General features: G+C 40.1%; 1 protein-coding gene across 2 annotated transcripts; it reads left to right on the top strand.

Moving 5' to 3' along the window:
- The first annotated feature begins 63,093 nt into the window (after positions 1 to 63,093).
- LOC126471407 (homeobox protein aristaless-like) lies at positions 63,094 to 185,165 on the top strand. Of its 2 annotated transcripts, none has more exons than XM_050099535.1 (6): positions 63,094 to 64,012; positions 127,765 to 127,906; positions 158,445 to 158,568; positions 172,122 to 172,251; positions 172,549 to 172,644; positions 183,685 to 185,165. In XM_050099535.1, the coding sequence occupies exons 1-6, from the start codon at positions 63,787 to 63,789 to the stop codon at positions 183,906 to 183,908; spliced, it is 942 nt and encodes a 313-aa protein (XP_049955492.1). In that variant the 5' UTR covers positions 63,094 to 63,786; the 3' UTR covers positions 183,909 to 185,165. The 2 variants fall into 2 exon arrangements, with proteins under 2 accessions (XP_049955492.1, XP_049955494.1); XM_050099537.1 differs by lacking the exon at positions 63,094 to 64,012 and adding an exon at positions 109,065 to 109,146.
- Positions 185,166 to 208,713: the final 23,548 nt, after the last annotated feature.

Here is a 208,713-nt window from a genome sequence, read left to right on the forward strand (position 1 = left end):
GTATATTGTTAGATTAAATTGATTGTTATGGAAGTGGTAGGGTATATGTGTAACGAATAAAATATCCCAGAACCAGAACGTGTATGTGTAGGTATATTTATCTGAGGCAGTTAAATAAAGTGTCCGAAGTCACCCCTTGGATTGGGGTGATTTCGGACACGTGTGTTTTTTAAATATCTGTCCGAAGTTACAGTATATAGAGGGTGAATTTGGACAGTTACTGCCTTTTTTAAAAGTTCTACATGCTATTTATTTGATTTTGTTGACATTTTACACATTTTAAGGTAGCCCTTTGTTACGAATAAGTGATATGGAATGATATAATGACTTTTATATGTTACAGATAGGTTCTGCACGAGCACGTTTAATATTTTCGCCTTAGCAAACAGAAAGATCTTCTGAGTGTCGTGTGAGGAATAAATGCACCCATTCTTCTACTGGCAAATTAGTACGAAATTTTTTCTCTTTTCGGCCAGATTTATCACGGTAGCCTTTAACTAAATCCCCCCCCCCCCCCCCCCTGCCCCCCCTCCTCGCCCCGAATGTGCTTTCTGCACTTTATTTTGTAGGGTTGATTTAGGTATACCATACAAATCTCACGCTTTTCTGTACGATAATTTACAACTCTGAATATCACGAACAGCTTTATCTAAATGTTCTGGGTCATAATTACACCATACTGTAGCACCTCTCCTGCTCTTATAAGTTCTTGGCATTGTCCAAAATCACTCCACACAGTACACAGTTTTACAAAAACCGTCGTTATTTTATAACATTGCACAAGAAACTTGACAAATTTGTACAGAAATTGTCTCAATGCTGTTAGCTACTGAGCGCATCGACAATTACGGTTACAATAACTTCCTGCTTGGCGCAACAATAGAAAGTTTCCACTTTACGATAATGCATGGATTTTTAACACTGAGACTGTTCATCAGTTATTCACCTAGGGAAACAACTGATGCAAAATAAAAGTTGTGGAAAGTGATAAATGCAATCTTGCATTTAAAATAACTGGCGCACAGACGTTAAAATAAGTAACTCTTTGTTTCCATGCAGTGGCAAAGAGCAAATAAGCCATACTGTCCGAATTCGCCCCGGTGTCCAAAGTCACCCCGTTTGACGGTACTAGACAAGGCTACATCAGGAGGTATGAAACAGCTTCTGTAGTTACATTGATAATTGTTTCTTCTTTTAATTGGTTTGTATATCACTCTCCAAGTTTCATACCTCGTGATGTAGCCTTGTCTAGTACTAATTTTATTTTATTAGTTTTGTTTATTAATAGAAACTGTTATGGAGGCATACTGTTCCTATTTTGTGTTAAAGGGTTTCCTGTCTACTCCATTGTTATTTATTTACAGTCCAATTTTTTACTTTTTCATTGCATTACCACCACACTGTTAAAGATGTTACTTGCTGTATGTTTCTGCTTCAGTCTAGATGTGTTACTTCTCTTCCAATGTTGTTTGCAAACATTGTAACCTCTTTGGCGACAGTACTCAGTAAATGTCTGAAGATGACCTTGTAAGCCGAAAACCGGTTAACACAAGAAAAGTAATATTGTAGAACAAAAGAAAACTGGTGCTTTTAATTTATTATAATGTTGTTCTACCGAGACCTGACGGAAGATTCTGTTAAGGAGAACAGCTATTCTTCCAGTTCCCGATGGCACATTCAGGTAGAAAGATTGTATTTCATTTGAGAGTAGGTAAGAATAATAAGGGAAAGTGAATTTGATGTTTGCAAATATTAACTGCCATTCCATATTGGTTGGCACAATCATTTTACCTACTGATACAATGTGTTTTGGAAAATTTCTTGAGATTGTATTTTAACATGCAACTTCACAGCCAGTTAGGCATATTTATATTGCTGAATTGCTCTCACAAAAGTTCGTTTTTCAAAGAAGTCCATTCCATTCCATTTTGACAATAGGCTGTGGTTCCTCCCATGCAGTTTGTGCTGTTAATAATCATTTATTTATGTAACCTGGCAAGATTAGGGCCATCGAGCCCTCTCTCGCATCTACACATGCTATCCTACATATTTACATTGCATACAGGGGTTGGCCAAAAATGTGGAAACAACAAAAACACAGCACGTTACTATGCCTAATATAGTGTAGGAAACCTGTTGTCATTCAAAACAGCGTCCAGTCGTCACGGGATGGATAAATACTGGTCCCGTATGGTTTTCAAGGTAATCTTACACCATTCTTCCTGCAAAATAGTGGCAAGTTCCAGTAACAATGATTGAGGTAGATAGTGATCTCCAAAGTAGACCACAAAGGCTCAGTAATATTGAGATCTGGTGACTGTGGTGGTCAGTCAAATCATCCTCGTGATCACAAAACTAGTCCTAGATGATCTGATCTGTTGTCTCGGAACACAGCATCACCATTGGGGAACAAACATTTTGTCATGGGATAGACCCGATCAGCTAAAATGGTCACAGAATCCTCTATAATAATGTGATCTTGCAGAGTAACCCATGGAATACTGTGATATGGCTATCCGAATCACCACTGAAACCCTATCATCCTTCCCTCTTGGGATGTAAACTTGACCAGAAGTTGGAAACTGTGTGCAACAAGATTCATCTAACCAAATGTTTAGCTTTCATTGCTCCATAATCCAGATTTTATGGCTTCTTCACTACATTCTCCTGTTACAGGCATTTGAATCACTGATAACGGGTTTTGGAATTCCAGCTTACCCTGCAATTCCCAGCTTATGAAGCTCCCTTCATGTTGTTTTGGTGCCGGCAGGATTTACGAACATGACATTTAATTCTGCACTGATTTTTGCAGCTGTCGTCCCCCTATTTTTCGTCAAAATCCTTTCAATGACCGTATGTCACAATCCCTCAATACATACTTTTGTCCGTGTTGTGACTTAGTGGGCGATATTTTTCCAGTTTCTTCCCCATATGCAGTGTAAAACTTCGATATGGTGCCTCTTGAAACACCAAACACTTCAGCTGCCGTGTTTACGAAAGTACCCACCGTGTAAGCACCGACAATTTCCCCCACGTTCATTTTGCTCAGACGTTATGCACTCGCAACTACACAGAACACTGTTCTGACTACACTGACACTTGTAACATATTAATGACATTGCAGAGACACTGTTCATTGACAAATACAACAGCACAGCCTTGGCTAGCATCTGCATTTATGTTCGAGAATGTGTTTCTCACAGTGTTTCCGTGTTTGTGCCCAACCCCTGTATATTACAATAAGCATGTTATACTATATTTAGAAATTACAAATTACAATATTGCAGGTAAGGAAAAACTTGCACATTTTGCGTATTTGTGCACGATAAGTACAACAATAATTAGAAGTTATGGAAAGTTAGGTTTTAATTATGAGTGGTAAAAGCGATTGTCACGAGAGAATGGATGGACAAGGGAGGGAAAAAGGAACTTTATAACATAAAATTAATTAATATAAGGGAAGAGAATGTGGCATGACTCAAAGAGAAAGGAAAGGCATGACTGGTAGATGATAGGGGCATGGTGTTATACACTGCTAACAAATGGTGTAAAGGCCCTGGCAGACCATCAGTAACTTGACATAAACACCTAGTTTCCAGAGCGATTTTTCTTGACTTGTTTTCACTGCTTAGAGGATTTCTTTTGTTTCTCCTTCTACTGTAATATCCCTGGAATTTTTTTGAGCTGCTAATACATCTGTGGCTGAACATGATGTGCTGTATACTTTTGAGCTACAGGGTTGTGTGTTGGTGGGAAGAAGAGTGAGTTTGGTGAAACCAGCTACTTGGCAGTTGCATCTTCTGAGGCAACATGAAATCATAGTTACTCTCCTTTGGAGACGGCACAATCAGATGACACATGGCTTCCTGCTCTGGTGCCCCAAATGTTTGGTGCTTGTGGTATGCGGCTTACAGTGCACTACCTTTTAAATGAATATATTTTATATTCAAATATCAACAAAGAGTTAGAGGGGCTGGCCAGTACTTACCTCAGCTCAGTACAGCCGATAGATACACAAAAAATAGAACCGACAATTTACGTTCCTAGCTTTTGGAACAAATGTTCCTTCATCAGGGAGGAGAGAGAGGAAAGAAAGGGAAGAAGGGAAAGTGGAATCAGTTACTCACAACCTAGGTTATGAAGCAACAGGGAAAGGAAAACAGGGAGGGTAGCAAGGATGGAGGCATGGTTGTCAGAGGGAAGTCAAAGATATTCTACTGTAAGTACTGTGCCAGCTTCAAACCAAAGAGGATGCATACAGAAGTAAAGAGGTATATAGTATAAAGATAAACACAACTATGTAGGATGAAAAGATGCGTGAATGGCTAAAGAGGAAACGGAAAGAGGAGAAGACTGAAGAGTAAATGGGAGTGAGGTTCCTTATCACACTTACCAACTTCATCCTCATCCATACTTACTTCACTTTTGAAGGCCAGACCTACAAACAAATCAGGGGAATGGCCACGGGAACCAGGATGGTTCCGTCCTATGCCAACCTCTTCATGGGCCGCATGGAGGAGGCTTTCCTGAAGACCCAACAGCTGCTTCCCCTGGCCTGGTATAGGTTTATAGATGACATCTTTATGGTCTGGACTCATGGTGAAGAAACACTCCTTAATTTCCTCCATAACCTCAACTCCTTTTTGAATCTGAATTTCACCTGGTCCTTCTCCAAAACCCAAGCCACCTTCCTGGATGTTGACCTTCATCGTGTTGAAACTCACATCCACACCTCTGTCCATATCAAACCCACAAACAAACAACAGTACCTTCACTTCGATAGCTGCCATCCATTCCACATCAAACGCTCCCTTCCCTACAACCTAGGTATGCGTGGCAAACGTATCTGCTCCAGTAACGAATCCCTCAACAATTACACCAATAACCTGACCAGTGCTTTCCTCTCCCTCAACTATCCTGCAGACCTTGTCCACAAACAGATCTCCCGAGCAATACATTCCTCCGCGTCCAACAACAATGTTCCTACCCCCAGACCACACAGAAGCATCCCCCTTGTCACCCAATATTATCCTGGCCTCGAATACATCAACAAATTACCCCGCCAGGGATATGACTTTCTCAAGTCAACCCCTGAAGTGAGATCATCCCTTGACAAAATTCTCCCCACACCACCCAGAGTTGCCTTTCGTCGCCCCCCTAACCTCCGTAACATCCTTGTTAAACCCTACAATATTCCCAGACTACCTTCTCTTCCCAGCTGTTCCTACCCCTGTAACCGACCCCACTGCAAAACCTGCCCCATGCATCACCCCACAACCACCTACTCCAGCCCCGCTACTGGTAAAACATACACAATTCAAGGCAGGGCCACATGTGAAACTACACATGTCATTTATCAACTGACATGCCTGCACTGCACAGCCTTTTACATCAGTATGACAACAACTAAACTGGCCGAGCGCATGAACGGACACAGACGAACTGTCCGCCTAGGAGATGCCCAATACCCAGTAGCGGAGCATGCCCTCCAGCATAATTCTAGGGACCTAGGAACCTGCTACACTGTATGTCCCATTTGACTTCTCCCACCCAACACCAGTCCCTCTGAACGGCGGAGATGGGAACTTGCACTCCAAGACATCCTTTCATCCCGCCATCCCCCTGGACTGAACCTACGTTAAACCACCTCACTCCCGTTTACTCTTCAGTCTTCTCCTCTTTCCCTTTCCTCTTTAGCCATTCACGCATCTTTTCATCCTACGTAGTTGTGTTTATCTTTATACTATATACCTCTTTACTTCTGTATGCATCCTCTTTGGTTTGAAGCTGGCACAGTACTTACAGTAGAATATCTTTGGCTTCCCTCTGACAACCATGCCTCCATCCTTGCTACCCTCCCTGTTTTCCTTTCCCTGTTGCTTCATAACCTGGGTTGTGAGTAACTGAATCTACTTTCCCTTCTTCCCTTTCTTTCCCTTCTCTCCTCCCTGATGAAGGAACATTTGTTCCGAAAGCTAGGAACGTAAATTTTGGTTCTGTTTTTTGTGTATCTATCGGCTGTGCTGAGCTGAGGTAAGTACTGGCCAGCCCCTCTATCTCTTTGTTAATATTTTATATTCAGACAGGTATAATGAGATTAGGCTCCCAGTATCCTCTATTTTAGCAGAAAATGAGATAAATGTGGTATGTTTTAAGATTTGATAAGGTATCTGACTTGCTCCCTAAATTATTAGGGAGAATGTTTTAATGCTAGGATGGTTGGTTCATCCTGGTTCTTGGTAAGTGATCAGGCAGCCACACTTTCTTGAGTTTTTTAAAAACTTTGAGCCTGAAGTTCATATAGCTGAACATAGACTGACTGTACAGAATAGGCAATCAAATAATCAATAATCTAATGGGTATAATAGATGACTCTGAAATAGGGTTCTATTCTTATAGTTGGAGTTTTGAGCGCTTAAAATTTTTGTAGTTGCTCTTAAAGCCTGCCAAGATTTTTCTAGAAAGAAAATTATACAACTGAAACATCTCATTAATCAATATTTTCCTAGTAACATTATGCATTTTAGTATCAGGAAAAAATGGCTAAAATGCAGTAAGACTGCAGTTTGGAAAAGATTGAAATTTAGAATTTCAAAATTCTGGAATTCATATAACAATAATAATTTTGAGTAAAGCTATGCCGGCACATTCCATGTTTCAAAGGAGACAAAATATTCTTTACAAACAAGGAAATAATGGCTTTCAAATAAAGTATATCAGTCCTAAAAACAAATCATTAACAGCAGGTAAAAATTTTATGAGAATGTCATTTTGTAGATTCAAAACTTTTGATTGTTTCTTTAAATGGACTGTTTCTAAACAAACTATTTATAATGTAATTACATCATCAACAATAAGTATTAATTATATAAGACTTATAACTGATTTTTTTTATAACAACTGTGGCTTATATAAAGGTTTTCAGAAGTAACTGCAGTTAGTAGCCTTTTGTGATGGTTCAGTTTTTATTATATCATGATTGGTTTCAAGTTGCCTAGCAACTCATCAAGACATGATACTCACTTTTTAATTAAAAGTTGCTTAATGATATGAAAGTGTTCATGGTGTTCAAAAATTGAACCATCACAAAAGGCAATTGGTTGCAGTTATTCGTGAAAATCTTTATTCGTCACTATTGCAGTGTTCCATATCCATAATGGATAAAGGTATTATGGCTGTACCTACTTTACCTAAGTTAAATTTGTTCACTTCAGTACTAAACTGAAGAGGTTGCAGGCAACAAGGGTTTGTTGGTTTGCAGATACTGTTTGTTGCAGTAGTTTATTATTGTTGATGGACCATTTTCTGAACTGCTTCATAATTATCATAACTAACGCGATCCAGATGGTTACATAACAATCCTTTGACTGAGCGAGGTGACGCAGTGGTTAGCACACTGGACTCGCATTCGGGAGGACGACGGTTCAATCCCGTCTCCGGCCATCCTGATTTAGGTTTTCCGCGATTTCCCTAAATCGCTTCAGGCAAATGCCGGGATGGTTCTTTTGAAAGGGCACAGCCGATTTCCTTCCCCATCCTTCCCTCACCCGAGCTTGCGCTCCGTCTCTAATGACCTCGTTGTCGATGGGATGTTACACACTAATACCCTCCTCCTACATAACATTCCCTGCCTCCTATTCCAGTTGGTTATAATTAAACTTTCCCTATTTAACATATTATAAGATGGAAGCTAATCACAGCACAAGGACAAGCTTGGTAGCATTAGTGTCAAGGACATGGGGAAGAGAAATAATGGAGACTCAGTTCAATTGAACCACTTCTAATGTGCTGCTACGGTAAATCATACCATTATATTTCAGTAACATTACTGCTACAAAATGGGCACAATATGGCACCCATCAGTGTCCAGAAGAGTCTGAAAGCACAGGATTGCATTCTGCACAGGAGAACAAAGAATGTCCCGTAAATATGCTGCGTACCTCTCTTGATATGCTATGCTTCAGATCAGCACATGTGTGATTGTTCCCCTGGTAAACCCTGTCCTTCAGGTAGCACCACAACCAGAAAACACAGGGAGTGAGGTCAGGTGATCGTGCCGGCCAAGCATTTGTAAATGATCAGCTCATAATTCGATCGTTTCCAAATGTGTTTTGGAGAAGCTGGTGAACTTCCTGAGCGATGTGCGGTGGGCCCCCGTCTTACGTGAAAACTGTTGAGTTCAATGCGTCTCTCTACTGTAGGTTGGGTATGACATGCTGGCTAAGCATAACACAGTACCGCTGGCGAGTCACAATACACGTATTTGGTCCTTGAGTGCCAATCTGTTCTAGAAAGAATGGACCAGTGATTAACTTAGCCATGAAACCACAGCAAGGTGTATCACATTCACCACACAGAGGAACTTCGTGCACAGTGACTGGAGGTGAAAATCCCCGCACTGGGCAATTTTGTGTGTTCACCTCACCCGTTGGAGAAAAATGAACTTCGTCTGTCCGTAGGATGGTCAAGGGTCAGCCCTTGTCACCTTCAATCCTTGTGAGAAAGTGGAAAACAAAATCAACACGTCGTTGTGGATCCTGTGGTGCAAGCTGCTGTACGATATGGATCTTGTACAGATACCATTTGGGAATGGTTCAAAGCAACTTCTGTACAATGGACCATGGTATGATCAACTGTTGTGACACAACACACACACTGCCTGAGGATCGGGAATTGCGCGCAGTGTTGTCTGCAGGAATTGGTGCAGCATTGTCTTCCATTGCAACAGCGAGTTCATCAGCCATCTTTGGTGCAACCGGTTGTCGGGCTCTTCCCTGAGCGACACCGTGTTCTCCAGTTGATTCGAACTTCATCACGCTCTGCACAGCAGGTGGAGAAAGAGGACCCTTTCATAATCCTTTCAGCCAGCGATATTCTCGAAGTGCAGCTGCAGCATTACTGTTGATTTGATAATAGAGCTTCACCAATAATGCCCTGCTCCTTTTGTCCAAGCTCACGTTGAAACATCAACAAGTGCACTGCGACTAGTCAGGTGTGAGAGACTATGAATCATGATGACCGATCATGGCACCTGGTGGTCATAGTTGGAACTGGACAGTGGTGCTGCGACGCATGGATGTCACGTACCCTATACACTGGACATTAATGCTACCAACTTTGGTACTCATACGGTAATTAGTTTCCATGTTATAACATGTCAGATAGGAAAAGTTTAATTATAACCACCCGGTACATGAACTGTACAGCAGTCAGATGGGGAATCACACTGTAGTGTTCATGTTGCTTGCTAAGTAAATGCCGGAATGATCATAATGTTTTATGGCTAAAGGAGCATTAATTTTCAGTTCTTGGTTACAACTTTCGTAAAAGCCCTCATAAACAGTGAAACTTGTTTGTCACATTTGCTCTTATCAAGCCACTGATTTGTCAGACAAGACTGTACATGTACCAACAAAGTTTGTCAATTTAACCTCACTTCTGAAGCACACACTGTATTTTAACAGCTGTGCGGGGTAGCTGTGCTGTCTGAGGCGTCTTGTTATTGTCCGTGCGGGCTCCCCCCCCCCTCCCCATTATAGGTTCAAGACCTCCCTCGGGCATGGGTGTGTGTCTTGTCCATAGCATAAGTTACTTTAAGTTAGATTAAGTAGTGTGTAAGCTTAGGGACCGATGACGTAAGCAATTTGGTCCTGGAAGATCTTACCACAAATTTCCAATTTTTTTTGTATTTTAACACTAGTTGGAGTGGTTACAAATGCAGATAAAACATTTCTAACATTGACTCTGATGCTGTGTTTAAAGAAGGAGGAGGAGAAGAAGAAGATGCAGGTTAAGAGGATAGTTGAAAATGAGATACATATACACATGAAAATCTATTAAAGGAGATGTTACACCTGGAACATGATGATTACATCAACTTTCTCTGAATGGACAGTAAAACTTTTAATAATTTCTTTAGAGTTACTTTGTCCTCATGTTGAAAAAGGATCCCAAGTTTTCTACTTGCTCCTTTAATGAGAGTTTATACAGCATACGCCATCTGTTGAAGAACCAGAGAGCTTCAATTTTTTAAATTTATTACACTCCCACTTGGATGATGTGCTTAGAATATGACATGGCTCCCTTCTCTCTTCCTATGAAATATATGGCTGGGAAAGATGTAACACCTCTACTATTTACGTAATTTTCAGTGCTATTGTGTTTTTCTCCTTCATCGTAGTTTCTGTAGTTGTGGGAGATAAATTGTAGTAAAACTCGTTTTGACTAAACACATTCAGTGAAACATCAACACAAACAACTGCCATCTTGTCAAATTTTCCACCAATCAAAATTTCTCTCATACGCGTGAAGCATGTTCTATGTTGACAAATACATCAAGCAGCACTGTACATCGTCAGATATTTGGCAAACATAAAAAAGTTTGACATATTATTTGATCGTTTACAGGAGCCTTAAAACTAATACCTCTTGTTGTTTCTGGTATCATTAACGATCTACAATCTTACATTGTTCTGTCGTACAGAAGACAACTCAGAATGGGTAAAAATAATGGTCCATAAATTTCTTTGTTTCTGGAGGTAAAGTATCACATATTATTGTTGTTACTTTCCTGACTCCCAATATTTAATTTTTAAACCAAAGGTATAAGTGAGACGTGGTACTTAGGGAAAGGCAGGATTCAGTGTGGACGGGGCTGTACTCAGTTAGTGTTGGTTGCTCAGTTTTTTGTTTAAATCACATACACTTATTTGAAGACAGTTGCAAATAAGGTTGACAATAAGGAACAATTATCAAATTTGACTGTTAAGACACAATGTCTAATAAACAATTTCTTAAGCAAGTTGCATTCACAGCTGAAGGCCGTATTAATAAGAAATTCAAATTATTTGTCAACTGAAGGCCCCAATAGTAATAACTCAAAAACAATTTGATGGCTGAAGGCCTAGATAGCAGATTCTTAAGAATGAGTTAAACTTCTCCAAGAGATACTAAAATATTATAAAAAAAGGAACAATCATCAAATTTTCACTATCAAAAGACAATATCTAATTAAAAATTCTTAAAACAAATTTCATTCAGGGCTGAAGGCCTTATTGACAATTATCACAATCTGACCAAATCAAAAGAGAAGCGGGTCTCAGACAGTGCTCCAAGGATCGATCTGGGAAAGTCGCTCAACTTCATAAACGATGAGACAGGCGGTCAAGAATTGTATTCACTTAACCGGATGGCAACTCAAACTAGTGACGGTTTAAATGCAGGCCAACACTCTTGCAACATCTACCTAATGTCTGATAACCAACACAACAATGGAATAACCCAGGCAAGGCAGAACTGGTGGATGGCACTGCATCTTCAGAATCCAGTGCTTAGAACATCCAGAAGCAGGAGGACCCACTACGAGCAAAGTAGTCCAAAAGAAACAAATATCCGAATCACAAACAAGGAGGCTGTTCAACTACACGCCTTACCGGACAGCAGCGGCAAGGTGAGGAAAGGTACACTGCCGCGAAAATATGCTAACCTCCAGGGCAGGTAACTGGGACGTTAACAGCCACTAGGCAGAAAAATACCGCTGGTTGAACTTCATCAATAAAAACAAGGAATTCAATGATTAATAAAAAAAGGTGGAGGACGGCTAATTAATTTCAACAACTCCTACCACTCCACTAATTGCTCTTCGTCTCAGTGACCCTGCCAGCAGCAACACACGAACAAACGGCGTGATCTCAAAATAGTGGAGGTTTCACTACTGGGTTAATGTTCACTCAACTCAAACATCCTGGGTCTGGTGGAGAACGAGGTTGTCGCCTTCGCAACTACAGCCCCTCGATCCGGCAGTGTCTGTGTGCTGTCTGCGGTCCCGGCTAGTCACGCAGCCGGACCTCACTGCTGCTCTGTCTCTACCAAACTATCCGACACTCTCCAATCCAGAAAACACCTGATGGCCTTCCAAAGATAGTACTATGGTACTAGGTATCGATAACTGCTGCTGCTGCTGCTGCCACTGGTGGACGGACAACGCTTGCAAATGTAGTGGCACCAGTAACATGAGAAGAAAACAAGACGCCACTATCCCTATTACACGATGCCAACCTACCATCGCGAGCTGCAACACAGCTCAATAAGTCAAATATCACTTTATGTATTCAAATATAACCTTAATTATCACTGACAGAGTTGGCGTGGGAAACTGATGTTGGCATCAAATGAGTGAAGAATGAGATGAAATTCTAGGAAAGGAGTAATATAATTGTTCGAAAATTCATCATCATTTATTAGCAGCATTGCGTAAGTTCCCACTCCATGAATGTATAAACTGTTCACTTTATTGATATTATGGCCTTGCCAGAGGATTGTTTCTGTAGTTTTTCAAGTAAGCTGAATGTCCTTACTATGGAGTACCAGTCCATTGTTAGGCAAGGCCAGTGATGGGGCTGCCACCTCAGTGTCATGGACCCTCATTTCTGTAGTGGGTGGCTTCCTTAGACTTTGAAGTCCTTGCTTCTTAGCAAGGCAATAGTTCTTACTGTATTATCGTCAAGAGAGATGGGTTGCCACTTTCACCATTTTCCCCATACAAAACAGTTTTTTTCCACTGTGAATTCTATTGAAGCCTTCAATAAGCCTGAAATAGCCACACAATCCAGGAACAGACACTGCTTCTCTTGTTACAGACTATACTTAGTTTGGTTGCCTGTTACCAACCAACAATACCAAACCAAGCTAGACTTTCGTAGTACAGTTGTCTTATTTATTGGATACTATACTTCATCCACAACATCGAGGTATTATAGTCCCTGGGGGTTAAGTAAGTTGTTCCACAATCACTGATACTCCTTAATGTGTAGTGACATTACATTTACCTAGAAATTACATACTCATTTAAACTGAGCCAACATTGTTGAGTTGGATCTCTTTGACTTTTAATTTCAGGAGACTGTATGGGCACTACTGTACTTCCATTGTGTGTACATTACTTGTTCAGACTCTCCCAGCTATGTTCCTTGAATGTCATTGTCAGGATCATCATTTTCAAAATATATACCAGAACTATTACTATTACAGATCTTGTCCAAAACCTTGCATTAATAATTGCATTTAAAAAACTAAAGTTTTCTGATTTCAACAATACAGACCACATTGGACAAGTGCATCATATTATTTTAAAAAAATACCTACCCTAAGAACAGAAAAATATTGTTGCAATTATGAACTGAGGTAAACTACTCCCAGCTGGTCACTGGTGCGTAAACTGTAGCCATAGAGGTCCAACATATTTTAATTAACTGAAATCAACCTTCACTTTTTCCTCAATGGTGTCCTCCCTGCATGTCCAGGGATTAGAATTGGCCTGAGGTATTCCTGCCTGTCGTAAGAGATGGCTAAAAGGAGTCTCACATGTTTCGGCCTTTTGATGGTCCCCTGTAGGGTTTGACCTCAATTTTTCAAAATTTTTCCGAAGAGCGAGCCAAATGGGGAAGGTCGCCTTACATGTTGCATCATGTCCATCATGTGCTGAGACCTATCGCATCCTTCATCGAAGTGGATCTGCACTTCTGCTCATTCTCCAACTGTTGGGCGAGGTTACCCTCCTGGGTGCGTATTTTTCCATCAATTGTGCAGTATCATTTTCTATGCTGATGATGATAATGGACTGGGTTGCTTGGTTGCACCTGATACGCAGCACAGTAGCCAGTCCGTTGTGGTGGGGCCGCCATGTGCCCTGTTGGCTATAGCCCCCTGACCACACACAGATCGCTCTGCCGATGCCTCCGCCGTTAACTCCCCATGTATGCCATGTGGTAGATGCCCATCCCCCTGGGGCATCGGGACTCCTGACAATGGCCATCCTGCCAGGAGGCCTTTGCTGTTGCAGGGTGGTGCCCATTGGTGCCCCCTGGTCGTGTCATCAGGGTGGATGACATGCGATGAAGGGTAGTACATCATCTCTTGCTGGTGGTCAAACACTAGCAGTCTCTAAGTGTTCATGGGCTCAATTCAATGCACAGAAGTACAATCCCAAATCATTCCCCTCCCTGGCCACACCATGGGAGGAACGTCAGGCTAAGGATGGCAGTGGATCTTATTCACCCCGATACCTTGTATGTTCGAGAGCTGATCGGGAATCTTTCACGATGGTGAAGCCTCAGTTTTTTGTTGAGCATTTAGAGGGCAAGTTTGGAGAGGTGGAGGGCTTGTCCAAAATGAGATCTGGGTCAGTCTTGATCATAGATTAGGTAAGTCTCAGGATAAAATTAAAACCATATGGTCAGTCGTAAAGGAAGTGGCTGGTCTGCAGAGAAAGGTCGAGGATATAGAATCAGTGCGTAGTGGGAATGTCCGTGTTACTGATAAGTCGCATATATGTACAGTATTTAATAATCACTTTCTGAATATAGCAGGTGAACTAAATAGAAACCTAGTCCCAACAGGGAATCATATAGCGCTCTTAGAAAAAAGTGTTCCGAGACTGTTACCTGAAATGCTCCTCCATGATACTGACAAGAGGGAGATTGAGTTAATAATTAAATCACTAAAGACCAAGAACTCTCATGGATATGATGGGGTATCTAGCAGAATACTGAAGTATTGTTCTATGTATGTTAGCCCAGTACTTAGCCATATCTGTAACTTTTCCTTTAGCAGTGGTCGGTTTCCTGACCGATTAAAGTACTCGGTAGTGAAGCCACTTTATAAAAAGGGAGACAGGGATAATGTTGACAATTATAGACCTATTTCTATGCCATCGGTGTTTGCTAAAGTTATCGAGTGGGTTGTATATACAAGGTTACTGCAGCATTTAAATTCACATAATTTGCTGTCAAATGTACAGTTTGGTTTTAGAAAGGGTTTAACAACTGAAACTGCTATATTCTCTTTTCTCTGTGAGGTTTTGGACGGATTAAATAAAAGGTTGCGAATGCTAGGTGTTTTCTTAGATTTAACGAAGGCTTTTGACTGTGTTGACCACAAAATATTACTGCAGAAGCTGGACCATTATGGAGTAAGGGGAGTAGCTTACAATTGGTTCGCCTCTTACTTTAAGAACAGAAAGCAGAAGGTAATTCTCCACAATATTGAGAGTGGTAGTGATGTTTAGTCCCAATGGGGCACTGTTAAGTGGGGCGTTCCCCAAGGGTCGGTGCTGGGGGCCACTGCTGTTTCTTATTTATAGAAATGATATGCCTTCTAGTATTACAGGTGATTCAAAAATATTTCTGTTTGCTGATGACACCAGCTTGGTAGTGAAGGATCTTGTGTGTAATATTGAAACAGTATCAAATAATGTAGTTCATGAAATAAGTTCGTGGCTTAGGGAAAATAATTTGATGCTAAATCACAGTAAGACTCAGTTTTTACAGTTTCTAACTCACAATTCAACAAGAACCGATATTCTGATCAGACAGAATGGGCATATTATAAGCGAGATGGAACAGTTCAAGTTCCTAGGTGTTCGGATAGATAGTAAGCTGTTGTGGAAAGCCCATGTCCAGGATCTTGTTCAGAAACTACATGCTGCTTTATTTACCATTAGAACAATATCTGAAATAAGTGACACTTCAACACGAATAGTAGTCTACTTCGCATATTTTCATACACTTATGTCGTATGGTATTATTTTTTGGGGTAATTGTTCTGATTCAAAAAGGGTATTTTTGGCTCAAAAACGGGCTGTTCGAGCTTTATGTGGTGTAAGTTCGAGAACCTCTTGTCAACCCCTATTCAATAGTCTGGGAATTCTGACATTGCCCTCACAGTATATATTTTCTTTAATGTTGTTTGTTGTTAGCAATATTAGCCTATTCCCAAGAGTTAGCAGCTTTCACTCAGTTAATACTAGGCAGAAATCCAATCTGCATGTGGAATGCACTTCCTTGACTCTTGTGCAGAAAGGAGTGCAGTATTCTGCTGCATCCATTTTCAATGAACTACCACAAGAACTCAAAAATCTTAGCAGTAGCCCAAACTCTTTTAAGTTCAAACTGAAGAGTTTCCTCATGGCTCACTCCTATTCTGTCGAGGAGCTCCTGGAAGAGCTAAAAAATTAAGCAAATTCCAGTGTTACATTGTTGATTTTCTTTATTTAAACTTATGACTTGTCACCTGAATATGTTTTTTTATATTTCATTTTATCTGTTTCTAATATCGTGTTACAATTTCATGTATTGACTTGTTCCATGACCATGGAGACTTCTCCTTAATTTGGTCCCACGGAACAATAAAGAAATAAATAAATAAAAAACAGCATCCTCTGCCCAGTCATGGGCATTACTTGCTTGTGATAAGCTGGGGGATGTTTCTGTAACCATCACGTCCCATAAGAGCTTAAATATTGTGCAGGGTATCATATTTCACAGGGACCTTCTTTTGCAGTCCAACGATGAGCTGCATGCCAATTTAGAATGGCAAGGTGTACATTTCATTCAGCATCTCCACCGGGGTCCGAGGGATAATCAGGTTGCCACCAGTGCCTTCATCTTGGTCTTCTAGAGTGATACATTACCCAAGAAGGTCAAGGTGATGGTCTACTTCTGTGATGTAAAGCCCTATATCCCTCCCCCTATGCTTTGCTTTAAATACTGAAAGTTTGGCCATATGTCTTTCCGCTGTACTTCCAGCGTCGCATGTCAAGATTGAGGATGTCCATCACATCCCAATACTCCATGTGCCCCGCCTCCCATCTGTGTCAACTGCGTAGAGCACCATTCGCCTTGCTTGCCAGACTGCAGGATTTTCCAGAAAGAAAGGAAAAGCACGGAGTACAAGACACTGGACCAACTGACCTACACAGAGACTAAGAGGAAATTTGAATGCCTACATCCTGTACGCATGACATCGTCTTACGCCGCTGCTACAACAGTTCTAGCCCTATCAGCTCTGCCAACCCCACTCACCTCTCAGAGCCAGAAAGCTACACCTGCCCCCTTGATGGGGAGGGGGGAGGCACTTCCCTCCCTGTTGCTCCTGCATCATCTACTTCAGGAGCAACACCCCCCCCCCCCCCCAACCATCGGGGACGTCCGTCCCCACTTCCAAGCCAGAGAAGCATACAACTTCTTCGGCTGCTCTCGCTAGGAAGAGGTCTTTTGGTCTTTCCCTTCCCATGTTTCTGCTAGTGGGAAAGATGACACCCGCCAGTGGCTGAAGAGCCCAAAAGTAGCTGGTCACAGGGCTTCACGCTCATCCTCAGGCCCCGAGACTGAATCAGTGAAGTCCTCGCAGCCAGGGAAACCCAAGGAACAGCGAGAGAAATCGAAAAAGAAGGTCCCGAAGACCAAGTGTATTGTGGTAGCACACACACCACCGCTACCTCCAAGCTCTGTGTCTGCGGATGAGGTGGAGATTCTGGCGTCCACTGAGGACCTAGATCTCGCCAGACCCTCAGAAAAAAACGGATATAGACTGCTCAGGCCATAAATTGGTGGCAGCAGGTGACTCTGAGGTGTAAAATGCCTCATTGAATGTTCCATGTCTTCCCAGTCTCACGATGTCATCCTCCAGTGGAATTATGGTGGTTTTTTCCACCGCCTGGCTGAGCTCCGGCAACTGTTAAGCTTTACACCTGCTATCTGTGTTGCCCTCCAGGAAACCTGGTTCCCGGCAATGCGGACCCCTGCCCTCCGCAACTATAAGGGATATTACAGGAATCTTAGTGACTATAAGGGATATTAGAGGAATCGTAGCGACTATAAGGGATATTACAGGAATCGTAGCGACTATAATCGAGTGTCAGGTGTAGTTTGCATTTGTGTCCTAAACCAATTCTGTAGTGAAGATGTGCCCCTTCAACCCATTGTGAAGCTGTGGCTGTCAGAATAAGGACGACATAGGAAATAACTGTCTGCAACATATATCTTCCTCCGTATGGTGCTATACCCCTCAACATATTGGCTGCACTGATTGATCAACTCCCTAAACCTTTCCTACTTTTGGGAGATTTTAACGCCCATAACCCCTTGTGGTGTGGCACTGTGCTTAGTGGCTGAGGCAGAGATGTCGAAACTTTACTGTCTCAGTCTGACCTCTGCTTCTTAAATACTGAGGCCGCCACACATTTCAGCGTGGCTCATGGTAGTTACTCAGCCATTTATTTATCAATTTGCAGCCCAGGACTTCTCCCGTCTATCCACTGGAGAGCACATGACTACCTGTGTGGTCGTGACCACTTCCCCATCTTCCTGTCACTACCCTGGCGTGAGGCCCACGGTCGCTTGGCCAGATGGGCTTTTAAATAAGGCAGACTGGGAAACTTTCACCTCTGTGGTCACCATCGACTCTTCCCCACACGGTAACATGGATGTGATGGTTGAGCAGGTGACTACAACAGTCATTAATGCGGCAGAAAACATGATCCTGCACTCTTTCGGGTGCCCCTGGTGAAACACGATCCCTTGGTGGTTGCCAGAAGTTGCTGAGGCAAAGAAGGAGCATCGGTGAACACTACAGCGTCATAAGCGGCATGCTTCCCTGGATCACCTCGTAGTCTTTAAGCACCTCCGTGTCCGTGTTCACCAGCTTATCAAATGACGGAAGCAGGGTTGTTGGAAGTGATACATCTCGACTATTGGATGCCATACGTCACTTTCCCAAGTATGGACGAAGATCAGACATCATTTTGGGTACCAGACCCCAACAGGTGTCGCTGGCATTAACATCAATGGCATGTCGTCTACCAACGCATACGTGATTGCTGAGCACTATGCTCGAGCCTCTGCGTCGGAGAACTACCTGCCCCCCTCCCCCCCAGCCTTTTGCACTCTTAAATGGAGGATGAAAAGGAAAGACCTCTCGTTCGCTACACGCCACAGTGAACCCTATAACACCCCATTTACAGAGTGGGAGCTCCTCAGTGCCCTTGCACATTGCCCTGACACAGCTCCTGGGCCAGATCAGATCCATGGTCAGATGATTAAACATCTATCATCTGACTACAAGCGACATGTCTTTGTCATCTTCAGCCGAATCTGGTGCAATGATGTCTTTCCATCCCAATGGCAGGAGAACACCATCATTCTGGTGCTTAAACTCGGTAAAAACCCGCCTGATGTGGATAGCTATCGGCCCATCAGCCTCACCAATGTTCTTTGTTAGCTCCTGGAATGTATGGTGTGTTGGTGGTTGTGTTGGGTCCTGGAGTCATGTGGTCTACTGACTCCATGTCAGGGCGGCTTCCACCTGGGTCACTCTACCGCTAATAATCTTGTGCCCTAGAGTCTGCCATTCGAACAGTCTTTTCCAGACGCCAACACCTGGTTTCTGTCTTTTTTTATGTACAAAAAGTGTGTGACACGAACGGGCGACATCATATCCTTGCCACATTGTACAAGTGACCTTGCCACTTTGTATGAGTGGCCTTGCCACATTGTATGAGTGGTGTCTGCTAGGCCCACTCCTGATTTTTATCCAGAATTTCCTGTCACTTCGTACTTTTTGTGTACAAGTTGGTGCCTCCCATAGTTGCCCCCCATATCCAGGAGAATGGGGTCCTGCAGGACTCTGTAATGAGTGTCTCTATATGCAGACGACTTCTGCATTTCATACTGCTCCACCAGTACTTGTATTGCTGAGCAGCACCTACAGGGAGCCATCCACAATGCGCAGGGCTAAAGCCCATGGTTTCCAGTTTTCAACTTCAGAGTCATGTGATATGCACTTCTGTCAGTGTCGTACCATTCATCCAGAACCAGAACTTTACCGTAATGAAAATTCACCCACTGTAGTGGAGACATATCAATTCTTAGGACTGGTTTTCGATGCCCGATTGACTCGGCTTCCTCACCTTCGTCAGCTTAAGTGGAAGTGCTGGCAGCACCTCAGTACCCTCCACTGCCTGAGCAACATCAACTGGGGTGGAGATCGCTCTATGCTGCTGCAGCTCTACAGGGCCCTTTTCCAATCCCGCCTTGACTATGGGAGTTTGGTTTATGGTTCGGCGGCACCCTCAGCATTGTGTTTACTCGACCCAGTGCACCACTGTGGTGTTCGCCTAGCGATGGGAGGTTTTAGGACGATTCCGGTGACCAGCATCCTTGTGGACGCAGGTTAGGCATGCACAAATGCTGGCCAGTTATGTAGCACATGTTCGTAGTTCTCCTGCGCATTCAAATTACCGTCTGCTTTTCCCACCCACGGCAATTCATCTCCTACATTGGCTGCCCAGGTCAGGGCTTTCAATTGCAGTTCATGTCCGATCCTTTCTTTCTGAACTGGAGTTTGCCTTTACCACCTATACTTGAGGTCCATTCACGTACACCTCCGTGATGTACACCTAGGCCACAGCTTCGCCTGGACCTTTCACATGGCCCTAAGGACTCAGTTAACTCCACAGCTCTCCACTGTCACTTCCTCTCGATTCTTGACAAGTACCGAGGCCACAAAGTGGTTTACACCGATGGCTCGATGGCTGATGCTCGTGTCAGCTTCACGTATGTTGTCCGTGGAGGACATATTGCACAGCATTCCTTGCCCGATGGCTGCATTGTTTTCACTGCCGAGCTGGTGACTATATCTTATGGTCTTGAGCACATCATGCCCTTGGGAGGTGTTTCTTCTGTGTACTGATTCCTTGAGCAGCCTACAAGCTCTCGACCAGTGCTACCCTTGTCATCCTTTGATAGCAACCATCCAGGAGTCCGTCTATGCCCTGGAACGGTCCAGTCGTTCAGTGGTGTTTGTCTGGACTCCAGGTCACGTCAGAAACCCAGGGAATGAACTTGTCAACAGGCTGGCCAAACAGGCTGCAGGGAAACCGCTTATGGAGATCGGCTTCTCTGCAACTGACCTGCGTTCAGTACTACGCCACAAGGTTTTGCGGCTTTGGGAGACAAAATGGCACAACCTCAGCATGCACGAACAAACTGCATTCCATTAAGGAGACTACGATTGTGTGGCAGACCTCCATGCAGGTATCTTGCAGGGACACTCTGGTTCTTTGCCGGCTCCGCATTTGCCATGCTTGGTCGACACACGGCTACCTCCTGCGCCGTGATGACCCACCTCAGTGTTGGTGCGGCACCCAGCTGTTCTTTGGCTGCCCTGTGATGGACTCTTCAGTTACCGGAGTCATTGCCATTAATTTTAGCTGACATCGCCTCATTGGCTAATTTAGTTTAACATTTTATACGTGACGGTGGGTTTTATCATTCTGTATAAGTTTTAGTGCATGTCGTTTCTCCCTTTGTGTTCTCCACTCTAATGCATTTAGGGTTGATGTTTTATTGTGTCGCAGAGTGTCTGGCTTTTCTTTATTATTCTCGTGGTCAGCCAACCACGGTCATCTGCTCTCTTGTTTTTATGCCTTCTACCTGTTTCTTGCACACACACACACACACACACACACACACACACACACACACACACACACACACACAATTACCAGTTTCGGCTATACGATACCCATCTTCAAAATGTACAACAGAAGTAAAAGAAAAAACATTACTATCTACTACAAAAGAGATTAAAAATAAAGGACAGAAAATATAATATAAACATGATATACCTCTCATTCTGCTGCACTGAAACAAGTCATAACCACGTAATAACAATAGGAGTCAAAACTGCCATGCATGCTTTAACCTGATAGGTAATGGCTGTAAGGCTGTCTTAGAGGTCACTGATGCATGCGTAATGTACAGATTATTATGGAAAGTAATTAAAAGAAGGTTAATTTAGAAGTGTAATTCTTGACATTATTAATTGGATACATTGTGAGGGCTTCAGGATTAGTATTATAAAGGAAGAAGATAGAATAAACTTCAAGACTGTGTATGTTGGCCTGTCCCCCATGTTCCAGGATATATTGTGACTAAACCAATAAGTAACAAAACTTAAGATGGAAATAAAATGAATGTGAAGTAACAAGAAATGTGTAAATTACAACGTTTCGTAGCTGGCCAGGCACTACAGTCTGGAACCACACGACCGCTACGGTCACAGGTTCGAATCCTGCCTCGGGCATGGATGTGTGTGATGTCCTTAGGTTAATTAAGTTTAAGTAGTTCTAAGTTCTAGGGGACTGATGACCTCAGAAGTTAAGTCCCATAGTGCTCAGAGCCATTTGAACAATGTTTCAATGACTTAAATGAGAGACAGCATAATTTCTAGTGGCAATTCATGTTAGTTCATTTTGGCTAAAGTTCTTGTGTTATTCAAATTTGTGAACATTCCTGCACTTAGTGGCACGCTGCCCCAAGTGCCATGCACCCACAATGATCTGTAGATCACTGAAGCACAGTTGACCTCTGTTGACCTTCAATGGCACATGATGACACTTCACACTAGGAAATTAAATGTCAAGAAATAAGTTCTTAAAAGATTGTGAACTAAAAGTTTTCTTTGAAATCACTTTGCTCACTAAGAATACGGTCAGGATACTGTCTCTTACAGCAAAAAATATCATGGTCCTCCAAAATGCTGAGACGTCTACTTTTGGGAGTGGTGTGCAAAATATTCAAACTATGTACTATGTCTGTTAGTTCATGTTTTTGATTTTTTTAAGTGATCACAAAATGCTGTTTCACATTTTGTGTGTGTGTGTGTGTGTGTGTGTGTGCTTTGGAGGTGGGGGCACTCATGCGTGCACACGCATTTATGTGTGTGTGCTTTAAACTGTGTTTTAAAGAAGTACATCCAGTCTGCCCAATATAAAAGCAGTTGCAATTGTTGTGTGTAATTTTGTAAAAGCCTGAATTTGAAAATTTACTGTGCTTCTGCCCAATATGATGGTGAAGGCATATTTGAGAAATTGTGTTAGTTTTGAAACCTAATTTTACATTGGATTTGCAAAAGTGGTGTTCAGTTTCTTGGGACACTTTGTCACAATATTCGATTGTGACAAGTTTTGTTTTCTTGCTGTCATTCACTTTTTGATCTTGTAATAAATGTTCATTACATCTTTAGTTTTATATCCATTAGCATTGTTCAAGACACTGAGTTCTTTATCTATTTCTTCTTGTGACAAAGTGATTCATATCATACAATGGATCATCAAATTGAAGAAGGCTTTTTTGTATCATTGACAATGACATGATTTTGGATGGATATGCTGTTGTGGATTGGCAATAGGGCCAACCCACTAATGTAAGAGGAAGCCGAAAGGCACGCGTTTTAGCTCATGCAGGCTGGCGTGAGGTCTGGAACAGGACAAGGAAGTTAGACTAGAAAAAAAGGATGTAGCTGGTGGAATACTTAACTTTAATCCATTAATGTTGAACGTAGCTCTTGTCTGTACATTCTTTACAATATCAATAGCAACTGATAATGGCGCCTTGCTAGGTCGTAGCAAATGACGTAGCTGAAGGCTATGCTAACTATCGTCTCGGGAAATGAGAGCGTATTTTGTCAGTGAACCATCGCTAGCAAAGTCGGTTGTACAACTGGGGCGAGTGCTAGGAAGTCTCTCTAGACCTGCCGTGTGGCGGCACTCAGTCTGCAATCTCTGATAGTGGCGACACGTGGGTCCGACGTATACTAATGGATCGCGGCCGATTTAAAGGCTACCACCTAGCAAGTGTGGTGTCTGGCGGTGACACCACATATGCTATCTGTGGTGGTGGGTTTTCTTAAATGTCAAATGTGTGCTTATCGCCTTTGTCGTTTCTTTTTCAATTTCCACTGAGTGCATAGAACTTACCATTGGGGCAAGATTATTAGTTTCATTTTTCTATCCTTCATACAGAAAAATTATATCACCGACGTATATTTTAAAATAGGTAGTCTTTTGTGTAAAAATAGGGAATTTGAGGAAAAACTCATTTTCTGATTAATAAATTAAAAAAAATTCTGCTATGGTGCCAGCCGAGTTGTTACCCATGAGTAAGCCTTTTTTTGTTGGTGTATTTTCTTTTACTTATATTGTAGAGTCTGTAGATGTCTATTGTCTAGCCAAAACCTCTGATTCTGTTCAAAAAACTCTGTGATTAAGACAATTAAATAAAAAGATATGTACATCATATAATCGCTCTTCAAATTGTCATTATGTCAAATTCTATGGTAATGTCACACACCATATGGTGGCTTGTGGAGTATGTATGTAGATGTAGAAGGACATGTACATCAACAGAACTAACTTTTCCTTCATGTAGTGGTTCTTTATTGCTTGCAAGCGACCTACTATAAATTACTCCAGACAGCCAGTAGCTACACTAAATACAGCAAGTGGCCAATGTGGTCATTGTACTGAGTGAATCAACGTTGATCTTCACAGAAAACACAGCACAATCTCCAGAAAAGAAAAGAGAGAGAGAGAGAAAAACTGATTTGAAATGCTGTATCATACCAGGTGTACTAGTATGAAATGAGCATTTAGATACAAATGTGACGATAGGGAACATTTGTTGTGAACGAGCCTTAATTTTTTTTTTTTTTTGTTTGGTTGGTATGACATCTGTCAAAGATATTTAGTATACATCAAGTCATGGAACAAACATCATCATATGTTTTCATCGTGTTAACAATGTCGAATTTTGTACCAGAAAGTGATGATTTGCGGAAAGCATTAATTTTTTGGTTTCATTTGAAAAAAAAGTGCTGCAGACTCGCATCGAATGCTTGTGGAGGTGTATGGTGATCGTGCTCTATCAGAAGCAATATGCAAAAGATGGTTTCAATGGTTCAGAAATAATTATTTTGGTTTAAGAAATGAAGAACGTGGAAGACCACCAAAAAGTTCGAAGACACCGAATTGCAAGCAATATTGGATGAAGATGATACTTTGAGTTAGAAGCAAATGGCAGAAATGCTAAATGTTGCACAACAAACAATTTCTGACCGTTTTAAAGCTATGGGAAAGATCCAAAAGTGTGGAAAATGGGTGCCACATGAATTGAATGAAAGACAGATGGAAGACCGAAAAACCATTTGTCAAATTTTGCTACAGAGACATGAAAGAAAATCAGTTTTGCATCAAATTGTTACTGGCAATGAAAAATGGATTTATTTTAAGAATCCTGATCAGGGAAAATCATGGGTTAATCCGGGACAACCATCAACATCAACTGCAAAACCAGATCGAATCGGCAAGAAGACAATGCTCTGTGTTTTGTGGGCTCAGAAAGGTGTGGTTTACCATGAGCGTCTAAAACCCGGTGAAACTGTGAATACTAATCGCTACAGACAACAAATGATCAATTTGAACTATGCATTGATCGAAAAAAGACCAGAATGGGCCAGAAGACATGCCAAAGTATTTTTTTTACACGACAATGCACTTGCACACAAAGCAAAACTGTTTCAGGATACAATCAAAACACTTGGCTGGGAGCTGCTACCCCACCCGCCGTATTTACCAGACTTGGCCCCTTCCGATTGCCATTTGTTTTCATCAATGGGACACGCAATGGCTGAGGAACACTTCGATTCCTACGAAGAAGTCGAAAATTGGGTGTCTGATTGGTTTTCTCCATTGGCATGGTGTCCACAAATTGCCAGGTAGGTGGTCAAAATGTATAGAAAGCAATGGTCAGTACTTTGAATAAAATGTTTTTACTTTTCAATTCAAAATTAGTGTTTCATTTTCACAAAAAAAAAAAGAAAAAAAACGCTCATTTCATATCGGTACAATCAAGCAAACTATCTGTAGACACAGTTTAATGTGGGCCCCCTACCAGCCAGAGTAGATCTCAAAATTAATCTGCCTAAGTTAATGCTCAGGGAGATACATTGCACATTGAACAGCACCTGCCTGCATTTGCCCCTCAGGGGCTCAGGATTTGTTTGCTGAGTATGGGCTTGGCGATCCCGGGGTTCCTGAGCTGGGGACTGGTAAGCGTCGCCAGTCCTCTGTCACCATAAGCTCTGGGCATGCTTCAGTGACCACCGTGCAGCGCGACGGTGGAACATTGTGTGTCACAGGGAACGGGCATCTTGGCTCGACCGCCCGGATCGCTAGGGTGGAATAACCTCTCTAAAAAAAAACCTCAGTCTCAAGGTGTGCTGCATGCTGATGAGATGTACAGCTATCGAGGTGGAACAGTCATTAGCGGACAACCTCTGGGGAACCTGCCGCACCTCAGTTGGCTTAACTAGGCACACGGGGCTCTGTCTAGGTGGACTTCTAGTTCCCTAGCAGCTTGTGGGACCGAGATGGATCCTTTGAAATCTTCTTTTCCTCCTCCCAGCAGAAAGAGTGGGCTGGTGGTAGGTATCTATACCCAAACAAACAAGAGGGCTTGTGTAAGCAGTCCTCTGGACTAGTGATTCACACAGACACTCTCAGGTATCAGTAACAGAACACATACTTGTGGCCAGAATGTGTTTCTTATAATTAGACGGAAAGAGGGAAGCTTTGAGAAAATTTCACCTTTTTACATTCAAAAAGTGTTAGAGGGAATTGCTGGAACTTTAAAAACTGTCAAACACAGAATGGGACCCTTTCAGTCGAAACTTCTAATTTCCAACAAGTCGAGAACATCCAGAAAGCTCAGTGCCTCGAGGAGTATGCAATCGAAAGTGAACTGCAAAACACGTTAAACTATAGCAAAGGTGTTGTGAGTTGCAAGGATCTGGTTGACATTCCCCGAGAAGAACTGAAAGCCAAGTGGTCCCAAGAAGGAATTGTCAATGTCGAGAACATTATGAAATGGGTGGATGGTGACCTCCTGAAGTTGGACTCATTTATACTGACTTTCAGCACCAAAAAACCTTCCCGAGCACATTAAGGCCGGTTTCCTCCATCTCAGTGTGCGGCCTTATTTCCCTAACCCGATGCACTGTTTGTCCTGCCAGTGCTTTGGACACACCACCTCGGGTTGTAAGGGGGCTGTCGTGTGTGGCAAATGTAAGGCCGCCCGTGATGGTGTCTGTTGTGTATCTTCTCCATAGTGTGTCAACTGCTCTGATGATCACCCTGTCTGGAGTAGGGACTACCGTGTCTTCCTTGAAAAGTGGAAAATACAGGAAATGAAAATGCTGTTCTTTAATAGGCTTAACCCTTCAATACAAATATGTTATTTCAATGTCCAATTACTCGGTTGTGTCTATTTGACGTAAAATTAAAACACAAAGAAAAAAACAATACATCATTTCTTGAGATAATTATTTAAAATATACTTTTCTATTCCCTTCTGAAAGGATGTTGATAATTTCTATGATATTTTGATTGCCTGTTGTTTCCAACTAACTGATTTTTGAACATGAAGTTTCAGTAAGCTTTTAAGACAGAGGCATAGTATTTTACACTTAAATTGTATAAAATGTCCATTCTTGTCATCTTTACAGACTGTCCAGATCACTTTACTGTGCTGTTTACGCACATATTTGGAACAGATCTCTCATTCTGTGGAATACTTGCTGTCATTCTAGTTGGGCACATGTGACACCTTCATCTCATGCTAGGCAATGGAAGCAAGCTGGTCGTGTTTTTCACAGCCTTGTGTGCTGGTACCAGTTCCTCTCTCTGGTAGATAAAGTTTTATTTTTGTTGTGGTTTTTGATGTATGTAAGGACCATTCAGTCTCTGGAAAATATAGTCAGTAATTAAGTCCTTAGCGACATTCTTCAAAAATTCACATCTTGTAACTTTTGTAGCAACACCACCAATTACTTCAATGAACTAAGTGAGCAAAAACATTGTAGACTATAAAAAGCATCTTTTCCACAGTTGGCATAGTGACTGTTGTTATCTACAACTGTTTATCTATAGTTAATTCTTTTATCCTCTGTGAGCATAATAAAGTTATTAATGAATAACTGAGCAATATTTATTGTGGATGAGAGATAAAGCTTGAGCACCCAGAGCTCAATTTGTAAAGGATATATTAATTCAGAGCAGGCATGTTTACCAAATGAAAAAACACTGCCAGTAGCCATCATCTCATTCTTCTGTCAACATGCTAATTACTACATAATTGATCACACGAGTCTATTCCACCATTTGAATGGTTGTAAAATATTTTCTGGCTTTTTCTGAGAGAGTGCATCTTCATCGGTCTTTCCATTATTGTACATCATGGAGATGGGCACAACTAATCATGATTTGCCTGGAACATATGACACCATTGTTATAGCTTGTGTGAAACTGAACAGGCTTGAAGCTAGAGTTCTTTGTTAATTGGGCAAAAATGGTGGTGGTGGTGATGGGGGGGGGGGGGGGGGGGGGCATCTGCTTTATTCTATTGCAATGTTCCTACAAATGTCCACCTTTTCTTCCAATAGAGTTCTTGCAAGAGACATGCTGGTGTACCACTTGTCAGTAGTTATATTTATGCCAGTACCTATAGAGGTTCAAATGGCTCTGAGCACAATGGGACTTAACATCTGAGGTCATAGTCCCCTAGACTTAGAACTACTTAAACCTAACTAACCTAAGGACACCACACATATCCATTCCCGAGAAAGGATTCGAACCTGCGACCGTAGCAGTTGTGTGGTGTCAGACTGAAGTGCCTAGAACCGCTTGGCCACTGCAGCCAGCATCTATAGAGGAGTAACAAAACATTGCACTATTTCTGAATGCTAGTTTGGTTTGTTGAAAGGACAATCTGGCGGTGTACTTACATATATTTCATAGTTCATAAGGTAAAATTTTCTGAAGTCTACCAAAACAAAAACCTTTATGCCATATTTCTTTGGGTTTTTGGCAGATATTGTCATATGGAATGTCATCCTCGAAATGGAATAAGTTGCTCATCGATTGTCACTTATTCTCCAGGAGTATACAACTTCAGATATTTTTCTTGCAATGGCATGATAAGGTCATGCTCATCAGCTAACTTGTCAGTCTTTTTCCTCTCATCCCTAGTGTGTTTAACATTGAAGCAAAATACAGTGTAGTAAAAACAGGTATCTTCTATATGGCATACTAAATGCAAATATGCCAGACCCACCTATATCCCACATGTCTTTGAAATGGAGATGGGAAGCTCCTGCATATAACTGCAGACCCACAAAGGCATGCATCTCCACATGGTCTTTGCCTTGTGCATCACGAGATCTGTCAAACTGTCCGTGAATGTTCATTACATGCAAACTAGTGTCCATAACATCATCATCTGTTAATTTATCATCTAAGTAATAGCAAAACATTTTCGTTGGAGTCTTTCCTGCGATAGGGAGCGTTAAAGTGCATGGCTTATGAGAAATGATATTACAGCTGTTTGGCCTTCACCTGTGACTGACAGGTTTCATATGCCATTTAGTCTCCTCATCTTTACCCATATAGCAGTCTTTACTAACAAATGTTTTCTATGATTTGTCAGTGGGAGAGGCAACCACTTGTGAATCTGTATTGTGCTTACTTATTTCAATGTTGTTATCTCCATCTTTTTTACTTTCCTCAGGCAGTGACTGTTCGTCATCAGTTCAGAGCAGCTCTGACATAATTTCCTCATCTGTGAGAAACTTGCAGATGTTTTGAAATGATGAGGGAAACAACACTGAAACTGTCTCTGTATTCAATGACTACTTCCTCAAGTGTATAGAGATAGTAACAAATTTACTTATGAGTTGATGGATATGAAAGACAGTGACGGTGGACACGTGTAAATGCTCACGTCGGGTTGCTTCACTGGAATACTGAATAGCACAGGTGGTCGCATCTGGTCACTTTGCTGTAATATGGAGGGATGCAGGTAGTTGCATCAGGTTGAAATGCACGTAACAATGAAACAATGAGGGTGTCAATGGTATTAAGTAGCGTGCAACAGACAACCACACAGAAAAAGGAATTTACATGGGATTGGCTATCTTTGTTTTTCACCATGTCAAAGATCAGCTACAGGGGAAAAACCTCTTGCATGTAGTTAAGGTTTAAACATATTGGAGGAGATGTTACACTCCAGCTCTGCCTTTATCTGAGGATGGAATCTTTGCATTTGTACAACACTGCTATCACTAGTGATATCAAATATACAAACTGTCATCTTCTTTGTGTGAGACATCAGTCTTTTGTGGCAGATCTGTTGAATATATGATTCTTGTTTGTACCAACAGATCCTTTTGTGCAAATCCCATATCTTGTCAAGGCAACAGCCCAATATTTTCAACTGACTGCTGGCAAGTAGCAGTTACCAGTGACCATGTCGGAGTGGACTTATGCTTGCTGTGTCCAGAAGTTGCTAATGCATTGTTACAAAATGACTTAACCGTAGCCCGAAAGCTCTTCATACCAGGGATGATATTTATTGTTACGGAGATCCTCCGTGAAGATATCACGAAGCTACCACTGAAAATTGTTCTGCCGACACAGTTTGATAGTAGAAAATATGTGGTAAGCAAGGCTGTGGTGAATAGGAATCAAGAATTGTTACCGAGGTTGTTTGTTGCTCAAATATATATCACGTTACTCATTTTCTGTAAAGTCAGTCAAATGACTTTGCAATGGAATGTGTTTGGTTGAAACTGCTGTGTCTCACCAAGTGAGCAAACTTCTGAACTCATACGAATTTTGCCCATTTTGCTGTAGCAGTAGTCTCTGAATTGTGGCGGTAGGCACATTTTATCCAGACATAAGACACTTTTTGTAGCAGCCTGCACCCAGTGCGCTCATTAATCCCTGACAGAGCCTGTTTCACATCTCTAAAGACACACCACCCCACTCTCCCCCCTGCTGCATATATGCTGAGTGTCTGCTGGCCTTCCTTCCTGACCTGCCAACTACATGTCCAGACAATGTGCACGATCTAAAATTGGGTTTAGAGGTGAAAGGGGGCAGCCGTGTGGTCAGTACCCACTTTTACCTTCTGTCCAGATATTTGCGACCAAGTCATTGTTTGCCATTTGCCCTCAGGTGAGTGGATGCCACAGCTTCTGCAACGGTTGCCTCAAACCACTGCAGTGCAGGAGAGCACCCTGAAGTCCATTGACAGTGGCCAGTGCAGCATCCAGTTGTTTCAGACAATGACTATTTCTTGCTGTTCCCTTACACAACAGTCACAGGCTCTTATCCATCTTTATCTACAAAAATTATATATAAAAACAAAGATGAGGTGACTTACCGAACGAAAGCGCTGGCAGGTCGATAGACACACAAACAAACACACAAAATTCAAGCTTTCGCAACAAACTGTTGCCTCATCAGGAAAGAGGGAAGGAGAGGGAAAGACGAAAGGAAGTGGGTTTTAAGGGAGAGGGTAAGGAGTCATTCCAATCCCGGGAGCGGAAAGACTTACCTTAGGGGGAAAAAAGGACAGGTATACACTCGCGTGCACACACACACACACACACACACACACACACACACACACACACACACACACACACATATCCATCCACACATACAGACACAAGCAGCATTTATCTACAAAAATAAATACACTTCTGACCCAAGCAGTTGCTAGATACAGTCTAAGTACAGTCACTATGCTACTTTTAAATATCACTCAGTCATCAAAGACTGATGCGCTACTGACTAATTTTTTCATCAGACACTTATTCAAATTGAGTCATGTGACTGTGGTGCCTTCATAGTGTGACATTTCACTACAAAGTGAGATTCTTGCGAAATATACGAAGAATTAGAGGTACGAAAAGGATTATTGAACACAGATAATAAATAAACAGTTACAGGTCACTTCCAAGTTGAACCACATTATAAAAGGATTAAATTAAGCATTACTATCCTACAGTGTCAGCTCACATGATACAAGCACTCACAAAATATGCAGATACTTATGGTCCTCTCACACATTCAGGACTTATTACACAATAGAGAGTATTGTACAATAAAACTGACCATATGAGGTTGGTATTGACAGTTTGCACGTTATGTGGAAGATTGCAGAGCTTTAAAAATATTGATACTTGTTCAATATACTGTACCGTGTAAGGGGGATGTTGCACAATACCCATCAGTAAAAAGAACCAAAAGTAGGCCACAAGATGTATATGAACGCATCACGATTGGCAAAAATGATGTTTCCGATGGCTCAGGAAGCATCAGATACCTGAGATACCTCGTTATCCACAATAGCAAAGAATACGGAATATCATGGTGTCATGACAAGAAGTTGGCATGGTTTTTTTATTGCTCCTGGGGCCTTACTGTGCCTAATGATTAACTGTTTACATAAATTGTATGTAGCAACAAGGCATTTTACTTTAGCCTTTGAATAACTATGGAATCTTGAAATGCCGGATTATAGAATAAATCTTCAAATCTGTGCAGCAAGGAAAAAGACACATTAGTTTATGTGCATGTCTTGGCATATGAACGAGCAGTCATTACTTGTTTGCTCTCTGTTGCTGTATGTCAGACCTCCATGTTATGTAACCAGTTTTAACCTGTCTCTAGGTAAGAACAGATTATTATTTAATTCATGTACAAGTGTTCAACTTAACAAACCTGATGATGTTCACTGGGCATAATTTCATGTAGCTGATGAGTCCCATATCATAAAATCCTGTAAAACATCTGTGCATATTCTTTAAAAAGAATGATTCATAAAACAAATAAGAAAGAAATTCAGAACTCTCATTTTTGTATGAAATAGACTAAAAACTATGTCATTCAACCTTCTACCATCTTATCTCATGGAGACAAAAGTCCCAGAGTTAGCTCTTCATCCTCCAAACATGTGGGACCATGTCATCCTGGAGTCTGACTGACCTGTGACTGTACTTTCTAAACTTCTCCATCCAATCTCTCTTTCCTCCATGAGGAAGAAAGCAATCATTCCAAAAGCTAGGATAGTTATTTGTATTTTTGTGTGTGTCGCATCAGCAGTACTGGAGTTTCACCTCTTAAAGGTAAATATTGCTCAGCTATTCTGTCTCCTTCTATGTCTTTTAATGCCACTTAACATATGGTGGCTTGCAGGGTATGTATGGAGATGGTCATAGATCCAAAATCCAATGAGATCTTACAAGTGCCAGAAGTTTGATTACATGACATTGGAGTGCAATGACTAAGCAACAAATGGCAGCTCATGATACTGTCACTGTAAGTCAGTCCCCAGAAAAATGTTTTAAATGTTTAGGTCACCATCCAACTTGATGCAAATAGTACTCACTCTCAAAGAACAGAAAATACTCAAGTGCTGAGAGTGATGAAACATGTTCACTATGCCAAAACAAAATAGTAATTTAAAGTGATATTACAACTGTCCACTTTCAAAACAATTTTCACTACAAAAGTGGAAACATCTAGTGATAAGGTGACAGATTCAACTATTAGAGGAGCAGATTACTCTCATGTGTAAATGGAGGCCAACCACTGAATTTGATGTTTAAACTAACAGAAGTCTAATGTTTCAGTGAAGATAAAATCTGCAAAAACAAAATAATCTATGACATCTAATGTCAATGATGGATGATATAGTGCTTGGCATCAAACTAATTATGAGTTCACCACTGAGCCCTATTAACCTTCTGTCTACTGTGAAATGCCTACAGTCACATATTGAAATGTAAATGGCTACAGGACTCGTGTAGATCATCTGAAGCTTCTAGTGTAGGAAAAACCATTCTGTATACATCCAAAAGAGAATCATTGTAAGCCTTGCCCTAAATCTCTTCTACATGGCAACAAACACAATAAGAAAGATGGTCCGAGTGGATAAAAGACAAAAGGTAAGCTGTCTGCCTTTGTCTATGACACCTACCACTCATGACTCATCACCTAAGCTTAGCCAGGTTACAGAAATTTAGGGGCCTTGTGCAAAGATTTTGATGGTGAAGACCATGTTATTATAGTAGGAGGAGCAGGAAACAGCCTGGCTAGCAATTCGGACTATGGTATTAAGTGTGACCTGGATGTAATAGGAGCAGCAACAGCTTACACTTGTGTGGGGTTTGTTGTGGGCGTTTTGCAGTGCCATGACCAGCCCTGGGTTAATACAGCTGTCAACCATGTTAACAGAGAACTTATGGGGGGGGGGGGGGGTGGTTTGGTTGTTACTGTTGGCAGAAACTGCCTGCACCTGAAAGGAGGGGGAAGGATAGATTAGTTGATCTTTTTGCAGAAAATGTAAGGGGGGGCCACGTGCACACAAGATAACATACAGGGTGTTTCAAAAATGACCGGTATATTTGAAACGGCAAAAAAACTATACGAGCAGCGATAGAAATACACCATTTGTTGCAATATGCTTGGGACAACAGTACATTTTCAGGCAGACAAACTTTCGAAATTACAGTAGTTACAATTTTCAACAACAGATGGCGCTGCGGTCTGGGAAACTCTATAGTACGATATTTTCCACATATCCACCATGCGTAGCAATAATATGGCGTAGTCTCTGAATGAAATTACCCAAAACCTTTGACAACATGTCTGGCGGAATGGCTTCACATGCAGATGAGATGTACTGCTTCAGCTGTTCAATTGTTTCTGGATTCTGGCGGTACACCTGGTCTTTCAAGTGTCCCCACAGAAAGAAGTCACAGGGGTTCATGTCTGGCGAATAGGGAGGCCAATCCACGCCGCCTCCTGTATGTTTCGGATAGCCCAAAGCAATCACACGATCATCGAAATATTCATTCAGGAAATTAAAGACATCGGCCGTGCGATGTGGCCGGGCACCATCTTGCATAAACCACGAGGTGTTCGCAGTGTCGTCTAAGGCAGTTTGTACCGCCACAAATTCACGGAGAATGTCCAGATAGCGTGATGCAGTAATCGTTTCGGATCTGAAAAATGGGCCAATGATTCCTTTGGAAGAAATGGCGGCCCAGACCAGTACTTTTTGAGGATGCAGGGATGATGGGACTGCAACATGGGGCTTTTCGGTTCCCCATATGCGCCAGTTCTGTTTATTGACGAAGCCGTCCAGGTAAAAATAAGCTTCGTCAGTAAACCAAATGCTGCCCACATGCATATCGCCGTCATCAATCCTGTGCACTATATCGTTAGCGAATGTCTCTCGTGCAGCAATGGTAGCGGCGCTGAGGGGTTGCCGCGTTTGAATTTTGTATAGATAGAGGTGTAAACTCTGGCGCATGAGACGATACGTGGACGTTGGCGTCATTTGGACCGCAGCTGCAACACGGCGCACGGAAACCCGAGGCCGCTGTTGGATCACCTGCTGCACTAGCTGCGCGTTGCCCTCTGTGGTTGCCGTACGCGGTCGCCCTACCTTTCCAGCACGTTCATCCGTCACGTTCCCAGTCCGTTGAAATTTTTCAAACAGATCTTTTATAGTATCGCTTTTCGGTCCTTTGGTTACATTAAACCTCCGTTGAAAACTTCGTCTTGTTGCAACAACACTGTGTTCTAGGCGGTGGAATTCCAACACCAGAAAAATCCTCTGTTCTAAGGAATAAACCATGTTGTCTACAGCACACTTGCACGTTGTGAACAGCACACGCTTACAGCAGAAAGACGACATACAGAATGGCGCACCCACAGACTGCATTGTCTTCTATATCTTTCACATCACTTGCAGCGCCATCTGTTGTTGAAAATTGTAACTACTGTAATTTTGAAAGTTTGTCCGCCTGAAAATGTACTGTTGTCCCAAGCATATTGCAACAAACGGTGTATTTCTATCGCTGGTCGTTTAGTTTTTATTGCTGTTTCAAATATACCGGTCATTTTTGAAACACCCTGTACCTGTGATTAGTGGAGTCAGAGGGACACATTTTTTAGGTTAGAGTCAGGTTACAGACAGAGAGTATTGAAAGAAATTAAAACAGAACAGTGCCATAATGTCTGTAGCAGTATCCAAAGAAACAAAATTTGTGTATATCATCAGAACATTAGAGGATTGAAAAATAAGATAGATGAGCTCCTTGTATGCCTAGAAAATTGGGTAATTTCTGAAGGTATAGATGTTTTGTCTCTCTCTGAACACCATGTAACCACAGGGATGGAGAAGTTAAGGGATTCCAGATTATCATCTTATTCATGTAGAGTCAACGTGGAAAAAGGAGGAGTTACTACTTATATAAAAACTGGACACAAAGTCAAAAATATTGAAACTAATAGTTTTTGTGTACATCAGATCCTTGGAGCATGTGCTTGTGAGTTGCTACTGCAATATATTTCTATAGTAATTGTAACAATCTACAGATCCCCTCCAGGTAACTTTCAGCCATTCATGAAAATTCTAGAGGCATTATTGAGCCATCTTTCAGACTAAAAGAAGCAGTTAGTGGTTTGTGAGGATAGGAAAAATGAGCTAGAATCTTCATTTGGTTGATTCAGTCTAGTATTTGTTGTAAATTTTCCAACTCGTGTGCAGCAGAACAGTAGGTCGCTTATCAATAACATTTTCATAGACAGTGCTCAGGCAGAAACAATTAATGTGTACCCGGTTGTTAATGGGCTATCTGATCATGATGTGCAGTTAATGGAAATAACACATGGTATAGCACCTTACAGACTTCAGGCAGATTCATACAAGGCAGGGAGGCTTATTGATGCGAACAGGGTACAGAGTTTTAAGAGCAGCCTGGAAGAGGTAGAATGAGATGAAGTATACACAGAAAATGATGCTGATGCCAAATTCAATTTATTCCACCGTAAATTTGTCTCAATATTTGAGAGTTGCTTTCCTGAAACGTTATCCAAAAAAGCCATTACAGAGTCAAGTAAGCCATGAATTACTAAGTGAATTAAGATATCCTGCAATAGGAAGAGGGAAATATATGGACAGGCCTCAATGTCAGGATCCGACGTTACTTGCTTACTACAAAAGATACTGTAATATTATTTTAAGGAAAGTCATTAAGAAGTCGAGAAGCTTATGTGCTCTGACAGAAATTAATAATGTGGATAATAAGATTAAAACTATATGGAATATTGTAAAATGGGAGACGGGGCAGGCTGACAGTGCACAGCATACCATAGTAATAAAGCTAAATGATGATGATGTGAGTGATAATTCAATAGTTGCAAGTATTTTTAACAATCACTTTCTGAATGTAGCAGCAAAAATAGGGTTAAAGGGTTCAGTTGAAGAAGCAAAAAAATATATTAACAATGTCATTCCCCAGGACTTAGGCCTTTAGAAATAGCACCAACATCCCCCACTGAAATTAAGGGAATTATAAATTACTGAAAAACAAGAGCTCACGTGGTGTTGATGGAGACTCTAACAGAATTTTGAAGTGTTGTTCTAATTTAATAAGTGGAGTCCTTAGTGATATACAGGGTGTTACAAAAAGGTATGGCCAAACTTTCAGGAAACATTCCTCACACACAAATAAAGAAAAGATGTTATGTGAACATGTGTCCGGAAATGCTTAATTTCCATGTTAGAGCTCATTTTAGTTTCGTCAGTATGTACTGTACTTCCTCGATTCACCGCCAGTTGGCCCAATTGAAGGAAGGTAATGTTGACTTCGGTGCTTGTGTTGACATGCGACTCATTGCTCCACAGTACTAGCATCTAGCATATCAGTACGTAGCATCAACAGGTTAGTGTTCATCACGAATGTGGTTTTGCAGTCAGTCCAATGTTTACAAATGCAGATTTGGCAGATGCCCATTTGACGTATGCATTAGCACGGGGCAATAGCCGTGGCACGGTATGTTTGTATCGGGACAGATTTCCAGAATGAAGGTGTCCCGACAGGAAGACGTTCGAAGCAATTGATTGGCATCTTAGGGAGCCCGGAACATTCCAGCCTATGACTCGCGACTGGGGAAGACCTAGAATGACAAGGACACCTGCAATAGATGAGGCAATTCTTCATGCAGTTGACGATAACCCTAATGTCAGCATCAGAGAAGTTGCTGCTGTACAAGGTAACACTGACCACGTCACTGTATGGAGAGTGCTACGGGAGAACCAGTTGTTTCCGTACCATGTACAGCGTGTGCAGGCACTATCAGCAGCTGATTGGCCTCCACAGGTACACTTCTGCGAATGGTTCATCCAACAATGTGTTAATCCTCATTTCAGTGCAAATGTTCTCTTTACGGATGAGGCTTCATTCCGTGATCAAATTGTAAATTTTCACAATCAACATGTGTGGGCTGACGAGAATCCGCACGCAATTGTGCAATTACGTCATCAACACAGATTTTCTGTGAACGTTTGGGCAGGCATTGTTGGTGATGTCTTGATTGGGCCCCATGTTCTTCCACCTACTCTCAATGGAGCACATTATCATGATTTCATATGGGATACTCTACCTGTGCTGCTAGAACATGTGCCTTTACAAGTACGACACAACATGTGGTTCATGCACGGTGGAGCTCCTGCACATTTCAGTCGAACTGTTCGTACGCTTCTCAACAACAGATTCAGTGACCAATGGATTGGTAGAGGCGGACCAATTCCATGGCCTCCATGCTCTCCTGACCTCAACCCTCTTGACTTTCATTTATGGGGGCATTTGAAAGCTCTTGTCTACGCAAACCCAGTACCAGTCTTCGTGCTCGTATTGTGGACGGCTGTGATACAATACGCCATTCTCCAGGGCTGCATCAGCACATCAGGGATTCCATGCGACGCAGGGTGGATGCATGTATCCTCTCTAACAGAGGACATTTTGAATATTTCCTGTAACAAAGTGTTTGAAGTCACGCTGGTACATTCTGTTGCTGTGTGTTTCCATTCCATGATTAATGTGATTTGAAGAGAAGTAATAAAATGAGCTCTAACATGGAAAGTAAGCGTTTCCAGACACATGTCCTCATAACATATTTTCTTTCTTTGTGTGTGAGGAATGTTTCCTGAAAGTTTGGCTGTACCTTTTTGTAACACCCTGTATGTAATGCTTCGCTGGCACAGGGAGTTTTTCCAGACATATTGAAATACGCAGTTGTCAAACCTCTTCATAAGAAAGGGGACAAGAGTGACTTAAATAATTATAGACCAATCTCATTGGTGACTTGATTTTCTAAAATATTCGAAAAAGTTATGTATTCAAGAGTAGTCTCACATTTAAGTGAAAATAATTTACTCAGCATGTCACAGTTCAGATTCCAGAAGGATTCCTTGACTGAGAATGCTATCTACACATTTACCCATCAAATAGTACAAGCCCTAAATAACAAATTATCGCCAATTGGTATTTTTTGTCTCTTTCTAAGCCATTTGACTGTGTGGATCATGTCACACTCTTAGGAAAACTCAGGTTTTATGGAATTTAAGGCTATACACACAGCTGGTTTGAATCATACTTCACGAACAGAAAGCAAAAAGTTGTGCTGAATAACACAAATAATGTTGTGAGGGTGGTAAATTCTAGTGAATGGGGAGTTATCACAAAGGGAGTCCCACAGGGTTCAATTTTGGTTCCTCTGGTGTTCCTTATTCATGTGAATGACCTTGCACTTAACATTTAGCAAGCAGAACTAGTACTTTTTGCAGATGATACGAGTGTTGTAATAAATCCCATTCCAGAAAAAGCAGCTGAAGATATTGTTAAGGGTGTCTTTCAAAGAATTATTAAGTGGTTCTCAGAAAATGGACTCTCCCTTAATTTTGAAAAAAACTCGCTATATCCAGTTCTGTACACTGAATAGAGTCATACTAACAATTGATGTAGCATATTAACAGGGCTCAATTAACAGGGTAGATTTCTCCAAATTTTTGGGTGTTCACATTGAAGACAACTTGAATTGGAAGAAGCATATTACTGAGCTTCTCAAACAATTAAGTTCTGCTTCTTTTGCTCTTCGTATAATCGCTATTCTTGGTAATAAACAGATCAGTGTCCTAATGTATTTTGCATATTTCCACTCAATAATGTGTTATGGAATAGTTTTCTGCGGTAACTCACCACTTGGACATGAAGTATTGATTGCACAAAGGAGAGCAGTGAGAATAATTAGTGGTGTTCACGCAAGGACTTCATGTAGGCACCTATTCAAGGAAGTTAGGTATTTTAACTGCACCATCAGAGTACATGAAATTCATTATAAATAATCCATCTCAATTTGTGTGTACAACACTAGAGGGAAAAATGACCTTTCCTATCCCCTATTGAAGCTGTCAGTTGCTCAAAAAGGAGTACATTATTCAGCAGCAAAAATCTTTGATCGTTTGCCCAACGACATAGTGTGTCTGGCAAGTAGCAGACCAAGTTTTAAATCTAGCTGAAAATCATTTATTTTGGACAACTCTTTCTATTCCATGGACGAGTTTCTGTTTCAGAACATAAAAAAATAAAATAAAAAATAAATAAATAAATAAAATAAAAAGTGCCCCTAAATGTAGTGGCATGTGTAGAACTAAAAATTTCAGCAGTATTGATATTAGCACTATTCATGTGTGTGTATATGTATCTTGTAATCTGACTTGTTCCACATCATATCGATAAAATAATCTTGAAAATGATCTATGGAACATGACATAACTAAACTAAACTAAACATCTCAATATGCTCTCTGTGTGAACCACCAAATGAACCTCTTTACATAGTGTCAGTCACTTCTTGTCACTGATCTTGCCTTCAACCCTCACAGACAGTGTACAGTGGGAAGTGATGGAGGCCCTCTAGTCCAGTTACCGCCTCTCATTCTGGATGTTTCTCCCTGAAGGATCAGTACCTGAAAGCAGACCATTAAAATGGATCCTCAGTGGAGCCAATCTCTACTGAGTATAGCCAGTTTTCTGTATATGAGCAGCTGAACCCTAAATATTCAAATGTATTAACTTGCTCTGTAATCTGTTTATCAATTTCGATCTTTACTTGTATGGACTGGTGTCCTAAAACTCATTGATTTTGTCATCATAATGGAGATGTTCAGATTTTATTCTCTGTCCACTGTACTTAAATTAAAAGCAGCTTCTTATAGGCCATTTTCATTCAGCCTAACAATGACTTAGTCATCAGGGAAAAGCAGTGTGCTAACATTAACAATGTTAGTTTTAAAATGTTTTATTGTCTGTACCCAAGTTTTTATGCACACAAGAGTGAGTGAAAGGGGACATCCTTTAACTCCTTGGTTTATTTCAGTCATCTTATGTCTGCTGCCTACTATTTTTATTTGTATTTTGTAATTCATATATAAACCCTGCTCAGTTCCTAAAGATGTGATGGGATCTCTGTTTCTTAAAATTTCCCACTACTTATTCCGGTTTACTTTATCAAATGCTTATTTGTAGTCAATGAAGGCAAGAGTTGGTAAATTGAATTCACAGTATTCTTTTATTACTTCTGTCATAGTGAAGATACGGTCTAACTATAACCTTCATTTGTGGGAACCACATTGGACATCTGATAATATAGTTCCAGCAATTGGTCCTAGTTGTTTTATTAAAATTGTAGTGTATATATTATAACAAGCATTTAGAAGAATGATACCTCAGTAATTCTGACTTTCGTGTCTATTTCCTTTCTTTTAAACTGGACGTATCTAGGATGGATTCCATTTTTCAGGTATATAGGTAACTAATTTGTCAGAACATATTCATAAAACCAAGTATTCTTATTTTTACAATGTTGTTGTTGTGGTCTTCAGTCCAGAGACTGGTTTGATGCAGCTCTCCATGCTACTCTATCCTGTGCAAGCTTCTTCATCTCCCAGTACCTACTGCAACCTACATCCTTCTGAATCTGTTTAGTGTATTCATCTCTTGGTCTCCCTCTACAATTTTTACCCTCCACGCTGCCCTCCAATACTAAATTGGTGATCCCTTGATGCCTCAGAATATTTCCTACCCAGTGATCCCTTCTTCTAGTCAAGTTGTACCACAAATTTCTCTTCTCCCCAATTCTATTCAGTACCTCCTCATTAGTTATGTGATCTACCCTTCTAATCTTCAGCATTCTTCTGTAGCACCACATTTCAAAAGCTTCTTTCTCATCTTGTCTAAACTATTTATTGTCCACGTTTCATTTCCATATATGGCCACACTCCATACAAATACTTTCAGAAACGACTTCCTGACACTTAAATTTATACTTGATGTTAACAAATATCTCTTCTTCAGAAACGCTTTCCTTGCCATTGCCAGTCTACATTTTATATCCTCTCTACTTCGACCATCATCAGTTATTTTGCTCCCCAAATAGCAAACCTCATTTACTACTTTAACTGCCTCATTTCCTAATCTAATTCCCTCAGCATCACCCGACTTAATTCAACTACATTCCATTATCCTTGTTTTGGTTTTGTTGATATTCATCTTATATCCTCCTTTCAAGACACTGTCCATTCTGTTCAACTGTTCTTCCAGGTCCTTTGCTGTCTCTGACAGAATTACAATGTCAGTGGTGAACGTCAAAGTTTTTGTTTCTTCTCCATGGATTTTAATTCCAACTCTGAATTTTTCTTTTGTTTCCTTTTCTGCTTGCTCAATATACAGATTGAATAACACCGGGGATAGGCTACAACCCTGTCTCACTCCCTTCCCAACCACTGCTTTCCTTTCATGTCCCTCAACTCTTATAACTGCCATCTGGTTTCTGTACAAATTGTAAATAGCCTTTTTATCCCTTTATTTTACCCCTGCCACCTTCAGAATTTGAAAGAGAGTATTCCAGTCAATGATGTCAAAAGGTTTCTCTAAGTCTACAAATGCTAGAAACGTAGATTTGCCTTTCCTTAATCTATTTTCTAAGGTAAGTCGTAGGGTCAGTATTGCCTCACGTGTTCCAATATTTCTACAGAATCCAAAATGATCTTCACTGAGGTCAGCTTCTACCAGTTTTTCCATTCCTCTGTAAGGAATTTGTGTTATTATTTTGCAGCCATAGCTCTTTAAACTGATAGTTTGGTAATTTTCACATCTGTCAACACCTGCTTTCTTTGGGATTGGAATTATTATATTCTTCTTGAAGTCTGAGGGTATTTCGCCTGTCTCGTACATCTTGCTCACCAGTTGGTAGAGTTTTGTCAGGGCTGGCTCTCCCAATGCTATCAGTAGTTCTACATCCTCTTCCATTTCCATAATATTGTGCTCAAGAACATCACCCTTGTATAGACCCTCTATATACTCCTTCCACCTTTCTGCTTTCCCTTCTTTGTATTTGGTGCATATTTTTCTGTTCTATATTGGTTTTATCACATCCTGGAGTTTTCCTTTTTTTTTTTTTTTTTTAAGAAATTATTGCATCTTGTAGTTCCTCTGGTGTTATTAAGTCCTGTCTGCATCAGCCAGAACCATATGAGTATCTTGCACATCTGCCCAGAGTGTTCTGTAGTATTTTAACCAAGTAGTTTCAGATATTGTGTTCATTGTTCATTTCTAGATTGCTCTTATCTTCTTTGTTTAAATGGTTCATTATATAGAGCTGATTTTCTTTTATAATCTAGTCTCAAATCTTGGTCATCCAGAGAATTTAAAGTTTTTAAGTAGGCATGTTTCTTATTTTCATTTATACTGTGTGTTTCATCGTTCCTGTACCATAGACTCATTAAAAAAGGAACTTAGAACTACTTAAACCTAACTAACCTAAGGACATCACAAACATCCATGCCTGAGGCAGGATTCAAACCTGCGACCGTAGCGCCTTGAACCGCTCGGCCACCCCGGCCGGCTTTTATTTCTTGCACCAAGTGCTTACGTTGCTGCTTTAATTAGTGCTTCTGTTATATTATTCCATTCCTGGTTGATGTTATCCACTTTTAAATTCAATATACTTTTCTGATATAGTAACTGGATGCTCTCATCTTGAAATGAATGTGCTTCATGTTGTATCAGCATTGTTTTGTTTGTGTTTAGAAGTTACCTTCCATCTTTTTTAGTTGTTTTATTTTTGAGACTAACAAGGTAATAGTTTTCAGTGGTGTTTCATGCCGATTGTGGCAAAATAATGGTTTAATAAACTGTTGGAAACGTTCACTCACTGTGTTTTTTAGAGTTTTCTGTGCGTTGAAGTCGTTTAGTATATTTCGTGCTTTAGTTTTCAACTGATGTTTCTTATTGTTTCTAGTGAAATATTTCAGTAAAATTTTCATTCAGTGTTTTAACTTCGTTTAGTGTTCTAGTGGCCATTTGAATTTTTGGTTTTAGCTAATAATTTTGTGAAGTTTTGTTGGTATTGGTATTAGGTGTGGTATAGTAGTATTAATACAAGTAGTTGCTTTCTTAGAAGACAGAGAATTTCAAGACTGCTATTGTTAGTTCTATAAATAGTTCTACTGGTGTAACTGAACTCTGGTAATGTAGACATATAGTTTTTTTCAGTAACTGTAAAATTTTACCCTGAGTGAGAAGTGTGGGCTCTGTTGTAGGTTTGTAGTAGTGGGTTATGGTGTGGGATTTGTTCAAAGTATTTTCATTTGGGGGAAGCCAGTGGGCATTCTAGTGAGATCCTCTCCTGGGAATGCAGAATCTCTTGCAGAAATAAGTTGATAGAGGAGCAGGAGCATAAGCTCTGTGCCCTTCAGGTGCAGTTACAATGCGCAGAGGAGGAACTAGATAGGTTGAAGAGTGTCAAGGGTGGTGCGGAATGGGAACTGGCAGTTGACAAGAAGGCAGCTAGGAAAAGGAGGTATTCAGACAGTTTTACTTTGCGTATATGCAATAGATTTGACCAACTGTCAGAGTTGAGTGGAGAGGAACCTCATGTAGCTGTAGATGTAGGGAACATGCAGCAGTCTTCAGCAATCAGGAGGCCTAGGTTAGTTGCAAAGTCTAACAGAAAGAAGAAGGTTCTGCTGTTAGGTAGTTCTCATGGTAGAGGTGTGGGCCAGCATTTACAGAAAGTGTTGGGGATTGAGTACCAGGTCAGCAACGTTGTGAAGCCTACTGCAGGGTTGGCTTAAGTGACTGACAGCATGTGGGAGTTATGTAGGAATTTTATGGAGGAGGATCAGGTAGTGATAGTGGGTGGAGCAGGGAACAGTCTTCATAGGGATGGGGAATATGATGTTGGTGGTGACCTGGTAAAGTTAGCTAATCAAACTGGTGGCACTAATGTGCATTTCGTGCAACTGTTTCAGTGTCATGATCGGACTCATCTTAATGTGGCTGTTAGGTGCGATAACATGGGGCTTGTGAGGGCGCTGGTGGCAGAGGGAATGGGACACATCTCAGTGGTGCCAGTTGGGTCTATCAGTAGATCAGGTTTCACTAGGTATGGCCTGCACCTCAATAGGTATGGGAAGGGGAGGCTGGTTAAGCTTATAGGTGACAGTGTAGTGGGTGTTGCAGTCACTCATGGAAAAATTCCTGTAGTAGTTGGTGTTAGAGCTGCACCTTGTTTTAGATTGAAGTCCGCTGATAAGTATACCTGCTTAAAGGAGGTCCTTTGTTACTGAGGCTTCACCTTCTGAGGATGTAATGTTTCCAAGTAGAGAAGGAATTTGTATATTTCATCAAAATATAACAGGTATTAGAGATAAAGTTAGTGAACTTCTTATAGATGTTGACTCTGAAATTATTGATATATCAGTGCACCACTTAAATAATTTGACAATTCAGAGGCTTCCTTTACCACGATACACATTAGCTGGCTGTTTTTCAAGGAGTTCCTTGCGGGCTGGGGGAGTGACTCTGTATGTAAAGAACAGTATTCGATTTGAGTCCATAGACATATTATGACACTGCACTGAACAGATATTTGAATGTTGTGCAGGGGTAATTGAATTTAGTGAAACTAAACTTCTAATTGTTGTTATTTATAGGTCCCTAACTCTGAATTTAGAGCATTTCTGCTTAAGGTACAGAGAGTCCTTGATTCACTTTATAGGATGTACCAGAAATTAGTTATATGTGGTGACTTCAATATTAATTTTGTATAAGATTGTGCAAGAAAAAGAATGTCGGTAGATCTCCTAAATTCATATGATCTGATGCAGACTGTGTTTTTTCCAACTAGGGTGCAGGGGAACAGTAGCACAGCCATAGGCTATATTTTTATTCATTCTTCATTACTAGATGGGCATTCTGTTAGGAAAAGCGTGAATGGCCTTTCAGACCATGATGCACAAATTTTAACACTAAAAAGCTTTTTTACTCAAACAAATTTCATATTTAATTACAAACTATGTTGGAAAGTTAATCCAACAGCAATAGAGAGTTTTTTAAACCTTGTCAAGGAACACGAGTAGCAGGATGTTTATAGTGCCGATAACATAAATGATAAATGTAATGCTTTCCTTTACACATTTCTCATGCTCTTTGAGAGTTGCTTTCCATTAGAACTTTCTAAATGGGGCACTAGCAGTAATAGACAGCCTGAGTGGCTGACTAGGGGGATAAGGATATCTTGTAGAACAAAGTGGGAATTATATCAAAATGTTAGAAGTAGTCACATTCAAGCTACAGTAGCCCATTACAAACACTATTGTAAGGTGCTTAAAAATGTTGTTAGGAAGACAAAGAGTATGTGATATGCTAATAAAATAGCTAATTCACAGGATAAAATTACAACCATATGGTCAGTTGTGAAGGAAGTGTCTGGTCAGCAGCACAGGGTAAGCAATACAAAGTCAGTCTGCAGTAAAAATATTTCTGTTGCTGATAAATCAGGTATATGCCAGTATTTAACAATCATTTTCTGAGCATTGCTGGTGAATTAAATAGAAATTTAGTTCCTATAGGGAATCATATAACTTTCTTGGCAAATGCCTTTCCGAGATTGATGTCTGAAATACTCCTCTGTGATACAGACAAGAGGATGATTGAGTCAATAATTAAATCACTGAAGACTAAGGACTCTCATGGTTATGATGTAATGTCTAGCAGAATATTAAAGTACTGTGCTGCACATGTTAGCCCTGTATTTAGCCATATTTGTAAGTCTTCCTTAGGAGTGGTCAGTTTCCTGAGTGATTAAAGTACTCAGTAGTAAAGAAGCTTTATAAAAAGGGAGAAAGGGATAATGTAGATAATTTATACCTGAATGAGATTTTCACTCTGCAGCGGAGTGTGCACTGATATGAAACTTCCTGGCAGATTAAAACTGTGTGCCGGACCGAGACCCGAACTCGGGACCTTTGCGGGCAAGTGATCTACCAACTGAGCTACCCAAGCACTACTCACACCCCGTCCTCACAGCTTCACTTCTGCCAGTATCTTGTCTCCTTCCTTCCAGTTTTAATCTGCCGGGAAGTTTCATATCAGTGCACACTCCACAGGAGAGTGAAAATCTCATTCTAGAAACATCCCCAAGACTGTGGCTAAGCCATGTTTCTGCAATATCCTTTCTTTCAGGAGTGCTAGTTCTGCAAGGTTTGCAAGAGAGCTTCTGTAAAGTTTGGAAAGAAGGAGATGAGATACTGGTAGAAGTGAAGCTGTGAGGATGGGGCGTGAGTCGTGCTTGGGTAGCTCAGTTGGTAGAGCACTTGCCCGTGAAAGGCAAAGGTCAGTCTCGGTCCGGCACACAGTTTTAACCTGCCAGGAAGTTTCAGTTTTAGACCTATTTCTATGCCATCAGTGTTTGCAAAAGTTATTGAAACGGGTGTGTATGTAAGGGTAATTGATCATTTTATATCACACGATTTGGTATCAAATGTACAGTTCGGCTTTAGAAGTCGTTTAACTACTGAAAATGATATATTCTCTTTTCTCTGTGAGTTACTGGATAGGCTAAACAAAAGGTTTAGAATGCTTTGCATATTGTTTTATTTAACTAAGGCATTTGATTGTGTTGATCACAAAATATTGCTCCAGAAGTTGGACCATTACTGAATACGGGAAGTAGCTCACAATTGGTTCACCTCTTACTTTAGAAACATGCAGCAATAGTCATTATTCGTTATGTTGATAATGCCTGTGATGTGGGGTCTGAGTGCGGTACTGTCAAGTGGAGGGTACCCCAGGGATCAGTGTTGGGGCCACTCCTGTTCCTTATTTATATAAATGATATGCCCTCTAGTATTATGGTTAACTGTAAAATATTTCTGTTTGCTAATGACACTAGCTTGGCAGCAAAGGATGTTGTGTCAACATTGGCTCAGTTTCAAATAGTGCAGTACATGACATAAGTTCATGGCTTGTAGAAAATAAACTAACCCCAAATCACAGTAAGACTTAGTTTTTACAGTTTCTAATACACAATACAACTAAATCTGATGTTTTAATTTCACAGAACGGGCATATAATTAGTGAAACTGAAAAGTTCAAATTTCTAGGTGTTCAGATAGATAGTAAATTGTCATGGAAAGCCCATGTTCAGGATCTTGTTCAAAGGCTTAATACTGCCATTTTTACTATTCGAATGGTATCTGAAGTGAGTGATTGTTTGATACAAAAATTAGTCTACTTATATTTCGGGGCACCTCTTCCCATTCTAAAAGTATATTTTTGGCTCAGAAACGTGCGGTTCAGGGAATAGGTGGTGTAAGTTCACGAGCCTCTTGTCAACCCCTCTTCACGAGTCTGGGTAGTTTGACATTGGCCTTTCAATATATATGTTCCTTACTGTCATTTCTTGTTAACAGTATTAGCTTATTCCCAAGAATAAGCTGCTTTCACTTGATTATTACTCGACAGAAATCAAACCTGCATTTGGATCGGACTTACTTAACTGCTGTGCAGAAAGGTGTGCAGTATACTGCTGCATCCATTTTCAATAAGCTACCACAAGAATTCAAAAATGTTAGCAGTAACACATGCTCTTTCAAATCAAAACCGAAGAGTTTCCTCATGAGCCACTGCTTCTATTCTGTCAAGGAGTTCCTTGAAAAATTAAGCTGTTTCTTATTGTATTGTTGATTGTGTTTACTTAAACTTGCTGACTGACTTTTTTTGGGTTCATAAACATTTATTTTAATCTGTTATTACTTTTATGTTGTAATTTTATGTATTGATAGATTCCATGACCTTGGAGATTTGCTCCTTAATTTGTTCCCATGGAACTTGACGTGTAAATAAAATAAATAATATAAATATGGTCTGGAGAGACATCTGGACCTGTGAATAGCCTTGTGTCTTGCACTAAAGGCCTAGTCTATAATTGTAGCACAACATCTACTGAGCAGGTGTATTTGTGGATCTGTTTATGCCTGAATTTTTTTTTTTTTAGTTGTTAACTCATTAAATAATGAGAACACCTTCAGTCAGTGCCCATTATTGTTTGTTTCATCCCCCCCTCCCCCCCCCCCTCTGAAATCAATAATGTTTGTAATGGGGGACTCTGTCCACCTTTGCATTTATATCTCTTACTGTTATCAGAAAATCATTTTGGTTTATCTACCTATTTACCCTGTAGGGTTCTTTTCAAAATGTCAGAGAATTCTTTAGAGTCATCATCGCATCCCTCTCATAGGGTATATACTCCAATTAATGATAGATAACCTCTTGGTATCTTTATTCTGATCACACTAGTCCATTCATTAATGAAGGTGGAGTAGTATATTTTGTTCATTAAAGTCTTCTTCCACAGAATAGCAATAACAGCAAAGGCTCTTTCATTTTGAGGGTCCCCACTGCACAAACAACAGCACAGCCACAATGAAGCAAAGTTTATTCTTCTTTCAAATACATGTGAACAATAGTTGAGAACATGAACACAAACATAGAAAACAGCCAGGTACTGATATAAGCAGTTGCTGATTATTTTTTTATTTAGCGTATGGCAAGTACAAATCACGCATGAAAAATCTAAAAGTACATAACACACAAAACAGTTACAATATCACAAACAAACATCTAGGTTAGAAATATAATCGATTGCACTGTTAGTCGCATCCATGAAGTCCCTTGTTGGCCCAAGGTAGGCCCTCAGAGGGCATTCTACCACGATATGGTGAATTGTCTGCCTGTCAGCGCCGCAGTCGCACTGTGTTGATGGCACTATGCTCCATTTGTACAAGGAGTCCGCACAACGGCCGTGGCTCGTCCTGATCCTGTTAAGGGTAGACCAGATTTTGCGGGGCAAGTCAAAGCCCCGAGGTCTGTTAGATGTTCCCAATAAGGTGTTAACCCGAGGTGGTGTCTTTTCCTCCCATTCTTCTCTCCAGCGGTCCTCAAGAATAAAAGCGTTCTTTATCAGATCTTTGGCACTTGCGAGAGGGGGGTGTCTGGATTTCAATTTATTTTGCTCAATTCCATTACTCAGGGTGTGGGTAGGAAGATCTGGGCTATTTTGGATTTTTCAACACTCCCTGACAAGTGCGTGTTCTCTGCGCAAATGTGGCGGCGGGATATGGCTCAATACAGGCAGCCATTGGACAGGAGTTGACCTGATTGTTCCAGAGATAATCCTCATCGTTTGGTTCAAGACTGCATCCACCTTCTTGATGTGAGCACTATTTAACCATATTGGGGAACAGTACTCTGCTGCAGAATAGACAAGTCCTAGTGCAGAGCTACGCAGAACGGAGGCAGTGGACCCCCAACTAGTGCCACAAAGCTTTTGGACAATGTTGTTTCTAGTTCTGACTTTTTCAGCAGTGTTTACAAGGTGTTGTTTATAGCTCAATGTTCTATCGAGTGTCACGCCCAGATACTTTGGTGTTCTATTATATGGAAGAATGCCGCCATCAAAGCGGATCTTGAGCTCTTTGTTTGCTAATTTGTTATTCAGGTGGAAACAAGTGGCCTATGATTTGGATGGGCTGGGTTGGAGCCTCCAGTCACGGAGGTATTTTCCTAGAGTGGTCAAATCGCTGGATAGTGTGATCTCAGTTTCCTCCATCACTCGGTGTTGTGTGGCCAAGGCCCAGTCGTCCGCATATCCGAACATTTTGGATCTCGTCCTAGGCATATCGGCTATATACATGCTGAAAAGCAGTGGAGCCAGTACTGAACCTTGGGGCAGGCCATTATTAAGTGTCATGAATTTACTTCTGTTGTTACCGATGACAACCTGGAATGGTCTATTGCAGGGCATTTCGTTGATAAGGTTAGCCGTTTTTAGACATGGCACGATGCGGAGGAGCTTATAAATCAGGCCCTGTCTCCAGACAGTGTCGAACGCCGCCATCAGGTCAACAAATACCACTGATGTTTTTTGCTGTCTTTGGAAGCCCGCCTCGATGTAGGTTGTTAGAGTGAGGACCTGATCCGTGCAGCTTCTTTTTGGCCGGAAGCCCGCCTGTTCTACCGGTATAGCCTCCAGGATGACTTCGCTCATTCTGTTGTACATAAGTCTCTCCAGTAATTTATAGATCATGCTGAGTAAGGCGATTGGGCGGTAGCTCTGAGGTTGGTCACTCGGTTTGCCCGGTTTTAATATGGCAACAATTTTAGCCTTTTTGAGAGTGTGCGGAATTTTTCCAGTTTGCAACATGTTAGAGAAGAATCGCGCAAGCCATAATCTTGCAAATTTACCACAGTGGAGCAGAAATTCTGGGTGAATCCCATCAAACCCTGGGGCCTTTCCTGGTTTTATATCGTTCAGGGCCATATTTAACTCTTCGACTGAAAAGGGTTGGGAATAAGATGTATTGTTCTCTGCTGTCGATTTTAGCTCTTTAAGCTCCTTTTTAATTTTTATAGTATGGGCTCGTTCCTTTGGGGCCCTGGACGTCTTGCTGATGTGAACCGCAACTGTATTTGGGGACACAGCACTGGTCATTCGCAGATTTTTACCTCCACCTCCAAGTCTCTGAAGCAAAGACCACGCCCTTCTGCTTGATCTTGTGAAATCCATTTGTTCCACAGTCTCCATCCACTTAGCACGCCTGGCCGCGTCTAGGCTATGTAATAGATCGTCTGCAATTTCTTTATCCCCATTGTCCAGAAACTGTCTATAAAGCCGTTCACTTTCCTCGCTCCATCCTGGCACATATTCGTTTCTGAATCCTCTGGGCATACTAACTTTAGCTGAGCTGATGACGGCTCCAACAAATCTTTCGTAGTTCTTATACGTTGGGGGTATCCATCCAAGGCATTTATCAAGTTTCTCTGAGAAAGCAGCCCAATCTGCCCTCCCAAAGTTCCATCTAGGACGAGGATAAGAGGATATCAGGGGAATAGTAAGACCTATTTCTAAGAGCACTGGACGATGCTGAGAGTGGGGGAAATCCTCAAGTACCCTGCGAGAGACCGGCAGGGGTTTGTTGTTCTTGTCAGTTGTAACAAAACTGAGGTCAGGGCAGGTCTCAGTTAGCCAAGCGGCTGATTTAAATGTACCTCGGTCTTTGGCGTCAAAGATTAGTTGAGTATTATGATCTTCTGTCCATTTCACCAGGTCTTCGCCGTTTTGGTCAGATATTCGATATTTCCACAGTTCATGGTGGCTATTAAAGTCACCCACGTATATTGCTGGGTGAGGCAGGATTTGAAGGGCTTGTGGGGGCCACGATTGCCCTGGAGGCTTGTATATATTATTTATTGTGACTTCACCCACTTTTATAATGACTTCGTGAATCTCGTTTGTGGTAGATGTTGATACGAGAGCCACTTCTTCGATATTTCTCCTGTATGTTGCCGTGCCATAATGTCTGTGGTGTGTGGCGCCTATTAGGTCATAGCCAGATATTATGCCCCTTGATCTTAGCTGCTCGTCATCTTCAGTATGGGTCTCCTGAATTGCGACTACGTCAATGTCGTTCTTTGTTAAAACTTTATGCAAGTACATGCATTTGGCTCTACTTATGCCTTCAATATTCAGGTGGCAGACTCAAATCAGCGATCCGAGTTCTCTAGTAAAAGGGTTCGTTTTGCTAGAATTCATCGTGATTTGCTGTGACCAGGAGATCAACTAAGGATTATCTGGTCGCCTGTACTTTGCTAGTTCATTTAGCGTTACCCAGGGTGCACGTGTAGTATTCTACTACGGACGCGAACTAGTTGCTGATAATAAGTATGAACACAATATGGGAGCAAGTGTCTGCTACACTGCCCTTAAAAAAAGAAAGACTTTGTAGATGACGTAGCTGGTACCATTCCATGTGCGCACAAGTCATGCGGTCCACCACAGGTGGCCTCTTATGGCCGGCACACGCAGATGCTATTGGCAGAATATTTGAAGTGTTGTGCACCAGTGACCTGGTTCTGTGGTGCATAGCCAAGTATTACATACAGGTTTATAGGAAGCCTCCCCCCTCGAGGAAAGGGTGATCCGACAATATGGGTGTCAGGGTGACTGTTGAAATGCCCGTGACTTCTGTGGTGGACACTGCAGGTGATGAGGAGATTCCAGGCTGGAACTGGTGACTAGTGGCAGAAGTGGTGTGGCTATGGACATGCACAGTGGCTGCTCCTCTACAAAGTACTGTAAGAGAGGACCAGTGATAATGGTGCCGGTACCTTCTCAACGTCTGGTTCCTGGAACTGCACCAACAGTGAAAGCACCGGCAAGTCAGTCAGGGGCACCACAGATGCTCGTGGCAAAAAGCCAGAATGTGCTGGCCCAGCCAGCAGCAGAAACACCACTGGCAGCAAAGTACCACGGAAAGCTTGGCAGCAGGCACCAGGGGGCTGGACCCTGGATGAGAGGTTGTAGCTGCTCCTGCAGCAGAAATACCCCACAAGGCCAGGACAGGTGCTGAGGGGGGAGACTGTGGAGATAGACCCACATCCCTCTCTGTGGCACAAGGATGTAGCTGGTCATGGTGCTGTATCACCAGCCCATCATTGGTGCACACCGTACAGACGTGTCTGTGCCAGCAGCTGTGTACCATGCCAAAATCCACCTTGGTCAATGGCTGAACCCCAAAGCCCAGAATGCGGAGCGAGGAGTGAATCGCAATAAGAGCAATGCCGTCGGATGTCGGTGGGGTGGCACGAGCAGATGCAGGAGGGACTGTAGCTAGTGACCGAGGAGAATTTTGGCCAGACTCCAGCATAAACCTGTAGGAACTCGTGAAGTGTGTCGAGACAGCATCCACGGAAGAGTCCACAATGTACTTCTTCATTTGAACATTGAATGTGTCGACGAGACATTCTGCTTCACTGTTAGATTGTGAGTGAAAAGGAGGATTAAGGTATGGGGCACAAACTGTGGCCTGTTATCCGTGCCAAGCATATAAAGGAATCCCTCAATAGAAAAAAAAAATTGGAGAGAGCTGAATCATAGCTGCAGCTGAAGGACAGCAGATAATGTATGGGAATTTAGAGAAAGCTTCAACAACAAGGAAGAGTTTAGGAAGGGTCCCATGAAAACAACATGGACATGTTCCCCCAGATGCTGCTGTATGGGCCACAGAGTGAGTGTCAGTCGTGGTACTGCCTGTTGGGTAACACAATGAGAGCAGGCCGTGGCCATCAACACCAGGTCAGAACACGTGCTGACAGGCAAGTAAGTTGGTATGTGAGATCCCCAAATGTCCCTGATGTTGCAGCTGATGCACATCCTGCTGTAGGGCAACCAGGATCACGACCCTAGGTGACACCTCCCAAGCAAGGTCAACAGTCTGATGCAAAACTGGATTGGCAGTGACAGCAGCTGCAATCCAGAAGCTGTAATAGGACACCTTTTCACTGTATGCTGTGCCTCAACATCTAAGGGAAAACGGAGGAGTTCATTCTGATTAATAGTGGGATCCAGCCCTGTTGGAAGCTGGGGCAGTGTATTGGTGTTGGCGTGTTGTGCGGTAGGCTGGAAATGTATTTCATAGTTTTAATGAGACAGAAACAAGGCTCGGCAGACAATGCGCTGCTTTGTGTCAGACAACAAAGCAGAAGGATCGAGCAACAAAACCGAGGGCTTGTGGTCAGTAATGAGGTGAACCTTATACCTATACAAGAACACATGAAACTTTTGAGAGTGTAGATGATAGCAAGCGCTTCCTTTTCCTATCATACATTTGGAACCGTCCTCATATCATTGTGAGACAACAGCACCAAGTCCATACTGAGAGGTGTCCATACTAAAACCAGATGGTGGCCAGGATGGAAAGTAGCCAAAGAAGGAGTAGAATGTAATTTAGATTTCAAAAGTGTGAACATGCGCTCACAGGCTGGTGTCTACTGAAGAGGAGCATTGTTGTGGAGCAACTCCTGGAGGAGATGGGCCAACATGGCTACACCTGGAATAAATTTGTGATAATAAGCGATTTTACCAAAAAATGCATGGAGTTCTTTGACATTTGTAAGGTGAGGCAGAGCTGTGACCATGGTGACTGACGACATAAAGTATTATGACCATCGCAAGAAACCTCGGACCTCAAATACACAACGGATGGCTCATACAATTGTCGCTTGGCCAGGTGACCTTGCAGTATATAGGACTGTGAACAAGGCACATAAGTTACATAAATTCTATTCTGTAGATGCACCCATCTCAACTATGTCATCAAGATGCACCCTGGAACGGACATTTTCAGTTGTTAAAAAAACACTGAAAAATTGCTGGGGCACTAGCCACACCGAACGAAAGGCGTTGATATTGATACATCCTGAAGGGCATATTAATCACAAGAAGCCATTTAGAATCTTCATCCAATGGAACCTGTAAATAGGTTTCAGATAAATCTGTTTTGGAAAAAAACTGGTCCCCTGCAAGTTTAGCCAATAGCTCGTGCAGACAGTATCAATGATTGACTGTGCATTAATTGAAACTTTATAAAGTCACTGCAGAGGTGAAGCTGACCAGTTGCTTTTCAACACTCTCAGAGGGGGTAGACTACTCGTTTGATGTAAGAGGCCATATGACTATGACCAATGTCAGCCTGTCCAGTTCTGATTTCACTTTTACTACGCAAAGCCACTGGAATAGAGCACACACGGAAAAAGCATGGCTATGCTCTAGGTTTCAGGGTAATGTGAGATGCAAAATTAGTGGCACAACCTAGCCCACCTAAGAAAAGATATGAGAGCTCAGAACATATAGAATTTAACTGCCAGTAAGGGACTTGGTTGGAAATGAGGTGCATCATATCCAAAATGGAAAAACCAAAAGCATTGAAAGCATCCAGTCTGAACTAATTTGTGGGACCAGCATTATCCACTACCAGGATAGTGAAGGAATAAACCACAAATTTATACATAGTGAAAGCCATAAATTGCCCCAGAATTGGAATATGCTGCTTTTGGTAAATAACCAAACATTGAGTAAGTGGAAACAATGCTGGAGATTCTAAATCCACATAAGTTTGTGATTTCAGGAAAGTCATGGATGCACCCATGTCCACTTGTAGTCAGAACATTTTGTCCATCCCTCACACTTCAATAAACAGTTTGTTATGATTCATAAGCACTGGAGGCACACAGTTAACATCCATTCCATATCTGCAGGAAGCAGCTGGGAATGACACACAGACGCCGCATGTTCTTTTTTCCTACAACTGCTGCAAGTCACCCAGCACTTGGATCATACGGACCTGTTACCTTGCACAAATCAGTATGGGCAAGATGGTAGTGTGGAGCACTGCTGTTGCTGCATTTGTCGTGATGTGGCACGTGGATGTCCAGTGCAGCCCAGAGGCAACATTTGTACAGCTGCCACATTGTCCGCTCCAAGAGAACTGACTGGTGCCCAATGACTAGGAAAGGGAGCTATTGCAACAATATCACACCGAGCTCAAACCAAAAAAGCATGAGACACCTCAAAAAATTAAGCAGTATTCAGCATTTCAGCCAAAGATGGAGTCTCGCACTGTAGTGCGCATTGATGCACCTCTTTGTCAGGAGTCAAACAAGTGATGGCATCATGGACCATAGAATCAGCATACAAATGATAATAAGCATCAGTAACAAACTAACATTTGTGGCTGAGGCTGTGGAATTGGGCCACCCAAGACCAGTAGGATTGGTCAATGATAGAACTCTACATGTGCTGCAACAACATGTATGCATTTACGGTGATAATTAGACTACAAGTTACACATTACCCCAAATGAAAGGGATGCAGGCTCCTTGAGTGGGGCTAACTGGCACAGCAACTGGTAGACCTGAGGACAAATCCATCAGTGACACCAAAAGTGGAGAAGTATTGCATCACAGTCTTTGGCCACTGCTGAAAGGGCAGTGGACACACAGATGGCACGAAAGCCTGCATAGTCATTGTGCCTGAAAGTTTGTGATAGTGATCGTAAGAGCCTGCTACTGCTCAAGGAGAGACTGGAGCACTGCCTCCATCAATAGATGAACTGAAGGAACAACAAAATAGACAGAGCATGCAGAAGTGAGCGTCTCTTTCATTGCCAATTGTGTCATACTGTAAGAGACAAACAATAGCATTGCCACAATGAATGAAAGTTTACTCTTCTTCCACATACAAGCAAACAACAGTTAGAACATAGCCACAAACATAGCCACAATATAGGTACTGATACAATCAGTTGCTGACAATAAGTATGAACACAGTACAAGTGTGAGTGCCTGTTGCACTGTGCTTATAAAGGGGAGGGCTCCAGTAGACTGTGTGGTGGATGCCATGTGTGCACAAGTCATGTGGTCCATTGTAGGTGGCCAGACCGTGCAAACCGTGTTTGCCGATTATTGAAAATCTAGCACTCCAGGAGCCTATTGCTATAGCGCATATCCATATGCAGGGTAACAGCAGTAGTTAATGTTGTACCTGGGTATTGTTGTAGAACCTCTTGAGTTGTTTTTGCTTTCTTTTATGCTGATATGTCAATATTTTGTGAATTTAGTTCATGTTCCAGTTCTACTTCTTTATTTCTAAAACTGCAGAAATTCCAAATAGCCTATTTATATACACTTCCTATTCCATGGCATTTGTTCCTGTTGTATCCCAAGGTCATCTTCAATTTATCTGTCCACCTTGCTTGTTTCTGGAGATTCTGAATAATATTATAATTCCCCTATTACAGGACACCAGCTTGTAGCCAGGATAGCTAGGTGGTTGGGCTGCCACCTTTAAGTATCCCAGCACACCTATTTTTCTTTTGCAGTTGTTCCCCTTAGAGGGTTGCCTTTACTAAAGTTATGGGTCCAAATTTTGTGAGGTGTCCTTCCCTGTTTTTCATCAAGGTTGTCACCTCTAAGAGTGTTGGTTTCTGTATTCATAAGAGACCCCTGCCCCTGTATGTTGTCAACTGCTCTTCATCTGATGCCTATCCAAGATATCTGTCTGGCTTGAATGGCTATGCCAGGAGTTTGAGCTCCTGCCAGCATAGCTGCCTGGGCTAGAGCAGAGTACACAAAGCATCTTGCTATATTAGGGCAGCAGAACCCAAGGAGCATGTTGGAAAAATAACATTCTCTGAAAGCCATAGCTTAGAATTTTCAACATAGTTCCAAGCAGTGATGGAGAAATAACTAAATTTTAACCCCTGAAAAAAATAAGATTTACAATGTGCTGTTTTATATGTGAACGTTATGCTGTATTAACTGCCTTGTGCATCACCGCAGGACAAGATAGGATTTATTAGGGCATCTTGAAACAAAACTTTGTTTTACAACCAAGGAAATTCTTCTAAACTGTTTTAATACTACCCTTCACTGTGGAAAGTAACTGTCATATTTCCTCTCTTAAAGCTGGGAGTGAATCTCCAGTATCCCCATAATCCTCATGAGCTGTATGTGGTAGACCCTAGAGTGTGTAGTTAATAGGAGTGTATTATGAAGCTTATCAGTTGATTCCAGTGTGGATTCAGAGCATCACTTTATTCAGTACAGTGTAGTACGCCTGGAAGAAACTATATGGGACTTTTCCTGCCCAAATATCACTGTATAGGGAGCCTCTTCAGTATTAACTAAGCATGTAATATTGCTCTAACTCCATCTTGCTTCTTATCTTAATTTGACTCTTTATAGAAAATAATTTTTTTTGGGTGAATATAAGAAACCATCTGAACTGCAGAGAAGATATAACAATGATTGTAGGAAGAATTGCATCTGCTTGCTGTGCCCGAAGGATACTAGCATCAGTATGTAGTAACATATGCCTCAAAGTAATGTATTGTGCATGTGTTCACTCAGTCATTAGATATGGTATAATTTTGTGGGGCTCAGAGAGACAGACCTCAGGAAAAAATTTGTGATCTATAGAGCACTCTTGGGATAATAATGAAAAAGGATATGTGTGGTCATTGCCTTGAATTATTTAAAGAGTTAGAGATCTATATTATCTCGTGTGAATATATTTTTCAAACATTAGTGTGAATCATAAAAAATATACAGCACTATGCCACAGACAGCTGTATACCCAAACAAAACACAAGAACCAGCATGTGTTTGCGCCTATAAATAAAACACAATATGAGAACTTGTAATAGTATCAGATACCAGAACAAGACATTTAAAAAAAATTGAAATGGACAGCTTTAAAAGAACTATTAAAGCATGTCTCCTTTAAAAAGTTATTATACAGTCAAATGTTATTTAAATTAAATAGAAATGTAGCAAAGGTCACAACTGACATCAATTTGCAAAATTAATGTAATGCTGTAATGATAACTTTCTTTAGTTAGCTAGGAGGCTGTGTGTTGGTACGGATATGGTACTGTTTTGTGCCACATATTATTTATTGTCCTGATTCCTCTACTCAGTTATTAATTTTGTTTATTGTGTAACAATATTACTATATTGTGATATATTTTGTTTATTGTCTTGATTTCTCCATGTATTTATTAATATTGTTGTTTGTGTTATATATGTAATATGTTGTGTTTATTTGTCATTTATGTTGGTATCTAAATGTATCTGCTTTTTATGTGTACATATCTGATGAAACATGTATCATGTATCAGTACGTGTACATACATCTACATCAACATCTACATCTACCTGGATATTCGGCAAATCACACTTAAGTGCCTGGCAGAGGGTTCACCGAACCACCTTCACAATAATTCTCTATTATTCCAATCTCGAACAGTGCGTGGAAAAAACAAACACCTATATCTTTCTGTGTGAGCTCTGATTTCCCATATTTTATTATGATGATCATTTTTCCCTATGTAGGTGGCATCAACAAAATGTTTTCACATTCAGAGGAGAAAGTTGGTGATCGAAATTTTGTGAGAGGATTCTGGTATGTCTTTTTGACATAGCAAAATTTCCTCATGTTACATAAAATATCAGTAGTGCTTGCTGTCCATGATTCCCATATGAGGCTGCAGTGAACTCACTGCAGCGTTTATAGAACTGATTTCTGAAGCAAAATGTCATTCCTGATGCTGCAGCTGAATTTTATCTCATTACTGGAGTAGGAGTCTTTAACACCTCCTGAAAATGAAATAAATAAATTTTGCTCATTATTTCTTTATACACCATAGACATGCCTAAAGAGAATCAACCCATGTACCATTTATAATCATACAAAAATTATCTGAAATTTATATCTTGGCTGCTCATCATTTCAAAAGCTTAAATCCTTTATACATTTTGTGAATCTGATCCACATCTGTTGCACTTCCTAGTCTTGTATCTTAATAATTAACTACACTGTAACGTTTGAGAAAGTCACTGTAGCTCTTAATGATGTTACACAGCAGAAAATATGACAGTAGTAAGAAATATCTGTTTCAGATGTTATATCTGCATGAATCTTTGAGGATAATAAAGCTGACTTTCCTCTATCTTGCTTCTCACAGTCTCTAAAGAGGACATTGTGTGCTATTGTAATATTTCCTTACTTATTGCAAATCCTACAAAAATAAATGATATAATTCTGTATTAGTAATGTCTGTTGTAGTTTGCCATTAGATATAACATATAAATTCTATTCACACACAATTATGTTGCAACAAAATGGTTTTGAGAATTTTTTGTGATAATATAGAATTAAAGAGGCAATTAAATAAGTAATGTAGATTTTGGTGAAGGTAAATGTCAGAGATTATTTGCTTGGCAATAATCAGTAATTGGAATAAACCCTCTCTCTTGTTGTTCATTAAGAAGTGCAATATTATATAGAAATATGATTAGAATATTGTTTCATGTTAGTCAGCTTATCACATGAAATATAATAATTGAAATATAAGGTGGAAAATATTGATTTCATTTGTGCTTAATTCTTAAAGGAATTCATCAGTGCATTAAAATTTAGAGCTTTAAATTTTGGCCTTGTGAAATCAGTTTTTATTATGTGGAAGTGACAAACCGAAACAACTGTATAGGAATCAGACTGAGATGTGAAATCGTCAACTGACAATAATTTTATTCTTCATAGTTCTTAGCATAGGTGGTTACAAAACATCAAGCATAATTCTCATTAAATGTGTTTGTTTCAGCAAGATAAAATTTCAAAGTATATTGTTAAAATCAAATTCAAGACATAGTTTACTAGCCACTTCTTCTAATTGATTACAATTTAAACAGAATCAACTGTAACTAGTTTTGTAACTACTACCCCACTTACTATTTCATCTAAAATAAGGAGCTAGTAATCAGAAACAACATGTAAATGAGTGTACAAATGTACAATGAAGCATAATTTGTTTGCTTTCATGAAATAAATGTTACCAAAATGGCAGTTATTACATTGGTGCTTGAGTAACATTATTAAAATAAGGTAACTGTTTTAGTAGTACTGCTTCTGGATGCAGACAGTGTAAATTTATGATTTAATGCTTCCTTTACTTTATAAGTTATGTATGCAGTGTTATGTTCATACTTTGCACTCATATATATCACACTAAGATATGGTAGCATATTTTGGGGGAATACCAGTTTGGCCAAATACTTGTTTGTGCTTCAAAAGAGGACAATAAAGATAATCAGAGGTATGACACACAGAGAATAATGTAAAAAAGTCTTCAAGGAACTACAAATCATGACTCTACCATGTATCTATATTTATGAAAGTATATGTTTTATGAAGGCACACCAGGAACATTCTTTGTTAAACAGTCAAGTTCATCACTACAAAATGAGAAATAGAGACGACTTTTATAGAGAAAGTCACACAAAAGCTATGTGTCAAAAAGGTGTTCTTTATCAGCCAAAAATCTTGTTTAATGCACTACCAAAGGGAATTAAATGTATACCAAAATTCCTCGTATTCAAAAAAGAACTTAAAAAAATATTAATTAGCAAGAGTTTTTATAGTGTCAAGGAATACTTAAATCACCAGCATTCAATGTACAGTAGCTTATTTCCTTCATCATAATGACCCAAAATGCTCATAGAAAATTAAATTGTATTAATCTATTATTCTAATTTAGTGTATTATGAATGTTGTTACTCATATGGTTTCATGTTATATGTAATAACATTTTATTTATGGACATATAATTGTAAATCTTTTCATGTCATATTGTCTATGTAAGGCAATGTATGACAAATCCTATATCATTTTTATAATGATGAGATACAAGGATGCTAAGTAAATAAATAAATGTGAAATCAGCAGTATTTTTTGGTTGTGTATTTTGTCTTCCATTTCCTCTATGCACAGGTGACAACTTTTTGTTCTTTAAGTCTTATAAAAGTCAAATGTTTATAACTTGGTTTGTGAGAAAATGCACTTTTGTATCTTAAAAAAATATAAGACTGTAACAGAGAGTTTAAAAAAGTTAATTTAAACATTCATTCTACATATTTTCTAAAAACAAAATCAGTGCAAAGACCTTGGATTGGGTTAAATAAATCAGAAAGAAAATAGATTTAAAAAGTCTGCCATGCAAAATCCTGTATCCATTACCTTCATCATATTTAAAATATCACTACACACAGGAAATTTTTAAATTTGTATTCTATGTTGAAATAAGGAATCATTTAGCCTCTTTAAAACAATATGAACTGTGTGTAAAATTTTTATCTGGTTTTATGTAATATCTGCACATTTGTTTCAGTCTGGAACAGAGCCTAGTTTGTTATTTATTTTTAATAACTTTTCTTGCTAGATAAATATCCTTTAACAACACAATTCTTTGTGAGAAACTGTCATTAAGAACAGTTTTAAATGAAAAGTATTGCTGCAGTGTACCTAATTATGTTATAAAATTTAAAATTTCTTTAGCACTCTACTGGTTTTCCAGAAAAAAATAAAAGAATTATTTGAGTAAAATATCTAATACTGCAGTAAGTTTTGTTACTGGTAATGAGAATTGGAGGTATTATTTATCACATGCAACAGAAAAGTTACGCAGTCACCAGCAAGAGAAATTAAAGCTCTCCTCCAAATAAAGGCTCAGTTCAGGGAAGCCTTATGACATACAATCCATGCTTGGCTATTCAGAAGGGGGCAGGAATTTTGAAGGTTGAGGGTCTGCTAAGGGGGAAGCCCTGCAGGTGCTTACCACCATTGAAATGAACATTAAGAGAGGCACTGTGAACATGCACATTCAGGTTAATACAGCAGTTCTGCAAACATTTTGTGCATCATGTAGAACTTTTACATTTGTTCTGAAGTAATTGTATCAGTGCACTTAAGTGATAAACAGTTCATGTGTTAGGTGCAATAACAGTACAGCGTTTTATATCTGTTTCAGGATTAATGTAGAACACTGTAAATGAAGCATTAGTAAATATTGCTATTTTTTTTTTAAACTATGTTCTCACAAATTTTATTTTTTAGAATATTTCAAAAGTACTGTATTGTGTGAACAGAACTTGTTCTTTGTTGTGATTAAAATTTAGGCATCATACTAACAAAGTCGTGAGTTAAGATAATCAAAAGCTATCCCAGAATTATCTTCCTCATGGTGATCTTTTGTGCATAAGACATTTTTTATTATCAGAGAGAACAACACGTGTCCTATTTATCTCGAATTAATTTTTATGAAGTCTCTCAGCTTCATTGACTGTTTTAATGTGAGGTGGGAATATTTCATCAGGTAGCTGTGTGCTTCTAACTGTGGGAAAATATGAAAGAAAAGGTCAGGCTTACAAATGTGAAATGGAGGAAGACATTCATATGGCTTCAAATCCATTCTGTTTGACAAGCAACACGTCTGCGCAGTGTAGTCAATAATATTAACTTCCCTTCCCACCCTGCAAACTCTCCTTCTTACCCCTACCTTTTAACTCCCTCACTCTCTTTTCTTTCTTTCTGTCCGTCCCTACCCTCTCTTTCTTATTTTCTCACTCCAACAAAAACACACAGTTGGAAGCATGAGAAAAGGCTGAGGGCTGTAACATCAGTTAACTTCAAGTAAGAAATAACAGCAGCTGTACTATGTGACATTCCTCGATCTGTGGTGGCAGTGAACTTAAAGCAGACATAGTGAAGTTTAATATATTGAACATGATTATTTATTCATAAACAAGAATGATTTTCTATTTAAGAAACAACAACATATGTACATATTTTGTGATGCATATAATGGTGTACAAATACATAGAATAGCAAGTGATGTCACAAGACGATATGGAATTAAAACCATTAGTAGATATGACTGAACTTCAGACATTACGAACATCAAGCAGCAACTGTGGATATTCTATAAGTGGTCTCCTCAATTCTCTGTCTGGTGTAACTGGGGATCCACTTGTTTCAACTACTGTGGGTTTATTGTCAACAGGACCAATAGCAGCATCTTCAGCTTTAATGGCACCATTTGGATCAACCCCTAAACTCAGTAAGTTGACACAACTATGCTGACAAGAATTTTATCCAAACACATTTATTAGAAATTTAAGTGTAAAATGTACTGTACAAATTGACTTAATTATATGAAGATTTGATAGGGTTAACAATGCCAGCATATAAACTGTTCCAAACAGTTTCCCTCATTGAAGTAAAGCACTCTTATTTATACAAATAACTTGAGAATGTGTTGACCATAAGAGAAAAACAGTATTTGAGAGTGCAGAAACTATTTGGCTCATTTGCAAAATTTTGTATCAGATTAAATACTGGTACATGAAAATTTTATTTTTACATCTTGGCCACATTAACTTCGTATCTTTCTGGGCAGGACACTATTTGTAATAATTTTCTGGAAAAGTATTATTATATAGCTTCAAACAGTGAGAAAGTTTGTGCAGAAATCATCTCTCTGCATTGAGTTATTATGTTCAAGGTTTCTCATTTCCTTGAGTCTTTCAAAATTTTAATTAATTTCCTTTTATTTAAGAAACTGTAAACCCAATTTTAACAAAACTGCATCTAATAAATTTCATTTTCACACTTCATAAGGCTCTGCAAACAGTTTTATCTCCAGCACTGTATTACATGTTAGTACTGGCATTCATTGCATTAGCATTATTAAACATGGAGTGGATAAAGAAAGTAAAATGTTAATTTGGAGAAGTATTGTCTTATGAAATAATTTACCATCATTGTTAACTTACGCACTTGATACTCACAGTTACTTATTATATGTAATGTATGTAGCAGCACATATTTTTGAATTAGTTTGCAGATGCTTGCACATTGCTGTCATGTGGCACACTGCTTCTAAATAAGCTAACAAACACTCCCTTCCATTGAACATTATTTGGTTAGATGCAAATAAAGTTAGTAGAACTTAATTTTGAGTAATGTAATTAGGTACACCGAGGGCCTTAAGAAACTCAAGCTATTCTTCAAAGCAGGTAGGCATTATTTAGCATATGAAATTGTTATTTCACCTTGTTTAAAATCTTCCTCTGTCAAAGGAATGCAGAAATATTGAAAATACACTGCTGATGTTCATAACTTTAAATGTTACCTGTATGTCAGTTCTAACTATAAAAGGAGTATGTTGCTCTTATTTTGAAAGTTGTAATTGAGAGTTCATCTCCAAGGAATTTATTCAGTGCTTTCAGTTATAAAATGAAACTCTTATCTTGGTAATTATCGATAGTAGGACAAAACCAATTCTCATTTAATCACTGCGTCTAATAAATTTCATTTTCTAAATACATCTTGAATTGACTGCTTAGCATAAATAATGAATTGTGTTGAATTTTCTGTGATATCTGATGTGTTTATAAGACTTCACAATGCTGCATAAAATGCAAATAAATTTGTAATTAACAGTACAGGAATGCAAATTATTTAAATTTAGAAAACAGATAGCAAATATAAACAGCACTACATACATATAAATGTAAATGCAAGATTAGCATCAAGTAAAATGTTTATCAATATTTATTCAAGAGCAGTGGTTAAGAAGTGTAAATAAGTGCATGAGAATAGTGCATATGCATTTTACGTTATATACTTTTGAGAAAAAAGTTTTGCTGGCCCACTGTCAGGAGAAGTTCAGTTGTTGTGCGTACCAATTATGTCTTACACTGAAATATTCCACTTGTCCTTTCAGCTGATTTCAATATTTTATAAAGTCAGTCTCAACAGATGTATTGCAAAGAATCATCTTCATTCAAACTTGAAATCCTGAAATACAATTTTATTAATATGAAGCAGGTATTTTTGTCTATAATTTCTCATTTGTCCATGTTCTTCATTTCTATATACAATCTGTGAAGAGAATTTTGAATCTGAAAAAATTTAAATTAGAAGATCTAAATGTTATTACTTGAGACACAAAGAGAGGATGAGCAAAGAATGTCGGTTGGTGCAGTATAACCAAAAAATGGTGAGCTAATTATTATGATTTCCTTACTAATATTATATAGAGGAAAAAAGAAGTAAGAGAGAGAAAGAGCAAAGGTTGGACTGATAACTAACTGAAACAAGGGGGATAGTAATAGTAGATGTTGTATTATACATTATGTAATTATCCTACACTATAAGTTCATCAAAATAAACACTCATAATGTGTAGGAACTGGTGTTAGGAACATGCAGGTGCTCCATAGATCCCCATGCAAAGGACAGCTTTTTGGGATGTGGAATGTTTTGGTAGCTAAACATATTCTATAAGTGTTCATACCTGCAAGTTTTTCTTCTAGTGTTGTAATCGAATGCTGCTAATATCTTATATTAATAAAAAATTCTAACTGTACTAGCATGTACAGTAAGAAGGTCTTGGTATTTTTTTTTAGATGGGGGGAGGATAAATAGAGAGAGAGAGATCATATTATACACTTCATTGCTGCATTTCAATATTACCAAATTACAGATTTCAGAAGTGCAGTTATTTCTATATAGTAGCTAGTTCATAAGGTGTATCCTTGATTTATTATTGAGTGTGTGCTTGCAGTCTTCTGCCATGAAGTCTGCTGTCTGCTTGTTAAACAATTGTATCCCTTTATGTGTCTCCTTCTTTGAATACAGTGTCTGAGTAAACATAGTTTTTATTCCTAGTGTCAGTGTTGTGTGTATCTCAAGTCATGTCCATGTTTACGTTGATAGCCAAAAACCTAGTTAAAGAGTAAGTGAATTGCTGTTCAGTGTTATGGCATTCTTTATAAAGATATGAGTAAGTGTTTACTTTTATCTTTGAATAATAACATCACAGCTTTCATTTGTACAGTAACAAACAAAAAAACTGCAATTTGAGAGAACACAGCAAAAGAAGTTTTAAGTGTATGAAGAGTGAACAGTAAGTTTAGGAGGAAAACTAGAACTAATTTTCTGCAGAAGATATCAATGTGGTGTTCAAGTTAGATATTAATTTACTGCTTACCATGAAATCAAGTATTTCACCTACAGAATTTAATTTTTGTTTTTAGGAATGAAGAATTAACACTCCACTCTCATTTCATAAGAAGCACTTTAACATTTTCAAGACAGAGCCGAGTCTCAGAGACATCACATTTTAATTTATGACTTCTTTGCTGCAAACACTATTGATACCAAATTTTGCAGATAGTATCCACATATACTACTGAATGTACCTGCAAAATTATATCATTGTATGACTTGGGGTTTGGGAGATATGATATTTATTGCTATGGGACAGTGCCTGAGTGAGAATTTGGCCCCTCTCAAAAGTTTTAAAAGTGTATAGTGATGAACTCACTCTTTACTAACAGTTTTTGAATAGATTTCAAATATTATGGGCATAAACGTAAAAAGGAATTTCTGTGAAGCTGTACTCACTTGAAGAATTTACTGAAACTGGTCCTGTTGCTCTTATTGCAACATATTTTAAAACACATGGCTTAGTTAATTATTTACTTGCACTTGTGTGCTGCATAATTTATTTTATCATAATTTGCTGCACCCTCTAACAGAATTGGTTACTGGGATAATAATTGATTATACTCAAAAGGAAATAGATTTATTTGTGCCTAAAATGTTGATAATGACTATATCATAAAATCCATTTGAATAGGTCAATAAAGAAAGAAATTTAAGGTCATTCTAACAACTGTAGCAATTTGTTATCTGTAGAGAGAGTAAAGTCTATTTGTAATATGGTCCGACACTTGCAGATTCTTAACAAATCTTGTAGTACTATAATCTGTGCCTGTAATGTTACTACAACATCTACAAGCCACATCGTGGAAACTTATAGGTATTAGTATTAGTAGTGAAGAAAGTGGTATGCAATAATATTTGAAGATTCTAAGTTGTTAAACAATGAAGTTGAAACATGGTGTAGAATGTATTCATAGCTGGAAAGTGTTGTACCAGATTCTGGCATTATATCAACCTTCCAAATTAAGGTGATGAAGAGTGGACCACAAAAATGTAACTATTCTCATACTGTTTTCCTAGTGAGACAATTTTCTAATTTGTCTTCACTCTTTATTTTGTTCATTTCTGCACTAATCTCTGTATCTCTGAATATTCATATATCATTGGCATACCTCTTGCTTAACATAAATATGTAAAATTATGAACATGTGCTACTCTTTTCTTTGTTGAAGTTAAATTTCAAGTCATTGACAATAACATGCTTCAGTTTTTGGCTTTGGTTGAATTCTTGGTAGAGATGATACATTCCTGCAATACTCTAATCTTCTTAGAAAAATGTGAGTGAGACTAATGACTTCCATAACTGGGAAAAATATTAATGTAGTCCCTTATTACTTGAACGTCACCTCCAGGATGCTGCAAGTGATTTATATTTGCCAGTGACATCATTGGGACATATACACTACTGGCCATTAAAATTGCTACATCAAGAAGACGACGTGCTACAGATGCAAAATTTAACCGACAGGAGGAAGATGCTGTGATATGCAAACGATTAGCTTTTCAGAGCATTCACACAAGGTTGGCGTCGGTGGCAACACCTACAACGTGCTGACATGAGGAAAGTTTTCAATTGATTTCTCATACACAAACAGCAGTTGACCGGCGTTCCCTGGTGAAATGTTGTTGTGATGCCTCGTGTAATGAGGAGAAATGCGTACCATCACGTTCCTGACTTTGATAAAGGTCGGACTGTAGCCTATCATGTATGCAGTTTATCGTATCGTGACATTGCTGCTCGCATTGGTCAAGACCCAATGACTGTTAGCAGAACATGGAATCGGTGGGTTCAGGAGGGTAATATGGAATGCCGTGCTGGATACCAACAGCCTCGTACCCCTAGCAGTCTAGATGACAGGCATCTTATCCACATGGCAGTAATGGATCATGCAGCCACGTCTCGATCCCTGAGTCAACAGATGGGGATGTTTGTAAGACAACAACCATCTGCACGAACAGTTCGACGACATTTGCAGCAGCATGGACTATCAGCTCGGAGACCACAGACAGGAGTGCTTGTGATGGTGTACTCAACGATGAACCTGGGTGTACAAATGGCAAAATGTCATTTTTTTGGATGAATCCAGGTTCTGTTTTAAGCATCATGATGGTCGCATACATGTTTTGGGACATCGCGGTGAATGCACATTGGAAGCGTGTATTAGTCATTGCCATACTGGTGTATCACCCGGTGTGATGGCATGGGGTGCCATTGGTTACACGTCTCGGTCACCTCTTGTTCGCATTGACGGCACTTTGAACAGTGGACGTTACATTTCTGATGTGTTACGACCCGTGGATCTACCCTTCATTCGATCCCTGCGAAACCCTACATTTCAGCAGGATAATGCACGACCGCAAGTTGCGGGTCCTGTACGGAGACTTTCTGGATACAGAACATGTTTGACTGCTGCCCTGGCCAGAACATTCTCCAAATCTCTCACCAATTGAAAATCTCTGGTCAATGGTGGGCGAGCAATTGGCTCATCACAATACGCCAGTCACTACTCTTGATGAACTGTGGTATCATGTTGAAGCTGCATGGGCAGCTGTACCTGTACACGCCATCCAAGCTCTGTTTGACTCAATGCCCAGGCGTATCAAGGCCATTATTACGGCCAGAGGTGGTTGTTCTGGATACTGATTTCTCAGGATCTATGCACCCAAATTGCGTGAAAATGTAATCACATATCAGTTCTAGTATAATATATTTGTCCATTGATCATCTGCATTTCTTCTTGGTGTAGCAATTGTAATGGCCAGTAGTGTACCGCCTCTGACAGTAACTTTCAGCTTTTTTACTATTAAAGAATGTACAATGCACAACATGCTATAAAAGAAGTTCTGGTTTTTTCTACTTAGGAGTAACATGTCCAATATATTTCCTGAATTATTTTCTTCTACATACAATTCCATTGGCATCATTATTTTTTGCTTATTTTTTTATTTTCATAAATGTATAAATGACAATGAACACCATCTGAATATTTTAAGTTGGTTTATAAAATTCCATGAAAATATTTTTTCCTGTCATCATTTACTTTCTGTATGCAGTTCCATCTACATCTACATGGCACTTGCACAAGTTCAGCTGATATTACTTCCACTTTAATTGTAACATGCAGCATTTAGACATTTTCCAGAAATTCTTTTCCATAATTTCTCTTGTCTCTTCATTTTTCTTGTGGATCAGTAAAGGATCACATTGTTTCCTGCACGTCTGTGTACACTTTTGTTGCTGCTGCTTTTTTTCATTGCTGTCCAAGTACAGCTTTTTATTTTAATACTTGTGATAGTCATTTAATTTCTTAACAGTTGCTTTTTCATCATTACTGTTTTGTTTGTCACTAGGAACATATTTGTTAAAATTTTTGAACAGAGCAAGCAAATATTCATTGAAAGGCTGTAGTTACTGTTTCTCTGATGCTACCTTTACAGAAGTATTCACACAATAGCAGAGGTTTTAATGTCATTTGATTTAGTCTTAACTGAGAAAAAACTACAAAATGACTCTGGAATTCAAAAGAGTGATAATTGTAGTAGTATATACATTACTGGCCATTAAAATTGCTACACCAAAAAGAAATGCAGATGATAAACGAGTATTCATTGGACAAATATATTATACTAGAACTGATATGTGATTACATTTTCACGCAATCTGGGTGCACAGATCTTGAGAAATCAGTACCCAGAACAACCATCTCTGGCCATAATAATGGCCTTGGTATGCCTGGGCTTTGAGTCAAACAGAGCTTGGATGGCATGTACAGGTACAACTGCCCATGCAGCTTCAACACAATTCCACAGTTCATCAAGAGTAGTGACTGGCGTATTGTGATGAGCCAATTGCTCGCCCACCATTGACCAGAGACTTTCAGTTGGTGAGAGATCTGGAGAATGTTCTGGCCAGGGCAGCAGTCGAACATTTTCTGTATCCAGAAAAGCCTGTACAGGACCTTCAACATGTGGTTGTGCATTATCCTGCTGAAATGTAGGGTTTTGCAGGGATCGAATGAAGGGTAGAGCCACGGGTCGTAACACATCTGAAATGTAACGTCCACTGTTCAAAGTGCCGTCAATGTGAACAAGAGGTGACCGAGATGTGTAACCAATGGCACCCCATGCCATCGCACTGGGTGATACGCCAGTATGGCGATGACTAATACACGCTTCCAATGTGCATTCACCGCGATGTCGCAAAACATGGATGCGACCGTCATGATGCTGTAAACAGAACCTGGATTCATCCAAAAAAATGATGTTTTGCCATTCGTGCACCCAGGTTCATTGTTGAGTACACCATCACAGGCGCTCCTGTCTGTGATGCAGCGTCAAGGGTAACCGCAGCCATGGTCTCCGAGCTGATAGTGCATGCTTCTGCAAACATCGTCGAACTGTTCGTGAAGATGGTTGTTGTCTTGCAAATGTCCCCATCTGTTGACTCAGGGATCGAGACGTGGCTGCATGATCCATTACTGCCATGTGGATAAGATGCCTGTCATCTTGACTGCTAGTGATATGAGGCCATTGGGATCCAGCATGGCGTTCTGTATTACCTTCCTGAACCCACCGATTCCATATTCTGCTAACAGTCATTGGATCTCTACCAACGCGAGCAGCAATGCTGCGATATGATAAACCGCAATCGCGTTAGGCTACAATCCGACCTTTATCAAAGTTGAAAACATGATGGTACGCATTTCTCTTCCTTACACAAGGCATCACGACAATGTTTCACCAGGCAACGCCGGTCAACTGCTGTTTGTGTATGAGAAATCGGTTGGAAACTTTCCTCATGTCAGCACGTTGTAGGTGTCGCCACCGGCGCCAACCTTGTGTGAATGCTCTGAAAAGCTAATCATTTGCATATCACAGCATCTTCTTCCTATCAGTTAAATTTCGCATCTGTAGCACGTCATCTTCGTAGTGTAGCAATTTTAATGGCCAGTAGTGTATGTTTCAGTGGCTGTTACTTATGTGGAAGGTGTGAAAGATGTCTGGGACTGACATTTACAGATAATGAAAGTGGAAGAAGTGGTGTATGGGAATGAAAGGACTGATCAACATATGATCTTGTTCATGGAGGTTTCTAAAAAATACTGGAAGATGAAAGAAGGTATAATGCATTAAATATATATTTATTACACTTTTGCATACAGGAATAAATAATAATCAAATTGTTGTTTTTGTGTTAAAAGTGTTTAAATGGCTCTCAGCACTATGGGACTTAACTTCTGAGGTCATCAGTCCCCTAGAACTTAGAACTACTTAAACCTAACTAACCTAAGGACATCACACACATCCATGCCCGAGGCAGGATTCCAACCTGCGACCGTAGCGGTCACGCGGTTCCAAACTGAAGCGTTTAGAACCACACAGCCACACCGGCTGGCTAAAAGTGTTTAGTTTAAGTGAGAAAAGAATCGTCAGAAAAATGGGTGTTAAATCAAAGATGCTCAATTGAGTATTACCTTGAAAGAAAATGAGATTGTATTTCTAAAGAGCAAAAAAATTCTTAAATATTTCGTTACTGTAGTGCAGTTAAAAAGTTAATGAGCTATAATTGTGCATTAATAATGTATAATAATTGTGGAGTAAGTATGATACATAAATTTACGAAGTGTGACACTAATAGACTGATGTGCACCACTTAAGGACAAAAGTAATTTTTGCATGTCATGTCACTGTCAAGTAATATCGGTTGATGAAATCTGGACCATAATTAGAAACATTTAAGTCTTCACAATTTGTGATGGTCCACTGGAGATTACAAAAGGCGGGACGTGGTTCTTAATAGGATGTGTGCTCTCTAAGGACAGCAGTGCATGCTCTGCGATGCGCTTCAATGCTGGCCACAAAGCTGGTAAGAAGTTCTTGTGGTAGGATTTTCCATTCCCCCACCAGTGCACTTCACAACTGCTGGATGTTCATTGGTACATGTTGATTTCTGCAATACATCTCCCCAATGCATCCCACATATGCTCAATGGAATTTAAATCTAGGGAATGGGCAGGTCAGTCTTCCCACACATAGCCTGTCAGTTAAAGAGCTCCCTGACATGCACAGTTTAGTGAGGGCGCACATAGTCATCCATATAAATAAATTCAGTGCCCAGTGCACCCCTAAAAAGACCCACATTGAGTAGGAGTATTGTGTCACAATAACATTGATAGGTGAGCCTACTGTATCAAAGATTTGGAGCTCAGTACACTCATGAAATATTATACCTTTCAACACCATAACACCTGGACCACTAAAACAATTGTGTTCAGCAATGCTGGACATGCCTTCATATGGAAAGAGGTGGAAAATTGTAATGTACACTTGAAATTGATGAATATGATTGTTTTGATGATCGAGGTGTTACTATTTGTGGAGGTATAACATTACATGGGCAACTGACCTCCAAATCTATCGATGCTCATTGGTCAGTGTTTTTGTGACAGTGTGCTTCTTCCTTATAAGTATTTTTTCAGCATCGCTTTTGGCCCTGATTTCATATTAATGGATGACACCACACACAAACCACACCAAACAGCGTAGGCGGGAGGACTTGGAATGAGGGGATATTCCATGAAGGGGCTGGCCTCCCTGTTCCACTGACTTAAATCCAATCACAAATGTTGGAATGTGTTGGGGAGATGTATTGCAGCACAGCCACATGCACCAATGACCAATCAGCGTATTTTGAGGAGGTGGTGTCCGACAGTTCGTAAATATTTGAAAAATGTCATATTGCTGCCTTCAGCTGCTGGCCGCCATCAAGCAGTTGTCAACTGCACTGGTGGAGGAATGCAGTGCTCTGCCACAAGAACACCTTACTTATCTTGGGGCCAGCATCAGACCACATGCAAAGCATGCTTGCCATCTGCGGTCATGATATTCCCTATTAAAAACCATGTACTATTGTTTTAATGTCCATGGGACAATCATGAACCACCATGACTTCAGCATCATTATTATCTTTAAATAATAGTGTCCTTTCCATTCATTTCACTTCACTCTGCACCAGCAACAAATCTACTGTAGGGCTGACTAAAAATTCAACTGAAGACACTGTTTCACTTGTTCGGGGCAGTTATTTTGATAAAAGCCCACTGTTGAAATTGGTTCTTTCTGCAATCAATGTCAAAGTAATAGTCTGAGCAAATTCCAAATTGCCCCTTTTAGATTTATCTGAATCAATGCAACTGTATGGGGACTTTTATAAATAAAGCTTCACCAGTCTTTTGGTATTTTTTGAGACATTGGCCCGCTATACATAAATATGAGATATAAAATTACACATGATGCACTTGAACTCTGTTAATAAAATTTGATGTATGATCTTCTAATATCAAGTCACAGAATTTTATGCCAAGAGGCAAATACAAGCATACTTCATACCCTGGAAATCATTTGGTCATTAGAAGTTAAAGCAGAGGATCTTCAACCCAGTGGTTGTTCTTACCCTTGCTTTCATTTGACTTACTCTGCCAGCTACAGGGGGACTTATAGTTTAATATGTTCTCCTAATCACAGTCATTAGAATTTACTGTGTGATAAAACAGGTTGCACCATGCGAATGTAGAATTGGTATTTTATTAGAAGGAGATTTGTAGAAAATACTTCCAGCCTTTCCAACTATATATTATTAATACTTTTTTATAACTAACTGCCAAAAATTTGACTAATAAACAGTTGCAATATTTGCAGAATACATGCCTAACAGACAGTGTACACTAAATGTAGTCTTATGGAACATGAAGAGCTACATGTTTTAAGTCTGTTCGTAAATCATGAATGTACATATCACCTTTTTTTTTGTTCCTTTATCAGTGCTAATATAAATTACCAAGCCTTAGAAGCATCTCACAGGTAAGCAGTGATGTGGAACCCACACAGATATGATCCTCCCTGACCTCCTACCATCCTATGCCTCCACCTCCTCAACACACAACCATTCTCTTTTCTCATCATCAACATCAGCAGTTCTCTAGAAGGGGGCTTGAGGAGATGCTCACTCCTACCACCTTCTGACTCACTTACTGGCCCAGAAACATTATGGACTATTGAAAATGACTGCAGAGTCAAAACCAGTTTAGCTGAGAAACAAAATTTGTGAAGGAATCAAGTGACAGTTTTGTAGTCAAATTTTATGAGTTCATGAACACTCACTGCTAATAGCACAGCAAATGTGAACAAATACACTGTAATTTTACTTACATTCCCAAGTGTCTGTGGGGCAGAAGTATTTGTTCCAATGAGTAACAGTGTAGCAAGAACAAAACTACAAAGTTGTATAACAAATTAAGAAAAAAAAAATGCGTATGGCATACATATACACAACATGTGATTTTTGAGAAGATGACATACAGCCAAAATATCCATTGTTAAGTATTAGATGTAAGTAATACTACTTTCATGGGAGTATAATGAAATACAGAATAAAAGAATGTGACCATATAGGTGTGTAAATCACAAGAGCAACATATGTGAGTATAATATTGTTTGTGGACTGCAATGTAAAATAGAAAGTGGTACAAAAATTAATCTTAAGTGCTTATGCCAAGAACGTCACATTCATATAATACAGCCTATGAAACTGTATGCCATACATGTTTCCATTTTTTTTTTAAACTGGAATGCAACGCTATGGTATTTTTTGTATACTTTTACTGTTTGGATCACATATTTCCATTCCTGGAGACAATTCATAATGATTTGTTGCTGGACTGAAACTAGCTGTGTGAGTAAGACTACAAATTTATGGGAAACTGACACATTTTATTTTAAGAAATACCATATGTTGACTTCATCTGGTAGGCAAGAGATTGAGGAGCTATGAAATTTGTCGTGAATAAGCCATTCAAATTCAGAGAAAATAATGACATCCACAATTACAACACTAGAAGAACAAATTACTATCATTACTCTTCAATAAAACTGGCTTTACCTCAGAAATGGGGAATAATGCTGTTACCAAAATGTTCTGTCACTTATCCACTAATATTAAATGTGTGACATATATCAAACCTATATTTACAACAATGTATAAGATAGTTCTTTCTGGGTAACTTCTTGTATTCTGCGAAAGAATCTTGATTTATAAAATTTTGGTGCATTTAGTGCAAAAGTATTACCGGTACATACGTAGTTCCATTATTAAGCCAAATATTACTTATGAACACAACAATAAATAGTCAGCCTATAACCATATTTATACACAGATTAAATTAATATACTATAAATTTACTCATTTTGTGTTACTACAATACACTGTGCAAGTGATCCATGGAAGATGTCATTAATTAATTAACCTCTTTCATAACAAATATTATGTGATGTGCTGTGAATCTGTTTTTTTTTTTCCCCACTTAAATTCATAATCATATCCTAAATATGAAAATCTGGCAAATACTACTTTTCCCATCCTCGTTTCTTCTAAATTGTCTCCACATGGCCCACTGTCTTCCCGCTGCTGAAAACTATGCACATTGTGAATAATAGATTAATGTATTGTTCATAGTTTATGAGAAATTTTATTGTATTACAGAAATCTGTTAATGTATGTGTGTCAAGTAAAACAGTACTAGTATGCCATATGCAACGATAGACTGAGAGAGACTCTGAGAGATAGGTTCTTTAGGGAATAGACATTTATTTTCTTAGTATTTTTCTTTTCTCATCTATAAACAAATTAAATGAAGATAGTGACAATTCATGGCATCCAACAACAAATTAAATGATCATAGTGACAATTCAGGGTACCAAACAAGTTTAAGACCACATTGATGCATATTGACCTGAAGATGACAGTTTGATAGGGACTATATGACAAAAAATTTAAATATGATTGTGTTAAGAAATAAATAATTTTCTTAAAGAAATACAGCAATCATGAATGTTTTCACACTTTGTAAATGAAGTATCTTCATGACAGAATAGAGCCTTGGTAGCAACATAATTTATGCCCTAATTTGTGATCTGTATACAATCTAGGCAGATATTAATTGTTTACTGTCATTTTTGTTATTACTTTGTGCCCTTCATAGGCATAATTGTCATAGCTCTCCAATTTTCTTAACTATAGGATTAACTGTGCCTTGTGTATCTCCATTAATAGCACAGGCACTACCTTTCCTTATTTTAATGACTATGCAATAAATTTTGTTAAACTCTTCCTGCAACACGTAGTGGCTGCATGGTTTTAGGCGCTATGTCACAGATTGCATTCAAGTCCTACCTACAGCATGGGTGTGAGTGTTGTTCTTAGCATAAGTTAGTTTAAGTAGTGTGTAAGTCTAGGGACTGATGACCTCAGCAGTTTGGTCCCTTAGGAATTCACACACATTCAAACATTTTTAAACTCTTCCTTGTTTGTTTAAAATACTGAAAAACATTTTAGAAATTTAAGTGTTTAAGAAAATGACATAGAAGTACACCTAGAAAGATTTTTCTGAGAAAGCTTTCAATGCACAGTGGCAGAAGCATATATATTACTTATATCAGTGAAAACTTTATTCACCCAAGAATTCCATATAACATCACTGAATGAAAATAAACAAAGTATGTTAACTTACTGGTTTGTTTCTGTCTAAGAACTTCTGAAATATGTTTTTTACCTATTTAATTTCATAAAAAAGTATGCATACCCAAAAATTTTGAAGATCATGCCTTATTCAATAATTTTTTATCAAGAAAAAATATTTATTGCTGGTGTTCACTTTAACATGTAGAATTTCATACGTTGCATTTTTTTTTTTTTTTAATTTTTTTTTAATGTTAAGAGAGAGGCCATTTAAAAAAAAATCCTGTTTGGTGTGTTAAGATTTTAAATAGCATACCACTTAATATTTGTTATAAAAGAGATTATATGGTACTGGTAGACAGAAAGATAGCATTTATGTATGAAGTACATTAAATAGTTTCAATGTATATAGAATGCAGTGTTAAAAGTAAATAGATACCCAAACTTTGTGTATACAGAAACACAGCTGAAAGACATTAAAATCATGTTTACTGAAGTAAAATGAAATCAAAAACTGTACTTTATGACTTTTAAGGTACTGGGAGTCATTTCAGAGCACAAAATGCCATAGAATAAATTTCACATTCTTAGAACCGTAAGATGTTAGTATCAGAGGATACAATAAGATTTAACAGTTTGTACTTGAATGTGTGCAAGGTAAGTTGAGTGTCAGCAAGCATGTGAAATAATTCTGTTGGTATGAGTCAGGTGTCAATTAATAAAATATCCATTACATTTTAATGCACTGAAGTGGCAGCCCTACTTGCCCTGATTTCATCAAAGTGAGGTAGAAAGATGTATCCTATATTGTTAGTGGCATGTTCCATAGCAGAAACTGTTTTCTGCTTCTATTGTTTGGTATATTGAGCCAATTTCTAAGTTAAATGCAACATACACAGTCACATTTGTGTGTGCTGTACCACTGAAAATGTCCACATTATGGTAATGGAAGCAGCTAATCTTCAAGGGGTAACAATCTTGTAGAGGAATTCTGAGGTCATCCTCAAACACAAGTACTCACACCTCAATACACAGAACTTCTCACCCCCACACAAACCACAGACCCCCTCCTTTTAGCTTCTTCCTAATATCCACAAACACAATCATGTTGGCCATCCTATAGTTGCTGTTCAAAGCACCCACTGAACATATATCTGCCTTAGTTGATCAGCACCTGCAACCAAAGTACAAAGACTTCCCTCCCATATAAAGATACTAACCATTTCCTAGATTATCTGAAATCCGTGCCCGCAACACTCCCACCACACACCTTGTTTGTCACCATTGTTGCCACCTCCCTCTATACCAACATCCTCCACATGCATGGCCGGTCTGCTGCTGAACATTTTCTCAGTCAGCAACCACCTGATTCCAGACCAGTGACATCCTTCCTACTCACCTTAATCAACTTTATACTTACCAATGACTACTTCACCTTTGAGAGGCAGACATACAAACAGATCAGGGGTACAGTCATGGGACCCAGGATGGCTCCTTCCTATGCCAACCTTTTCATGGGTTGCTTGGACAGGGATTTCCTGGGATCCATGTCTTCAGCCCCTGGTTTGGTTTAGATACAATGCTGACGTCTTTACCATATGGACTCATGGGGAGGCTGAACCTTTAAAATTCCTGCAATCTCTGAATATCGTCTCCAAGTTAAATTTCACATTGTCCTATTCTGAATCCCATGCCAATTTTCTTGATATTGATCTCATCATCAATGAAGTTCAGACACACACTTCTATCCACATAAAACCTACTACCAAACATCAGTACTTATATTTAGACAGTTGCCATCCTTTCCATATGAAATGTTCGCTCCCATACAGCGTTGGCATTTGGGGGAAATGTATTTGTTCAGATGCAGACTCTTTACTGCAATACATCACCATTATCACCTCAGCCTTCACTGGACTTAATTACCCCACCAGGCTAGTTCAAAAACATATTTCCCAGGCCATCATATCCAATCCTGGTACTGCTGATTCCTCCAAAAAACAGCTTCAAAGCACACCACTGGTCACTCAATATTATCTTGGTTTTGAATGTATTAATAAGCTACTTTGACAAGGCCATGACTTCCTAAAATCATGCCCTGAAATGAGATCCATCCTGTCTGAGATTTTGCCCACCATACCTAGAATAGCTTTTCGTCACTGCCCCAATGTCCACAAAATTCTTGTCAGACCCTATGCTCCTTCTTGCACCCATCTCCCTACCCTACAGCTCCTGCCTGTGTGGCCATCCCTGATGCAAGACTTGCCCTATACACCATCCTACCACCACCTACACCAGCCCTGTAACTGGCAAAACCTGTGAAACGACATGTCATATACCAGCTGTTATGTAAACACTGTTCGACCTTCTACATCAGCATGGCTACCACTAAATTATCAGTTAGAATGAATGGCCATAGGCAGATGGTGTATACCAGCAACACCCAATATCCTGTTGCAGAGCATGCTCTACATGACAGTTGTGACCTAAGGGCCTGTTTCACCATATGCACCATCTGGATTCTTCCTCCAGACACTGGTTTCTCATAACTCTGCAGGTGGGAACTAATGCTACAAACATGTCCTTGGTTCTTGTCACCCACCTGGCCTTAATTTACATGAACTTCTTCTGTTTCAACATTTCTTCATAGCAACTACTCCTTTCTTCACTCCATTTTATCTCTCATTTTCTTACCTGTCTATTGTTCACTGTCCCCTTCCCACCTCGGTTATGTACAATGCACCTAGCTTTTCGCTCTTATTAATTCCTACCGGATATTTTAGCAGTAACCTCTGTCTTGCATATTACCCTGTGTTACACCTTTAAAATATCAGGTTTTCAAATCTCATCCAGTGCAGACCCAAACAATCAGTCTTTCCTCCTCATCCTGTGCGGTAAGTCTCCCCTGACCTGTGGTTCTGGGTGACTTTTCCAAAATCTACCCTTTTGCCTACACCTTTCCAGTCCTTTCCTTCATCCCTCTTCCTTCCCCTTCAACCCTTCTGTCTGAAGGAGGAGCCACTGGCTCCAAAAGCTTGCCTGATTATAACCTTCTTTTATGTGTGTATTCTACGACTGCTTGGTGAGCAGATTTTTTTATCTATCCAGTTATATTATATTGTCAAACATTGATTGTTTTTGTTGTTATAACTTATTTTTGGATGTTAACATGTCCCTGATTTCCTGATTTATGTCTGCCAATAGTTTCAACAGTTACTTTATGCTGGAACACAGAACTGGACTTCAAATTTAGGCAAATTACAATAACCAAGAAAATTGTTTTTATAATTTTATAGCCTTGTGTATAACTGTTCATATGGGTTGCCTTAATCATAATGTATATACTGGACTGCTGATGTAACATTAGCATAGTCATTGCTAATTGTTTAATTTATTAAACTAAACTGTTTATTGATTGAAAATAAATTCTCAAATTCAGATGCCTTACGTTACTTAGGCAGCCTTTGCATGTAAATTGAAAACTGAAACCACGAAACAAATTACAAATATCCTTGTACTGCTTGAAAGTTGTCATTGTTTTGAATACAAAGGTGCACATAGCAAAAGATTTGGTACCGTCACCCCCTCCTTTAGTTACCTTTGTAACTCATTATTGCATTAAGCTTAAGACTGGAAGACTGGAAAATGCAGTTGTGTTACCAACCCTTAACACTAGCTTGAAAAAATTAACCCTAATTACAGACTAATCACACTTCTTTTAGTCATTTCAAACATTTATCAAGCAGCATATTGTGTTAGAATACAAGCCCTCTTCTCACTCATTAACTTATCAGTAGACTTGCAGCTCTGTTTTTGTAATTATTTTTGTGCAGATAATCCATAATGTATCCCACTAATTATTTTTTAGCAGAACTAAACAAGGAAACTACCTTGCCATCATCCCCAATGAACTTAGCAGGGTATTTGATCACATCGGCACAGACCATAGAATTTCAAAACTTCCCTCCTTCCTTCCCCCCTCCCCCTTAAAAAACCTCTGACATAACTTTAAAAATTGAAAGAGAAGAATACAGTAATGAGCTGCAGTATAGGATTAAAACTAATTCATGAATGAGTACATACACCTATGTATTGTTTGAGATGGTGTATTATATGGGTCTCCAGCTTGATATAGCTAATATTGAACCTGTATAAATCTCACAATAATGTCCTTTATGTAGTGTCTTTACATTGAAATCATTAAGGGCCAAGTGTGGCCACAATATACCCACACACAACACTAATTTCATGTAAGGGTTCATAGCTGTTGTAACTAATGTAATTCATGGATGCAGTCATCAGTACACATTGATGTACATTGAGAATTGAAGGTAGTTGAGTAGTTTTCACCATTCACAACTATTAGTAGACTCCTTAAAAGCAAACACTCAAACATAAACATGATTATCTTCATGAAATCTACATGCCATACCATTAGGGGTTTAAGAGTTAATCTACATTTGATTAAAAGTCGTTCCTCAAATTTTTTCAACAAATGAAAAGACATGTTTTGAGACTCTTACTGCAGACAGCATGTTGGAATTTGTAAAACATCAATAAACTGTAGAGAAAAAACATTCCTCCTCTTTGAAATGAGTGAAAATTGTCTTCCCAATTTTATCTTGAACTCAGCTATTCCACACAACAGGTATGTGTACTGACTTTCAGTGGACTTATATGCATAGACAGTAGAGTTCAATTCCCCATCCAGTCACCTGGATTTAGATTTTCCATGGTTTCCTCAAATCAGTTAAGGTAAATATTAGGATGATTCTTTTTAAAAAAGACATAGAAAGTGTCCTTCCCTGCACTTTGCTGATCTGAGCTTCTGCTTCATCTCTAATGACATGGTCATTGATGGGAAATCAGAACTGACATCATCCTTGTGTAATGAATACCCACATCTCACTGTACTTCTTCTATTGTCTGATTGCAAATGATCTTAGCTCGTATGCACTCTCAAAACAAACTAACAACTACCTATTGAATATGTTTGTCATATATTTCTCTTTAATTCATATTGGCTTATGGGTCTTTCATTGTAATTACACAAATCCTTCCTTTCTGGTGCTCTTTATGCAGCCAATGCTGGGCCAGAACTGCTATGTCAGTTCTCTAATTTCATGGGAAACCAACTGTATGGTCAAATGTGACATCATTTTTGAAAATGCTTGTGCATTGTGCAGTTGAAACAGGACATGGGAATCAGTCAAGTATTTAACTAGGAGAATGTGGATAACTGCCTGGAAACAACATCCAGCCTAGCTAGCGCACTCACCCCTGTTGTTAACCTATGAGGCGCATCCAATCCAGGGTCAATGTACCTCCCCATGTCCCAGAAGCAAGCACTTAAAGTGTTTGACTTTCCAGGTGGGTCATTGCAGTATGCAAATATCTCACTTTAGTATGTCTTCATTGAATATGTAATTTAAAAACATACTGCTCATAGCTGTTGCATATTATCATATAAAAAAAGTGAAGCACCATAAGGAGAGGAACAAACAAAATGAAACTTAATGGGTTTAGAGAGTATGTGATGTTATTTCAGTGATTACAATACTGAGTCAAATTTACAATGAACTTAGCGGTATGAGGGCACTTATCAAAGTGAAATTGCACTCCTTTCCTCCAGTCTAGGTGGATCCATTGATTCAGTTGAGAAGTTGCTCTAGTTCTTTCAAGGAATGGGCCATACCCTTTCAAAAGAAACATCCTGGCATTTGCCTGGACCGATTTAGGGAAGGCACAGAAAACCTAAATCTGGATGACTGGACACTCATTTAGACCATCACTTTCCCAAATGTGAGTCTAGTATGCTAATAACTGCACCATTTCATGCAGTTTCTGTTGGGAAGGATTTCATAAGGCCGATGTACACAGTCCTGATGCATACTAGCCTACAACTGTTGTATTTAGTCTATAATATCCTGAATAGTGGCACTGGGAGGTGGTTGATGTCTGAGCTGGTCCTACACATGTTCTATCAGGAACAGATCAAGGGAGATTGCTGGCCATAGGAATACATCAACATCACACAGACAGCTTATAGGGTTACATGTCAATGTCCTGTTGAAAAATGCACCACTATACCATTGCATTAGAGGTAATGCAGAAGGACACAGGAAGTCCGCAACATACCGTTGATCCATAAGAGTTCCCTCAGTCATTACAATCCATGACCTGGAGTCATACACAATGGCTCCCCACACCATAATACCAGGAGTAACGCTGTTATGCCTCTACAAAACATTGGAAGAATGGGACCTCTTCCAAAGTTGTTGCCATACTTGCTGACAATTGCCATCTGGGGTTGTCCAGAACAGTTATCCATTGCTGAACACAATGTGATTTCATTCACGAACAGCCTATGCCTCCCAGCCGTTTGTGTTGTGGTGTTAACAGCAACTTACTCATGGGATGGTAATTCTGTAGACCGGCTATTTCTAGTCTCCAGTAAATGGTGTGCGATGCCACAGAATGTTGTATGCAGTCCATTAATTGATCTCAGATGGAAAGCACAGATGTGAAGGTCTTATGATGTGCCTGGAGCACAATGTGGTGATTCTTCCTTGTAGTGGTCAGACTGGAAACTTGACAATAAGTACACATGCTCTCAGGTTCCCATGCAGTCCATCAGGCCACTGGCACATCTGACTGCCCCACAAACCTGGATGCTACATGATTCAACCAGCCAGCCAAATGGAGACCCACAGTGAGGCCCCTTTCAAATTCTGTGAAGTGCCAATAACGCCGTCTCACGTGAGTACATGATATCTTTGTGTCTTTCACAGTGATCACTGAATGTCTGATGCTGTTCATGCCCCTTATATGTCATACCAGACCTGGTAACAATACTATTCAAAACAACACTAATGCACTCTTGTGGCCATTCTACCTGTCATGGAGACTGCAACTCTAATCATTTACATACCTGCCGATGACATGTACGTTCATTTTGTGATCTACCTCTCAGCATAAAAATTATCAAAAATTTGGTGTCCTTCCAAGCCTCCTTTTACACAGTGAACTGATTTGCATGAAAATATTCATCAGTGTTGAAGAACAGAAATGAAGCATTAGAATTCCTCATACTATTTCCAATATCAGAATTGAGATTAATTAACTTTACTTATCTTGTTTCCTCAAAGATCTATGAGGGTCTTTCAATAATTAAAGAGACAAATTAGTTTGGAGAGAAAAGCGTTTATTTTTACAAACCAATACTTTTTCTACTTTTCAACATAATCCCCTTGAACATTTACGCACTTGTTACAATAGGCTACAAGCTTTTTTATTCCAGCTGCAAAGAGCTCTTTATCTTGATGTTTGAACAAATTTCCCACAAACTTTTTCGCATCCCCATTGTCCTGCAACCTCTTTCCACATAATGCCTCCTTCAGTGCACCAAACAAATGGAAATAACTAGGTGCTAAATCAGGACTGTAAGGGGAATGAGGCAGTACTTCCCAGCCCATTTTGTTGATGGTTTCATGGGTTAGTTGAGCAATATGATGAGGTGCATTGTCTTGCTGGAGAATCACACCTCTCCTCTGAGATCCACAATGTCTCTCTCTCTCATGACTGGCTTCACCTTGCTTAAAAGCAAATCTGAGTAGTATTTGCTGTCCATTGTATGCTGCTCTTCAAGATAATCACAAAAAACTGGACCTTCAGCATCCCAAAACACTGTCCACAAGACTTTTCCTACTGCTGCTTGGGTTTTGAATTTTTTCTTGACAGGTGAGCTGGTGTGCTTCCACTCCATGCTTTGTCTTTTTGATTCTGGCCCATAATAACGAACCCAAGTTTCATCACAAGTTAAAATTTTGTTCAGGAAGTGCTCACCTTCTCTTTCATAACATTCCTTTAGCTCTGTGCACACTCTCAACCTTGTTTCCTTGTGTATCTGCATCAACTCCTTTGGGACCCATTATGCACATGTTTTGCGGTACTTCAACTTGTTACAGATAATGTTATGAACTATACCAGTACTAACTTGAACCTTATCAACTATCATTTCCACAGTTACATGGCATTCAGCATGAATAATGTATTCAGTTCGACTTTCAAGTGAGGGAGTTGAAACTGCAACTGGTCGGCCAGAATGTTGTTTGTGTCACTGAGTCGTGACCATTTTTGAACTGCTCTACCCACTTGTAAAAATTTGCACAATCTGTGCAACCTTCACCATAAACTTTAGACATTCTACAGTATATATTCACTGGTTTCTCACCTTCAGCAAGTAAAAAATGAATACCAGAACATTGTTTAACTAATGTGGACATTTCAAGTGGACTCACCATCTTGAACTGTATTTTTGAGCTTACAAACAAAACAATGTTGATACATCAACTGATCAGGGCTCTTTCTTGTGGTGCCAACTTAAAGCCATAAACGTTCCAAAATTGCCCTACCAACAGTTTTTTTTCCCAGACCAGTTTGTTTCTTTAATTATTGAATGACCCTCTGTTGTGTACATAGTTCTGCGTAGTCAGCGCATACACGACTTTCCCACTAGAGCGCACCCCGCTAAGCTCAACAGCGCTGGTCCATCTCCACACTACGAGATGGCGCTGCCTTAGAGAGGGACCAAATTCTGCTTCCTCCGATCCACATATTAATATGTAACGCAGCCAATGAGATTGCTGTTAATGTAGAACCTTTTCTCCTCGCGGATCACACTCGCGCAGTGATACCTGAATGCGCGAGGTATTATAACGAGTGTACGGACCTCCAATTAGTCAGTCTGCATTTGTCTGCACCAGTCTGTACCAGTCTGCATTAGTCTGTACCAGTCTATAGTGAAGTTTCAGTCTGCGCCTAATAAGATTATCATATTCCTGTATGTAGCCCTGAAGATAAATGTACAGAAACTTTGTCAAGTATCAGAGATATGTGAGAATAAGATTAATGTACCAAGACCAAAGGAACTTCAGATTGTCAATTGTAAATAGCATCCAGAATCAAGTTACGTAATGTCTATGCTTTTTATTATTTTAATAAATGTGTGTGAAAATTAATCAAGATCTGTTTAAAGTTAGTCACTGTCAATCTGCTACTCTAAGCGTGCAAGTGGCATTTCTATCGTCTGACCTAACGGCAGAAGATAAACACGCCACAATAAGACCACGAGACATATTGCTGACACTCACCTACTTTGTTAGAGCGACAAGTCAAATAATCTGATGTTGTGTGTACTGAAGGTCTTACAGTACACACACCACACCCTCATATTTTTTTCTCACTGTAGGCCCAGTGGCCTAGAAGTACTGTAGATTTCGAATGGGTGCAGAAAGATATTAGGTTTTTTAACTGTAGAATTTCTTAATAATAACAATAAAAGCCTCAGGTGTTGACATTTACAGATATTGCATTTATTACACACAATCAAGTGATTATCCTTCAGATAAGTTAATTACAGACACAATGCAGTGAGCACATGTTACGAAACCAACATTCACATCATACTTTTTCTGCCAAACATATACAACATCCATCTCACATTAATAGCTAACAAGAATAAAGTTTATATACATATCAGAGTGATTATTTTGCATAACAAATGAATTACTTGTTGATAATATTTTCTTTGAAGTTGATTAGAAAGTTTATAATTAACTATTTTAATCTCAGTTATCTCAAACAGACTTAATATTCAACAAATAGATTTCAAAATAAATACAATAAATAGTTTATTTCTTGAAAAATAACAAAATTTATCATTTACACCAGAGTCATGCTCAAACACATATTTTGGGGATAAGTGTACAAAACAATCTTATTAATATTGTTGAAACTATACAAAATGCAGGAACAAATTATTGTACTTTACTGGAGCATGTCATGAATTTATAGCACACATTGAGAGCTCCAGTATGTTACAAAATAAGGGCAGTTGACCAGTATATTTACAATAGCCCCCCAAAAATTCTGCAAGCATGAAAATGTTAGCAAAATTCTGATACTACAATAATGGAATTCCCAATGTTTAATTTTGACAAGTAACTTTCCTAAGAACAATTTTCTGAAAGTGAAATATGCTTAACACATGTAAGTGTTGTAGCTACGACGACATTCAGTTAACAAAATTAACGTAAATGGAACTGGCATATTGTGTTAAATTTGTCTCTGTATAGCTCATTATAGTGTATAACCTCTTTTCAGGTTAACATAATTGTAATGCTTCTGGCACAATGGTTATTAGTTATAAATACAGCAAATGAAATTTGTATATCCTTATCATAATGTTAACAGAGAGACCAACAAATAAGTTTCCCCTTTCAAAGCAAGAAGATCTCTCATCACTTAAGCAAAACATAAGTCTTTTCTTTTACTAAAGCATAAACTACTCAAAATGTTATATAATTTCAAAACATCTTTTTATTTAATAGACCCAACTGACACAAATTGCAATTCCAAAATGTACAAAAATTTCAACTTTCAGAAAGAGCAATAATTGAACTTTTAACTGTGAAGCCAAACACAAGTTTTCATTAAATTATCTCCACAAATTATATTATCTACCAGTTACTAGCACAGCATATTAGTTAGACCAGATAGCATAACTGATCCACAAGTCAGTATAATCTAAGGAATTTACCAACTCTAAACATTGTAATGCAAATTCAGTAAGTTACACATCATACTTCAACACATTTTCTCTGTGCACTGCATTATATATACAAGTCGTTTTATCATGTGAGCAGTCAGCACAAACCTTCAAGTCATCATTATGTTCTACACAGCATGAAAATTTTACAAAAGCATTAAATATTCTTAAGACAAACCATTACATAGTTCAATCAGTAAATCATTCAGCAGTATTCAATTGTCATAAATCATAAGTATAGCAAAAACATTAAATTTATAATACTGATTATATATAGAAAGGTAAAATGTACAACCAACAAAAAGAACACAATAGAATAGCCTCAATAATATGGCAAGAGGGTAAGAATATGAAAGAGGTGGACTCAAAAATATAGGTGAGTAGCATCCAATGGCAACCACCCACCAATATAAATTCACAATGCAAATTGGCAGAATGGACGATTATGATCATGGAAATGGAAATGATCATTTGGCGTCATTGGCTGGGAGGCCCCTTTTGGGGCAGGTCTGGCCGCCTTGGTGCAGATCTTATTACATTCGATGCCACATTGGGCAACCTGCATGCCAGATGGGGATGAAATGATGATGAAGACAACACAAAACCCAGTCACTGAGTGGGGAAAATCCCTGACACAGCCGGGAATCGAACCTGACGATGCCTCTTCATCAGCATAAGAACCCAGTCACTGAAAAGAACTGTTAAAAACTCTACTCTGGGTACTGAAAAGATGTAAAATTGAACATGCAAATATGTATACACACACAGAAAAAGATATCAACACCAGGACTTGTCATAAGAAAATCATTCTATGACTACACTGATAATTGGTTCAAAATACAAGATATTTCCAACATATTTAAATTAATTTGTGATATTATTTTTCAAATACTGGAGAGATAGTAAACATCAAGTGCTCTGTAAATTGGTTTACAGTGGTCTGTTTTTTTGCTTGAAGTAATGATTCTCATTGCTTTCTTTTGCAGTAAAAGCACATTCTTGCAGCTTGCAGAATGGCCTCAAAACAACAGCCCATAACTGATGTGGCTGTGGAACATTGCATAGTACACAGTTAGCAGGTACTGTTTTGGTACTATACTTTTCAGATTCCTCAAGAGGTACAGGACCTGTGAAAGTTTGGAGCATACATGTTTGGTGTACTGTTGCCAGGTTAATTTGGTATCAATGAGAAAGCCCAGAAGTTTAACATAGCTGTGTTATCCAGTGCTCCTGTATTGCTGAGGCTGCATATCATAATCTGAGTTTTTCCTTCATTAATTTTAATTTTGTTCATGATAAACCAGGCCTTATCTTCACTGAACAAGACTTCTGCTTATTGGACTGCCTGTACAACATTCTCTCCTTTTGAGAACAAGGTTGTATCATCTGCAAACTGCAAGGTGCGTCCATTGGAACCTATGTCATTTATGAAGATGAGGAACAGCAGGGGCCCTATTACTGATCCCTGTGGCACACCATGCTGTAGCTTCTTCTCACCTGAATCAGCTCCTTGCATGGAGACAATCTGTCATCTGTTTCTCAGGTAGAATTCAAGAGTTTGCAGGACAGATCCCCCTGTACTATATGTTTTTGAGTTTATGAGAAGTGCCTTATGTGGGATGCAGTCAAATGCCTTACTAAGGTCACAGAGTACCAGTGCTATAGACTCTCTGTCTTCAAAACCATGACTTATGTTTGTAACTAAGTCAGGTACAGCTGTTGTTGTTGACCTGCCCTTCCAAAAGCCTTGTTGTGCATCATAAAAGAGACTATTTCCTTCAAAGTAACTTAATAGTTATTCTTTCATTATCGACTCCATCACCTCTGCTAGTACTGGTATTATAGATATGGGCCTGTAGCTTGACACTTCATGTGGAGTGCCTTTTTTGTAAACAGGCACTGTGCGTGCTACTTTCAGGAAGTCTGGAAATTCCCATGCATGGAGACTTTTATTTCTTACTACTTTTAATGGCTGTGCAATTTCACTGATTATAGGTTTTAACATAGTACGGTATATGCCATAAATATCAGAGCTCCCTGAAGAATTGTAGCTATTTACAATTTTTCTTTTTCTTTTAGATACACTCTCTTCCACTTTAGCATGCTGCATTTATTCTCAAATTTCACAGCAGCTGCAGGATCTATTCCAAAGTCAGGAATTTCATCTACTGTGTTTTCCACTATTTTTATAAAATAGTCGTTAAACTCATCTGGACTGCAAGAATTAGAGCAAGAGGTGGGCTTTTTCCTGTGCTCATTTACCAGATCCCATGCTGCTTTACAAGGATTGTGAGATTCTTCAATAAATCTGGCATTGTTTTCCTTCTTTGCTTTTTCTACTTTCTTTCTGTAGATCTTTTGGTCTGTAAATAACTAGAGTACAGTCTATCCTTAATATCAATATCTTTAGCAGCTTTGACCTTGTCATTTAGTATTTGGATAATACATTTTATTTTTGTTAGTCTAGGAATATACCACCTCTTTACTTTGGTAGTTATTTGTCTACATTTTGATTTAGCATTTGTATATCTCTTGGGTTTTAATGGAAAATATTCATTAAATTTCACTTTAAGGGTCTGGAACATGTGATTGAATGCAGACTTTGGTGGCAATTCATCAATTATTTGGTGCCAATCTATAGAAGACACTGTAGTTTTGTAAGCATCCCTCCGTAGGCCCAAGACACCTACTGAGACGCGACAAGGTAGCAGTAGGCAAAATGCAACAGGGAATGATAATATTAATGTGGTAATAGTAAACTGCAGGAGCATCTATAGAAGGTCCCAGAACTGCTCTCATTAATAAATGGTCACAATGCCCACATGGTACCAGGGACGGAAAGCTGGCTGTAACCAGATGTAAACAGTAATGAAATTCTAAACTCAGATTGGAATGTATACCTCAGAGACAGATTGGACAGTGAAGGGGGAGGCCTGTTTGTAGTGATAAAAAGTGCAATAGTATCGAAGGAAATTGACGGAGATCTAAAATGTGAAATAATTTGGGTGAAGGTCACGGTTAAAGCAGGCTCAAACATGGTAGTTGGATGTCTCTATAGGCCCCCTGGCTCAGCAGCTGTTGTGGCAGAACACCTGAAGGAAAATTTGGAAAATATTTTGAGTAGATTTCCCGACCATGTTATAGTTTTGGGTGGAGATTTTAATTTACCAGATATAGACTGGGAGACTCAAATGTTTATAACGGGTGGCAGGGACAAAGAATCCAGTGAAAATGTTTTAAGTGCAGTATCTGAAAACTACCTTGAGCAGTTAAACAGAGGACTGACTCATGGCAATAACATATTAGACCTTCTGGTGACAAACAGACCCAAACTATTTGAAACAGCTAATGCAGAACAGGGATTTAGTGATCATAAAGCGGTTACAGCATTGGTGGTTTCAGCCATAAATAGAAATATTAAAAAAGATAGGAAAATTTTTCTGTTTAGCAAAAGTTACAAAAAGTAGATTTCAGAGTACTTGATGGCTCAACACAAAAGTTTTATCTCAAGTACAGGTAGTGTTGAACGTCAGTGGACAAAGTTCAAAACCATCGTACAATATGCATTAGATGAGAATGTGCCAAGCAAGATTGTAAGAGATGGAAAAGAGCCGCCGTGGCACAACAACTGAGTTAGAAAACTGCTACGGAAGCAAAGGGAATGACACAGTGAACATAAACATAGCCAAACCCCTGCAGACAAACAAAAATTACATGAAGCAAAATGTAGTGTGAGGAGGGCTATGTGAGAGGTGTTCAACGAATTCAAAAGTATAGTTCTGTGTACTGACTTGGCAGAAAATCCTAAGAAATTTTGGTCTTATGACAAAGCGGTAGGTGGATCAAAACAAAATGTCCATACACTCTGTGACCAAAATCGTACTGAAACAGAGGATGACAGACTAAAGGTCGAAATACTAAATGTCTTTTTCCAAAACTGTTTCACAGAGGAAGAGTGCACTGTAGTTCCTTCTCTAGACTGTCGCACAGATGACAAAATGGTAGATATTGAAATACATGACAGAGGGATATAAAAACAATTAAAATCGCTCAAAAGAGGAAAGGCCGCTGGACCTGATGGGATACCAGTTCGATTTTACACAGAGTACATGAAGGAACTTGCCCCCCTTCTTGCAGCGGTGTACCGTAAGTCTCTAGAAGAGCATAGCATTCCAAAAGATTGGAAAAGGGCAAAGTTCATCCCCTTTTTCAAGAAGGGACGTCGAACAGATGTGCAGAACTATAGACCTATATCTCTAATGTCAATCAGTTGTAGAATTTTGGAACACATTTTATGTTCGAGTATAATGACTTTTCTGGAGACTAGAAATCTACTCTGTAGGAATCATGAGACTCAGAGAGCCATAGACATGGGTTCCCATGTAGAAGGCGTGTTTCTTGACTTCCACAAGGTGTTTGATACAGTTTCCCACAGTTGTTTAATGAACAAAGTAACAGCATATGGACTATCAGACCAATTGTGTGATTGGATTCAAGAGTTCCTAGATAACGGAACACAGCATGTCATTCTCAATGGAGAGAAGTCTTCCAAAGTAAGAGTAATTTCAGGTGTGCCGCAGGGGAGTGTCATGGGACCATTGCTATTCACAATATAATTAAATGACCTTGTGGATAACATCGGAAGTTCACTGAGGCTTTTTGCAGATGATGCTGCAGTACATCGAGAGGTTGTAACAATGGAAAATTGTACTGAAATGCATTAGGATCTGCAACAAATTGACACATGGTGCAGGGAATGGCAATTGAATCTCAATGTAGACAAGTGTAATATGCTGTGAATACACGGAAAGAAAGATCCTTTATCTTTTAGCTACAATATAGCAGGTCAGCAGCTGGAAGCAGTTAATTCCATAAATTGTCTGGGAGTAGGCGTTAGGAGTGATCTAAAATGGAATGACCATATAAAATTAATCATCAGATGCTAGACTGAGATTCATTGGAAGAATCCTAAGTAAATGCAGACTGAAAACAAAGGAAGTAGCTTACATTACACTTGTTCACCCACTGTTTGAATAGTAAATTGCTCCCTCCTACATATATCTCACAAAGAGACCATGAGGTTAAAATCAAAGAGATTAGAGCCCACACAGAGGCATACCAACAATCTTTCTTTCCACGAACAATAGGAGACTGGAATAGAAGGGACAACCAATTTATGTACTCGAGGTATCCTCCACCACACACTGTCAGGTGGCTTGTGCGGTATGGATGCAGATGTAGATGTAGATGTAGATCTAAGCTTTTCTTTGTAATAAGTCTATTTCTGAATACACAATTTGAATGCCAGCTGGGAATTTGTTGTGCACTTACTGAGTTTGTCCATAACTTCATGATTACTACATGGTGATCTGCTAGTGTATGGTCCACCACACTTACTTTGTAGTCCTAACTATTTAGTTTAGTCACAATTGTGTCAAGACAAATAGCTCCTCTTGGTGGTAGAGAGTTTGATACAAATAGCCCATAGCTGCTTACTAAGTTCATGAAAGCTCTTTCTTTATCATTATCTTCTCCAATATGAATGTTCAAGTCTCCACATAAAGCAATTTTTGTCCTTAAGTGCACTAGGTGACACAGACAGCTTTCTAACTGGTTGAGGAAATTTTCAAACTTTCCATCTGGGGAACAGTACACAGAAACAACAATTAAGTTGGCATCTGGCAGTTCCAAAGCAGCTAATTCTAGTCTAGATCTACACAGAATTTACTTAAGTCAATTTTATTGGCACTGGGTTTACTATTTACATACACAGCCACATCACCATGGATAGTAGTTTCTCTACACCATGCATTCACCGTTTCTAAATATTCAGTACAGTATTCTGTTTCTGGTTGGGCTTGCCAGTGTTCACATATACAGAATACATCAAGTCTCACTTTATCAACAAACAATGATAATGTATCAAGATTTGTGCTGAGGCACTGCACATTTACACTCGCTATAACTAAGACAGCATTTTCTTCAATGATATCATTTCCTTTTTCACTGGAATTTTCTTGGTCTTGGGCGTTTATCACACTGGTGCACTGGGCATCCTCCAGAATAAAAAAGTTTTATCACAATGTTCTTTGGCCACATACTGTTGTCCATTATTTTGTCTTTTAGCTCGAAATCAACACCAATTTTGAAGCTGTTATTTATTCCCTTTGTTTCCAGTTTGTCAACTGTAAAATTGTTGTGATTTGGGAAAGTGTTCTGTAAGAAGTTGGTTACAGTTTCAGCTGTGGTGCCACCTCTTAGTTTGCTTCAGTGGAACCAGCCTTTTTTGTCACCATACAGCATTCCTTTTTCATTGCCACTACCTATTATGGCTTTATTTCTGCTTATAGTACTGGCACTCACAAACGTTTGTATAGTGGGCCTCAAACACTGTTCACCAGATTTTCCATTCTGTACCAAAGTCTTGTAAGATGTTTTGTTTTCTTTTTCTGTGTCTTCAGTGGTTTTGGCCACTTCATTTTCTTATTTCACTACAGTCAAATTTCTTCTACCTCCTCACTTTTTTTTCACTTCTTGCCAGACTGTATTGATGCCTTCCAAAAAGTTTTCATCCAACAGATTGTTTACGTCTGTATTTAGTTTGTTTTTAATGTGGGGTTGAGTTTCACTGACACGCTCATTGTTTACATTTGCACTAGATGCCACTCTAGCAATGTTTGGGTCTTCAATGTTATTTCTCATTGGAAAATTGCAACTTGATGGATTTGCAGGCTTTTTGCTGCTGTTGTGATTGGTGATGGTGGTAGGTGCTGCTTCTCTGACACACTCCAGACCTGTATTTGAACTTTGCCTCAGATTAGCAATGTATGGAGATATATTATGGGTAGAAAGACATAACATTGATAGATTTATAGACAGAAGAAGAAGAGATACAAAACTTTACTCTCATTGATAATTAATTTTCTGAAGTTCGTATCTTTTCTAATACTATCACTATTCAATTATTGATAGATTTATAGACAGAAGAAGAAGAGATACAAAAGTTTACTCTCATTGATAATTAATTTTCTGAAGTTCGTATTTTTTCTAATAGTATCACTATTCAATCATAGTTCATAAAGAAATAATTCACCTCTTCCGAATTCTTCAGGTAGCCTGCCTTCACTGTCATGCTCAGTAGTTAAAATATCAACAAATGGGTTTTCACAAGAAGGTAAATTATAGGTCTCGTTACCTGTCATCATGGCATTAATATTACTTAAATCTTTAGCAATGTCCTTGGGTATTTCCACAAAACTTTTGCAATTACTAATATCCTCATCAGTTTTCAGTCCATTCAAAAATTCACTTTTTATCTTAGCTTGTTAAGTTTCAGACAGGAACTGACTTAAGAAGCTTTTACCATAATCTTCATATGACAGGTATACAGAAAAATTTTGATCTGCCCATGACAAAATTCACCTTCTAAATTTTTTTAACAGACTTACTTTTCAGGTGGTCACTCATGTTAGGTACAATATTTCCTTTGCGATGTTGTGAAAAGTCAGTCAGGTGTAAACTATGCTCACCTGAAAAGTTTGTCACTAGAATATTAGACTACATGGTACATGGGCTATTGAATAGATTCCACTAACCATGTCATTACTCAACTCCTTGAGTTTCTTCATAGTCAGAGAAATACAATTTTCTAAATTTGGTAAATTGCTGTTGTTCACTATTTCATTTGAGTTAACAGTTTGACTAACTACTTTAATCTTTTCATTGAATTTAGTTTCAATAATAGCTGGCTGTCTTTCAACATTAGTTTATTTATTTGAGATACAAGTTTTTAAGTTTTTGTCCACATTTTTTATTTCAAAAGTAACTTTATTTTCTCCACATTGGCAACTAATTTATCTTTGGCTTATTTGATTTCGTTACTCAGCTTAGAATCTATTTTTTCCTCTTTTGTTTGTACAGCCAAAACTGGTTTCCAAACTGTCTGCCTTTTTTCTCTCCAAGATTATGAATGTCACTAGATAACAATCCCATAGACTGTTCAAGAGTAATGTCTGACTGACTGACAGGCATAATTAATTGATCCATGCCATTTGATTACTTTTTTTTAAAATTAAATGTTCCATATTTTGAAATCATTCTTCACTCTCTATCTAACACAGCACCAACAAAATACTTTTCAAATCTGAGTCTCTCTGTTCTGCTGATTCAAAACATTTTATCCTCTTGTTTAAATCATCCATGTCTGCTATATCTTGCCCACTCTGTTCCTGCATCACTTAATTGTATTAATACATATTTATTTGTTTGTTTGTTTGTTTGCTGTCCATATAACAGTAAGTTTTTAGTCATTGTCATAGATTTTAGTTCACATATACAAAAGTTTAGTTAACATAGATAAGTGCACACTTTGATATAAATAGTGAAGGTCAAAATTGTCATCTTTTGTTGCAAAAACAAGTTTATGGTATGTAGACCATTTTACAGAGAGTCTTTACAACTTGGAATATAAATGCATACATTGTAATAGTGTGTGAAGATCAGAAATTATCATTTTTGAGTTGCAGAAACAACAGAGGGATATTACAACTTGAAATCCTCTACTGAACAACAGCTTTCCTCTATTAATAAATGCTTAAGTGTTTAAATTAGCTGCTTGAGGTCAGATGGAAGTCTGTTATAAAAGATGGTTCCTATTGTATGTGGACTACAGTCTGCAGCCTTTTTTTTATTTGCAATTGTGTGAAAATTGTCCATTCCCTATGTATTATATATATGTACATTACTGTTTGTTACATTATATTGTGGATTTTGTTTCACAAACATTATTGTATGCAGGATGTACATAGAGCAGACAGTTATTATTTTATATTTTCTGAAGCTTTCTCTACAAGGCTCTCTCCTATTTACCTTTGCTACCACTTTTCATCCTTTTTTTGTAGTCTGAAGAGCCTGTCTGTACAGACAGCTGGTGCCCCACCCCATATCTCAATACCATACTGAAGATGTCTATGTATCACTCTGAAGTGTATCTGTCTCAAGCTATCATGATCCAGGATGGCTGAGACCCTTTTCAGTAGATACACATTTGTGCTGATTTCCTTACAAATGTTGTCTATATGTTCTTTCCATGACATGTGTTTGTCAACAATTATGTTGTTTGTGTAGCTAAAGGCCAATGGAAGTGTAAATAGAGTTCTATATATGTTCTGACTGTAGCTAAACATAAATTGCATTGTCACTTGTCTTCTCCTTATTTACAAGTATCCTATCTGCAGTATGATAATTTGACAGAAAATTATAATTGATTTCACTACTGTTTGTAGTAGTTTGCATATCATGGTCCCAGTTTACAAAAGATGTGTCAACAGCATAGCTTGTAGCTTTGCAATTGTAGGGTTCAATTGAATTGTTAATATACACAGGAATCAGAAAAGGCCTCAGTGTACTTCCTTGGGTCACACAACATCAAAGTATCTTGTGGGTTGATTTGGTTATTACCCACTGTTCATTTCTTATATAAGTTAGCTTGACACACTGTTTTCTGTCTTTCAGATAGGAGGTAAGTAGTTGTAAGGTTACCCCTCTCATCCTATATGCATCTAATTTATACAGTAGAATTGTATGATTCACAGTATCAAAAGCTTTACTCATATCCAGGAAGATGCCTGTTACCGTGCCTCCTTCATCTAGCTCGTTTAATATTTAATGTATGAAAATTGCTACTGGTGTTACAGAAGATCTTCCTTTTCTAAAACCAAGCTGTAGATTGTTAAATAGATTATGTTTGATAAATATGCCTCAAATTGATTTAATATCACTTTCTCTAACTTTTTCCCAAACGCTGAAGTTAATCACATTGACCTATAGTGTCTCATGTCAATTCTTATTCCCTTATTAACACTGGTAGGATTTCAGTGATTTTCAAATGATTAGGGATTTCTCCATGACAGAAGAAGATACTTATTAGATATGTCAGAGGCTTCACTAATTCTCCTCTGCATTCCTTTAGCAGCTTACATGAGATGTCATCCCAGCCACAAGATATTTCAGATTGAAGTTTTGATATGATTGCTAGGAGGTCCCTCTCAGTAATGCCATGGATGAAAAAACATTGGCTAGTATTTTCAACATTTAAATTGGCTGCCCAGTCATGTGTTTCATTTGTGCCAACTGTATTAAAAATCTGTATGAATTTCTCACACATTTCTTTTGGGTCATTTGTTATATCATCATTTTCTTTTAATGTTATGCTGATGTGTTCATGAGATTGCTGTTTCCCACAATCTTTATAGGTTATTTTCCGTCTGTTTTACTAACACAGGCAGAGTTGCTTATTTGATAGGCATATTTCTGAGCTTTAAGTTTAGTCAAGGAATATCTGTATTTATTTTCTGAGCAGTTTGTATTTTGTTAAATAGTTTTTAATTTAGTATCTCTAAAGAGTATGTAACAGCCTTTCATGTTCTCTCCCATTTCACATATTTGAGGTGGGAAATGTTCACTTTGTGATTAATAGGTCATGTTTTGTTTAAAGTTTTATTGATGGTTTATAGAAATTTTCTCATTTATCATTCATATTGGTTGCATTGTAAACTGGTTCCCAATTTTCATTGCCTAATGCCCTCATACGTTTATTATAATTAAATTTTCTTTTATACATAAACATATCACTTTTAGTTATATCTACATTCCCTACATCAATTTCCATATAAAAGCTCTATGGTCAGATATGTCATTTTCTATGGTGGTTATGTTTATTTCTCCTTTGTTTTGTTTGTGAGAATGGGGTCAATACAGTTTGTGTTTCTACAGTACTTCTTGTAGGTTCTGAGTTTATGTGATAATAGTTATAACAATGAAGTAAGTCAACATGATGCAAATAATTAATGCTATTTTGTATAGAGTATGTGTTGATGTCTCCAACACACAGCACATTTCTTTTGTATGCTGATGTCTTCTCCAGCAGGTCCTCCAGACAATTGAAAAATTCTTCATTACTGCTTCCAGGTGACCTATACAGAGCTGTATAATGAGGCTGTTGTTTTCTAGTTTTAAATTTTTTGCTGCAACCTCAAGTACCATTTCTTTACTCATATAATCAATCCATTTGACTTTTTCTCACGATATATCATTTCTGCTACAAATGCTTATCCCTCCACCTTTATGTGTCCTTCTACAGTAAAAGCTTATGAGTTCATAATTTCTTAACCTGTATACATATTCTTCCTCTTCCTTGCAACCTAATTCAGTCACTATGAAGAAATGTGTTTTTGATTCATTTAGGTATACATCCAAGTACTCTGTTATGTTCATGATATATTGAACGTTCTGGTATGTATGGATTAAATTACTACACTGTGTGATCAAAAGTATCTAGACACCCATAAAAACATATGTTTTTCATATTAGATGCAATTGTGTTGCCACCTACTGCCAGGTGCTCCATATCAGGGACCTCAGTAGTCATTAGAAATCGTGAGAGAGCAGAATGGGGCACTCCACGGAACTCACAGACTTTGAACATGGTCAGGTGGTTGGGTGTCACTTGTGTCTTGCATCTGCACATGAGATTTCCACACTGCTAAACATCCCTAGGTCCACTGTTTCCAATGTGATAGTGAAATGGAAACGTGAAGGGACACATACGGCACAAAAGTGTACTGGCCGACCTCATCTGATGAATGACAGAGACCGCCAACAGTTGAAGAGGGCCGTAATGTGTAATAGGCAGACATCTATCCAGACCATCACACAAGAATTCCAAACAGCATCATGATCCACTGCAAGTACTATGACAGTTAGGCGGGAGTCGAGAAAACTTGGATTTCCGATTGAGCGGCTGCTCATAAGGCACACAGCGCACTGGTAAATGCCAAACAACACCTCACTTGGTGTGAGGAGCATAAACATTGGATGATTGAACAGTGGAAAAATGTTGTGTGGAGTGACGAATCAAGGTACACAATGCAGCGATCCGATGGCAGGGTGTGGATATGATGAATGCCTGGTGAACATCATCTGCCAGTTTGTGTAGTGCCAGCAGTAAAATTTGGAGGTGATGGTGTTATGGTGTGGTCGTGTTTTTCATGAATGGGGCTTGTACCCCTTGTTGTTTTGCATGGCACTATCACAGCACAGGTCTACATTGATGTTTTAAGCACCTTCTTGCTTCCCACTGTTGAAGAGCAATTCAGGGATGGCGATTGCATCTTTCGACATGATCAAGCACTTGTTCATAATGCACAGCCTGTGGTGGAGTGGTTACATGACAATAATATCCCTGTAGTGGACTGGCTTGTGCAGAGGCCTGACCTGAAGCCTACAGAATACCTTTGGGAATACCTTGGGAACACTGACTTAATGCCAGGCTTCACCAACTGACATTGCTACCTCTCCTGAGTGCAGCACTCCATGACGAATGGGCTGCTATTCCTCAAGAAACCTTCCAGCACCTGATTAAATACAGACCTGTGAGAATGGGAGTTATAATCAAGGCTAAGGTTGGGCTCATACCATATTGAATTCCAACATTACTGATGGAGGGTGCCACGAGCTTGTAAGTCATTTTCAGCCAGGTGTCCAGATACTTTTGATAACATAGTGTATGTTTTACTGTAAAAAAGCATCCCTATTACCTTTGTAATTGATAATTTTGTTTAAGACATCTTTCCCTGCCCAGCTGATGCTTCCATATTCTAATGTGATCCACCTCTCACAATATGTAAAATCATCAAAAATTCAAAGTGTTTTTCCAAACCTACTCTTACATGTTGTACTGGTTTGGGTGAAAATATTACTAGTTGTCTTAAACAGCTATTTCCAATGTGAGAATTGAAAAGAATCAATTTTACTTTTCTTGTTTTCTCAAAGGTTTATGTTCTTCTTATTGTAGGTACAGTGGTCTAGAGGTACTTCAGATTTCTAGTGGACACAGAAAGATATTAGGTTCTTGAACTGTACAACTGTATCAGCAATATAGTCTTAGGCTTTGAAGTTCATGAACATCACATTTATCCCACACTTTCAGGTGATTATCCTTCAGATAAATTAATTACAGACGCAATGCAGTGAGTGCGTGTTACAAAACCAACATTCACATTATTCTTTTTCCACCAATTTCATATAACAGCCAAATCACATAACTAGCTAACAAGAACAAAGATGATATACCTATCAGGATGAATCTTTTACATAACAAATAAATTAATTGTTGATAATATTTTCTTTGAAGTTGATTTGAAAGTTTATAATTGACAGTTTTAATCTTGATAACTTCAGATAGTCTAAACATTCAATAATTTAATTTCAAAATAAATACAACAATAAGTAATCAAGTTCTTGGAGAAATAACAAAATTATTACTGTAGTAACCCACACATTACTAAACTTCCGGCACTACAGCTGCATCATGTGGCACATTCGAGTAGTGCACCATTCAGCAGCTCCAGACACTTCCACACAAGTCCACCAACCGTGGCGACACCTCAGTTACCTGCAGCAGAAAACCAGCTGCCCCTGTTAGGCAAATACCTTTTATATTGTCATGCACCAGCTCTCACCAGCCTCTCTTGTACATACTACTAAACTGTAATGTTTTGATTGTGTTATGCAGGTCGCTCTGTGACTCAAATAAAGGCTCTTGGTTTTTCATAAACATATTTCTTATTGCGTTTAGAACACAAGTGGTGATGAGAAGAACATTCCCGTACTTAACATCAGTGACTGTTTTTTCATGAAATTTCTCCTTGGAGAAATTCAATCAGTTCTCTACCAGCAGCAAATTAACTATGGTCCTCTTTAAAGTCAGTACCTCCATTAGATTGTTGTTTATTTACAGTGTTACATTTACACTTACACAATCATGATTTTGGCTTCAAAGTGCCATTTTCAAGTATTTTCTGAAAGCAGGTTAGACAATAAGAGTGAAATACATGACAAGTGATATAACCATATAACAATCTATATTTGTAAAGCATATTTTCAAGTGTTATAAACTGCCTAATATGGCATACTGTCATGTTAAAATACACTATTAGACACAATGTCTAAGAGTCGATATTCCTGGCAGAGCCTATTGCTTTGTACACCATCCTGAGTGAATGACAGTTGTCTAAGTGTCAAATTGTGTTGGTCAAAAAAATTCCTGTTACAATCAGGTGACTTTTTTTAGTCTTTGGACTCACTGATTGATAGGATAGGAAATGTTAGGAGCAATTTATTTTCTTTGGTAGTTGGTACATCTTTGCAGTACCTGTTTATCTTAGTATACAATGAAAAATAAAAATAAAAATAAACAGTAACAAACCTCTCGATAATATTTGCTGCATTCATAAATATAAAAGTCCAGCTAGTCATTGACGTTGTTTAAAGTACATCTTAGTAGGTAGATATACTGTACTTTGTACGTGAAGTTAACACATGGCCAACTCTAAGTTGTGTAATTTAGCCTCAATTCAGAATGAATACAATACAGTGCAATTACTTATTCTACTCACTCATTAATTAACCAGTGAGGTTTGAAGCAATATTTATGATGTATGTATCATCAGGCATGTAAATCCTGTTATATGTGTTGGAACATTACTTAGGAATAAGTGCAAGTAACATGGGTATGTGAAACATGTCATGTACATAAAAACATTTAAGCAAATAAAAGAATCAAAAGATTTCACATTAAACAGCACATTTAAATTTAACATAATATAAAGAGCAGGAATATCCTAGAATTTCTTAATGGTTGATGAGATACCATTACGAATGCGGGTGCATCGTGGTATTGATACATATGGCTGTAATCTTCATGCTATAAATCTTATTTACATGTTATAGTAGTGACATCTTATTTATATGATGTAAAGATGACTCAGTAATGTTAACAACTCAATCAGCTACCACATATGAAAGCCCCAAGTGGGTTCATTCCTATTTCTTAACAACAAAGATAAATGTAACATTATTGATCATAGTTACTTCTTAGATAGATAATAAACAATTGAGAAGAAACACAACATCTTTAAAGAAATACACTCCTGGAAATGGAAAAAAGAACACATTGACACTGGTGTGTCAGACCCACCATACTTGCTCCGGACATTGCGAGAGGGCTGTACAAGCAATGATCACACGCACGGCACAGCGGACACACCAGGAACCGCGGTGTTGGCCGTCGAATGGCGCTAGCTGCGCAGCATTTGTGCACCGCCGCCGTCAGTGTCAGCCAGTTTGCCGTGGCATACGGAGCTCCATCGCAGTCTTTAACACTGGTAGCATGCCGCTACAGCGTGGACGTGAACCGTATGTGCAGTTGACGGACTTTGAGCGAGGGCGTATAGTGGGCAGGCGGGAGGCCGGGTGGACGAACCGCCGAATTGCTCAACACGTGGGGCGTGAGGTCTCCACAGTACATCGATGTTGTCGCCAGTGGTCGGCGGAAGGTGCACGTGCCCGTCGACCTGGGACCGGACCGCAGCGACGCACGGATGCACGCCAAGACCGTAGGATCCTACGCAGTGCTGTAGGGGACCGCACCGCCACTTCCCAGCAAATTAGGGACACTGTTGCTCCTGGGGTATCGGCGAGGACCATTCGCAACCATCTCCATGAAGCTGGGCTACGGTCCCGCACACCGTTAGGCCGTCTTCCGCTCACGCCCCAACATCGTGCAGCCCGCCTCCAGTGGTGTCGCGACAGGCGTGAATGGAGGGACGAATGGAGACGTGTCGTCTTCAGCGATGAGAGTCGCTTCTGCCTTGGTGCCAATGATGGTCGTATGCGTGTTTGGCGCCGTGCAGGTGAGCGCCACAATCAGGACTGCATACGACCGAGGCACACAGGGCCAACACCCGGCATCATGGTGTGGGGAGCGATCTCCTACAGTGGCCGTACACCACTGGTGATCGTCCAGGGGACACTGAATAGTGCACGGTACATCCAAACCGTCATCGAACCCATCGTTCTACCATTCCTAGACCGGCAAGGGAACTTGCTGTTCCAACAGGACAATGCACGTCCGCATGTATCCCGTGCCACCCAACGTGCTCTAGAAGGTGTAAGTCAACTACCCTGGCCAGCAAGATCCCCGGATCTGTCCCCCATTGAGTATGTTTGGGACTGGATGAAGCGTCGTCTCACGCGGTCTGCACGTCCAGCACGAACGCTGGTCCAACTGAGGCGCCAGGTGGAAATGGCATGGCAAGCCGTTCCACAGGACTACATCCAGCATCTCTACGATCGTCTCCATGGGAGAATAGCAGCCTGCATTGCTGCGAAAGGTGGATATACACTGTACTAGTGCCGACATTGTGCATGCTCTGTTGCCTGTGTCTATGTGGCTGTGGTTCTGTCAGTGTGATCATGTGATGTATCTGACCTCAGGAATGTGTCAATAAAGTTTCCCCTTCCTGGGACAATGAATTCACGGTGTTCTTATTTCAATTTCCAGGAGTGTATATTATGACTGTGGCACCACATTATGAAAAAATTATTAAATGTCTGCCTAGCCAAGCATTTGGGTGTGAAAAACTTATTAACTATGGTCACTTTGGAAAAGCTAGTGCTACGCTGTCTGTTCATACTCTAGCACCTGAAGTCATCCACTCCTGTTTCCATTGCATGGTGACTGTGCTGAAGATTGAGAAGCTTATGAGAAATGAATCTGCCAGCACTTTGTTGCATTTAGGGGACAAACCAGGACATTTGTAAGGCTTTGTTTTTGTCATGGGTTCCTCCTCATGTGAATTAGTTGTTGTGTTAGTTGGCCCTTTGCAGGAATTGGCCTCCCTTTCCTTTGATGAAATTTGTAGCTCGTTGTCATCTTATCATCACAAGCACACTTAGGTATGTTACTGCCACTCACATAGAGTTTCACTGGTGCCACAAGCAGCCACATTAGTCTTATCGGGTTTGGGCGGCGGAGCTAAGGGGTCTGAGCCATAAGTGTTGCTTTATTGCTAAAACCTCCAAAGAATCCTGTGCCAACTCCACGGTTTGTGACACTATCATCTGCCTTGCACCCAGTGAGGAAGTTCATCAGAGTACCCTCCAATGTGAAGATTCATCCTTGCTCAGTCTTTTGACATCTCCTGCTTAGTAGGCCACCAGCGTGGAGGGTATCACCATCACTGATAGTGAGCCACACCAGCACATAGCAACAATCTCACTTAGCAAAAATGAAGCTGATGCCATGCAAATCAGGAATTCTGGCCATAGTGGAAAACCTCATTAGCAGCCACAACAACAAAGACAATGTGTGGCACTTCAATCGTGCCCTTCTCACTTTGCCCATCATGAGAGGGTGGCATGCCCCAGGCAGCAGGCATTGTGTCACAATTGTCACAAGAATATCCACATTATGCTGGTTTGTCATTCTCAAGCCATACTCCAAACAAATGAACATAGACATTAATTACATTTCATCATTGTCTGCAGGTCACAATAAACCCTTTATTGAAGTGTTTGTGCTGAACAAACCATTGTTGCTGCCCCAGTGGACATAAGCGAAGCTGTTTCGCCCCTCAACTCTCAAACTTATACATGGCTAGGCTTCCCACACTCTGCCATCTGGTAAGCTGCAAATAAACAGCACATTCTTGTTCTTCATCAATTTACTGCAGCCACAGTATATAAATCTGTAGCCCATCCTATCAAGTATTTGGCTGTTAACAATCCGCATAATGAGAATTTGTTTTGTTAGATGCATTTGTTGATTTTGAATTTTTTTATTACTGACTGTGCATCTTGTGTCAGAGCACATTCCGTATCAAGACCTGTATTCATTGTGCCCTGAATTTTTCAGTTTGTTTTCTGATGGTTTAGAGTGTGCAAACAATTTCATGACATATATCACACTTAAACCTTCAGTTCAGTCTCGTTTTTTACTGGGCATTGCCCACACTTGTGTCCTTACCCAAACAAGTTAAGTCTGAATTAGATCAGTTGACATAACCTGGCATTGTTCTACAGGTTTCAGCAAGTGAGTGCATTATGCTGTGAGTGATTGTGAAAAAACCATTGAGTCAGCTCCAGCTTTGCAGTAATTTGCAAGTTACCATAAATGCACAGTACCCTCTCCCTAAAACTGATGAGTTACTTGCAAAACTTGTGAGTGTCCAATTCTTTTCCAAAACTGACTTAGCTGAAGCCTACCTGTGGGTTCCATTAGATGATGCCTGGAAAGAAATGCTTGTTGTGAACACACATTTTTGTCTTTATCAATATCGACTGTGGACAGTGGATAGTACCCTGACCATATTTCATTGGTTTTTGGGGAAACTTATGGCTGATTTTCCTTGCTGCATCAACTACATTGATGATATTTCCATTGTTAGCACTACAACAGAAGAATGCTTATGTAACTTCTGTTGACTCATTACTGTTTTGCACACCACAGACCTTAAGTGTAATCTTAAGAAGTTCCAATTTTTTCAACCCTTTGTCGATTATCTCTGCCACAAACTTTCCAGGCAGGGTGTTTGACCTCTGGAACAGCATGTTGCCATTATTATGGCTTTGCCTCACCTGGCCAGTTTGCGGGAACTGCAGGTATTCCGTGGCAAAATAGCATACTATCACAGGTTTCTTCCAGGTGCAGCCAGTTTGGTTCACCCTTTACATCAAATGCTTCATAAAAATCTTCCTTTCCAGTGCTCACTGGCCTGTGAGTATGCCTTTCCTTGTGGCTTTCCAACTTGGTAAATATTTTAGTCTTGGCTATGGATGCATCACAGTATCAGGTGGGAGCTTTTGCATCCAAAATGCTCAATGCATCTCAGCAGCACTATTAGCAAGTCAAAAAAGAAGCACTTGTGATTGTTTATACCATTGAAAAATTTTGTGTCTTCTTATACTGTATGATATACCACTTAGTCACAGATCATAAACCTTTAGTTTCCTTGTTTCACATTTCAGCTGCCTTGCCTGACAAAGCCTTCAGTGTTGGGCCTTATTTTTATTGAGATATAATTATGAGATCCATTTCCATCCTAACATCACAGCACGCAAATGCAGACACATTGTTGCAGCTGCCCATGGGGCCTGATCCACATTTTGATCAGGAAGAACTGTTGCGTTTTCAACTTTACATGGAAGCAAGACAGGTTATTGATGGTTTCCCTATTATCAGCTCCAGTATTGCATCAGTAGTAGCTGCAGACCCAGTGCTTAAACAAGTACTCATGATTCAATATGGATGGGCTAACCATCCACCAGTCCAGGCATCCAACCCATTGCAGAACTTCTGTGCCTTCTGTCATCATTTTTCTGTGTTGGATGGTGTTATTCTCTTGTTGATGGAAGGGGGTACTGCCTGTGTTGTGATTCCTGTGACACTGCACAAGGAGTTTCTCACACTGTTACATCAAGATCATTGGGAAGCCTCCTGCATTAAACAATTGGCATGTAGGCATGTGTTCTGGCCTTGTACTGATTGTGAGGTGGAGTGCCTAGTCACGGACTGTCATAAGTGTTCTAGACAACAGGCATCACTGTATGCTGTTTTTTCCCCTCAGCTGGTGCTGTTGCTACCTTGGGAACAAATCCGTATATATTTTGCTGGGTCTTCTGTGGACACTTTCTGGCTGTTAGCTGTTGATACCTTTTCCATGTTTCTTTACATTGTTCACTGTCTGTCTATCACAGCAGAAACAGTGGTCAAATCACTGTCTGCAATTTTATCTATTGAAGGTCTTCCTTGTATGGTGGTTTTGGACAATGGTCCACAATTTTTGGCTCAATCCCTTAAAGATGTTTGCCCGTGGAATGGCATCCATCATGTTACAACACTGCCTTTTCACCTGCAATCCAATGGTGAGGCAGAACAAATGAAGATTGGCAAGTATGTCATGGAACTTCTGGTTGAAGAAGCCCTTATGTTCTTTCTCAGTTCTTATAGAATGACTCCAGTCCAAGACAAGTCCTCTGTCTGGTCCTCCAACTGCTCTCCACAAGGGGGAGGAAGACTTGTGTGTCTGTGTTTGCACCACTTCTGGTCCTATGCACATGTTTGCACAGACTGAGACCTGTTTGTGGCCAGGACAACCACATCAGACACCAAGGATGTGTCCACTATCAGAGCATCATGGAGGAGATAGTATCTAGGCACTCTTCCCCCCCCCCCCCCTCTTTCCCAAGGAAAGAGGAGTGTAGTAATCCACACATTACTACACCTTCACCACTATGGCCACAGTGTGCTGCACATTCGAACAGCATGCTGTTCACCAGAGGCTGTTGACCATGGATGTCATATCAGTTGCCTGCAGCAGGAAGGCCTTGTCCTGCAGTGGGTGAATACCCTTAATACTGTTTGTACCAGTTCTGGCCAGCTTCTATTGTACATGCTACCAGACTGTAATGTTTTGATTATGTTATGCAGGTGATGCTGTGACTCTAATAGAGGTGTTTGGTTTTACATAACCTTGTTTGTTATTGCCTTTAGAGTTAGAGCACTTATCATTTCTGCCAGATTCATGCTCAAACACATGTTTTGGATATAAGTGTACAAAATCAGCTCATTAATATCATTAAAACTATACAAAATGCAGGATCATGGTATTGTACTTTATTGGATCATGTCATGAATTTATTGGACATGTTGAGTACTCCAGTATGTTGCAAAAGAAGGTCACTGGGCAGCTCTGTTACATCATGTACAAAGTTACATTGACATCCAACCATGTCTTCTGGGTGCTTCAGTTTTTGTCAGGCAGTATACAGGGTGCTCCAAAAATAATTTTACAAACTTGAGGACTTGTTCCCTACACCAAAATAAGGAAAAACTCATATATACATATATCCAAAATTCCTTTGTATTTGAGCTATAAATGAAAGTTTCCAATTGAGGTTATTGAAGCTCATCAACACATGAACTCATAATAAATGTGCAAAATGTCCTTCTCTTGCTTTTAAACACACATGCACTCATTGAATCATTGAATAATTGACTATCACACCCTGTCAAATACTCTCTGATGGTCTCAAATGATTTCAGAGGCTTCTGTGACACACTGATGATGAAGATTTTCTGCATCTGCATGGTTTGCTACATAGAGCACCAATTGTTGAAGGTGCCCCAGAGATGGTAACCCAAAGGACTGAATTTGAGGGTATGTGCAGGCCATGAAACTGGTACTTTTCATGGCCAATGCATTTCAAACACTGAGACTGAAATGTGCTTGAGCTCCATCATACACAAGCCACAAGCTTCTTTTTATTTGCAGGGGTAGGTGTTGGAGGGTGTTCTGAATAAAGTCCCTGTAGGCAGCACATGTAAGATATACAGGAAGAATGTATTTCCTTACAAGTCACCTACATTGGACAAGTCACACATTAAGCTTAAATTGAAGCTGATCTCTAGCCTCTACTGCAGCATGAGGATTGTAATTGGCCCATATGTGTTGGTTGTGGAAATTTATTATTCCATCTCTTCCAAATGTTGCCTTGACTGTAAACAAAACTGAAGATACAAACAACAGATTGGCAGTTTGTGCAACAAACTATCAGCAAAAGTTCTCCCTTGGCTACACTCAAGACAAATACCTTCACAACAGACTTCCTTGCACTTAAACCTATATTTGATGTTAACAAATTTCTCCTCTTCAGAAACACTTTTCTTATCATTGCCAGTCTACACTTCATATCCTCTCTACTTAAGCTATATCAGTTATTTTGCTGTCCAAATAACAAAACTCATCTACTACTTTAAAGTGTCTTGTTTCCTAATTTAATTTCATCAGCATCACCTGATTTAATTTGCCTGCATTCCATTATCCTTTGCTTTTATGGAAGTTCATCCTATATTCTCCTTTCAAGATTCTGTCCACTCCATTCAGCTGCTCTTCCAAGTCCTTTTCTCTGTTTAATAGAATTACAATATCATTGGAAACCTCAAACTTTTTATTTCTTCTCCCCAAACTTTAATTCCTAGTTTAAGTTTTTCTTTTGTTTCCTTTACTGCTTGCACAAGCTACTGCACAGATTGAATAACATTAGGGATAGGCCACCACCTTGTCTCTCTCCCTTCTCAAACACTGCATGCCTTCTATGCCCCTCAACTCTTATAACTGCCGTCTGGTTTCTGTGCAAGTTGTAAATAGCGTTTTGCTCTCTGTATTTTACTCTGCTACCTTCAAAAGTTCAAAGAAACTATTTCATTCAGCATTATCAAAAGCTTTCTCTAAGTCCACAAATACTATAAACATAGTTTTGCCTTTCATTAACCCATATTCTAAGAGAAAGCATTGGGTCAGTATTGCCTTGCGGCCACGTGGGATTAGCCGAGCGGTCTAAGGCGCTGCAGTCATGGACTGTGCGGCTGGTCCCGGCAGAGTTTCGAGTCCTCCCTCGGGCATGGGTGTGTGTGTTTGTCCTTAGGATAATTTAGGTTAAGTAGTGTGTAAGCTTGGGGACTGATCACTTTAGCAGTTAAGTCCCATAAGATTTCACACACATTTTTATTGCCTTGCATCTTTCTACATTTGTCCAGAAACCAATCTGATCTTCCTTGAGGTTTGCTTCTGCCAGTGTTTTCCAGTATTCTGTATGGAATTCATGTTAGTACTTTGCAGCCATAGCTTATTCAACTGATAGTTCAGTAATATTAACACCTGACAGCACCTCCTTTTTTTTTGGAATTGGAATTATTGTATTCTTCTTAAAGTCTGAGGGTATTTTGCCAGTCTCACCAGAGGGAATAGTTTTGTCATAGCTGTCTCTCTGAAAGCTATAAGTTGTTCTGATGTAATTTCATCTACTCCTTGTTTCAACTTAGATCTTACAGTGCTCTGTCAAATTCTTCTTGCATTATTATGGCTCCCATCTCTTCATCTATGTCCTCTTCCCCTTCTATAATTCTGTCTTCACATTCATCTCCCTTGTACAAATCCTCTACATACCTCTTTCACCTTTCGGCTATCCCTTCTTTGCTCAATACTGGTTTCCCATCTAAGCTTTCTTTTCTCCAAAGTCCTATTTAATTTTCCTTTAGTTGATATTTATCTTCCCCTAGTGAAATATGCTCTTAAATCCTTGTGTTTCTTCTGTATCTTTTCCTGCTTAGCCATTTTGCACTTTTTGTCAATCTCATTTTTTGGATATTTGTATTTCCTTTTGCATGGTTCATTTGCTGCAGTTTTATATTTTCTCCTTTCATTGATTAAATTCAACATTTTCTTTGATATCTTAAGCTTTCTACTAGGCCTTGTCTTTTTATGTATTTGGTCCTCTGCTGCCTTCACTATTTCATCTCTCAAAGCTACCCATCCATCTTATACTGTATTTCCTTACCCTGTTGAATCAATAATTGTCCATTGCTCCCTCTGAAACTCTCAACAGTCTCTTATCCTTTCAACTTATGCAGGTCCCATCTCTGTAATTTCCTATCTTTTGGCTATTTCTTCAGTTTTAATCTACAGTTCATAACAAATAAATTGTCATCAGAACCCACATCTGACCCTAGAACTTGTGGTTCCAAATTCTCTGTCATATCATTACATAATCAGTCTGAAACCTTCTGGTGTCTCCAGGTTTTTTCCATGCACACAACCTTCTTTCATGATCTTTAAAGCAAGTGATAGCGATGCTTAAATTATGGCTTATTTAGTAAAAACAATCATAGTCACATTTCAGTTGTTAATTCTTATTTTTAGATGACCAGTTTTGATCTTCTAAAGAGGTCATTATCAGATCTACATTTCTTGATGACAATAGACATTGCTGGCACGCAGCAGGCCCATCTGTGTTGTTGTGGAGAACACTGCACTTGCAGGCGTTTGCCTGAAGCAATTTAGGGAAATCACAGAAAATCTAAATCAGGATGGCTGGACATAGCTTTGAACCATCCCCCCATCCAAAAGAACCATCCCAGCATTTGCCTGAAGTGATTTAGGGAAATCACAGAAAACCTAAATCAGGATGGCTGGATGCGAGTTTGAACTGTCATCCTGCCAAATGCGAGTCCATTATGCTAATGGCAGCTTGTTCAGTCTAAATGATTTGTGCAAGTTAGTTTCCATCTGGGGGACAACTTCAGCTTGTTCCACTGTCATGCAGGATGGCATGTTATATTGCTTGTACTTATTACCTCACACATGGGATTCTGCCCCCCCCCCCCCCCCCCCCCCAGTGTCTAATATGTTGCAAATTCTGGGTTTATGGATAGGTAATGGTGTGATATTAATGATGACTTTAGATCAGTCCTGTAAATAATATTACATTTCGCACATGTGCACAAAACATACAATTTGTTACTTAACAACACTGATATTATCATGTAGATTATATACTCTACTTAACTGTATTACAACGTTTTTGGTTTTGATAAGGATGTATTGACCAATATTTTATTGTAAACCTTTACAGATCTGAAGATGGCAATTGGACTGACTGAAACTGGTTATCTATGTCATAAAACTTGTGATCTAGGCAATTAAATAATGTAAAAGGATACTAGACTCTCAAATATGGAAGATCTAAAAGAAGGCTAGACTCTCAGATTTAACCATACAGCAGAACTGTATGCCCTCCACAAAGGTAGCAGCTGCAGTTTCCCCCGGCTTTTAGCTGTTTGCAGTACCAGCAACTTAAGGCAATTTTGGTTGATATTACAATGCTAGGTTAATCAGTCATCTAGATGGCTATCTGTACAACTGAGGCACGCAAGGAACCCTAGCAACAGGAAGGTCCATGGTTCATGGGGGTGACAATTAATATATTGATTTGAAAATGAAAATGGGTTTCAATTTTTTGACTGATTCCACTTATTTGGGAACCACTTTATGTATAATTTGTGGTTGAAAATTAAATCTGCGCATATGAGGTCTTCTATAAAATATGTAATTTTTACTTGGATATTCTAACATATTTCATATCCAGGAGGATCTCCTCATTATGAGCCTGTGGACTGAATAACGTATATAGTTTGATATTATTTGCCAGAAATGAATTATAAATATGTTCTGATATTATCTTGACTGTTTCTGGTACCTGTAATTTGTATTTGTAATTATTTAATACATTTGACAGAATATCTATGTAGCTAAAGAACAGAAGTTGTTCAAACACTGAATTTTATGGGACGACATATTTTATGTTCTCACTTTATGAGCATACTTGTAAAACTGTGAGCAATGTGTTCCTTTTTTACTAAGTGAGGTGATGCAGTAGTTAGTATACTGTACTTGCATTTGGGAGGACAATAGATCAAATGCCCATCCAGTCACTCTGATTTAGGTTTTCCTAAATCTCTTAATCCAAATGTCAGGATGGTTCCTTTGAAAGGACATAGCCTTCCTTCCCCATCTTTCCCTAATAAGAGCTTGCATTCTGTCTCTAATGACCTTGTTGTTGGCAGAACATTATTCATTAATATTCCTTCCTTTATTCTGTTCCCTTAATCTTCCATGTTCTGTTGTAAGATAAGGCATTTTTTGACAACTGTAAGTAAGGAGGGGAATAAGTATCACAAGTCATTGCTTATAACAGTCATAATAAAATAAGATGCACTATAATTATATTGGCTAATTGTGATGACTTAAATATTCAAGACAGTAACACAAGTGGGTATTGCACTGTAAGAGTATTATGTTAGTGCCATTCTGAACGAGGGATATGAGTTCCTCATGTAGTAGCTGCTGTTGTAAGTACCTACAGTTCATAGCAGATGAGACTGTGTATGATAATAACTTGTGCTTCCCACCAACACTTCACTTGTTTATTCAGTATAGTCTCAGGAATTTACCACCACTTCACTTAATGTATATGGACAATTACAGATGAAGTGACACTCGTCTAAAAGTTGGAACATTATTGAGCTGCACACTATGGCCTGTTCTTGTCCCTTCATCAGAGCCATTAATAATTAATTAGGAATTTTGGTTTATGTATGAGCAGCAAGTGTGATGACTTTAGGGTATCATAAGTTATCATTAACTGTCACTGAAGCCATAAGCAACGTCTATGTCAGTAAAAATATGAAAAAATTCATATTTTAGTGTAATGTTCAAATGGATGTTACTTTTTGGCACTCCACTTCACCAGACATACTGACAACTGTGCATGTATGACAGTTGGGCAATGAGTGGTTCAGTAACAATCAGTGCTAATGAACAGTAGACTGGTTTTGTTTGTTTGCTGTAGTTTTGTGTATTGATTGTTACTTTGACACATTTGCTTCCTATGTATAATGGTCTAGCTTTATGCCTTTATTATTCTCTGTCTCTTTTTGCAAAATTATGTAGTGACATTCCTCAAAATGTTTCAAATATGGTTACTGTATTTTATTCTAGGTTGCATCTTCTATATCATCAAACCATTCACGCTTTGACTTGCTGTACATTCTAGTCTATACCTACATCTACATTCTGCAAACCACTGTGAAGTGCAGCTCAGAGGGTACATCCCACTGCACCAGTTATCAGGGCTTTTTTTTTCATTTTGTGTCAGAAAAATGATTGTTTAAATGCATCTGTAAGTGCTGTAATTAATCTAATCTTATCCTCATGATTCCTATGGGAGCAATATGAATTGGATTGTAGCATATTCCTAGAGTCATCATTTAAAGCTGGTTCATGAAACTTTGTTAGCAGACTTTCTCAGGACAGTTTTCGTCTGTCTTCAAGAGTTTGCAGTTCAGTTCTTTCAACATCTCAATGACACTCTCCCGTGGGTCAAACAAACCTGTGACCATTCGTTCTGCCCTTCTCTCTATATATTTAATATCCCCTGGTAGCCTTTTTGGTATGGGTCCCACACACTTGAGCAATATTGTGGGATTGGTCATACAAGTGAGTTGTAAGCAATATCCTTTCGAGACAGATTGCATTTTCCCTAGTATCCTACCAATAAACCAAAGTCTGCTACCTGCTTTACCCATGACTGAGCCTATGTGACTATTCCATTTCATGTCACTACTAAATGTTATGCCCAGGTATTTGTATGAGTTTACCAATTCCAACTGTAACTCACTGATATCATATTCATAGAATACTATGTATTTTTTTAGAAAATGAAGTGCACAATTGTACATTTCTGAAGATTTAAAGAAAGTTGCCAATCTTTACACTGATTTGAAATCTTGTCAAGGTCTGACTGAATATTTGTGCAGCTTCATTCAGAGTATATTTCATTGTAGGTAACTGCATCATCTGTGAAACATCTGAGGTTACTATCAGTATTGTCCACAAGAACATTAATATATGACATCAACAGCAAGGGACCCACACACCTCCCTCAGGTACACCCAAAGTTACTTCTGCATCTGTCCATGATGGTCCATCCAAGGTAACATGCTGTGTCCTCCCTACCAAGAAATCCTCAATCCAGTGACATGTACACAAATGACACAACAGAACACAGATATGAATAAAACAAATATGGGTACAAATTAAAGCACATTTCTAATGGAGCCTTCACTTGATGCTATAAAATACTGAAACTTTCAGAGTCAGTGTTTACTTCCTTGGCGGCATCAAGTTTTTGTGACTTAGGTATAATTTTTAGCCAACACTGTATCTTGTACTACATACATAGTGAGAGAGATATGTGTCCAGATTATTGTATGTTATGTAAATAAGTTATCAGATATGTGATGATACAAACATTAGGAATGTTCTCCTGGGGCCAATAGGAGAAGAAACATTCACGTAAACATTTGAGTTGAAATACCTAGGGCATCCATATGATAGTTTGTAGTGCATGAAGGTGGGGGGTTGGCCAGGGGTCTGAAGTATTTTAACATTTTGTAAGGCAAATTGCAGCTTGTAGTTGCCATAAAAAATTTCCAGTTCTGACCTCATTAAAAACCTGCATAACACCTATTTTTAAATCACTTTTTTGAACAAAAAACACCTGACTACACAATATTTTTTTCATTTCCTTAAGAGCAGGGGGGAGGGGAGAGGGTAGCAGGGACTTTTCCCAGGGTATGGGTGACCTTGATAATAGCCCTCCATATATGTGAAACAATCTCTCTTCATTCATACATATTGTTCATTATTTCAAATTATTATTCTAAATACATTCTATACACTCCAATAAGAGATTCACAGTGGTGTTATGTTCATGGCATTACTCTTACTACTGTGATAAATACATTACTAACCCTAACAAATGCTTAAGTAACCAGATCTTACAGGTCATTCACTCTCTTAACTATAGTGGTGTCCTCACAACAAAAAGTGTGTTGTGTTTATGCCTGGTGAGTGATATGGTTATGCCACAGACCTTCTGTAGCCTATCTCCCTTGTGATAATATGAACCATCTAAGAAATCACCCCACATCATTTGCTCTTAGACTACCATCGTATACATTAACAGGAAACTAGTACAGAGTCAAACTGTTGTAAGTCTATTTCTTCATAAACACTGGTTTTATTAAGTAAAACTTATTTACACTTAAATCGTAGAAAGAAATAGTTTCTGATTCTTCTGGATGTATAAAAATCAAAAGAATTCTGGATGTGAATACCTCATTGTCAACGCAGTACTCTGAATGTTTGTTGAATATCTCACACATACATGCTGGAGAGCACCATTTGAAGGTTCAGCTGGGACACACACACTCTAACTGTACCTGTATACCAACAGTTCATTCACTGAAAACACAGTGGTTGGTTGGACAGTGAGCAAAGATAGTCCCACATTAGGCAGAAAGGTAAATTTGTGTACTAGCCAAATGTCAGAAGGTAGCTGCAAAGTCCAAATCACAACCCATGGATAAACTGGAGAGCTTGCTGTAAACATTGGCTGGTTGAGAAATGAGAACATTGTGGTCTGCAGCAGACCTTAAATCTGCAATGGGTGTTTTGCCATGTGCCTAGTGATCTTTCTGAGCATGTGCATAACTGTATCAAGCAGTACTGCAAGATTCCTCCCAATTTGAATCAGCCCATAAGGCTGGAACTATCCTGGCCAGTGCAAAGTAGGATGAGGTGGGCACAGCATGGCCTGGTGCGAAGGCTGGGGTGTGGCTTCATATGTTATCAGTGGTAGAGAAGAAGCCACTTCCAGGTCCAGTGCTGAAGGGGCTGGAGGTGACCGTGGCTCTGATTCACAGCTTTATGTTGGTTCTGGAGAAGACTGTGGGTCTGACACCAGACCCAGTACAGACTGGTTGGCCTCTTAGGTACTGTTCGGCTCCAGACCCATAAGGTCAATGGATGATGGTTGGAGAACTGGGAATGCCTGGTGCCCACCTCCTGGATGATGTTATTGAACCAGATAACACACCTGCTTTTGTTGGTCCTGGGGGTGATCAAAATTGGCTGTCCCCACCACTATATCAGATCCGGAGGCTAAGCTTGCCCTGGATGGTACAAATGGAGCTGGTTCGGGTGCTGCGGACTGGTGTCTCGAGGTGTGGCCACTAAGACCAGCTGGTGGCCTTGCTGGGCAGTCGTGGAGGGATGTATCCAGCTGGGCATATGCTAAATATGTGCACGCAGGTGAGAATGCCCAACCTGATGTGTGATTGCTTTTTCTTATACCAATGGAGGCTGCAATAGATCTAACAATGAATCATGCAAGGGTTTTGCCAGACTTCAATTATGGATTGGAATCACCTGGTAAGAGAAAAAAATTAAAGGCTTGCATGTTAATAGTTTTCCCATTTGAATTTTAAACATTCACATAAAATGTTCAGCCATGCCATTACAGCCAGGGTGAAAGGAATGGAAGTGATATATGCAAATCAGTGAGTTTGAAAGAGACCACGTTATGGGCATGGCAGAATGTGAAGCATCCATCCAGGAAATTGCTGCTCATTGGGACGAAATGTTTTGGCAGTGCAACGGGTGTGTGCAGAATGGTTCACAGAAGGCCATAGAACATGATGACATGGGTTAGGTTGCACCACCCAGACCATCCCCTGAGAAGATCAACACCTTATCCAAATGGCACTGTGGGACAGATCTGTATCCTCCTTGGCTGTGGCATAACAGTGGAACAGTTTAACACATCGTACACTATCAGGTATGACAGGCACCATGAATTATGGCATGGGTTACATGTGCGTCATCGACTTCTCTGCCTAACTTTGATGGATGTGCAGAAACATACTAGATGGCAATGGTGTACAGAGCAACAACACTGAGGACAAGAATGGCATCAGACAGGGTTTCCAGATGAATCCAGGTTCTGTTTGTTTGAAAATGATGGCTGCATTTTGGTTCACCACAGACAGGGGGAACAATATCACAGTGACAGCATACACACGTGACATACAGCACAAACTCAAGGCCTTATGGTATGGGGTGCTATTGGGTACAACCACAAATCACAGTTGGTGCATGTCCAGTGCAGTGCACTGTGACAAGTTTGACCTATGTGAATGATATCCTGTGACCCGTAGCCATACCCTTTCTGCACAATATCCCAGATGCCATATTTCAGCAAGACAATGCATGACCACATGCTGCTGCATGAACACATGCCTTCTTGGTATCACAGAATGTTAGCATTTTGCTCTGGGATATGGTGATACGACGGGTGCAGCACTGTGACCCAGTGCCAGCCACCACAGATGAACTTTTGAGCCAGGGGAATGCAGCATGAAGGGCTATACCACAGGATGCCATTCACACCCTATATGCGTCGATGACATAACACATGGACCAAGTTGTCAGGACTCATGGCGGACCCTGTTCCTACTATGCAACAGGACATACGTTGAACTGAGGTAACTGAAATGCTAATCATTTCTGAAGAACATACTAGTGTACATGTCCATTGAATATGACCATTATATCTATAGTCATTCAAGATGTCCTGTTTTCCCCCCTCTGAACACTAGTGTACTTGACGTCATTCTGGGTGCAAAACCATTGAAAATTAGCAGAAGCAAACAGAAATCCAGTATCAGTGGCCAGACTTTGTTGGGGCCCTTCAATAGAAACAACAATGGCCAGAGACTTATTAGTATTCTCCACTACAGCCTGTTGCATTTTAAACTCGTATGGGAAATGAGAAAATGTGTGGACACAAGGTTCACATGCACCCAATTGCATTAATGGATAGGCATAAGTCATGGCTAGTAGGCTTGGGGCAGTGCAGGTTGCTGCATCTGGCAAGTTTGGCATTGGTGAGCCATGTTCAATATCCTCATCAACCTGTGTCCAATACCCATTTCGGGCCAGATTATTCATTCTGGAAATGCCCAGGTGAAGTGATGCAGGAGTTGCAATATACAGAAATGCAGAACCTATGGAAGGACCACTCAACACTGATGATCTTCAAGATTCAATGACATGGGACCTTTGAAAAGATGTAGTGAATGGCATCATGAGAAGCAACAAAGAAATTCTGGGAGGCTACTGAAGGAAGGGCTTTTGGTCAGCCAGTTTATTCAAATTAGGAAACCTTTCTCAGGGAATAGATCCTTACATGTGGCTGCTGCAACATCTATGGAAGTAATGGGAAATTCTTCCACTGACTGTTCCAATTGTGAATCAGTGTGAAAGCAAACAGTCTCTTATTTATCAATGTCATCATGTGGACCCCAAACGGGACCATGAAAGTGAACACGCTTTTGCATGCTTGGCTGGTGTATGATAATGAATGGAATATTGGCAATCCAATAACAAAAAAGCCCCAAGTTGCAAACTCTGAGTGACCATATAGGAAACTTTGGTTTGAGGCCAAATATGGATAATAATGGCTTATGATCTGTGACCAGATTAAATTGGTTGCCATGTAGGAAAATGAGATTATGGATACCAAAGTTAATTGCCAATCCATCCTTCTCTATCTGGGAATAATTTTCTTGTGGCATGGTGAACATCTTAGAGGTGAATGTAAGAGGCCATTTTGATACATTTAGGTACTTGTGCAATAGAATGGCTCCATTATCATAGTGTGAAATGTCCATGCCCACCACTAGAGGTAAATAAGTCTGATACAAGGGCAAGCAAAGAGCAGTTTGGAGTGCTGCTGGTCTAAGGCCATCCCAGCTATGGATAACTCTTATATATTTAATAGAAGGCTGAAAGAAAGAGCACTTTGACAAAATACAAAACAACTGAAAATACTCGTGGAGATTTGATACGCGCTCAACCTAAATTTTTCCTGAAATGTGAGATGAGTTTTATACATCTCATAACATACAGAATTTCTGAACATAAGTATGATGTACAAGAGACATGTCATGGCTATAATTAACTTATTTTAAAATATTGTCAGACTTACAATATTACTTGTTGAAGAATTTACTTATTTAAAATTTTTCAAACATACAGTATTACTTATTGAAGAATTTATACAAGGTTCTTTCTCATGCTCTTACAAAATTTGCATCCCCTATAACTACCATAAAGTTTTATTTCATTTTAAGGATACAGCTCAAAGTATCACTTCGTCCTTCATGAAATCTTCCACTGAGTAATAGCATCTTTCAATTAGAAAATCACTTAACTTGCTTTTTAAAATATTTAGCTTCTCATACATTATGTCACACACTTTTATTTTGTTGTGAATTTTCATGGCTATATGTTGAGGAGTCTGAGCATACAATTTTAAGCAATTTGAGGTGAATGTAAGTTTTCTCTGTGTCTTGTGTTGTAAGAGAGTTCAAAATGATTTTTTTAATAGCTCAGCTTCACTACGTAGGAAGAGAATCACCTCAAAGATATATAAAAAGGGGACAATTAATATTTTCAGTTCTTTAAATAATGGTTACATGATGGCCTTGGCTGTGTGGTGCACATCTTGTAAATGATTTGTTTTTGCAGCTTTAAGATTTGTGTAACATTTCCTGAGTTTCCCTAAAAATATCTAATAACAGAATCAAAATAGCTATAGTATGCTTCTTTCCTGTTGTCCATATGAATAGTACTGGCTAAAATTTCCATTCCAAATGCAACACTGTTTAATTTATTTGCTAGATACTCTATATGTGTATTCCAGTTCAGATTTATATCTAAGTTTATTCCAAGGAATTTGACTGAGTCAAGTTCTTCCATTTTTTTTATTATTATAAATGATATGGATTTCTTCAGTTTTTGACTGTTTAGTTTTAAAACTCATCACATGGGTTTTTGAAATGTTTAGTATTAACCCATATAAGCTGAACCATGTTTTCAGTTTACTTAACATATTCATGGCACTCTGTGGTATGTTGACAGCGTCTTCATTTTCGATTAGGACAGATGTGTCATCTGCAAACTAGGTTAGATGGGTATTTATATTGAGAGAAAAGTCATTTATATGAAACAGGAATACAGTTGGCCCAAGGATTGAGCCTTGAGGAACACCATGTGCTAACTTTTCCATATTGATAAGGAGTCTGCTCCATATGATGTGATTATTACTATCTATAATATATATTCCAAGTAATTGATGCCTTGTGGACTGTTTGTTCTAGACATTTCTGAAAGATTGCTGGTGTGCTATGAATGCCAAAAGATAACACATTATATTGATAGAATCCAAAAAGAGTATTTAATTCCACAATGGATTTGGAAGCCTCATCCAAAGGAAATTGAAAACCAGCTTCCAAAAGATTGATCTTAGTGAAATACTGAACCCTGCTAATTTTTTTGATCTTAGTGAAATACTGACCCCTGCTAATTTTAAAAATAATTCATCAGGTTGTGGAAGGGGTACAAGTCCACAATCAACTGAGCATTTACCATATAGTGTAACACACCATATGGTTTGTGAACAATGATTCAAAGTGATGATCATTTGCTATAACGAATTGAGGAATGCAATTTTAATGGCTCTAAGCATTCCATTTTAACCTCACCCAACAAGACTAAAGGTATCAAGTGGGCTTTGAAAAATTTTGATACTGATTACTCTTTTGCTGATATGTGAACAACAAAATTTAGAAACCATTTCCTGGCCTCCAGAAAGCAAGGGAGCATATTGGAGATACAAAATATCCTCTTGTGCATATGAAATAGTGTTCTGGATTGCTTGGGCCAAATGTTGAATAGAAAAATACAAAGGCTGTGTATCCATCCAGACCAAAAATGTTTTCCATTGACGGTTTTGCTACTAAAAAGAAATAAAATGTTCTGGTCACTTGCTTATACATTAATTTAAGATCTACATGGCCTAGTATTGGAATTTCATGATGAGTATAAGTCCACAGCCTGCAACTGATTTTAAGTGTAGAGCTATCTGATTAATAATTGAGATTGATGCTGCAGTATCAACAAGAAATAAAATGGGAATACTGTGAATGATTGTTGACAGTGTAAAGCAGAGTGGCTCTACCCTTGACTGTGTCATGAAATTTATTTACACCTATACAATTGACTGTATTACATGATATTTTTGCAATTTTACCACCAAACAGTCTATGTCATGCTACATTTCCTGAGTAAGATGATAGTTCTGATATGGAAATGGTCACCTGACATGCTTGAGAAATCTTGAATGCCCCAACAATACACAAAACTTCAGTTAGAGAAGAATCTAACTGCCATAATGCTAGAGAATACACACTGTCTGGTGCTAATCTAATCACGGACATTATATATTAATTGTGCTGGTGTAAGCTGTCACCAGCACACAGGCCAGCAAAGAGGCTGCAAGTAGATTGATAGGCGGCCTGGAGCAAGTGAGCCCCTACCATAAGAGAGTCCAAGAAAAAGCTTGCAAGAAATGCACTGCCAACGCCCTCTCGATCACCAGTATTTAGGTCACCACCGTGGACCAGAGGTCCCAGTGGTCAGTCAGTCATCCGGTGAGTCAATGAGTTGAGTCATCCATTGCAGCCCAGTAGGAATCACAGTTGTAGTTAGCTCAGCCTCTAGTTTAGAGGCAGACAGCAGATAGTGACTAAAGTAGTGTACATAGTGGACTTGTACATCACCAGCAATGAGGCTAATGTGGACTATTGAGGAAGGGCTTGTACCACAACACCTAGACTATCTTAAGTTAAGTAGCTCTTTGTTTATGTTAATAAATAACCCTGTTAATACATGTGTGCAGTTGTGTTATAGAAAGGGAATACTGCCATCAAACAACATCCTGTCCTTGCTTCCCATGGTAAAAGCCTACAGTGATAATGAGACAACAATAAATTAATGATTCTGTGTGTGATAGTCAACAACAACACATAAAGTTGTATTTTGTAGGTCTACAATCCATGATACATATATGTCTGATGTTGCTTTACAATGTTGAAGGAATTCTAAATGAGCAGCCACTATGTGCATTTTTATTGCCAAAATATTCACTTAAAAATAAGTGAATTGTAAGGGGTAGACAAAGGGGCATGGTGATAGCACTGTGTGTTTGCAGATAATAGAAAGACTCACTGTCATTCAGGGCACTTAATGTCACTTGTCCAGAAATGAAATGCTAAATGCTTTTGGTACTCTTCCCCATCCTCTTGAGCTTCATTAAACTGGTGAAAAGCTGAGATTGCCAGAAATGACTGGAGACATACCAGATCCAACAGTCTATGTACAAGCTCATGCTGCTGCTTGAGCTGTCATTTCCAGAGCTTAAAATACTTCTGGTGCATTATGGTTGAACATTCAACAAAATAATCTTTTAGATATGAGTGGTACCTAATCTGTCAGATGTCTGACAGAATAGATGACAGTCGTATCTATAATTTTATGGACGCAATGGCAGTTTGATGAAAAAGTTTCAGTACAGATGTACAACCAATGTCCGAACACCTACAGGTTGGTTGGTGTTTGGGGAAGGAGACCAGACAGTGTGGTCATCGGTCTCATCGGATTACGGAAGGATGGGGAAGGAAGTCGGCCGTGCCCTTTCAGAGGAACCATCCCGGCATTTGCCTGGAGTGATTTAGGGAAATCACGGAAAACCTAAATCAGGATGGCCGGATGCGGGATTGAACCGTCGTCCTCCCGAATGCGAGTCCAGTGTCTAACCACTGTGCCACCTCGCTCGGTACACCTACAGGAATTGGAAATCTGCAAGTAGGGGGTTAATGGGCAGTGGTAGTAACAGTGCAGCAAGTGGGAAGTTGGGAATTTGGGTCTGTCAGAAAGAATGTCTGGATGGCCAAGGCGGTTAAGGCAACCATTCTAGAGAAGTGGAGCATCTGGGTTCAAGCACTAGTCTGACACAAATTTTCAACTCTCACTGTTGCATTGCTGTAATGCCCTGTGCAGCTGGAAGTCATCATTTCCTTCATATCTCTTTCCCATCCTGTTTCCTTTCATTCCTTTCAAACCCAGTTATTCAAAATAATCTTATATGCAAATTCAGGGTGGAGGAAGGGAGAAAGGAAAGGGAAGGGATTACTGCATCGGGACATTATGTGGAATCAGCAGTGATTAACGAAAATGTGTACTGGACTGGGATTTGAACCTGGGATCTCCTGCTTACTAAGCAGGTGCATTAATCACTGTGCCATCTGGGCCACAGTGTTATCGTAACTGACAGACTATCTTGGCACACCTCATGTCCAACTCAGACTCCCACTGAGCACCACCTATTTACAGTCCCCGACCATTTCCTCCATGCTCACTACTCTGAGATTCCTGCAGGTGGTACTTGTGCATCTGCACTGAAGAAGTTGGATCCATTGCCCATCTAGGTGAATCAATTATATGAATGGTTGGTGTCTGTTCTTTTGGGCAAGTCATATAATTGTTTCCTCTAAATGGGAAATGGGTTCACCTTCATCAGTGCAGATGCACAAGTACGTCCAACCTCCTGCGGGAATCTCAGAGAAGTGAGCAGGGAGAAAATGAACAATGACTGCGAACAGGTGATGGTAGGTGGGTGTGGAGGTATGCTGTGAGGGATGCTGAGAAAGTCCATGCAGTGGTGTATGAAATGGACTTGTACTTGGGAATAGTTGGGTTCAAATCATCCTCTAGCTATCCAGCTTTAAGGTTGGCAGTGAATACTGGTATGGTTAGTTTGTTACAGCAAACAATTCCTTCTACTGTCCTTACACAACTGAAATAATGGATTCACTGTTGCTGAGACAGTTGACTTCCTTTGTTCCTTCCTGTCAGTCTGTGAACTGATTCATCAAGCTAGTTATCAAAGAATCTCTATTGGAATCTGAGCCATAGTTCAGCTTGTCATTTTCTTCATACACAGTGATGCTCAGAGGGGAAAATTATGCTGTCAGAAGTACTGTGAGACCAACCACAGATTGAATCCCAGAGCTATTTATTGTTGTCCGAAACTTACCCACAGAGGATCTTTAAACAATAAATAGATTTGTAGATTAATATGTATCACAGACTTGGAATATGACATTATATTTAATAATAAAAAGCTGCAGCTTTTTACTAAAGCAGATTTCAGATATAAAAGAGTTTTCATGGAGTATAAAAAATAGTAAATGTAGGGCATATCCAGATATAAAACAATTTTAGCTTTCATATAATATATTTCCTTGAAAAACATATTTCATATAGTAGGCTTTTAGTTTACCCCATTTATTTAATTATTGCATCAACTGGGTAACTTACTCAGTCTAAACAATTGTCAGCTAAGTTCCATCTCTACGAATGAGTAATATTCGTGATACAAACATGATGGTGATCAGTATCTGAGAGATCTAAGTTCCACCAACAGATGACTTAGTTTATCTTACATTTTGTATCTAGCAAAAGATTCTTTGAATTTCAAATGATACATATGATGGATGCTAATGGGTCATACTGGAAAAATACTAGACTGACAAAATTGCTTTGGGGGCATATACAGGGTGACTTTTCCAACATGTACCAACTCTAGGGACTGATTGATGAGAGGATATAGAGCAAGAAAGGTCTAATGAACTTATGTCCAGAAATGCATGGTTTCCACGCTAGAGGCCATTTATTCAATCATACATTGTTACAGAGACTGCAGTGTAATATGTGCTGTACCGTGCAGTCACAGTTTCAGTATGTGTTGAAAATTGTTTCCAAGTGCCTCAATACATGCGTGTACACACCATAGCATGTTCTATCACACATTCACATTGGTCAGGTTGCATCCAAACAGAGTCAAAGGCAGCATGAATACACTGCTCCAGTGTAACCACATCTGGAATGGGCACTGCATACACAATAGTTTTGAGATGGCCCCATAACCAGAAATCACATGGGTTGAGATCCATGAATGGGCACGCCATGCAACTGGACCCCATTGTCTAATCCATTGACCAGGGAAGACATGACTGAGATGGGTCCGGATGTTAGTGGCAAAGTGGCCTGGAGCATCATCGTATAGCAGTCACATAACCTTTCATATCATCAATGGCACTTCTTCCAGCAGGGGATGCAAAGTCACCTGCAAGAAATGCCAATAGCTCCGGCCTGTTAGGGGATGTGGAAGGAAGACTGGTCCCAAAATACAGTCGCCAATTATCCCAGCCCACACATTCTTGCTGCACCAATTCTGATGTTTCGCTGTCATCATACCATGAGGGCTTTGCATACTACCCCACAGATGACTGTTATGAAATCTGAAGATACCACTCTGCAAAAAGGTGAACTCATCTGTGGATAGGATGGATGACACAAATCCTGGAATCATGGTTGCTTGGTGAATAAACCAATGACAAAACTGCTCCTGATGTGGAAAATCTGTCACTAATAAGCCCTGCACACGCTGTAAGTGATAAGGGTTGTAACAGTTGTCGTGGAAAATGTTCCACACGGTCATCTGGCTTGCCCTGTGCTGGTGGTCCAACTACCTGGTGCTGATATGGTCGTCACCTTTGACAGTGTTAATCACATTTTCCTCCAAGTCTGGTGTCTGAACATTTCTGGTATGTCCTTCATGATTTCCTGCTTCCATAAAAATGCTGAAAGACTGTTGCAAACACTGAATGCTGTGGTTGTTGTTGGCAGGGATAGGTCTCCTTATACAATCTTGCTGTCCTCCACCTGTTGCCATTTACCTTTCTGTAGGTAAACACCATGTCGGCAAGCTCTGGATTTGAATGTGGAACCATTGTGTAAAATTCTGTGTCACATCTACTACAAGGTGAGTCAGGAAGAGAAGAGAATCAGAGACAACATTACCAATTACTATGGCATGAGAGGGCACTCGGGCATGATGTATGAGGAACAGTACCAGCTTCTAGGAGGAAACCATGCATACTGTAACTGTGGCTGCATGGTACTGAGCCTGTTATACCGCAGTCTCTGTAACTAAGCATGATTGAATAAATGGCCTCTAGCATGGAAACCATGCATTTCTGGACATAAGTTCATCAGACATTTTTTGTTTCTTTTCCTCTCATCAGTCAATCCCTAGAGTTTGTACATGGTGAAAAAAAAATCACCCTGTATAACACCATGTTAAGTTATAAAGGTTGTGAAAAAGGTACTGAAGCAATGTGTATAAATCCAACAGAAATAAGAGGACATACAATTTTCTCTGAATATTGCAGAGGAGTAATATGAAAAATTCTGTAGAGTGCTGCTATGATTTCTTTAATGCCAAGAAAACACTGGCAGTATGGATATGTGTTTAAATAATATTAGAGGAATAATTCAGAAGTATATTATCAACTCTAGGAAGTATGAAACAAGAAACATGATGTATCTTATTGCACTGAAAGTAAGAAGTTAAATAATTAATAAGGCACATTCTTTAAAATCCACTTCATATTGAAGACAAGAAAAGGACAAGAAAAAGTGAGGTCCATTTCAAAATATCATATCGGCATTCCAAAAACTGATTTAACAAAAAAATTCATACATGACTAAATTTTAAGAAAATTTTCACTTTGGAGTAGTCTAATTCATATTACTGACTCACTTTTTCTTTGTGCACTTGTATTTCAGCTTACACAGATTCTCTCTTGGGATCATCATCAAGCTCATTAGGGGCTCCCAATGCAAGTGGTTCATCTGCTGGTCTCTCATCAGTTCCCACAGAAACTACAGGACCAATTAGGCCTGTAAAACGGAAGCAGCGTCGGTACAGGTAAGTCCCATTATTGCTACATGCCGATATTACTATAAGATGGTAATTCAATCTGAAGACTAAGTATCTTTCATATATGAATAACAGTTCCTTAACCATTGAGCCATTTTGCTCAGTCATTGATATAGATATGCAGCCATGACAATCTTTAGAGTATAGTTGTAACAAACAATAATTAACTATATGTGATTTATATTATGTATAAGGGGAATTTGGCTGTCTCTGTTTATATTTTCTTTGGACCAGGATTCAGAATTGTTATGACTTGACAAAATTCTTCTATTCCACCTGCAACTGTAAGTTTTTGGTTTATGTTCTGTACTATTCTACTGTTTAATCATAAAAACATGCAATGCCAAATAGTGTCATAGCAGTCTCTTCCACATGTTGTACATAAACAAGGCTATATACAAGATTTATACACAACCTGGCAGGAGACCAGCATGGAAACATTTGATGATTATCAGTCAATAATATGTTAAATAGTAAAAGGCAGAAACTATGCAATGATACAAAAAATAAACTAAACACTGGCTGTTGCAGGTAGTATAGAATCATTTAAAAATAGAGAGTCTGATTATATTTAAAATGGCTATAAATTAGAATCTCAAATAACAGGCAAGAAATATATCCCTTTGAAGGGGATAAATGGAATTTTTTCTGGCTGTTAGACATATCTTATTTTAAAATTAAAAATTATGTGAGAGGGCTGATTACTGTTAAATAATATTCTATATCAAAAGGAAATTGTTAAATTCATAGAGAGAGAATCAAACAGGCAGTAATTAACTTCTGAAAATTCAGTCCCCCAGTAGTGTTGCCACAAATATTTTACATAGTTATTCCATTCTTCATAGTATTTTACATAGTTCTTCCATTCCCTCAGATGATCTCTGTGTTACCCTCTGTCAGCAGGTGTTGGCACTTCGGCATCACCACTGGTCTTCCAATCATGAGAACTAGCTCTGGTGAATTAAACCTCTCCCAGTGGCTTGGCCAACCTCTCAGCCCTCTCACTGTGAGATCATTTTAGCTAGGTTGTGTATTGGAAGCTGTCTTGTTAGTCATCGCCATTTGTTAAGTGCTGACTCCCCACCACTTTGCACTCATTTTCCTCAGCTCTTGATGGTTCAGCATTACCTGATGAAATGCATTTTTTTAACCAGTTATGTTCTCATTTATGTTTGCTAACTGAGTTATCGGCCTTTGCAGTGAATGACACATGGGCTGTTGACCACATTTTACTTTTTATCCATTGCAAAAATGTGGCAAAGGACATTTAATCTTTAGTTCAGGACCTCTGTTGCCTCTATGGAGTATTTTATGAACCTTTCTCCAAGTCCATGTTTTTAGCTGTCTTTCCTTCCATCAATTGGGTTTAACATGTAGTTGTTTTTAACTCTTTTTTTGTCTTCATGTTCTGTGGTTCTGACAAGAGCACATATGACCTGAGTTGTTTTTGTGCCCTATAACACAGCAAACAAACAGCCCAGGTTGAGGGAAAGCAGTGAGGAAGTGAGTGGATGCCTGTCAGATGCAATATAGTCAAGCTCTCATAGCTCAGAAACATATCATGCACAGCCAGGGATCATTACGATCAGCATGCGGTCGGTGTTTGCCGGATGATGTCAGAGGTGGTGCACAGCTGTTGAGGTGGCAGGTCATTCCCTCCAGTATGTCTGGTGCACTGCCTGGTGGCAGACAAATATCTCAGCATGGGGTGAGCTGAGGTGCACCAGATGACGCCATGGCCCCAGATCAGGAGAGGCAACCTCCAGCAGTGGAGTCTGCCTGCAGAATCAGGACTGGACAGCAGGGAGTCTGCTCACCCTTGGGATGGTGGAAAAGGGGTTGCACCTTTCCAGACTGGTTCTGTAAGCTACAAGGAGGCCCAGTGGATGAAAGGCACTGAGTTTGTCACGTCAGATTGGGCACGAACAGTGGCACTGTGGCTAACAGCAGCCAAGTGCCAATGGTGGGACTTACAGTTCCATACGAGCTGACTGCTAGATGAGTAGATGGCAGACTGACATCCTCATAGCTAGGTGTCAGTTGACTGAGCACATCTGAGAATATATGAGAATGAGGATCTGATATGAGGGATTTTATTTGTGAGTGCTTATTTGCCAGTACCCCTCCAACAGCAGCACATCCACCCCAGGAAAGGTGCCAGGGCATAGCAGCTGAGCATTGCCATTGAGGCAATGACTTCCTTCATTCAGCTCTTCTTATTTAGTCAGCTCTTCAAACAACCTAGCCAGAGCTGTAATATTGCAAAAACTACCTCTTCTGAGATGCTGGTTAACTTCTTCTGCTTTGTCAGCTTCCTAAATGAGCAGTCTTACACTCTACCTCATAGTGCATGGTCACCACAATGATGGCACTGCTTCCCCTATGACATTGTTTTGCTTCATTGGTGCCAGATGCTTTGGTGCCACAGACTAGGGCATTGCTCAACTCTCTTCTTTTCCATGGCAACTTGTGTTATCAGAGAAGATGTCTTAATTTTTACCTGGCTTCACCAAGTAGATTATTTTTTGATCCAAAAATAAACAATGTGGCATAATTAAATACACTGGCATCTAAGAGCACATCAGACCTATCACACTGTCATTCCTCTGAAGACAGAGCACAGTTTGCATCTCCCCTGCACTACATAGTGACATCTGACTACCCCATTTTATGGTGAGTGCTCGTTTCCTGAACAGACTTGCTTTAGAACTTGCTCAGAATCTGAGTACTGGACTTTCACAAGAGAGACAGTTCACTTGTGTCCTTTTATGTATTTTGATGGCTTAAAAACCGTCACCTATATGTAAAATACCATGTGCTCATACCAATATCAGCTAGTAGTTCTACATGAGTAGTTTCTTACAAGGGAAAAAACTCTTTTTGTAGTTTTTCATGCAGCTCTTCTTTGATGTTGCTCATTAATATCCATAAGCTAAGAAATTAATAGAATTAATTAAAAACAACATTGGGCCTTGGTTACACTATGTGGACTAAATTGTAGCAAGATGAAATAATGGAAACTTCAGGTTGAAATGTCAACTGTGTAAGGAGAAGATAGACTGCTACTTACCATAAAGATGGCATGTTAATTTGCAGACAGGCACAATTTTAATTGTGCCTGTCTGCAACATAACATGTCATCTTTAAAGTAAGTAGCAATCTATCTTTTTCTTACATTGTTGTTACTAGATGATACAGTAAAACATAACATAAGTGGCATGCAGTACAAGATGAATTTGAGTGCCTGAAACAGATTGTGTGTGGAGAGATTTTTAGTACTGTGGTTCTGACTGCATGTTTTGTGCATTTTGCACATAATATTCAAGTCACAGGTAATGAGGAAGGTGTAGCAAACACATTTGAATGACTTTGGTAGATAAAAGGCTTGTTACAGGCAACATGAGATCAGCTTGGAGTTGGATGTCACATCTTTCATCAAGCTGTGTTTAGTATGCAACAGTGATTCAAATTCCCTACACAGTAGAAATATTGATAGGGAGAGTACAGCAAAGATACTAAGGCTACATATTCCTATTGCATCATGCTCACATGCAAATTTCTGCCACCACTTCCAAAATTTCACATCAAGCCAGTTGCTGCTGAGAAAATGCCAGTAAATATTGCAGCCCAGCTCTTGTTAGTGAGCCCCTTGCTGGTCTTTAAAGTTTTTAGTTATGCACCATTGAACAGTAGAGATTTTACCTTGTCTGTATTATATTTGTGATTTGGATTGCTACCTGTACTGTTGTATATGCTTAAGATGACTTTGCTGAATTCTGGACTTGTTTTCGATTAGTCATTTACTTTGTGAACTCTGCCATCATTGACCTCTGGCACCACCTGCTGTTCCACGAGACTGTGTACTACCACCAGTGTGAGTGACCATACACTGCATTCTACCTATGCAGAGTAGGATAAAAAAGTGGCAACAAGTACTTTCTCACTGGCATCAAGTACTTTCTCACTGTGTAACTACCCCTGTGAGGCATGAATACCAAGTTCCTAAAGTTGTGACAACAGCAGTTACATCTGCAGAAACAACAACTGCAGCAACAGCAACAGCTGGAAAAACAGTGAGAATGCCAGCAGCAGCAACAAATGCAGCAATAGCACCAGCACGAACAGCAGTGGGACTTTCAGCTGCAACATCACAACTTGTTACAATTTCTCCAAAACCAATAACAGTGTACAGCTGAAGTTTCCTCATCCCATTCCCTTGCTTCATTGAAGCAGATGACAGTTGGGAGGACCATTTACATCAGTTTGTTCTTCACTGCAAGACAAGTCAAATAACTGACCCAGAACAGCAGTATGCCCTATTACAGTCTTCCATTAATAAACTGCATGAAGTGGTGCAAAAACTACACTCACTCTCAAACCCCAGTAGTTTAAGCTTTTCTGTTGTTTGTGCTTTCCTGCCTGCCCATTACAGCTTGCAAACCCACATATGTGCAACTAGGTTCAATTTTAGCCAGTGTGTTTATCAATGTAATCAGGTATATGCAGCATGGGCAGCTGACATGCAAGGATTGGCTCATTAATTCATGATGTTATTATGCATTTTTTTCCTGGTTGAAAAATTAGTATAAATGCTTTACAGTCCCCTGTTCCATCCTAAGTGATGTGCTAAACTTGTGAGGGCTCATGACTTAACTGAATCAGCAAAAGCTGTGTTTCACAATTCTTCTGGTGCGGACATTGTTAATAGTATTAGTTGCCATTGTGCTCGACAATCAACTGCTGACTTCCAATCAACGTCATCACCTGATTTACTGAGCACCTGTTTGCCCAGTAGTCCAGCAACATGGAATTCTGCAGTTAGTGCAAATTCAGATTTGGCCCACTAATCATCAGTCACTGCCCTTTCCATGACATCACCAGTTTTGCATGTCCCCAATTAAGGCATCTAGTGAATGTCCACCTTGGCCACCAGTGTGCCGCTCGCTACCTTGCCAGTGCCAGATGCAGAGGCTCATGTTGCAACTGAACATTAATAGAGTGATGGTGGATTTCCAACTGGAAACAGACATGGCTGTGTCTCTAATTAACAAGACATGTACTGATGCACTGGCTCCCTGCAGTTGATGTCCTTGCAGCACCTACTGGTGATGTACATTGGTCAGTTGATCCCATTGCAGGGTTAGACTGTAGTCCAAACTAAGTATAAAAATTAAGTGCAGCAACTAACCATGTTAGTAGTCAACTCTTTAATGATAACCAACATTTTTGGCTTAGAGCCTTCTATGCATTTTGGTTTTCAGATTCAGGACCAGATGAATTTAGTTTCAACTGTAATACCATTCACAGATCTTGACACATTATGTGTGCAGTTGAAGCAACTGTTTGAAGCTACATTAGATTGTGCAACAGGGTTCCAAGACCACATACTCATAAAGCAATTGGTAGTGCCTAAGTTTTGTATAGCTTGTCCATTACCTTTCACCATGTGTTAGCATGTTAAAGCAGAACTGGGTAGGTTGGAAAGTGTGGAGGGTGGGGTGGGGAGTTGGGTGGTTGGGGGGGGGGGGGGGGGGTTATATCAACAGTATCATCTAGACAGTCGGCTACACTTAAGGTTGTAGTTAAGAAACCATGTGTCTCACTTAGAATTTGTGGTAATTTTAGGTCTATAATTAATGCTCATGAAAATGTCAATCTGTATCCAGTCCCTAGGCTGGAGAAATTGTTGGAAAAATTGACTGAGTGGCACTATTTTTCAAACATGGATATCACTGATGCCTACTTTCAGCTGCCTGTAGATGATCTGATAAAGCAGTTTCTAGGGATTAATATGCCATTTGGCATGTATCATTATAATAGGTTGCCATTTAGGGTTAAAAGCACTTGCACAATATTTCAGAGATAATCTGAGCAACCCATCCAATGTATCCCCAGCAGTGTTAATTATTTTGAGGAATTTATAATTACTGGAGTCAGGTGGAAGCAGCACCTGCACAACATGCCAATGTTGTCTGAATGACTCCAGACCCATGGTCTGTGCTCTTGTCTCAACGAATGTAGTTTCTTTAAGCTAAGTGTCAAGTTCCAGGTGGTTATAATTAAACTACAACTTTTCACCAAGGTTCAGTATGGGCTGTAATAATCATATGACAGTGAAACTTGATAGGTGCAATAATGTGCTAATGTGGAAATGAATTTTACTGAAAGAAATTAGTTCCAATTTTGACCACCAGGTACAAAACTGAGGCTGTGAATGTGAGAAATGTGTATAGAAATGTTTCCATGTGTACTGGCTTAGGAATGGGATGTGGGCAGAAAAGATAAAACAAATGAGAAAAGCATAATGCTGATTTTATTATTACCTGACACTTACACAATTTGTTCAGTATGAGCACTGGAGATGTCTAATAGATGCTGCAGTTGTGAAAGGAGGTGATCAACAGTTGCTTGCAACAGTTCCAGTGGAATCTAAGCAACATGTTACTGTGTACTGTCCTGCAGATCGGATAGAGACTGAACGTGCCCCAGTAAACACATTCTTTTAGATATTCCCAGAGCCAAAAGTCACATGGATTTGGATCAGGTGATCTTGCAGGCCATGCATTTGGCAAACCTCTGGAGATGACACATTTCTGGAAGATTGCGTTAAACAGATCTTTCACTGGGCAAGTGAAATGAGGTGTTGTCCCATCTTGCATGAAAATTTTGGTTTCCACACAGCTGCACTCTTCCAAATCAGGAATCACATGCTGTACTAGGAGGTCTTGATAACATGCAGAGGTCACACAGTACACCTGACAGTCCCTCTTGGTGTATTCTCTTCAAAGAAGACTGGACCAAGAATAAAGGTGCTTCTGAATCCACACCACACAGTGACATATGGTGAGTGCAATGGCTCTTTGAGCACAGCATGTGGTTTAACAATACCCCAAATTTGGCAGTTCTGTATATTCACTGAATTGTGTAATGTAAAATGTGCCTTGGCACTCCACATAATATTGCCCAGCCACTTTGATCCATGCCAGAAACTGAAGAGAAGATTCAGAACATTGCTGCAGATCATGTCTCAGTTGCTGCACTGTCCGAATCTTGTGTGGGTACCAGTGTAAAATAGACCACAAAACTTTCCATTCTGTTGATCATGGAATGGACAATTTTTGTGACACTGCATGAGCACTAGCACTAGGTGGGGCAGATGCTGCATGGTCAGTTAGAGCAACAGCAACCTCATCACTAATTTACACCAGGATAGGATGCCTTCCTGTTCTAGGTACCTCACCAAGCTCAACTGTGTTTTAGAATTTCATTATCATCTTCTTTAAGCCATTTAATGACATTGGGCCTCCACTCTGACCATTCAGTTGGTGATACATAATTGCTGCTACTCACGGCTAACAGTTTCACTAACATCGCATGGCCTCTCTTCTCAATAGCCATACTTTTCACCCATGTTATGGCTTGTCAGATGACATTGTGGATATCATATCATCATACAAACTGTGTAAATGGCCAGGTCTGCTGCTAGTGGTCACAACTGGAACTAATTTTTCCATCATAAATTAGTTATGTATTAAATCATTAGCACATCTACCAAGTTTCACTGCCATATGATAATTACAGCCCACACTGGATCTCCATGAGTTGCCAAATTTTAATTGTAACCACCCAATTCCTTAGACATATATTAAGTACAGAACAGTTCACACCTACACGGGATCATCACTAACATACCAGATCTTAAGAAACTCAAAGAACTCCCATCATTCATCACCAAAGTCAGATATTATGTGAAGTTTATTCCCAATCTGGCCCAGATTTCCCACTTATCATAAGGTATTAAATTTTTGTGGTCAGAAATGTGCCAGATGGCTTTCTTGCAACTTAAAAAGTGCCCCTGGCCAGCCCCTTGTTTAGCAACATTCCATCTCATCAATCTTGCTAATGATGCATCAAATTGTGGCATTGCTGCCATCCTGTCTCAGAAATATGTCAATGCCATGGAACAGTCCACTGTACTTTTCATCTGAAACATTAAATGCAGCACAGAGGAATTATTTGCAAACTAAGAAAGAGGCATTGGCAATCATTTCTGGCATCAGGAAGCTTCACATGTATTTCTAGTGTACTAAGTTCCAACTGATCACTCATCACAAGCCCCTTCTTTTGTTATTTGGTCGCCACTCGAAATTTGCTCAGAAGGCAGACAGAGGCTGCAATAGTCGGTGCTGTTCCTAGTAACTGTACCTATGAGATCCCTTATCAGCCCACCATGCAGCACTCAAATGCTGACACATTTTCCCACTTGCTGATGCAGACTTTGACAGGCATGAAGTGCTATGATTTGCCTTAGGTACAAATCAGCGACACACCAATGACAAATTCTTCACTATGGTGTGGGAAGTAGCAGCAGAAATGGGCCATGATCCACTACTCTACTTAGTGTTGTCTGCTGTATGTCGGGGCTGGCTGGAGCACCTACCCAAGGGCAACACCTAAAATGGCCCACCTATGTTTCTTTGCAGAACAGGACTAACCTCACTGAGGGTGTCATTTAGTTCAGTACAGACAAGTCTGAATGCCAGATGGTAGTACATCCCACACTCCACCCCTGCATACTGGAGCTCCTACACAATGCCCACTGGGGAATGTGCAGGATCAAGGCTGTAGTGCTGCACCATGTGTATTGGTCTGGTGTTGATGTCACAAGAGAACACACCTCTGGAACTGCCATGCCTCTCCCCACAATAAATCAGTGCCAGTACAGCATTTCTGTCCTTGGCCACATCCTGACTACCACTGACAATGAGTGCAGGTTGATTTAGGTGAATCATTCTAGGGAACATTGTGGTTGCTGGTTGTTGATGCCTCTCTATCCCTCCATATGTGGCATGTATGGCTACCACAGCAGCTACTACCCATGCCCTTTCCGTTATTCACTGACAGAAAAAAATTGCAACATCAAACAATAATTTATGTGGAGTAATGAAGTGCTGGGAATACGTTTGTCTAGGTAACATATGTAAGTGATTAACATTGGAAGATCGCAGGTAAATGTAAGCATGAGATAAGTCATTGTAAATGTGAAATGCTGGTACATTAATAACCAGTCTAACAACTACAATGTTGAATGCTAACATGCAAATGTGCATGCAGTGTGTTGTACAGGTGCCAGATGTCAGTTTTTGGGATGGAGATCCATGCCTGTTGCACTAGGTCAGTCAATACAGGGACGGTTGGTTAATGCTGGTTGTGGATGACACTGGATTTATCGTCTGATGATGTCCCAAATGTGCTTGATTAGAGACAGACCTGGTGGTCAAACAGGCAAAGGCATGTCGACATTCTATAGAACATGTTGGGTTACAACAGCGGAATGTGGCTAGGTGTTATCCTGTTGGAAAACACCCTTTGGAATGCTGTTCATGAATTGGAGTGCAACAAAACGAATCACCAAATTCATATACACTTTTGCAGTCAGGGTGCATGGGATAACCATGAGAATGCTCCTGCTGTCGTACGAAATCACACCACAGATCATAATGCCAGGTGTAGGTCCAGTGGGTCTAGCATGCAGACATGTTGGTTACAGGCCCTCCACTGGCCACCTTCTAACCAACACATGGCCATCACTGAACCAAGACAGGATCAGCTTTCATCAGAAAACACACTAGACCTCCACCGTAACTCCCAATGAGCCCTCACTTGACTCCACTGAAGTCGCAAATGGCAGTGGTTTGGGGTCAGTGGAACACACACTACAATGCATCTGGCTCAGAACTGTTCTTGTAGTAACAAATTTGTAACAGTTCTTGGTGTCACTGTGGTGCCAACTCCTCCTCAGATTGCTGCTGCAGATGCAGTACAATGTGCCAGAGCCAAACTCCTGACATGATGGTCTTCCCTCTTGGTAGTACCGTGTGACTGCCATACATTCTCATGACCACTGCTGCCAGTAATCATGTACAGTGCCTACATTCCTGCCAAGTCTTTCTGAAATTTTGCAGAAGGAACATCTAGCTTCTTGTACTCCTGTTACATGACCTCGTTCAAACTGTGAGATGCTGATATTGGTATCTTTGTCACCTTAAACGCATTCTTGGCTAACATCAGCTAACCATGTTCAGTCTGAAAGGTAACTAACACTCATGATGATTACAGTGTATATTTAAAGCAAACCTTATTTGCACCCTCATATTGGCATTACTAACGCCATTCTTATGTGACTGGCACAAAATTTGAATAGACATAATTTTCCAGATGTAGAAACATGCCTACCAGCTTTCGTTTATATTGCACAACTCCTTCTTGGTGTTGTTTTCTTTTTCCATCAGTGTATTTACTATAGTGGGGGCACCCTCCACCTTGGTTTCTGACAATGACCCTCATTTCACAGTATCGGTAGTTCAGAATTTTTGTAAATGCAATGGCATTGAGCACCTGACTACCATTCCTTTCCATCCTGCATTTAATTCAGAAGCCGAGTAGATGGTCAGGACATTCAAAACATAGATGCACAAGGTAATGACAACAACCAACTCTGGGGAAGCACTCACCAGCTTCCTCACCACCTACTGCACCATCCCTATAAGTGGACAAGGCCTGGCCAAAATCTTACACGGGGGCAGACCTCGCAGCGTCTTTGACCTACTTCACCTGACTCAGGAGGCCCATCACTGATGCACAGAGCTGTATTACCATGTGGGCTCCCATGTCTAGGCTCATACTTTTGACTGGTGCCCCAGGTGGACCCAAGGTGTCATCATCAACAGCAGGGCATGGCAACTATTTGAGACTGAGACCAGCCAGGAGCAGCTGGTCTGGCATTGGAATCAGCTACATCCGCAAAATGACATCAACCCTCCACTATCACCTCAACTACTGACTTGCCATGATCAAACCCCGGTGCTGGGGCAAGTCTGCCCAACAGTCTGCCTGCTACTGCTGCAATCATTGCTCCTGTATTATGTCTTCACAGGGGGTCAACAATGACAAGTGATGGGAGGCAATGGAGGTGGAGCCAATTCCTCCCTGCTAAGCCAATTCAGCTTCCACACCACCACCACCAACACCACCACCACCACCACCACCACCACCACCACCACCACTACGACTACCACTGGCAGCCCCCTCACCACACCATTGATGGAGGTTGAGTGTTTTAGGACTGAGGTGCCCATGAAGGCTGAACTGTTGGTCCCAGTTGGCCACAGCCAGTACCCACTCCCTTGCAGTCTGTGCCCCAGAAACCACCAACCAGCCAGGTCTCCTACAGACAGTACTGCTTTCTGGCCCAGCTGATCATGTCAGGGAACTACAAGGGAGCCTTTGGCAGGATCCCGGCACCTCTATTCCCCCTTCCTTGGTGGAGTTAGTACAGGCTAGGCAATTTCTGGGCCTTCATGCTGATTAAAGATAGGAGGGGTTAAGTATCCGACAATGATTTGGATTCCCAACCCAGCCTGAGTATCAATAGGTAGAGCATATCAGAGATACTCTGGCTATGTATTCCATCTCAGCTTGCCCCTGTGCCAAGTGCCACCACTATAAGCAGCAAGTCACATGGTACCAGATGCTGATGAGAATATGCCAGTAAATACTGTGGCCCAACTCTTGCTATTGAGTCTTTCACTAGTTTTGTAAGTCTTTAGTCATGCACCATCAAACAGTAAGGTTTTGACTTTGCCTTATTAAGTTTGTTATTTGTATTGCTCTCTAGACTGTTGTATAAACTTAAGATGATTTGTCTATGCTCTGGACTTGCTTTAGTTAGTCATTCATTTCAGGAACCACCTGTTCTTCCACCAGTCTCTGCATTACCACCAGTGTGAGTGATCATAAACTGCATCCTACCTACACAGAGTAGAACAGAAAACTGTGAATTATTGGCATGAAAATGTTGCTCTGTTTAATTCAGTAACCTGCTAGATTCATAATGTCTTGCTCACTGTGCTTTAATGCAGGTACAGAGTGATAGTATCTTGTCCATGGATCACTGATGGTTTATCTCGTAGAGTGATTCTTGCTGTGCATTCATCTAGGGACATATCACAACTTTACTAGGGAGGAGGCATCAGTGAGGTCATCTGGAGCTGTAATATGTTAACATCACATACACCACTGCACGAACCGAGCAAGGTGGCGCAGTGGTTAACACACTGGACTCGCATTTGGGAGGAGAATGGTTCAATCCCATGTCCGGCCATCCTGATTTAGGTTTTCTGTGATTTCCCTAAATCGCTCCAGGCAAATGCCGGGATGGTTCCTTTGAAAGGGCACAGCCGGCTTCCTTCCTCATCATTCCCTAATCTGATGAGACCAATGACCTCGCAGTTTGGTCTCTTCCCCCCAAACAATCCAACCCAACCCAACCCCCCCCCCCCCCCCCTGCATGTTTTTCCTAGTAGACAATGACAGCTGTGGTCTATATTTTTGATATGGTTCATTGGTATGTGCACATTCTCTACGTTGCATTTAGACCAGGGTTCCATGCAATTATTGATAATACCCAACCACACAGAGTTGGTTTGGTGGATATGGACCTGTAACATGAGGGCATCATGCATATAGTGTAACTGATGAGGGAATACCTCACAGTGTAAGAGCGTCTCCTGGACCACAGTTGATTTTCTAATATACCTTTTAGTGCATACATTCATGTTGTTTCTCCCATAATTTCCTGTCTCTCTAATATCTTTCAACATGTGAGGTTGAATGTATTTTTTGACAGAATTGAGTTGGAGGTTGTTGTGGTTGGATGCATGAGGCAGGTTTTACACTGGCACCAATTTCAGTTGCATGAACGTTGGGGAAGTGATTATCATCTGTCTAGAAATGTCCTAGCAGTGGACCAGGATATTGAGAAATTTAGTATGGCAATGGGAGGAAACCTGTTAAGGTATTCATGTGCTGGATGGTACTAAGTTATGATGGCAGTCTTCTGAATTTTTGGATGTATACAATTTGCTGCCACAAAGGTGGAGATCGAGAGGAGGAGCCCACTTGGAAGGTTAGTTTCTTCAGAAGGTCAGTGGGTTAATTGCAAGAGAGGAAATGACAGATGTTATTGGTATGGGTGCTGAAGCAGATTTGCTAATTACTGATAGAAACATATACAAATCAATCAAAGCAAAAAGGTAGTGTCCCTAACTGGCAGAGTCACAGGTTTCTTTTTCAGCTGAGGAAAGAGGAAATATCTGCTGTAATTTGGAGAAGAGTGGGTTGTTGTGTCACTAAAACACAATGTTAGGAGAGACCTATCAACTGTGACAAGGACAGAAGGCAAAGGTTAAGGAAAAGGCACCAAATGAATTGAATACTGGGGGAAAAAGGAAGGAAGATTAGTGTTCAACATCACTTCAAAGATGAGCTCATTAGAGACAGAGCACTACATTGGATGGAGGAATGATGTAGAAGGAAATCATCCCTGTACATTCCATTGCCACTCTACTGGCATTTGCCTTAAGCAATTTAGGGAAGCCATGGGAACCATAAATTTAAATGGCTGGATGAGGAGTTGAACTGCCACTCCCCTGAATATGAGTGCAGTGTCTTACCACTATGACAACTCCCTTAGTATGAGTAGCAGGAACTTTATTTTTCATTTATTTGTATGCTTGTATGCACTTCTGTTGGCTGGAATACACTTACCTTAAGAGCAAAGCTCCTTTCCCTGGTTGAAATTTACTTGGTGCAGTCATAGATCCCAAGTCACCTTTCTAGACATTGACCTGAATCTTATTGAAATTCACACCCAAGTTCCTGTTCACACTCAAACAACTAATAAGCAGCAATATCTCCTCTTTGACAACTGCCACATTTTCCACAAGTAAGTACTCATGGTAAACACATTTGCTGCAATACTATATCCCTCATCACCCATACCAGTAACATATCCCATGCTTCCCTCTCCAACAGCATCTTAATTTAGTTAAAAACAAATATTTACCTTCCCAGCAGAAAAGCTTCAGCTTTAAAAACAATTACATAACCCCTTATTGTCCAGTATTCAAAGGCCATTAACGTCTTTGTATACACTGATCAGCCAGAATATTATGACCACAGACCCGCTATTAATATAAACCTGTCCAGGTGATAGTAACATCACCTGGTGAGGAATGACTGCTAGTCAGACACATGCATTGGGTTTGAAGTATCAGTGATTGTGCTGTCTGTGTGTAGAATTGGGATGGTGTGCTACCTATCTGAGTTTGACAGAGGGCAGATTGTGGTTTCCTGGTGGCTTGGCACGAGCATTTTGGAAACTGCATGACTTGTTAGGTGTTCGAGAAGTGCTGTGATGAGTGTCATCAACACGTGGCGAAAACAAGGTGAAGCTATGTCCAGAAATGGTGGGTGGTCACCCTTCATTATAGACATTGGACATTGTATTCTGGGCAGACTGGTAAAACAGGACAGGCATTGCGTACAAGCATGTCTGAACACACAGTACACTGAACACTCCTAACGATGGGCCTCCACAGCTAATGACCCATGCATGTGCCAATGTTAACACCACAAAATCAACAACTAGAACTGAAATGGGCACATAACCATTGGCACTGGATGTTAGTGCATTGTCTGATGAATCCTGATACCTTCTTCATCATGCTGATGGGAGGGCATGAATTCATTGTCTTCCAGGGGAGCAGCTACTTGACACCTCTACTGCAGAACAGAGATAAGCCACCAGCAGCTGCTAGTTGCAGACCATGTACACCCCTTCATGATGATCAAATTTCCTAACGGCTGTGGATTTTTCAACAAGGATAACACACAATGCCACGAATGTGATGCAGTGTTTTGAGGAACACAGTGGTGAGTTCCAATTGATGTGCTGCTCCCCAACTTGCAAGATTTGAACCTGATCGAACACATCTGAGATGTGACTGAACATGACATCAGAGCTCATTGCCCCTCTCCCTGTAATTGATGGGAATTAGGTGACTTGTGTGTGGATATGTGGTGCCAGCCTCCTCCAGCAACCTACCAAGGCCTCATTGCTTTGATGCCATGACACGTCGTCACTGTCATCTGCATCAAAGGTGGACATACTAGCTGTTAGGTAGGTGGTCATGATGTTCTGATTGATCAGTGTATTATGATGTGAGGACAGCAACTTTCTCAATTCAGATCCTGAAATGGGATCACCCCCTTCTCATAGCCATCACATATGAATTGTGGGGCAATGCTCATCTTGGGTACAATACTCTGTATGCCATGTGAAGACCCCATCCTGTGCCCAGTGGCAAGCACCTCATGGAACTTGGCCAGTCTTAAGAGGGTACAGGTTTGGTGATCCCATGGTCTCTGTAAAGGTAACTGGTCAGTGCCAACAGTCCTCTATAACCATATTACCAAATTAATTACAATGTGAATCCCACAGTGTTTGATCATAGGCCCACTACCATTTGGGATCCTGGCTTAACCATCAGGAGAGCTAGGATGGTAAAAGATATATGAGTTGTATTAGACTTGTCTAAATAATGTTAGAAATGAGCATTGTTTCTGCAACAGTTTTTAGGATGCAAATGGATAATATTTCTTGAAACTAAGATGGAAACTGCCTTCCAGTTGAAAATGTGCTCAAAAGATTGGTCCTCCACAGCAGTCAACTTGTAAGGTTAAGAATGTAATTTTTATCAGGATATATCTGTATCAGAATGTATTTGTTTGTATTAAAAGGGAAGAACAGACATTTTGACAAGGTTTTACCTTTCTATCTTGAGATAGTCCTACATTGTGTAACTATGACCCTGAAGTGGCTTGAAAATGTGGCACTAAATATTAAGATATTAGTAGCTAAACAAGATAACTAACAATTCAAACACAAAAAAACCATGGACATGCTCTGTTGTGGTGAAAAAGCAGAACTCCCTTAATTCAAACCTATGTGTTTTCTCATTCTGCAGTGTTACAAATATTACTGTGGAAGAATTACTGGATGAAAGATATGATGAAGGGCTGACAGATGACAGAAACCAAGAAAATACTACTACCATTATAACATCTTTTGACATGGAGTATATTAAGGCAGGCTCGTATGTCACAAAAGTTGACATGTCAGCTCAGTTGTAGACCAACATTACAAGCATGAAAACATGCTCTTGCAAAAGCACTTGTAAGGCAAGTGATTCACCATGAAATTGATGTGCCCATTCCATAGTCTTCAGCCCAGTTACAAGGAGAGCATCTTCCCTCGTGGAGTGGGAAGTACACCTCAGCCATCAGAGGCACATATGTGACTCTACGAATGCTCAAATGCCAACAAACTACAAATAACCTCTCATTCTTCTGAGTAATGAGAGCTGAACTAATGAAAGAGAGTAAGAAGTACTTTTGGCAAGTACTCTTTGACCAAATCATCTATTCCTGTGGCTCAATGAAAGTATAATGCAGTAACCAGCTATAGCAGCTCTACTGATGGAGGGATATCTCCCAATGACCTTTGGAGACATTACCCAGACAACTTCTGGATCATGCTATGACATTTTGGCAACAAACTGAAGGAAATCCGTGGTCAGAAATACATACTTACTTTTTGTTGACATAACAAACCAGTCGCTTTTCAGTTTCTATGGGGATCATGTACAAAAAAGAACTTCATGTAAAACCTGGGAAACAATCAATAGGAATGGAATCCAGTGACTGTACTGGCTATGGGACAGGACCTCTCTTTCCAATCCACCAATGAGGTATCTGTTGTTTGATGCTCACACACATTTATATTGTAGTGGGATGGTGCATCACTGTGTTGAAAGACTATCCTCATTTCATCAAATGTGGCATCATATAATAATTGGGAGTTTTTTATTTCTACAAGAAAAAATTAAAGTGCCTAGGTCATAGCTCTTGAAGAGCTGACAGGGCATGCTTGCTCCAGTTTTATAAAGCTCTTATGTGATCCCAGCTCTATTATGTGTGCACATTGTACAGACCCACAAGAGCTACTTACCTCAAGATCACTGATGTTATTTACCATGAGGGATTAGAGTTGTCACAAGCGACTTAATGATCAACTGAATTTCTAGCCTCTGTGTCAAGACTTGACATCTGGTGGTAAATCCACATCTATAGTTTCTTCACCCTTTGAGAATGACTGAAAAGTGCAACATATTGACAAATGTCATGGAACAAATGCCAACCTTAACCCAGGCTTTGAACCAACCACTGCCCTGGGTACTGCAGATGCCCAAAATTATTTTAGATTTACTGAATCAGACAATGGAAAATCCAGGATGAAATAATGACAATATTATCAAAATGACATATAGCTACTCACAATATAATGGAGATGGTTGAGTTGCAGACAGGCACAGCAAACAACACAAACTCTCCCTCCCTCCCTCCCTCCCTCCCGCCCCCCCCTCTCTCTCTCTCTCTCTCTCTCTCTCTCCCCCCCCCCCTTTCAACACACACACACACACACACACACACGTGCATGTGCAAACACATCTCCCACACCCACGACAACTGTCTCTGGATTCCAAGGCCAGACTGCGAGCTACAGCGCATGGTGGATGAAGCAGACTGAGAGACTGAGTGATGGGGGAAAAGAGGAGACTGGGTCAGGGAAAGGGTGGGATAGTGGGGTAGGGGTGAGGGACAGTAAAGTGCTGCCTGTGGGAGTATACAGGGACAAGATGGGGAGATGGTGTGGAGGCAGCAAGGTTCAGTTGACTGGGCCGAAACAGGTTGGGGGGGGGGGGGGGGAGAAAAAGGAGAAAAGCAAAAAGACTTTCAGTGCATTCATGGAATAGAAGGCTGTGTGGGAACAGGGAAGGGGGTAGACAGGTGATGAAAACTGGCTAATGAAGGTTGAGGCCAGGAGGGTTACGAGAACATGGGATACACAGCAGGGAGAGTTTCCACCTGCACAATTCAGAAAAGCTGATGTTGGTAGGAAGGATCCAAATGGCACAGGCTGTGAATTGTCATTGAAATGAATTACGTTGTTTTGGTCAACATGCTCAGCAACTTGGTGGGCCAGCTGTTTCTTGGCCACAGTTTGTCGGTGGCTGTTCAAGTGGACAGATAGCTTTTTGGTTGTCATGCCCACATAGAATGCAGCACATTGCTTACAGCTCAGTTTGAAGATCACTGGTTTCACAGGTACATCTACATCCACATCCACATCCATACTCCGCAAGCCACCTAACCGTGTGTGGCGGAGGGTACCTTGAGTACCTCTATCAGTTCTCCCTTCTATTCCAGTCTCGTATTGTTTGCGGAAAGAAAGACTGTCGGTATGCCTCTGTGTGGGCTCTAATCTGTATGACTTTACCCTCATGGTCTTTTCACAAGATATACTTAGGAGGGAGCAATAAACTGCTTGACTCCTCGGTGAAGGTATGTTCCCGAAACTTCAACAAAAGCCTGTAACTAGCTACTGAGCGTCTCTCTTGCAGAGTCTTCCACTGGAGTTTATCTATCGTCTCCGTAATGCTTTTGACATTACTAAATGATCCTGTAATGAAGCATGCTTCTCTCCATTGGATCTTCTCTATCTCTTCTATCAACCCTATCTGGTACAGATCCCACACCGGTGATCAGCATTCAAACAGTGGGCGAACAATTGTACTGTAACCTACTTCCTTTGTTTTTGGATTGCATTTCCTTAGGATTCTTCCAATGAATCTCAGTCTGGTATCTGCTTTACAGATGATTAATTTTATATGGTCATTCCATTTTAGATCACTCCTAACGCCTAATCCCAGATAATTTATAGAATTAACTGCTTCCAGCTGCTGACCTGCTATATTGTAGCTAAAAGATAAAGGATCTTTCTTTCTGTGTATTCACAGCACATTACACTTGTCTACATTGAGATTCAATTGCCATTCCCTGCACCATGTGTCAATTTGTTGCAGACCCTCCTGCAATTCAGTACAATTTTCCATTGTTACAACCTCTCGATGTACTACAGCAACATCTGCAAATAGCCTCAGTGAACTTCCAATGTTATCCACAAGGTCATTTATATATATTGTAAATAGCAATCGTCCTACAACACTTCCTTGCAGCACACCTGAAATCACTCTTACTTCAGAAGACTTCTCTCCATTGAGAATGACATGCTGCGTTCTGTTATCTAGAAATCCTTCAATCCAATCACACAATTGGTCTGATAGTCCATATGCTCTTACTTTGTTCATTAAATGACTGTAAGGAACTGTATCAAATGCCTTGCTGAAGCGAAGAAACACGGCATCTACCTGGGAACCCATGTCTATGGCCCTCTGAGTCTCGTGGATGAATAGCACAAGCTGGGTTTCACATGATCGTCTTTTTCGAAACCCATGCTGATTCCTAAAGAGTAGATTTCTAGTCTCCAGAAAAGTCATTATACTCGAACATAAAACGTGTTCCAAAATTCTACAACTGATTGATGTTAGAGATATAGGTCTATTGTCCTGCACCTCTGTTCAATGTTCCTTCTTGAAAATGGGGATGACCTGTGCCCTTTTCCAATCTTTTGGAATGCTATGCTCTTCTAAAGACCTACGGTACACTGCTGCAAGAAGGGGGGCAAGTTCCTTTGCGTACTCTGTGTAAAATTGAACTGGTATCCCATCAGGTCCAGCAGCCTTTCCTCTTTTGAGCGATTTTAATTGTTTTTCTAACCCTCTGTCATCTATTTCAATTTCTACCATTTTGTCATCTGTGCGACAATCTATAGAAGGAACTACAGTGCTATCTTCCTCTGTGAAACAGCTTTGGAAAAAGCCTTTAGTCTGTCATCCTCTGTTTCAGTACCATTTTGGTCGCAGAGTGTCAGGATATTTTGTTTTGATCCACCTACCGCTTTGACATAAGGCCAAAATTTCTTAGTATTTTCTGCCAAGTCAATACATAGAACTTTACTTTCGAATTTGTTGAATGCCTCTCACATAGCCCTCCTCACAGTACATTTTGCTTCATGTAATTTTTGTTTGTCTGTGAGGCTTTGGCTATGTTTATGTTTGCTGTGAAGTTCCCTTTGCTTCTGTAGCAGTTTTCTAACTTGATTGTTGTACCACAGTGGCTCTTTTCCATCCCTTACAATCTTGCTTGGCACACACTCATCTAATGCATATTGTACAATGGTTTTGAACTTTGTCCACTGATCCTCAACACTATCTGTACTGGAGATAAAACTTTTGTGTTGAGCCATCAAGTACTCTGAAATCTGATTTTTGTCACTTTTGCTAAACAGAAAAATCTTCCTACCTTTTTAATATTTCAATTTACGGCTGAAATCACTGATGCTGTAACCGCTTTATGATCACTGATTGCCTGTTCTGCGTTAACTGTTTCAAATAGTTCAGGTCTGTTTGTCACCAGAAGGTCTAATATGTTATCGCTACATGTCGGTTCTCTGTTTAACTGCTCAAGGTAGTTTTCAGATAATGCACTTAAAAAAATTTCACTGGATTCTTTGTCCCTGCCACCCATTATAAACATTTGAGTCTCCCAGTCTATATCTGGTAAATTAAAATCTCCACCCAAAACTGTAACATGGTCAGGAAATGCACTCGAAATGTTTTCCAAATTTTCCTTCAGGTGTTCTGCCGCAACAGGGGGCCTATAGAGACATCCAAGTACCATGTTTGGGCCTGTTTTAACTGAGACCTTCACCCAAATTATTTCACATTTCGCATCTCTGTCAATTTCCTTAAATACTATTGCACTTTTTATCACTATAAACACACCTCCCCCATCACTGTCCAGCCTGTCTCTGTGGTATACATTCCAATCTGTGTTTAGAATTTCATTACTGTTTACATTGGTTTCAGCCAACTTTCTGTCCCTAGTACTATGTGGGCATTGTGACCATTTATTAATGAGAGCAGTCCTGGGACCTTTCTATAGACACTCCTGCAGTTTACTATTACCACATTAATATTGTCATTCCCTGTTTTGTTTTGCCTACTGCTACCTTGTCGCGTCTCAGGAGGCGTCTTGTCGAGCCTAGGGAGTGAATTCTCTAACCTAAAAATCTCACATGTGCACTCCACACATACTCCGCTGCCCTTGTAGCCACATCCTGCGTGTAGTGCACTCCTGAGCTATTCAGGGGGACCCTACATGTCTCCACCTGATTGTGGAGGTTCGAGAAATTTGCACCCCAGATCTCCACAGAATCACCTGTGCCTCTGGTTTAACCCTTCCACTCAGCTCCAAACCAGAGGACAGCGATTAGTTCTGGGAACGACACTACAAATAGTTAGCTCAGATTCCACCCCACGAGCGAGGCTTTCTGCCTTCACCATTTCCGCCAACCACCTGTACGAACTGAGCGTGACCTCTGAACCCAGACAGCAGGAGTCGTTGGTGCCAACATGAGCAACAATTTGCAGTCAGGTGCACCCAGTGCTCTCTATTGACGCTGGCAGGTCCTCTTCCACATCTTGGATGGGACCACCCAGCAAGCAGACAGAGTGAACACTGGCCGTCTTCCCTGACCTTTCTGCTATTTCCCTAAAGGGCTCCATCACCCCGCCTAACATTGGAGCTCCCAATCATTAATAAACCCCTCCCCGCAGTGCCTGCTTGGACCTTGCTGAGGGAGTGGCCACATGTCCATTCACAGGCAGAGCAGGCAATGCCACATGGCCAGCCTCCATAGTGACCCTCCACCTCACGCGACGCAAATGCCGTTGAACCCACCACTCCCCTTGGGGAGAGGATGGCCCAACCGCGCCTGGTACCCGTGAAGATGTCTCAACAGCAGGGACTGTGGGTGAAGCATGTAACACCTGGGGCATACCATGCAATGCAGCAGACTCCCCACTGTCGCTACACTCCAAGGCACTAGCCTGAAGATGGCTGACCGTGGCCATCAGCGCGTTCAGCTGTTCGCGAACAGTGGCCAGCTCCTCCTGCATTCATACACAGCAGTCACACATCCCATCCATCCTAAGAAATCAACAATTTACTGTAGGGAGTTAATTAATCAACTTTTAACTAGACTGCTAATTCACTAAAGGTGGCTGATAGCTGACTAAACTGTGGTTATTAGACACCTCTTGTTGGAAACAATGAAAATAAGCATTAACTGTCTCTGGACTGTAATCAAAACATACACAAAATCTATGGAACATTATTACTAGTACTTGAAAATTAAAGCTTCCTAAAAGCAACAACACATAGAAAAAGAAGTGACAAGTAAGAAAAACAGAGTTAATACTTAAATTTACATAGCATGCTGCACAGGAGATGTGAAGCAGATGGCAGTTATGACAACGCTGGCAGTACTGGCACTACAGCTGACTAAAAGGACTCTCTCTGACTGTATTCAAAACAAACAAGAAATCTATGGAACACTACTACTAGTACTCGAAAATTAAAGCTTCCTAAAAGCAAAAACACATGGAAAAAGAAGTGACAAGTAAGAAAAACACAGTTAATACTTAAACTTATGTAGCTTGCTGCACAGGAGATGTGAAGCAGATGGCAGTTACTACGACAGGTAGCCCTGCCTTTGATGGGATAGGTGATACTTGTGATTAGAATGGATTAGGTGGTGGTGGGAGGATGTATGAGACAGGTCTTGCATCTAGATCTATTACAGGGATATGAGCCATGAAGTAAGGAGCTGGGTGCAGAGGTTGTGTAGGGATGGACGAGGATATTGTGTAGGTTTGGAGGTCAGTGGAATACCACTGTTTGAAGAATGGGAAGGGTAGTGGGTAGGACATTCCCTATTTCAAGACATGATGAGAGATAGTTGAAAACATGATGGAGAATGTGATTCAGTTGCTCCAGTTCTGGGTGGTACTGAGTCATGAGGGGAATGCTCCTCTGTGGCCAGATGGGGAGACTTTTGGAGGTGGTAGTCGAATGGTAAGATAAGCCACAGGAGATCTTTCTCTGAACAAGTTTTGGAGTGTGATTACGGTCTGTGAAGGCCTCATTGAGACCCTTGGCATACTTTGAGAGGGAATGCTTGTCACTACAGATGTGATGGCCATGCGTGATTTGGTTGTATAGAAGCAACTTCTTGGTATAGAACGGGTGACAGCTGTTGAAGTGGAGGTATTGCTAGTGGTTGGTAGGTTTGATATGGACAGAGGTACTGATGTAGCCATCTTTCAGGTGGAGGTCAACATTGAGAAAGATGGCTTGTTGGATTGAGGAGGACCAGGTGAAGCAAGAGGGGCAGAAGGTGTTGAGTTACTCAGTTCACTCATCCTACTGTTCCCAAATCACCCCCTGTTAACATTCCAGAATATCTTAACCTTGAATTTTGCGTCACCATCATTTGCCAAATCCCTCAAGACTGAAGCTAACCTTACATCTACAGAAAAAAACGCAATCCACCACATAAAAACTGATCCTGACCTTATTATCTTACCTGCTGACAAAGGTTCCACCACTGTGGTTTTGAAACTGCTTGGATTAACTGGCAGAAGAACTCCACTAGCTGTCAGATTTGTCCACCTACAAACCCTGCTACAGTGACCCCATTCCAGAAATCCAGCAGGATTTCCAGTCCCTTATCAAATCCTTAGGACCATCCCAGAATGTCTCCTTGGAGTCCCTCTCCTCACCCCTATCATTCCGCACACTCCTGTCTTCTACATGCTTCCTAAAGTCCACAAATCCAACCACCCAGTATGCCCCATTGTGGCCATTTACTGTGGCCCCACTGAGAGAATAACTACTTGCACAGACAAACACCTTCAGCCTATTACCCACAATCTACCTTCCTATATAAAAGATAGCAACCATTTCCTCTATCGGCTCTCCATCATTTCTGTTTCTTTACCACACAGTGTCCTGCTCATCACTATTGATGTCACCTACCCTTACACTATCATCCCTAATGCTCATGGCCTTGCTGCTACAGAACACTGTCTTTCCCAATGCCTGACAAATTCCAAACTTAAGACCTCCTTTTTCGGCACCAAGACCAACTGTATCCTCAGTCACAGTTACTTCTCCTTTGAAGACATTACCTACAAACAAATCCAGGGTACAGCAATGGGCAGCTGCATCGCACCATCCTATGCTAACCTATTCATGGGCCATGTGGAGGAATCCTTTCTAACCATTCAGAATCCCAAACCTCTTACCTAGTTCTGATTCACTGATGACTCATAATATGGATCAAGGGGGAGGACACCTTATCCACATTCCTCCAGAACCTCAACACCTTCTCCCCAATTTGCTTCACCTGGTCCTCCTCAACCCAACAAGCCACCTTCCTCAATGTTGACCTCCACCTCAATGATGGCTACATCAGTACCTCCATCCATGTCAAACCTACCAACCACCAGAAATCCCCCCACATTGACAGCATTCTTCACCAGGGTTTCAACTACTGATAGTCATGCCCTGAAATAAGGAGTGTCCTACACACTATCCACCCCCCCCCCCTCCCTCCGTCCCACAGAGATATTCCACTGCCCACCGAACTTACACAATACTCCTGTCAATCCCTACTCAACCCCCCCTGCTCCCAATCTGTTGTCTCATGGCTCACATCCCTATAACAGACACAGATGCAAGACTTACCCCACACATTCTACCACCACCACCTACTCCAGTCTGCTCATGAGCATCACCTATCCTGTGAAACCAGAGTCACGTGATCTACAAGCTAAGCTGCAAGCACTCCAGCATTCTGCATGGGCATGGCAACCAACAAGCTGTCTGTCCACATGAATGGCCACTGCAAAACTGTGACCAACAAACAGCTGGACCAGCTAGTTGCTGAGAATGTTGTCTAACACAACGTTCTTCACGTCAATGTCAATTCACAGCTTGTGCCATTTGGATCCTTCCCTTCAACACCAGCTTTTCTGAATTTTACAGGTAGAACTCTCTCTACAATATATCCCACATTCACATAACCCTCCTGGCCTCAACCTTCATTAGTCACCGTTCTTCACCCACCTATCCTCTTTCCTGTTCCCTGTTCCCATTCCGGCCCCACACAACCTTCTACTCCATGAACATACCCACAGTCTTTGTCTTTTTACTTTGTTCCTCTTCTGTTCCCACCACCCACTCACACACACCCCTGTCCTCCACCTTACCTCCCAACTGCAGCTAGTGTAGTGTAATGACATAAGTTTTGTATAAATGATTTTCTTTTGACATATGACCATGTGCAGACTTCGTCACCAATGTCAGTTACAAAACACTTCAAAATTATCTAAACTCTTTTTAAAGTTGTCTCTGAATGGTTCTTGAATGAAACTGTAATTAAAACATCATCCTTTGAGTCATATGTGCAGAATTACGTCACTCAGTCCAATTGGTTTGCGCAAACTCTTTTCAATTTAGATGTTGTTTGTTTCTTCTCAGAAATTATATTAATGCAAGTTATCTGCTTTAATAAATATTAAAGCCACATGGAATAAACTTTTAAGACTCAAACTCACGATGAATGTTGTCAAAAATTAATAATCTTGTCAAATAAATCAGTAATCCTTCTTCCTTAACATAATTCTTCATAAATAAACTCTCGGAACACGTATTTAAACTTTTGTAGTATACACTAGTTTATTATCTTCATATATACTACATATGGACGTGAACCTGAGCCTTGACAAGATAGGACTGAACATTTACAACATGATTAAACTTTCTATGATGTCATTGTTGTAGAAACATTACAAATTCTTATTTTTTCAGTTTTTTAGAAGCACGGCGCAACAACTCAGTTTCAGGATATTCTGTTGCTCTTTGGCTGTCGACCCACAACATATAGTGGCCAGCAATTTTCTCTCTGGTCCCGGTAGTGAAGATGCTGTCTCCATTCATTGTGCCGCCCTCTCCGTACATGAAACATAAAAATAAATACAAAACTTTAGATAATTCACAAACATTACAAATACTACAAAATACATAAACAAAACACTAAATTAAACTTATATTCACCTGGAAACTGATCTGACACTGGTGGATGGTTGACACTTCAATTTCACGTCCCACTACACTAGCTGCCCTACCATCTCCCAACCTCATCCCTGTGTGCCCCCACAGGCAGCAGTTTACCATCCCCCACCCCTACTCTGCTATCCTTCCTCCTCACTGACCCCAGCATCCACATTACTCCCACCACCCAGACTGCTTCTTCCATCACACACAGTAGCTCACAGTCTGACCTCAGCAACCAGAGACAGTTGTCACATGTATATGAGTTGCATTTGCATGAGTGTATGCTGTCTAATTACTTGTTTGCAGTCTTTAGAATTACTGAGGTGTAGGAGGCTTGATACTCCATATTTAATGGAATTCTAAGTAAGTAGCATCATACATTCATTATTTGTAATTTTATCACGTAAAGCTTTTACCTTAATCAGTTTTTAAGGCAGGTTTAGAATAATGTTCTTGTTTATAGATTTTACTATTTCTGTGTTAATGTGAATGTGTAAATGAATGTGAATGAGAATGGGAAAAAGCAAGTGTGATTTTAGATGAGTTTCTATTTTACAGTGCCTTAAATTTTATACATTTTAATCACAGTTGTAACTGGGCAACTCATACAAATACATGGGTATAACACTTTGGAGGGATATGAAATGGAATGATCACATAGGCTCAGACATAGGTAAAGCAGGTGGCAGGCTTTGGTTTATTGCTAGAATATGGAGGAAATGCAATCAGACTACAAAGGAGATTGCTTACAAATCACTCATGCAATCCATTCTAGAAAATTGCTCAAGGGTGTGGGGCACATACTAAACAGGACCAACATGGGATATTGAATGCACACAGAAAGGGGCAGCACAAATGGACACTGGTGTGTTTAGACCATGGGAGAGAGTCACAGAGAAGTTGAAGAAACTGAAATGGCAGACTCATGAAGATAGATGAAAACTATCCTGAGAAAGCTTACTTATACTTTAAGAACTAGCTTTAAATTGTGACTCCATATGTAAATGGAATGGGAAAAGCACTAATAATTGGTACAGTGAGACATACCCTCTGCAATGCACTTCACAATGGTTTGTAGAGCATAGATGTAGATATCTGTCTAAGACTATTTTAGCAATTTCACTAATGAATTTGCCATTTAGTGCGCATGCTGCCCCCTCTTCCCCTCTAACCTATGCAAAATTCTGTAATGTTATCAGACCACAATCTCCATCCTATTGTTATTGCCATCACAAGTGAACACACTATAAAACTAAGTCCTTGCAGTTACTCACAACTACCTATTCTAAATCCACACAGAAATAAAACATACTACACTAACTTCAGAACCACATGAAAAATTTACCAGTCAGCATGTGTTTCCAATATGGTATTCTACAGACGTTTGACTATTGGAAAAACACATGGACTCATATGAAGTGTCCACCCTCAAAACATCCAATATCCAAATCCTGGACTGATTACCAGCTGCTCCCTGTTCTTCAGCACATCCTTTCATTTTGCAACTCAATCACACTTAAGCTATGTAAGCCTTCAGACCCTTCTTTTGTTCCTCTTGCATCTTTCCCTGTCCTTTGCCCACCATACATCTACATCTACATCTACAGCTACAAAAATACTCCACAATCCACTTTATGGATAATGGTGGAGGGTAGCATGTACTGCTACTAGTCATTTCCTTTTCTGTTCCACCTGCATATACACACATCAAAAAAAGTTTTGCATCACCCCAGTTCCCAGACCTCCTGAAGATTGAAGTTAACTGTGGATATTGTATCACAGACACAGTCCCTTTGATTGTTCAGAGATGTCACTAAACCTGCCCAAAGATGTGAGAAACCATGCATAAGCAGTGCCTATTAGACAGAGGGGATCTAACAGCTGATCAGTTCCAGTCATTCCACCAGGAAAGAAGTACACAGCTCATGTTGTCTGTAGTTCAACTATGCCTAGACGGTCAATACCACAGTTTGATCACGTCCACATTCTTACTTTGTGACAGGACGGGTGCTCAACAAGGGAAGTGTCCAGGCATCTCAGAGTGAACCAAAGTGATTTTGTTTGGACATGGAGGAGATACAGATAGACAGGAACTGTCAATGACATGCCTCACTCAGGCTGCCCAAGGGCTACTACTGCATTGGATGACCACTACCTGTGGATTATGGCTCAGAGGAACCCTGACAGCAATGCCACCATGTTGAATAATGCTTTTCGTACAAGCAGGAGGTTGTGTTATGACTCAAACTATGCGCAATAGACTGCATGATGTGCAACTTCACTCCCGACATCGATGGCAAGGTCCATCTTTGCAACCACGACACCATGCAGTGTGGTACAGATGGGCCCAACAAAGTGCCAAATGGACTGCTCAGGATTGGCGTCATGTTCTTTTCACCGATGAGTGTTACATATGCCTTCAACCAGACAATCATCGGAGACATGTTTGGAGGCAACCCGGTCAGGCTGAAAGCCTTAGGCATGCTGTCCAGCAAGTGCAGCATGGTCGTGGTTCCATGCTGTTTTGGGGTGGCATTGTGTGCAGCTGACATACGCCACTGATGGTCATGGAAGGTGCTATAATGGCTGTACAATATGTGAATGCCATCCTCCAACTGATAGTGCAACCATATCAGCAGCATATTGGCTAGGCATTCGTCTTCATGGATGACAATTTGCACCCCCATCGTGCACATCTTGTGAATGACTTCCTTCAGGATAATGACATCACTCAACTAGAGTGGCCAGGATGTTCTCCAGACATGAACCCTATCGAACATGCCTGGAATAGATTGAAAAGGGTTGGTTATGAACAGGGTAACCCACCAACCACTCTGAGGGCTCTACGCTGAATCACCATTGAGGAGTGGGACAATATGGACCAACAGTGCCTTGATGAAGTTGTGGATAGTATGCCACAACAAGTACAGGCATGCATCAATGCAAGAGGACATGCTACTGGGTATTACAGGTACCAGCGTGTACAGCAGCCGGACCACCATCTCTGAAGATCTCAATGTATGGTGGTACAACATGCAATGTGTGGCTTTCATGAGCAATAAAAAGGGCAGAAATGATGTTTATGTTGATCTCTATTCCAGTTTCCTGTAAAGATTCTGGAACTCTCGGAACTGCACTGATGAAAAACTTTTTTTGATGTGTGTATATGCCTCCATACGAGCCCTGATTTCACATACCTTATCTTCATGGTCCTTACATGCAATATATGGTGGTGGCAGTAGAATTGTTTAGCAGTCAGCTTCAAATGCTGGTACTCTAATTATCACAATACCATCCCATGAAAAGAATGTTGCTTTCCCAGCATGGATTCCCATTTGCATCCCTGGTGCATATCTGTAACACTTGCACGTTATTCAAACCTATGAGTAACAAATTTAGCAGCCTACCTCTCAATTGCTTTGATGACTTCCATTAATCTGACCTGGCATGGATCCCAGACACTTGAGTGGTGTTCAAGAATAAGTCACTATAGCATCCTATAAGCAGTCTCCTTTGCAGGTGAACTACACTTTCCTAGAATTCTCCCGATAAACCTAAGTTGACCATTTGCCTTCACTACTGCATTCCCCACATACTCTTTCCATTTCATACCACTTTGCAACTTTATCCACAGATATTTAAGTGATTGTGACTGTGTCAAGCAGGATAATACTCCCATATAATCATTATACATTATTTTTATTACTTTTTTCACTAGTGAGTTTCATTTTCTTATTTTATACTAAATTTTGCTTCTCAAATTGTCCCTCAATTTTAGCAATTTTGAACTGAAACTGACACATTGTTTACTGACATTTTATCTTTGCCTTCCAATGTCTCTGATGCCTTTTCCTCCATCTTTACCTCTCTTCTTACATCAGACCCATCATAACTTTGGTCCTTGTGTTTCAAGTGACATATCCATTTCCCACCTCTGCAAACTTTTGGTTTGTTTGTCCACTGAAGCAGGAACCTGTAGTTCTGAGAGCTGTAAGTACTGTTTTGTTCATTTATGTTATGCTTGGTGTTGTAGGTTTAACTAAAACATATGTAATGTACATCACTACAGCTTCATTTATAAAAAGCAATATAAGAGACTTGCCAACACACCAAGAGATACTATGGCCCTATTCTTGCTTGTTTTGAAGTTCAGAACTGCATAATCAATTACATTAGTACAAAAATTACGAATATGAAAATGCAGGTAAAGTCATATACTTACTAGACACAATTAAAATCGTAACATAGTTAAAATACTAAGAGATAGATTCTAAACTTTGTAGCTCTGGAACCATGCGTCAGTAAACACCTAGTTAGTTTTCATGTAAGACCCAGATTAAATGTAATTTGGAACAAGTGCAACCTCTTCTAATCAGGAAGTGAATCAACATTTTAAAAATAAAACCAATTAAAAAGTCACCAACATGAAAAACAGCTAATATAAAATTCTTTGATGTCTAAGTCTTCTGCATCTGAACACAAGCACAGCTTCCATTTATTTCTGTCTTTAGTTACTCCATGTACATCCTCCACATACTAAAAATAAAGGCTTTTATTTTAAAATAAATATAGAAATACTGCAAGTCATGGTAAAAATATTCACTTAGACTGAAATTTTATCATCACTCACAATGCTCTTTATGAGTACAAAATTTCAATAGGGTATACACATATTGAAATTGTTTCAATTTTTTCACAGGACTACATTTAGCAATTTTCAGCTTGAAGAACTAGAACGAGCATTTCACAAAACCCACTATCCTGATGTCTTCTTCCGTGAAGAACTGGCCATGCGGATTGACTTGACAGAAGCTAGAGTTCAGGTATACATGTTAACTATTAATGCAACTTTAATGATGCAAATGCTAAAAATTATTAAGGCAAAAATATGAAAGAAATGGCCACAAATTGATTTGGGAGAAACACACATACTGTATTAGCTCTTGAGCTGGTTTTCCCTTTCTTAGTCTGAACGCTGAGAGGATTTCTTTAAAAAATTTTGAAGAGGATAGACAGCATATTACATTATTCTGGTATCATAGATAACGTTACTGTAACCAAAAAATTCCTCTAATAAAATGGAAGCTATCATTGGAGGTGTTCAAGAGGAACAGTAATTCTTTAAATTCCATGAGCACACATGAAATGTGCCACATAATTCAGGTTTCAGTTAATTATGAAGCAGACAATTATACATTCAATTCTATACTGTACAAAATTTGAATTCCCTTTAGGAGTAATGCATGAAGGCTAGTAACAAATAAAATATAGTTCACAATAATTGATGGTGTACACAACAATAATTTGAACCGAAAGTCACATATTGTTCATCTTAAATGTCTAAGCTGAGTGATTTTTGTGATATGGATAATAACAGTACATAGAGATAAAAGTTTTGGAACACAGCTTATTTGGTCTATTTTCAGTTATTAATTTCTGAGTCAGGCTTCAGTAAAGAAGAAAATATTCATTTCACACAGATGTGTAAATAATGATAATATATGTGTCCATTCTAACTGTAGATAGTTCTTTTAGCTACAAAAGTGTACTGCAATAGCCATGTATACATTTACTCCCTTATAAAGTTTGTTTTCAATTACTGATCACAGATAAAAAAATAACAGTAACACTCATTAACATAATCCTAGGAGCAAAATGCCTTACAATCTTCATTACATGACATAAAAAGGAGTGAAGTGTGCAGCCAAAAAAAAATCTATGAGCATTTATCTATTGATCTGAAAATTCCAGCAGACAACACAGCTAATGTAAGGATTTCAATTTTCCTGGCAGTTGAATGTTCAAAGAAATTTTGGGCTTGCAGCTGTTGCATCAGGCAAACAAATTTTGACATCTGCTAGGAAATAGAATCCATGTAGCTCCAATCAAATTTGGCTGAAGTGACTCCATCCACCAAGTCCCATGATACACAACATCTACTCTCAATTTCATGGAGAAAAATTTGGATGGTGTGATGTGGTCTGTATTAGGTAAAGGACTGTATTTTGCACTTATGCCTGAGCATCGCCTTTGATAAGTTTTGTGAGTGGTGTTTGTAACTTTACCCTACCTACCTGTGCTAATATGACTTCAGCAGCTGCAACTGTCTTGAATCTGGCTGAAAAGTGATTGTTGTAAGTAGGCTATTTCAAATGATGTCATCTACATCAGGTTTAAACCCCAAAACACTTTAATTGTAATTTGACATGTAATAACCTATCATTTATGGTGAGTTCAAGTCTCATCTATCATAATTTATGCACAGGTAAATGGTTAGTCACATAATACATTGTGTTGGTGCCCTGTAATATGATTGTTCAATTGCATAGATGCAATGATTCACAATAATTTACCTGTGGTGATTAAATCATTAACATAGTCACCACTTACACTATCCTTCCAAATAGATAATCATATCAAAATGAACATGACACAACAGAGTTCACAGTCCAATACTACTGTCAAAGTTTTCAGAATGCACTATCGATGTTTTAACAGTATTCCTGAAACCAGCTGCCAGTCACAGTCAGTCATTAAAAATGCTCACTGAATTACAGAATGATCTCCCAGCTGTGAAACTCAGCACAATGTAAGAGTTGTAATTTGTGCTAACTCATATGTGATACATTTTTGGACACAGATAATACTCGTTTTACAACCTTCCACAGATGAATTAAAATGGCTTCCAACAGCCTCTCTTTTATAATATTACAATAATTAGAACTACATTTACCAATTGTTATTTGCTGGGGTTTTACAAGTTACAGTTAAAAATTTACATTCCTTATTAACTGAATAGTGGAGAGATGTTCTTCTGAATGTGAACCTCTAGATACAGCAGTAATTACTATCAAATTATGTAGTCTGTTTTGCCAAGATATGAGATTCTACTTCAGTAACAATGTTTTAGTTAAGAATGGTAATGCTAATAACCCCTAAACTAAATGAGTGCAAATGTTATGACCATATCTTCAACACTACCTGTAGAATTGCTTCAGTTATTTATCTATATTTCTGTTTTGATTTATCTGAAAGTTAGTAATGTGATATATGTTTACATAAAAACAATGATAAAAAAATCAGCACAGTTTTTAGGTAAACTAGTCACACCAGCAGATTATAATTAACCAAATGAATGTGATGTGTAATACAGTTAAGTTGGCTAAGCCCTGAGTTAATATTCAAGATTTTGGATACTGTGCACATGCTGTGTAAATAATACTATTGGAGATATTTGCAAAAAGAAAGGGGGTGAGAGAGAAACATAACAGGGGAAGGAATCTACCTGTTTTGATACATATTGAAGAAGCCGTATGACACCTTGATTTGGATGCTATGGTAGAAATGAGAAGGGTAACTTGCCATGTGCTTGTGAAAGCTCCTCCTCAATGCAGAAAAGTTAATCTGTGCAGAAAGGGTGACACTAAGAAATTACTGAGGGGATATGCAGTAGCCACCAGAAAGATCGCGGGAGGCGCACATTGGCACGGCGCGTCACCGACGGTAGTTGCTGCAAGTAGAGTCCCGTCCACCAGAGGGCACGCGAGAATTCGGACGCGACCTCTGCCGGCATAACAACAACAACTCCGGCAGCACGGGCCGTGCCCAGGCAGTTAACATCGGGCATGCCTAGGACACAGTCCCGGTCTACGCTAAGTGAAGTTCGACGTAAATGTGAACAGTGTTACTACACAATTGGCGACAAGTAGGGTAGTTCTTTCGCGTGTTGCGTCATTGTTCTGGTTTCGCAGCTTCTCCACGGCATGGAGGATTTGGTGCGTGTTTTGATTGCGCAGCAGACGGAGCTCATGGCCACCATGAAACAAGTGCTTCCGGCGTTGCTCTCCACACTGTCTGCTCCGGCGCAGTTCCCTCCTCCCTTTCCCCCATATGACGAGACGGCGGAGGATTGGGACGCGTATGAACATCGCCTTCGGCAGCATTTCCAGGCTTTTCATGTTGCCGATGCGGAGGTATGTCGTGCTCTCTTCTTGTCTTGGATATCTCCCATGCTGTATCAAGTTTTGCAGCAGCTAGCGCCATTGCAGGAACCCTCGTCCTTGTCTTTTGACGCATTGTGTTCATTGCTGTCTTCACATTATCGCCGCTGCACGCATGTTGTGGCGGCTAGGGTCGAGTTCTATCAATGCAAGAAACAGCCCCATCAGTCTTACCGGGCATGGGCCGCTACCCTGCACAGTCTTAGTCGCAAGTGTCATTTTGTCACGGAGCAGTCGCGAGAGTCGTATGCCCACATTATGGTACGCGATGTCATTGTTCGTTCGGCCCCTGATAGGGAGGTCCGGCAATGGGCCCTGCAGTTAGAAGACCCTTCCCTCGAGGAAGTCCTGTCCATTGCTCAATCGTATGAAGTCTCTCATGCAGCAGGTCAACAGCTGGAAGCGTGGTGCGACGTCGCGGAGATTCAGGGCGGCGCGGCCGCGTCCACTGTGTCCGGGGTGGATGACGTGCGAGCGGTACAATCCGGCCATTACGGCCGCTCCCGCACGGCGCGTAAACAGAATTCCGGCCGCCGGCCCCTGTTGCCATCCTGTGCGTCGTGCTATATACATCATGATCGGTCAGAGTGCCCCCAGCGTTGGGCCGTTTGTCGCAAATGTAATAAAAAAGGTCACATGGCTAAAGTTTGCCACTCAGCCTCAAAATAATCAAAGGAAGCAGGTACAGAGGACATGGACGTTGACGTTCAGGAAGTTTCATCGGGCCAGGCTCCTGACGCATCGGCATGCAAACTCTTTATTGAGGTGTCGGTTTGGTCGCGCCGGGTACAACTGCAAGTAGATACAGGCGCGGCAGTTTTGTTGTTGAATGCACAAACTTATTCCGACCTTGGATCGCCCCCGTTGGCGCCAGTTTACCGGTGTCTACACGGTTATGGTAAACAGTTCATTCCCCTACTGGGTCAATTCACTACCGACGTGACTTACAAATCAGTCACTCGGCCTATTACTTTTATTGTTGTCAGTGATGCGAGCTCCGCTAACCTTTTTGGCCTGGATGCCTTTCAACCTTTCAGTTTTTCTATTGCTGACACCATACAGTTGATCTCCGAAGACGTTCCCTATTAATCATTGGAATCTTTGATCTCAGACTTTCCAGATATTTTTGAGGAGGGCCTGGGGCGTATTTCAGATTTTGAAGCTCACTTAACGTTGAAGGCGTCGGCTCGCCCGTGTTTTCTACGCGCGAGGCAGATCCCCTTGGCTCTCCGCCCTCAGGTAAAGGAAGAGCTAGACCGGCTGACAGCCCTAGGGGTCTTTCTTCCCATTTCTTCCAGTGAGTGGGCTTCGCCCATCGTTATTGTAAGGAAGCCCTCGGGAAAATTACGTCTTTGTGGCGATTTCAAGGCCACCATTAATTCCCAATTGGTGGTGGACACCTATCCTTTACCTCGTGCTGATGAATTGTTCTCCGCCGTGGCGGGAGGACAATATTTTTCGAAAATCGATCTGTCGGAGGCTTATCATCAGATACCACTTGATGAGGACTCCAAACGGCTGGCGGTCGTCAACACCCCGTTTGGCATTTACCAATACCAGTGGTTGGCCTTTGGAATATCCAGTGCCCCGGCGATATTCCAGCGTTATCTTGAGCATGTCATGTCGACAATCCCTCATTGTATTAATTACCTGGATGACATAATTGTCACAGGCTGCAGCAAGAAGGACCCCTTGCACAACCTTCACACCCTCTTTCTCAAATTCAGGTCTGTGGGCTTGCGTTGCAACCTGCATAAGTCAACCTTCTTCGAACCGTCCATTGAGTATGTGGGCTACACCATATCTCGGCACGGCATCCAGCCACTAGGAAGTTTGGTCCAAGGTATCGTCAACCTTCCTCGGCCCGCTTCACTGAAAGAGTTACAAGCTTTTTTAGGCAAGATAGCCTATTACCTCCGGTTCATTCCCAGGGCTTCCACTATAGCCCACCCCCTGTACTACCTTCTGCACAAGGGTGTTCCTTTTGATTGGTCGCCTGCATGCAAGCGAGCGTTCACCTCGTTGAAGGGCCTCCTCACATCAGCCCCTTGTTTGGCTACTTTTGATCCCCATAAGCCGTTGGTCCTAGCTACAGATGCTTCGCAGTATGGGGTGGGGGCGGTCCTGGCCCATCGCAACGCAGATGGTTCCGAGCAACCACTGGCATTTGTGTCTAAAACCCTTAGTCCCACGCAGGCCCATTACTCCCAGGTGGAAAAAGAGGCTTTTGGCCATTGTCTACGCTGTTACCAAGTTTCACCCTTTCTTGTATGGCACGAAGTTTCAGTTAATCGCTGACCATAAGCCGTTAATATCGTTATTTGGCCCCGCCTCTCAGATTCCGGATAGGGCGGCCCACAGACTACAGCGCTGGGCCTTGTTTCTCTCTAAGTACCATTATTACATTCATTTTCGCCCTACAGGACAGCATGCCAACGCCGACACTCTTTCCCGTCTTCCGGTGGGCCCGGATCCTACGTTCGATCGGGAGGAGATTATGTGTTTTCATTTGGATGAGGCGTCCCACCAAGCGGTTGATGGCTTCCCGATCACTAGTTCTCGAGTCGCCAGGGAAACGGCGGCTGACCCGATTCTCCGGAAAGTAGTTCGCCTCATTCAGCAGGGGTGGTCATCCCGCCCTCCGGGCCGGGCCTCGGACCCTCTTCGTAATTATTTTCTTTTACGAGACCGCCTCTCGGTCTTGGAAGGCATTCTCCTTCTGGCTACCGATGATACAGCTCCTCATGTGGTTGTTCCTGCAAGTTTACGAAGGGAGGTCCTCACGTTATTACATGCGGGGCACTGGGGTGTTTCCCGTACTAAAACATTGGCTCGCAGACATGTGTACTGGCCCGGTATTGACAGAGAAATTGAGCACTTGGTGGCCGCCTGTTCCCAGTGTGCGAGCCAACAAGCATCTCCCAGGGCAGCGTTCTTTTCCTGGCCGCCGGCAACCCAAGCATGGGAACGTGTTCACATCGATTTTGCGGGCCCGTTTCTCAATGGGTTTTGGCTCATTGTCATTGATGCTTATTCCCGATTCCCATATGTGGTTCGCTGCTCCTCAACCATTTCAGAAGTTGCAATCCAGGCACTAGCAAAAACCTTTTCTGTGGAAGGTCTGCCTATCACCCTGGTCTCGGACAATGGACCGCAGTTTATTTCGCAGACCTTCCAGGATTTTTGTAGGCGCTTCAGTATTTGGCACGTTTGCTCTCACCCCTTCCATCCACAATGGAATGGGGAAGCCGAGCACATCGTGCGCCATTTAAGATGCAGATGAAAAAGTATATGCACGAATTTCCTGCGGAGGAAGCATTGACATTTTTCTTGACGGCATACCGGACCACACCAATGGGAGAACACAGCCCCACAGAGCTCCTCCATGGGTGTCAGCCTAGTACTCTGCTGCACCTCCTCTGGCCTGGTCCTCGCCAGTCTTCACAAAATGGAGTGCCTGTCTTTCCACTGGGTATGTCGGTCTGGGCCCGTGGGTTTGGTCGCAATCCACGTTGGATACCGGCGATGGTCCTGCGCCGAAATGGCCGCCGGCTCTATACCTTGCAGGCGGGGGACCGGGTGGTACGTCGTCACCAAAATCAGCTACGTCCACGTTTGGGCACCCACCCTCCGACCTCTCGGACACCGGCTTCCCCATTGCCGGCACCTGTGTTAGTTTCACAGGGGACGTTCCCTCCTCTCCCCGCTGTGACTCTGCCGCACTGCGATGATTCTCAGCCTTGGCAGCCTCCAGTAGCTCCAGCACCGGCATCACCATCGTTCGAGATGCCCCAGCGAAAGCCAGCCCCCCTAGCAGGCCCGGTTTCTCAGGAGGCTGGTTCACCCGTGGTCGTCCCTTCCCCTTCGTCCCCGCCACTGGGTCTTGCCCCTCCCGAGGTGGAACAGGATCCGGCGTTCGACAGCTTGTCGCCTGTTCTGTCCCGGGCTCCAGTTGTGGGACGACGGGGACCTCTTCGTGTGGGTCACTTCCAGCCGTATTCGAAGGTTCCGGTTCGAGGCTTGGCAGATCCCCTCGACTCCAGCCATCCAATGGATGTGGAGGTCATTGCTCCTGCCCGATGCTCCACCTTCCGATGCAGTGGATCACAGTGGCTTCACCCACCGAAGGAGGAGGAGTGCAGTAGCCACCAGAAAGGTCGCGGGAGGCGCACATTGGCACGGCACGTCATGGATGGTAGTTGCTGCAAGTAGAGTCCCGTCCACCAGAGGGCATGCGAGAATTCGGACACGACCTCTGCCGGCATAACAACAACAACAACAACAACTCCTGCAGCACGGGCCGTGCCCAGGCAGTTAACACCGGCCATGCCTAGGACACAGTCCCGGTCTACGCTAAGTGAAGTGCGACGTAAACGTGAACAGTGTTACTACAGGATACTTACACAGTGGTACTGAAGGCTGACAAAGGTAATCTAACAGTACTGTCATCTCATAATTTGTATTTTGATGAGATGAATGGTCTACCAAGCCATTTTACCTATAGGAAGACTGATTATGATACTACAGGACTGATGAAATGCAAAACTTCTGCATTCCTGAATTATACCTTGTTATGTCAAGAGACCACCAAGAGCTTAAGAAAAATAATTGTGTACCTACCAAACTGCATTGACTTGTAAAATTCTAAAACAAGATCTACCTTTACTGCCAATAGTAAGCAACATTGGTGCTCCTACTTACTATATAATAATTTTGAGCAGTTAGTCCATGAACCCACGCGAATTGTAAATGGTTGCGAAAACACACTTGACCTTTTAGCCACAAACAATCCAGAGCTAATAGAGAGCATCATGACTGATACAGGAATTAGTTATCACACGGTCGTTGTAGCTAGGATCAATACCGTTTCTTCCAACTCCACCAGAAACAAACGCAAAATAATTTTATTTAAAAAAGCGGATAAAGTGTCACTAGAAGCCTTCCTAAGAGACAGTCTCCATTCCTTTCGAACTGACTATGCAAATGTAGACGAGATGTGGCTCAAATTCAAAGATATACTAGCAACAGCAATTGAGAGATTCATACATCATAAATTGGTAAGGGATGGAACTGATCCCCCATGGTACAGAAAACAGGTCGGAACGCTGTTGCAGAGGCAACGGAAAAAGCATGCGAAGTTCAGAAGAACGCAAAATCCCGAAGATTGGCTAAAATTTACAGACGCGTGAAATTTGGCCCGGACTTCAATGCAAGATGCCTTTAATAGGTTCCACAATGAAACATTCTCTCGAAATTTGGTAGAAAATCCGAAGAAATTCTGATCGTATATAAAGTACACAAGCGGCAAGACGCAGTCAATACCTTGGCTGCGCAGTGCCGATGGTACTGTAACCGTCAACTGTGCCACTGAAGTGGAGTTTTTGAACGCAGTTTTCTGAAATTCCTTCACCAGGGAAGATGAATGGAATATTCCAGAATTTGAAACACAAACAGCATGAGTTTCTTAGAAGTAGATACCTTAGGGGTTGCGAAGCAACTCAAATCGCTTGATACGGGCAAGTCTTCAGGTCCAGATTGTATACCAATTTGGTTCCTTTCAGATTACACTGATACAATAGCTCCCTACTTAGCAAGCGTATACAACCGCTCGCTCACCGATAGATCTGTGCCTACAGATTGGAAAATTGCGCAGGTTGCACCAGTGTTTAAGAAGGGTAGTAGAAATAATCCATCAAACTACAGACCTATATCATTGACGTCGGTTTGCAGTAGGGTTTTGGAGCATATACTGTATTCAAACATTATGAATCACCTCAAAGGGAATGATCTATTGATACGTAATCAGTATGCTTTCAGAAAACATCGTTCTTCTGCAACGCAGCTAGCTCTATATTCGCACGAAGTAATGGCCACTATCGACAGGGGATCTCAAGTTGATTCCATATTTCTGGATTTCTGGAAAGCTTTTGACACCGTTCCTCACAAGCGACTTCTAATCAAGCTAATGGGGTATCATCTCAGTTGTGCGAGTGTATTCATGATTTCCTGTCAGGAAGGTTGCAGTTCGTAGTAATACATGGCAAATCATCGAGTAAAAGTGAAGTGATATCAGGTGTTCCCCAGGGAAGCATCCTGGGACCTCTGCTGTTCCTGATCTATAAAAATTACCTGGGTGACAATCTGAGCAGTTCTCTTAGGTTGTTCGCAGATGATGCTGTAATTTTCCGTCTAGTAAAGTCATCCGAAGCCCAGTATCAGTTGCAAAGTGATTTAGAAGAGATTGCTGTATGGTGTGGCAGGTGGCAGTTGACGCTAAATAACAATAAGTGTGAGGTGATCCACATGAGTTCCAAAAGAAATCTGTTGGAATTCGATTACTCCATAAATAGTACAATTCTCAAGGCTGTCAATTCAACTAAGTACCTGGGTGTTAAAATTACGAACAACTTCAGTTGGAAAGACCACATAGATAATATTGTGGGGAAGGTGAGCCAAAGGTTGCATTTCATTGGCAGGACACTTAGAAGATGCAACAAGTCCGCTAAAGAGACAGCTTACACTACACTCGTTTGTCCTCTGTTAGATTATTGCTGCGCGGTGTGGGATCCTTACCAGGTGGGATTGACGGAGGACATCGAAAGGGTGCAAAAAAGGGCGGCTCGTTTTGTATTATCACATAATAGGGGAGGGAGTGTGGCAGATATGATACGCGAGTTGGGATGGAAGTCATTAAAGCAAAGATGTTTTTCGTTGCGGCGAGATCTATTTACGAAATTTCAGTCACCAACTTTCTCTTCCGAATGCAAAAATATTTTGTTGAGCCCAACCTTATAGGTAGGAATGATCATCAAAATAAAATAAGAGAAATCAGAGCTTGAACAGAAAGGTTTAGGTGTTCGTTTTTCCCCCGCGTTGTTCGGGAGTGGAATGGTCTAGTATAGTATGATTGTGGTTCGATGAACCCTCTGCCAAGCACCTAAATGTGAATTGCAGAGTAGTCATGTAGATGTAGATGTAGATATACCCATACATCTTACTTCCTTGCTAACACCATTAATGGACAAATGCTTCCATCATATATGTAACTTGGCCAATTTTATCAGTACACTGTCAGCTCTCTGTCCAACCAGTTTGTATTATTTAGTGAGCTTCGATCTAGTATCACTTTTTATAATGGTCCTTCTTGCAGAGTGTTTGGTGAACATCACTGATTTGTTTCAGGATGCTCTTTCTTCAGTCTATGGTATGTTCAACTACAAATATTTTGAGCTGACCAGTGGAGTTACCATGAGTAGCTCTCTATCTCCCCTGATGGCCAACTTTTTTACAGAGGACTCTGAGGAGAGAGCACTGGGATAAGTGGTCCTTAAACCAACAGTAACTTTTAAGTATGCAGACAATACTTCCATCATGTGGCCTCATGGAGGAGATAATGGAGATTCTGTATCACCTCAACTGCATCCATAAGAAAATCCAATTTACTATGGAAGTAGAGGAAGATTGTTGTGTGCCTTTCCTGGATATTTTGGTTAGACAGAAGAATGGTTCAAATGGCTCTGAGCACTATGGGACTCAACTGCTGTGGTCATAAGTCCCCTAGAACTTAGAACTACTTAAACCTAACTAACCTAAGGACAGCACACAACACCCAGCCATCACGAGGCAGAGAAAATCCCTGACCCCGCCGGGAATCGAACCCGGGAACCCGGGCGTGGGAAGCGAGAATGCTACCGCACGACCACGAGATGCGGGCAGACAGAAGAATGATGATGGTTCTCAGAGGGCATTCAGTTTATCTTACCCTCACTCATACAGATTTGTATTTACAATCACTGAGTTGTCATCGCCCATCAGAATCTATGAGTGTGCTTAAAACACTTGCACAGAGCTCACACAGTCTCAGATCCAGATAGTCTGCTTAAAGAGCTTGTCCACCTAAAGACAGTGTTCAGGGAAATGGATATTCTACCTAGCAGATTAACAGGGCACTATCAGTTAAAACCAAAAACCAGTAATTGGATAAAGAAGAGGGCACAATGGCAAAATCTCTAGTTTTTCTTCCCTCTATTGGCAATATTTCAGTCAAGGTAGGAAGAATATTCCACAATTTTTTGGTGAAAATAGGTTTCCACCCACTGTCTAGACCTTCTAAGATTAGTGAAGGACTATCTGTCATTTGAGAATGCTGAAATTTACAAAATACCTTGCCAATGTAGTATGGCTTACACATGCCAGACAACACACACATGAAAGAACTCAGCACTGAACAAAATGCTGCATTCACCTTTTGCGGCTAAGAAATTTGGAAGTAAGAAAGTCAGCTAATGTTGAACAATGTGTCTCCATGAGACATTCAATGAAGTATGAGAGTACTATAAATTTGAACACAGCAACTTCTTTTCATTAAACTATGTGTGGCAGTAGTTATGATGAACCATGATAGTGGCTACCTACTGGATAATGTGTGGAACCTTACCATTTCCACAACTGGCTCTAATTGAAGATGAAAGAGTATGCCAATAACTGTGGTGGTTGACAACCCTGAGGACCGCTGAGTTCTGCAGTTCCACCAGCGAGAGTACTGCCTGCTGGGTGGTGTTGTCAGTCCGTTACCACATTCTTAACACTTGAATAGGACACACACAGTGCATAAATAAATTTCAGAATGGAGGAAGCTTTCAAATGTCTTCAATGGCTCATCTGAAGATAACTGGCAGGTGCCCAGTTGAAACATCATGGAGTGTAGTAATGACAACCAGGTGCAAGCCCAAAATTTCTTTGAATGATGAAACTAATTTTTGAAACAAAATAAAATCACATTTTGATGACACAGTAATTTCACCAACACCTAGCGATGTGTGGTAGATTTATTTTGCATTATGAGTTATGACTGATAACTTTACTTCTGACCCCAAAATTACTTGTAATATTATTAGCTTTCACATATACTGTCAAATGAAGTAGGTTTATCTTAAAACCAAGGATTTCTTTTCTGGAATGAGATTTCTCAGTTTTGGAATGTACAGAGCCTTACAAGAAAAGGGGAAGTACTCATAAGACATGGCTGTATGCCAGTGTAACTTTGTACGTGTACATACCATCACTAGGTATGTAAAATATTAGAGTTGTAATCCTTTGTGACAGGAAGAACAGCCTTTAGAGTGCATTATAGTTGATCATGATGAGTGTTGTTGCTACAACTGGTAGGGTATATAAGGGGAATTCTGTGAATGCCCCTTATATTGAGTGATCACTGTGAAGGACACGGAGACGTTGCTCACTCATGTGAGATGGCATTATCAGCAACTGACAGAATTTGAAAGACACTTCATTGTGGGTCTCCCCATTTAGCCAACTGGTTGAATTGTGAAGTATCTAGGTTTATGAGCCACTCAGATACATGTGTGGCCCGATGTTGGACTGCGTGAATGCACATTGTAACCACTTCACATTTGTGCCTGCTACCTGTAAACAATTCATGGAGTCACAACAAACTGTGCAATCGCACACCACTGGTCAGAGAGCAGCAGCAGTTGGCCTAGGCAATTATCATCTCACTCATAGGCTGCAGTTAACACCTCAACACAAATGGCTGTGTTTGGAGTGGTGTGCCATGACTGGGACACATGGACCACTGACAAATGATGTCACATTGTGTTGAGCAATGAATCACAATTCTGCAGTAACCCAGGTGACCATTGTCAATGAGGATGGCTGTAACCTGGGGAAGGGTACCACTCTTCCAATGTTTTGGAGAGGCACAGCAGTGTTACTCCTAGCGATTTGGTGTGGGGAGCCATGGGGTATGACTTCATGCCATGGCCAGTAGAGACTGACGGAACTCTGATGATACAACAGTATGTCATGGTCCTGCATCCTCACATGCTGCTTCTCATGTGACAGTATTGTGGTGCCATTTTTCAACAGGACAATGCTCATCCACAAACGGCATATGTCTTTGTGAACTTTCTGCATGATGTCAAGGTACTCCTATGGTCATCAAGATCCCCAGATCTGTCCCAATAGAACAAAGACCATATACAAAAGTTGTAGGTTATTTTACCTCAGGAGAGGATACAGCAAGTTTATGATACCTTTCCCAACCAGATTAGTCATGCACCCACACCAGAGGTGCAGTGTCATACTGATAAATGAGCTCATACTGCCGAACATTTTCTACATTTGACTCTACCCTGTAATCACTAAAGTAACATCACATAACCACTCAATCCATGAAGTTCCATTTAGTTTCCTCCTTCCCGTCTGGGTGCTTCACTTTCTTGTCAAGTATTTTACATGTGAATGTTCACAATGTAATCATAATTATCTTCTGTAAGAAATAATAGCACACTCTTTGATATAAATACATTCCATAAATGAACTCCATCAGTTTTCTTTAGAAAACCATATTGCAGGTATGGTTTCAAAATCGCCGTGCCAAATGGAGGAAACAGGAAAAGTTAGCAGCAAAGCAGCATCAGCAACTAAATCAGTCACAGCTTGTCCATGGTTCATCTCTTGTTCAAGGAATTATTTCCATTCCAGGTGAGAGTGCTTTCTCAGTCTATGAAAATGTAACAGCTTACTTGTATCTACACTTAGTAAGCATTCCTCCATTTTCAGTTTTTATTGATTCACAGTAACAATCATAGACATGCTAAACACAGAAAATGTTCATTTATAATAAACTAAACAAGTAAATTCTATGCATAATTGAGCAATTAATTCAGCACAGTTTTGACATTTCATTGATTATATTTCCCATGTAGTTTTGTGTACCAGAATTCTGTGACTTTGTTCTAAAACTTTTGGCTATTGTAAATTTTTGTGTTATTGTTTCAGTTACATCAAGCCCCAGCCTCAGTGTTGAATCTCCTCTGCTTTCTCCTTCTCAGTCTCTTTCAGGAATGTCAAGCAATAATGTTCCATTTTCAATTGGTATGTATAATCTTTAAACATATTTAGGTGTTAATCATTATTCCATACTTTATGTAATACATGTTAGGATTTAAAATTTCTTTTGTTCTCTGTGCTTTGAAATTTAGGTGTTTTCATCTTGTATTATACAGCCATATGAAGTGTGTGTCATTACTACAATTACACTGTAGGAATAATGACAAAATTAGCAATAACTTGCCAAAATAGCATAAGAGATTTACTCTCATGTAAACACAATATTTCAAAATATTGAAAATTTGTATGTCCGTAGCCAGCTTTTAAGCAATCTCATTTTAAAAAAAAATATCTTTTGAGCCTATTTCATTATACCTTATATCCCTTATAGTGATATAAAGCAGTTACTTGAGCAGATCTAATGCATTTGTAAGAGAATGTTTACTTTTAGTCCTTGTGTTTTCTATCACAGCTGGAAAGACTTCCTAGAATTTGGTGGCCAATGATTTTAACTTACATCAAATGTCTTGTTGGCTTATCAACAAATGGACTAACAATTTTTTCTTTAATAAAACTACATTGTTTGCTCATTTTGTGTTTATTTATCTTTTTTAAGCTGTTTCAACAACAGAATGAAAGTTTCTACTGTACTGTTTGTACAACAGACTCATATCTTACTCATAGGCAGCCCTTAAAATTATATGGTCTTGTCTTCATGGAACATGAGGCTCCAGTTCCACATTTCAGCATTCTTTCCCCCATCTGTGTATGAATATAATTTACTCTCATTCATATACCTAAAAAGATTGAAAGTGGAGTAGCTAAATATGTAATAAGAAATGGAGTGAGTCTCTCACCTACAGCATTATTTCATTCCGCTATACTTTCTATAAATGAACTTCAATCAATTTGACTGCATTGTAGCTTTCCTCTTATACAAAACTGTTTATTTTTTATATAATCATAGTGGTCTAGGGGTAGCGTCTTTGATTCATAATCAAAACGTCTTCGGTCCCGGGTTCGATCCCCGCCACTGCCTAAATTTTGATAAATAATCAGCATTGGCGGCCAAAGACTTCTGGCATAAGAAGTCAGCCTCATTCTTCCAATGGCCTTGTCAAAGAGGGCCGAGGAGTGGATAGAGGTTCAAGGCACTCTCTTTTCTTAGGGTGGGAAATTGCCCCTAAAGGCGGAAGATTCAGCAATGATCAACGACATGAGGATGCAGAAGGCAATGGAAACCACTGCATTAAAGACACGTAACGTGTATCCACAGGACATGTGGCCTGTAATTGAAGAAGTGTCATGATGATCTCTCCATTGGCAAAAGATTCCGGAATAGTCCCCAATTCGGATCTCCGGGAGGGGACTGCCAAGGGGGAGGTTACCATGAGAAAAAGATTGAATAATCTACGAAAGGATAACGTTCTACAAGTCGGGGCGTGGAATGTCAGAAGCTTGAACGTGGTAGGGAAACTAGAAAATCTGAAAAGGGAAATGCAAAGGCCCAATCTAGATATAGTAGGGGTCAGTGAAGTGAAGGGGAAGGAAGACAAGGATTTCTGGTCAGATGAGTATCGGGTAATATCAACAGCAGCAGAAAATGGTATAACAGGTGTAGGATTCGTTATGAATAGGAGGGTAGGGCAGAGGGTGTGTTACTGTGAACAGTTCAGTGACCGGGTTGTTCTAATCAGAATCGACAGCAGACCAACACCGACAACGATAGTTCAGGTATACATGCCGACGTCGCAAGCTGAAGATGAACAGATAGAGAAAGTGTATGAGGATATTGAAAGGGTAATGCAGTATGTAAAGGGGGATGAAAATCTAATAGTCATGGGCAACTGGAATGCAGTTGTAGGGGAAGGAGTAGAAGAAAAGGTTACAGGAGAATATGGGCTTGGGACAAGGAATGAAAGGGGAGAAAGACTAATTGAGTTCTGTAACAAGTTTCAGCTAGTAATAGCAAATACTCTGTTCAAGAATCACAAGAGGAGGAGGTATACTTGGAAAAGGCCGGGAGATATGGGAAGATTTCAATTAGATTACATCATGGTCAGACAGAGATTCCGAAATCAGATACTGGATTGTAAGGCATACCCAGGAGCAGATATAGACTCAGACCACAATTCAGTAGTGATGAAGAGTAGGCTGAAGTTCAAGACATTAGTCAGGAAGAATCAATACGCAAAGAAGTGGGGTACAGAAGTACTAAGGAATGACAAGATGCGTTTGAAGTTCTCTAATGCTATAGATACAGCAGTAAGGAATAGCGCAGTAGGCAGTACAGTTGAAGAGGAATGGACATCTCTAAAAAGGGCCATCACAAAAGTTGGGAAGGAAAACATAGGTACAAAGAAGGTAGCTGTGAAGAAACCATGGGTAACAGAAGAAATATTTCAGTTGATTGATGAAAGAAGGAAGTACAAACATGTTCCCGGAAAATCAGGAATACAGAAATACAAGTCGCTGAGGAATGAAATAAATAGGAAGTGCAGGGAAGCTAAGACGAAATGGCTGCAGGAAAAATGTGAAGACATCGAAAAAGATATGATTGTCGGAAGGACAGACTCAGCATACAGGAAAGTCAAAACAACCTTTGGTGACATTAAAAGCAACCGTGGTAACATTAAGAGTGCAACGGGAATTCCACTGTTAAATGCAGAGGAGAGAGCAGATAGGTGGAAAGAATACATTGAAAGCCTCTATGAGGGTGAAGATTTGTCTGTTGTGATAGAAGAAGAAACAGGAGTCGATTTAGAACAGATAGGGGATCCAGTATTAGAATCAGAATTTTAAAGAGCTTTGGAGGACTTATGGTCAAATAAGGCAGAAGGGATAGATAACATTCCATCAGAATTTCTAAAATCATTGGGGGAAGTGGCAACAAAACGACTATTCATGTTGGTGTGTAGAATATGAGTCTGGCGATATACCATCTGACTTTTGGAAAAGCATCATCCACACAATTCCGAAGATGGCAAGAGCTGACAAGTGCGAGAATTATCGCACAATCAGCTTAACAAGTCATGCATCAAAGTTGCTTACAAGAATAATATACAGAAGAATGGAAAAGAAAATTGAGAATGCGCTAGGTGACGATCAGTTTGGCTATAGGAAAATTAAAGGGACGAGAGAGGCAATTCTGACGTTACGGCTAATAATGGAAGCAAGGCTAAAGAAAAATCAAGACACTTTCATAGGATTTGTCAACCTGGAAAAAGCGTTCGACAATATAAAATGGAGCAAGCTGTTTGAGATTCTGAAAAAAGTAGGGGTAAGCCATAGGGAGAGACGGGTCATATACAATATGTACAACAACAAAGAGGGAATAATAAGAGTGGACGATCAAGAACGAAGTGCTCGTATTAAGAAGGGTGTAAGACAAGGCTGTAGCCTTTTGCCCCTACTCTTCAATCTGTACATCGAGGAAGCAATGATGGAAATAAAAGAAAGGTTCAGGAGTGGAATTAAAATACAAGGTGAAAGGATATCAATGATACGATTCGCAGATGACATTGCTATCCTGAGTGAAAGTGAAGAAGAATTAAATGATCTGCTGAACGGAATGAACAGTCTAATGAGTACACAGTATGGTTTGAGAGTAAATCGGAGAAAGATGAAGGTAATGAGAAGTAGTAGAAATGAGAACAGCGAGAAACTTAACATCAGGATTGATGGTCACGAAGTCAATGAAGTTAAGGAATTCTGCTACCTAGGCAGTAAAATAACCAATGACGGACGGAGCAAGGAGGACATCAAAAGCAGACTCGCTATGGCAAAAAAGGCATTTCTGGCCAAGAGAAGTCTACTAATATCAAATACTGGCCTTAATTTGAGGAAGAAATTTCTGAGGATGTATGTCTGGAGTACAGCATTATATGGTAGTGAAACATGGACTGTGGGAAAACCAGAACAGAAGAGAATCGAAGCATTTGAGATGTGGTGCTATAGACGAATGTTTAAAATTAGGTGGACTGATAAGGTAAGGAATGAGGAGGTTCTACGCAGAATCAGAGAGGAAAGGAATATGTGGAAAACACTGATAAGGAGAAGGGACAGGGTGATAGGACATCTGCTAAGACATGAGGGAATGACTTCCATGGTACTAGAGGGAGTTGTAGAGGGAAAAAACTGTAGAGGAAGACAGAGACTGGAATACGTTAAGCAAATAATTGAGGACGTAGGTTGCAAGTGCTACTCTGAGATGAAGAGTTTAGCACAGGAAAGGAATTCATTGTGGGCCACATCAAACCAGTCAGTAGATTGATGACCAAAAACAAAAAAAAAACAAAAAGTGGATCAGAATTTTATCTTGTCACTACATCAGCATCATAATCACACAAACTGGTTGTGGTCAAATTTATCTCTAATTCAGTAACAAGAAGTGAGGTACAGATAGCAGTTTCATGTATTTTATTATCTATTTTGGACAGGATAACCCAGATTATCAGAAATGTGGGACAGGTTATCATAACATTTTAATCATCACCTCAAAAATCAAGTTAGATAATTAATTTTTTGTTTGTTTGTTTGTTACTCATTGAAATCCTCTCTCCAGAGTGCTATAGCATGCTACAAGAGAATCCCAAATAAAAAGGTGCAGCCCATTGATAATTGATGTGGAAATCTGTTTTCTGCATCTAAAGTCAAACAAAACTGCTGGCAGAAGTGTACAGAAACAACCCACTATCATATGATACAGTGGTTAGGTGGAGCAGATACCTCCAGTGTAGTCAAACAGGTTTGAATGATGATTAATGAAGAAGCAGATTTTTTTTTTTTTAGCTGGGGATCACAAGAGAACTGTAAGTCCTAGTGCTTGAAAACCTATTTATCACAACTGAGGCACTAGCAAAAAAATGAAAATCAATTTTCAACATCTAGCATGACATTTTGAGCAGGACATAGGTCACAGGGTGCTGGATTCACGGGCAGTTCATGCCTATCCAACAAGCTCACCAAACTGAGAGGCCTGCAAAAAGGTTGAGCTGTGTGAAGTCACACAAGATGACTACTTTATCACCTACTCACAATGGATCAGTGCAGTTGTACCACTATACCACTGAGACAAAGGAGAAAAGCAAGTAAGGGAAACATATAGATCCACCACCACCAAAAGCCGAAGGCACAACAATTGTCAGGGAAGGTGATGCTGAGTGTTTTATGGGACTGACACAGTGTGGCAATAACAGATTATGCTTTCATGGGGAAAACTGTCACAGGAGCATACTACCAAAATCTCCTGATGAGTTTATGAGAGGCTGTTGAGACGAAGTGTTGTGGTAAGCTGTCTGAAGGGGTGTTTCTGCTCGACACCCCAGCTCATTCTGCACATGAAAAAATCACATGTGCTGCTTCTTAAGGCTATAAAATTTTGCCTCTTTCTCCATATTCTTCTGATATGACACCAAGTAAATTCTCCCTCTTGAGAAAAATGAGGTTTAGATTAATCCTGTTAGTTCGTAGAAGGACCATTGCAAAATGATAGTTACTGGAAAGACAATTTCTCTTTTAATGTGTGTGCAGCCTATAGAAAATAGCTTTTGAGGGAATTTGTTTTGTTTTTCACATGGCAGGTATGGTAAGTAAACTAAAAATGCAGTGAGTTGGCTCTTTCTTTCAAGAATCACTGATTGTTCATAAGTGACTTTTCAAGATGTTTTGATGAAAGTCTTATGACAGATGTATGCTTCCTTTTTTTCATTGTATAAAAAAATTAATGAATTCTCAGTGAATTTCCAGAAAATGTATATTTGTAAACATGGAGGCATACATAACTTTGAAAAAGGAAATAAAGTAGTCCAGAGTTCAACATCTCATTAATTTACGGTTATAAGAGACGGGCCACTTGCTCAGCTAGACAAGGACATTCCTCCCTTAAATCATAACATAAATGTCAAAATGATAGATATTTAAAAAAAGTGACAATGGGTTAGAAAAGCAAATGAATATTCTCAACAGAGGAAAAGCTACTGGACTTGATGGGATACCAATACAGTTCTACATAGAGCATGCAGAAGAAATGGTTCCTCTTCTAGCAGCAGTGTACTGTAGGTTGCTGGAAGAGGAGAGGTAGAAAAAAAGTCATTTTCATTTTCAAAAAGGGCCATAAACAGATACACAAAACTATAGGCCTATATCTCTTACGTTGCTCTCTCGTACAATTATCAATCATGTTCTACGCTCATGTTTTTTTACATTTCTGAAGACTGAAAATCTCCTCTGTAGGACTCAATACGGGTTTCAAAAACAAAGACTGTGTGAAACCCAGTTCGCTCTGTTAATCCATGAGACCCAGAAAGCAGTCGATGCAGTGTTCCTCGACCTCTGGAAGGCATTCAAGACAGTTCCACACTGCTGCCTAATGAACAAAATATGAATGTATGGGATACCAGACCAGCTCTGTGACTCAAATGACTTTCTACCAAATTAAAAAGCAGCATATCATTCTGAACAGAGAAGACTCTTCAGAAGTAAAAGTAACTTCAAGCAGTGGATGATGTCAGAGGTTTCATGGGGCTTTTGCTCATGATGCCTGATGATGCTGATGTGAACAGAGAAGTCTCAACTCTAGGAAATAGTAGAAAATTGCAGGGAGACCTGCAGAGGATCGATGCTTGGTACAGGACTGGTAATTGACACTCAACGTGAACAAATGTAATGTATCGCACATAGAAAGGCAGACGGATCTATTACTGTATGATTACATGATTGCAGAACCATCATTGGCAGCAAGTAACACCCACAAAAATTTCTAAGAGTACGTGTACAGAGCAATTTAAAATGGCACAACAACATAAAACTAAGTGCTGATGTCAGACAGGTTCATTGAATGAATGCACAGCAACTGTAGCCCACCCGCAAAGGAAGTAGCTTACAAAACTCTCATTCAACCAATACTTGAATATTGCTCATAAGTCTGGATCTGTACCAGATAGAGGAAATAGAGAAGATACAAATAAGAGCAGCATGTTTCATTACAGGTTCATTTAGTAAACAAGAAGGTCAGCCAACTCCAGTGGCAGACACTGCAAGAGTGGAGTTCACAATTGTGATGAACTTCACTGTTAAAGTTAAGAGAGCAACCATTCCTTAGGATAGTCCACTAATACATTACTTCCTCCTACATATATCTTGCAAAAAGACAAAGAAGGTAAAATTTGAGAGATTCAAGTTGACATGGAAATTTTCCACCAATTGGTCTTCTGGCGAACCATTTGTAACTGGAACAGGTAAATGGGGTGGTGACAGTGGTATACAAGCACCCTTCATCACACACCATAAAGTTGCTCGCAGAATAGATGCAGATGTAGAAAGTAAGGTCCACAGTTCATTGTGGGGAATATTATTCTACGAGAAGATGTGTGAATATTACTGAACCATCAGTTTGATAAATCGTGGTTACAAAATGCTGACACACATTATTTACAGAAGACTGGAAAGACTAGATGCTGACCTGAGGGAGAAATGTGGGATCATGTGGACAGTACTGGAAGAGGGACTGAAGAATGGCAAACACACTGTTATAACATTGTTGGGTTTAGAGAAAATTTTTGACGATGTTGACTGGAATACACTGTTTAAAATTCTAAAAGTATCAGAGATAAAACACAAGGAGCAGGAGGTTATCCAGAACTTGTATAGAAACCACACTGCAAATATAGGAGTCAAAGAACTTTGACGGATAGCAGTAGTTGAGAAGGGAGTGAGACAGGATTGTAGCCCATCTTCAATGTTATTAAATTTGCACACTGAGCAAGCAGTAAAGGGTAATGAAGAGAAATTTGGAAAGAGAATTTAAGTACAGGGAGAAGAAGTAAAAACTTTGAGGTTTGCTAATGATATTTTAATTCTGTTGGAGATGGGAAAGGACTTGGAAGAGCAGTTGAACAGAATGGATAATGTCTTGCAAAGAGATCATAAATTATGAGGTGTGTGAGAAAAGTAATGAGACTGACAACACTTTGAGCAATCTGACAGTGCTGTGTTCTACTTGTGCAGACTGGTGTGCTCATCCCTTCCAAATGCTCAGTCCAAGTTTCAGCCTCGTACAGCCGTCGTGTGATTTTTGAGAGCACCATGAATGAATTTGTGCTGTTTTTATGTTACGAAAATGGAACAGGAGAACTTAGAGCAATATTATGCCATCAAGTTTTGTGTTAAACTTAGGGAATATATGAGTGTGAACTTTGAAAATTTGAAACAGGCCTATGGGGAACATTCTTCATCAAGAGCACAAATTTTTCACTGGCACAAATCACCTTTGGAAGGCTGAGGACACAGAAGATGAACCTCGCACAAGGATACCTTCAACTTCAAAACCAATGGAAACATCAAAGTAGTCATCAAAGTATGTGTGTGTGTGTGTGTGTGTGTGTGTGTGTGTGTGTGTGTGTTTTGTATGGCTAGAAAAAGAAAGTGCATACTGAAAGCTAGCCAAGCTCCAAACCTTTTGTTTGTGTACCTATCGATGACATAGCACTTCTGCCTTTCAGTGAGTCATATCCTTTATTCCTAAATAATTCAGAAACTGTATTGCATCAGCATTTGGTAGATGATATAACCCAGTCATAGATTCACTAAGTTAAGATCATTACTGTGGAGAACAACACCTGTCACTTGGACTGATCTTTTGTTGGTGTGGTGTTCAAGAAAGGATTTTTTCAAATATTGTATCTTTGCTAACATAAATTGCCACACCACCACCATTATGGTACTGCCTGTAACTGCTAGTAAGTAACCTTCTAATCTTCAATGTATTGTTTCTCTGGGTTTTAGTTCACATTCAGTAATTAAGCGCACTTGTTGTGTGTGTTCCACTTTGAAAATATGCAATAAGTTGAGTGTGTTTCCTAGATTATTGAACAAATAAGTGCATATCTTTAAAGGTGTTACCCCTCCTTGTTGATTTACCACACAGCAAGAATAACATTTATTCAGGTTAAATTTTTTAAAACAGTAACTGGATCTTAATATTATGTTGCAATTACTGGTCACTTATTTCACAGCTGGCTTTCCTTCAAGTAAACAGAACTCAGACACATCTTAACTACATCCCTGAACATTAGTATGATGGCCCTTCATCCTAAAAAAGCTTCATGATTGTAGTCTAGGTCAATTGGATACTCCTCCTTACAAGCTTTGTCACACAGTTCACTGATCTGGGAAACTAGCTTGGCCTTTCATTTTCTGTTTATGTGCAGTACATAACTGGTATGTTCATCATTGTTCACTTTACTTAAGTCTAGCAAATGTGCATAGTTAAACTTATTGCACACTTTTGTTTGCTCAGAATTGATAGTACTGAACTTTATTTACACACAACCATTATAGTAAATCATGTCACACTGCCATTGTGACAATGATGTTCATATTAAATAGTTTCAGTAACAAGTTTTGAAAACATCACAGGGCTACCTTATATTTGCTTATATAAATGTCACTGCTGCTGCCTAGATCATCTTTTGTTAGTTGACTTGCCCCTGTTGTAATATTCTCCACCACTGCATTTAACATGGCACTAGGCTTAACCTTGGCGAAACAGAATGCTTTGAATGTATGAATGTACATACACATGTGTGTGTGTGTGTGTGTGTGTGTGTGTGTGTGTGTGTGTGTGTGTATGTGTGTGTGTGTGTGTGTGAGGGGGAGGGGGGTGCAGGGGGAGCAGTTCTAATAATTTTTGTGTTCCATGTAAAAATTTCAGATATAAAGTTCACTTAAGTCAAATGTCTCCTCCTTTCAGTTGCAGTTTTCATGAACATTGACATTCATGATTTCTGGAAATTGTATACAGATTTGCTTTTAAATATGTTCATTTGTTCATTTGTTTTACATCACAGAGAAACTTAACAGTATAGTCACATAAGGCTTCAAATGCCATTCCTGCCACCCCTCCCACCCTGCCCCTCCAATCATGCCAATACAAGTTTGGTACATTAATCTGTATTTGTTCACTCAGTTAACTTGACTGAAAATGTAAAATCAGTATTCAGTTTATAATGTGACTAAAATTCAATTATGATTTCAGTGCTTCTCTTTATAATAAAATTTCAGCTAATGATATATCATTCTCGTTAACTGGACCAGACATAACATTCACTGGCCCACAGTTCTTTAGCGAAAATTGTGCTGATGTTGATGGATAAAACTTGACTCTCAACTTAGGCACTTTAAGTTTTGCTAATATGGTACAGCATTCAAAGAACTGTTCAGTGCAATATTCAATTATTTCTTGGAATATGACCATGCCTTTTGTTCTGGGCAGATGTCAATATGTTTAAGACACTAAACACATATTTGGGAGTATAATATTTCAGATCCCTAATTTGGGTTGTCTGTGGTAAACCATCTTAGTGCCAGAATGGTTCAATGTAAACATATTAAAACTGATTTTTCACTTTTTAGTATCAAACACAGACTGTTCAATGTAACTACAAAGATATCAAAATAAGCTCTGTGCTGAATAATACATTAATACATAGGTAATACATTAATACATTATGTGCACAAGTAAAGTGAGAACTGGCCCTTTATATACTATGTGCAACAACCAATATGAAAACTATCATTTAATAGTTGGAAATGGTGTGATATTAAAAATAAAGTTGCTAAAAACAGTGGAGGGCATAAAGGTACCACTCAGCATATAGCCGAGGCATTGACATACACAGCTACATTGTCCCAGTGGATTACATTGTCCTGACACTGCAGTATGAGGATATGTAGATGGCTAGGACAATACAGCCGTCCATGTTGTCCATGTGTATTTTTTTAGTTAGCTCAAGGAGCTAACACAGTCTTCAAGCTCAGTAATGCTTTCAATTTTAAGATTAGGATGTGACTGGTATGTTGGTAATATCACGGTTTCATAAAATTGCAATTGAAATAACAAGCAAATCAGTGTAAAGTAAATAGATTAGAAGAATGGTTGAATAGAAGTCTCTTTTAGAAACAAATCTTGATACAATTTATGTGGCATACTTATGAACTCCATTACTGTTTAATAAATAGTATAATTTTGAATGTTAATTTAGTACGAAATACAGTAGTTCTAAATGTCATGATAATGCATTGCAGGTGGTAGCCCACTTGGCCCATTCAGCCCTGGAGTTGGACCCAGTCTGCCAACTTCTTCTCCAAGTGCAGGTGGCATCTTCTTTGGTGTGGAGTGGGGAGGCTTTTCCCCATACCACCTATCACAACACAAGTCTACAGAGTCCACTGAACCTGATGCTGACTTACTGCGGCTTAAACCCTCAAATAAAGAACAGTCACCTTCAACATTATTAACACCTGAATAAAAAGATTTGTGTGTTATGCACTTACTGAAAGAGTATAGCGCATAGATGAATTTGTGATGACTGAGATTTAATGCATTCACAGCCACAGTAAAAAAGTATGGTGCCCATGTTAAACTGCATTCCTACAAGAAATAAACAGATGTTGTGAAAGTATTTCTTAAGCTGAAAAGAACTCCTTCACACATGTTCAGCAAAGAAATTAGTAAATATTACCAGTAGCACTTTCAGAAATGGGAAAAGTTAGTTTAATCAAATATAATACATACATGGAATCTAGACATACTCTCCTTGTGATTTATGGCAAAACATGTTATTACTGAAAAACTTTCATCATACAACACAGTAAAAGAATGGGTTCACTACACATATGGTCTACTGTTTACAAATTATCCAGAGATGCCTGAGAAGTCAGCATGGTTTGTGGACAAGACCCAATATCATGTCATGTGTGTCTAAAATGTGTCAGTACTCTTAGCCAAAATTTTCATATGAGGCAATAACTAGATAACACATGTGAGTTCTATGTTGAACATAATAAGATAATGGTTTCTTTAAAGATTGTGTTCATTTCACTTCACTGTGGGATATTTGCACATCATGATACTGATTTCCTTTTTGTTTTATGTTCCATTAATAATAAACTTGTGTTAACTCTCAGAACATTATGTAACTGAGTCACTAAAATGTTTGCACTACTATAAAAATGAAAATATGCAGTAAAACATTTATAAAGCAATCCATGTTTTTAAATTTCAGCAAGGAAAACTGCAGTGATGATGACAATTTCTTATGGTTATAATTTAGATATTCTTTGGGGTTTTCTGATCTGTCTACCACAAACTTACAGAAAGCCAATAAAACCAGAGTTGATGCATGCTATTATGAAAAAAACTGTTAAACAGCCATTCAGCACTTGTATTACAAGTAAAAATATGTGATGCATGGTAATATACTTTGTATGAGGAGATTTTTATACAGCAGTGGGAACATAAACAGAAATACAATACAATTTTCCAAAATTTGTTATAGGAACCTATGTATTCATAATGTAGATATTGTATAACTTGAAGTGTTCTCCAGCGTTGTCTAAGTATTTGGTAATTCTTCTAGAGATGTTATATTTTTTCTTTCATTCATTGCCCTTTGTACAGGTTCATTGATTATCTTGTGCACCATTGAAAAATAGTAGTTCTTATAAACAGATATTCCTTGTGTATTTCTGGCAGTGAGATACAGCTGTAAGTGAAAGAATAATAAAATGGCAAAGTAAAGAAAATATTTCATTTATGTCATACCTGCTTTCCTTGCATTGCTACTTCTCTGTCAGTGAAATGAGTTCTTAGAATAGTTGTACTGTTTCACAACATACATTCATTAAAACAAGAGTTAAAACATTTACACAAAGGGACACCTGATTATTCCATAAATTAATTTCTGGGTAATATAAAAAATGCAAATGAATTGCTCAATTACATCTTGTGGCATATTTTTAAACTAAAGGTTAAATTTTTTGGACCTGAAATTTAATTGTTTGCATTAAGAATTTCAGCTATTATTTTTAGCATTTACCTACAAGCCATGAAATTGGGAGATAACTAGTTCGTGCCAGAGCCAACTGAAACTGGAACATCGTCACATACTAAGAGAAAAGACACCATTAAAATCAGCTGCAAGAAACAACAAGAACTTAATTCTGGACTGCAGTGAGTGGGCTATTGACTCTGACCTTTCATATCACAATTGTTGAGTTTGAAATGAACAGATATGCAAGTCAATGCATTTCCAAAATACTTGTTCTGGCTACATAATATTAATGGAAAAAAAACTGGCAACAGCTACATCTGAGCAACGGTTGTGAATGGAACTGCATTGCACTTTAGACTATGTTACATATTTATACCTGTTTGTAACTTCCATAGCAACAGGGGAAACACACCCAATAGTGATAGTGACCAGAATCACAGCATGTTATGATGACCCCACTATTGCGTACAGGTATGATATCTTCGTAAATCAAAGTGTCAGCCCTGCTGCCTATAACTTAAAAAACAATGAGCATGTAATGCAGCAAGTAGCCCACCACACATTTTCATTACACCACATGCAGAGACAACCACAGCAACTGCAGCAAGGTGGTCAGGTGCGACAGAACAACTTGACAGAAGCTGGAAACTATCAGCAATGGCTGGAGTTGCTGCTGCACAATCATGGAGAATTTCTGCATTCCGTGCAGCCCCGTCAGGATTTACAGCAGATAGGTGCATATCAACAAATGGTGCTAACAGCAGTCTAATACAGGTAATGGCAGCTTGCAGCAAAAGCCTCGTGCTAAGTCACTCTCTATAGAGAATAGCTCCAGCACTAAAAATGCTAAACTGATGATTCTTTTTGTACCAGCACAACAGCTGGAAGACTGCAATATGCAAGACTGTATGTATGAACAGCAGCACCTTTGTACTGATTACAGCTACAGTTAGCTGTTCTATGCAAGTATGAGAGGTAAACAGAATAATTGCACACCTGTGCGTCTGAGCGATTCCACTCAAATCGACAGTTCTGGTGAAACATAATACTCAGCTGAAGAGGACAAAGTGCAATGAATATAGCTATAACAGTTGGTATTATCACACTGGTGAGGGTCCATATATTGTCTTCATTGATTGTTAATCCCAGCATGTGGGAAAACTCCATCCTATGGCTGTAGCCAGACTCTTAAAGACAGTTAAGATTGGAAAAATAAAACTGACGAAATCATGATAGTGGGAAGAAATAGGATAAGAGTTCAGCTCTGGTCTGCCAGTGTGACTAATTCACTTGTAACGTCATCATCACTGAAAGAGGAAAATCTGGAATGTTATATATCTACCCAGATGATATGTAACCTGGGAATTATCCATAACATCAAAAAGGATATCAATAAATAAAGACATCTACTGGTCTGTACCGGTAGTTCAGCTCTCGGCAGCTTTCAGATCGTGTTTCACAGTATTGCTTCAGACACAATGTTCACCCCTAAAGAGTGCCAGTTAAACCTCCAGTTTTATCACATACAGGCACAGTGTCCAAGTAAGCAATGCTGCACTAGATGTGGTGATGAAAGCAATCTAACACAGTGCATATCATCATCTGGTCCAAGATGCCTTTACTGCTCTGGTAATCACCTATATACAGACAGAACTGCTCACTATATCATAAACAATAGCCAAGTATATGGTTGTTGCCTATTTTTGGCACCCAAACATTACAAACCTATGGTCCTTTGTACTGGGGTAACAGCTGCCACCAAATTTTCATCGTCTAACGTAATTACATTGACAGCTCGTAACTATCTGCTATCAGAGCTCAGCTGAATTGACAGTCTCAAATGGAATCTTCATCTCATAAGCATTCTGTCATATCCGTACTGAGACCATGGTCCTTCCCAACTGAAACCTATACACCAACAGTACGACATCCCGAATCAGGCAGATATGCTATACCGATATACTGAAATTGTTACATCTATCAGACAAAATCCCTACCTGCCTGGGACTTCTACAGGAGCCGCTACAGACCAACAGAAGTTGCATGACACTGGCAAAATATGCCAGATAGTATTAAATGTGATTCAGAGATTACATCAACAAGCTACTGCTCCCATTTTCCAGACCAACAGAGCTGATATTATGGATGCCCTTGGTACAGAGCATTGTTTATAACATCTTCCATATATCACAAAATATTTGCAATTACAATGTAATCAGAACAAGTGACAGGCTGCATAACAATAGAAACGATGTTCCTCTTACTATTCAGTGGAATGCCAGGAGCCTTAGGCACAAATGGAACAACTTGATTGCTACAATGAACAAACTGCATGTCAGTGTCACAATCGTTTCTGAGACCTGGTTAACTGACAATGTGCACAAAGAGGACAAACATTTTAAATTTTTTAGCAAGGACAGAGATTATGTGTAGAGGGGAGCTGCAGTAGCAGTTGAAAAAACTTAATATTCTTTCCTCGTAATATACGGGTAAATAATATTTCCATAGATATTTTGTTGCTAGACATAGTGAACTTGAAAGATATTTTGAATGTTAAGGCTATATACTGTCCTCCTTATGCCTATGTTTCCACAGCCACACATCTTCAATCAGCTACCAAAGAAATGCGTACCTGGATGAGATTCTGATGCACGCAGTGGCATGTGGGTTGTCCCGTTACATGATTTCTGTGGTAATGAACTAGCAAATTCTCTCATTCAACCATATCTGGTATTAGGTTGGTTTGATTGGAGTGAAAGGGACTAAACTGCAAAGTCATGAGTCCCTTCATCCATTAAGTGGAAAACCAGGAGTGGTCATCAAAGGAGGGCAAATTCTGGAAAGTTCAAGTGTAACTAACACAGTGAAAGCAGAGAGAAAAGCCTAGTAAAAAGACAGCACAGACAAGTCATTAACAGATCAGTCAAGATAAGGCATTAAAACCAAGAAAGATATGAAAAAGAATAAAGAGAATAAAAAGGTGGAAAAGGTAGAGGCCAGATTGGGCCACCAAACAAGTGCAGATAAGGGACACTGGAAGGGGGGGGGGGGGGGGGGAGGGAGGGACAACAGGAGAGGGGCGCCCCACTAACCCCTGGGGTGGTCCAGTCAATGAGACCAAAAGCCCTACCTTACAGGGATGAATAGAAACCACTTTCACGGGCAAAACGTAACACCAGATCTGCTTCTTTGGCATCATCTGCTATTACCAGAGGTAGCTTGTCAGAAAGATTAAGATGCCACCTCAGAGCAGCCAAATTATGGCAGTCTATTGGTAAGGAGGGCACTGTTTTGCAGGCTCCACATTCACAGTCAGGAGGATCCTTGTTTCAGAGAATTTGGCCATGGGTCAGCCAAGTGTGGTCAATGCACTTTCAACAGAGGATAGTGGATTGCTTGCGAGAAGCATGATGGGAAGACTGCCATGGGGTTGTGGCAGACCATTCTGAGTTCCAGACTTTGAACAATTGATGACATATAAACGACTGAAGGTCTAGTTTTGAAACTCTCATTTCCAGAATCACCATCCTGGTGTCCAGCTTGGCCAACTGGTCAGCTCATTTGTTTTCCAAAATCCGAACGTGACTCGGGATCCAAACAGAAACAACTGGCCATCCAGCTTGATGGACTGAGAGACAAGACCCTGGATAGCCATAACCAATGGGTGAGGAGAGTAGCACTGGTCTATAACCTGAAAGCTGTTAAGGAAGTCACTACAGATTAGAATAGTTTTGCCAGTGCAAGAATGAACATGGCTAAGGGCTAGTTTAATGGCCATTAATTCAGCAGTGAAGACACTGCAACCATTTGTCAGAGAGTGGTGTTCACTGCACTGTTTATGTGTGTATGCAGTGCCTGCTTAGCCAACTGTGAACACCACTCCCAAGCCAGGATATGCCTCAAGGACAGCCAAGAACAAGTGGTGAAAAACCGTGAGGTCTATGGAATCTTTTCGACCAAAGGAGACTTTGAGACAAATACAATGTTGAGGCACAAGCCATGGGGACAGATGCAATGTCTCCCTGACCAGAGGCAAAATTGGAGGAAGTTGCAGTTCCAAACAGAGACATTGGAGATGTTTAGCAATTTTAAACCGAGTTCAGGGTCACCATTGTAGGTGGAGGACATCCCTCACAGGAAAAGTACATGGTAGTTGGGATGCTCAGGGAAGCTATGAATGTGTATAGTATAATTCAGCAGCTGTTGTTGGTGCCTGATAGGTAATGGAGGGACTATTAGGCTGTACACAGGGGAAGGCTCCTGTCGCAAGTTGGGCCCCACAATGGTGAATAGAGTCCAGTTTCTGCAATGCTGAGGATGATGCTGAACCATATGCAACATTCCCATAATCAAGACAGCGCAGAATCAGGGATTTGTAGAGCTGCCAAAGAGTAGAGTGGTCTGCACCCCAGCTAGTTTTACTGTGGCAGCAAAGTGTATTGAGGTGTCGCCAGTACATTTGCTTAAGCTGGCGAAGGTGGGGAAGCCACATCAGCTTGGAATTGAAGACAGTCCCAAACAATGGTGCGCCTCAACTATAAAAAGTAATTGATTGTCTAGGTAAAGCTCTGGGTGTGGGTGGGCAGTACGACAGCAACAGAAGTGAATTACATGAGTCTTGGCAGCTGAAAACCAAAAGCCATGGATGGGAGTCCATGACTGTGTCTTTAGTATGGCTCCCTGCAGGTGACACCCAGCAACACTCATACTAGAGGAGCAATAATAAAAGCACAAATCATTGGCATATAATGATGGTGGTACCGAAGACCCCACAGCTGCCACTAGACCACAGATGGCAACCAGAAAGAAGGGGTCACTTCAGAGTCATGTGGGACCCCATTCTCTTGGTTATGGGGAGCACTGAGTGAAGCACCCACTTAAACATGAAACATACAGTGTGACAGGAAGTTCTTGACAAAAATCAAGAGTGGACCCTGGAGATCCCATTCATGTAACGTAGTAAGGATGTGGTGATGCCACGTTATGTCATAAGTCTTCTGCAGATCGAAAAAGACAGCAATGGTGCTGATGATGGGCAAAGGCTGTCTGGATGGTGGACTCCAGGTGAACCAAATTATCAGCAGTGGAGCGGAAGATGCAGCCAAAAGATCCGAAGACTCAAGGAGCCAAGACAACTGCTTGCTCACTACGTATTAAAGCAACTTACAGAGAACATTGGTAAGGCTGATTGGGCAATAACTGTCCATCTCGAGTGGGTTCCTATCTGGTTTCAGTACTGGAACTATCTTGCACACTCACCACTGAGATGGCAAGTCACCATCATTCCAGATGCAATTAAATGGGATGAGGATGTGACGCTGATAGTCCATTGAGAGAAGGTTCAGCTTTTGGTTGTGGTTGCTGACTTGCCCTGAGGCTGTATCAGCACATGGTCTAGGGCAGAGGAAGGTAAAATCACTAGTCAAAAGAGACAAATATCAACAACACAATGATTGAAATTTCTTTTGAGAGCCAATATTTCAAAATTTGAACTGTATATGTAGGTACATCATTATTTAGTTAATTAGGGAACTCCTAAGTTTGACTTTGCTAAAAACATCCTCAATGTGTATGAGGTACTTTTGCCAAGATTGACCCCTTAGAACAGGGCTTAACAACTGGCCGGTTTTGAGTGTGAGTACTCGCGTCTGCTCAGGCACGTGCTCGCAAGCAGGTGTAAGGTCGCGGAGTAGGGAGGGAGGGGAGGGAGGGGAAATGTGTGCGCACGTATGAATAGGACCGCAGCGTGCCTATTGAATTCGCACCGAGTGTGTAACGTTAAAAGTACTACGATCAGCTCTAACAGTCACTTCGCTGGTTAAGAATCATGTCAAGTCACCATTGTGTAACCCCAACCATGCTTTCGCAGTTCAACCCCCATTGGGAGGAATTGTATCTGTTTACAGAAAAAGATGGTGTTGCAAAATGCTAAGTATGTCACAAAACGCTGAATTCTTTTAGGAAATTTAATTTGCAGCGACATTATATGTCGTACCATGCGAAAGACTACGGAAGTGGAAAATGTGATGGACCAGATTGTGCACAGGAAGTTATTAAACTTAAAAGGAAGCTATCCGAAGAAGATGTGGATGACGAAGAAAAATCAACTGAGGCAACTCTCAGAGTGAGCTACAAAATTGCTTTGTTTTTAGCAAAATCCCCGTGCCCCTTCACTGATGGCGATTTAATAAAAGATGTTTGGTTGTTGCAGCGGAACATTTGTGTCCATCTCAAGTTGAACAGTTTCAGATTGTGCCATTATCTGACATGACCATTATGCGTCACATACAGGACATGGCAGACGACATTTAGAGCCAGCTTGCAAATATCTATAAAGATTTTATGGCGTATTCTCTAGCTCTGGACGAAAGTGTTGATATCACTGGAACAGTGCAGCTTTCCATATTTATTAGAGGTGTTAATAGAGATCTTCAGGTGAGGAAGGAGCTCTTCGATGTAGTAGCCATGAAGAACACTACAACCGGAGGTGATATTTTAAGTAGTGTTGAAGAAAGTGTTGAAAATATAGGATTGTCGTGGAATTCTTTAGTTTCAGTGTCTACAGACGGTGCACCAGTGATGACAGGGAAAAAATTAGGTTTCGTTGGGCTGTTGAAGGAGAAAATGCAAAAACTGACCATGCCGAATGAAATAAGGGGCGTTCACTGTGTGATCCACCAGGAAAACTTATGTGCAAAGAGTAACATTCTAAAAAATGTGATGAGTTTTGTTGTTCATACAACCAATTATATAAGGAAGCATGGGCTACAACACAGACAATTTAAAAGCTTTCTTGAGGATGTAGAAAGCCAGTATGGTAGCCTGCCTTATTACAGCAAGGTCTGCTGGCTTAGTCGTGGTGAATTATTAAATCAAATTTCTGCCTATTAGATGAGATAAATATGTTCATGGAAATAAATAACATGTGTGTTCCTGAACTGAAAGAGCCTTCATGGAAATGTGATCTCGCGTTCTTAGCAGATTTAATTAGCCATCTGAATGCTTTGAACATTTCACTACAAGGTAAAGATCTGCTAATTACTCATTTCATAGATCGAATACGAGCTTTTAAAATGAAATTAACACTTTGGGTGAGTCAGCTGGAAACAGGAAATCTAGCTCATTTTCCTAAGTTATCATCCATGCAAGATGTTCACAAAGACTGTGAACGTTATTCACATAGTTTAGTTGCCCTTAAGGAAGAATTTGATCAACACTTTCAAGATCTGACATCACTAGACAGTAATTCTGATCTGTTCTCCTCTCCATATTCAGCGAATATTGAAGAGATTCATCCTGAGCTGCAACTAGAAATTATTGACCTGCAGTGTGACAGAGAATACAGAGACAAATTTCAGAACAAGAAAAACATTTTCGAATTTTACAGACACTTCCCTCAGGATAGATTTCGTCATTTGCACAAACTGGCAGCTACAATAATATCAATGTTCAGTTCCATGTATGTTTGTGAATAACTGTTCTCTGCAATGAAATGTAACAAGACACGCCTGAGAAACGCATTGTCTGATCGAAATTTAAACTGCACGCTGTGCCTACGATGCACAAGAACAATTACTCCGAACATAGACGCAATTGTAAAGTGCAAAAAGTACAAGATAACAGAGAATCCCACACTTCAGTGACACCTTTTATTGTGTAACAGTTCACAAATTAATACGAATGTAGTGGCATAGACTAAACTAATAAAATTATGTGGCACGTGTACATTCTCCTGTATTTGTTTCATTTGTGGCAGTAATAATTTGTGAGTGATATCCCTGCAGGTGGCCGCAGATTTACATTGACTGGCGGCAGCTGTTGTGTGCCCCACGTGACTCTCCCCACTCTCCGCTCTGGTCCGGTAGTGGGGGTAGCGCGCTCGTGCTGCTCCATGCTCGCGCCTTGCTGCTCACAGCTTGCTCCACGAGCATGTATGTTGTGAAGCCCTGCCTTAGAACTTTCCAACCAACACTCATCTTGTATACTTTTTTCTTCTATCTCCTTTTGTTCATCCTGTCTACATGTCCAAACCATCTCAGTATATATCTTTCTCAATACTGGAACTACATCTTCTTTTGCTCCAGTGTGCTCCCTAAAATCTACTTAATATACTTTAAAGTTTTAAGTCTTATTTAAACTTCAGGTTGGTTGAATAAAATATGATATAATACATAATAATAATATTCTTTACTTACATAATTAAACTGTAAGTTATCCATAAAATTAAATCTTGACAATGACTGTAGAAAATTAATGTGAAAAATGGCCTTGCATCTTCTTGGAAAGTTTGTATGTCATTTTTAACTTTACGCACTATTAGAGGTTATCAGCGATAAGAAAAATTCTCAATTTACTCTTGATAAGAGTCATGCTTGAAAATGACTTTCCACATGAATATGTTGATCTAAATAATTGAAAGAACAGCCAATGCTATCTTTGGTTTAGAGCACCACCTAAAGATAATGACACATGAACTAAGTATGCAAATATAAAAATAAGAAAACGAGTCTTATCTAGAAGTACTTTGATTTTTTATTTTTCTTTGTCACAACCAATGTCTGTCTGACTTATTTCTGACCCAGAATTATTATTAAATCACTTATCAAATGATCTCTTGTTAGATCATTAAAACGCAATTATCTTCTTTCATCAGATTGCATGCTTTTTTACACACTTTACAAAAAACTGTACCGTATCATTCAAGAGAATAGATATCTCTTCAACTGCTTTATTTTGCAATGACACTAGCACAGTAAAAAATATCTCATGTACCTTACTTCGAAGCACTATCCAACTCGCCAATGTCTGGCCATGGGCTATGAAGTTTCATTCACACTGCCTGTGAGCAAATGCACATGAATTTTCTGGAAGAGTCATACACAAGGGGCCAAAAAGCCACTTACGGCTCGTGAACCACAGTTTGCTGACCACTGGGCTAGGACTCTGGAAAGATCGCATTCACTGACTGGCTCCATGTGGCAGGTAGTAAGAGAGAAGCACATTCATCCCATCTGCTGTTTCATGAGTCGAAAGGCAGAGTAGTAGTTCTCAGATGTAGATGCACAAGCATAATGCTCAGCAAAATGTTCAGCAACAGTGTCACGATCAGTATAAACAGCACCATGTAAGGAAATACTTGGCACACCTGAATGAGACTGGAAGCCGTAAAGGCATCTGATCTTTGATCATACCTGTGATGGAGTATACCATATTTTATCTGTACATTTCCCTGGTATATGACAGTATATTGTGATACATATTGCTGTTTTATGTTAAAAGACACACTGCTCACTAGATGTATATATTTATATATTTTAGATCTGAGGATGGTCATAACAGACTGAAGCTGGTCATTGTCTAAAGAATTCATTCGTGATCAGAGACTGGAATAAAAAAGCATTTTACAGTATTAGATCACTGTTTGTACATGTGATTATGTCGCAGTTGGTGGACAAATAAGTTCCATGTGCCACACTGAAGTGTGTGATGGCACCAGAGTTGAAGAGGCAAAAATTGAGCCAATGCGACAAAAATTCGATGTCTTTACAACAGTAAGTGGTCATTGTACCACCCCACAAATTACCTGAAACTACAAAATGTGGGGGGAGCTGAGAGAGTAATGCAAACAGTACATCCTGAGACATGACACCATTGGGAAGTAGATAAACATTACAGATGGTAAAATCCTGATGTTCCCTTACCGAAACAGCCACAGTCTACAAAGGTGTATGAAGAGGTACAAGGTCACTGTATACAGAGTCCAGAACATATGTACAAACTCTACTTGATACCTCCTCATAGTTGGTACAGTTCTAAAACAACCTCAATAGCCCTGATGGGCAGGGGTTCAAGCTGCTGGAAACCACATTATCTGGATGGCAATACAGAATGCAGGGTAAGCACTTAAAAGCTGCTGTAGCTCAGCCAAGGAGTGGAAAAATCTGTTACAATTCCACTGAAGGATCAGATTGTCTGAATACTGTGGGGCCATGAGGTGAACAGTGAGGTGGGGTGAGGGGACAGCTTATGATCCAGGGTCATGTGTTGCCATAAGCTGAGATATCAACAGATCTACTGACATTAGTTCTGCAGCACATTGCCTGGAGGGATGTGGAGATTTCCACCTTGGGCACAGAAGGACAATGTGGAGAGTCCACTAGTGTGGAGGCCACTGTAGTTTCCTTCATCTTAGAGGACATCTTTTTGTCATTCTTCTCCATAGAAGATGAGTACTGAGAAGGTTTTCCTGAACTGGTTTCAGGGACAGAGAAAGAATGAGAAGTCCAATGGCTAGCAGCCTGCATTTCCTTCAGCTACCTGCTGGTGTCTGGCTGTGGACCAGCTGTAACTGTGGAAGGAATAGTCCCAAGGGACCTCCTCCTAGCTAGAGAAGCCAGAGGAACATGAGACACCTCCAGTTGAGGGATGGAGACTGGTGTCCCCAGCAGGTGGGGGGTCAGCGCTCCTGAAGGGGGTGTGGTGGAACCACCACAAGGGCTCCCAACCACCTGAGGGGCAGGTATTAGCAGGCAGCTCTGAGGGTTCACTATAAGAGGCATGCCAGAGGAAACCACTGTTGATAGTTGTGGCTGTAGCGTTAAGATTGAGTCATTTGCATGGGGTTAAGATCCTCTTGCTTTTTCTGGCCTCTTGATTTGTGAGCCTGTCCAGTGTCTTATACCCTCGGATTTTCTTTTCACTCTTAAAAATGGAGCAATACGGTGAACAGGGTGAATGGATTTCACTGCAGTTTACACAGATGGGAGGAGTGACATAAGGAACCTATGTGTGCAGAGGAAGTTCACAATCCCTGCAGACAGGGGTGGTGGTGCAATGGGAAGACAAATGTCTGAACTTCAAACACCTGAAGCATCTCACAGGAGGAGGAACATAGATTTTCACATCACATCTCTAGACTGTCACCTTGACATTCTCAGGCAACGTATCATCTTTGAAAGCCAAGATGAAGGCTTTGGTAGCAATTCTGTTTTCCCTTGGTCCCCTATGGACACGATGGATGAAGTGCACACCCTGTTGCTCTAAGTCGGCCCACAGCTCATCGTCAGGTTGCAAAAGAAAATCGTGGTGAAAGATGATACCCTGGACCATATTCGGACTCTTCTGGGGAGTGACAATCGTGGGATTATCACCCAACTTTTCACAGGAGAGTAGCACCTGTGACTGGGTAGGAGAGAATTGTTCTTAATCTTAGAGATGGTTGCAGCTTCCCTGTATTTGTCCTCAATGTGTTCAACAAAAATAAACACTTTGTGGTCAAAAAAGTGGCCCTGCCAGTCCTGCTACAGACCAGGTATTTGGGGGAGGATTTTGCTTCTTGTCTAGTCCTGCATTCCTTCCACAGCATGACCAGGGGAGGGAACACATTGGGATCATACTTCATTGCATCATATGAGGTCTTTCCATGCAAAGAGACTGCTGGGGCCATGTGACCACCAGCAGGAGAAAGTCTAAGTTGCTTCATGTGTGAACTATCCACCATGGTGCCACCCACTCTGGATGGGCGCTCTCTCAAAGGGCTCCATGCAACCACAGCCATGGCTACCTGGCCAGTAATCCATTGCTGGTAGTACCCATGGCCCAGTCATGACAAGCAGATACTCAATGGAATACACTGGGAGTGTGCAGCACAGGCACCAGCAGTGTGATCCCTGTGTGGGCTGGGGGCTACCACTGTGCAGGTACTTGACAAGTGCCCCCCCTCCTCCCCCCCCCCAAACACACACACACACACACACACACAATGGGATGGCTACCATGCTGGAGTTTTGGCGTATGGCAACAGGAAGGAAGGGTGCCAGGGTAGAAGGGCACCAGAAGCAGGACATACTCTACAGTGTCCCTGCATTACACACATTTGTGTAAAATTTGGAAAAGATAGCAGTTCAAAGCCAATAATGGGGACCATATAAGAGTTAATGGAAGATGAAGATATAGCTGAGAGCAAAACTGAAAATCAAGACCAAAATCGTGAACCATGTCCAGGCACGGTCTGCACCAAAAGGACATTCTGATGGAATGTCAGAGGAGGTAAGAGATAATCAAAGTGTACATTTTCAGCACAGGAAGAAGAAGTAGTGCTGCAAAGGCTGGGGCCCCACAGTAGCCAAGCACGTACTCACCAAAGGGCGGTGAGCCTTCTGAGGAGGATTAGTATAATTAAATACTAACCAGTCAACCAGATTAGGCACACCATAGCAGTGCCCATCCTCACCAGATATTACACTAATAAAATGTCTGTGGGAACTGATCACTGACACTCTAGGTGGTGACCACCATCTAATTAGTTGACAAGGATACACATAGGATGATGGGATCAACTACAAACTTATTAACTGGCAGGGATATCAAATAACATATGACAGTTTAATACCTATACACCAAATGATGACCTTCAAGATAGATACATGTACTTTGAAAATGCAATTTTGACAGCTGCTCTAGGGACAAGGAAAATTACTCTAAAATGAGAAACCTTTACAGATTAGAAATAAAAAATGCTAAGTGCTGTGCAAATGATGAATACATTTTAAAATCTAAAAATAAATGTAAAGCTGTCTGGACTGTCATTAAAAGGGAAATTAATAATACCAATAATGAAAGGAGTATCCTTATTGACTGCAATATTCTCAATGAATATTTTGTAAATAGCATCACCAACCCACCCATCAATTCTGCCTCTGATGCAGAAGTATTGCTCACTTGTGCAAAACAGACAAGAAGTGAGAAGTTCACTTGGACCTGAATCACATTAAATGATATTCATACGTCAATAAACAAATTAAGTAATTCAAAAACAGAAGACTATTACGGACTCAGTAATCTCATCATAAAATGTATAGCAAAAGAAATTAAAATGCCACTTCTCTCACTATCAAACAGAGTACTTGATGAAGGAATATTCCCCGACTGTCTTAAGCTCACAGTTACATTGCCTGTGTATAAAAAAAAAGTGAAAAAAATCTCCCAAATAACTACAGACCCATTTCAATAGTACCAATCATATCCAAGTTAGTAGAAAATTGTATGCATAAGCAGATATACAGGTATTTTGAAACCAACAAAATTTTAAATGAACAACAGTTTGGCTTCAGGTCACACCTAACAACTGTAAAAGCAGTAGAAGCTTTGGTGAGCAATGTTTATGAAAGGTATGAAAAAAGGGTATCAATGTCTGGAATATTTATTGACCTAAGTAAAGCATTTGACTTGGTGTCACATGACATACTCATCAAAAAGTTAAAATACTATGGCATTGAAGATGATAGACTCCGTCTATTCAAATCTTATCCAAGCAATAGGTTACAACTTGTATATGCAAATAAGCAGAGGTCAGAAATACTCCTTATAGAAAGAGGAATACCCCAAGGCTCTGTTCTTGGACCTTTTCTGTTCATTGTCTATGTTAATGACTTCTCGAATTACATACCATGTAACAACATACTATATGCTGATGATATGATATTAATAAGTACAGGAGAGAACTTACAGAGTGTACTGGACAAAAATAGAGAAACGATGCAAATGGCTAATTACTGGTGTCAGGCTAACCAGCTGTGCATAAATCAAACAAAAACAGAACAAATAATATTTAATCTCAAAGTAACTAAAAATGAAAACAAAACAGTGAAATTACTTGGACTAATCATAGACCAAAAGCTCTCATGGGAAGGACACACCAATTATCTATGTAGTAAACTAATATGAGTACTTTTCTTATTGTATAAATTAAGAAAGAGTGTGAGCAAGCAATTGCTACTCCACTCATATTATGCTTTTTTTCATTCCCAACTGCAATATGGAATATTGTTTTGGGGTAACTCCCCAGGGGCTGAATGTATTTTCAGATGGCAGAAGAAAGCAATCAGGTGCATGGAAGGGTTAGCACCCAGAGAGTCCTGCAGAAATTATTTATATCTCTTGGCGTAATGACAGTGCGAAGCATGTACATATATAACTGTTTAATATATGCCAGAGAAAATCTGAAAAAATTGTACATGAGATGTGATGTGCATGCACACAGTACAAGAAACAGTCACCTGCTAGACTTGCCTTCCACAAGACTTGCTGTAGTCCATAATTACTATAAGTACTTAAGCATAAAATTTTTCAATAAGTTACCATGCTCAGCTCGTACAGTACCACTAAATAAATATAAGAATACATTGCAAACCTGGCTAAAAAAACAAATTCTATACAACTGCAGAATTCTTAGAAACTAATCATCAAAATATATGTTTTACCTAAGTTATGAAGAAAATGTTTTGATATTATATAAATTAGTTATTTACTGTGATTCTTTTCTTATGTGTGTATTTAATTATTGTATAAAACATTGTTTTACATAATGCTGAAGAAAAGGTCTTTAGTTCCTTTTCTCCCCTTTCTGTAACTATTTGAATATTGTACTGAAACTAAAACCCTCTGTAAACTTTGACGATGCCAATTGTATGAAAAATACTGAAAGGCTAATAAAAATATTCTATTCTAAAAAATATTCTATTCTATTCTGAAAACTCACACTGGAAAAAATCAGCTAACAACCAATATCAAAACTGGAAACCATGCTGGACTGCAGAATGTTCTTATTTGATCATCAACAGACAGCTTGCAATAATGATATTTAAAAATAATCTGAAATATGGTAATTTTATAGATATGTGGGAGAAAATTGCTCAGACAGAAAAGATCAAACACAAAGCAAAAAAGGAATGCTGGATTAAATTTTTTTCAAAGTTGGACCGGATGTCTCAGTATAACACTTTGGTGAAGGGAAAATTGTTTTAGAGAATCATCTCTCAACAATAACAGTGCTGTCCAGGCAAATAAGGATTATACATAGTCATTTATGGATCTGTTAGTTTCAGGCTGGGTGCCACAAAGTACCCTTGAGCTGTTGACCTTCCAACAATGATGAGCACCTGACTACACACACAAATTTGCCATAACAAGATCCCTTGAGCAAGGCACTTTTTAACATATATACTGATAAATGATTATGTTATCTGGTCATCTTTGTACAGTATGATGATGACTTCCTGATTTATGCCAAGCACAAGGACCATGATCATACCTTGGAGTACCTGTATTGAGATTTCAATAGAGTGGTAACTTGATCACTCAAGATAGGAACGGAGATGGTGCCTGAGAAATGCCATCTGACTGTCTTTACTGGACACATGGTAGAAAAAGAACAAATATACTTGCTAATTAATAATTACATTACTTCAGCATCTATTCTCATTAAATTTCTGGGTACATGGCTGACATGACAGAAATTTCAGCCTGAGGTCCAAAAGAGAGTTAATATCCTGAAAGTTTTGTCCTGCATTGTCTGGGGAGTTGAGCCTATGACCCTCTTACATTTGTAGAAACAGTTAATTAGGAGCAAGAGAGAATATGGCTGCTTGTCATATGACTCCACACACATCACAGCTGCCAATTCTACACCATATACAATCAGCAGCTCTGCATATTTTTGGAGGCTATATCAAAACGACGTCTGCGTCTGTGAGGCAAGCAGAACTCCCAATTCTCCCACTCGTTATGAAACAGAAGTTCTCTTGTGGACAATACATGTTGAGGGTCCAATCCTCTGTCAATCATCCATTACATTGTAAATTATGTCAATTACTACATCTGATACAGACTAAGTCATACTGGTTCAAGAAACCCAAACCCCTGCTAGCATTATCATAAAGTATGGTGAAATCCTGAAATCCTGCAACATTGACAGTATAATGTCAACATCAGTTTTGCAGAGGACATTTGGTGTCCAGAAAATGATATCTCTTCAGAAATTCACTGTGCTGTATATGATGATCGTCTAACTGAAATTTCTGTACCCCCAACTGAACCAAGGACTTCTACACAGTTAAACTTGCATTGTAACTGGCACGACTGGTACAAATAGTACATGGATGGTTCCAAAATGTCTGTCTCTGAAGGAGCCGCATGTTTTGATGACCAAACAGGGTTGATATTAATTATGGAGTTACATGCCATTCATTAAGCTATTGTCTACATAGTTAACAGAGTACTAGTACACACTGACTCGATGAGTGACAAGGTATACTGGGACATGCTGGAATTAGGGGCAGTGAGCATGCACACCAACTGGTGAAAATGGTTTCGTATTTACTTCACAGTAACATAACCCTACAGTGATTTTCATAGTTGCCTCACCAATCAAGCAAAAATAGAATGGACAAAGTTAGTGGACATGGACCATAGCATCAAAAGTACATGGTACTGGGTTATTCAGCAACAGATCCCACGCCATCCTTGGTTTTCCAACTTGATGCTTACAAGAAGAGAAATTGTTATTAACAGACCAAGAGCATTTCACATGAATAATAATAAAAGGAGACATTCTTAAAATTAATTTCTTCCCCAAGGTGTGATTCCTGTCTTATTGTAGAGGACATTGTACATACACTAATAGAATGTGACAAATACAATCCTCCAAGAACAATTACACTGTATAATATTTTAAAAATTGAGGACTATTTTTCCTCTTACAGAGGCACTTAATTCTATGGTCCATAGTCAGAGGTATTTGTAATTTCATCCACCTTTGAAAGAGAGAACTTTAAAAATTGAGGATCATTTCTTATGTTGCATTATGTATATACAAATATAATTTGTTTTTAATGCTAAAATTTTGTTGCTTTTATTGTAATTGTGCAATGAGACTAATGTACCTTGTTGACTGCTTATTTTGTTCAGTTATGTTTTATACTTCGTAATGATATCAGACCAACATCTTGTTTGTATCTTTATGTGAAATAATTGCATGTTGTGAAATGGGCTCTGTCTGAAACACTAATGACAAAGGTTTAGAGAGAAATGGCTTTCAAGTATATGTATGGTACCATCTTCTAATACAAAAGCAACTAAATGACAAATTAGTGTTGATGTCACAGGGGGTTAAACAGTCCTCTGATGCAACATGTTTTTTAATTAGTATTTACTTGGTAAAATGGGGAATATGGTAACAGATGATTTTTTTTTTTTTGTCAACAAATTGTGTACTACACTCAAGACTAAATTCCACATCTATTTACCACAAAAGTGAACAAATGACGCAGATGATGATGATGACGACAACAATGACAACTTATTGATCAAATTGAGTAGCCATCTTCGTGAATGCACTGGTGTTTTTGACAACTGCAAGCTACTTCCCAGTACCACATTTCATTCTTTTAATTTTTTAAAATTTCTGGTCCCACATATAAATCCACAAACGTACAATAATTCTGATGATTCTCACAGCCAACTGCACCATAGAGTTCCAAGTGATACAAAGCATATATGAGAAGCTACAAAGAAAGATTTGATCAGAACCAATTCCATAAGAACACTACCAGTGGTTGAAATGCAGACACAACATTGCTCTTTTGAAGTTATCAAAATATTAGACTGGACATTCATTCTGTGTGATGGGTCATAAAGATTTTATAAGAGAGGGCTCATAAACAAAGAAATGAATTGACCTAAATAAGGGAATAAGAAAACATACTAACCTTTTTCCAGTAGGCATTTGCATAGTCTGATGATTAACAACTATAAATTACACTGTCCAAATACCAACTATAAAAATGCTTTTCGTTTCCAGGATTCAGTGTGTGTCTGTACTCTGGTTGCTCATTTAAGTGAATCTGAAGTGCATTAATTTTGGTTACAAGAACAGACAGAAAACATTCTGAGCACAAAATGTGACTTCTTATGCACAGCAGAGATGGTTACATAAAAACACTGAACTGACCAAAGTCATGGGATACCTCCCAGGGTTGCCACAAGTTTCCCCAAGTGAAATTCTTTGATATTTCCACGATTTCCAGACAAGCTTTAGCATTTTTCCCTCACAAAATTTGAGATCTCAAGAGTAAGTTAAGACATAAGTTGACAATCTATGTTTGAAGCTACAGTACAAGAAACAATAGTGCAAATGAGGAAATATCCAAAAAAACTTGCTTGCAGATGGTGTTTCCTGATGTGAGCAGAATCTTAAGTACTACCATCAACATCTTTTGTAATGAACTGTTTTTAGATGGAGAAAGCAAGCCAAATGGTATATGTTTTTCATTAAGACCACTGATGTTATTTTATTTCAATAAAAAGAAACACATTTGGTGACAAAATTATGCATTTGCTTGGAGTCACAAGACATATTGAAAATACCTTCACTGATTTCAGAAGTAACCTCAGAACAAGTAGACATCTTGAAAGAAGTGTATAAGGCAGGAAAGAATTGTGTAAATCAATGCTGAAGGTGACTGCCAACAAAATGTTGGTTTTACTATGTTTGTTGTTGTCAATTATTATCCACTGTGATATATCTATTATTTTACAGGTATTTTGTTATTTTTATTTTGAGAAACATATGAGTGCATGACGTACAAACTGCCAGTGAGCTACTGACACAATTTTCTTCTTCTTATCGTCCATACTTTCTAACATATAAACTACATTCAAAGTGCCAAAATGTACTTCTATAAATAAATTGTCTATAAAACAGCACTCTGTACAACGTACATGTGGTGAGATACTCGCGATTCCTAAAATCCATCGCCCATGGCCTCTGGTCTGCTGTAGAGCACTGCAGTCCTGGGTCCATAAATAAACCATGAAAATCCCAGCCTGCAGGCAGATCAGTAAGACTAGACCTGAAAAGTAGGGCCTGCACATTAGTGAGAACTGAATGGCTTCAGATGGGCAGGTCTGATCCATTCACACTCTCACAACTAAATTTTCAGCCATAGCTTTTGTCAGAAAATGAGAGTACACACAGATTCACACAAGCACTCACACACAACTCATGCAGACATGACCGCTGTCTCTGGTCACTCAGTCTACAGTCCTTCTAGAGCCTCTGAGAATCAGATCCAAACAAACCACTCCTCATGCCTCCCTGCCTCTTGTCAGCAGCTGTTAGGCTAGCAGCAAGAAGTGGTGGCAACACTGCCTGCAAACTGAGGGGAGTGGTAAGAAGGAGAGAGGCAGTAGTAATGAGGGAGTCGGAAAGTGATGCACTTTCTCAGCTGCACCCAGTCAGTGACGCATGACACCTCAATAAACAAAGCATTTCATCTGCTGAGATGAAAATGAGATGTTTTCAGTTTTTTTTTTTTTTTCAAATTTCCCTGACATGTTTCAAATTCTTTGATATTCCCTGATTTCCAGAACCTGTGGCAACCCTGCCTCCTAATGTCATGTCAGATCTCCTTTATCCCAGTGTAGCACAGCAACTCAACATAACATGGACTCAAAAAATCATTGGAAGTTCTCTGCAGAAACATTGAGCCATGCTGCCTCTGCATCAATCCACATTAGTGAGAGTGTTGCAAAAAATGGTTCAAATGGGTCTGAGCACTAGGGGACTTAACACAAAAGATCATAAGCCCCCTACAACTTAGAACTACTTATACCTAACTAACCTAAGGACATCACACACATCCATGCCTGAGGCAGGATTTGAACCTGCAACCGTAGCAGTTGCGCAGTTCCGGACTGATGCACCTAGAACCGCTCAGCCACCACAGCTGGCAACAGTAATGCAGTGCAGGATTTTGTGCATGAACTAACCACTCGATTATGTCCCATAAGCGTTTGATGGCGTTCATGTTGGGTGATCTAGGTGGTCAAATCATTCACTTGAATTGTATCGAATGTTCTTCATACCAGTTGCAAACAGTTGTGGCCTGGTGGCATGGCATTCTGTCATCCATAAAACCTCCATCAGTGTTTGGGAACATGAAGGCCACAAATGGCTACAAATGGTCTCCAAGTAGCTGAATATAACCATTTCCAGTCAATGATCAGTTCAGTTGGACCAGAGGTCCAAATCCCTTCCCGCAGCATTATGGAGCCCCCACCAACTTGCACAGTGCCTTCTTGACAACTTGGGTCCATGACTCTGTGGGGTCTGCACCACACTAGAACCCTACCATCAGCTCTTAGCAACTGAAACTGGGACTCATGTGACCAGACCAAAGTTTTTCAGTTGCCTATGGTCCAACTGATGTGGCCACGTGCCCACAAGAGGTGCTGCAGGTGATGTCGATCTGTTAGTAAAGGCACTTGCATTGGTCACCTTTTGCCATAGCCCATTAATGCCAAATTTTGCTGCACTGTCCTAACGGATATGTTTGTCATACATTCAACATTGATTTCTGTGGTCTTTCCTGCACTGTTGCTTGGCTGTTAGTACATCTACATCTACATCTACTTCTATATCCACACTCCGCAAGCCACCTGACAGTGTGTAGAGGAGGGTACCTTGAGTACCTCTATCGGTTCTCCCTTCTATTCCAGTCTCGTATTGTTCGTGGAAAGAAGGATTGTCGGTATGCTTCTGTGTGGGCTCTAATCTCTCTGATTTTATCCTCATGGTCTCTTCGCGAGATATACGTAGGAGGGAGCAATATACTGCTTGACTCTTCGGTGAAGGTATGTTCTCGAAACTTTAACAAAAGCCCATACCGAGCTACTGAGCATCTACCCTGCAGAGTCTTCCACTGGAGTTTATCTATCATCTCCGTAACACTTTCACGATTACTAAATGATCCTGTAACGAAGTGCGCAGCTCTCCATTGGATTTTCTCTATCTCTTCTATCAACCCTATCTGGTATGGATCCCACACCGCTGAGCAGTATTCAAGCAGTGGGTGAACATGTGTACTGTAACCTACTTCCTTTGTTTTTGGATTGCATTTCCTTAGGATTCTTCCAATGAATCTCAGTCTGGCATCTGCTTTACCAACGATTAACTTTATATGATCATACCATTTTAAATCACTCCTAATGCGTACTCCCAGATAATTTATGGAATTAACTGCTTCCAGTTGCTGACCTGCTATTTTGTAGCTAAATGATAAGGGATCTATCTTTCTATGTATTTGCAGCACATTACACTTTTCTACATTAAGATTCAATTGCCATTCCCTGCACCATACGTCAATTCGCTGCAGATCCTCCTGCATTTCAGTACAATTTTCCATTGTTACAACCTCTCGATACACCACAGCATCATCCGCAAACAGCCTCAGTGAACTTCCGATGCCATCCACAAGATCATTTATGTATATTGTGAATAGCAACGGTCCTACGACACTCCCCTGTGGCACACCTGAAATCACTCTTACTTCGGAAGACTTTTCTCCATAGAGAATGACATGCTGCGTTCTGTTATCTAGGAACTCTTCAATCCAATCACATAATTGGTCTGATAGTCCATATGCTCTTGTTCATTAAACAACTGTGGGGAACTGTATCGAACGACTTGCGGAAGTCAAGAAACACAGTATCTACCTGTGAATCCGTGTCTATGGCCCTCTGAGTATCGTGGATGAATAGCGCGAGCTGGGTTTCACACGACTGTCTTTTTCGAAACCCATGGTGATTCCTACAGAGTAGATTTCTAGTCTCCAGAAAAGCCATTATACTCGAACATAATACGTGTTCCAAAATTCTACAACTGATCGACGTTAGAGATATAGGTCTATAGTTCTGCACATCTGTTCAACATCCCTTCTTGAAAATGGGGATGACCTGTGCTCTTTTCCAATCCTTTGGAACGCTACGCTCTTCTAGAGATCTACGGTACACCGCTGCAAGAAGGGGGGCAAGTTCCTTCACGTACTCTGTGTAAAATCGAACTGGTATCCCATCAGGTCCAGTGGCTTTTCCTCTTTTCAGTGATTTTAATTGTTTCTCTATCCCTCTGTTGTCTATTTAAATATCTACCATTTTGTCATCTGTGCGACAATCTAGAGAAGGAACTACAGAGCAGTCCTCCTCTGTGAAACAGCTTTGGAAAAAGACATTTAGTATTTCGACCTTTAGTCTGTCATCCTCTGTTTCAGTACCATTTTGGTCACAGAGTGTCTGGACATTTTGTTTTGATCCACTTACCGCTCTGACATAAGACCAAAATTTCTTAGGATTTTCTGCCAAGTCAGTACATAGAACTATACTTTCGAATTCATTGAACGCCTCTCGCATAGCCCTCCTCACACTACATTTCGCTGCGCATAATTTTTGTTTGTCTGTGAGGCTTTGGCTATGTTTATGTTTGCTGTGAAGTTCCCTTTGCTTCCACAGCAGTTTTCTAACTCAGTTGTTGTACCACAGTGGCTCTTTTCCATCTCTTACGATCTTGCTTTGCACATACTTATCTACGCAGATTGTACGATGGTTTTGAACTTTGTCCACTGATCCTCAACACTATCTGTACTTGAGACAAAATTTTTGTGTTGAGCCATCAGGTACTCTGTAATCTGCTTTTTGTCACTTTTGCTAAACAGAAAAATTTTCCTACCTTTCTTAATATCTCTATTTACGGATGAAATCATCGATGCAGTAACTGCTTTATGATCGCTGATTCCCTGTTCTGCGTTAACTGTTTCAAATAGTTTGGGTCTGTTTGTTACCAGGAGGTCTAATATGTTATCGTCACGAGTTGGTTCTCTGTTTAACTGCTCAAGATAGTTTTCAGATAAAGCACTTTAAAAAATTTTACTGGATTCTTTGTCCCTGCCACCCGTTATGAACATTTGAGTCTCCCAGTCTATATCCGGCAAATTAAAATCTCCACCCAGAACTATAACATAGTGGGGAAATCTACTCAAAATATTTTCCAAATTATCCTTCAGGTGCTCAGCCACAACAGCTGCTGAGCCAGGGGGCCTATAGAGACATCCAATTACCATGTCTGAGCCTGCTTTAACCGTGACCTTCACCCAAATTATTTCACAATTCGGATCTCCGTCAATTTCCTTCGATACTACTGCACTTCTTATCGCTATAAACACGCCTCCACCTTCACTGTCCAGCCTGTCTCTGCGGTAGACATTCCAATCTGAGTTTAGGATTTCATTACTGTTTACGTCTGGTTTCAGCCAACTTTCTGTCCCTAGTACTATATGGGCATTGTGACCGTTTATTAATGAGAGCAGTTCTGGGACCATTCTATAGATGCTCCTGCAGTTTACTATTAGCACATTAATATTGTTATTCCCTGTTGCATTTTGCCTACTCCTACCGTGCCGCATCTCAGGAGGCGTCTTGTCGAGCCTCCGCTAACCTCGTACCCACTTCCGGCGTGTAGTGCATGCCTGACCTATTCAGGGGGAACCTACATTTCTCCACCCGATAGCGGAGGTCAAGAAATTTGCACCCCAAATCTCCGCAGAATTGTCTGAGCCTCTGGTTTAAGCCTTCTACTCGGCTCCAAACCAGAGGACCGCGATCGGTTCTG

The sequence above is a fragment of the Schistocerca serialis genome, chromosome 3 (genome assembly GCF_023864345.2).
Source record: "Schistocerca serialis cubense isolate TAMUIC-IGC-003099 chromosome 3, iqSchSeri2.2, whole genome shotgun sequence".
Taxonomy (NCBI): domain Eukaryota; kingdom Metazoa; phylum Arthropoda; class Insecta; order Orthoptera; family Acrididae; genus Schistocerca; species Schistocerca serialis.

Excerpts from the sequence above, each read along its gene's own strand:
- LOC126471407 (XM_050099535.1), top strand. The coding sequence starts at position 63,787 with ATGTCACAAGACGATATGGAATTAAAACCATTAGTAGATATGACTGAA. Across the intron at positions 127,907-158,444 it reads CGGAAGCAGCGTCGGTACAG|GACTACATTTAGCAATTTTC; the intron begins GTAAGTCCCATT and ends ATTTTTTCACAG. Across the intron at positions 172,645-183,684 it reads TAATGTTCCATTTTCAATTG|GTGGTAGCCCACTTGGCCCA; the intron begins GTATGTATAATC and ends AATGCATTGCAG.